At 43.3% G+C, this 286,829-nt stretch overlaps 3 protein-coding genes and 2 long non-coding RNA genes across 10 annotated transcripts; 3 read left to right on the top strand and 2 right to left on the bottom strand.

Annotated features, from left to right (window-relative positions):
* Positions 1 to 14,513: 14,513 nt before the first annotated feature.
* On the bottom strand, positions 14,514 to 54,649 carry SUZ12 (SUZ12 polycomb repressive complex 2 subunit). Of its 3 annotated transcripts, none has more exons than XM_001918336.6 (16): positions 54,123 to 54,649; positions 51,747 to 51,793; positions 51,597 to 51,661; positions 47,153 to 47,221; positions 38,428 to 38,477; positions 34,536 to 34,621; positions 32,431 to 32,662; positions 31,291 to 31,384; positions 27,078 to 27,183; positions 23,071 to 23,248; positions 21,527 to 21,618; positions 21,164 to 21,307; positions 20,521 to 20,678; positions 19,929 to 20,127; positions 19,043 to 19,122; positions 14,514 to 16,845 (listed from the first exon to the last, which is right to left on the bottom strand). In XM_001918336.6, exons 1-16 carry the CDS (start codon positions 54,394 to 54,396, stop codon positions 16,500 to 16,502), a joined length of 2,220 nt encoding a protein of 739 aa, XP_001918371.2. In that variant the 5' UTR covers positions 54,397 to 54,649; the 3' UTR covers positions 14,514 to 16,499. The 3 variants fall into 3 exon arrangements, with proteins under 3 accessions (XP_001918371.2, XP_070083791.1, XP_023508815.1); XM_070227690.1 differs by having other exon boundaries at positions 14,514 to 18,760; XM_023653047.2 differs by lacking the exon at positions 47,153 to 47,221 and having other exon boundaries at positions 54,123 to 54,583.
* Positions 54,650 to 77,790: 23,141 nt separating this feature from the next.
* On the top strand, positions 77,791 to 104,539 carry UTP6 (UTP6 small subunit processome component). The gene is made up of 19 exons (XM_001504028.6): positions 77,791 to 78,296; positions 79,550 to 79,634; positions 82,583 to 82,624; positions 82,860 to 82,952; positions 83,664 to 83,711; positions 84,307 to 84,370; positions 86,279 to 86,397; positions 89,275 to 89,352; positions 90,408 to 90,489; positions 90,975 to 91,056; positions 91,942 to 92,126; positions 92,700 to 92,779; positions 93,149 to 93,226; positions 96,065 to 96,244; positions 97,103 to 97,183; positions 97,383 to 97,492; positions 98,103 to 98,169; positions 101,203 to 101,275; positions 102,208 to 104,539. The coding sequence occupies exons 1-19, from the start codon at positions 78,205 to 78,207 to the stop codon at positions 102,363 to 102,365; spliced, it is 1,797 nt and encodes a 598-aa protein (XP_001504078.1). The 5' UTR covers positions 77,791 to 78,204; the 3' UTR covers positions 102,366 to 104,539.
* A 1,506-nt stretch (positions 104,540 to 106,045) lies between these two features.
* COPRS (coordinator of PRMT5 and differentiation stimulator) lies at positions 106,046 to 111,841 on the top strand. 4 transcript variants are annotated; one of them, XM_070226396.1, is made up of 5 exons: positions 106,398 to 106,579; positions 106,831 to 106,976; positions 108,481 to 108,551; positions 110,685 to 110,902; positions 111,430 to 111,841. In XM_070226396.1, the coding sequence occupies exons 2-5, from the start codon at positions 106,926 to 106,928 to the stop codon at positions 111,597 to 111,599; spliced, it is 510 nt and encodes a 169-aa protein (XP_070082497.1). In that variant the 5' UTR covers positions 106,398 to 106,579; positions 106,831 to 106,925; the 3' UTR covers positions 111,600 to 111,841. The 4 variants fall into 4 exon arrangements, with proteins under 4 accessions (XP_023508818.1, XP_070082496.1, XP_070082497.1 ...); XM_023653051.2 differs by having other exon boundaries at positions 108,481 to 108,547; positions 110,681 to 110,902; XM_023653050.2 differs by lacking the exons at positions 106,398 to 106,579; positions 106,831 to 106,976 and adding an exon at positions 106,046 to 106,269 and having other exon boundaries at positions 108,481 to 108,547; positions 110,681 to 110,902.
* A 3,672-nt stretch (positions 111,842 to 115,513) lies between these two features.
* LOC138916175 (uncharacterized) lies at positions 115,514 to 193,328 on the top strand. The gene is made up of 5 exons (XR_011423042.1): positions 115,514 to 116,172; positions 150,533 to 150,634; positions 180,068 to 180,145; positions 180,341 to 180,551; positions 190,140 to 193,328. It is a non-coding gene; the product is annotated as an uncharacterized lncRNA (long non-coding RNA).
* Positions 193,329 to 204,967: 11,639 nt separating this feature from the next.
* On the bottom strand, positions 204,968 to 208,354 carry LOC138916176 (uncharacterized). Its single transcript, XR_011423043.1, has 3 exons — positions 208,085 to 208,354; positions 206,681 to 207,141; positions 204,968 to 205,872 (listed from the first exon to the last, which is right to left on the bottom strand). It is a non-coding gene; the product is annotated as an uncharacterized lncRNA (long non-coding RNA).
* Between the last annotated feature and the right edge of the window lie 78,475 nt (positions 208,355 to 286,829).

Below are 286,829 nucleotides of genomic sequence, written 5' to 3' on the forward strand. Positions count from 1 at the left end.
TAGAATCTGCTTTTCATAGAAGTGACTTAAACCTAACTTAGTTTTAGACCGAAGTGAATTGTAATATTTTGAACTCTGAAACTAATTTAAATATCAGGTTTTTTTCTTGAGCTGTGAACTGAAGATTTTGTTAAAAGCCAATACATTCTGTTTAAATAGATGAAGGAACCTAGTATTCCAAATCTGTTTGTGTGCGTGGAGGGGCAAGATAATTTGGGTGATGATAATGATAAGAATTGATATTTATTGAGCCCCTACTCTGTGCCAGGCACAATGCTAAATTTTCAAAATACATTCATTAATCTCATTTAATCCACATATCCTACTTATGATACTGTTCCTATTATTTCTCCTTTACGGATGAGAAAACTTAAGCTCAAGAGATAAGAGCTAATTTGTCTAAGGTCATGACCAGTAACGAGTCTAGTCAGGACTCTGACCCAGACCTGTTTCACCGTGGAGCCCCAGCTCGTAACCATTCTGCTCCTGGGAGGCGTGGACACTAAGGGGAAAGCCCCAGGTGGGGTAAGTGGTAGAACCTGCAGGAGGAGCACTGAAGAAGGACTCGCTGAATCTGCCTGAAGATCTCAGGGAGCAAAGTAGAATCTTAAAACGTGAGTCGAAATTTGATAAACGCAGAACTGGAATTTGAAACAGAAGGGCAAGAATTTGTAGTCATGACGGAGGTAAGAACAGTGTGTGTTAGGACGTCCCCCAGCATCCTGGTGGGCCTGTGGAATGTGAGACTGCGGTGAAGGTCTGAGGGGTGCAGAGAAGTTGCGTGTTTTTGAAACTGCCAAACTGCTTTCCAAAGGGGCTGTAGCATTTTCACATTCCCGCTAGCAATGTGTTCTCTGAATCCTCCCCAGTATTGGTTGTCACTGTTTTTCATTTTAGCCTTTCTGATAAACGTGTGGTGGTATCTCATTGTGGTTTTAATTTGCGTTTCCCTAGTGGCTAATGATGTTGAAAATCTTTTTACACGCTTATTTGCCATCAGTAAATCCTCTTCGGTGAAATGTCTTTTACCCATTTTCTAATTGGATTGTTTACTCTTAAATTTTAATATTTCTTTATATATTCTAGATATGAGTGTGGTGTTGGGTATGTGGTTTGCGTATGTCTTGTCTTTAGCTTGTCTTTTCATTCTTTTACCAAGGTCTTTTCCAGAGCACAAGTTGCTAATTTTGATGAAATCTAATTTATTAATTTTTCTTTTATGTATCAAGCTTTTGGTGTCAAGTCTAAGAAGAACACTTTGCCCTAGATCCCAGAGATTTTCTCCTATGTTTTTCCCTAAAAGTTTTATAGTTTAACATTTTACATTTAAGTCTGTGATCCAATTCGATTTAATTTTTGTATAATGTGTAGACGTAAGGTTAAGGTTCATTTGGGAACATATCTGTTCATATGGATGGCCAATTGCTCCAGCATCATTTGTTGCAAAAGCCATTTTTCCTGCATTGAATTACTTTTGCATCTTTGTCAAAAATCAGTTGGGCATATTTGTGTGCATCTATTTCTGGGTTCTCTTTTCTGTTCCCTTGATCCGTGGGTCTGTCCCTCTGCCCGTACCACACAGTATGATTACTGTAGCTATATAATGTTTTAAAATTAGGTAGACTGATTTTTGTCTTTTTCAGAATTGTTTTAGTTATTCCAGTTCCTTTGCCTTTCTAGATAGATTTTAGAGTAATCTTTCCTCTATCTACAAGAAAATCTTCCTGGGATTTTGATAGGAATTGTGTTAAACCTTTATATCAGTTTGGGAAGAGTTGACATCTTTACTGTATTTCGTCTTCAAATCCATAAACACAGTATTTCTTTCCTATTTAGATCTTTGATTTCTTTCATCTGCATTTTTTAGTTTTAGGCATGCAAGTTCTTCCACATGTTTTGGTACATTGACACCTAAGTATTTCTTTTTTTTTTTTTTTTTAGTAATTATAAATGATATTGTATTTTTAATTTTGATTTCCACATGCTCATTCCTAATATATAGAATTGATCTTTGTATGTTTGTCTTGTATCCTGCCAAATTGCTGAACTCACTTTTTTTCCTCCCTTGAGATTTCTTCCTCTTTGACCCAAGGATTTTCTAGAAATGTGTTGTTTAGTTTCTGAGTGTCTGGAGATTTTCCTGTTATCTTTGTTATTGATTTCTAGTTTGATTATATTGTGGTTGGAGAACACACTTTGTGTGATTTCCATTCTTGGGATTTGTTTTATGTCCCAGGATATAGTCAGCCTTGGTATATGTTTTACAGGCACTTGAAAATACTGTGTGTTTTGCTGTAAATGGGTGAAATGTTTTATAAATGTAGGCTAGATCCTGTTGGTTGATGGTGATGGGGAGTTCTACTGTGTCGTTGCTGATTTTCTGTCTAGTTACTCTGTCAATTCTTGAGAGTATTGAAGTCTCCAATTGTAATTGTGGGTTTATCTATTTCTCCTTAGAGTTCTGTTAGTTTTTGACTCACGTCTTTTGCAATTCTTTGGTTTTTTATGAATGTGCACTTAGCATTGCTATATGACCATTTTATTACAGTGTCCCTCACTGTCTCTGGTAGTTTTCTTTGCTCCAAAGTCTGCTTTATCTGGTGTTAATATAGCTGTTTCTGCTTTCCTTTGATTAATGTTTGCATATATATTTTTTTCCATCCTTTTACTCTCAGCTTGTCTGTCATTATATTTGGAATGAGTTTCTTGTAGGCAGCATATATTTGAGTCATTTAAAAAAAATTTATTCTATCAATCTCTGTGTTTTTTTTGGTATTATTTATATTTACATTTATTTGGTATTATTTACATTTAATGTTATTATTTATATGTTAGAGCTTAAGTCTGCCGTTTTTCTTTTTTGTTTTCTGTGTGTTCTCTCTGGTTTTTATTTCTCTGCTTTAATTTCCCGCATTCTTGTGGGTTACTTGAACATATTTTAGAATTCCATTTTGATTTATCTATAGTGTTTTTGAGAGTTTCTGTGTATAGCTTTTTTAATAGTAGTTCTAAATATTATATACATATATGTACATAATATACATATATACTATATATACACATTAATATATGTGTATATATAGTATATATGTTGTGTGTGTATATATAACTTAGCCATTTTATATATATATTTTTCATTTTATATCTATCTATCTACCTTATCAGTCTATTGGTCTGATGATTTTACCAGTTCAAGTGAAATACAGAATCCTTACCTCTCTTTATCCTTTCTGCATTTACAACATAATTTTTGTTCTTAAATATTTTCTCTACATAGATTTAGAGCCACATCAGACAACTTCTGCTTCAACCATAAAATATTTTAGAAGACTCAGAAGGAAAGCCTATTGTATTTACCTGTATTTCTGCTTACTGTGTTCTTTCTTCCTCCATCATGTTCCAAGGTCCTTCTTTTATAATTTTCTTTCTGTTTAGAGAACTTCCTTTAGCCATTCTTTTAGGATAAGCCTACTGGTGAAAAAGTCTCTTCATTTTCTTTTATCTGAGAATATCTTGATTTCCCATTAATTCCTGAAGGATATTTCCACTGAGTATAGGATTCAGGGTTGACAATTCTTTTCTTTCAGTACTTGAAAAATATTGTGCCACTTCCCATGGTTTCTGATGAAAAATCTGCTGTTGTTTTAATTGTTTTCCCTTGTAGATAAACTGTCATTTTTCCCTGGTTGCTTTGAATATATATGTTTTTTCTCTTTAGTTTTTAGAAGTTTAATTATGACATGTCTTTGCTTGGATTTCTTTTCAGTTATCCTGTTTGTTTTCTTCAGCTTCTTGAATCTGTAGTTTTATGTCTCTTGTGAAATTTGGGAAGTTTTCGGCCATTATTTCGAGTACTTTTTTCATTCCTCCCTCTTTTTCTTCTTCTGGGACTCCAATGACACAAATTTTACATCTTTTGTATAGTCCCATTGATTCCTGAGGTTCTGTTTTGTTGGGTTTTTTTGGTCTGTTTTCTCTCTCTTGTTCAGATTGGGTTATTTCTGTTGTTCTCTCTTCTAGTTCGCTGATTCTTTGCTCTGTCACCTCCTTTCCCTGTTGGGAGCATCTACTGAGCTTTTTATTTTGTTATTTTGGGTATTGTATTTTCCAGTTCTAAAATGTCCATTTGACTCTTCTTTATATCTTCTCTTTCTTTGCCAAGACTTCCTGTATTCTTTGCTAAACTACTGATTTTCTCATTTCTTTCTTTTTTATTGAGTTCATAATAGTTTATATCATTGTGAAATTTCAGTTGTACGTTATTTCTTGTCTGTCACCACATAAGTGCTCCTCTTCACCCCCATGCCCACTCCCCACCCTCCTTATCCTGGTAACCACTGAACTCTTTTCTTTGTCCATGTGTTTGTTCATATTCCACATGTGAGTGAAATCATACAGTGCTTGTCTTTCTCAGTCTGGCTTATTTCACTTAGCATAATTCCCTCCAGATCCATCCATGTTGTTGCAAATGGGATGAATTTGTCTTTTTTTCTGGCTGAGTCGTAGTCCATTGTATAATATACCGTATCATCTTTATCCATTCATCAGTTAATGGGCACTTGGGTTGCTTCCATGTCTTGGCTATTGTGAATAGTGCTGCGATGAACACAGGGGTGCATATGTTACTTTGGATTGTTGATTTCAAGTTGTTTGGGTAGATATCCAATAGTGGGATAGCTGGGTCATATGGTAGGTCTATTTTTGTTTTTTTGTGGAATCTCCATACTGTTTTCCATAGCGGCTGCACCAGTGTGCATTCCCACCAGCAGTGTATGAGGGTTCCCTTTTCTCCACACCCTCTCCAACATTTGTTATTTTTGGTCTTAGTGATTATAGCCATTTTAACAGGTGTCAGGTGGTATCTTAGTGTAGTTTTGATTTGCATTTCCCTGATAATTAGTGATGTTGAACATCTTTTCATGTGTTTATTGGCCATCTGTAGATCTTCTTTGGGAAAATGTCTGTTCATATCCTCTGTTCATTTTTTGATTGTGCTGTTTGTTTTTTTGTTGTTCAGTTGTGTGAGTTCCTTATATATTATGGAGATTAACCCCTTGTCAGATATATGATTTGCAAATATTTTCTCCCAAGTGATGGGTTGTCTTTTGTTTTGGTCCTAGTTTCTTTTGCCTTGCAGAAGCTCTTTAGTCTGATCAAGTCCCACTTGTTTATTTTTTCTTATGTTTCCCTTGTCTGAGAAGACATGGTATTTGAAACGATCCTTTAAGTTCAGTGTCACAGAGTGTACTACCTATATTATCTTCCAGGAGTTTTATGATTTCAGGACTTATCTTCAAGTCTTTGATCCATTTTGAGTTTATTTTTGTGTATGGCGTGAGATAATGGTCTACTTTCATTCTTTTGCATGTGGCTGTCCAGTTTTCCCAATACATTTATTGAAGAGACTGTCTTTTCTCCATTGTATCTTCTTGGCTGCTTTGCCGAAGATTAGCTGTCCCTAGATGTGCGGTTTTATTTCTAGGCTTTCAGTTCTGTTCCATTGATCTGTGTGCCTGTTTTTGTACCAGTACCATGCTGTTTTGATAACTATGGCTTTGTAGTATATTTTGAGGTCAGGGATGTGATGCCTCCAGCTGTGTTCTTTTTTCTCAGGATTGCTTTAGCAATTCGGGTCTTTGGTTGCCCCATATGAATTTTAGGATTCTTTGTTCTATTTCCGTGAAGAATGTCATTGGGATTCTGATTGGGATTTCCTTGAATCTGTAGATTGCTTTGGGTAGTATGGATATTTTAACTTTGTTTTTATTCTTCCAATTCATGTGCATGGAATTTCTTCCCATCTCTTTATGTCATCATCTATTTCTTTCAGTAATGTCTTATAGTTTTCATTGTATAAGTCCTTCACCTCCTTGGTTAAATTCATTCCTAGATACTTTCTTCTTTTTATTGTATTGTGATTGTAAATAGAATTGTATTCTTGAGTTCTCTTTCTGTAAGTTTGTTATTAGAGTATAGAAATGCAATGATTTTTGTAAGTTGATTTTGTACCCTGCGACTTTACTGTAGTTGTTAATTATTTCTAATAGTTTTCCAATGGATTCTTTAGGGTTTTCTATATTTAAGATCATGTCATCTGCAAACAGCGAGAGTTTCACTTCTTCACTCCCTTTTGGACTCCTTTTATTCCTTTTCTTTTCCAATTGCTCTGGCCAAAGCCTCCAGTACTATGTTGAATAAGAGTGATGATAGTGGGCACCCTTGTCTTGTTCCTGTTCTCAGGGGGATGGTGTTCAGTTTTTCCCCATTAAGTATGATGTTGGCTGTGGGTTTGTCATATATGGCCTTTATTATATTGAGGTAATTTCCTTCTATCCCCATTTTGTTAAGAGTTTTTATCATAAATGGCTGTTGGATCTTGTCAAATGCTTTCTCTGCATCTATCGAGATGATCATGTGGTTTTTATTCCTCATTTTGTTGATGTGGTGTATCACATTGATTTGCAGATGTTGAACCATCCTTGTGTCCCTGGTGTAAATCCGACTTGATCGTGATGTATGATCTTTTTGATGTATTGCTGTATTCAGGTTGCCAATATTTTCTTGAGGATTTTTGCATCTATGTTCATCAGTGATATTGGCCTGTAGTTTTCCTTTTTTGTGTTGTCAGGCTTTGGTATTAGAGTGATGTTGGCCTTGTAGAATGTGTTAGGATGATTTTTTCCTTTCTTTCAAGGATGTTCATAATTGATCATGGAAACATGTTTATCATGGTTGGTATAATGGGTAGTCTTATGTGTCAACTTGACTGGGCCAGAGGATGTCCAGACAGGTAGTTAAACCTCATTTCTGGGTATGCTGTGAGGGTGTTTAGGGAAGACGTTAGCATTTGAATTAATGGACTCAGTAAAGCTGATGGCCCTCCCCAGTGTGGGTGGGCATTACTCAGTCTGTTGAGGGACTGAATAGAACACAATGGGACATGGATCTGAGCTGGGACATGGATCTCCTGTCTTCTGTGCCTCTGGTTCTAGGGCCTGCAGATCTGGACTGGAATCTACAGCAGTGGCCCTCAGGCCATCAGTGGCTTTCCTGGGTTCCCAGCTTGCAGACAGGAGGTCGTGGGACTTCTCAGCCTCCATAATCTTGTATTGGTTCTCTTTTTCTGGAGAACTCTAATACAACTGCTTTAAAACCTTTGTCAGATAATTCTGATATCTTTGTCAGGCTGGTATTGGCATCTGTTGTCTTTCTTCATTCAGTTAGAGATCTTTCTGGTTTTTGGTATGAGGATTGATTTTCTATTGGAACATGGACATTTTTGTGTTATATTATGAGACTGGATCTATTGAAACCTTCCCTGTCAGATGGCTTTTTGACACTATCCCAGCAGGAGAAGATTGAGGGGAGGGGCACTGCCTCATTCCTGCTGTAAGGAGATGGAAGTGTAGCTTCTACTTGGCCTCCGCTGACTGCCAAGGAGACTCCTTGTTACTGCATGGGTGTGGGAGTCTGGTCCCTTATGTGATCTCCACTCACACTTATTACTGCTGGTGGGAGTGGAAGTCCAGGCTCCCCTGTCACCACGGGGGTGGGAGGCCTCGTCCCTACCGGGTGGGTTGAAAGTACTATCTCCCTACTTGGCCTTCTCCAACACCATTCTGGTAGAGGTGTTGGGGTGCCTCCTTACAGCCTTGTGAGTGTGGAAGTCTAGGCCCCCCACTTGGTCTTTGCTAACGTTGGTGGGGTAAGGACAGAGTTTTTTCTGTAGTTATATTAGTTTCCTGGGGCTACCGTAACAAATTACCGTAATCTTGTTGGCTTAAAACAACAGAAATTTATTCTCTTACAGTTTTAGAGGCCAGAAGTCTGAAATCAAGGTGTTGGCAAGACGGTGGTCCTGCTACCAAGGGTCTAGGGAAGAATCTCTCCTTGCCTGTGCCAGCTTCTGGTGGCTCCAGGCCTTCCTTAACTCAGTGCTGCCTAACTCCAATCTCTGCCTCCGTCTTCACATGGCCACCTCCTTCTGTCTCTTAAAGGACACTGTGTTGGATTTAAGACCCACCCAGATAATCCATGATATTTTCAGCTCAAGATCCTTAGCTTATTTGTATCTGCAAAGACTCTTCCCAAATGAGGTCATTGTCGCAGGTTCCAGGTTGTGGACGTATCTTTTTGTGGGCCTCCCTTCAACCCCATACAGTGGTGTTTGATGGAGCAGGGTGGTGATTGGCCAAAAGTTTCCGTCCTGCTAGGCTGCCCTTTTCCTGGTGCTTTGGCTGGAGAGGGCAGGCTTTTGTTGGGGCTTTTTTTTGGTCTGTGCCTGTTGGCATTTCCAGGTTGCTGGCTTCTTCAGCCCCAAGTCTGGGATACACAGGACAAAAAGAGAACCCAAGGAATGCACAGTGGTGAGTTCCTTGGGTTTCGAGGTCTCCAGCCAGTTGGCCCTCTTTCAGAATCTTCTTATGTTTGTTTTATATATATTTTCCAGGGTTTTTAGTTGTACTTAGTAGGAGGAATAGGGAAAATACACTAGTCCATCTTCTTAGAAGCATAAATTCTGAAGCTATATAATAGGTTTTAATATCAAAACATAAAAATAGAAGAAGTAGAAGAGACCAAAAGTAAATACAGCTCTTATAAGGAGTTAGCCTGTAGAGGGGAGCAGAGTAAGCATCTGGGTCCTCTGTAAATACGAAGGATTTAGTCCAAGATCAAGAAGTGAGACTTACTCAGTTATTGTTAGCAATAAGCTATTGTGACAACTATTTTTGACAGCAGCACAGTCATTTAGGTCCCTCCTGACGTGGTTCAGAACTCTCCACACGCATATAAATCCATCAGTGCCAGAAGGTGTCGTTCGCTCTGCTCAGATGCAGTGTTGCATTTCATGTTTCCTGTATCCCGTGTCTCCCGCTTTCTTAGATTGTTCATTTAGTGGAGCGCTTCCTCCATTTCCTAGGAAAGGGTGCCCACGAGGTAAAGTTGTTGAGAAACAGAGGGCTGAAAATCTCTTTATTCCACCTTGTGCTTGGTTGTGACCGGTTAAGAATTCTAGGTTGGAGATCATTTCCCCTCAGATCTGCACGTGTTGCTCTGTTCTAGCTTCTGGTGTTGGAAAGCCGGCTGAGGCCTGTTGATTGGTGTGTTGTGCGTCTTTTCTCCTTGGGAGACTGTGATAGCTTCTCTTTATTCTCCGTCTTCCTCAGTTGGTGTAATACTCCGCTGTGGAACTCACTTAACTGCTGACCCTGTGGGTGTTTGAGGTCGTGACACTGCTTTAAACCCAGTGGATTATGAATTCCCTGAGGTTTTGTATCTTCCATAGCAATTGTTCTCAGCCCTGGCTGTACATTAGAATTTCCTGGAGAGCTTTTAAACACAGCAAAGATTCGATTTAATTGGTATCAGTGGAGCTCAGGCTCTTTTATTTTCCTTTCAAGACATGAAATGATTCTATTCTAAAGGCAGATTTGGGAGTAACTGCTCCAAAGTAACTAAAAGTTGGTCTCCATAGTCATTTTTTGTAAATCTAAATTTATTTTATTTAAAAGACTATCCTGAAATTATCCTTCTTCCTCTTTTTGTACTGTCTGTCTTTTTTTTTTTTTTTTTGAGATTGGCACCTGAGCTAACATCTGTTGCCAATCTTCTTTTTTTTCCTCCTCTTCTCCCCAAAGTACCCCCAGTACGTAGTTGTGTATTTAGTTGTGAGAGCCTCTGGTTGTGCTGTGTGGGACACCGCCTCAACATGGCCTAATGAGTGGTGCCATGTCCACGCCCAGGATCCAAACCGGTGAAACCCTGGGCTGCCGAAGCAGAGCACGTGAACTTAACCACTCGGCCACGGGGCCGGCCTCTTGTCAGTCCTTTTATAAAATGAGAATGACAGTAGATATTAGGTTTGCTTGTTTTATTTGTAAATCTTCTTATCTGACAAAATAAAAAGTCAGAAATTTTTAAAATCTATATTACTGGTCTGGGAAATCCAAAAGTCTGAGATCTCCTTACCCCCCTACATTTCCTGATAGATGGGCATCTGACAAACACTTTTTTTTTTTTTAAGATTTTTTTTTTTCCTTTTTCTCCCCAAAGCCCCCCAGTACATAGTTGTATATTCTTCGTTGTAGGTCCTTCTAGTTGTAGCATGTGGGACGCTGCCTCAGCGTGGTCTGATGAGCAGTGCCATGTCCGCACCCAGGATTTGCACCAACGAAACACTGGGCCGCCTGCAGCGGAGCACACAGACCTAACCACTCGGCCACGGGGCCAGCCCCCTGACAAATACTTTTGAACCAAGTAGTATTTTTCTTTTTAAAAAACAAAAACCATATTCAGTAAAATAAAACTAATTTCTCTCACAAAAGCTTTTATCCCATGAAATTTAATGTTGATTAAAACAAAATTGACCTTTCTGTCTCCCTTCTATTCTAAGGCAATGTTAGCAAACTTGTAGTTTCGTGGGAGAATTAGACTCTGTTAATATAATCTCAGGAGACTTCCATGTTCTTAAAACAGCTCGTGGAAGGAGGAGCGAGCTTATACAATCTAGCTTGTACTTTTTGTCTTCGGAGATGGGAGCGGAGGATTGAAGGTGGCAAAACCGTGTGGTTGCAGGAAGGAGACAGGGATGCTAACCCGGGGTGGGTTACTGTGCCAGGTACCTTGTTGAAGGAGGCATTTTCATCCCCTTGTACGAAACACGGGAAACAAAATCAGTGTGGTTAAGTGACTTTCTGAGTTTTGAAGCTGCAAAAGCACCAAAGTTGGCCTTCAAACCAGGTCTGTGAACTATCAATTCGTCCATCTCACGACCCTGTGTCCACGCTGCCCTCTGTCCCCAGAACACTAATTTGGGATTAGACACTTTGAAACGTGGTTTCCTGAAACATGAGTGTCTCCCTTTCTGGAGTTTAAAATTCACAAGGACAGGAACAATGTCTGGCTCATTCATCTTTGCATCTTCATGCCTAACTAAGGTAAAAGCCATAGTGGGTACTCAGTAAGTATCTAATAAATAAATAAGGCTCCGTAAGCCGAATTACCCACAGGGCAACCACAGTCCTTCTCCTGAAAGTCCTCACAGAAGAACCAGCTCCCCAAATAAAAAGAGAAATAGGACTAACTTAGAATCCGCTCCGAAGAAAACCTCCGTTGGATTAGTGAAGAAGGAGGGAGCTAAGATTTATGGGACCGCTGTTACATTCCAGCTACTGTACTGGGTGCTTCATAAAGTTAAGTGTCAAGATATAAAAAACTTTTATTGTGATACCTGTATAACTCCATCCTTTCTCTGGAGTAAGAAGCCATAAATCTACCGCAGAGACACATGCCTGTTTAGGGACAGGAGAAGGAAGAAGTAAAGTGACCGTGTTTTGACCCAGGAGGCTTGAGAGAATCCTTGAAACAAGATCTGAGTCTTACCCAACTTCCATCCCTGCTGCTTCGGACGAGTGCTGGCACGTACTCAGTAGATGATCGAATGGCTGCTCGTGGTAGCGTGCTAGAAGAGCAGGTGGAAGCTTATTGCATTCTGAAAAAGGATGGGGTAGCTTGGACACAAATAGGATTCCAGGGGATGGTGTGCCTGCAGGTGGCTAAAGCTTTGCCATGTGGATAGGATGGTAGTCAGAAATGGGGACGACAGTAGATAAAATACAGCAGTCCAGGAGATATCAATCTTGTTCCCTAGGACCAGCTTCATAAAGTGATTCATCCCAATCTTAACGTTTGTCTAAGAATGTAGTTGAGTGAATTTTTATCCCTTAAAAATCAACTTTACACTTGTAGGATATAGTACATAGGAACAGAAGATGCTCCAGAAATTGCATTGTAGACTCCATACTGAGAGCACCAGAGTGTACGGGGTGTACTTAAGTGCTGCTGTGCCCGGTACTCCACTTGGCTGGGAAGGAGAATGCATACATGAGAGGTAAGACTGGAAGGATAGATGAAGATCAAGGAGGAAGAGCATGATTTTTACTCTGTCAACAATGGGGAACCATTAGTGATAAGATCTCTGCTTTAATATGGTACTTGGTGTAATTAACAAAACCTCATGTATTTCCTCTTTTCTAGGAACAGCATGCTAATTAGATTACTTTAACAAAGAGAAGATATAAATTGAATGTTTTTGAAACTATTTTTGACAGTGAACTTCCTTTTTTTACTTAATTCAGTACAAATTTACTGTGTTCCAAGTTCTGTGCTGGGCACTTAGCCATTCTACCAGGTTCCCAGTGAGAAATCATCTCTTTGAACTCCCTTTTCTATTTTTTTAGATTTAATTTTTGAATCTAAGAACTACAAAAACAAAAAATAGGTAGTACATTTAGATGTTTCAAAATAGCAGTGAAAATCCTCTTCCTCATCATCCTTTTCTTTAGCTATCTCCGGAAAGCAGTTGTTTCTGTGTATCCTTTTAGACATATCCTATTACCCAAGCAAATAGGGCACATACTAGGGGACCAGCCCCGTTGCCTAGTGGTTAAGTGCTGCATGCTCTGCTTCAGCAGCCCAGGTTCATTTGCTGGGTGCAGACCTAAACCACTCGTTGGTGGCCATGCTGTGGTAGCAACCCACATACAAAATAGAGGAAGACTGGCACAAATGTTAGCTTGGGGCAAATCTTCAGCAAAAAAAAAGAGGGCACATATTAATTTTTTAAATTTTTTTAAAAAATGGAAGCACACTAGAAACTGTTCTCTACCTTTTAAGTTATATCTTGGCATTTGTTCCACAAAAACACCTTCCTGATCTCTTTTTCATGGCTGCATAGTATTCTACTTACATGGATGTACAATTACTTATATAACCAGTCACCTACTGATGACTTGCATCTAATCTGCTATTTTCAACACTGGTAACAATTGTCATTTTACACATTTCAGTTTATCTGTAGAGAAATTCCTAAAGATGGAATTGTTAGGGTAAAGGTTAAATGCATAGTGATTTTAATAGGAAGCACTACATTACTCTCTTTAGAGTCGTACCAACTTATTTTCCCACTAGAAACGTCAAGTGCCCATTTCCCTATTTCTTGCCACCAGTGTTACTAGCAAACTTTCATCTTTAGCAGGTTACATCTGTGTTCTTGATTTCATTCCTTCCTTTTTTTGGTAACTTTTGGCTTTGGTCTTCTCTCTCCTCGTCCTCTCAGTTCACAATCATGCTCAACCTTCACATCCACTCCCCAGAATTCTTCCTTTTACTGTCTCCCTCTTGCCCCATTTTCCGCATACTCTTTGTGATAAACTTCTCCAACTCATTTTCCTTTTACTAAATGCATTAAACCTGTTTTCTATCACCTAACTCCCTTGAAGTTGCCATCTTATTCATTTCCAGTGTGTTATGGGACTACTACTTCCTGTTTGAAACTCCTTTTGGCTTCTCACTCTGCGTATTAGTTCATTTTTATTCCTTTGTACTGCATCACCAGCCAACAGTTACTTCTCAGGCACTGACTTCACAACAGGCAGTATTCTAGTGGTTGATCTTTCACCTGCACTATTACAGTAGCTTCCCAGTGTAGGGCTTCTCCCCTCCCAAATTCTTAAGAGCCCTGGCTCACGTGAAACAGTTATTTTGTGTCATCTGTGCAGTAAATCTCCAAATGCTTCCTAGAGCCTAAAATCCAAACCCTTAGCATGGCACATAGAGCTCTCAGTTCATGTCATCACGTCACCAAATATCTGAGCACCAACTAAGGCCATTAGGCAGTACTAAGGTCAGTGAGACTGACTTAGCAGTCTAATGAAAAGGTGACGAGTGCTTGAAAGAAATCCTTATAGCGAACTTGGGAAGCAAAGAGGGGCACTCAATTAAAAGCAACATGTGTAGAGGCAACAAGCTATTACTAATAAATAAAGCAAGAACAACTGAATTGTCAACTCTTCTGTAGTGTTTTCCCCAACTCTTCTAGAGTTAACTTCAACAACTACTGACCTCATAGAATGTAGTATGTAATTTTATTATACAATATACCATTTTACTTTATAGTTTTCATAGCCCACTCTAGTCTATGAGGTTTTTTTTTTTTTCGGTGATGAAGATTAGCCCTGAGCTAACATCTGTGCCAGTCTTCCTCTATTCTTTGTATGTGGGATGCCTCCACAGCATGGCTGATGAGTGGAGTAGGTCCACACAGGATCCGAACCCCGGGAACCTGGGCCACCAAAGTAGAGTGCACAGAACTTAAACCACTTGGCCATGGGGCCAGCCCCTAGTCTATGAGCTTTGTAAAGGCCAAGATAAATTCTTTTTCATTAAAAAGAAAAAATCCACAACCAAAGATGTGTAGGTATTAGGCTAACTAATATTGACATTACTCTGAACTATAAACTGAAAAATATTTTTTCTGTATTACCACAAATAATATACTAGTTGCAGCTGATGTTACTAGAAGCAAAGCAGGAGTTCACATGAACTTTCTTCTCAGTTTCTGGGAGCTCTGCCCGATGGGTGTACTCTTCTGGCTCTTCATCCTAGCCAAGCCAAAGGTTTACTGCATGGATTAACAATGCATCATAATATTAATAAAAACAAAACAATACAGCTTTTATATTATTGAACTTTATGTACAAAATCATTTGATTTCAAATAAACATTTAATGTAAAAACAAACGTTCTTTTAAACTGAATTTTTTTTTTACATCTACTGTACCATTCAAATGTTTTACCATCTTACATGATTTCTTCAAAATCTCTTATCAAGGGTACATATAGAAAAGCATTTTTTTTATAAATAGAAACAAAGGGATTTTTTTCAGCTTTTATTATAAGATGACATAAAAAGTTTACTCAACAGAAGTAATTTCATTACTATTTGGGGGAGGGAATCACCAACTTTTTGTGCAAACGGTGCTAGCCTTCTTTTAAGCATTAAGAGCATAGCTGCTTAAGAAATGACATAAGCAATAATTCTACACCTACATCTCCCCTAAAATAATCTATTTTTACATATGTGCACAGCTTTAGCAAATTAAAGCCCGAGAGAAATGCTCGAGGTCCACTGTCCAGAGGCATGATCCGAGTTCACTGTAACTCTGCATTTGGAGAGCTCACCAATCAAGGAGTCTGTAATGAAAGCTGCAGTTTCCCTCCTTCCTATTTTTTAACACAAAAATCAATGACTAAGAACTTAATACTGGATGACAAATCACATCCACACTATTAGTTAAATAGCCTCACAGTTAAACACATCTTAAAGACCAATCAAATCAGTATTTACATTTTATAAATTTCTGAAGACACCATTAGAAAGCTTATATATCCCTTCATTAAACAAAATAGGGAACTGCATCTGATGGTGGTGGAATGAAATAAAAAAATTAAAAATACCTGTATTTACAGCAGCATTGATCCTTTATAAATAAAGAATATGAAAATGCAATTATCTTTAAGGAGAATAAAAAATCGAGGTGATGTTGCTCAACCACAGTGCTTGGAGCTGGAATAGAAACCTATTGGTGCTTGTAAATGTGCCAGTAGTGAAACCACTTTCTGTTGGAGAAAATCCAACTGCAAATATGTGCAGAAAACACATAACACAGGGCAAAATTGCTCAAAACGATTCAAGTCAGCTTATCTGTATTGGATATTCTAATCATGAAATACATTACAAAGACATCCTTGCAAAGAAAAAAAGTTCCAACATTTTCTGGTTCATTTTTATAGAACATTTCCTCCCTCAAAGTGGCATCTTGAAAATCTCAAACTCATTCTTCCCTTGGTTTACAATCCTAATGAAAAGATGTGGACAGCTGAATTTTCCATGTGATTACCTAATTGATAAAACAAAAACAGCAAAATGTTCAAGTTTAAAAAATATACTGGGTGAGCAATGCACTAAAATTATCCACATAAAAACAAATGGTCAGTAACCTTATAAACCAACATGACCCTTCACTGTTGACAATTTGAAAAATTAACATCTTCTCAAACAGGCCTAAGATGAAGAAGTGCTATTTTAAAATTGTAAAATGAACTTATATAATGCAAAATATCTTACATTGTAATTTTTCATTCCAAATTGATAAAATGATTTCAAAATCAAGGATCAAGGTTTGATTGCAAATAATAATGCAACATAATTTCACAAAAAATCTTCAATTTTTAAAAAAGGGAATCACATTCCAATTTTCCCTCCCCAAGAAAATGTCTCACAATTACAAAGTAGAAAAACGGCCAGTCACAATGCAAAAAACATAATTTAAATATATGAAATAACTTCCAGATTATCAATTCAATATATTTCATAAGACAACTGTTGAAGTTAAAAATACTTTCTTTGAAGTATTGCTTTTCATGCTCAAACTAGAGAATGTTTTAATGACATCAATAAAACTGATATATATCTAATCTGCATAATGAAGTGAAGTAGAACCCTGATAAAAATATCCTTGTTGAAATCATTTACTTCATCTAACAGTGCCTGTTTGGAACTTATGATGAAAAACAGAAACAAAACTCTTCCTAGAGGCTGAATTCCCTAGAATGCAATTTCAGTGTTTGTCCATAACATGGGGTTAGGCCTTTTCTTTTCAGAGTTTTTGCTTTTTGCTCTGTTTTGAAACCCCTGAGACACCGTCTGTTTCCAAAGCTTTCTCTTTTGAGTTAATGTCACTAAATCCGTTTGCTGTCCCATTTTGTTCTTCAGTGATTTCTTCATTTGCAGGGGAAGCAGATTCTCCTTTTTCTAATTTTTGCTGCATTTCACGGAGCTTGGTAACAGCTTTATCTATTGACATTATGCTAATAAGATTAAAGTCATGCATGCTGACTAGATGAAGCATGAAGTTTCGACATAAATTCTTCTTAATTATTTTCTGTCCATAGTTTTCTACAAACAGCATACAGGCATGATTCATTTGATTGTCAGCAATAAACCTATTTAATAAAAACAACACAAAACATCAATAGCGATACAAACCATTTTTGTCAAATGCAACAGTGATAACTATTATAGAACAGGAGGACTATACCCAAATCCAGTAAGTGATGATTTAACAAGTAGTAAACTATGGTGACTCTGAGATTCAATCACCTGCGTGAGCTCACCATTTTAGAAATTTAAAGAGATTTAATTTAACCAGAGCTTAAACAAATGTCATTTCTGTTTTTCCTAACGAAATTACATACAGCAGTATTAAAGTATAAAATATTTTCTCTTGCCAGCACCACTTTCATTAACATTTTACACACACCCTAACTATCCCCTTTATTCTCTCCTGTAATCTTGACAATAATTTCCTATTTCAGAAGCAGTGTTTCTCTACATTTTCAGCTCATGGTAAATCTTTGAAAAAATGAAGATGTCACATCAAATGTGGTACAGTGTAGCTGTGTTGGTGGAAAGCGAGTAGAGTGCATATACAGTGAATAAAATTTGAGAACCAAATAGGAGAATGGCTGCTTAGTCACCCACTGAAACTGAGAGTCCAACAGAGTCCATAAGGCCTGCCTGCAGATTTTTAGAAACACAAATACCTTACCCAACTACCTGCCACTTTATAATGCCAGTACATAATGAACCTCAATAGTTGTTATGCTAACAGATTTGGATCAAGGAATTAAAACGAAACTCAATGAAGTAATTTGACCAAAATTCTATCTTGAAACTGGCATGTCAGGACAAAAAGAAAAATAGATTTAACCCAAGTCTCTACATACATACTTTACCATAACTGAGGTTTAATGACTCGATCAGGGACCAGGCGAACGTTTTCTATAAAAGGCTAGACAGTAAATATTTTAGGCTTTGCAATATTTAGGCTTTGCAAGTCTATGTGATCTCTGTCATCTTCCTCTTTTTTCTTTTTTACAACCCACTAAAAATGTGAACGCTATTCTTAGCTCAAGGCAGTATACAAAAAAAAGCTTAGGGGCCATGCACCCAGCCATCTGGACTAGAACTTCTGCACCAACTCCTCTTTACTCTCCAAGAGTTAGGAAACAAAAGTGTCCCCTCCCATTTATTTTACTTATCTATAAATGAAAAAACCTTGGATGCTTGTGCTATGGAAGAAGACCTTACATAAGGATCTAATAATAAGGTAGAGAAGAAAAAGTATGTGTATTGACAAGTAAATAGTTCATACAGGGAAGGAGACAGACCTGAGGAAAAACAATGCTTTCGAGCATACTTTTAGCCACAAAGGCACGAGAACTAAGGATTGTTCTATCTTGACCTCTATGAAACAGTAACAAGAAATCAGAAAAGCTACTTATATTTTATTCTGAATAATTATGCAATTTAAAAAAATTGTGGTAGTAACTGTGATAAGTAATTTTCAGGATTTCTAGCATGTAGCACATAGCATATTATTTTTGTATTCCCTGGCAATAAAAAGAATGAAAACTGGGGTCCAGCCCAGTGGCACAGTGGTTAAGTTCGTGCGCTCTGCTTTAGCAGCCCAGAGTTGACTGATTTGGATCCCAGGCACAGACCTAGCACCACTCGTCAAGCCACACTGGCAGCATCCCACATAAAATAGAGGAAGACTGGCACAGATGTTAGCGACAATCTTCCTCAAGCAAAAAAGAGCAAGATTGGCAATGGATATTAGCTCAGGGCCAATCTTCCTCTCACACACACAAAAATAAAAATAAAAAAAAAAAAAGAATGAAAACTGGGGCCAGCCCAGTGGTCATAGTGGTGAAGTTCATGCACTCCGCTTCGGTGGTCCAGGGTTCATAGGTTTGGATCCTGGGCGTGGACCTAGCACCGCTTGGTAAGCCATGCTGTCGTGGCATCTCACATAAAATGGAGGAAGACTGGCACAGATGTTAGCTCAGCAACAATCTTCCTCACAAAAAAAAGTAAAGAAAACTGGGTCATTAAAAAGAAAAAAGACTTATTTTAAAAATAAAAACCTACTATTAGATGGAACTTGCACCTTGCTTACACATTCTTTGAACATTATCATTTTCCTTTCTGCAATTATAATAATTTGGATTAGGATAACTCTTAGGACAGACTTTAACAGAATTTTAAATACATTTGAACACGGGTAGATTTATAGAATGTGAAGCAGCAAAAAGAGCATAAAAGGAAATGCAGTATTTAAATTTAGAAATACCCTACCCATGCTTCATGACATGGAGATTCCATAGTTTCATCACTTCTTTCTCTCCTTCATTAACATCAGAAAATTCCTCAATTTGCTAAAAACGAAAAAAAGAAAAAATATCTATTAAATGCAGAATAAATACAATTGGTATTTCTAAGAAAAAAATGTAATAATGCCAAAAAGAGAATTTTTTGTAACTAAAAATAACTTATTTATACAGCAAAGTGGCAATGTTTCTTAAAAACAACTTCTATTTTAGTACTTTTAAAAGGGAAATCCTAAGTTATGAAACAGTTACCAATGAATAAAATGAAAAAGAAAAATACAGTATCATAAGAAGAAAATCTGTATTTCCATTACGTGGTAATTATTTAAGTGACACATTACAAAAATTGTGGATTCTTGGGGCTGGCCCCATGGCCAAGTGGTTAAGTTTGCAAGCTCCGCTGCAGCAGCCCAGGGTTTCGCCGGTTCGGCGACTGGCACAGATGTTAGCGACAATCTTCCTCAAGCAAAAAAGAGCAAGATTGGCAATGGATATTAGTTCAGGGCCAATCTTCCTCTCACACACACAAAAATAAAATAAAGATTAAAAAAAAAAAAGAAAACTGGGCGCAGACATGGCACCGCTCATCAGGCCATGCTGAGGCAGCATCCCACATGTCACAACTAGAAGGACCCACACTAAAAGTACACAACTATGTACAGGGGTGCTTTGGGGAGAAAAAGGAAAAATAAAATCTTTAAAAAAAAAAATTTGTGGATTCTTGAATTTCTTAATTTAGAAAAAACTCCTTTACACTAAGTCAAAAGTTTAATTCATATGAAACAAGTTTTCAAATAGAAATCATTTAATCATAAAATTCTAAAGTCACTGTCAATAAAGATAATAATAATTACTGTAATCGTTTTTTCTCTTAGCCATTCAGGATCTTTTTCATCTTCACTATCTACTTCCATTTCTTGTGGACGGAGAGGTAAACAAGTATCACTATGGAAATACAGACGATTGTGTCCACTACTGTATGTTCGTTGCTGTTCCACTTCTCCATCTTCGGATTCGAGAAATTCAGACATGCTTGCTTTTGTTCGTTTTGGCCTAATGAAAAGAAATGCTGATGTAATATTAAGTGACAAGAATATGGTTCTTTATATTTCACACCAGCCAAATAGAGTATATTCCTTTCTTACAAGTTTTTACCTAGATAAGCGCACACAAACTTCCACTGGAGAGTTCTTTAATCCCCCTCCTGCAGCAGTAATGACATTAACATGTAAAACACAAGGAAAAGCTACAAAAAGGAAGTGAGAAAACCCCTGTAGAAAGAGGAGCTGGGGAGGGTTATAAAGCAGTATACCCCCCAGAGACTTAGCTAATACTGAAATAACGATTCCCACCTAAATAGTGGCTTTGTCTGGCTCCCTTTTGTTCCTCCAACATCATCAATAAAAGTCAGAGAATAAACTTTTGTTGTATGACCTTTATACCTACCTGCACACTAGAATGTGTGTGATAGGCGTTCTCTTTACTGGTCCATTACGACTAAAAGCAAATCCCGGCTGGCGGTGAATATCCTGAGGATTTCCTGCATAGGAGCCATCGTAACACTCGTTGATAGAAACATCTATCCTAGCACCTTTTGGATGATACTGTAACAAAAATGGCAAGGTGTTTAGGAAATAAAAATACTAATTATCCTACCCCAAATACCTATCCCTCCAATTTAATTAATTAAAAAGTACTTGTGGGTTCTTAATGTTTTGAAAACTAAAATGAGCCAGGAATACTGGCATGGTGCAGAGGAAGTCAGAAGACCTGGAGTCAAAAAGATTTGTGTTAAAATCCTGGCTGTGCCATTTACTGGCTTGGTAACTTTGTACAAATTATTTCTTGTCTGAGCAAGAATAAGGAAACTGCAACTTAATTCAAAGAGTTGGTCTGGGGATTATGTGAGTATCTATATAGGTATACTATGCAAATATATGTAAACTTTGAATCATTCATTGTAGTTCATGTGTATAGCATCCATCTAATGCAGAAATTTTGGTATTTTGTACAAAGTACAATTTTTGAAAGTCAGACTGTTATAATGTATAGTATATTATTGGTAAGAAAAAAATGAAAAGTTACTTACAACATAATTGAAGATAAATCTGCTATGGCAGAGTTTAAGATGCTTGAGTAAACTATAAAGTTTGCGGCAGTTCAGAGTGCACCAAGGGCAATGAAGGTCATCTCTTGCTTCAGTTTGTTGTCTTGTATTGTTGTTATAAAGGAACTTTAAAATAACAAAAAGCAAAAAAAGCAAATCTCCAATTTACACATCTCAACATATTTTATTTTCAATATCACCTTTTAAAAATAGTTAAAACAATTTAAAAGGAAAATCAAATTAGAGACATTCTTCTTATTTAAATATGCCAAAATATTTCAGATGTAACATGCAAAACAAAGGCATTTCATGATTACTTAAAAAAGAAGAGTCAGCTTTGTTTACCTGATAAAATATTCTTAATTTTTGTCGGTTTTCATTTGAAGTATCTTTTTCTTTTCTTGTTTGTAGATCTGTAGTCAATGATTCTTTAACAGCTGAAAATAAATACTTTTATATTTAATACAAATACTTCCTTCTAAAAAGTGAAATAACAGATCTTGCGAAAATAATTAAACACTGAAAGTTTCACAGAATTCTACTTGTGGTATTTAATAGAATCTTTGTCTCACTCTCAACTGATGATCATGGGAACGATCCTTAATCAGCACCTCTAATCAGATATTAAGGTTTGAATATCAGCAGGAGCCATTTTTTTCCTTTAAAAACCTCTTCTGTCCTAAACCATTATAAAAGCAACCCCAAGTAATTCCACGCAGTCACTATATGTCACTATATACTGTTTCAAGCACTCTGAGGTCAGTGTGTAGTTGTGATTGGTCTTTGTATTCCCAGTGCACAACTGTAAGCAGAGATCCACTAAGTGTTGGTTTAACAGAAATTAAACTAAAAATTATTGTATTGCTATCACTCCAAATCCAAAAGATAGTTACTGTTAATAATTTTAGTATATTTCTTTACACATCATATAATTTTATACATAACTTTTTTTCTCAGTTTCTTTGAAACTCTTTTACCTATTTGACTTGCTGCAGAGTATTCTGAGAAGTGCCCAGACCACAGTTTATTTGGGAAATCTTTCCCCTGATGTAGGCCATTTCTTTCTCTTTAATCTGACTCTTAACAGTGACTTGCACACAAGGAATGGACATGAGTGGTCAATGTCAAAGACAGCTGTCTTAAGCCTTCTGCCTTCTTTAAACAGACTTAGATAAAAACACATGGATGCTTTCAGGTCAAGAGCAGTGTTCCTATCAGGCAGATACAAAATGACAGAACACTGCAACCAGAGCCTTAAATCAGCAGAGCTAACTACATCTGTCAATGTTTTTTCACTTAAAAGTTTACTGTGAAATTTAACCTGGTAAAATTCAGGTTATGATGATCCTCTTCCAGCCCTAAAATTGTAAAAACCCTCTGAAATACTGAATTCAGTTCTACAACATACACAAATTTTTATGTGAATTATAAAAAGCACACAGTGCAAAAGCCCTTAATACCTGCAATTCCAAAATCTAAAAAGCTCTGAAAACCAATTGTTTTCTCATGAGTTTGAGGCAAATTTATTTAGTAGAAAAAGTTGTCTTAAATTGACATGAGGCTATCTAGAGACCTCATTTGGAGGTGTTATATGATACATAGCATATATGCTATCTTCTATATCACGCTTCTAAAATTGAAAAAAACCCAAAAAATTCCCAGACACATCTGGCACAGAGGTTTTGGATAATGGACTGCTGATCAGTACTTCAACACAAAACTTTACATTTAATATAGGAGAATGTTAATTTACCATTGCTCATAATTTGTCTGTCTTAATAAGTCAATATTTCCCAAAGAATTATTATTGGAGCAAAAGACAAACAAATTAATCTAAAGCCTAAGTCCTAACTCTGCAGAGCATTACTTTGACAGCAATGTTTTCTCACCAATAGTTTGAGTAGGTTTAACTGAACCAGGCTTGTTTTCTTGATGGAGACTCTCTGAATTTCTAGTGGCAAGAGGCTTGGCAATAGGAGCTGTGGATTTATCATTGGTCTCTCCTGTCCAGCGAAGAGTGAACTGCAACGTAGGTCCCTGAGAAAATGTTTCAAATGGAGGCAGCCTCTGAAAAAGAAAAGACATGAAAAGAGTGAAGATTTCATAGAATGAATTGAAAGAAACTGTAGGAATAAAAAAATACATATTTATTATGATAAGTTAGTGTGGATTTGATCTAAATCAACAGATTTTTTCCTTGAAAACCCAAAACACCTCCAGGGATGGCCAGGCAAGTAAGGTCAATGTATGGCACAGACGAGCCTGTAGTACTGGAGAGCTCAGGCTGTCGAAGAGAGGCAGCAGCTAATCAGCAATTGTGATATGTGCAAACACAGGCCCAGTACAGCCAGATTTTCAGATTTTTCAAAAGAAGTCAGAAACCCAAGTTCTCATGGGAAATGTTCCCATTGTTATATATTGGTAACCAACTAAAAGTGTCTTGAGAAACAACAAAACACAAAAACCGTGGTACCCAAAGCCTGCCACCTTGCAACCTCTCTTGGATGACCAATACGCTTTCTTTGTGTAAACTGAACAGTTATAGCAATTAGTAATTTTCCTTGATTTCTCTCAGCTTCATTGACGACTGCTGAACTATCTTGGCTTTCCTCCTTCACCTATCATCACTTAAAAGATAACTCTTCTTTTGGTCTCCTTAATTCCTAGCTAACATTTAGCTATCTGCCCCACTCGCTCACTCAACCTCAAGGACTTACCTATTAGGCTGATGATCCCAAATTGATTCTCCATTCTTTATACTAAGCTCTAAACCTGTATATCTCCCAACTGTCTCTTGGACAAAGCCACTTGAATGATATCCATGTCACTTGAACTAAAATATCTTAAATGTGAATCTATTCTTTTCTTTCCTTCCCAGGTACAATTATTTTTGTTTCCAGCATTATCATTCTAGTAGTGACCCTCAGTTAAAAATTTTAGAATTACATCTGACCCCTATTTTTCCCTTTGTTTCTCTTATATAATCACCTAGTAAAGATCCTTACTACCTTTTTACTACAGTATCCCAGCTGCTCTCCCTGCTTCCAGTTTTCACTTCTCAATCCATATACAGGAGACTAAATTATCTCCTTAAAGACTGCTTTCATGCTAGCCTTTTTTATAGAAACCTTCAATGGGCTCCTGTTCACTGCCATACAAGCTGAAATTCCTTCTACATCTTTATTATAAATAATCCTCTTAAAACTATAATTTTAGACTGGAATGAGGTAAAAGTGTGATCATATAAACTGGTTTTGACGCAATAAGTCCATATTTAGGAATTTATCTTATAAAAATACTTGCAATTCAAAAAGATACATGTACGTGTATATTCACTACAACATTTTTGAAAATGTAAAAAAGATTAAAATAACAATTATCCATTAAAAGTGGCATTGGTTTAGTTAGTTGAGACATTTATTTAAAAGAATACCAGAGCTTTTAAAAAGAAGCAAATCTAGGGGCAAGCCTGGGAGTGTAGTGGTTAAGTTCACACAGTCCGCTTCGGCAGGCCGGGGTTGGCAGGTTCAGATCCTAGCAGCAGACCTACACAACCGCTTATCAAGCCATGCTGTGGGAGGCACCCCACATACAAAATAGAGGAAGATGGGCACAGATGTTAGCTCAGGGCCAATCTTCCTCACCAAAAAAAGGAGGATTGGTGGTGGATGTTAGCTCAGGACTAATCTTCCTCACAAAAACATTAAAAAAAATAAAAAGAAGCAAATATATATGATCTGATTTAAAAGGATGCCCATTTCATATTGCCCCAAACAATTTCTTGTGAAAAACCAACAACTCATATATATAATCCTTATTGTTTCATGGATAAACTTTAAATAAGAAATTTAAAACATAAAGATAATAAATACCTGCAGAAAATTCAAACACTGTAGATAAGTATAAAGAAATAAAAATTATTTGAAATCCCATCACCGGGAGATAACCACTATTATTAATTTTAGAAAAAGTAGGAGTATGTATACTATTATATAAAAATTAAATGATGGAAATCTTCTCGTCACAGTATTGTCCTTTTTAAAAATGGCTATCTTTTTAGATTTAAGGTGTTTCCAATTTTTCATTATTTAAAAAATTTTTACAAGACCTGTTACCTACATTTTTTCAGTTAACCAGGTACTACCTTGTGAGAAAACTGTAGAACTGGAATTAACTGTTAATGACTATATACACAATTTAAATTTTTACCCACATTGCCAGTCTGCCCTCGAGTAAGGCTGTACCAAGTTATTCCCAGACTGAAGCATTATTTGGGAGTGTGTCCTCACATCTCCAAATAGAAACCGTCAATCTTTTCAACTGTTGTCAAGCTAGCAGTCAAAAGTAGCATCTCTAATTTTGTTTGCATGTTGAATACTAATAAGGCTTATCATCTTTTTAAAAGGTTGCTGGCAATCTATATTTGCTGCTTTACTCACTTTTCTAATTAGATTATTTTTTCTTATTGGTTTATAAAACTACATATTCATATTAGCCTTTTGTATGTTACAAATATTTTCCCCAGTCCATCATTTGTTTTTAACTTTAGATTTTTGCAGTAAAAAAATGATTCACTTTAATCCGTCATTTTAATTTTTTTAATTTTTTTTGAGGAAGATTAGCCCTGAGCTAACTACTGCCAGTCGTCCTCTTTTTTGCTGAGGAAGCCTGGCCCTGAGCTAACATCGTGCCCATCTTCCTCTACTTTATACGTGGGACGCCTACCACAGCATGGTGTGCCAAGCGGTGCCATGTCCGCACGGGGGATCCGAACCAGCGAACCCCGGGCCGCTGAGAAGCGGAACGTGTGAACTTAACCACTGCATCACCGGGCTGGCCCCTAATCAGTCATTTTTATTTTATGCTTTCTAGCTTTTGCATCATACTCAGAAGGTCTTTTCTCATAGCAAGATTATATTACTTTTCACCTACATTTTTCACTGAAGTTATGTTAATTTTTACATTTATGTTTATGAGCCTTCTGGAATTCATCAGGTCTAAGTTTATTTCCAGATGGCTACAGACCAGTTCTGTTACAATTAATGAACAGTTAGTCCATCTTTCCCACACAGATCTGACACCAATTCTAAACTCCAAATGTACATGAAACTATTTCAGGACTATGCTTCAGTGATCTACTTATCTATTCCTATGCTTATACCATGCAATTTAAGTTCTTTTAACTTTACACTATGTTCTACTATCTGGTAAGTAAAGGTTCTTAGAAATTTTCCATAATTTTCCTTCATATTGTTACATATCCCGGGTTAACTGAGACTAATGTTAAAGCTTAAAAAAATCCTTTTGGGATTTTGCTTGTGATGGTACACTGACCAAATATATTTAGAAATAAATGTCAATGTTATTCTGTTGAGTCTGCCTATCCAAGAAATATACGCATGCCTATTTATTCTTTTAAGTCTCTTAGAAGAGTTATTTAAGTATGCTTCATCTAAGTTCTGCAGATTTCTTGATAAATTTATTACTAGTCATCATGTTACCTGCTGTTAGTATGAATGGGATTTAAAAGAGCAGTTAACATTTATTGAGCACTTATTTTATGCCAGGCATGGTGCTAAGCATATTTCATTAATCATTTCATTTTATCCATCAATTCTATGCCTCGTTTTAAGAATGAGAAAACTGAGACACAAAAATTTAAGTCACCTGCCAGATGCCACATAGCTAGGAGTAGAGATTTGAACCTGGCAATCTGGCTCCAAGGACGATGACTTCCATTATATACTATGACTAGGTAATTTTTACTTTACTTTTTCAAAGTATAAAAACAAAGGACTCTTTACTTCCAACATGAATTTGCAATTGGGGAAGAAAACATCAATAAAAAATGGGAGTTCATAACTACAACGTGCTCAACCTTCTAAGTAGTCCATACCTTCCCATCAAGAATAGTCTCCCATGTTGCTCTTTTCTTGCTTATTGGACATTCTTCCATTTCCTGCATGGCTACTTCATATTCCCCATCTAAAAGCTGTAAGCGCCTGTTAGACAAACACATACACTTTAAAGTAACCTGTGTATTATTGTAAGTATACAAACTCTGCATCTTTAGATTGATACTAAAAAGCATTTATTAAATTTATAAACTAACTTATATACCCAACAAGATTTTCTACACTCCATTCCTGATAAAAGCAATTTTAATGATTTGCACTAATAACTATTATTATTAGAAAATTATTTCATCACTGTAGCTACTCAGATATAACTTTAAACATTTAATGTATAATATGTCTAAGATCTCAAACTTGGTAAGTTTTAAACATTAAATATAAAGCATGTGTTCAGGCTTTATATTTTTAAAAATAGGATAAAAACAGTGTTACAATACTTGCCTTAGGGAACCACTAAGAATTACACCTGTTATTTTTAACTATTGTAAATATTTGAACTAGAATTCTTGACTTTTATACTTGACCAGGAAACTAACTGATGATTATAAAGATGACTCTGATAAGTACAAGATCCTGGGGGCACCTGGCACATATAGGTGCTCAATAAACATTTCACGGATGAATGAATAAATGAAATACTGGTTGAATCAAAGAATCAATTAAATTATACCCATACTCACAGTATAGTTTAAATGTGTATGTACATATGTGTGTGTGTATATATAGTTTATATTATTTCTTCCATACTTTTAAACACTGGTAACATTACTATCCTAAACACGATTCTTCAACAATGCTCAATAATTAATTGTATATAGCAAGAAACTGGCTTCTCTTCATCAGTTTTGGAGAAATTCTGTGAGGTGATAATAGCTAACATTTATTGAGTGCTTACTATGTGCCAGGCACTATTTTAAAGATTTTACATGGTTCATTTAATCTTCCCAACAACTCTATGAAGTAGATGCCTTTACTTCTTTTTCAGAAGAGGAAACTGAGGCCAGAGAAGTTAACTAACTTGTCTTAAGACAACACAGTAAAGAGCCAGAGCTAGCAGCTGAATCCAGGTAGTCTGTCTCCCAAGTCTGGCTCAACAACAAATGATTCTGAGACTTAAGAATTTTTATCGTGATGCTGTGCTACTTGAATTTATTCTATTTCGACAGCACATCAGCAAAGTTATTCAACTTAATATTTTAAAAAGGTGATTGCTTTCCTTATGTATCTGGCTACATAATACTCTATTTTATGGTCGTACATTTGATAGCTACAATCCAATTAACTTTCCTACCTGTAATGGATGAGGAGGCTCTTTTTCCCCACAGCCTCATCAACAGTTATTTATCAAGTTTTTGATCTCTGCTAAACCAGTAAGTGAATAAATGACATCTCAGTATACTTTTATATTCAGATGTCTTATCTTTTAACTGATTAAGAATTATATATACATATATTTTCTTTTTTTATAAACATTTTTATTATCCCTTGCTGATTATATTGGGCTGTGGTGTTTTTCTTTTTAATTAGTATGACCTTTTTGTATTAGAAGAATGAGAAATCTATAGTAGGAATTGAAATTAATTTCCCCCCAACTTGTCATTTTTATTTTCACTTGGCTTATGATGGCTTTTTTGTTTTCAGAAGAAGGTTTTTATTTTGCTCAACATTTCATTCTTTTTCTATATTGCTTTTGAATTTTGGTCATTCTTTAAAGAGATTTTAACTTTTCTGTGATCATAAAAAAGAATTTTTACAAATCTAACTCTCAGATCTTGGCTTGCAAATACTTTCCCTCTACTAAAAGGAACCAAGACTCCTTGAAGAAATGGCCAATTCCAGAGCAAAGGGAAGAAAAGGAGAGTGTGAGCCTGGAATATTTTACTATTCCAGACAATAAGGAAAAATAAATAAATAAATAAAAATAGGCCAGGCTCCTCCTGACCAAATTTGGGACAATTTGAGCATTAAAATGAATAACAACATCAACAGATTAAAACAGACTGAATAAAAATGGAATTCATTAATCCATATTGATTAAAAAAAAGCTGAGGGAAGGAATGCTCTTTACAGCAAAATGCCAATAAACGTGGAAGAAATGACAAAGTTGCCATTTGGCAACTGTTATAGGAATAATTTATTTAAGTAAGAATCACCAATGGATGCTAAACTATTGGGTATAAGGCTGTTGGAGGAAAAAGGACATTTACCCAGTTTCATGTATTACCACAGAGATTACATATTAATTAATTGAAAGGAAAAGGTGCTGTTACGATGGACAAACATGATGAATACCACACTTTAACCAAGTGGTCAAACCTAGTATCACCTGTGCCTGTGATGTACACAAAGAACAGATCACCATTAGTGTTCCTGTCCAACAGTTAATCTGACTCTAATCATAAGGAAACAATCACAAAAGTCCAAATTGAGGGACATTCTGCACAACTACAGGCCTGTACTTAAAAAAAAGTGTCATAAAAGGCAAAAGGCAAAAAAAAAAAAAAAAAAAAAAAAGCTGAAGTATTCCAAGTTGAAGGAGACCGAACAGATGTGGCAACTGACAACTAGCAACAGATCAAAATCCTTGAGGGAGGTGGGAAACACCTGTAGAGGATATTATTGGGGAAAGAGTATTGTATATGTCGTAGTATGTTAAATTTCCTGTGAATGATGGGTGTGTTGAGGTTACACAGGGCCATGTCCTTGTTCTTAGGAGATACATGCTGAAGTGCTTAGGAGTGAGGAATGAAGTAACATGTCAAAATCTAACTTTCAAATGGCTCATCAGAAAAATACACACAAATAAAGCAAATGTGGTAAAATGTTAACTGATGAATCTAGGTGAAGGGTATGTATTAATTACCTGTATTGTTCTTTCAACTTTTTTATAGGTTTGGAAATTTTCAAAGTAAGTTGGAGGAACATTCTCCCATGGTTTCTTCTTGGTACTTTTTTCATTAAATAAAAAGCAATATTTCATACATACAAGGAATATACTAATATATATGTAAGGTAGAAATAATTTAAAAAAGAACACAACGTACTCCCTCATGTTGCCTAAAAAAGCACATTGACAAACCCTGACGAAGCCTAGTGTGCCGCATCCTAACTGCCTCTCCCACAGACATAGCCACTATCTCCTGGTACATTTGTTTCTGTTGTTCTCCATTTAAATCTTTGATCCACATTCAAATTTCTAACTTTAAAAAGACAGTATATTGGTTTCTCCCAGTAATATTAAGTGACAATAAGTGATATATTCTAAGACAATATGGTAGCCAAAATCTATGGTACTATTTCTAATCACCTTCACTTTCCTTTTAAATGCCTTGTACATTTCTCTACCTGGTGGCTAACAGGTGATTACATTAAAGTAACAATCTAGTACTTTTTAAAGAGTAGAAGAAATGCGCTCGTTGCTCTTCTTGGCTCTTTCTCCTACACCTGACACAGTGAACTGTGTTAACTACCTGTGAGCAGCCCAGAACAAGAAATCATGGCCTCTTACAGGTTTCATCCTCCAATCCGGTCAAAAAAGAATGCGGCATTTGCTTCCTAGATCTTTTACTGGCACTAAGATGCTTTGTTCCCAAATGAAAACTATAGAGATGATTATAAATCCAAGTGTTCTTTGCTACCCTGTGCCAAATGCACACAGAGCCACACAATGATGATTCACACAATTTTCTTCCTTAACTTTAGTAAATACATAATCTCAAGATTTGTACAGGGTCCACTTCATTCAGGTCTCTGCTCAAATATCACTTTCTCCCAGAGGCTGTCTCTATAAAGCAACCATTTATTCTCTTTATTTTTCTTCATAGCACTCACCACTAAGTGACATCAGTTGGTATAATTTTTGAGGTTTGTTATCTGTTTTCTCCACTAGAAGCTAAGCTCACGCAGGCAGGAATTTTATTGCGTTCTCACTGCCTACGACAGTGTCTGACACAGCAGACGTTCAGAAAATACTTGCCAAATACACAATCTTAACTAAGCCATTCAAAGAGTTCCTCATCTGTGTTTGTTGCTTTCTATGTGATAAAGAGAAATGAGACAAATTACAAATTTGTTTTTTCATTCATAAGGATAAAGAGAAACAAAGGCAAAAAAATATCATCACCACTATACTCTGCTTCAGAATAAAAACATGTCTAGAACATTATGGGAGCCTCATTCGTTCATCAACATTACCTGTTTTTATCAAATACTGTCATTTGTGCAACAAATGTCTTTTCCCCATCTTCACGATTTCGTTTTCTTCTAGCTGGAAGTTCTTCATTGACATCTGAATTTGACAAACATTTCTCATAAATCAAATATTCAAGCAAAAATGTCATATTTATGACCTAGGGTCCCTTAATATAACATACTACATTTGTACCAAATAAGATACAAATTACACTTAAATTGCAATATCCAGACTTGACTGTTCAATTTTATGTTTTTACTATATGTGTATGTTCCTTACTTTGTGACATTCGTTGACACTAACCCTACATTCTTGCAAATGTTATTTTCTGTTTAAAATGATCTTCTTTGCTAGGCAAGGAGAAAAAAATCCTCCTCATTCAGTTACTTTTCAAGAACTTCAAAGGATACTTCGAGACTCTTTTTTTCTTCCAAGGTCCTTTTCCACTGAAGTTCACATAGACTTCTATTATACCACCCATCATTTTGCTGCCATTATTTATTCTATGCCTATCTCCATATTCTAGGTTGTGAGCCTTTGGAAGACAGGACTGAATGTTTTGATCATTCTTTGTATCCTCAGCACCTATATGCTGGTTGAATGATTACCTCAAAAGCAGGATCAAAACTGTTGGGAGGATAGAGGGACAGATATGTGTTAAGCTGGAATAATAAAAAGTTAAGTGTAGAATCTAAGAGATAGGCACGCACTATAAAATTCTTTCAACTGTTCTGTTATGTATGAAATTTTTTACAATAAATTGTTGGGGGAGTGAATTTATTGTTTGCTGAGAGACTAGCTTGAAATATCAGTCTTTTCCATCCACTGTTCAATATATTCTTTTACTATATCATCATGTAATAATAAGAACTTTACAAAGTAAATATGTAGTACAGCACAATAGCCGATAGTCTAAGAGCCACAGCAACCTACTATAAAATTATCTAATTAGATTATAAGAGATTCGTACCATTTTATTCCTTGGAAAGGCAAAAGTTTTAAATAAGTTACTAAAATAACTCGAAAAGAAATACTTTGTACACATTTATGAATACTATGAAAATATACCAGTTCACTCACTTTCATTGACTGCCTTAATCTCCAATGACAAAATCTAGTAACATTATTAAAATAAAAATTACCAATATTTTCATTGGTTTCTCCATTAATCATTCCATTAAACTCTCTTCTTCCCGGACGAGTCACTCTAAATAGCAATGAGTAAGACTTCACCATATGGCTGTTACTAGGTTCAAATTCATTACTGGAAACTGCAAGGGACGGGAAATTTCCAGGTTTTGTTTGATTGAGGTCAGGATTCAAAGGCACCTGCTTTTTACCTGTAGGAACTTGCCTTATTGGACAACTTACATCCTGCAAAGGAAAAGATTATTAAATTACATTTACTTATGCATATGCAATTATAAGAATTACAATAAAATTTCTAATCACAAAAAATTTAAAAAATTTAAAAATTTCTAATCACAGTTATAGGAAACATGGTGTAGGCCATGATTACCAAATGGCATGCTAAAATTCTAACCATACTTCTGAAAATTGAGATGAAGCAAAAAGAAAATTTAAAATAACTATATTCCAAATATTAACACAATTGAGGATATCTCCAATATACTGAAAAGAATGATACAGTATATCCAATATTTAGCTGATCATCTGAAAGAGTTTTAAATTAGAAATATGGAATTAAAGCCATGCTTAAAATGTTAAACTCATGTAAATTAATCTTTTCCCTTAAATTTTCTACTTAAACAAAATAGTTGATGGGACCATTAGACATGAAAAAAATGATTATAATAACTGCATGGTCAACATTATGAAACAGTAAATTCATATACTTAAAAATGTTGTTTAATAGTAGCAATATCAATCATCTTATGAGTAATGTTCTGTAGGTACGGTCACGCGTTGCTGAACAACAGGGACACGTTCTGAGAAATGCGTCGTTAGGCAGTTTCGTCACTGTGCAAACATCACAGAGTGTATCACACAAATCTAGATGGTATAGCCTTCTACACACCTAGGTTATATGGTACTAATCTTATGAGACCACTGTCACATATGCAATCCACCATGGACTGAAATGTCATTATGTGGTGCATGACGGTATAGACCTGGAGTTATACTGAAAGAGCACATGAAAAACTGGAAGATGCAGAAGACCTTCATAACAAGAAAATACAGTACATATTTTATGGTAGCTTCTTTTTTAAAATAAACAGAATACATGCTTAAGGTCTAAAACAAAATTCTACTCTATAAAACAGTATAAAATGAGAGAGTCTCCCCTACCCCCCAGGTCTTACACTCCAGAGAAGACTGATATTAGCAGCTGGTTGCATATCTCCTCCCAAGAAAATGTTTACACCTTTTATTTTTTTAAACACAAAAAGGATCATACTACAGTTATATTTTTTTGCCTAAATTATAATATATTTTGAAGAACTGTCACGTCACTGCTTGTCATGTGTGGGGGTTGGGTGGGAGTGATATTTCTTAACTTTAAAGTTTTTAATATATATTAACTTTAATATATACTTACACAGCTGTCTCCTGTAACCTTAGTCCACTCCACACCAATGCTCTAGCACAGTTTTCAAGCCTGTATCACCTTACTATAATTTGGGGAGAACATCAGCAATAGGAATCTCTATACAGGTGATTCCTACTCTTAACATACCCACCAACTTGAAGCTACTAAAAGTATTTCTGTTGGCTTCGGTTGGGTGCCCATGAAATTTAACTACCATAACACTTGTTTCTATGGTGAAATGATTTCATCTTATAAATAAAAATTTGAAGCAATGTATCAGTAAGTTAATGCTGATAATGCTGGCAACAGAACTTCTTTGCCTGAAAGTAGTGTTATGAGATAACCCTTTTGGGAAAAACTCTCTCTTAGCCCCATTTAAAAATTTCAATTGGAACAAATAGCTAAGAGACTGAAGTGGTAGGGAAGAAACTGAACTTCTGTCCTAAGATGCTAAAACACAGGCTCTTCCCTTCACTGTCAGACTCCTATAGGAGAGAGTTTTATGCAGATACCTACAGCCAGACTAGAAAAAACAGGAAGACCCAGGAGGTTGGAAAAAAGAGGTTTATCAGTTTTATAAACCACCATCAACATATTTAAAAGCTTTGAAGGTTTAAAAACACAATATATATGCACGAATATATTCAATTTAAAAATTAATTCCACTTAATCTACCAGAATCACTTTACATGTTACCTTTCTTTTTTTGTGGCAAACTTTCACAAGCAGGACTTCCAGGGTAACAGAATTTTGTTCATTTTCTGAGTTTTGTGATGGCTTATCTAAAGAGAAAATGAATCAATACTTTAAGATGTATTTTTAAAAACATATAAATATAGTACTCATTTTCCTAAGAAGTCTGGGAATGTCAACAAAAAAAAGACTTCCTGTAATGAAGCCTTCTTAGAAGTTTACTCATTCTTTTTTCCCAAATTCAGTTCCAAATATGTAGTGAACTTTTTTTGGGGGGCTTTTTCTCCCCAAATTCCCCAGTACATAGTTGTATATTATAGTTGTGGGTCCTTCCAGTTGTGGCATGTGGGATGCCACCTCAACATGGCCTAATGAGTGGTGCTATGTCCGCACCCAGGATCCGAACTGGCAAAACCTGGGCCACTGAAGCAGAGTGTGGGAACTTAACCACTTGACCATGGGGTTTAAAGAAGTCTTTATATATATATATAAAGTCATTTAAATAAACCCCTCACAAGAAAATTACCATTATCTTCCTACATATTGTGATTTTCTTTTAATTCAAATAAGATGGCTCACTTTAATTAAAACTAAAAATTTTACTCATTATTTCTGCCATAAAGATTTAACATTTATGATAATAAAAGAATATAATAAACTGCCAGTCAAAAGTATTTTTGACAAATACAGTTAAAGCTTCTTGGCAGAAAGCACAAACGAAATAGTTCAGAAGAGATAACCACACACAAAATACACATTTTTAATTTTTTTCCTTCTCCCAAAATCTATTATTAGAAAAATCACTTAGTTTAAGATACATTTAAATTGAACTAGTTACTATTATACACATTTGATTTTGAACACACAGAGATGTTAAACTGACAAGTTCTTTAATTTGACTAGGACTTGTGACCATAGGAATAAAAAAATGGATTTCAAAAAATATTAAACATTATACAAATTATATAACATAAACATTATATTATCATTTCACAAAAAAGATAGCTATTTTTTTTGCCTTTTCTCCAGAATTTCTCTAAAGCCTAAATGGAATAACAAAAACCAAGATATCACTCACTACCTAGGGAAATTTCTTGGTTTACCAAGTTTAGGGATTTTAATTTTAAATAACAGTCTATATTCTCTAAATCAATTAACTAACCAAAGGCTTTTGCAAATCAGGGTTCCAGAGTACTTCTTTATAAGTTACTTGTCTTTAATCTCAAGGCATTAATAGCTCAAACTTAAATATTTAATCATTCATTCATCCTTACATTTCAATAATATATAGAACTACTATAATAGATGGATCCATAAACATACAGAAATAAAGTAAATTTTGTTCTGAGATGTCGGACAACATTTTTTCCTACTTAAAAACATTCTTCTTATGCAGGATGTGTGCATAAAATACATTTGAATGAATCAGTTTCTCTGTAAGTTGTATCCAGGACACACTTTAATATAGCAAAAAATAATCTGATGTCTAAAATGCAATGACAAAAATACTCTCTGAAAAATACTCACCATGAAAATAGTACCCTAATAATCTTTATGTATTCATTCTAAACAGTTTCAAGTAGTAATTGCTAAACAAAAGTCTTCATTTAAAAACAAAAGAAAAAGTCATCAGATTTTAGGGATCTTGATGTTGGTTTTCTATCCTAGTTTCTTAAAAATATTAAAAAAATAAAAAACTACAAATATACCTTGAATAGACAAGAAAGGCAATAATATCTGCTTCTTCCCAACTTCCACTAATTTCAAAGTTATAATAGGAAATTATTTTCTGGAAACAGAAGTATCAACAGAATTTACTTTTTTATTTACTTCAGTAACATCAAGAAAAAATAAAAACTTCAAGTGAATTTGAGCAATTTTTGAACTTTATGCATTTTGTCATTGTAGACAGGAAAAAAGTTTAATCTGACTACTTTCCAATTAATTCCAACTAATTAATTCAAGTAAAATTAATTAAATTCAATTAATATTAATAAATAATAGTAATTTATTAATATTAGTAAATGTTATTATATTAATATCCATCACTAATTTTAGTGACGGATAATTTATATGTTTTGTATAAATCCATGGGGACAAAGTGCTAACAAACCTATAAAATTCAAATTATAATCTTCTACAGTATTAGAGTCCACGTACTTTTAGAAGTACCAAAGAAAACCAAGTATGATGAATGATTAGAAATAAGGACTCTGTGAGATGATTATAAATGATTTAGGAAAAAAGAACATAAAAATGCTACTCAGGTTACTTCTATATAAAAGATAGACCAGATCTAAGGCAAAACTAGTAGTAAAGTTACATTAGCTGCTATTACAGATACGAACAGATTTCAAATTTCTTAGATAAAAATGCTGACTAGTTACAAAACCTTTCTAAAATAAACATTTTATTATTAAACTTTATCTCTTACTAAACAGCACCAAGGATGACTAACTTGACATGTTTCTTATAAAGGTTTTATTATATCACATGATAACGGATACACACACAAATTTAAGATAGACAAGCTGAGAAGCATTTTATCCATCTGAAACCAACTGAAACTTTACCCAGCATGCTTTCACCTCTTTTAATGAAGTAACATTTAAGACTATATAATATTCTTTGTATAATATCTAGCATATCAATATATCCCATTGCTGGTAGTGGCTGTTTCAGTTGTTTCATTGCTGTATTTTTAAAAAAATACGATGCAATAACATCAACTCAAAATGTTTCTACAGAAAGGGCTCTACACAGAAAGATTCTTCACCTAATTCCAGGTTCTAAGGCAATTAATTAAAATTTTCATCATTAGTCTTTACAATTTAAAGTTTAAAAAACATTGGAAATAAAAAAATGGCAAAATCTAAGAAATGTAATTTTATCAAAACATCTTCCCATTATTTTCTACTTATGATCTTTGGAAAGATGATGGCTCTGAGTTGGGTAAGATAATGTTATACAGCTTTTTTTAAATAGCAACACTTAGAGCCCCAAAAAGTATTGTTTAGAGATAAGAGCTGGAATTTCATCTATTTAGATATGAGCCAGATGAAGCTGACATTCACCTTCAAGAATGATCACACACAGCAGTGATTAATTTAACAATTTCAAAATCTAGTTAGAATTTAAATGGATACCAGGAAAGCAGCAAGGAAACCAGGCTACGAACAAGAGCATACGTATAGGGCCGGCCTAGAAATTTTAAAAGCTTTTAACACCTAGTTTCTTAACATTTGTTCCTCAGACAACCTACTTCTGAATTATCTTAGGGCCTTACTAAAATATAGGCTCCTAAGCTCCACCAAAACCCTAATAGATCTGAGTCTATTGTAGGGTTCAGGTATACGTATTTTAAACAAACCGTCAAAATGTTTCTACACGCACAACAATTTAAGAACTACTACTACTTTTTTTTGGAGGAAGATTAGCCCTGAGCTAACTACTGCCAATCCTTCTCTTTTTGCTGAGGAGGACTGGCCCTGAGCTAACATCTATGCCCATCTTCCTCTACTTTATATATGTGAAACGCCTACCACAGCATGGCATGCCATGTGGTGCCATGTCCGTACTGGGGATCTGAACTGGCAAACCTCAGGCCGCCAAAGTGGAACGTGTGCACTTAACCACTGTGCCACTGGGCTGGCCCAGAACTACTACTTTTAAAGTTTAAAGAATTGTAAGTTACATCCTCTATATCTCATTACTGACCACACAAAGAAATAACTGAAATCGTTGAGGTCAACTAAAGAGAAATAATGATCAGAATTAACATCTTTTCCATTTAAAGTATAATTTTATAAATTTAAACACACAAAAAATTAAGAGTTTACACTCACAAAGGTGTTTTGTTGTTAGAATGCTAATTTGTTTATTTTTAAGTACATACCATTTTTGTGGAAGAAACCAGTAAATGTAAGCTGCAGATGAGCTGACAAGCTAAACAAAACAAACAAAAAATTTTATCACTTTAATGCTGCATAATAAAAACAGCCTAGACTTTAAAATATAACATTGAAATCAAAGCTACTTCAGCTAACTTATAAATATTTGATTTTCTTATTCTTAACTCTATTTAAGCCCATGGCTCCATGCTTTCCCTATTAAGTATGACATATGACATCCAAAATAATGTGTCTATACACATAAAAACAAAAACTCACAAAATACAAAAATAAAAACAAAAACACCAAAGGAACAAGGCAGAAAAAAACAAACCCCGAATGAGAGGCAAGAGAATTTGCTGTGCTTCAGTGTTCTAATGAGGACAGGCTTCCCTTCCCACCCCTCAAAACGGAAATTTTCATACGGGTAGCTGAACCCATGCAAAAGTGTTTAAAGATTTTAAAGCTATGGAGATTCAACCTCCTGACAAATGATGCAGAACTATCACTTTCTACTTCAATTAGGGATGAAATACACAATTACAAATCTGCTATAGATTTGTAATTTACTGTTTCAACATGTCATTTTCACTTTTAGTTTTAGAAGCAACGCAAAAGAAAAAAGAAATAATAAACTATAATGACCCTTTTGTTTTGAAAAATATCTAACAATGGAAAAACTATTAAGATGGGAAAGACTAAACAGAAATATCAACAGGCATTTGTAGTACGTTTAAACTACAAAAGAGAGCAATCTCTTTGTTGATCAGGAGCCATTTGTAACTTTCCAGAACACAGGTTCTGTTGTGTGATACAGGCTCCAGATTACAGAGGGCCACAGAGACCAGATGTTGGGAAAGGGGAAGTAGTACTGATCCCTTACTCGAGAAATTTATTACTGTAAAGAATGAAAGTAAATAGTAGTTAAAGGGCAATAAGAATCAATAAAGGGCATGTTTTTGTTTTTTTCAAAATGATGGTGACAATCTAGGCATTCTTATAATCAGAGGGGAAAGAGTTATGTAAAGACATTGAGGCAAGAGAGTATTAAGGAGCAAGTAATGACTGCAAATGAGGACATATTATAAAGAGGTGAGCCTTATAACTTTCCCTGGGGCGCCTCTTTTTCTTAGAGAACTAAGAGGCGAGTGAGATATTTCAACAGAAGATGTGAGGATGTCTCTATCTGCTTAGTGAGGTAAGCCACGAAACTGTATGCTAAAAAACTACAAGGTAGGGGTCTCAAAGGGTATTTCTAGAACAGTACTAAGAAAAGTATGCTAGGATATCAGTGGAGGACAAAATGGCTATGGAAGGATAGAAGTGTAAGAGTCCAAGCAGAATTAGAAAGCATAAACGTGAGGGGAAAACTAATAACAACTATAACTTGTGTCAACAAAATAAAAGTGGTATACAATGGGATTTTTGAAAACAGGTAATTTATGTATATTACTCACATTCTGACATGAATCAGAAACATTTTTAAAATACATCGGGAGTGAGGAGTAGGAGGACCGACTATAAAACGGGCATGAGGGAATTTTTAGGGCTCTTTATCTTGATTGCAGTGGTTGTTACCTGTTTGTCTGCATTTGTCAAAACTCAGAACTATAGACCAACAAGAGTGAATGTGACTGTATATAATTCATACCTCAAAAAAAAAGTACATTAATAGGATCAACCGTAAAGGGGCCCAAAGGAATTTTTCAAGGTGATAGAAATGTTCTATATCTTGATTGTGGTTATGGTTATGCAAGTGTATACATCTGTCACAACTCAAACTATATATTTAAGGTGGGTGTATTTTATTGAATGTTAATTATAACCAAAGTGATTTTTAAAAAGTATATCCACCATCTACACCCCATCTACAAAATGTACACACCATTTTACTAAAAAATAACTAGCATTTTCCTGTAAAAACAGTTCCATAAACATCACCTTACAAAGCAGAATTAGCAAAACTCCAAAACATAACTGAAAGACAGAGAAAATATTCTATCATTTCCACGTTAGACGATAATCCATCAGTCACAACCAATCTATGCTATTCTTAGTTGCTTCAGTTAAACCTACATACTAAAGCCAGGTTAATTTTCTTAAAATACCACTTTGTATGTATCATTCCTTTGTCTAAATTTTCTAATGAATCCCCAACTGCCAGATCTTTTGTCTTACTGCTGTCTATAATATGGCTCTCATTTCTTTTTATTTCCACTAAAGCGTTATATAGGCAAATACAAAAGAATAATAAAATAGAGACAAAAAATCCAAGTTTAAGTTCTGGCTCCAGTTATTAGCTGAGACCTGATAGCTACAAAATGAGGAAATACACTCTCTCAAGAGTGTGAGTCTTGCATAAAAGAATAAAGTAGCCATCAGAGTATTCCCTCTCTCTTCTACAAAGATCCCACCCCCAATCAGCCCAGAGCTTAATTTCTTTTATAAGCACTTGTATTTACCACTTTTTTGTCACTATTTTTTCACATACATTCTCTTTTGACAATCTTTTTATTGTAACCCTAGCACCCAGCAGTGTCTTACAGAAAGGCACTCAACAAATACTTTTCATAAGGATAAGGATGTCTTCCTAAAGTAACAAGATTTTTAAAGTCAGGGATCATGACCTATAGTACTTAAAGTATTATTTACATTGTTTTTAGTGGGAAATGTGATTCTAACTTCCAACTTTAAAATGACAGAAACATCTTGCATTGATCCAATCACAAAAATATTTTACTTTCTTTTATTTATTTATTTTTTTGGTGAGGAAGACTGTCCCTGAGCTAACATCTGTTGCCAATCTTCCTCTTTTTTCTTTTTTCTCCCCAAGCCCCAGCACATAGTTGTATATCATAGTTGTAAGTCCTTCTAGTTCTTCTATTTGGCATGCTGCCATAGCACGGCTTGATGAACAGTGCGTAGGTCCGCACACAGGACCCAAAAGCAGCAAACCACAGGCCGCCAAAGCACAGTGTGCGAACTTAACTACTACGCCACTGGGCCAGCCCCCACAAAAATATTTTGAATTAGTGTTATTCAAATCGTGGTCTGCAAAGTGAGGTCACTGGGGAAACTGTTACCATTCTACAACAAGGAAAGAAATTGAGAATAAAATTTAAAAACTTTTACAGAAACTTAACAGTGCCATAACATCCAAGCATGTGATCAGTATATTTATAAAAGCAGCCATCTATAAAAGATTAGAAATTAAAAACAAAAAGGTCCTTCACCACAGACAGTTTGAGACACAGTTTTAAATGGTAAATTCTAAGTTAAATGAGGTAGCAAGCACATTCAGCCATCATTATAACAGTTTCTTAGATAAAAGGAATTCCAAATTTCAATTAATCAACTTAAAAAATAACTTGTGATTTGCTATGCGCAATTTCCCTTCCTACTTCCCCTCCTAAAAGTAAACACTGTGATATGTACCTAGAATAAAATGTAACAATGAAGCCTAGTTGATCCCTTCTCATAGGTGGCTTCATCCAAGGAAAAAGGGCAGTCTTCTTTCCCTTCCTGATTTACCCTCTTCCCTCTCTTGTGGCTACGGTATCCACATCTTAGTTGGTTAAGCTGGATCAGAAGAAGGGAAGGAAAAGACACATGTAGAATTGGTGAGGCCTATTTGGTTTTAAGCTGTACAGGATCTCACTTAGATGATCAGGATAAGCTATCAGGTAAAGATTCGATTCATCTTTCTGATGTGTTCCCTATCTGCATCTTCTGAGGAAGCAGGCAATATGGCATTAGGAAACTAGACAGGGAATTTGAAACTTTGGGATAAGATTCCAAGCACAAACAACTGACAATTCTAAAGCAGTCTGCAGAATGACGTTAAGTAAATTTGAATTCAAAATGGACTAACATTTTGAGATGAAATTCCCATAGGAAACTCAAACTTTAAGAACAGCCAGATCCCACAGAAAGACCAAAATTTCTATGCTAGAAAGAGACCAAGATTAGTGCCTCTAATTTGTACACATCAATCTGATAGTGATAGGTCTAAGGCTTCACTAGGGTCACGGCTGTATTACCACAAAACAGGACAAGTTTGACCATACACTATTTGGCATCTATACTGTTAGATGGGACTCAACTCTTCTTTTAACGCTATGATGCATAAAACTGAGAACTGGTGATTACATCAAGCCCATTATTCTAGAATCCAGTGTCTCTTTTGAGGTTCAGATACAAGGATGGGAACACTTTCTAGTGAGAAGCAAAGTCAAACGAGGGGAGGAAGTTCATTACACATAAATGAATAACCTCCCAGAAGTTCTGTAGACAAAACATAAATAAATTACTGTAAACCCAAAGATTATACAAGGAGGCACGTTAAAAAAAATTTGTTCTTAAACACTTAGATTTTAAGAACCAGATATGCTCAGTGGCAATTCACAAGGCACCTTCAGGAGTAGGAATGTAAAAAGAAATGTATGGCCCAGGTTCTGAAAAAGGAACTAAAGCCATGAAAAATGATGATCCGAAAACAAGTTCAAAACATAGTCAAGACAGGATTGTTGAAAAAAGAGGAAGAAAAGAGGAGGAAGACATCAAATGTTATTAATGTTGGAAAAGACACAATCAACTTAGGAAGCAACCTGAAGTTTTAAAAATGCAGGTAAGTCTACAAAAGAGAGGGGTAGGGAAACATCATTAAGGGACTATATCTATTTAAAATAACATATGGCTTTCTTAGGATAAAGACCAACATTCTAAAATAGCCTACAAGGCTCTGCTTTATCTGGCCAAGGCCATCTGCTCATCTAATGCCACTCTCCCTACTCTTGTCTCGTCTGCTACTTTGGCCTCAAATGACATATGAATAATATTCCCTTTATCTAGAATTACCTATCTGCTCACCCTCTCACCCCATTTTACTCCTATATTCATGTTTCAAATCTCAGCTCATTTCTTCAGAGAAACTCTCTCCTGATCATCACTATTCCCAAATCCAACACCGCAAACAAGAGCTGGTTCTCCTGCTTTACACACTCATAGTTTGCCTATACTTTTCTTTCCCAGCACTTATTTTATAATTATATTTATTATACAAGTACATCTTTGTTCCCTAAATGCCAATAAGCTCTATAAGGCAGGGTCTTCATCTGTTTTGCTCACCATTATATCCCCCAGGACTTAGTATAGTGTCTGGGACATGATACACTAAGGAAATGGGAATCCCAGAAAAAAAAGATCCAGACCTTGTTATAGTACAAAAAGATGCTTAGAAAAGGAAGATTACTAATTCAAAAGCTTAGGTTATAACAACGACAACAACAACAACAAGTGATGAAAGGCACTTTACCCTATGAACCTACTAAAAATACAAGCTTAAAAATATCCCTAGTAAAAGTTCTACTTCAGGTATCTTTCAGGGGATTTCTCCAGCTATTAACAGCAGACCAGGACTGGAAGATGATTAAGGAGAAGAGAGAGGACATATTTTGATTTTCACTTGGCCCCAGGAAATACTTTTGGAAGCAACTCCAATTTGGAAATCTTTTCATGCTACCTTTCAGTCAATGAAGATGTACTTTTTAGAAGTCAGGACTTATGACTAGAGAATTCCAAAATTGGTACGATTAATAGCACAAGAGACCCCTGGGATCCTGCTACGATGGAAAACTACAGAAAGACCAGAGATTTATTCCAATAAGTCATATAGTACTTGATCAAAACCCACAATAAATTAGAGTGCCAGAAACAAGAGCTGGAGAAGATAGGATATAAGGCATAATATCAGACATTCTAAAAAGAAAATAAAGATGTTTTAAATAAACATAATCACACCACAAAAGCAAGGAGAAACATCAGGAAGAACCTGGAGACTAGAGGTGCGACCACTATGAATTTCTAAAATTTGCTAATTGCTATGGCACTTTCAGAAGCCATTCTTCGAGAAAAGAAAGAATCTTCACAGATGGTGGGCTTTATTACTGACTTTTAAGGTTACAAATGACAATTCTGGTCTATTGTTGTGAACTGAATGACACCTTAAAGAAGTAAAAACCATGAAATGTCCCATGTGTTTCTTTTTTCTATCGGCTACTTCTGCTGCTAAGTTTCTGCCATTATCTGTGACTAGTAAGGTAACTGTAGATCTAGAGTATAAAATACATAAAAGATCCTGGAACATCAACTTCATTTTGCACAGATAATGCTAGGAATTTGGTTTGGTTTATAAGTCACTACAAATGTCATAAAAGGTCAGGCATTTGATTGTTCTAACTTTTGGGCTGTTGTACTATGGTATTTTTGTGTGTCTTGATATTCCCCTGGAACTTTGGAGAATGAAATACATTGGGTTTGGGAGTGGAGACATTACAACTGTGGAAGTGCTGAATGAACTTGAGTTCTACTGGAAGACTCCCAAACTACCGCTGTTGAACAGATCCAGGATCCAATTAAACTGAACAAGATTTCTATGTCTGACATGGTACAGAATAAAAATATAGATGTAAGAGAGAGACATTTTTGTATATGATTTAAGATTTTAATTTTTACTAATTAATGTTATGGAACAACAAAGATTTATTTTGTTCTCTTGTAAGAGAATTAGACCACAGATTTTACAAGCAAAGTTTTATGGAGCTAGCATAACATACCAGAGTCTAGGGAACTTCTTACAATCCTATGTGATAAGTTTAGTAGAACAAAAGGATTATGCATAATCTGAGGTGAGAAATACACTGAAGTAATTTAATAATATAGGGCCTTGGGGGTAAACTTAAAATGAAGCAATTTCCCAATTCATTTTAGTGACTCTGGGAACAACACTGAGACATTCATAAAGATCTTAGGGGCTGAAGCATCCAGCACAGTAACTCAATACCACCTGGGTCTCAAGTGCCTTGGTGGGTATTAAGCATGGTCAGCTCCAACATACAGTTAGGTCTGTCAAATAAAAACAAAAAAACATCTTGGGGGGTTGAAATAGTCAACTCACTGCTCCCAGATGGATCCTAAAGATTGAAAAAGTTGTTTTTCAAAATTACAAGCAGGAATTCTATGCAACCCTCTGATGTTTCTGTGCACTGGTTAACAACACCTCTGTTATAGCCTGGCCTAGCCGTTGAACCCACTGGGTCAAAAGGAACAAAATTATTGGGTGAGCGATTTTTCAGAGAGAACTGCCCAGCATAATCTATCTCCCTCACAACACACACTCTAAACGAAGCTCTCTAATATTTACCAAAGCCAATGTCAAAATGAGAGAGTAATAGGGTTTAGCAGTGATGAAGGTAGACCGTTGATGGGGAGGATGAAGTAAAGAGTCAAGTTTTCTTCTTCTTGGTTCATTCCTCCTTTTTACATGAACCCTGAAAGACCTGGAGGGCAAACTATTAATGTATTTAGGAGAAAAGAAACAAGGAGGTCAGATCAGGCTCTGACTACAGCTTACACTTTAAGTAAAAAAGGCCCTGAGGATCCCACAAGCTCTGTCCAGCATAGGCGACCAGACAAAGATCTGAAATAGAAATTCAAGCAAAGAAGAAAGTATGCATGCAGCGAGAATATTCTCGGTCTTATATTATAAGCACTCTTTGGGCAGTAATAGATAGATTAAGGTAAAGATTTCCGATACCAGCTGCTAGAATGGACTATCAAAGCTTATTTACAAGTAAGAATTGCCTGGATATGAAAACATAAATTACAGTCCTACAAGGTTGCAAGATATAAAATAAAAAAATGTGATTTTACAATTCAAGCAACAAAATAACATAATTCCAAAAACCAAACTTAAAATATCAGCAGCAACTGCAAAAATGACATCTTATACCAGGTCACTATAACGAGAAACCATAAATGAAGCATCATTAAAGTCAGCGTCTATCTTATCTAAATTGGTAAGATATGACTTAAAACTTTAAGAGAAAAAGAAAAATGCATTGTGGCAATTTTTCCAACTCTATTTTTAAAAAATCTAGTACTTTTAGTTCTGCATTCTCCCTAAAAGTAGTCAACGAGTAAACAAATACCACTCAAATTCCTGTTTCTCTTTAGAATAGTATTCAACTTTCTTTAGTTTACATATAAAAGAACAAATGCAAGCATACTGTCTAGCCTAGGCAGATATTAGGCTAGTCAGAACATGTAGGGACTAGTTCTGGGTACCACATTTGAAAACATATAATAAGCAGACTCTGTCCAAAGGGTCCAGTTTCTGAAACTATCATGTGATAAATGTATTTCAAATATAAAATAAAGTTAGGAATATTTTGCCTGAAAGACGTAAAAAGGGGAAAGGATACAATGGAAAAAAAGAGAGCCTCTCTCAGATGTGAAGATGACTACTTAGAAGAGATGTGATGTTGTGAAGCACCTGGCATAGCACCTAGCAAATAGTAAGTAAACCATAAATATGAGTCTCCAGCCCTCCTTAGATGAAGTATAGAATTAACACTAACTGTAGAAGTTACAGAAAGTTTGACTCAAAATGCAAGTAAACTGGTAATAGAGATAAACAATAATGAACACAACTGTCGTAGAAAAGAGTGAGTTCCCAGCATTGGAGGTTATTTAAGACAAAGCTTAAGGATTCTCTGCCAGGGATGCTATAGATGAAGTAATTCCTGATTTGTGTATGAATTTGGACCAACTGACCTCTAAGGTTCCTTCTACCTCCTTACAATATTGAGGTGATCACTAGGGAAATGATCACTATAATTTTTCCTCTTTCCTCAAATATGCCACTTAATGTACACTGATAGGTTATCTTACCTATGAGATTCTTGCTCTCCTTTCATTTTCTCTACTTTTGATAACATATCATCAACTTTAAATGTTTTCCTGGAAGAAACAGATAAACAAAATAATCACTTCTCAACTGGGAAAAACAAACAGATTACACTTTATTGTCACTACAATAGGCAAGTTGGAAATCTGATTTTGATTATTTTTAATAAGATAAATTATGGATGGTTAGCCATAACAATGAATACTTTTGAGACAGTGTATGTTATAATACAGCAGACAAGCCTTCAAGTCCCAACTCAAATGCTAACTTTTCCAAGAAACCTTTTGTAATTATTCCCAAACCAGAGAGATTCTCCTTACCTAGGGCACTTGGTTTATATTTCTTTTGACATTTTGCCTCCTAAATGTGAAACCTGCATAAATACTCTTTCTCCTACTAGATTATAAGGTCCTGAAGGGCAGAGACTGCTTTTCTCCAAGGAAAGCCACCTAGTACCTGGCATAGTGCCTTATATTTAGTAGGTATTCAAGCATCTGTTGGACTGAACCAAAGAAATGCAAATTACGTATGTTTGAAACAGTCATAGTTCTATTAAGTAACCTGATAAATATGCGCTAGCGCTATCACATAAAAATGGAGATTCTATAAAACATATCTGAAGTTAATTAAACATCCTCCAAGATGTTAGCGATAGTTCAAGTTAAATGATATGTCTTATTAAAGAGATGGTTGTTTTTCACCATCATCAAAAATTTTGAAGTACAGGGGACATACCCATCAAATCATAATAAAATTACTAGCTTTTAATGTGACAAGTTTAAGAGAAAAAAGCAATTTTTCCATAAAATAGAAACTTAAGAATAACACCCGCAAGCAATTTAAGAATGAACGGGTTCTCAAACAAGCCTCATCTTAGTTCTTAAGGTGGTCTATTATATGTGACCTTGAGATAGGGGCTACAAATCTAGACCCATATATATTTGTTAATTGGAAACAAATATTTCTCTTTATATTCAAATATACTCTTCAAATTTAGGACTTGGAAAAACTTAAGGTATCCTGCATTATTCTGTAAAGCTTGAATTCAGATACTAGAAATTACTAATATGCTCATTCCTCAAAAACAACAATTATACTCAACTAATATCATAAAAATTCTCATTCCTCAAAAACAACGATTGTACTCAACTACTATCATAAAAATTCTCGGCAGAGAAATGTTAATGTAAATATATTGCAGTAAAATACTGATAGGAAGAGTGGAATCGATACAATCTGTATTTCAGGTGAATAAATAGCCTCCATTAACAAAAGATCTTTTTAAAAAAAGCTTCTCTCCTTACCTTTAGTTACTGAAAACTTAAATATTAAAATTTCATCCAATAGAGCATAGTAAGAAGTACTTTATGAGGATGGCAATATTTTTTCAATCTCCACAGATAAGAGAGAAGAAAGAAGAAAAATGTGGGATTCTTTTAGGCTAATTACAAATAACTTTTCAGTATAACTACTGAAATGTACTACTGAGGAGCACTGTAAAGTTACTGGAAACTTTTAAGAATAATATGTTTATCTTTAGGTAATAATTAAGAAGAAATCCTGTCTGCAGGAAGAAAGGTTAAGACTGTATGTCACAAGGTTCATCTCTTCCAACATTACGCAGTCGTGCATAGGAGAAGTGCATAGAATTAAGTATTAACAACCATTTGAAATAGGTAAGATCATAAGGGCAACTCAGCCTTTCTTAGGAAAAAACAAAACAAACCACATAAGCAACTATACAAAAGCAGCCCTACCTTCCAACACCAAATATTTCTGGTTCTTTAGAAAGATACTGCCACTGAAGTTCAGATTTAACAAAGGAAATAGTTATCAAAAGGTCATCAAAAAGGAGAATATTTCTGAAATTTTCTTGGGAGGATTCAGAAACAGCTTACATGAAACCTAGTAAAATGAATTTAATAAAAGATGCCCTTCTCCTCACCAGTATTTCCAGTGTGTCAGTGTAGTGTTAGCCTATAGAGTCTGAATACCTCTATCAAGTGAGTCTAAAGTACAAGGCGAGCTTAACAAATATACCAGAATTAATATTACAACTGAGTGTATGACTTCAAAGGGAATGATACCTTTATTCCAACAATGGATATTATGTCATTCTAAGAGTCAAAAAAGGAGTTTCAAAAACATTCTGAGCAAAGACCACAATCACTGGGCTAAATTCACCACCTTCCAAAGTCACCAACTACTTTGAAAAGGACAGCACTCACTTGAAGATATAAGTTGTCGTATTAATTTGTTAAAAAATTAGTCACAATGTCTTATATAGCCACGTACATTACAAAAGAATTAAGTGATTCCTAATGCATATTTTTTGAGGAGGAGGATTAGTCCTGAGTTAACATCTGCCACCAATCTTCCTCGTTTTGCTGAGGAAGAGTGGCCCTGAGCTAACATCCGTGTCCATCTTCCTCTAGTTCACACATGGGACGCCTGCCACAGCATGGCTTGATAAGCCAGGCGTAGATCCACACCCGGAACCCGCACTGGCAAACCCCGGGCTGCCAAAGTGGAGCGTGCAAACTTAACCGCTACACCACCAGGGCCTGCCCCCCTAATGCATTTTTGTATGGAAATAAACTAAGTAGAATTCATGTTTTTTGGCTGGTAAATTGCTTCAAAACTCCCCCAAAAGACATTTTTTTTTACAGAAAGGGCAATAAATTAAGAAAATTAGTTTCTACTACCAAGCTCTTAAAGTTGCCTCCACCCATTAGCAGACAACAGAAACGCATCCCACAATGAGACAGTCAAATAATCTAATAAACAAACATGACAGGAAAATGATGAACTTAGATTTTTAATGTATACATTTTTTATCCATTTATGGATTAACTCAAATTTAGTTTGAAAAAATTCAGTCACTTTTAAATTAAAAACATCTTAGATGGTAACTCAACTGATCTTCCATATTAAAAATACTAAAGGAAAAGTTTACTACTACTTAACCAAATTCTCCTATTTTTGCAGAATAAATCAGAGGCCAGCAAACTATGGACCATGTGCCAAATCCAATCTGTCTGTTTCTGCACAGCCCATGAGCTAATAATGGTTTTCACAGATAAATATTTGCAATTGATTTGATAATAGAGAACACTAACTCTAAACCCCAATTAAGCTAAATGTTACCTCCCTCCACCCTGAAAAAATTTAAAAATCCCACACTTCTCACCAGTAGTCCTGTATTACAAAACATTGTACCCAATTAGTATATTTTGAATTACATCAACAAAACATTTGTGGACATTTGTTTTCTCTCTTTTTGTATAAGTACCTACATCCTACCTAATATCCTTGATTCTGCCTCCTGGATCACAAAGCCTAAAATATTTACTATCTGGCCCTTTACAGAAAAAGTTTGCTGAACCCTGGCATGGATCAAACAACAGAGTAGACAGGTAAAGACCTAACAAATTTAATTCTGTTGCCGAATCCATCACTTTCTTCCTAGTTATTTAGACACTTGGCAAGTTTTCCCTATTAAATTCAATGTTTGCTGGCTTGTACTTTCTCTCTCTCTCTCTCTTGATTCAGAAAGATTACCAAAAGAAAAATAGTTTTAATATTTCAATCCTTCAAAATACACCTAGATATAACTACAAAGATAAACTATGTCTTGCTATAGAAAACATGATGCTTACTTAGCAACCAGTAGGCGTCTCCAAATGAGTTTAGTTTCAAAGTCTACTGAGATAGTTTAATGGTTTTACCAAGTCAAGACTATAACAACACTAAATGCTTAGTAGATGCTCTCTCCTATTTTAAGTTGCTCACTTGATATGCTCAATAAACAAAATTGCACACAGGATGAGAAACTAACATTCCATAATCTTATATAATTAAACAGTAATGTTACAAAGCAAATTAAGCTCTGCCGGACACCTCCAGACTCCACCTTAAGACTAGATGATTAAGACTTCTTGTTTCTAAGGACATTCATCCTATTGACTTCAAAAGTATTTCCCCTTTAGTAAGAACATCACCAAAGAGATAAAATGAGACTTTCTGAACCTATCATTATAGAAGCAAATTCTTTATTGTCAGAAAATTTAAGAAATATTTAAACATTAACTGTTAAATTTATGTATCAAAGATAGTATGCCTGAGCCCTTTAGTAAATATTTAAATCCTCAACTTTCATCAAACTCAAAAATAAGTAGTAGCACAAAGTAAAAACATTTGTTAGGAAAATCACTTCATTCACTTCACTACTAAATCATTTCTATTAGCAAAAAACTGGTAATAAATTGGGATTTACAAAAATGATACTATGAAAAATCATCCTGCAACCTATTCAACCAGTCCCTCTTTCAGTTCAGTTTTCACATTTAATCTTTAATTGGAAATAGTACTTTAAAACAAAACTTTAACAGGGTTTGATCAACTTGAAATAAGATTAATAAAACGTACCTTTTGATGTTTGTTCTGGAGTTTCGGTGAGACATGTAAGTAAGAGTTCTGTGCAAAAATATTGGCTATAAAAAAAGTTTAAAAATATTAAGATGAAATAGGGGAAATTCTAAGAAAAAAAAATATTGATGAATTTTGTTGATTACTTACCGCTATAAGATTTCGAGTTCGAAGAAATCTATAGATCTGTGTTGGTTCTAGGTAACAAGAAACAAAATCCAAACATTATCTAAATTTACTTATTACTTAAGTTGTCAAGAAAATACCAACCCAGCCCGTGTTATAACCAATATAAACCAATCATGTTATGGAAATCCTAAACTAAATATTTACATCAAAAAAATTACTACACACAGTAAGATCAAAAGACATTCAATCTATAGCATACATTCACAAAACGCATCTACATTTATTTTAAATTTAAGGTTCTCTACAATCTTATCCTTAAGCCTTACATTTCTAAGGTAGCTACTTTCTAGACTAGTCTGTCTGCAGAATTGAAGAGTAGTTATATTCATTTAATTCAGCTAATTTAAACTATTTATAACCCATCTCCGTCCAAAAAGTAGCTGAAATGAGGTAGTTGGATTCAGCAAAGGTGCTAGCGATTGATGCCAAACAACAAAAAGAAATTTTCACTTTTTAAGTGGTGTTTTAAAAAATTTGTATGGTAGGCAGCCAAAAGGGAATACAGCCATTTCCTAGATGTCCTAAAACAGGTATGAAAGTCAGTTAACATGGAAAGAAATTTGAGGCACAAATTATAGCTAAAATTTTCAGTGCATACTTCTAGTTCTTTATCTATTTTGCTCAACGTAAATATTACCTCAATACGTAACTACTACCTCAACATAAATTTTTAAAGTAACCAACAGATTCTTAAAGTTTTTTTAAAGCTGAATTTAGTTAAAACTTAACTTGTTATAAAGGACTTAGATTACAGATAGAAAATATTTTATTTACAAATACCATAAGACCAGTTACATTAATGATCTATTAGTACAACGTTTCTTTAAACAAACCAGTATCAAAATAAACTAAATATAACGATACTGGCAAACACATCAAAGCATTTAAACTTTTCAGAAACTAAGATATTAGAAAAGAAGTTGTTTTGTGACCAAATCTAGCTCTTACTGACAGTTCACTTCTCCAAGGTAGACTCATCAGAAAGCAAAGCAGCTAAAACTTTCTTGGAGGATTTGTCTTCTCATAACATTTAGAAAGAATTTTTTAAATTTCCACTTAATCTTCAGTTAGTTTAGTTTTTGGTTTCAAATACAGTAAAAGGAGATGAGATGTTTCAGAAGTATAAAACACATATGTTTATTGTCATCGCTGTGTTTCAGTTCTCCACCATATTTCCAATTTAAAGCCTCTCTAGATTTTTTTAAGTATATTAAGCAAAAGTAAGAATAACGTGAATCTCTCTCGAGCAGGTTCAATAGGTTTCAACGAAAACTGAAATTCCCTATATTAAACTCCAATTAGAATTTCATGAAGCACTAACTAGAGAGAATGAAAGAGGGGAATTAAACAATGTAATATGTCTTTCCAAGCACAGCTGATACCATGCCCTTAACATATGCTATGGTAAAATTGTAAATAAAGACATTCGGCAGCGGAGCCGAGTTTATTCAAGTTTCTCTAAAATCTTTAGCTATCAGAGATCATCCAATTATAACATCCACAAAAAGGCAAAAAAGCAGAACAATCACGACATAATATTAACTAAAGAACAGCTGAGATTATTCATAGCCATGATTTTTATAAATTCTATTTGTTTCCCGACACCTTGCCCCCCATTCCAAATTAAGTTGTAGTTTTGCCCTGGAAACAGACCTTAAAAACAGAAATTGACATAAGAAAACGTTCCAGAATTAAGAAGTAGTACACCGGCAGAATTCCGAGATCGTCTCGAGAGAAGAAGATGCTTGAACTCTACCTGTCCCTACGCATCCATGAAATGGGGGGATAGCTCTGAAGGGTTTAAAGCATCCCAAGGTGCCATGTTAACGTGCAGCACCAAGTTGGTGCGAAGGCGTTTCAGACTAATGACAATTTGGTCGATTTCACTGCACTCGTGTCTTCGCAGGCTTCATTTTGCTCCTCAAAACCGACAACCCAAACCCTTGGACTTTTCGAGTGCGAAAGGCAGGAAAGAAAGCAAGAACTGGTCTCGGGATCTGACTGCGGGTCTAACCGTACGGATCCACAGCCCGACTGTACCCTCCCCATCTCAAAGACGCCTGCTCCTAGCGTGGGGCCCCACTGCCTACCCTCCGGCGTAAACCTTCGGGGAGTCAAGAACCTCACCTGGATCCCCGATTCTACCTCCCCCAACGGCCACAGCCTTCGTGCCCCCTGGAGCCGCAATCCCCGAAGGAGGACAGCCCCCTCCATTGCTCCCTCCACTCCCAAATCAAGTCGACTCCCGACGAGGCAGGGGGGCCCAGCACGCGTGTCCCGGCCCCCCAATGCTGGGAGAGCGGGGATGCCTGCCCTCGGAGCCTCAGACACACTCACTCTCAAAGGCCTGGAGGAAAAGCTCGTGGTCAGCCTGGACGTGCTCCATTTTCGGCTTCTTCACCGGTAACACCGCTGCCCCCGCCGCTGCCGCCGCGGAGGAGGAGGAGGAGGCCGAGTAACTGCCGCCGCCTCCGCAGCCCCCGCCGCCGGATTTGCCGCCCGACGCCGTCGCCGCCGCCACCGCCGCCGAACCCCCGAAGCCGCCTCCCCCGGACCCCGCGCTGGGCCCCGAGCCGCCCCCTCCCCCACCGCCGTGCTTCTGAGGCGCCATCGCGGTTCCTGCCTCCTCCCCCCGCCAGCTACCCGCCGGGCGGCCCCGGAGAGTAAGCGCCTGCTCTACCAACCGCTCGCCCCAGCAGGCTCCGGCGGACCGAGGGGGGAAGGAGGAGAGAGGGGAGGAGAGGGGAAGGGAAGGGAGGAGGAGAGGAGGGAAGGAGGGAGGAAAAAAAAAGTGTCTCCTCCTGAGAGCCCCGCTCCGCTCCGGAGGCCGCTCACCCTAGCCTGGCCTCGCTCCGCCCACTTCCCCCGCCCGGCGTTCTGATTGGCCGGCGGGAGCGCGCGCCGCCCGGCCGCCCAGCCCGTTGGCCCGCGGATTCCCCCGTCAGTCACGCGGAGGCGCTTCTCGCGGAGGCGCGGCTTGGTTGGCCCGTGCGCGCTGCCGATCGCGGGCCCGGCCGCCTCTTTGAACTGAATTCGCGGGAAAATTAGGGGTCGGAGCGGCCTTCCTGCTGGCCCCGGTGCATTGTGGGGAGAGAGGGACCCGGCGAGCGGCTTAGGGAGCCGTTTCTCGCCTTCTGAGCGTCGTCAGTCACCGCCCCCAGGGGGGTACAGGACCCCTGAAGAGAGGCGGGCCTCTGCGGGACTGGGGGCGAGGGGCCTGTTAAGTGAACTGAAATCCATTACCGATCATCGAGTCTCTAACTTGCCAGGAAGGGCCCTGCCTAGGGCTTGGTCAGGTCGCTTCTCGTATGAGGGGCTCCCGGGGCAGAGATCGCGCCCCCTGTCCCCTCGGCACCACGTGCCTCAAGCCGCCCATGGCCGAATCCCACCCAGCAAAGCCCTTGAGAGAACGGGGGGCAGCCAAGGGGTTGCAGCGGCTGCTCTCGGACGCGACTGGGCTCCACCAAAGGGAGCGATTTATATGTGACCGGAATGTCCTGTAAGACGAGGAAAACTATTTTCTGTAGGTGCTGTGAAGGCTTCAGGATCCTTACTGAGAGAGGCGGTTTCTCAACGTGTTGGAATCAAAACCTGGATATTTGATCGCTCCCGCCGCCCCCAGACACCATAGGCGTGGACAGAGGGATGAATGGGATGATTTCTTAGAAATACGTGCGCCCTGTTGAGAACCTATGCGTTCCGCGCTGGAAAACTTGCGAGGGAACCCGGTGTTTTGCGGGTCTTGCCTAAAAAGATAGATGCATAGGCCCGATTCAGTCTTCTGGGTTGGAGTGCAGCTAATACCCTTAAAGATTTGAATTTCAGGTTGGACAAGATGATCTCTAAGGATGTTCTTCCAGTTCAAATGTGTGATCTTATATTACATTAAAATGAAACATTATCTTCAAAAATCCCAATCTGTAAACACAGAACTATTTCATACTTTCAATTACATTTTTCAAATGTCTGCCTCGGGTCCTTTATAGTTAACTTCAAAACACTGTTTACAAAATAAGTATCTTTGGAATGATTCTTCAAGTTGTTTATAAAACCAGTATCTTTGGAATGGTTACTTAAATATCCGAAGTACTGATTTTATCAAAGCATTTGCTACTTAAGAAAGTGAGCTCTACAAATGATGCGTTTAATATAAAATTTGGCATTTCGGGAACACATCTGAAACTGGGTATACCTGTTGCTAATTTTTAAATACAGCCTATATTTTTAGTCAGACAAAAAGTTTAGAATGCTCTCTTGTTTATTATACTATTCTGTGCTCTTATTTTTTAATTCCCCCACCACCAAAAAGAGGGGTTTTTTTTTTCTTTTTTAGATTTCTGAGATAAGCTTTCTATGATTAATGCCACCCCACAGAGGCTTGTGGGTTTTAGATCTTGGTAAACTGCTCATCTTTAGCTTTAGTGGGTTAGAACATGAAGTTTCATCAATTCTGTCAGGATCTGGAGAATTAAATCACACTAAGCAAATCACAAAATATCAAGTTATAAACCAGAATGCTAATTTATTAATTAACAATAAATATAACTGGCAAAATTACCAGTCTTCATCGTTTATGCAAGGTTCTTCCTTTTGGAGGGAAGGGTGGGGGATAGGTACAAGCAGAGAAAAAGACCAAGTCACAGGTTATCATAAATCTTTGATGAACAGAGAAATGAAGCGAAGGGAGTTGAGATGTTCTTAAAGGGCATTTTCCTTAAGAACGCTGTGATAATGTTCTAGGCTTCAGCATGAGCATAGTTTTAATGTACAGTACTGGCAGTGAGAATCAAAACCACCCATGCTACAGGAGAGACATAGAAACACATTCTCACTATTCCCCTTTAACATCTAGAATGTTACGTAAAACACCCCCCCAAAAAAACACCTCATATTACCTTAGACAAGTTAGAATTAATTCAGCGGTTATCTTGGTTACATTACATTCTTAAGCAGATTTTGTTCTATAGGTAAAACGTTTACAGATCATCTCAAGGTTGGTCCGTTCTGTGGCCAGCTTATTTATTTTGTGTGTTTTTTCTGTTTGGCATCGCAACTGTTCTTTGAGACCTAGGACAGCCAATTGACTGTCAATGACTCGTATATGTTTAGTCCCCTACCTCACACTGAATTTGAATTGCTTTTTAGGGTTTTGCTTGTTTTCGCCTTCATGCCATATCTGCAATTGGTAAACTCCTAAAAAGCAAAGGCCATTGTCCATTTTTTTTATATTTCCTGGCACAGGACCAGATGTGTGTGCAAGGAAAGAAGAATAGCAATATTTTAACCTTTATAACAAGCAACATGCTTTTATGTATATTATCTCACTTTTTCATAATGATCCTATGAAACTGGCATTATTTTCATTTTATAGACGAGAAAATAGGCTCAGAGAGGTTAACTGACTTGTTCACTTTAGCTACAGAGCTGTGACTTGAACCCAGGTTTTTTAACTCTAATTTCTATACACTTTTGCAGTCAGAACCAAATTATCAAGTTGATGTTCTGTTTGTTTTAAAAAATGAGGATGACCTGGTTTCTCTTGCCAAAAAAAAAATTTTGTGTTCCTTCCTATTGTGCACTCTTTGTCTAGTTCCTTAGTGCTCCCACTTCGCTTTATAGAGACTTTTGTTAACCTCTCTCGTGCCGCGGACCCCTTTGGCAGTCTGATGTAGCCTACGGACCCCTTTTTTTAAAAAATGCACAAATATAAAATTTATCGGATTATAGAGGAAACCAATTATAATAAAGTATCATTACCAAAATAGCAAAAAATAGTTGTTATGTAGTATTATAGGTGCTTCTTTTTGAAGGTACTCAGTAAGATCTAGCGGCAGGTCAGTCTGTTAACTATCATAATTTCAAAGTAGTGATGAGGGAAATAACATTTTGAGACACTTGCAAAAACTGTAATTCGATGTGGAAATATCTATGATTTCTCTTGGAAACAAAGCCATGGGCACTGCTTACACTACTGTGATTTGTCACCTATATTAACAGTTAAAGGAAATGCTAAATTTCAGTTAGAGGTTAATATAAAGATTAACTTTTTTTCTCATCTAAGTTCATGGACTCGCTGAATCTGATTCAGTTAACAACCAAGTCTTTTTCTTTCTACTCTCACTGTAAGCTCTTTGGGGCGAGGATGATGGGTGATTTGTCTTAGTGAGTGAAGTATCTGTCACTGTGCCTGGCATAGAAGAGGGGCTCACCCAATGAGTTTTGATGACTAAGGATGGACACCAGTGCACAAATATAAATAATGACAATAATGATTGAGTGCTTACTATGTGCCAGACAGTATTTTAAGTTTTTAAAGTCTTATAACTCATTCAATTCTCACACCAACCCTCTAATGTAGGTAATTCTTGTTATCCCCATTTGGTAGATGAGGAAACAAAGGCAAGACTTGTTCAGTAACTTGCACAAGTGATGGAGCTGGTATTCCAACCTAGACAGTCTGTCTCCAGAGCCCTCACTCTTGACCACAATGCCATGAAACTAGAGAGTTTTAGAGATATAAGATATTGCGCATGTCATTTCTAGGTCAAGGAAGATCAGTAAATATTGCCTCTAATGCGCTGGAATGAATAGTTACCAATATTGAATGTATTTGCTGAAAAATAACCTAGATATCAATTTTCCTTTTTACTTGTACAGTGTCTTTCTATCCTCCATCCACTCTCATCACTTTAAGATTGAGGGCTGACGGGGCCAGCCCAGTGGCGCAGCACTTAAGTTCGCCCATTCCACTTCTCAGCGGCCCTGGGTTCAGCGGCTTGGATCCCGGGTGCAGACATGGCACCGCTTGGCAAGCCATGCTGTGGCAGGCGTCCCACATATAAAGAAGAGGAAGATGGGCGTGGATGTTAGCTCAGGGCCAGCCTTCCTCAGCAAAAAGAGGAGGATTGGTTGCAGTCAGCTCAGGGCTGATCCTCCTCAAAAAAAAAAAAAAAAAATGATTGAAGGCTGAGACTACTAGAATAAGCCAACAAATGCTATTTCAGAAAAAAAAAAAGTCTTTCTTTGAGGAAACGGAAAGGTTATATTTGCTGATAAGTTCTGAGAGAAATATAATCAAATTTGATTTTTAAAAAGGAATGGCCTCCAAAGCAAAAATAGTAATAACCTTCCTAATAAAAGTTAGCATGAAGGGACAATTTTAACAATTCCATTTGAAATCTAAAATCAAAAGTTTACACATTTTTGTTGTCTTTGTCTAGAAAAGAAAAACATGAGACTGATGGAACATTCACTGCGCATTATGAGGTTTTTGTAATAAACCACTGATCTGTGTGTGTGTTTATCTAGACTTAATTAGATAGAATAAGGATGGTAGTGAGGCATAGTTAGAACCTCTGGGACAGGAAGAAACTTGATACTAATAACCTGAGGGAGGAAAAAACCACCTGAGACAAATTGGAAATATCTAGAACTAAATTTCGGGAGGCCTACATCTGGAAACAGCTGCTATGCCCATCTTTTAAACTGTGGGACAAGTTGTTTTATGTTTAATTTTAAACAAAAGCAGAAGCGAATTGATATTTATTGAGCATCCTATCCATACAACAATCAAACACTAATGTTAGTTACTATTGTTAACCTCTCACACACGTGTAACTGAATCTCAAAGAGATTAAGTAACTCTCTCACCATCCCACAGCTTGTAAGGGGGCAAGCTGAGATTTGAACCTAGTTTCAGGGGACTCAAAACCCCAGATGTTTTTCAGTGCAACCAAGGTATCCAGGCTGCCATCCTGGAGGCCCCAGAGTTTCAAGGAGGTATCTCGGGGAAATGGCGAGGCTGCAATATGGTGGGCTCTGCATCCCCGTTCTCTTTCAATCAGAGCTGTTCTGCTTTTACCTGTTTTATAACAGATTTATGAATTTATAACAGGTTTATAAGTCTGTTTGTTTGAAGATAATGGTTCTACCTACTAAAAAAATTGAAAATCACCGCATTACACTCTGCTGCTTTCCCAAGCCTGACTATGAGGAACAATGAGCTTGAATGGCACAATTAATGTATTCCGGGCTATACTAATCTCAAAATTTGACAGCATTAAAAACTAACCTATGCTAAGAGTAATAAAGACCACCTTGTTTCATAGGAATGAAATATAGATGAAAAAATCAGTCTGTATATATCTTGTGCATGGCCTGCCCAAAAAAAAATTTACTATTACCATTGTTACCTCTTATCTTCATGTGACCTATTATTTCCAAAATAAATGTTTCCTTCGTTTTCTGAAGGAAAAGGAGTATTACTATGTCGCTGTCCTTCGTAAATCATGTCAACATAACTAAGTATTATACCACTTCCATAGTACTCCTATAGTCTAGATTTCCATTTAAGGTTTGTAAATTCACCTTCACTTCACAATTGCTAATTACGACTGTTAATCAAAATAAATTTAAGAGATACAAGCCTTTATTTTTAGCTGGTTGTTGTTATTACAAATATTGTTCTTATTTCCATGATATAATGTTTGTTTGAAGGATATATTTAGCAATTACTGTTTAGAAATTAATTTATTATATGGAAACAAATTTTATAGCTAGAGGGAACTTAGATAGTATCTAGTTTCAGCCTCTTTTCATACACCTGAGGAAACTGAGTCCCAGAGTTTACTTTGCCAAGATCATAAAGGCAGTTTCGGTATACGTTGAGAGAGAATCTGTAGGGCTGAACATTTATGGCAGCATTGTCTCTTACCTTATAAATTCAGTGTTCTGCAGACTGTTTCATGTACTTCATACAAAAAATGTCCTCATTCACCTTACCCTACTCAGGATTTTATTTCTGCTTGCACACTATTCAGTGGAACTAGTTCCTGGGGAAACGTTGCTATTATTCCTGGTCAAACTACTTTTTTTCCTTCATACTCATGGTTTCTTATCTCTTAACTTTAATCTGTAGAAAAATTTTTCCCTCGGACCCTGTAACAATTTGAAATTTGCTGTGAATCTATGGAAAGGCATTGTCATTCCATATTCCCTGCCATTATTAGGACTGTAACTTAATTTGGGGCATGGAAGATTCTAACAGTAACTCCTGTGACTGGCTTGAGAAGGTTGCCACCTTCATGGTTGAGCTGAATAGGAGAGGTGTCCTGAAGAGACCACAGTATGACTTAGCAGCTGTTTTTGATAGAACAGCACAGGGCTTACATGTTGCCACTAGGATAGTATGAACTCTCTGTGCCTGAAAGAAACTCCTTGAGATTACGAAAGCATCCAACAATAGCATTTAGAATTCTGTAACCATTTTCTATCACAGAGGAACTCTAAAGAGAATGACTGGGGGAGTAGGACTTCTACTTTATGTCAAGATAAATTAAGTTTCTGGACTTTTTTGTGTATCAGGATCAAATTTGCATATAGAGGCCAAGGAATTTTAATTTGGTTGGGGTTTCTTCAGAGAGCACTCTGAAGAGAGTTCTCTTAGGAGAGAAATGCTTCTGGCTGTATTTCTATTTCCAAAGTCTGGTTCTTCCTCAAGTTCCACTTTGCAACAAATTTAGGAGAAAGAACACTATACTATGAATCAAGACTTGACTTGGTCATTATTTACAGTGTGAGTTTGAGAAAGTTATTTAACATCTCTGGTCTCAGTTTTCTTTTTTTTGAAGATTGGCACCTGAGCTAACATCTGTTGCCAATCTTTCTTCTTCTTCTTCTTCTTCTTCTTCTTCTTCTTCTTCTTCTCCTTCTCCTTCTTCTTCTTCTTCTTCTTCTTCTTCCTCCTCTTCCTCCTCTTCCTCCTCCTCCTCCTCCTCCTCCTCCTCCTCCTCCTCCTCCTCCTCCTCCTCCTCCTCCTCTTCTTCTTCTTCTTCTTCTTCTTCTTCTCCCCAAAGCCCCCCAGTACATAGTTGTATATTTGAGTTGTAGGTCCTTCTAGTTGAGCTATGTGGGACACCGCCTCAGCATGGCTTGATGAGCAGTGCTAGGTCCATGCCCAGGATCTGAACCGGTGAAACTCTGGGCCACCGAAGTACACTGTGCAAACTTAACCACTCGGCCACGGGGCCGGCCCCCTCAGTTTTCTTAAATATTTCTTAAATTGAAGTTTGATTTAGACCGGTGTTTTGTGTTTTTTTTTTTAAAGATTGGCACCTGCTCTAACATCTGTTGCCAATCTTTTTTTCTTTTTCTTCTCCCCAAAGCCCCGCACCCGGTACATAGTTGTATATTCTAGTTGTGAGTGCCTCTGGTTGTGCTATATGGGACACCACCTCAACATGACCTGATGAGCGGTGCCATGTCCACACCCAGGATCCAAACCGGCGAAACCCTGGGCCGCCAAAGTGGAGCGCAAGAACTTAACCACTTGGCCACGGGGCTGGCCCCTAGGCCAGTGATTTTTGACTGTAACAGAATCCTTGGAAGTCGAGGGTGGGTCATGTGTAATTTGGTAAATCATATTCAACATTATAATTTTATTTTTAAAAAGCAAAAGTAAAGTTATCTGCAGTTTTTACACTATAATCACTGAAAATAAAGCTCTTCGTCAGTGGATATGTGAAGAGAGAAACAGTCTTCCATAAATCAGTGTTCTTAAGGCATATCTCCCTAGAGAGCTAACCATGGATTTTAGGGGTAGGGAAATAGGAATTTTTAAAAAATCAAATTAGGTATCGAGAAACAAGTTAAAAAGATCAAGAAACATTGATCTAAGTTGCTGTTAAAGTTATCCTAGTTCTTTAATTCTAAGAAAATCACAGAAATCACCTTCCAGTGTTCTATGCCAAAGTTAAAATTATACTAATGTTCCTTTTCTATAAAATTATAAAGCTCAGGTTCCATTTTTGGTTCCTAAATGATCAATAAACAAAAGGGAAATAGTGTTATCTTTTCTCCAATGGGGCAAAAAGGGATCACAAATTCAGCACAAAACATGTCAAATGATGTAGAAGAGTGCTCAGTAAGAAGGTGAGCTGTACAATATTTAGGATGAGATATAAAGTCAAAAAGGAAAGTTTACATTGCACTTATCATGCAAGAATCTAAAAATCCTCTTTCATAAACCAAGACAAAAATAGCTGAAAAATACTGGGAGTACAAAAACACCCGAGCAGTCTGAATAAAATTACCCACAGACAGTCAGGTTAAAAAATAAAGTTGTCTGGGGCGGCCGGTGGTGCAGTGGTTAAGGTCGAACACTGGGCTTCAACTGCTGAGGTTTGAGGGCCGGAATCCCAGGCCCCGACCTACACATTGGTCATCAAGCCATTCTGTGGCAGCGTCCCACATAGAAATTAGAGGAAGATTGACATAGATATTAGCTCAGGGCCAATCTTCCTCACCAAAAAAAAATAATAATAAAAAATAAAATGAATAAAGTTGTTAGGCCTTTTTTTTTTGATGTTCCATAATTGATTCAACCAATCTCCTATTAATTCTGTGTTGCACTATGGTAAGAAGAAAAAAAAACCTGTGTAATTTCTGTTTTTGGAAATTTGCTTTTTTTTTTTCAGGGCCTAAAATGGTCAATTATTTTTAATGTCCCATGGATGTTGAAATAATATGTATATTATCTGTTGGGTGCAAAGTTAACTGTCTATGTCTATCTACCTATCTATCCATCTCTCATCCAGGATACTACATTTCTTTTAGTCCTCATGATTCCTTTGTCTTCTCTGGTCTGTGACCTGTGACAGTTTCTCAGGCTTTCCTTGTTTTTGATGACCTTGACAGTTTGAAAGAGTACTGGTCAGGTATTTTGTAGAATGTTCCTCAATTTGGGTCTGTCTGATGTTTTTCTAACAGTTAGAGCAGGGTTATGGGTTTTTGAGAGGAGGATCACAGAGGCGACGGGCCATTCTCATCACCTCATATCCAGGGTACATCCTGTCAACATGATTGTCATTGATCAGGTTGACCTTAAGCACAGACCAACTTAGTATTTGACAGGCTTCTCCCCTGGAAAGGTACTTTTTCTCCCCTTTCCATACTGTGCTCTTTGAAAGCAAGTCCCCAGGTATAGCCCACACTCAGGTGTGGTGATGGTGAATGTGAGGGTGAATTAAGCTCCACCTCCTTGACGGGGGTGGGGGCGGGGAGTAGCTATGTAAATTTTTTCCAATTCTTCTGTACAGGAGATTTTTCTCTTCTCCCTCATTTCTGTATTCATTAAATCATTTATTTGTGTCAGTACAGGTTAATGGATATTTATTTGACACTTTGGGCTATATCCAATACTATATTCTTTATTTTGCTGTTGAAATTGTTCCTGCTTTGGCCATTGGAAGATCTTTTAGTCAGCTGCTCTGTTCCCTTGACACGGCCTCACCATTGTGGGTTTTTTTTTTCTATTAGCAATGCCTTACTTTCTCTTACTATAAGAAGTGTCGGCCTCGTCTTGTATATTTCCTACCTAAATCAGCCATTTCTCCAAGGAAACCCGGTTCCTTTTATTATGATAAAATGATGGTGAAACTAAGATGTGGGTGCTGGATATGCTCATAGCTTCTGACATGTCATTGCTTCTAGGCCCTCCCAGTCGACAGAGCTAGGAAATATGTGTATATATGCTAACACATGCATTCACACAAATCTATAATTATTTCTGTATCTATCCATCTCTATCTATATTAAGCTAAACATGAGTTCATACTGGTGTCTCTGACTCTAATCCTTTTTTTCCTTTGTTTCATTTTTTTTTAAGATTGGCGCCTGAGCTAACAACTGTTGCCAATCTTTTTTTTTTCTTCCCAAAGCTCCCCAGTACATAGTTGCATACTCTAGATATGAGTGCCTCTGGCTGTGCTATGAGGGACGCCGCCTCAGCATGGCCCAATGAGTGGTGCCATGTCCACGCCCAGGATCCGAACTGGCGACACCCTGAGCCGCCAACGGGGAGCGCGCAACTTTAACCACTCAGCCACCGGGCCGGCCCCTACTTTGTTTCTTAAAGAGAGTAGTCATGCTCTTTACAATCTCTATCTTTCTTTCCTGAGCACTTACTCCAAGGAGCCCCAATTGGTGCTGTTAATAGAATTACTTATGTGTTTAACAAGTGTCATGTTTTAGTGAGAAAGAACTAATTTCGTTTTCCCAGGAACCTTGAGATGTCAGGGAGGAGGGGGATGACAACCAGATCCCTGGGTTGAAGGAACTGTGGCTCTGCTCGTTGCCCCTCCCAGCAAATGCTGGTGGGAGAAAGAGGCAACAGGGGCAGCCAAAGAGTTGAAGGTGTACTTAGCCGTGGTGCCTCTTCTTTAGTGGCAGAGCTCACTCCCCAGACTGGGACTTCCTCTTTACTCAAACTCGAGTCCCCATCATACGAGGTGTGTTTCGGGTTTCTGAACCTCCTGCACTTGGTGGACATCAGAGCTTGCCCCTAGGTAATGAGGACTTTAAGGGCTCCTGGAAATTTGTAATATCAATTATATTATTATGATTCTAATTAAGTTGCTTATATACTCAATTAAAGCAGAGTTCCTTTTTTTTCTTATTTGAAGCTACTTTTCAGTCTTAGAAATCTAAAATTTTACTAAAGTGTCTGAGCAGAAGCAGGGAGGAAAAAACGTATCATGAACAGAGCAAATGAGTTCACCATAAAACTCCCAAACAGAGTTGGGGAACTTGTTTTATGCTGGGCTAAATGTTTCCTGGCACTGTGAGTTCAGGAGAATTTCAGAGAGAAGTATGGCATATAACAAGTAGTTTGGAAAGCCATGAGTCTCGAAGACTCTTTCAAGAGCCTAAGCTACTGACTGGTGCTTCAAACAATACTATGATAGAGCCTTTTACAAAGTTAATAAGCATCTCTAATTTCTCAGGTAAAGGTCTTGCAAAATCAGAGTCCTTCCTACTTTCTTTTCTCATCTCTTTCTATTCCTGACCATACTGCCTGCTCTCCAGTCATACTAGTTTCAGAATTATTTCATGAACACTTCCACACTGTCTTAATACATTTGGAATGTCTTCCCTCATTTCCTCATCAAAGTTCTATACATTCGTCACTATCTCAGATGTCATCTCTGACATGAAAACATCCCCTAGTCTTCCCAGATAGAATAAATTACCTGTAGTGTATGTGCTTGTTGACCCAATTAGCTAATGTCTAATTCATCTGTGCATCCCTGAAGCCTATTGTAGAATAGGCATTCAATAAATGTTTGTTGAACTCATTAACAAAGGAATGAACATATCGACATAAACTTGCTCCAGTGCTGCTGGGTGGATATCAGAGCTTGCCCGTAGATAAACACTGAAAGTATTGAGAGGAAAAGACACCCTGAAGTGAGAGTTAAGACACCTAGCTTCTCCAATCCCAGCTCAGTCAACATCTAGATGGCCTTAGAAAAGTCACTTCAACTTTCTGGGCCTATTTCTCTATACAATGAAAAGACTCTACTAGATCAATTATTCTCAGTCTGGAATGGGATTATAGCCTCAAATATTTGGGGTCAGAAAAATCTTGTGCTCCTCTGATGATTGCTAATCCTATGAAATCCTATATATATGATTCCTGGGAAGCTTATGGCTCAGTTACAACTTCCAAGTATATTTCATCCCCTGTCATATATTCTTTTACTTTCATTTATGTTTCACATTATTTCCATGACATTTCTTCTATTCATACTTGTACATATACTCCAGACACTTAGCAGCACATACTTTAATATTCCTACCTTTCCCATGCATTGATAGCTTGAAGAGATTCTTTACTGGTTCAGTCTAAAATTTTTCACTTAACTGAATAAACCAGAAGTTTATTTTGAGGACATCACTTATAGCTTAAAAAAAAATAGATTAGCAGTCTTCAAAATGAACACTACACTTTACTTTTAGGGCTTATGATGAAAAAAATATATAATGTTTAATAAAACAAAAAAACTCAACCCACTATAGACCTGAGAGACAAGGAAAGACATGCTGAGTTTTTCCTTGGCAGATCCCCCAGGCTGAATTAGTCATTTTCTAGGCATTTCCATAGTACTTTGTGCAAACCCTTTTATGGTACTTGTCATATTTAATAGTGTATATTTAAGTTTTTGCTTCTCTTACTACACTGTGAGTACCTCAAGAAAGGAAATGTAAATTCTTCATCCTTGTATCCTCAGCCTCAGCCAAGCCTTAAGACCTTGCCTATAGCAGATACCTGATCAATATTTGTTTGATGAACACGTAAGAATGGTGGAATGTGAACTGAACTTTGATTGTTGAGGGCTTCAGTAGGCAGAAAAGTAATAAAGAGTTTCAGTCAAGGGAGTGACGTGATCAGAACTGCACTTGGAGGATTACTCTGATTTAATTTTATTCTGTTAGAGGCTATGATTTTTTGTTTTAAAGCAGTAGTTTGCAGGAGCTAGCTCATACCAGCTTGCAAGAGCCAACTGTTGAATTTTCAGGAATTTTGCAAGCCATTTGTTAAACAGAGTCATTGTTAAAAATTAGATTTTATAAAGTTATAGTGCAACATACTATATTAAAAACTAAAGTAATACTTAAAACTCATCACTTCCAAATTGTTTTCCTACTTTTTGTTATTACCTATGCTCTGGAGATTATTTGTTTCTTGTATCAATGTGGTAGAAATATTAATATGATATACTACTGTGCATCTCTTCCCAACTCTGCGTTCAGTGATAGAATGGTGGCAGCTTGAAATCAGCCATGGTGGAAATATTTACACTACGGAAATAGGCAAACATTACCAATCAAGGCTTCTGCATCCCTCCCTTCGGAGAGTTAGTTATTAGACATTTACTAGCACATCATTGTTTAGAAGCCAAAACTGACAAAGAGGCAACGAAAAATTTGGAAATTAGAGTTGAGGAAATTTGCATACAGTAGGGGGAAAAAAAAGACGTGAGAAGTGGAAGAGAAAAGATGAGAGGATTAGGATTATTGGGAGATTGCAATATACAAATAACAGGAATTTGAGAAAGTAAGAACAGAGAAGATAGACGGGGAGAGAGTAGGGCAGAGTACGTGTATTTGGAAGAGAGAGATCTAATGAGCAATACAGAAAAAAAAAAAAAGTAATACAAGAGATTTTCCAGAACTGAAGGGCAAGAGTTCCTAAGTTGAAAGGGCCCTTGAGTGTTCAGCACAATGAATGCACATCAAGGCATATCATTGTGAATTTTTAAAACATTGAAAATAGAGGATAATCAAAGCTTCCAGATATAATAACAAAAACAGAGTAATACATGAAGGTATATGGGTCATGTACAAAAGTAAGAATTTCATTAGACTTCTGAGCAATAACATTGGAAGCTAGAAGACAATTCACAGTCCTATGGAAAAGTGAATTCCAACCTAGAATTATATACCCAGACAAATTATCACATCGATCAGGTGAAAGGGTCAAATAAAGATATTTTCAGCCATGCAAGATCTCAAGAAAAATTTACCTCCGTTACAAGCTTTCTCCAAAGCCACTGAAAGACGTGCTGTACTAAAATAAGGAAGAAAAACAAGACATGGAATGCAGGACACAGGAGGCTCACTGAAAGAAGTAAGGAAAATTCCCAGGATGGTGATGAAGGAAAATCCCAGAGCAACGAGCTGTGCAGTTGGCTTAGCGAGCAACAGTTAAGATTGGAATGGGGGGGGGGATATTTCTGAGAAAAAACAAAACAGATGTATTACCTGATGAGTTTGGAGACTTACAGTTTTGGCAGAACATTTGGGAAAAAATTAATGATGGGTAGGTACAAAGCTTAACACAGCATCAAGACAATGATTAACCCCAGAGAAAAGAAAAAAGTCTGACAAGAGAGGAAATATAATCATAGTATACTACACGGACCCACTGTGAAAAGCATTTTCAAATTCATAATAACATAAATTACAGATGGATAACCCACAGGTGTGATGACAGTTTGGGGAGGACGAGTGTGTGTGGAGGGAGAGGACAGAGTTGATGAAAGGGGGATAAGAGGGTACTATATTTAGTAGGAAACGGACAGCTGCCCCCTCCATAAACAAAGCAAATTTCCCTCCGAAACCGCTCAGGTCTTGGATCTCCTCAGCCTAATAAAGGACCTTTTAGAAAGGAGGTCAGTAGGGAAAATTGGAGGGGACTGGTGCAGCGGTTTCCTTGCAGCAATGCTGCGGTCCTGTGGACCCCGGATCCCTTGGAGAAAGGGGCAGAGGGTGCTGCTACCCTCGACCCCAAGCCTCGGGAGGGGCCTGCGGCACGGGTCGGGCGAGCGGGGAAACTTGAAGCCCGGTGCCCGCCCCACGCCGGGGAAGGCCGGCCGCTCCCTGGCCCGCCTCCCGCCGGGATCGTGGCCGCAGAGGCCGCCCCGGGAGGGACCGGGCTGTCGATCCGGGTTGGGGCTGCCCGCGCCGCGCGGCCGCGGGGGCGAGGGTCTTGCGGGTCGACGCCCCCTCCGCCGAGCTGCGGCCGCCCGGTCGAGGGCCCGCAGGAACCCTCCGCAAGGCCGCCGCGGCGACGGCGGCGAAGCGCCCGCGCCCGTCCCCTGCCGGCCCTGAGCCCCGGGCATCGGCTCCACCAGGACCGGCCCGGCGCGGCCCCCAGCTGCCTCCCCCGCCGCCCCGAGCCTGGCCCGCGACCCCCGACCCGGGCCCTTCACCCCAACGCTGACCCTCGCCCCTCGACTGCGACCCTGGCCTGCAACCTCGGCCCTCCCCTCAGATCCTGGCCCTCGCCCCCATCCTCGCTCTCAGCCCTGACCTGGCCGGGGCTCCGACCCGCAGCCCGCGAGGAGGCTGGGGTGGGGCCGGGAGCCGAGGGCGGGCCGGGCCAGGTGTGGTGGCCTCTCGGCCCCGCCAGCCAGTTCCCAACGCGGTCGTGCCCGAGGCTCCGAGGGCAGGGAGAGGGGATCGGCCGCCCGAGTTTCCAGCCTGGGCAGGGAGAGGGCATGAAGTATAAAGGGACAGAGAGGTGACAGCAGAGTGGCGTTTGATTAATCTGTGCAACACACCGGTCATACCTGTTAATTAGAAATACGGCGGTAAACCGGGAGACGCAGCTTAAAAATTCCACGTGGTTGCGTAGGAGAGTTATCACACGAGAGGGGACTGGTGGGGCAGCAGAATCCTCTTTTACTTTGCAAGTTTTAGAGTACTATTTGGCTTTTAAAGCCACTTAATTAAAAAAAGAAAAGAAAAGAAAAAGAAGAACCCTTAGTGACCTTTAGCAACTGGGAAGCCGAGATTTCTCAGCAGGCTTCCCCACTTACTAGCTGTGTGATCTTGGGCAAGTCACTCCATCCTCTGAAACGCTGGTTTACTCATCTGTTAAATGAAGCTTCACCCACCCACTGAGTTGCTGTAAGGTTTGGTGACAAGGTAAGCAAAAGTGCTTTGTCAGAGGCAGCGATGGGCACAAACTAGTTGTTCAATGAACCCCATGAATGAAGTTATTTTAGAATGAATAAAGCAGTTTCTAGCCAAAAGCGGCCTCTCTCCCACAATACCTGTGTGCTCAAGGGCCGGAGTGGATGTGATCCAATTTGAATGTGGGTTTTTGAGCAGACCAAGGCTGTAAAGGAGAGAGCAATAATAGAGCTGCTTGTGTGAACAACGTGAGGTCTTTTTAAATGTTAATTTGTACCTGGACAGCTCCCAGGTTGTGGAGGCTTCGGGTGAGATGGGGAGAAAAGGGAGCGGGATTTGCGAAAGAGACAAAATATGCCCTATTTATCACGGGTATCTTAGTAGCAAACAGATAAGTGAGGGAGTGAAAGTATTCACCTTACAATACGTGTTCCTCACATGAAAAACGGATCCCAAGTCCCTTAAGGCAGAATTTTCTCTGGTATTTAAAAACAACAATGTATAAAATAAAAGCTGAGGTATTTTGAGCGATTGCTGTGAAGTGTGGATCACAAGGTAAGATAAAGCAGCTTTTCATTTTAATATCCCAGCTAACCCCGAAAAGATGATGGAGCTAGGATTTGAACCAGAGTTTGGTTCTGAAGCCTGTTCTTTCATTTTTCTTTTCTGTCTATTAAAGTGTTTTATCTAAATTATAAATTACAAAAATAATATACTTTGTTATATTACTCAACAATAGAGCAAGGTATAAAGTCCCCATTCTACTTCTCAAAGGTAACCAGTGTGCGAATGGTTTGATGGGCAATCCTCCAAGCATTTTTTTTTTTTTTTTGCTCATAACACACACATACACACATTTAAAATGGATTGTACAATAACTACTGTTCTGCAACTTGCCTTTTTTAGATTTAACAATGTATAATAGGCCTATTTCCATCTCATTACATACACACACTCCTCACTCTCTTTAATAGTTGCATAGTATGCCATTGTATGGATGTACTGTAATTTATTTAACTCACTTCCCTGGTAGACCATTTAGGATCTTTCCAATGTTTTGCTGTTACAAACATTGCTTCACTGACCCTCCTTATACGTGTATGTGTGTGCACTTTTGTTAGGATTTCTGTAAGATACATTTGTAGATGCCAGAATTGCTGGGCCTTAAGGCATGTATGTTTAAAATTTTGGAGGTACTGCCAAAACATACTCAGAATAAAGCTGGTGGTCTTATCTGTTATGCCCCACTTCCCCTTGAGCAAAATAGCTAGTGCGTTTTGAAATAGCTGGCTCTCTGTGGCAGTGGCAGCTGTGTGGACCCATAGAGGAAGGTTACTAATAGAGAAGGGAAAGGAGAAAGATTGTGACTAAGTCTCGGAAGCAGAAAGCCCTTTTCCTTAGGTGCTTTGTGTTTACTGAGGCCACTGGCATTCACTGAAACGTAGCAGGGGAATTTTAGGTTTGCGGCTCTCTTGTGGTTCATAAATCCTCACTATTTAAAAGAACATAGCATTTGAATTTCTAACAGTATATTACTTTTGTAATAAAATAAATAAATAAGATTGTTAAAAGTGACCAAGTAATAATCTATTGCTATAAATCCAGAGTTTCAAATTTGTTTAAAGCAAGGTACATTCACCCTACAAGTGGATTCTAGCTTGCCATAGGAGTGTGGCTTTAAGAGAAACCAAATGGCTCCAAAGAGGACATTCCTGCCTGTGCTTCCTAATAAATGTTCAGAGCTCCAAGGGTCAATTGCCTAAGGCTTTGAAGAACATCTCAAATGGATCATTTGGTAGAAAATATGAAAATGCAATACCCTCACTCTTTTACATGTGACAGCAAATGTATGAACCAAAAATGGTATTTTAGTTAGGGTTGCGGGTTGTGAAGAACAGGGACAATCTCTTAAGGCAGCTCAAACAATTGGGCACTATTGTAAATTGACACAAGGAAGAAGGGGCACAGAGCTTCACGACAACTAGATTCAGAACAGTTCAAAATAGGACTTCAATTGCGGGAGTTTGTGAATGCCCACTCCAGGGTGCTCTTATAAATGTGATACAGTGACTCTCCTCTTCTCTTAGCTACTGTTCCCTGCCTCCCACCACCACTTTACTCTGAATACCTTTTGTTTTGTTTTGTTTGTTTTTTTGTGGAACGTTAGCCCTTAGCTAACATCCACCACCAATCCTCCTCTTTTTTGCTGAGGAAGAGTGGCCCTGAGAGAATATCTCTCTGTTCATCTTCCTCTACTTTATATGTGGGACGCCTGCCACAGCATGGCTTGATAAGTGGTGTGTAGGTCCGCACCCTCGATCTGGCCGGCGAACCCTGGGCTGCCAAAGCAAAGTACGGGACCGTAACCGTTAGGCTCCTGGCCGGCCCCTCTGTATACCGTTTTTTAATTTCACCATTTCATAGTTTCTCCTTCCTTGCAGCTTTGCCTTGCCAAGCTCCTCAAACTCCTATCTCTAACTCATGGATTCTCTTTGGTTTTTACTCGTATGTTCCCAACATGTAATTCTCTTTTTTTCTTCTTAATTCAGAGTCTAAGGACGGCGAGTTAAGTTAGTTCATCTTTTCATACCAAGGTATATTATAGGTTTTTTGCCAGCCAATGAATTAGTTGTCCTTGAGTCAGGAGCTGACTTGTGGCCTGATCAGTAGTGGCAAGTTGCCCAGGGTCAGGTGGTAAGAAAAAAGTAGCTGTGGGTAGATCTCTTTCCTTTAGGAAGGGTTTTAGGCATATTAAACCCTGTCCATGGCTTTTATGCATAATGTAGAGTTGTTTCTTTTCAGTGAATGTTTACTGAGTGCCTTGTATCTTCCAATGCTAGGTTCTAGGGACTTCAAACATAAATAATATACCAGTTCTCTCTCTCCTGGAAGTCACAGTGTTATGAAGGGTAGATCTATAGATTAAAGAAATAAATTACAATATAAACTAAGTAGTACAACTATACAAATATTCATACATTTATTCAACAATATGGAATGAGCACTGAACTATGTGCCCAGCTCTGGAGATTGAGCAGTAAACAAGTTCAGGTCTACAGAGCTTATGTTTCAGTGTGCATGTGAGGAGAGGAGAGACAAATAATAAACCCTACTGTAAAGTTAGATGGTGATCAGTGATACGGAGGAAAAAAGCAAAATGTAGAATAAGGATGGTTGAGGATAAGGGCTGCAATTTTAAATATGAAAGGCCTCCCTGAGAGTGACATTTGAGAAAGATCTGAAGGAGGTGAGGGAATGAGCCATGAAACTGTCTGGGGAAGAGAATTCCAGGGAGAGAGAATAGCCAGTGCAAAGGCCCTACGTTGTCATATTGAGGGGATACCAAGGAGGCTAATGTATCTGGAGTGGAGGAGACAAGGGAGGAGTGGAAAGTAAGGTCAGACAGGTAGGGAAAGGCGGGGCACCAGATCATATGGGGCTTTGTAGGTAAATGAAAGGATTTTAGTTTTTACTCTGAGTCAAAAAGCCATTGTAGGGTTTTGAGCAGAGAAATGATATGATCTGGCTTTTATTTTAACAAAATAGCTTTGACTGCTGTTAAGAAGAGATACCTATTAAGAAAAGACTCAAGAGGGCCAAGGTGAAAACAAGGAGACCAGTTGGAGGCTATAGCGATAATCCAGGTGAGAGCTAATGGCTTGCACTGGATGATAGCAATAGCAATGAAGGGGAGAGGTCATGCTCTGGCTCTATTTCATAGAACAGAGAGGACTGCTGGCCAATTAGATGTGGAGTCTGGGACAACTCCCAGGCTTTTGGCTTGAGAAACTGGAAGTATGGAACTGCCATTAACCAAGATGAAGAAGATTATAGCAAGAGTAGATTTTGGGCGAGAACATCAGCAGCTTGGTTTTGAAATCCTGATTTTGAACTGCCTGGAAGAGCTCCGAGTGGAGATGTTGAGTAGGCAGTTGGACATGCTGGCATGAGTCTGGGGTTCAGGGGACAGTTATGGCTTGGTGCCATACATTTGGAAGTCAGATAGATCAGTGCAGTCCAGAGTGGCAGCCACTGGCTATGTGTGGCCATTTAAATTTAAATTAATCAAATGAAATAAAAAAATTCAGTTTCTCAGTTGCTCTAACCACATTTCAAGTACTCAATAGCCACATGGGACTTGTGGCTACCATACTGGACAGTGCAGATATAGACCGTTTCCAGCATCACAGAAAGTTCTATTGGACAGGACTGATGGGTGACTTTTGATGTTATGGGCCTGGATAAGATCATACAGAGAATTAGTGAAAGGAAAAAAAAGAGATTCAAAGACTGAGCCCTTTATATAAATGTATATAGGTATACGAATTGATGGTGATGGTGGGATGGTGGGGCATTAAGGGTGGGTTTCCTTTTTTTTTTTTTTCCCTGAACTAAATTTGCTAAATGGATAAGGGAACAAAAGACCTTCCAGGTGCGGGGAGTAATATGGCAGTAATAGAAGTATAAAATAGCATGGTATGGTTGGGGAACTATAAGAAAGCTGGCATTTCTGGAGTAAGGCCATATTATTTTAGTATAGAAAACACACAACACAACTCCAAACCTCTTCTCTGCTTAAACAATTTGGGACTGAGCATGTGGTGCTGAGGCTAATCAGTCTAGGTCTAATTGGAGGGCAGAGCAAGAAGGGGAAAAAGAATTTTCCTCCTCACTTGTAAATTGTGAATGGGAATGGATGTAAGAATTAAATGGAGAGAAATGGATACTACCTCACAACAGACTACCTGTTTCTTGCAGTGAAACAAATTAAATGTGATATTCATTTTAAATTTTTGGAAGCTTTTCTCAAAAAAGATCTGAAAGTTACTTAAGCAGAGACTGGGTTCTGTCTGAATTGGGGGCAATCTTAAAAAAAAGTTGACGTAGCTAATCAGCTATGGCTTTGATGAAATGTATTCATACACAAACAATTGCCAGGCCCCATCCTGGAAACCAATCATTTCAGAACATGTTTTTTCAAGATGTCAGTTTGTTTTAAGAGTAGGTTGTTATCCCCAAACTACCATATTCTTGGTTTTCTTTCTTTTATTTTTGAATTTGCAAAAAGCAATAACTTAAGCCACAGGGGGAAAAAACCACAAAAATGCTTTTCACCAATTAAAAAAAAACTCTTTCCATTTACATGTGTTTTGAACTAGAATAATCTGAGATTTTTTTTTAAAGTTTCATTAGAATAAAAAAACTTTTAAAAGTAGAATCTATGAGAATCTCACGTTGTCATTCTATGCTCCTGCAGTTAAAGACCGTGTCATTATTTCCATTATACTTACCTCCTAATTTTCAGGGCTTATTAGCCCAGCTGTAAAAACTTGCTCCAGTTGAAATTTGGCAAGCTGACAAGGCTGCGTGCCAGAAGTAATTTACTATCCAATGTGGTTTGCAAAGTAAAAGAAGCTATATATAATAGAAAAAGAAATGAAAAGTTCTTGGTTCCAAATATTTTAATGCGTGTAGTGTGTGTCACCTCAAACTTTTCAGCTTTTGTTGTTAGCAATGTGAGATAACATGAAAGGTTTGAAAAGTACAGATGCTTTGCATTCGCATCAAACTGAGGGCTCCGATGTGCTTAGGCATCAAAGACCAGTCCGTGTCTATCACTTCTGCTCTGACTTTGAAGTCTACTGGAGCTCTCTGTGTGGGAGAAGCAGGCAGGGGACTTCGAACAAGGTAGGGGGATGACACTCCAGGTGTCTCACCTCTCATTATCACTGAAATTAGGTCCTTCGCTTTACCAAGTAATAATAATAATTTAAAAAGATGGATGTTTCTTTCTCTGCTGTTTTTAACCACTGAACTGTCTATGAACTTAATCTTCAGATATGACAATGAAGACTCTAAGGAAAAGTTCAAGTTTTCTTTGAATTTTACATTTAAGTACTTTGAAGTGAAGAGTAGAAGTTTTAATGTGATTTGCAAACATCTGGCTAGTGTTCAGCTCTCAGACTCCCCAAGAGAGCATCTCAGGACCCTGGAGCTTCTCTTTGCTCTTTCCCAAACTGGTTCATGAGCACCACAATGGGGCCAAGTGTTTCTCCAACATGGATGAGCAAGGTACATCTTTCTGGGATTAATTTTACTTGACAATCTAGAAAAAAAAATCACAATAATTTATATTAAAGGAAATACTAATATATTGTGGGCTACAATGCAAAATTCGCATGAACTCTTTCGGAGAGGGAGAAGGCTTTGGTCATTGTTGTTTTTTTTGGTGAGGAAGACTGGCCCTGAGCCAACATCTGCGCCCATCTTCTTCTAATTTATAGGTGGGACGCCTGCCACAGCATGGCTTGATAAGCAGTGCGTAGGTCCGCGTCTAGGATCTGAACCTGTGAACCCTGGGCCAGCGAAGCAGAGCCTGCAAACTTAACCACCACACCACTAGGCTGGCCCCTGATTTTTAAAAATACTTGTGATAGGAGTAGGTGAGTTAATATGTAAAGAACTTACAACAGTGCACATAGTAGCTGAGCACGTAGTAAGTCCTACATAAGTGACAGCTATTATGAGATGCAGAAGAGACAAAAGAAGGCTTTGCCATTATCATTATAATAATTCTTAGAGCAAGAGAAACAGAGGAGCTAAATTTGAAAATAAGGGAGGAGAATATTTATAGTTGGGTTGATTTAAAAATCATAGTTACCTATCAAATTTGCCTTGGAATGAAAGATTACAATCTCTCAGAGCTTGCTGACTCCCTTATACCTAAAGAAATTTAGCAAGTGTCTTTTCTTATTCTGTCATGCAGTTATTGAGTGCTTATTATATTCTAGGCGCTGTTCTAGGCTCCCAGGTATCCAGGGAACAAAACAAAAATCCCCTGCCCATATGGAGCTTACTAGTTAATGGCATCCCCACTCTTACTGCTAACACAGGCCGCAGAGGTTTTACTATTATGAAGAAATTTCATCTTTGTTTTACATCCATGATTTCCTTCCACTTCCCTCATGTCTTACAGCTGAGGGAATCAAAAAGTAACAAAGCCAACCTTTCTCAATTCTGAGACCAGTGGGGTAAAATGTGAAAGGAAAAGAAAGGCACAGAGGCGGAACGTGGTTAATTGCTAAGCCTATTCCCCTTTCGTAAATCACACAGAGGATCAGGGCGCTAATGCAGATGTTGAAATAAACAGGTCTAGCAAGAACTCCTGCTTTGGTTTTTTATCATCTTCCAGAACTTAAAAGAACTGAGCGTGTAGTTATTATTTTAGATTTAGTAATTACGCCAACAATGTTGCTTCCAAGCTGGGTTGTCTGATGGTTCTCTTAGAAATGCTAAGTTGCTTGGGCAATGGTTTAAGGAGAGTCTCTATCTTACTGATTTATTTCTGTAACTCTTAAACTTTTCAATACCCAAATCCCTTTTTCTAAAAACAACATAGTTTCTTTTTTTAAAAAAATATGGTTCCTTTACCCACCCAGGGCCATGTGTTTTGAAAGATCTTGTCTACAAAGCCAGGATAATTATTTTTACATAATAAAAATGTTTCCCCATTTTAAAATTAATCAGCCAATTAGACATTCTAATTGGCACGTGAAAACCCAGTGTTATCACACTGGCTCACTCAATCCAGCCGAAAGCAAAGACATAGTGTTTTGGATAGCCTGGTCAGTTACAGCGCCCCTTAGGACTTTCATTACAGACTTTTTGAAATGTTTACTGTAATTATACAATATCCTCTATCCTTCCCCTTTGCTTTTTTTTTTCCCTGGTTCTTGGTGTTGGAAAGCGAGGACTTGCGATGGGAGCAGAACAAAAGCAGACAGCATCCTGCAGAAAAGGCATTTCACACCCCTTCCAGGTAACCCCTCTGGACCCGGAGGCGCTTTTTCCGATCTCCGCCCCTGTCTAGCCTCGCGCTCATTTAGCCCCGCCCCTCCACGCCGGTCCCAGCGAGTCCTCCTGCGAGGGAGGGGTCCTCGCGGCAACCCCACAGCCAGCCACACGGAGGCGCCAGCGGCCGCGGGAGCCGCAGGGCGCTCTCCACCGGCGGGGGCGGCGGAAGCGGAAAAGGCGGGATCCCGTGCGCGCGTTACGTCAGCACGTGCGAGCCGCGGGGTAGGATCTCCGGACCAGAAGGGGTGCGCTTCTTGCGCGTGTGGGCCGGGGCTTGGCTCTCTCGGCGTTCTAGAGTTCGGACCTCATGGCGGAGATCATTCAAGAGCGCATAGAAGATCGACTCCCCGAGTTGGAACAGCTGGAGCGCATAGGGCTGTTCAGTCGTGCGGAGATTAAGTGAGAGCGCTGAGGAAGGGGACGGGCTGCGGCGGGCTGAGGGGAGGTGGGGGCGTGTGTGTGGCGGGGGCAGGGCTGTGGGCACTTGAGTTGTGTTTACTTTCCCTAACACGGCGGGAGCCCATTGCCAGATTTGGGTGATGCCCAGACCTAATTTCTCATTCATTGCAAGGTGATCCGTGCATTTACCCACCAAACAGAACAGCTCTTCATGGAGCGGGGTCTTGGGGCTAGAAGGGGATAAAACCAGGATCCCTGCCCATCAGGAGCTGACTGCCGTGTGTGTGTGTGTGTGTGTGTGTGTGTGTGTGTGTGTGTGTGGTGGGGGAGACGGACAAGTGAACATTTTGATTACAGTGTAGTGTACTGGTAAGTCGATTGTAGTAGATTGTGCTGCTCTAGAGATGCGAGCGGAGTGCCGTGGGAGCCCAGGAGGAGTAGATAAGTGTTTCTAACAAGATCTAAAGATGGGGACCATTTAATTCAATTTCGTATTATACCCCAGGGTTTCGCCATCAACATCTGGCATATAGTTGGCGTTCACTAATTTGTTAAAATAATAGTTTTTAACGGCTTTCTGTGGCTATTTCTTCATTTTACAGTGACTGTGAATGTAGTAATGTGACTATAGGAGCTTTAAAGTAAACAATTGTTACTAGAACGCAACACAGCAGTGTGAACTCTTAATAAGCAGCCAGGAAATGTTATTGTTGCCATTAACTAGAGACAATTATTAGTCTTGCACATCTTACATTAAATTCTCCTAATACACACATGTTGTGTGTTCACTCCTTAGCTCAGTGACTCTCCTCCTGTAAGTCCTTTATAGTGATGATAAACCTTTCTAGGCAGAGACAATCTAGGGTTTTTTTTTTTAATCTGCCTGGAAAGAGATTTGGTTATTATTAAAACCTAAGTGACCTGAGTGTGGAGGAAAAGAAGTCTTTACTAATAGTGCGTATAAATAATGTAAAGTAGTTCACATTTTTTACTTTGCCGATGGGAACGTCAGCGATCCTGGTGATTGATGAAGATGATTTTCAGGAAAGTTTTAAGATATATCCTGGTGCCCGTAAGATCTTGGGAGTAATCATGTAAGAGAATACTTGCTTACCAAGGATAATTATTTGGGAATTAAATGTTTTGGTAATTATGTTTTAAATATATTAAAAGTAAAGAAACTTCAAAAAACCCCAAAGTTATTTAACTTTTGCTCTTTTCAAGTGTTACGTTTTGAATAACTTTCTCCTCAGGGCTATCATTAAGAAGGCTTCAGATCTAGAGTACAGGATACAGCGAAGAGCTCTTTTCAAGGAAGACTTTATCAATTATGTTCAAGTAAGTGAATAATTTCATTACTTTTTAATCTTAGAAATTTTAAATCAATTATTGAACGATCAGCTTGATGTCAATTTTCTACAAAATTTTAGAATCAGTGATTAGACAGGTAATTTTTTAACAGGAATAGAGGTGGTTTGGAAATAGCATTGCTCCATTAAGGCTTTAGTCCTTGGCAGGTGAAACTGTTTTTTTCTTCTATACGGGTTAATAGATCAGAGACTGCCAGAGACACAGTGTATCAGGATTTCAGTAAGAGATTTGAAAGACTCTCTTGTGGGGAAAAATAAAGGAGAGTCAGTTTGATGATAGTAAATATTTGGAAAGTTAATACTTAACTTGTCTATAAGTGTGTTCAACTTAGAGAGAGGTATGCTGCAAGATTCTTCAGTCCTGTAAATGAATGGAAGATTTGAGTGAAGATAAAATATACGTGCTAGACCAACTTTCACATGGGGGAGAACGGGTAACATGTTGGATGATGGAATCAGGATTCAGAAAGAACCCAATAACAGGATGAAATATTTAAGACTAAAGGTTCTGGGCTTAGATTGAAACAAAACAAAAAAACCCACACAACTGAACAAATGATATATAAGACCTGGCTAAGAATCTTATATTTGGAAGAGGTCCTAAGGCTCATAGTAGATTGCTGACTCAAAATGAGCCAAGAGCGTATTATGTCAAGAAATATAATCTAATTAACTACATTAACAAAAGTAGAGTGTTGAGTAAGTTAGCTGAGCAGAGGACATTGCAGACAGTAGGCACTCAGAGATATTGGTTTGAGGAAAAGTGTTTTGTACTTATCAGACCACGTCTGGAGCATTGTGTTATGCTCAAGGCTACATTTTAAGAAAGACTTGGAAAGATTGGTTGGAAGGCAGCCAGGATGGAAACCTTGTTCCAGGAGGAATCATTGAAGGAAATAGAGAAGTTTAACCTTAAGGAGACTTAAGAAGTGGCAAATAATTTCGTTCTTCAGCTATTTGAAGAGCTATGTGTAGATTAGGTTGATTAGTTTTGGAGAGCATAACTGAAATAAGTAAGTAGATTAAACACACACATACAAACACACAAACTGTTGCATATCCCTCCCCCCTTATAAACTTGGCTATGAGACATAAATGGCATTTTAAATCAGTGAGGTTCTGGTAATCTACATTGAAAAAATAAAATTAGAGCCCTGCCTTGCATAGGACGCAAAAATAAATTCCTGCTGAATAGAAAAGCTAAATGTGGGGGGAAAACTTAAATCTTCTACACAATATATGAAGGAATGACTTCAGCTGGGGAAAGATTTCTAAAAATAAATGAGACTGTGAAAGCACAAACCATGAAGGGAAGATGGACTTGAGTAGATTAAAAATTTCTGTGCAAAAACACCATAAATAATGTAAAAAGACAAGTCACAAAATGGGAGAAAATATTTGCAACACATATAATTAGAATCTAGGATACATAAAGAACTACAAACCAGAAAGAAAATGACAAAAAACTGGAAAGAAAATGAAAACAACTGGAAAAATATGAACGTGCAAATCACAAAGGGGAAACGTCATTCACTGATAAACTTAGGGAAAGATGTTAGTCTCATTAGTAATCAGGTAAATATAGATTAAAACCAGGGTGCACTACTACTTTGCATTCATCATATTAGCAAACATTTTAAAGACTGACATCAGTGTATGATAGGTACAACCACTTTGAAGAACAATTTGGTATAAAGTTGAAAATTTGTGTACTCTGTGACCCAGCAATTTCATTCATTCGGTTATAGAGTAAATATTGGATACCTGCTGTGTACATGGCACTGATTTCGATCTAGTGGGGTACAATAATAAATTAAGCAGACAAAAAAATCATTGCCTTGAGGAGCTTATATATTAGTGGTGGAAGGGGGTACACACTCTGGAAACGTTCCTGAATATGTCTACAAGAAGATATGTACAAGAAGATTAATTACAGCTTTTTGTAATGGAAAAATTGGAAATAAATATGCATCAGCAGGAGAAAGGATAGGTAAATTGTTTATTCATACAATGAAATACTATACAGTAGTTAAAATGAATGGGCTTGAATTGCATGTGTCAACAGGGATATATCTAAAGACATAATGTTAAGTAAAAATGTGGAGCGATGGGTACAGTATGATAGCATTTGTATACAGTTTAAAGGCATTCAAGACGGCATTATAATAAAATCTGGAGTCATGCTTGGGAGTGATAAGCGACAGTGTCAAGATGGTCATTTCTTCTGGGGAAGTTAGAGGGCTTCACCTTTATTTGAAATGTTTTATTGTTAAAAAAGATTTGAAGCAAATAGAGTCAAGTGTAGGCTTTAATGTAGCTGTGTGGTAGCTGCATGGGTGTTCTGTGTGCTTGAAATAGTTCATCAAAGTTTAAAATGAAGCATGCAATTTTGTGAGGTCCTGAGTTTTCTGTCTCTAAGAGTCTTCAAACTGGGGCTTAGAGAGGAATTGTATGGTAGTGATTTTTAGATAGTTTTAGAGGTTCTGAGTGGTCCTTTAGAGGGGAGGGCAGGGAGAGCAAGTTAGGCACCCTGTTTCAGCTTGTTCTACTCTAATTTATTTGCTTGTGCATCAGCTAAAATTTTTGAGTGGTTAATTTACTAAAAGTTCGAACACGCTTGTAGACTAGAAAGTTAGATATTGTAAATCTTATGGTCTTACGGTTTTAGTAACATGCTTCCTTTCTATCTAATATGTTTATATGCTTGCTAATGTATGTATTTGTGAGTTTTGCAGATGTGAGGTGAATTTTTAGTGAATGCTAGACATTAACTGTAAATATGCTTCTTGATAGTAAATTATCTCCTGTTTTATATTCTTGATTTTTGTTTATGATTACAACTAAATGCATTTCCTGTATTTAAAAAGTTATAATTTTTCTCGTTTTCTCTTTTTTTGGTGTGTTTTTCTTACGTAGTATGAAATTAATCTTTTGGAGCTGATCCAGAGAAGAAGAGCTGTAAGTAGATCATTTTCTGGAAGTTGGAAAAATATAGAATGAAGTAGAGTGGTTTCTATAGCTGGAACTTGGGTTTGGGAAGTAGTTGGCATTGATAAATGTGTGGCGATGTGCTCATAATGGATATTTGTGATTATTTGCTTTCTCTGTCAGTACTGTTGGATGATCGGGTAGGAATGCTGCTTTGGATTAATGTGATTAAACTGAGGCTTAGTTTTTGTGTGTCCCTTTTTAGCGCATTGGGTATTCATTTAAGAAGGATGAGATTGAGAATTCTATTGTACACCGGGTCCAGGGTGTCTTCCGACGTGCTTCAGCAAAGTGGAAAGTAAGTGATCAGAGCGGCCTTAACTGTAAGGGATGGGAAGATATGTATTATCATGTTGTGACTCAGATATTCACATGTATTGTTGTCTCCTCTTATCTGGTGTGTCTCAATACTTATTCTAATGTTGGTATCGTTACTTGAAACCACTTATCAAACTGTTAAGAAAACTGGTCTCATTACTTTGTGGTTATTCTGTAAGGATGGTGATGAAAACAGTGGATTTGATACATAATTAAGGGTCAGCAGATTGTCTGGGTTTTGTTTGGATCTGTCTTGAAGTATAGCATACCAAAGACTTGAAGGTGGAAGATAATGGTTAGAGTAGAGGCAGTGCCTCAGTAACTTGATTTTCTTCAAGTTTGGCTCTGGGACTGGGACATGTTGTATGGGAAGTACCTTGGATTCCTGGGAATGACACATTTTGGGTAGCTACCCCTGATGGAGACCATTTAATAAGCACTGCACTGAGCGTATTGGATAGACAGCAGATTTTGCCTTGGAGTGTGGCAGGTGGGAGTAGGGGGCTGGATTGAATTATCATGGCTAAGAGACCTAAGGTCTCCGTGAGGAAGAGCCTAATATGCTGAGGGGTGTGGTAACACATTGGAGTTTCGAAAATCTGCCTCTCTTTCTAACAAAATTAAGTATTGCAAAGATGTGTTATATATAGAGTTCAAATTCAGGCAGCTTACTACGTTGCTTTTCTTGCAGGATGATGTTCAACTTTGGCTATCCTATGTAGTCTTTTGTAAGAAGTGGGTGAGTATTGGGCAGCTGTGTCTTGCTCCCTCTCTCCATCTTTTGGTTAGTCTGCCTTTGAAGTCCCATACTTAATGACTGAACTCCATGTTTTCTCCAAAAATGTAGAGTTAGCAAAAGGGAAAAATGCAAGAAGACTGAACTTCAATGTAACAGTATTGCATGTCTGAATGACTATACACATGGCGTCCAAGTTGGTTAAAAAAAAAAAAAAAAGATCTTTATGTGTGGGCTGGCCCCATGGCCTAATGGTTAAGTTCAGCATGCTCACATATGAAATAGAGGAAGATCGGTACGAGTGTTAGCTCAGGGCTAATCTTCCTCAGCAAAAATAAAAAAGAAAGAAAGAAAAAGATCTTTATGTGTATTTGTTCAGTAAAGTTGAAATTTTTCTTTTAGATATTTAGAGTGTTTACATATAGTGGTTTAGGTAGAAGAAAACTCTGGGTCTGTCTGTGTTTGCTTATGTGTCCCAGCAGTAGTAGATCTTGCCCCGTTAGGTTTTATAAGGTGAGAGTACAGTGAGATCACTCAGAGATTAAAAACAGTGATTTTGCTGTGTAGTGAGTAGAATTTTTTGCTTTCTCTTTTGCAGGCTGCCAAAGCTCAACTTAGCAAGGTATTCTCTGCCATGTTGGCTATTCATTCGAACAAGCCAGGTACATTGAAATCCTTGTCAGTTCTTTTTCTACCTTTTCTGTAGACTCAGGCTGTTTTGGAATTCATTTTGCTTGATAAACCTAAAAGAAATTATTTTGAGAACTTGAGCACAGGCCCTTGGCCTCAGCAGGTTTGGTTCCCAGGTCGCTTGCCTCTTAGCTCATCCATGCCTGTATGTACTGGTTAGGGTGTCAGGTATTGTGTCTGTGGGCAAGAAGGTCTATGTTTCTTTTTAGTTAACGATAGAAGAAACTCTTTGGTTTTTTGAGGGACATTCTGTTCAGAGGCAGTCATATTTAAGGGATTTCAAAAACTTAAAAGGGGAAAACATTAATACAGATTTTGCAGGAGACTGGCATAGAGTAGGTACTTCTGTTTCGTAAGGGAAGGATTTCTCTTGTGGCTACTGTGTAAGCGGTACATTATTTTATAAGGGAGGTGCTCCAGCGCCTAGTCTCAAGTGTTAGGCTCAACCAGACAGACATTTTACACTACGCAAGACCCAAATAGGCTACATTTGGTGCCAGTTTATTCAGAAGGGTACAGCAGAACAGCGTTCGGTGTGTTTCTTCAGTGGAGTACTCTTAGCAATTCAGTGGCTAGAGTCTAGTCCCCAAGGGGACGGTTCAGGTGTGAGGGGATGAGACCACATGAGTGGGTAGAGGTGCCACTCTGGCTTAGAAGGCCCACGGATGACTGTAGCTTCCAGGGATCCTAGAAAGGGCTGTGCTCAATTTCAGGCGTCACATGCTCCAGAAAGCCCAAAGCAGTGGCTCTCTACCGCTCCCAGCCTTCCTAGTCCAGGTGTGGTTGCCAACCCTGGGTCGCTTTTACCAAAGCACTCTTGACTGGTAACATAGCTGGTCTTTATTACGTTTCTAGGGAGATAGCTAGAATGTTAACTCAAGGATAATTTCTCATCTAGAAGGACAAAGTTGGTTTTTTTTAAAGCCTTTGTTCCCAAAAGGTATGATGATAAATTTGTTTTTAAAATTGTGAGCCGTGGGGCTGGCCCCGTGGCCGAGTGGTTAAGTTCACGTGCTCCACTGCAGGTGGCCCAGTGTTTCGTTGGTTCGAATCCTGGGCGTGGACATGGCACTGCTCATCAGACCACGCTGAGGCAGCGTCCCACATGCCACAACTAGAAGGACACACAACGAAGAATATACAACTATGTACGGGGGGCTTTGGGGAGAAAAAGGAAAAAATAAAAAAATCTAAAATTGTGAGCCGTTTAAAAAAGTTATGAAATATTTATTTATTTACTCATTTATTTATTTATTTTTGTTTCGATGAGGAAGATTGGTCCTGAGCTAACATTTATTGCCAATCTTCCTCTTTTTGCTTGAGGAAGATTGTCCTGGAGCTAACATCTGTGCCGATCTTCCTCTATTTTGTATGTGGGATGCCACCATGGCATGGCTTGATAAGTGGTGTGTAGGTCTGTGCCTGGGACCTGAACCTGCAAACCCTGGGCTGCCGAAACGGAGCTTGGGAACTTAACTGCTATGCAACCGGGTCAGCCCCTGAAATATTTTAAATATAGAGAAAAAGCAAAATAATTTTATTTCATTGATTCCCAGATACACAATTTTTTCTATCATTTTAAGACTTATAAATTTGTGTGAGACTTCCAATGATGTTGGCCTTAGAGCTAATGAAATAGAGTGACAGGCACATGAGTCCCCACAGATGTTAACATTTACCTATTTGCTTCAGGATACTGTAATTTTAGATAAAACAACAATACTTTACGATAGCTGTTAGAAATTTCCTCTCTCCATCCCCTTTCTCTTTTGGTAAGATCTTTTTTAAAAGTTCTTTGAGTATTAAAATTGGAGCGTTGGTCTTTTTTTGCCTGACTTGATTAATTTGTTGAAGTGAAGTCTGGTGTTTTTCATTCATAGCTTTGTGGATCATGGCCGCAAAGTGGGAAATGGAAGATCGCTTATCTTCTGAAAGTGCAAGACAGCTATTTCTTCGAGCCCTGCGTTTTCATCCGGAGTGCCCAAAACTTTATCAGGAAGTGAGTGTGTGTGCACATGAGATGAGAGAGTGATGCCTCAGTGTGGTCCCTTGGAGACATGTATTCTTTATTAAGAAAGACTCCAGTTTACGGAGGTTAGGCAGAAGCAGGGGAGCTGCTGGGGAAAGGGAGCTGGGAGGGTATCTCTTGGCCAGTGGTAGGTGTTGACCGTGTGCCTCTTCCAGGTTGTTAGTGAGAGGTTGGAACTCCTACCTACCCTTTATGGTTGGGAGGGATAGAGAACTGGACCCTACCTTTTTTAGTTGTGGGAGCCATGGTTCAGCCATCTTTATACCTTTGTCCTTATTTTTTTTCTTGCGTCGTTCTCACTCTCCTTTTCTTTCTCTTTCTCTCTCTTCTTTTGGCTTCTCTCCCTCTCTTTTCCAATTTCTTTTTGTTCTGTTCGTCTCTTTAAATTACTGAGGACCCCTCTTGGTGGGGTGCACTAGAACAATGATGGCCAGACTTTTGATTAAAAAAGCAACAAAAGTGAGATATCGCGCATTATTGGAAACTGTACTCTTTTCTCCGATGTTTGTCAGGATAAGGGAGAAACTGCTGTGTAGTCTTCAAGTGAAAATTAAGCCTTGTGTGATGAGGGGAAAACGATAATGGGTCTTCGTGCTGATAGGTTTTATGGGTGTCCCAGCTGTGTTTTCATCTTGTAGTAATTTAATGATGTTTTATATTGTAGTCTTGCATCCTTTCGCTTTTCATATTCTGTTAGACATTCCTTTGCTGCCCTTATTATTTTTATTGAGAAGCTCTTGTAAGAATCAGTCGTTCCTGCTCTTGGAGGGTTATTGTTTGGTATTATTACGTATGTTTTTTGGAGCCTTTCGTAAATGCCTATACTTTATATTTTCCAAAATGGAAATAGATTTATTGTTTATCCTTATCAAAAGTAATTAGAATTTGTTTGTTATAAATAGTTCAGAGAAAATAGTTTTATAAAAAAACAGAAAAAGTAATCATACCTTTATGCATACCATCCATACCTTTATGCACATTACAGATATTTAAAACAGATTTTATTTCTGAAAAGTGGGATTCTACTACATATTCTTGTGTTCTGTATTTTACCTAATACATTGTGCATATAGTTCCATGTTAGTATGTATTGATCTATATCGGTGGTATGCAAACTTTTTGATCTTAGGACCTTTGCAATCTTCAATTACTGAGGACCCCCAAAGATCTTTTGTTTATATGGGTTACTTCCATCAGTTTTTGTTGTATTGAAAATTAAAACCAAGAAATCTAAAAATATTCATATAAAAATACTAAACACATTACCTGAATATAGATTACTTATTTTTAAATGAAAGTAACTCTTGTAAAACAAATTTAAAGAGAAGAATGGCATTATTTTATATTTTGCTAATCTCTTGAATATTTGACTTAATAGAAGATAGCTGGATTCTCATACCTGCTTTTGCATTCAGTCTGAGTGATAGCACCCATTGGATGGCATTGAAAAACTGTAAACTCTTGACAGAATAAGAGCAAAAGAGGCAAATAACATGTTAGTATTACTATGAAAATAATTTTGACCTTGCAGACCCCATGAAAGGATGTCAGGAACCCCCATGTATCCCCAAGTCACATTTTGAGAACTTCTCATGTACATTATCTGTTTTAATAGTTGCATTTTTTAAAAAACCCTGAAGTTTATTTTTTATTTTACACTGCAGTCATGTGCCATTTAACAATGGGGATACATTCTGAGAAATGTGTCGTTAGGCCATTTCGGCGTTGTGCAAACATCATAGAGTATACTTAACACAAACCTAGATGGTATAGCCTGCTACACACCTAGGCTATATGGCACTAATCTTATTATTAGTCTTATGTGGTCTGTCATTGACTGAGGTTGTTGTGTGGCACATGGCTGTATAAAAGTAATATGTATTGATAGGAAATCTTGGAGCAAAAAATCAGAAAAGCAAAAGCACAGAAGAGGAAAAAAGTTTGACCAATTGAGGACAAATGCTATTAACAATATGGTGCATTTCTTTTTTTTCTGTGCACGTTTCTCACATAGTGGTTGATTGTGTTACATGTAAAATTTTGTAGCCAGCTTTAAAAACAAGGTAGAATAACGTTAGAATTGTAGTGCACCATTACTAAATTATTGTAATGATTTTCTGGCTGCATCAGCAGGCTGCTTCTTTTATAATCTATTTCAGTTCCCCTATTGTTGGGCCCTTAGGTTGTTTCCAGTATTTGCTCTTACAGCTTTGTGTATGAAACTTTTAGGTGTGTATTTAGGATTATTTCCTTATGATAGGTTCCTTGAAGTGGAATTACTGGTTTAAAGGGTATAAACTTTTTTTTAACTTATCATTTTAATAAGTCTTGTAACATGGACTTGAAAGTATTAAAAATTCTGGACAAGTCCAACTTTACAGTGCATGTTAATTGTGCATTAGTTTTCTTCATATAGCTTGACATTATGTATTTGCCACTGATTTTTATTTTTAAATAAGTGTAGATTGACAGGAAGTAACAAAGATAGTACAGTGAGGTCCTGTGTACTCTTTACTCAGTTACCCTCGATAGTTACATTTTATAAAATTATAGTATATTAAGACCAGGAAATGGACATTGGTATAATGTGTGCATATGGTTCTGTGTCATTTTTTTCACTTGTGTACGTTTGTGTAACCACCACTGCACTCAAAATACAGAACTGTTTCACGACTGCAAACATCTCCCTGTTTGTTAATGGTGGCTAGTTTCGTAACAAAATAAAATAGGATGCTCTCCTCACATTTTTTCAGAACTGATATTTGTGGGTAAAAAATGACATATTATGTATTTCTAATTTAAAAAATTATCTCCAAAGATTTTTGGTTCATTGGTTCCTGTCTGTAGTACTTTAGGATGGAGCTGATGCATGCTGAGAAATTGAGGAAGGAAAAGCAAGAATTTGAAAAAGCCAAAATGGATGTGGTAAGATCCTAATATGTTGTCCCTGGTTAACAATTTAGCGTGTTTTGCGCCTGCTTAGGAGTAAGAGAAAATCTTTGGAATGTGTATTTCTTTCCAATTTACTGTCATTTTGAAAGTTTAAGATGAGTCTGGAGTTCATTTAATTAAATGGGCTTAGTCATAAAAAAGGAATTTTGTGCTTTAAAAACAGACATTTGGATGAATTGAAGTGGTCCTCAAAATTATTACTGATGGAATGGCCAAATGCTATTCTTTAATACTTTATGATTTCATTAAATGACATATTAATGGGTTGAAGGAACTTGAGGAAGGTTGTGAAATGTGTGCTTCCTAGCTGCCTTTGTTTTCCTTTTTGAATAATTTTTTTATGTGACAATAATTTTAGAGAAAGAAGTGTTAGAATGTTAGAGCTGAAAAAGAAACTTTACTATTGTTGGTTATTGTGGTTTCCAACTCTGAACTTTTTGCATTTATTTAATTTTATTTACTTATTTTTCTTTTTTTGGTGAGGAAGATTCAATCTGAAGATTCACATCTGTTGCCACTCCTCCTCTGTTTTTGCTTGAGGAAGATTAGCCCTGAGCTAACATCTGTGCCAGTCGTCCTCTGTTTTCTATGTGGGTCACTGCCGCAGCATGGCTGATGAGTGGTGGTCTGCGCCCGGAATTCAAACCTGTGAACCCAGGCTGCTGAAGCAGAGTGCCATGGTCTTAACTGCTATGCCATGGGCTGGCCCTCTGAATTTCTTTATCCAAATACAATCTTACACAGAAGGGTAATGAAGACTTGTAAAACCTGACCTATTCTGGTCTAAATGGACAGTGAGGCCTTAAGCCATGTGGTCTTGCTGCCACTCCAGGCGCCTGAGAGAACACAGTTGGAAGATCAATGGTCTTGTTCAAGCTGCACATTTTACAAGTGAGGGAACTGACCCAGAGAGAGACGTGATTTGCTAGAAATCATATGGCATGGGTAGTCTAGGACTGTTAATTTTCATCCTGGTGCTTTTTCTACTTACTGGCACTGCCTCTTATGTTCGATATAACACTCTTTAGGGGGCTCTTGATTATCCTGAAGAAATCCTTAAGGGCGAGTTGGCACGGATCATCTACAAAAATTCTCTTAGCATCATTAAAGGTAGGTATGTTTTGAAAATTTAATTAAAGTGGGAAGGCAAAACATTCTGTTTATAATGAGGAAGACCTTTTGCTGATTTTGAAAATTTCTGTAAGAAACTCTGCTAGAATATGTATAAAACTCTGATTGTAGGAATAATGTCCTGTTTCTTTCAGGAAAGGCATATTGCCCATTAGGATATACTTGAACATTTCAATAAGTTTTTATTGGGTATTAATTATGTGGGGAGTTGAAAAGAAATAGATGATTTAATACATTCCTTTATGCCCTTAAGTTTAGAATAAAAGTTAGAAGTAATTGTGAATACCCCAAAATATTAATAGCTTTGCTTGTGTGGTGGGATTATGAGGTTTTTTTTCTGTGTGACCTATTTCCCAATTTAAAAAAACAAAAGAACTAACTCCAGTACATCAAGAGAGTGATACTCTTAAGAGTAAAGTGATGCTTTAGATTCTTACTCCCCTCCCTTGCTTTTTAAATTTTAGATGCAGAATTTCACGTGTCACTGCTTTCAATTGCACAGCTATTCGACTTTGCCAAAGATCTTCAAAAAGAAATTTATGATGAGTAAGTAAAATAGTGGAAGGTGAATATGTTTATTTCTGATCTTGTGGTAAGGATTTGAGGTTGTGGATATGTAGAAAGGGGGAAAGAAGATACCACACTAAATCCTTGGAAGGATGCTAAGTTTTAGGACCATTGTAGCATAGTAAATCATATCAAAAATATCTTTCTGGAGAAGTTGTTTGACTCACTTATTGGTTTCCCTTGGGAAATAGTTTGCCTTTATTCAGTAACAAATATATAATATGGCTTACGTAAAAATCTGTCTTTCTGCTTTCCTGGCATGTCTTTTGTCCCTAAAATGTGAGTTGTAGTCATGAATGTTTATAGTTGAGTGCTGCAGGTAATTTTATTTTTTCATGTCTGATTGTACGGTTTGAGAATTATTTGTAGCCTGCCTTGTGGGTGCTTCACTCAGACACAGCACCCTTGCTTTCACAGGAGAGGAAGTGGAACTTGGATCAATCTGCTCTTTGGGTATCTTCAGCGTTTTGGTAGAGGGTTAGGTTGTGCGCTTTTTCTCAGCCTCTCTTATAGAAAATCAAGATCCTGGATGTACCAAGGTTCTCCGGGTCTCCAGGGTATTTGTCTTGTCACACATAACCTGCTGATATGACTTTGAGAGCTAACTTGACAGTTAACATTTGTGAATGATGTCTGAACCCTTCTGAAGCCCAGTAAGTGTGTGACGCTTCTGATCCATTGACAGCATTTGTAGATGAGGGAAGGTACCTGGCGAGCCTGTTGGGAAGTGGCTCTTACGGTATGCAGTTGTTGAAGGGATGTCCTGGGTCCATCTTTAGAGCACAGGGAACTGTCTCTCTGGTTGATGTTCTGAGTTAGTCTCGTGTCATAAGGCTGATGCCAGTAAACTGTATTTTTTTCCAGCCTTCAGGCTCTGCACACAGATGACCCCCTCACTTGGGATTATGTGGCACGGCGAGAATTAGAGATCGAGTCGCAGTCAGGAGAAGAGCAGCCTACGACAAAACAAGCCAAAGCAGTGGAGGTGTGCCGGAAGGAGGAGAGGTGCTGTGCTGTATATGAAGAGGCAGTAAAGACTCTCCCTACAGGTGATCTTCGCCAAGCCATGGTGTGGTGTAGAAGTAAGAGTGTTCATGAATGTGAAACGGAAGCTCCATTCCCACTGCCAGAATCGATTGCAGGAGTCTCTTTGTGACAGTTTACAGTGTGCCTGGCTTTCCAGTTTGTTCTTTCTTTGGTGGTGAAAGATGGAGCTTTTATGACCTTTCTTGACGGTAGTGGTATTTATGTTCACCTATTTGGGAGAAATGACACTTAGGAAATGATAATTCAGAAGATTGTTTAATTATCATTCCTTAATTATCTTTTGTTATAGATTTACTTTTTAACTTTGTAATATTGGAGAATAAAGGTAAAGAAAATATATAACATGCTTGATAAGGCTTTTAATTTTTATATTTATGTCATTGCTCAGTCCCGTTCCCCGCCCGCGCCAGTATTTGAGATATTTGATTGGCTGTAGTCAGGATAACTGTTTTTTTCATCAGACTACTTTTAAGTCTTCTTCAGAGGAGTTTTCCCATCAAAGGAAAGATGTGTGTCATGATTGTTAAACTGAGAGAATTGGTGATCTGATAGCGTCATCTTTCTGACCTTTTTAGAGGCCATGTGGAAGTGTTACATCAACTTTTGCTTGGAAAGGTTTGCTAAGAAGACCAACAGTCAGTTCCTCAGAGAGAAGGTAATGATTTATGTTCCATGGTTATAGAGCTGACCAGAAAGTGACTCTTGTCTGAAGGAAGAACTTACAGCTCTTTTGGGGTCTGGGACAGCTTCCAAGAACTTCGTTCTTACCCACTTTCTCCTGTGAGGACCTGTCGTTCTGAAGGTCCGAGTCTGCTTTGCCCTTATACTGGCCACCAGGTTGGGAGTTGCTGTCTGACTGGGCTGTGCTTGGTGCAGCTGCCCAGCTCTTTTAATCATAAGTGTAACCACCTCAGTCCCTTCTCTCAAGTCTCAGAAATGAGCAAAAGTGCCATTGGTTCCTGTCGGAAGCAAAAGGCTCCTGCTGGGATCTTTGTAATGAATTGATAGATTTTTCTGATTTCAGAGGCTGGAAAGAACCATGATTGCATTCAGGAAGGCGCATGAACTCAAACTTCTACTGGAATTCCAATATAAGCAGTGGGTAAGGATATGGAGAACACATTCATTCTCTGCCAACTACGTGTACTTAATTATGGTTGGTTCCTGCTGGTGTCATGTGTTTTAATATGTATATAGTTTTATGACAGCCCGTTTGGAAGTTTGCTGTGGTAGTTGTAAAGAGTGTTTCTATTTGGCTGTCAGTGTTTGGTGTGTGCCAGAAATGAAATCTGTACCCGGAAAGGGTGGAAGTTTACATCGTGGAAAACACTCAGTACAAAGAGTCACAATTTTGGTTTGTTTGTCTACGCATCTGTCTTCTACTGAACATCCTGAATAGACCTGGCCCAGAATAACCATTTGTACAATCAAGACAAATTAGCTATGTTCCTGTGTTTTAGAAGCTGACATAGTAAGAGACATGTTAACCCGTCCCTGCCCTCTGGGGTGAGTAAGGATTGTTAGAGAGACCAGAATACTGTGTGTGGGAATACACATGTCTGGACTGGGTTTTGCCACTTAATAGCTAGGTGATGGGCAAACCACTTAACCTTTCTGAGTTTGTCTGCGTGATTTTAAAATAGTGAAAGTGGTCCTTATTTTGCCACCTCACAAAGTTGTTGAGAGCATTACATGAGATGATGAATGTGTTAATATATTTACATACCTTTGTAGGGGAGAAAAGGACAGAAATCTTTATATTTATTGAGTGCCTTTATTTATCTAACTCTTAGCTTGTTTTTTGTTTTTAATTTGCATGTCTGTATTTTTATTTTATTTTCTGCTTGAGGAAGATTGCCCCTGAGCTAACATCTGTGCCAATCTTGTTCTGTGTTATATGGGATGCTGCCGCAGTGTGGCTTGATGAGCCATGTGTAGGTCCACGCCCATGATACATACCCGTGAACCCCAGGCTGCTGAAGCAGAGCACGTGAACTTAACCGCCATGCCAGCAGGTGGCCCCTACTCTTGCCTCTTTTGATTCATATCTTTATGCAGGTTTTACTAACTGCAGTTAATGTCTTGCTATTTTGTATTGTATTCTTTTTTTTTTTAAAGATTTTATTTTTCCTTTTTCTCCCCAAAGCACCCGGGTATGTAGTTGTGTATTTTTAGTTGTGGGTCCTTCTAGTTGTGGCATGTGGGATGCTGCCTCAGCATGACTTGATGAGCGGTGCCATGTCTGCGCCCAGGATCTGAACTGGCGAACCCCTGAGCCGCTGAAGCAGAGCGTGTGAACTTAACTGCTCGGCCACGGGGCCAGCCCCTGTATTCTACTATTTTTATATTAATTTTTTCTGTACTTTTAACATATATCTACGTAAACTATATAGTAGCCTACTGTGTTATACCATGACTGAGGTACCCCTTTCCCATTATGGCATCTGTCTGTGAAATATCTGAGGCCTGGATGAGTTCAACTTCTCCTGTTTGAGCTGTTGAATGCTGGCAAGACAGTCGCACCACATCAGTTCAGATGGGCTTTGCTTTGGGTACTGCCTTGGCAGTCCTGCTCTCTTTCCATTATTGTTTCTTTTGCCATTCACCACTCCAGCTCTTTCAAAGATCCTCTGCTCCTCACATTTCTGGTGCTGCCCTTCTAAGCCTACCACTTCATCACTCAGTTGGCGACCTTGCCTTAGTGAGAGTTCCTCAGCATACTGCCTCTAAACTTAAAAGGCTTAGCTGATTCTATACCCATCCTTTCTCCAGATTATTCTCCACAGAGTGGTTTTTTAGAGTTGATTATCAGATTATTCTGTAGCTTCCCATTGTCCTTTGGATAAAGCTGCCCGTTCACCTTAATTTGGCCCCTGCCTGTGTTTCCAGGCTCTCCTGCCAGGGCTCTAGTTTACATCCCACCCTCCAGCCATTCTGAACGTGCATTTCCTTGTATATGTCCTTGGATTTCCCAGCTGTCTCTCATCTTCAGCCTCTTACATGTGCTGGTTGGGAGAGTCTTCTGTTTTCCTGGGGATCTCTGCTTTCACCTGACTAATGCTTGCTTTTCCTTCAGTTTTCATGGTAAATGGTGCTTCCTTTCTGGGAGCCCTTTCTCATCACTGCTGTAGACCCTTTTGGGTGCTCCTGCTTCGTAGTCCTGTAGCATGTGATTTTTTCACTGTTGTGGCACGTGTCCCACTGTCTCTGCTGCTAGACTGGAGGCTCTATGGGCGGTGGGGAATGTACCTGGTTTCCTCTTTATTGATAAGCATGTATGGTATGCAATAAAAATGCTTGCTGAATGGATGGATTATATACTGCCTTTTGCTGGCTTTTTCACAATTTTATAAAACTGGATTAGTTTTAAACTTTATTTTTCCTGTTAAAATAGTGTGGATAGAAGCATTTTGAACAGATAAGATTTCTTCTGTTCATCTATTTGTGGGGTCATAGTTGTTAGGGTAAAATTCCCAAGTTTAAGATATGAACACTTTCATAACTCTTATTACATGGTGTTAAATTGCATTGGAGAAAAATTGTACTGGTTGACAGTGTGCCCAACTCTGTTTGAATAAATTTGTTTCCTTACCACTCCGCAAATATTGGTTTTATCTTTGCTGATTTTTATTTTCTATTTGGCGGGTGTGAGTTTTATTATAGTGAGCTATTTTGTTAAGCACTTTACTTTCAGTCTAAATTATTCAGGCCCTCTCCTTTTTACCTCTTCCCTGTTTTTTGATAGCCCTTGGGGATGGGAGCTGGGAATGGAGGAAGAATTCCAAATCCTTCATGTTGTGCCTGTTTGGCAGCCATGGTAAAAGGTTTAGCGAAAGGCTGTTGAATCTGTTGCCTCAAATGAGGTCTTTGCTTGTCTCCGTTCACAAAGATAATTGAGCTTTCAGTAGTTACTTTTCCAATGATCCTTTGTCTTATCTAGATTGAGTTGTTGCTGCACCATGACTTCATTAAGGAGGCTCTGGAGGTGGTAGTGGCCGGGACCGAACTGTTTCGAGACTCTGTGACAATGTGGCAGATGAAGCTGCAGGTGCTGATTGACTCCAAGAGCCCTGATGTGGCTGCGCTTTTTGAAGAAGCCTTTGTGCACCTGAAACCCCAGGTCTGTGAGTCGGGTCTTTTGTATTTCATTCTATTTGGGAAACATTTTAAGACTGCACCCAAAGCTCATTTGGAGCGTACTTGTCTGATGAGAGCTGGCTCTGGAGTGCATTTTTTATTAAGTAGTGATGGTTCAAGGGTTAAGAGTAGAAGAATTTTCTTCCATTTATAGCCTGTTTCTAATTCTTTATTTGAAAATTGACTACATTATTTAAAATTTTCTATTTGACTTAGGTACCTTACAAGGGAGAAATATTAATAGAATGTTATTCTCACTTCCTTCCAAAGCTGAACTTAAGCCTGAGTTTAAACACACATATATTTCTAAACCTTAATGTTTAAAAGACTAAACTTTAAACCTTTACAGTGAATCTTTCATATTACTAGGAAAAAAGTATTCCAGAAGGTGAAGTGAGAGCACAATCTTAACTACTTTCTTGCTCATTTGTGTGTGTGCCTCTGGGACGTGAGTGATCAGATGGTTCAGCCTGGATGAGTTAGTACTTGAGTTGTGGGTCCTGGACAGCAGAGACAATGACCTGGGTAGCTATAGGTCTTACTAGCCATGGACTGTTAGTTGCTTAATTAACTAATAGATAATTAATGATAATAACTATAGGCAGTATTCCCCAACAGAAGGGAACCAGAATTAGCAGAAGAATATCGCTGTGGGTGATTTGGTGAGAACGCTGTCTGTATCCTGGCATACCATTACTGCCGGGCACTGAGTAACGGACAGACTGGGAATGAATCCATATTTCAAATATTGATTATCTTAGGAGGAACCTGTCTTTATAGTGACTAGTTTTCAGAGCACAGTGGTAAGCTATCATTTTCTAACACTTTTTATTGTGAGCAGGTTTGTCTGCCATTGTGGATTTCTTGGGCAGAGTGGAGTGAAGGTGCCCAAAGCCAAGAAGACACTGAAGCAGTCTTTAAGGTCTGGCTCCACGTTCTGAGTCCATGGGGTGTGGGGAAGGAGTGTGCAGGGTCACTAGCTGGCCAGCTTTAGGGTGATGTCTAAAGCACGTGCTTCTAGCGCACTGTTAATTGAGTGGCCTGGGGCGTTCTGGGAAAATTTGTTCTACTATTTAGAAATTTCCTCATGCAGCTTGTTTCTTTTTTCTTTTAAATTGTAGAAAGCTATCTTAGCTGTCAGAGGTTCCGACTCAGTCACTCTGAAGAATAAGTACCTGGATTGGGCTTATCGAAGTGCTGGCTACAAAAAGGCCAGAGCTGTGTTTAAAAGGTACTCACGCTACTGGTCTCTCCACCCTGTGCTCAGCCGCTCGTGCCGAGATGATGTGTATCACACATGGTATCTGAGGAATAAACCCCGGAGCCCTTTTCAAAGTTTCTGTTTCTGTTTTTGAACAGTAAAAGCAGTTGATCAGTAACAACCCTTCATAAATATCATTTATTAAAAATAGCCGTATGACATACTGCTCTGTGGGTGTGCCGTAATTTATTTGGCCACAGTAATACTGCTTTGATGAACATTTCTGCACAAATATTATTTGTCCGTATTGGAAATTATTTCCTTAGAATATATTCTTAGAAACGGAATTAATATTCTCCTTGAGAAAGACCTTGAGATATAATAGAGAACTTAGAACTCTAAAAGTAAGAAAGAAGAGAACAGGAAGAAAACTAGGAAAGAGTTGGGTGGTTGTGAAGAGTCAGTCGTTGGAGGTTGAAAGCACTGAGTGACTGGGGGCAGGTCAGTGCCTGCATTAAACTGCAGCCAGGTCTTTGTTAAACCGTGTGTTGTGGGGGCACTGGCACAGGTATTTATATTTACGGGCAGTAAGAGGCTTTCTGTCATTGTGGGAGATAACAGTCCCCCCTCTTCCTTTTAGTTTACAGGAAAGCCGTCCATTTTCAGTTGATTTTTTCAGGAAAATAATCCAGTTTGAAAAGGAGCAAGTAAGTGTTCTGTCTATGCATTTCTTGTCTGGGAAAATGTATTAGTGGTTACTAATCTATGGCAGCATCTTGTTGTTTAAAAAGCTCTGATCACAATGCAGTATAAATTTCTGGTCCCTTTATTCAACTCTTTTTTCATAGAGACGGTTTAGGAATGATTGATAGTCAAACAAAGAAGAGAAAGTCCATGTCTGAAAAACAGAAAGCTCAGATGTTAGCTCTTGGAAGCACCCTGCCAGGCTGGGTGAGCTGCTGCTTGTCTGCCTCCTCAGCATCCTCTTTGTCTCTTGTATTGGGTTGTGAGGTAGAGAGTAGGCACTTAGTAACTGTTTCTGGTGTCTTTCTTTTTTTTTTGAGGAAGATTAGCCCTGAGCTAACATCTGCCTCCAATCTTCCTGTTTTTGCTGAGGAAGATTGGCCCTGAGCTAACATCTGCCTCCAATCTTCCTGTTTTTGCTGAGGAAGATTGGCCCTGAGCTAACATCCATCCCCATTTTCCTCTATTTTATATGTGGGACGCCTGCCACAGCATGGCTTGATAAGTGGTTTGTGGGTCTGCACCCAGAATCCAAACTGCTGGACCCTGGGCCACCAAAGTGGAGTATGTGAACTTACCCACTGCACCACCGGGCTGGCCCCTGTTTCTGGTGTTTTTAACTGAACTTGTGAGTGAGGAAAAATACAGGAAGTCTCAGTTAAAAAAATAATGCACAAAAATCCAAATGTGTCTGTAATCTCATTACAGTAACACAACTAACCGTATTTATTTTTACTGTTTTCTTTAATTTTTTGTTTACATATATACACCGTTTTGTACTGTTTTATTTCTGACATATGTCTCACATGGAAGTTTTCTCTTTTTTCTTTCTTTTTTAATATATGTATATGTATTTTTTTTGCTGAGGAAGATTGGCCCTGAGCTGATATCTGTTGCCAGTCTTCCTCTTTTTTATATGTGGGTTGCTGCCACAGCACGGCTGATGAGTGGTGTAGGTTGGTGCTTGGGATCTGAACCCATAAACCTGGGCCACTGAAGCAGTGTGTGCTGAACTTAACCGCTGTGCCACGGGGCTGACCTCTCTCTTTTTGTCTTTTACTTAACATTATTTTGTAAATGCATGCCTGTGTTTTCACATGGTTATCATTTTTAATGGTTGTGGTTTTATTCTTAAACCCATAGTTTTCTTAACTATTCCATTACGTGTAGGTTGTTTCCAGATTTTTAAAGATTTTATTTTTTTATTTTTCCTCCTTCTCCCCAAAGCCCCTCAGTATATGGTTGCGTATTTTAGTTCTGGGTCCTTCTAGTTGTGGCATGTGGGATGTCGCCTCAGCATGGCCTGATGAGCAGTGCCATGTCCGCGCCCAGGATCCGAACCAACAAAACCCTGGGCTGCTGAAGCAGAGCATGTGAACTTAACCATTCGGCCACGGGGCCAGCCCCAGATTTTTGATACTGAAAACAAGGACTGCTGCAAGCGTTTTGTTTATGTGGCATTTTTTTTCTTTTGAATTGTTTTCTTGAGATAAATTTCTAGGACTGGAGATAGGAGTTTTTTTATGGTTGTTTATATATTGCCAGATAGTCCTCGAAAAGAATTGTACTTATTTATGGTGATAATCAGCAGATAGATCAGGATGCCTATTTCCTCACACCTCCTTCAAGCATTGTTTTGCTTTTTCTCCTTTATTTTGCTATTTTGATTGCTGTTTATTATTTTTATTTGAATTTTGAAAAATCATTAGGTTGAAGTCTCATTTTCATAGTTTTGATCATTGTATGGATCAATTATCTGTTCTAATCCTACAGTATGAGAGATAGTATAGCATAATAATTAATAGCCAGGGCTTGGATTAATAACGTAATAGTCATGTGCCTTGAGCAAGTCACTTAATTCTAAGCCTTGTGGTCCTCATCTGTAAAGGAGGTCATAATGCCTGTTTCAGGGGTGTGAGGGTTGTAAGGCCGGAGGACATAGTGGGTAGGAAGGACTGCACGGTGCCGCGCATGCACATCATGAGCCCCTAAGAAGGTGTGCTTCTGTTTTTCATGTGTGTGTAAGCTGTGAGGTTAAATTGACTTCCTATATAATAATACAGTCTCAGGGAAGAGAAATTTGAATGAGGAAATAGTTATTTGACTGTACAGAAAGATTTTTAAACTGAAGATAATCTGCTTTGAAAATGAAACAAAAGAGAACACATTTAAACAGAAGGAGAGGTCAAGAATTAACATTTGATTGTAAAGTTAATATCGGCTACTCTGCTAGGTGCATAATGAATCAGCATTTTAATTTAACCTTCACAGTTTCTATAAGATATATCATTATCCTTGTTTCATGGGTGAGGAAACTTTTAAGGTCAGAGGGTTAAAAAACTTGTTGAAGGGGGGCCTTCCAGTTTGGTGAACACGTGCGGATGTGGGGAGGGTGGCGCGCCTGCAGACGGCGTGGAGGCCCCTGCCCCTTCCTCGTCCCTTGCCTGCGTCTCTTGCATCTGGCTGTTGCCGAATTGTGTCGTTTTATAATAAACCAGGAATCTAGTGAATAAAAAAACTTGCTAAAGGTCAAATAACTAGTACTTATATATACTTTGCCGTGATATAAAAAGTTCTGAGGTGGACATAGCTTACTATGTGCCAGAGCCCAGATACTCAAGAGGAAGAAGTTCCCAGCTATAGGGAGTGGAACCGTCCCCGTTTATTTATTTAAATCCTACTCCTCCCTCAGGGTTTTAAAATCTATTTTCCTGTGAAGCTGCCTGTGTTCCTCCAACTGAGAATTAATTAGGCTTTTTCCATGCTACCATAGCAAAGTGCTTGTATGACTGCTTGACATTTACTTCACTCTGGTGAGCAGTGCATTTGACTTTTCCCTGGATGAGATGACGGCCAGACTGTGTTCATCTTAAATTCTGACCCTTCTTCCCTTCAGATACCTAGTAGATGGTAGCTATGTCATAGTGTGGTTGAAATGAATTTGTGACATGATAAATTGGGCCATTGAGGCAAGATTGTCTGATTATTTTTGTTAGGAATCCTGCAAGATGGCGAACTTAAGAGAATATTATGAGAGGGCTTTGAGAGAGTTTGGATCTGTAGATTCTGGTAAGTAAACTTCAGTTATAGACACACGAGTCTGTTTGCATCTGTCATCTGAAACCTATCAGGATGGTTAGAAGAGCGTTTCTTAACTTTTTTGGAGTCCTGGCCCTCTTTGAGAATACAACTTGAATCCTTCCCCTGCCTCCTCCCTCGCTTTGTGCATAGATACTTGCAGACAATTTTGTTCATAATTTCAAATTCACAAGCCGAAGAGTCCATGGGTGTTCTATTAAGAACTCGGGATTAGAGAAAGATCTGTTTGGTTTGGTTCTCTTAAAACAGTGTGATATTTGTAAGAGAAAGGTTAATGTAGGTCGGAACAAAAAGGAGGAGGAGTTGATAGTAAAGAGGTAGTGGAATGCTAATTGACATTCATTGTCATTGGCTGTTGCCACATTGTCCTCATTGATAGAATTTGTAAAACGTACTTCTGGGTATAGGTATGTCATGTAAAATTTGTTTACTTATGAACTCAAAAGTGACATGTATAGTTGTTAAACTCACATTTAAAAAATACATTAGCTCTTAGAAGGTTTCAACAGATCTCCTGGTGAAATGAATGACACTAGCACTTTCACTAACACATGCAAGTTTTGTTAAGCGTGGTGACAGGGTTATAGTGAACTCAGTGAGGTCAGTTGTACCTTGAAAGAGACTCAGCAAAATCCTCCCTCTGAAATATTTAGTTTTTTTGAGTTTATGAAATACATAGACTGTCCTGATTAAAGTGAAGTTTTCTGTTCAAAAAAAAAAAAGTTTTGACATACCTTAGTATAAAGAAGCTAAGAGAGGTATTGTTTCACATAGGGTTCCGGGGAACTAATAGCAAGAAGTTAAGGTTCTTAGAAATCTTGCATGGGATCGATATTATATAATTAAGTTTACCTAGTAAGGCTTTGTCAGTTATCTAATTGCATGTTTGCTTCTCTTTAAAGATCTTTGGATGGATTACATCAAAGAAGAATTGAACCACCCCCTTGGTAAACCTGAGAACTGCGGACAGATCTACTGGCGAGCCATGAAAATGTTGCAGGGAGAGTCAGCAGAGGTGTTTGTAGCTAAACATGCCATGCATCAGGCCGGCCATTTGTGAAAAGAGGAGGAGCACAGCCGGCTTGTCAGATAGTATCGTGAGCCCTCCAGGCAGATTTGTAATAAGAGTTCATCTGCAGTTTGCTTAGAGCTGGCAGACAGGTGGCTGTCTGATTTTGAGACATGCTTTACTTTTGTTAATGCGTTAATCTTTAGTTCCAGAAAAGAAAAGAGAACTGCCGTTTAGTGGCCAGAGGCTGTTTGTTGAGGCTGGACCTACTGTAGGTCTTAAATCTTTTCCAAAATACATGGAAATCATGCAACTGAATTTCCTTTATTACCTCTGGTAAAGCATGAGTATTTCTAATCTAGGCCTAATGGCCAGTTAAAATGGAGGAGAAAGTATAGTTCAGTGTGTTTATTTGCTCCTTCTTATAAAAATATACATGGTATACATTTGTTGTAGAAAATATGGAGGGAATAGAAGAACGTGGAGAAGAAAATAAAAGCATCCTGTAATCCCATCATCTGGAGTTAAATTTAGTAATTTGATTTCCTTTCTCAGAGTTGGATTTATACTGTTAGATCATTTACTCATTCATTCATTCATTCAGTGCCCATCACAAGCAGGAAGGAAGGGAAGCTTTTTGGGATGGAAGTAGAGGTTGGAGGAACAGCTGGATATCCTGAGAGAGCTGGTTGAAGCAGCAAAAGGATTCTGGGTATGGGGGGAAAAGTTATCTTTTAAGAAGATTAAGACGTTATAAAAATGTCTTCTGTCTCTGGGACTGATCTGTTTGCAGTGGGAAGGCCGGCAGCAAAAGAAGGGCAGGGGTAAGGAGTAGATTAGAGCAGCACAGAAGGGCTTCCAAGCAAGGATGGAGGATGGCTTGGGGCAGAGAAGGCATTCTGGGAGCAGGGGAGGCAACTGTTTGAATTTTATATCCTTTAACTTAACATTGTGATGTCACTGGGAGAAGCATTCAGTGAAGTGTTAATGTTTCACTTAATACTATGTTATTTTTCTATGTCATTAAATAGCCTTAGAAACATTGAATGAATTCATAACATTCCATTGTACAGATGAGCCAGGACTTATTTTTCTAATCCCTTGTGGTTGGATCTTGTCATTTCTGATGTTTTCTTACTATAAATGCTGTTGATGAGGATTTTTATAAATCTTTGTTCACATCTCTGGTTCTTTTTTGTTTTTTTTTCCTGCTTTTTGTCCCCCAAATCCCGCAGTACATAGTTGTATATTTTAGTTGTGGCTCCTTCCAGTTGTGGCATGTGGGATGCTGCCTCAGCGTGGCCTGATGAGCGGTGCCATGTCCGTGCCCAGGATCCGAACTGGCGAAACCCTGGGCTGCCGAAGAGGAGGGCGTGAACTTAACCACTCAGCCACGGGGCCAGTCCTCTGGTTATTTTTATAAGAGATTGACATCTGACAGTAGAATTATTGGATTTAAGGATATAACTATTTTAAAGAATATGTATTGCCAATTTGCAATGTATGAAAATATTTTCAAGCAATGTATGAAAATGTTGACACCTTTACCTGCAGTGGGTATTATATTGATTTTTATCATTTTAATAGGTGAAAAGTGATATATTATTATTTTAGTGTGCATTTCTTTGATGTTAGTGAATTCTGTCTTTTCATGTTCTGGGACTATTTTTTGAACTTTGTGTGTGTGTGTGTGTGTGAGAGAGAGGAAGATTGGCTCTGAGCTAGCATCTGTGCCAATCTTCCTCTATTTTATGTGGGATGCTGCCACAGTGTGGCTTGATGAGCGGTGCTGTGTCGGCGCCCAGGATCTGAACCTGTGAACCCCGGGCCGCCTAAGTAGAGCACATGAACTTAACCCCTATGCCACCGGGTCTGCCCTTGAACTTTTTTTCTTACTAATTTATAAGAGTTTTTTATATATTAAGAATATTAATTTTTAGTTCGTCTCTCCTTTATTGCAGATATTTACCCCCAGCTTTTTTTGTGTGTGTGGTGTTTTTTTTTTTTGATTTCCAGAGATTTTGTGTGTGTGTGTGTGTGTGTGTGTGTGTGAGTGTGTGATTTCTCTTGCTGAAAACCTTTCCTCTTGCTGAGGTTGACAACTCAGGTTTTCCCCAAGTGGTTAACTAAATTTTCCACAGCACCATTTGTGGCTCGTAATTAATTTCTCTCTGTTGATTTGTGGTACTGCCTTTATTATATATTAAATTCCTTTGAATAGTAAAGTCTGTTTTAGGGCATTTTTATTTTAAATGTTTGTCTTCTAAATGTTGTTTGCTTGTTATTTGTTTTAAAATAAAAATTTCCTCTTTCCTCTCTCCATTAAGTCCTGGGAAGTTTAACATTCTAAATCCTTACATGGCATTTTTATTTTAGGAAAGAGATGCATATTACACATAAGAGATGAGAGCAAAGAGAGTGATGGTTGACTCCTTAAAGCAAGGCTGTGAGTGTGTGTCACCCTGGGTCATCACAGCCCTGTGTCTGGATCTCACCATTGCAAGTTAAGGAGATACATCTTGCTAGTTCACCTGAAGCTGCACTGTCAGATATCATAGCTTCTAGCTACATGTGGCAATGTAAATGTATTGAAATTAAATAATTCAGTTTTTCATTTACACTGGCCACATTTCAAGTGCTCACTAGCTGCATATTTACCATATTGAACAGCACAGATAATAGAACTTTTATTTCCACCGTTGCAGAAGGTTATTGGACAGTGTTGACCTAGATCCAATTAGATTTGGGGAAACTGACTCATGGGCAAAATAGGGCACACATTAGTTGGTCACATTCCCTTTCCTGTAGGAAAGTCCACATAGAGGAAAAAAAGACTATCAACTGTTATGTTAAATTTTTTCAAATGCCTTATGTAGTTTATAAACAACACGTTCTTTGAGGGAGATGAAGGAATAGTCTCTAAATGTCACGAAAGATTGTCTTAAGGTGGCCTGGTGAGCAAGGAATCCCAGCTCCCAGCTTTCCTGCTCCCTAAACGTGAATGTGATTCTCCCACCGTGACCAGGTCTGTTAGGGTTTAGGCAGTGCGGTGCGACGCTGTGAAGGCTGTTGGGAGAGCTGGGTTTGTCCCTAGCTCGGGCCCTGCGTATCTTTTGCTGCTTTTGCAGGTTGTAGAGGGCCAGACTTTGAGCATTGAGCGAGAGCCAGGTCAGACTGTGCCGTCACAGCACAGGATGGTTAGGGTTACTGTGACTGAGTGCCCGACGGTGTCTGCACGTTCTAAGAGTTTGCTTTGCTCGTCTATCCTGGTTTCCAATGGATTCACTTTAAGAACTATCATTAACTCAAGGTGGAGAAGGACCGGGCTGCTGAGTTGTCTCGTCCATTTGTGGGTGAGTTACATCCCAGCCTGAGTTCTAGAGAAAGCTGGGAAGTGAGAGAGTGAAATGTGCTTGGAGCTACAACTGCATTAAAAGTTTTGAGAGCTGAGCTCTATACACTGTCAGGTAGACTCCGGTAATTGTTTTAACAGGAATTCGAGGTTTTGAAGCTGAAGCATATCCGGTGTGGTTGGGCAGGGATAACACCTGACATTCTAAACCCAGCTGGTCGTCCAGCCCTGGCATCTGCGCCGGCAGGAGCTACAAAAATCACAAAAACCGGGTTCTGGGACCTATGGGGGGCCTTTCGCTGTGGGGCGCGCCTCGCCCCTCCTGCGCCTCCCTTCTCGCCCCGCCCCCGGCTTCCTCGTGACCCCAGCGCCCCGCCCCCGCCGGCCGGGAGCACCCCCGGCTGATTGGCCCCTCCGCGGCGTATCCTCGGGCTGGCAGCCAGGCCGGCGCGTCACGTGGCCGAGCAGCGAGCGTCCAGGGCGCCGGGCGGCGGACCGCCGGGCATGGACCCTCAAGCAGCCAGGGCCCCGGTGCTGGGGGCCGCGGAGCCGCCTCGGGGGCTGCCGCTGCCGAGCGCGCAGGAGGCGCCCCGCAGCTCGGGGGTGAGCGCGGCCACCACCTGCGGCCCGGGGCGGGAAGTTGCGGGGCTCGCGGGGCCCGGCCGGGCGGGGGCACGGAGCCTGGGAAGCGCCTCGGGCTGCCCCGCGAACGTGGAGCGCCGTTTGGGCGCGCGCTCGAGCTGGAAACGGCCGGACCGAGGGACCGCTGGGCTGCGGGGCGGGGCACCCGAGGGCGTGGGTGGGCGCACTGGGCGCCGAGGGCGGGCTGTGGGCTCCTCTGCGTACTTGCCAAATGAGAGGTGATGCGGCTGCCCGGGAGCCGGGGGCCCCTGCTGGCCTGGACAGGGGCCAGGTGAGGGCGGCGGGGAGAGGGACTCTGCCTGAAGGACCTGTGTCCATTGGTGGGGATGCTCAGCTCACCCTGAGCGCCAGATGATGTCTCATGCGCTCTCTCCTTTTCTGTTTACTGAGACCAAAAGGCCCGGTTTGACGCAGGTTTTCCAGAAACTTGTTTTCATTTGCGCGCCACACAGCTCCTGGTTTTTCAAAGACCGTTATTGCTGCTATCACCTGCCCTTGTTTACAGTCAATAATCTCTGCTAGATGGTGAGCTCCCCGAGGGAAGGAGCCCTCTGTGTAGTGCTGTTACCCCGGCGCCTAGCATAGTGCCTGGCACGACAGACACGCCTGTTAATTGGATGGAGAGATGGAATGTTTGTTTAGGCATCATAGTGCTTCACCAGAATAAGGTATGAAAAATGTAGTGATAGACTTAAAAGAAAATTGCTTTGGAGTGCGGATAGGACGAGACTGACTTTGTCCTGCTTTGGCATAGCAGGAAGGGATGTGCACGTCCTCTCCAAGGTGAGAGGGTGGCGGTGCCTGCAGACGTGTGGATATGAGGAAGGCAGGGCAAAAATGCAAGGCAAATGGTTGGGAGATCGGGTCGTAAAGCCTGAGCGAGAACTATGCTCAACAGGTGGATGGGGATGAGGGGAAGGGGGTGTGAGGGCTGTGGCCTCTGGTTGTGAGGGGTCGTTGAAGATTTTTGAGCAGAGAAGTGATTAACACTGAGTAGGCTGGGCAGGATGGGTGAATGGGGAGGCAGTTAGGGGGCTGTGGCAATGGTCCAGGTGAGAGGTCCCACCAGCTGGCCTGCAGTAGTGACCAAGGGTTGTCACTGACTACAGGAGGTGAGCTTGGCTCCTTAAATCCAGGTGTGACAAGATCATGAGCTAATGGGGCTGGTGCCAAGTGCTGTTTAGATGTAGGCGCAAAGGAAGTGGATTTAAATTCAACAAATGTCGCTTTTCTGCTTCGTGCTAGGTGTTTTCATAAATAATATTTCATTGTAAGCCCCCAGCAAGGTCAGAACAATCATCTTAAATACCAGATGATGAAACCCAGGCAGGGTGGTTGAAGTGATGTGTCCAAGGTCACACTGAATGAGTGGCAGAGTTGGGCTTGCAGTCAGGTCTTCTCATGCAGGCTGTGAACATTTCTTGTTCCATGTAGAAGAGGTCTTGGAGGCGATAGGATTCCAGGAACTCTTGAGTGATGGGAGCAGAGAAGCGTATGGTTGGCTGTGGGGGAAGATTTCCCTTCAGCAAGGCAGAGGAACTGCAGCTCTGTTGCCCCCGTGTATCCGTCAGGAGACCAAGAATTTGATAGAGCTGTTAACTAGATAAAAAGTTAAGTAACTGAAAAGGTAAAAATTAACATGGAGGTAGCAACTGCAAGAGACAGCTTCCAGCCCTAGGGCTGAGGGAACAAAGAGACAAGATTGGAGTGATTAAAATGTACAAGCTCAGAGGAGAGGCTTTGCGGAGCTGAAATTGTGACCTCTGAGGAGGGGGCGCTGCCCCTGCTAGTGCTGGAGCCTCTGAGCTCGGAGGAGGGGTCCTGAGGGCCTGGGACTCAGACCTCTGAAGAGAGGGCCCAGTGATGCGGCTGATTCTGCAAGTCTGGGCATCAGTGGCCGCTATAGGAAGGCGCTCCTGCCTCCAGGGGCGAAGAGCCAGGGGTGAAGAAGTGTCACTGGGGTGATGCCTACAGAATATGAAGGAACAAGGCCCTTCTCCCTCCAGCCTTGCGAGTCTAGCAGGGCAGAGCGGAAATGTGGGTTGCAGAGTCCCAGCCCTAGCCTCACAAAGGAGAGTCTGGAAGAGGGGGTTTGGGGCTGAGAGAGGAGAGCTGAGTGCTGGGGATCCCCCAGATATCCGAGTCCTGGGTAATTGTTTCTTCTTCCCGCAGGTGGGCCTTGCCCCAGGGGAGCACTCTGGTCAGGGGAGAGAGACTGAGAAGGCCACGGATCGACTAGGCAAGTAGATGGCGGGGTGGGGTGGGGGTGGATAGGGTGGGGAGGGGAAGGTCAGGAGAGAGCCAGGAGGCTCCAGGAAGGACAGCCTCTCTGTCTTGTTTACCTTCTCTTTCTAGCTGGTTCTCCAGAGTTGCCTTTTCTGCTTAGTGTTTCAACAGTGCCCTTGTTTGGAAGCCCTGCTGGGGCTTCTTGAAGGGACGTCCTGGACTTGTGTCTAGACCCATCCCCTCTCCTGAGAATGACAGCTTAGGACAGCGGGCATGGAAAGAGTGTGGGCTTTGGAGCCGGGCAAAATGGTTCTCACTTTCGGCCCCGGGTCAGAGTTCTGGGGAGATTTGTGACCTTAGGTAAATCCCGTATCCTTTCCCCATTTTCCAAATGGAGCTAATGCCTACCTCAGAGGGTTGTTTTGAAGATTGCGTGACAGGATCTAGGACTGTAACAGTCACGAGCTACCCGTGCTATTTAAATTTAATTGTAATTAAATAAAGTGAAAGAGTCAGTGCCTTAGTCGTACTAGCCACATTTCAAGTGCTCAGTAGCCACACGTGGACAGCACGGATTATAAAACATTGCCATCATTACAGAAAGTTCTGTTGGGTGTAGTGGTCTAGATAAGGCGCCAAGCTCGGAACTAGATACAGGCATAGCAACTAACACTTCCTGAGGACTCGCTGTGTGCCCGGCACAATTCTAAGTGTTCCTTTTTCTTTCCCCCAACTCACAACAATCCTGTCTGCGTTTTACAGATGAAGAAACTGAGGCACAGTAAACATTTTTTTAAATTGTGATAGAAGACACAACATAAAATTTACCATTTAGCAGTTTGAAAGTATACAGTGCAGTGACGTTTAGCACAATCACAATGGTGTGCAGCCACCACCAGTATTTAGTTCCAGAACATTTCATCACCCTAAAAGGAAATGCAACCCATTTAGTCATGCCCCATTCCTCTTCCTTGAGCTACCACTAATCTGCTTTCTGTCTCTGTGAGTTTACCTGTTCTGGACAGGCAAATGTGAGTTGCTTGTAAATAGACTCACACACTGTGTGGCCTGTTATGTCTGACTTCCTTCACTCAGCATAATATTTTCAGGGATCATTCATGTAGCATGTGTCAGTGCTTCATTCTCTTTTTGTGGCTGAACAATTCCGTTATATGGATATACCACATGTAGTTTCCCCATTCATGGGTTGATAGGCGTTTGGATGGTTTCCACCCTTTGGTGATTGTGAATAGTGCTGCTATGAACATTCTTGAAATGTGGTGTTTGAATACCTGTTTTCACTTCTTTTGGGCATACATTTAGGAGGGGAGTTGCTAGGTTGTGTGGTAATTCTCTGTTCAAGTTACTGAGGAATCGGTTGAGTAGATTTCAGCTCAGTTACACATGTGGTAATTGGCAGAACTGGGATTTGAACCCTGGCAGTTAGGCTTCAGAACTCATGCCTTGAATTATTACTTTTTTGCTTATAGCTGTCATTAGTATTACAATGTTAATAGCGTGGCTGGTTTTAGGCTGATTCTTTTCCCACCTCTGACCTGGCGTCAGCATAGCACTATGTACCTGGAGGTCCGTTAACCTTCCCCAGACTTTTTTCCATTATTTTGAGGTCTTTTGGAATATATCTTCCTGAATCCAGAGGAAGAGACATGATGGCTGTTCGTTGTGACTGACCAGTTCTGTCCTCCTTCTGCCTGCTTTCCTCCTCCTTGCCCCTCGTCCTCACCTCTGCATACTCTCTGAGGATGAAGGGAGGAATAGAAGAGCAAACATTCAAATCAAGCTCATATTGTGAAAGCTGATCATTTGCCAGTGGCTCTTTGCCTCAATGACGTGTAAACTACCTGAAAATACAAACTGCCTGACTCGCAGTGTGGATTATGAGCCCTGGCAATGAATGGCCCTGCTTGAGGCAAAAATGTCTTATTAAAAATAAATGATCAACCTTACTTCTAAAAATGTAAACAGAGCAACATTATTTTGAGTGCTCAGGCGGCCAGAGAACTCTCTATCCTTGTTTTACTGCTGTCCTCTTAGTAAGGCTGCCCCAGATTTTCCAAGCCCACGAGCAGGTCCTATCTGGTCTGCTAGTGGTTTTAATACCTTCTTCCTTTTGTCGATTTCTTAGCCAGTGGAGCACAGAGCATCCCTAATGACAGTCCTACCCATGGTGAGGGCACCCACTCTGAAGAGGAAGGCTTCACCGTTGATGAGGAGGATTCTGATGGGGAAGTGAATACCTGGGAGCTGTCAGAAGGGCTGTCTGGCTGTCCGCCCAAGGAACAGGCTGCTGATCTTTTTAACGAGGACTGGGACCTGGAGTTGAAAGCAGATCAAGGGAATCCGTACGGTAGGTGCGGAGTTTCTGGGGTCCTAGGCCAGGGTTCTGAGACGCTCTTACCAGATTACCGTTAAAAGCAGACAGTTTGGAAGAGGGACCCCCATCTGTGAGTTAGCCTAATGTCTGTTACAGGTCTGAAATTTCTGTGAGAGCTTCTCCTTCATATTGAAATAAAAAAAAAAATGCAAATTTTGCATTTGAGTCCATAATGTATCGGTTGGTTTTAACATTGAAACAGTGTTCCTCTCTCCAAGTATCTTTGTGTGAATTGAGCAGCCGCAGACAGAAGCGCTCTGTTAGCCAGTTGCTTCCTCTGCGCTGCTAAGAACTCTTGGCTGAGAAGCACAACTATGGGTTGCCTTAGAATGAACAAGCTTGCAATTCTTCAGCAGAGGAAGACTGTGGTATGTGTCTGTGAGCGCTTGTGCACACGTGAGTGTTTTTAAACAAAGTGCAAGTGTCTGTCCCCTAGACATTTTTTGGCTATTTTCGGCCGCCTGCCTTCCTTTAATCTGTCTTTTTAAAACTGCCTGCAGATGCTGACGACATCCAGGGTTGCCTGTCTCAAGAGGTCAAACCCTGGGTGTGCTGTGCCGCGCAAGGAGACATGATCTACGACCCCAGCTGGCACCACCCTCCTCCTCTGATACCCCATTATTCCAAGATGGTCTTTGAAACGGGACAGTTTGATGATGCCGAGGACTGAGTGTGCCTGGTGGTGGGTGGCCGGCCCTCCAGATCGAGGTCTCCTTTCTTTGAGGCGGGATGTCGGATCTGAGGAAGCATTCGCAGTGATCCCCGAGTCGGGCGCACACCCTGGTGCCCGCCGTCCCCCAGTTCTGTTGTCAGTGTTGTTTTTAGTGAGCTCCTCCTTGGAACGTGTGAGTGTTGGTGTCTGTGTCAGGAGGGGGAGTTGTGTTCTTTATAAATAAATGTTGGAAAAAACCAGTATGCTTTTGTCTACTATTTTTCCCCTTTTAATTAGATACTTCAGAACAAAGCCTTACGCCTTCGTTTAAAGCCCCTGACTTACATTTTAGGGATTGAAATACTTGGAGACTTGAAACTACTCTGCAAAAGAAAACGAGTTTTTGGTGTTCCTTCTGTCCATCTGGCACTACCGGCCAGGGATTGGAATCTAAGAGACGTTGGTGACTCTGTGGCTGATTTCTATTCCTATTGATGGAAAATTGAACATTTGCTGAGTTAACAAGGACTTTCTGTAGGCTGGAAAACTAAATGGCAAATTAGTTAAACCGGCAACTGTATAACCCTAAATTGGCATGAAACGATTTTAAACTCTATTTTCCATTTAATCTTTTAATCCTTACAATTACTTATATAACGTCACTATTTTTTTTTTTTTAAATTTACTTCATTTTAGACATGAGAAAAATAAGACTGAAAATGTTTTGACTTCTCCAGAATCACACAGCCAGGAAATGGCAGAACTGGGACCTAAACCCATGCGTGACTCTGAAGTGTGTTCTCTTGGTTGCCCCTGGGTGTGTGAGAGCCCAGAGGCGGGAGCTGGGGCCGTGTCTTGGCAGGTCCTTGATGCACCAGGCTAAGGCGCTTTTACTTCTTTGGCAGACTGAGGGATTGCTTCTGACCTCCCTGTCTCCTTGTTGAGGCTGAATCAAGGAAGTTTCACATCTGACATCAGAGGCAACTGCATAGCAGTTAAATGAACATTTAACTATTTAAGCTATTTTTCAGAGGCCCCAAAGTGTGTGAAGAAGGCAGAACCTTATGAGAGAAGGCAGTGGCTTTGGCTGTGAGGGGCCTCATGGCCAAGGTTGTCTTAGGGAGAAAAAATACCCCTTCCACTGTCTTTGCTGACAGGGGAGTCATAGACGATGTCACCCCACGGCTCGCTCTGTCCTCCTCCCAGTGCCATAGCTGATCGGGCTAGTGTGAGAATGAGTACGTCTGGTGTGATGAGATGAACTTGGGAAACTGAGCCAAGAAATGGGGGCTGGAGGAGCATAGCGGAATTGCCAAAGGGAAAGGTTGTGTGGGGGAGGGGTTATGTCGGCCCATGTGTAAGCTGCACTTAGAAGGCAGCTGGAACTGTGAGTAAAAGCAGAAGTCGTGAGGTGGGGAGAGTACACATGTCAGAGGGAGGGAAGAACATCAATCGTTTGGAGAGCACATGTGCATGAGTGTCTGAGCGAGACTGTTCACAGGCTGCGGCTGCTGTGATCTGTGGAGCGGTGAAATCTAGGATCCTTGCTGTGTAGAAGTTGTTCTTTGCCATTCTTCCTTCTGGTTACTTCCAGCAAAGCAGGTAGGAGGGAAATAGGGTCTACTGGAGCAAGGATGTAGAAAACAACATTCTCTTAAAGACATTAGAGTGGGTTTTGTGGCTGAAGAGTGGGTATGTCAAGAGAACGGCGGGGGGTGGCGTAGTCAATTGTTCTGATTTAAATATCATTCCGCTGCCCCCCATAGGAGGATTCAAGCATAGAGAAAGATATAGAAGGGTAACTCCCCAGGCTGAGAACGTTGGTTATCTCAAAGGGGAGGGGGGGTGAGTAAGGAAAAAAAGTAGTGAAATGGAGAAATCCTAGTGATATAAGTAAAGATATAGACTATAAAACTACTCTGATAATGTTATAAATATGAAAAAATTGCATACATATGCAAGTGATAAGGAGTAAGACAGACAAATGGAAACAATTTGATTAGATGATGACGTGTAGGCGATTTGCTGTTACATTGTTGTTATTTTAATATAGATTTTGTAAGTAGGTATTTGAAATAAAGACAAGATGTTCTAAAACAAAGTTGCCTCCCCTGCTGGTCTTCCCTCCTCTGTGACAGACATCGCGCCGCCTGCTCACTCTGCTGCCATCGCTGGTTTACAGGTGTGCCTCCCTCTTTAGGGTGAGAGGTCTTTGAGGGCGAGACCATGTCTTACTCCTCAGCATCCGCGTTTCATAGCATGGAGCCCAGCATGAAGATGTTCAGTAAATACCGGCGCAAATTCTCCTGTCTTCAGTAATGGTGTCGCCTTTGCCTTGGCTGTGTTTAGGGTTGACTGATGACATCCCAGGCCGGTCGTGAAGGAAGAACAAGGTATTTGAAGAACCTTTAAAAAGTCTTTGTGTTCAATTGGATTAGGATTTACTTACGATTCCTTTTCTGTTAACTTATTTTTTAAGACAGTGTATAGGGATAGAAAAGAGAGAAATGTCCAGAACCAGAGAGCTTTGCAACTGTGCTTTAATCTGAAAGCATTCAATCTATGACCAAGTAAATCTTGCTCTCGAAAAACTAGAGTGTGTCTATGTCAAGACAAATGGATTTGTAATGCCAATTATTTGATAAACGACAAATCATGGTTATTTTAAAAAATAACTGAATAACAAGGAAATATCACAGTGATTTCTAACCAGGGTCCTGTAATGAAGAATTGTAATTTTAGGTACTCAACAAAATGAAGGAAAAAAACCCAAAGGAACTATATATCCGAGTCTCTGAATGTTGAGCTGAGAAGTGTCCATCTCAGAATAGGGAGAGAACATGGATGTTGCATAGTTTGGCCTGGTACTATGTGCAGGAATCCTCTCTGCCCACTTCTAGTCACGGGGAACTGACTACCTCAGAAGGAGCCCATTCATTGCTGGCTGGTGCTATTTGTCAGAAAATTTCCCCTTGTATTGAATTAAAATCTATCCATTTGCTCCTGGTCTGCTCTGTGGTCCTGACACTTTTATTTACACTAATTTATAGGAAATTAGTGATCTTAGGTTCTCTCTGGCTTTTTGTTTTCCTGGCTAAACAGTCAACAGCCAGTTGCAAATATGTGTCTGAGATCAGGGAGGGAGAGAAAAAGGGGAGGGGGAAGAAGGGGGAGGAAAAGGGGATGTTTGGGGAATTTTTGAGGTTTCGGTAGGCGTTGCAGCACTGAGGTTGAGATGATTCAGTGAGGGAGGGTAGAGTGCGAGGGCGGCGAACGACAGGACCTTGGGCAGCATTAGCGGTTAAAGGGTGGATGGAAGGATCAGATCCCGAGGGCAGCTGTGGCAGTGGAGGAGGAGGAAGACCAGGGGAGCATAGGTGCTGCTCAATCCAGATCTAAGAAGGAGGAGAGTTGTAAGGAAGAAGGAGTGTCCATCTTTTATAGAGAGAGGCTGAGTAAGATGAAAGCTGAAGAGGGCATTTTGGGATGGAGAAATCAGAAAGTGCTCAGATGACCTAGTGACTTGGGGCAGGGGCAGGTGCAGGGGTGGGACGTGGGCATTGCAGGCTAAAACATTTTGGGGGATGCCGCCTGAACCTCTGGCACTGTTGCTTCTCTTGACTGGGGGGCAATGGTGACTTCTGGCCAGCTTCTCTCAGGATGTGCGAGCCAGGCTGAGAAGAGGCAATGATGGGAGAGAAAAGGAGGGAATGCGGAGAGGGAGAGAAGTGGACAGAGGCTGCTGGAGAAGTCCAGGTACTAAGGGAGTGTTAAGAGGGACAAAAGAGAAACTTTTATCTTGACATTTCTTTCACCCAATATCATTTGCCATGAAAGAAACCACAACCAACCCCAGCAAAAATCTTGGGTGATGAAAAGGGGAGTGAAAATGTGTTTATCATGTGGCTGGATGACCTTTGAGACAGGCGCTTGTTTCTCTCAAGCCCTCTCTCCCTGCAAGCAGGCAGTTGGCCCTCTGCTTACTGCCTTAGTGGAGGCATGTGATGGGGTCGAAAACAGCCAAGAAAGTTTTCTAGCTTTTGTTTAAAAAAAAAGGGATTTTAAAAAATTGAAAAAAAAATTTTAAGTTTTGGTAAGGAGGCAAGTGGATTTAGGGCCAACAGACTATGTGTCTTGAAGAAATTTGGAGGGAAAGAATTTTCCCCAGGCCAGAAAAAAAAAAAAAATCCCCTGGGTTGTGAGAAGAAAGAGGAGGAGAAGAAAGAGAGACCTGAGGATGCTGAGAGCAGATGGAACATGAGCCCTGCTTCCTGGGGTGTCCCTGGGGAGTTAGGTCCTCAGAGAATGATGAGTGAGGACCATCTTGCAAAAGATGCCCGGGCCTGGAGCGTGCAGAGAACCTGACGGACCCAGAGGGGCGGTGGGACAGGGAGGACCTTTGAAGACGGATACTGGATGACCCGATACATTGCACGAGGAAGCGAGGAGATCCCCAGAAGGCCTGGATGGAAGCTCAGGATCGGAAATCAACATGGTCAAAGAGAATGACAGTTTGGCTTCTTGAACCCCCAAGATACGGGAGATGCAAAGTTAACCGGAGCCTGCCGGGGGGTTGGGGACAGATCATCAGGTGGGTGGAGAACGCTTATTTAAGCTATCATCATGGGTTGATTGATACCAGAGTGCTGATAATTTTTTCTTTGTTTTTATTTTCTATCTGGGTGAAAAACTTGCAATTTTTGTATGGTGGCAGAACAGACAGGACTGTGCCGATCACAATTTGTGTAGGTAATTTTGTCTATTTTTGATGGCCCCAGCGTGTTTCTGTCTACCTTTCTTCCCTTTGGGAAAATCTGGGGGGAATATACCCTTTCACCCCACCCTGAAATTAGTTTGGTGCTGTGTTTACAGTGGGGACAGACTGGTCATCCTGAGACCCCAGGAGGGTCTGGTGGGCGATGCTTCGCCAAGCTCTGCTCTCAGACGCCTGGGTGCTGGGTGGAGTGACTGGAGGGCTGCAGAGACCCTGCTCTTTATGTGCAGAGGCGACTGGCTGGACTCAGCACAGCTTCACGGCTCTGAGGAAATCTGAGACTGCCTGCCAGGGAGATGGAAACACAGCCATTGGCTGAGTAAATATCTTGGCCCTGCACTGCTCTTGGTTTTCCGGAGTTTGCATTCTTGGGCCCAACTTTTCACGGGATGGTTGGAATATGGAGAAAGAGAAAAAAAAAAAAAACACAACCCTGGCTATAGCCCATCTGGATTCTGCCTCCCAGTTCTCCCAGAGCAGATTCCCACCCAGATAACCAAGAAAGCTGGATCTGGAGGACTCTGTGTGTGTGTGTGTGTGCGTGCACGTGCATGCACATGTGTGTGGTGTGAGCGTGGCAGGCCGGGGAGAAGTTGGAGGGTGTGTAACAGGAAGGCAAGCGGCAGGGCTGGCTCTCGCTTTGTTGACTTAGCGAGCCTGGCTGCAAAGCCAAGGCCTTTGGAAAGAATGGCCTCCCTGCTTCCCGCAGTTTCTACCGAGCTGGTTCTGGGTCTGAGCTATGTCCTGCAGGTGTTTATGGGTAGGAGGACAGTTCAGTTGGGTTCCAGGTCACCAAGATGGGCAGAATTCCACCAGGATCAGTACTTGCTAATGGCTTAGGGGGTAAACCACAGCCAAAGTTTCTGCAGAAGATATTTTTCTCAACCTTCAGGGTTCCCTGGTCCTCCCCTTTGAGTCAGAGAAATTTCCCCAGGAGGCACGCTTCCTTCCACTTTCCGACCATGGCAAGGTGCAGTGGTTTTTCTTTTCTTTTTCCTTCTTCTTTTTTCTGGTGAAGTGATTTGGATTTCAAAAGCAATTTCCTCCGACAGTTCTCATTAGCTCTTGAACAAATTTGGCAGATAGAGGTTAGGGCCATGTGTTTGGCGACACAAGGCAGGCGCCCGAGTTCCTCCTGGCTGCAGCCTGTGGCCTTACTCCACTCCTCCAGCAGGTGGCAGTAAAGACCCGTTGGCTCGCTGTCTCCAGCGTGACCCCGGGGAAAGTGAGGGGCCCTGGAGGAGAGGCTGAGCTGCCTCCGGGTTACCTCCCTGTTAGTGGGCTTCCTCTCGATTTTATAGATGAGTTTTCTCCGAAAAGGTTACTGTGAAATCTAGGGTACGCGTCATCATCGTTACCCCCCAACACCTACCCCAGAGTCTGTTGTATAGTAAGTGCTTAGTACGGGCTTGCGGACTTCAACCAAAGTGTGTGCATACGCAGAGAAAGTCAAATGCATTGTGCTGCATCCCTCTGCCTGATGATAAGGTCGGTGGTTTTTCTTATGAAGTAAGGCTTATAATTCTCATTTTACGGAAAGAGAAACTGAGGCTCAGGGAGGTGAAATAACTGGCCAAAAGGTCACAAAGATAGGATGTGACCCAAGTCATCTGACTCCAAGCTTCTGGGCTTGTGTGCTTACTCTACTGAGATGGGAAACATCTAGATTGAGTCTAAGATGAATTTTGTTTCAGAAATAGCAGGGGAATCCATCCAGTGTAGGTTTGATCTCTATTCATCAATTTGTTTCTGAACATCTGCTACATACTGCGTTCTCAGGATGGAGAGGTAGAGGACCTGGTTCCCACTGGCAGGGAGGTCGGAGTCTAGGGGGAAGGTCCTGGCACACAAACAGACCATTACAGCACCACAGGAGGGGGACATGAGCCCAGGGTCCCACGGGGACCCAGAAGAAGAGGCGGGAGGTCCAGGAGCCCCCTCAAAGAAGACAGCCTTGAAGCTGAGTCCTGGAGGACTTGGCCAGGCAAGTGGTGGTGGGGATCATCCAGGCAGAGGGAGCTGTGTGTGCAAAGGCCCCGCATGTGAGAGGACTTGCGCAGTGGGGGAACTGATGAGGGACGTGGTGAGGGGTGAAGTCAGGGAAGCAATGTGCCTTGAAAGGGGCTGTGCCAAGGGGCTTGAAAGTTTGGTAGCAGGAATGTGACATGGGCAGATTTTCATTTTCAGAAGATCCTTCTAGTTCCTGCTGGAGAATGGTGGGAGGAGGCTGAGACTGACAGCAAGGAGGCCAGTCTGGGGGCCTGTAATCCAGCAAGAGAGGCTGGTGACCTACACCAGGGTAACAGCCGTGGAGATGGAGGGAGGCGGGGGATGGACTGGAACTGTTTACAGAAGGTAGAGCTGACAGCGCTGGGCACAGATTGTCTGTGAGGAAAGAGTCTGCGGTGACCCTGAGTCCTGGCTTGGCAACCGGGTGGATGGAATGGTCTCTGAACAGTGCGTGATCCTTAGACTTCATCAGCACTTTCACATCTACCATTTCAGAAGGAAGGCGCTCCGTGTTCCAGACATTCCGCCTTGTTCTCGGAGTCTGGAGGGCTCCCCTGCACCTTGGACATGTGAAGGCCGTGCCTCTAGGGTACCTTTCTCTTTCCTGCGCTCTTCTCTGTCTCAGAGAGCAGATGCTCAGGAGAGGGGACCTTTGCTGCATAGGGTGTCTGGGGGGGGACATTCTGCTTGTCTCCCCAACATCCATTCCCCTCCTCTTGGTGACCATACTTTTTCATGCAGCCCGTGGACTTTGGGGAAAGCTAACCCCATGCCTGGACGTAGGGGCGGGATGTGGAGTTCAGGCCTAAGCTAACCTGTATAATTGAATTTCTTGGCTTGTGTCTTAGTCTTCTAGGCCAGATGATTACCTCACAAATTACCGTGAACTTGGTTGCTTAAGACAACAGAAATTGATTTTCTCACAGTTCTGGAGTCCAGAAATTCAAAGTCAAGTTACCAGCAGGACTGTGCTCCCTCCAGAGGCCCCAGGGGAGGTTCTGTGCCTTGACTCTTTCAGCTTCTGCTGGCTGCCAGCACTCCTTGGGTTGCAGCTGCTCACTCTGACCCCTGCCTCATCTTCACATGGCTTTCCTCTCCATGTCTGTCTTCTCCTCTTCTTCCTTTTCCTTTTTTTTTTTTGGAGATTTTATTTTTCCTTTTTCTCCCCAAAGCCCCCGGTACATAGTTGCACATTTTAGTTGTGGGTCCTTCTAGTTGCGGCATGTGGGACGCTGCCTCATGTTGGCCTCATAAGCGGTGCCATGTCCGCGCCCAGGATCCGAACCGGTGAAATCCTGGGCCTCTGAAGCGGAGCGTGTGAACTTAACCACTTGGCCACGGGGCCAGCCCCTGTCTTCTCCTCTTCTGCCTCTTATAAGGATAGATGTCATTGGATTTAGGGCCCACCTGGATAATCAAGGGTGATTCCCCTCTCAAGATCCTTAACTTAATTGCATCCACAAAGACCCTTTTTCCAAATAAGGTCACATTCACAGGTTCCAGGGGTTAGGAGGGAGACGCCTTTTTTTGGGGTTGCCTTTCAACCCACTACAGCCCCTGTGGATGGCATGATGGAAATCGCGAGCATGATGACATCAGGGAGCTCGTGTCAACCAACCCAGAAGCCTGCCTGTTTTAGGACTTCCAGTTCTGTAATCCAATAAATCCTCCATATTGCTTTAAGCGAATTTGACACGGTTTTTTCCGTGTCGCTTGCTACTGAACGCGCCCTGATATGTGTGTGCATCTGGAGTCCTGCACGCGGGCAGTTGGGTGTGGGGGAGAGCTCGTGGCAATCAGAATCCTCCTCTGCTGGGCCCTAGTGCTGATACTCTGTGTGACCTTGAGCAAGCCGCAGCCTTGCTGACCATTGGTTTGCATATATAAATGGGGCCCTTGTCCCTGCATAAGGCTCTTCAAAATGGAAGCCACTGTGGTTTGTGTTGTTATGGCCGCTGCATTCCAAGAAAGACGTAATAGAAGTGGAAGAGGGCCAACAGAGTGATGAAGGGCTTTTACCACGAGGGCATGCTCCACCATTAGAATCCTTCGGCCCGGAAAGACGGAGGCTGAGGAGGGGCCGTAATTGAAGTCCTTTATATATATGATAAGGCACATCGACAAGGCAGAACAGACTTGTTCATCAAATCCCAGGTGCCTTAGAAGCCCAGCAGAAGTTGTTTCAGGGCAAACAATAGAAAGTGCTCCCTTACACGGTGGAGAGGTGAACTTGAGGCACTTGGCCAGCTTGGCGTCAGGCACCTGGAGTTGGGGAGCTCTGGGTTCCTCTCCTGGCCCCAGCTGTGTGATTGCGAGCAATCCTCTTTTCCCCCCCGAGTCTCAGATTGCTTGTTGATAAATGAGGGGCAATAAACCTGGTAATAAACAAGGAGTGAACTTCCGCAGACTAACCACTGCTCTGCCCACTCACCAGCACTGACACCCATGTGATCACTTCCTGCTTGCTTCCACAGGTGGACTAACTGCAGATCCCCTGCTCCTGCACTCGATCTCATCTGCTCTCCCTTGCTCAAGGACCACTTAAGCAATCCTCTCCTACCTTTCCTGCGTCATCATCTATTTCTCCCTGGCCGCAAGATCATTCTCATGTGCAGAAAAACCACTGTCATTTCTCCATCTGAAAACAACCCTCCCTTGACCTCCCTTCGTCCTCTGGCTCCTGCCCACTTTCTCAGCTCCACCTTGCAGCAAAACTCCTTGCAAGAATTGTCTATACTTATTTCTTCTAGCTCAACTAATCCTTACAAAATGAGCACATTCATATCTCTACCATCCAGGTTTACAAAAAAAGAAAAAGGAATATGACCAGCACCCCAGAGGCCCTGTCCTCCTCCCAGTCACCCACCCCTTTCTCTCTCCACCCCAAAGTAACCACTGTCCTGACTTACAACACCATAGGTTTGTTTTTTCCTTTTTATTTTATTGTGGTGAAATACATACAACATAAAATTTACCATTTTAAAGCATACAATTCAGTGCATTTAGTATACTCACAATGTTGTGCAACCATTGCCGTTAATTAGTTCCAGAATATTTTCATCACTTCAAAAGGAAACCCCATACCTGATTGCCGTCCCTCCCCATTCCCCATCCTCCTCAGCCCCTGGCACCCACGAATATGCCTTTTGTCTCTATGGAGTTGCCTATTTTGGACATTTCGTATGAATGGAATCATGCAATATATGGCCTTTTGTGACTGGCCTTTCTCACTTAGCATAATGTCTTCAAGGTTCATCCACGTTGTAGCATGTATCAGAACTTTGTTCTTTTTTATGGCTTTATAATATTTCATGGTGTGGCTATACCACACTTCTTCATCCATTCCTCAGCTGATGGACACTGGGTTGTTTCCATCTTTGGCTGCTATGAACATTTGTGTACGAGTTTTTGTTTGAACACCACTTTTATCTATTTTTGAACTTTAAATTAGCCATGTGACTTATTCATTTTCTGTCTGACTTTATACTCAAGATTATATTCTATAATGTGAGATTCATCCACATTATTGCATAGCAGTAGCTTGCTTATTTGCCTTACTGGACAATATGTCATTATGTGACTGTGTCGCCATTTATCTCATCTATTTTTGATGGGTTATGTCCAGTTATGGGTTATTGTGAGGAATGCTGCTATGGATGTTTTCATTCATGTCCTTTGGTGAACACACATACACACAGATTGCTGTTAGACATGTATGTAGGAATGGAATCGCAGGGTCATAAATTATGCACGTTTAGCTTTAGGAGATAATGCCAAAGGGTTTTCCAAGATTATTCCAATTTCACTCCCCAGGAGTGGAGCATCCTGGTTACTCCACATCCTCACCAACCCTTGACATTTCCCCATGAATGTTCAAGAGATGTCTCAAACTCAGCAAGTCCCAAACTTAGCATCTTATGTTCTCCTGTAGTAAACCTGTTCCCTAGTCAGTCAATGGCACCTTTGTCCTTCCAATTGCTCAGGAACTTATTTGGCTCTTCCTCCTAACACACCCAAAATATGACCTCATCCCTTATCCTGCTCCCATCCTTGCTGGAGCCACTACTGTTTTTCACCTAGATTGCTGGAATGCCTTCCTATTTGGTCTTCCAGCCTCCCTTCTGCACAGTCTTAGCACAGCAGCCAGGGTGATTTTTTTTTTTTTTAATTGTGGTAAAATAGAGGCTGGCCCAGTGGCATAGTGATTAAGTTTGTGTGCTCTGTTTTGGCGGCCTGGGGTTCAGGGGTTCAGATCCCAGGCACAGACCTACACACCGCTAATCAAGCCATGCTGTGGAAATGTCCGCATATAAAGTAGAGGAAGACAGATGTTAGCTCAGTGACAATCTTCCTCAAGCAAAAAGAGGAAGATTGGCAACAGCTGTGCACTCAGGGCCAATCTTCCTCACACACACACACACACAAATTGTGGCAAAATATATGTAACATCAAATTTACCATTTTAACGTGTACAGTTCAGTGGCATTAAGTACACTCACACTCTTGTACAACCATCACCACAGGGTGATCTTTCAATACGTAAGTCAGATCGTCTTACTGCTCTGCTCCAACTCCTCCAGTGGCTCTGGGTTTCAGAGGAAGTGTTCAGGGTTTCACAACAGCACACCAGGCCTTGTCCAGTCTGGTCTCCTGTTACTTCTGTGACTTCATCTCCTTCTACTTCAGGTTGGCTGCTTCCACTCCAGCCCCTTCGGCCTTCTTGTGCTCCTGGAACAAGCTAGGCAAGACCCTGCCTTAGGGCCTCTGAGTTGGCTCTTGCCTCTGCTTGCCTGGAATGCTCTGCCCCCAGATAATCTTCTGGCTAATTCTCTTGCCCCCTTAAAGCTTTGCTCAATTGGCTTGAGGACTTTTGCCCACTATCTGTGAATTTAAATATAAGAGCTGGCTTGTGGTTAAAGATTTCTTAGGGGAGAAGGTTTTTCTTTCCACCCACTTCCAGTGTTTAATGTGAGCGATTTTCCTTGCTCCTCCACCTTGTCCGGGCCAGGGTCTGTCTCCTCTTTCATGCCGTCTATGAGGCCTTTAGAAACTGAGTCAAGATCACTTGGCTCTGGGTATTTCCTCAGGGAGAAAGCCAGCTTCCACATCCTCTCCGGGTTCCTCCTTTCCTTTCCTTTTTGGCCTATGACTTCTTAACCCTTTCGACCAGCTCACCTGATGCCTTTAAAGGACTGAAAACATCTTCTCCCGCATTTTTAATGTTTCAGCAGGAAGTAGTTCAGAGTGTCTAGTCTGGTCTATTGCCAGAAACAGAAGTCCATGCAGTAGCAGCTTTAGGAAGGCAGCACGTTATGGGAGATAAGACCGGAGTTTGGGAATCCTTGGTCCCAGTCCCAGCCCTGCCTTCAACCAGCTGCGATGTGGACACGTCGCACAGACCCTCTGGGCCTCAGCTTCTTACCTGGTAAAAATAAGGGCTTAGGGGTGGGCGGCCTCAAAGACGGTGATTCCACATGACTGAAGACTGTCTCTAATGGAGCTCATGACCATGAGGGGTGAAGGCTCCCATTTCAAACGGCCTCTCTGTATTCTCCCAGTGATCTGCCAGGCCCTGAGTCTGGTTCAGAAGAAGGGATGGCAAATGTAGAATGTCAATGGTAACAAATATGAGGTAAAGAGCAATTAGTCAATTCCTCAACGATCTGGGAGGCGGCAGAGAAGAGGCTGACATTACACACGGGATAAGGGTCCCTGTTTCTGGGTAGGTGGGCGGGACAAGAGCGTGGCCATGGTAAGTCTGTGGGTGAGGATCTGTCGTTGTGCTGGTAACTTGGGGCCCCCTGAAAAGAAGGCCCTGAAGATAGAGGCTTTGGACCTGGCCAACATCCCCCTCCCTCCTCCTCCCCTCCTTCCCTCCTTCTTTCAGTCCCTAAGTCCCTTTTAGCTTTTGTTTTATATATGTGTGTATATATATATATATATATAAAATTTTATATTTTGTAATTTTATGTGTAATTATATGTATTTTCTTTTTACTGTATTTTTTATATATAATTTTAACTAAAAGACTTTCTTTTTAGATTTCCAGAAAAATTGAGAAGATAGTACAGAGAGTTCTCATATACCCCACACCTAGCTCCCCCATTAACATCTTACATTAGTATGATACATTTGTTATAATTAATGAAGCAATATCGATACACGACGATTAACTAAAGTCTATAGTTTATTTAGATTTCCTTAGGTTTTACCTAATGTCTCTGTCTTTTCCAGGATCCCATCAGGATACCACATTTATATTTAACTGTCATTTTTAGGATCCTCTTGGCTGCTGTGGCAGTTTCTGAGAATTTTCTTGTCTTTTTTTGGTTTGACTTTTTAAGATTGTGGTAAAACATGAAATTTACCATGTTAACCTTTTTTAAGTGCACATTCCAGTGGCATCACTGTCATTTTGTTGTATAATCATCACCACTGTCATCTTCAGAATTTTTTCATCCTCCTAAACGGAAGCTCTGTACCCGTTAAATGACAAGTCCCCGTTTCCCCTCCCCCAGCCCCTGGTAACCTCCATCCTACTTTCTCTGTGAGTTTGACTATTCTAGGCACCTCATATAGGTGGACTCATACCGTACTTGTCCTTTAGTGACTTTTCTTGTTTTTGTTGACCTTGAGAGTTTGGAGGAGTACTGTAGGAATTCTGTAGGGTGGGCTGCTATTGGAATCTGTCTCACGTTTTTCTCCTGATAAGACTGGGTAGTTGATGTTTATTTGTTATTCTATGCCAAACAAGATGCTTGGCGCGGAGGACTCAGAGAGAAAAGCATATGCTATTTTACAGATGACACTGAATCTCAGAGAATTTTAATTTCTCACCCAGGGTCATACAGTCAGTCTGTGGCAAAGATGGGATTGGAACGCATCCTTTGGACTTCAGACCTGCACTTTTTCCTCCACACTCCCTTTCTCTGGGCCAACCAGAGCCTGCGCCCCTACCTTCTTCTTGGGGCGTTCACCATCATTGGGGCTTGCTCAGAGCTGGGCAGGCAGCCAGGTGCTGGGCAACCTCCACTTAACAAGCAGCAGATCCCCACTCCGATTTTTCTCAAAATTTTTTTAATTGAAATATTTTATATATATACACATATATACACGAGTGTCTATAATGCATGGAGTCAGTTTAAAGAATTATAATAAAAATGAATACCCACATACCCAGCATCTAACTTCACAATGCTTTCAATACTTTTAAACCCCCCATGTGCCTCCTTCAAATCCCACCCTTTCCCCTCACCCTTTGCAGAAATCACCATCCTGAATTTCGAGTTTGTCATTCCCTTGCTTGTATAGTTTTACCACAGAGGCATACGTCCCTAATCAACATGTTGTTTAGTCTGGAGTGTTTTCTGGACTTCTGTTAAATGAAATCACGCAATATGTATTAGATTGTGACTTGCTCTATTTGTTCAACATTTTGTTTAGGGGATTCACTCATGAAGGTGTAGCTTATCCATTTTTACGGCCATATAGTATTCCATTGTATGAATAGAGTGTATATTTTTAAATCCATTTTCACGTCCATGCGTGTTGGGCCTATTTGCAGTTTTTGTTTTTACGAACAGTGCTGCTATGGACATTGTGGGGCCCACGTGGTGGGAGAGTTTCTCTGAGACGTTACGACAGTAGAATTACCAGGTCACAGAGGATGTGCTGACTGGCTAATGCCAAACCGTTTTCCAGAGACTGGGGTCCAGCAGGTCTGAGGGTCCCCATCACTCCATACCCCCAGAGCTCTCTTTGGTGCTGGTCTGTCCTCCCCTCGGCTTTGTCCGCGTCTCAGAGGCCCCTTGGCTATGCTCGGGCCTCTCTTGGCCTCTTGCCTGAGTACCTCTGGTTTGGTCACCCCAGGCTGACCTGGACTTCCTGCTTCCCTGAGAGTTTGAGCCCTTGCTCATATTGTTGGCTCAGCCTCTGGCTCCAGGCACAGAGCTCCAGCCTTATCCTCGATTCTGGGTCTCAGCAGGGCCGTATGGCTCCTGGGGGTCAAGGAGGTTAGACATGACTTTCTCTTGCCAAGCCAGGTGGCAATGGAATTTTCCACCACAGAGGAGTAGGCAATGTCATCTCCCCATAGCCCCCAGAACCAGGAATCCTTAAAGAGAGCTTTAATGGCTTTTCTTGAAAATTTCGGCAGGTCAGACCAGCACTGTCAGTGCTGGGAGGGGGACGTGACATTTGTGCTGGCCCTAGGCCAGGTCACACGGACATCTCTGTGTACAGCGCCAGCTCATCCAGCCTGGGGCCTCAGGTGTGGAGTGTGCACAGAGCTGGCCCCGTCCAGCCAAGACAGCCCTGGGAGCCCACCTCCCATTGCATTCACCTCCCTACCAGATGCTTCTTTTTTGACAGTTGCTGCACCAGGGATGGTGCCCCGTATCCGAGGCTCAGGGTGTCTGGGTTTTGCTTGTTGTGAGAAGGCACGACAGTGCCATGGTTACCAATGCAGGCCGACCTGGATTAGAATCCTGGTTCTACCTCTTATCAGCTGTGGTCACTTGTGCTGGTAACTTAACCTCCCTTAGCCGCTGTTTCTCCCTTGTCAAATGAGGACAGCATCTACATCTCCAAGGTTATGAAGTGAGAGAATGTGCATTAAACATTAGTGCTCTCCCTGGCACAACCTGGGCCCCGAGAACTGTCTTGGGTAGTTACTGTGACATGGTGGAAAGAACTGGGTTTGAAGCTAGAAGGACCTAGGTTTGAATCCTGATGCTGTCACCTCTAAGTTGTGTCCTTTAGCCTCTCTGAGCCTCACTGTTCCCCATCAGCAAAATGGTAATAAGAATTTCTACTTCACTGGATTCACTGAACTAAAATACATAAATAGCTTGGCAGACAGTGGTTGCTTAATAAAGCTCAGTGACTGTCACTATTATATGAGATGAAAGCGCTTTATTTTCAATAAAGGGAAATAGAGACGCAGCAACATAGACAGTAATCATTTCTGTGGAACAGCCCAGAATTCAAATTTTTAAGAATTTATAAACATATTATTTAAAAAAAGAATGCATTATACATCTTGGAAAAGAGGAAAGGAGAAAAAACACAAAAACTCCCCCAGGATCTCACCACTTGAACACAAACACTGCAAGCATGTTGGTGTCCTTCTTTCCAGAGTTGTTTCACATGCATTTTATTAAGAGGTTGTAATGTAGGACATACATATTTTCTGTATTCTTTTTCCTTTACCTAATGCTGTGTTGTAAACATTCTCCCATGTTGCTGCATGCTATTTGTAATTGTAATTTTTATGGTTGCATACCACTCTTAACTAAGACGTTTATGCATAAAACTTCCTCAGTCTTTCAGGTTTTTTCCTTAGGATTCCAGAAGTCAAATTACTGGGTCATAAGGGGTAAACACTTTTTGCAGCTTCAGATTCATGTAGCCAAATTACTTTCCAAAAAGGTGGTATCAATTTGCAATGCAGTGATGTCTGATAAAGCTCATCCAACCGCATATTCATTGGTACTGGGTATTATAAATTCAGTTTGCTTTTAGCTGATTTATGAACTATATCTCGTTTTCATCAGCAGCAGTTGCCAAGCCGGAAAAAGTAAAAAGGAGTTAAGAAACCACAACAAGCTTCATTAATGCAGAATCATGGAGTTGAAAAGACCTCGAGTGGTGTATTAACTTCTTGTCTCCTTTGAGTCCAAATACCTTCTGTATTTGGACTATACAGATGGATGGATACTATACTTTGACATAATGTTTAAAAGTTTATTTTTTCTATTATAAGAGTAAAATGCGATTATTAAAGACATTTTGAAAACTACAGAAAAACTTGAAAGATAAATCATTCCTAGTCCTAAGGTTAACATTTTAGCACATTTTCTCATTTTCTTCCAGTTTTTTCTCTCTAAACACTTTTTCCCCTGTTACATAACTGTGAATATACTATACGACAAATTTTTAACTTATCTTCTTTCACTTAACATTATAATATAGGTATTTATCTATATAACTGTAAACATACATAGACATCGTTTTTATAGCCCATGTGTTACTTTTGTTTTTTTTTTTTAAAGGAAATACATAGTCATGATTTTAAAAATTCAAGTAGTGCAGGGTATACGATGTAGAGTGTCTGCCTTGACCTCAGTCATCCTCCCCAGGGGAACCATTGTCATCACTTTCTTGTGTATCCTGAGCAATTCTATGCCTATTCAAATGTAAATGGACTTTTCTACACAAATAATAGAATACCAGACATGCTGTTTTGCATCTTGCTTTCTTGTCTTTTTCACTTACTATATCTTGGAAGTCATCCCACAAAAGCACGCATGGTTTTGACACGGTCTTTTTAACAGCTGTGGTATATATTACGCAGATGAGCCATACTGGACTGTCCAGTCTCCTACGGACAACTTTTCCTTCCTCTTGTTCTATAGACAGTTTTTTAAGCAATAGGCTTCCCCTTCGTGCACGTGTCAGTAAATTCCTAACAAATGAATAAATTCCTAACGGTGAAATTTTGCTAGGTCAGCAGATGCATTTTAAAATTTACACTTTCAATTTTGATAGACACCATCACACTGCCCTCTGTAGGAGTTGTACCAATTTAATCTTGACCCAATAACATATAAAACTGCCTGTTTTTCCCCACCATCGCCAACAGGAGTGTTAACAATGTCTTTGACCTTTGACAAACTGAAAGGTAAAAATAGTATTTCAATTTTGTTTAACATAAATTTTTCTTATAAGAAAGGCTAAATAATCTTTCAAAGCCACTTATATTTTGTTTTCTGTGAGCTGACTAGACATAATTTTTAATCGCTGAAAAATATCCCATGGAGAGGATTTACCATAATGTGTCTAATCACTCCTTTATATTGTTTCTAAATTTTCACTTTTATAAATAATACCGTGGTGAACAACTTCTTTTGCATAAGGCGTCTTCGGGATTTTATATTCTTTCCTTAGAATGGTTTCTTGGAAATGCAATTTATGGGCCAACGTGTATTGGTGTTTTAAAGACATGATGGCCAAATTGCTCTTGGAAAAGTTGATACTGGTTTACAACCCACCAGCAATGTACACTATGCCCAGTTCACTCTCCCATTGCCAGCACTGGCTTACCATATTTAAAGGATCTCCCAGGACGCAGCTTCTGTAGATTTATTTTGTGCTGTAATCCAGTGTTCGCCTAAGCTTTAAAGCCAGGGACTTTCCCCTTTGTATCACAAACCAAATCCTTCCTGTCAAATTGGGGCCCAGCTTTGTTCTGGAAGAACTTAGAGTTCTGCATCAGAGATATCAATGTCTATTTTTTTTTCCTTTGTAAAACCCCATGGCCAAGTTTGTATGAATCATTGTAGCAGAAAAACATTGTTGCTGTTCCAAGAAGCGCTCAAATGCTTCCCTACTGGATTACCAACGGGAATGGATTACAGTACCTATGGCCCTGGAGGTTCGGGGCAGCACAGGACGTGGGGCTCCGTCTAGGGAGGTGCCCTCTGAGTCACGCTCGCTAGGATGTGGAAAGTCAGTGAGGGTGGCCCTGCGGAAGGCATCCTGTGTGCTGGGCTGCATCAGAGCAGGTGTCTCCTGGAAGAGTAGACGTTTGTTTTTATCCGCTCAACATCTCTTTCCTCTTCTGGTAAAAGGGGCTTCTCTCACTCTTGCAAACGAGTGCATTGTGACCTAGCCCTGGCCTTGTAGAATTTCCTTTCCTCTTGGCCAGAGTGACTGACTCATGAGCAGACACTTGACCCGAGAAGGACCAGTCATAGTCCTTCTTGAAATTTGACATACGGATCCTGGCAGGAAAAAACTGTTTTCCCATGAAGTTGGGTAAACTGGGATAATTTAGGCTTAAGGCTGCTGGTGGTCCTCATTCCCTCCATGTGGAAAATGCTGGCTGCAATAGCAGCCCGGGAATATGGAGCTAAGAACAGACACACAGGCATGAGGAAGGAGAGGTGGAAAGAGATTCCTTCCACAGCAGCCGTAGGAGTGCACGTGTGAACTGCATTTCTTTCTGCACTTACAATAGAAAAACTGTAGTTCGCCTGGAGACGTCAGGTATTAATTTTAGACTTGCATCTAAGAGGTGAGCACAGAGAGTTCTAGAGAGAGGGAGCTGAGGGTTGATTGGCTCTAGAGGGAAATATTAGTTGTCAAACATCTCAGTGGTTTGAGATGATAGGATGGAGTAGGGTAAGAATTGGTGCCTGGGAATATGAGAAGCAAGTTAGGAAGTGCGGAGCCAGAGAAGCTAAGGGAGTCTATGGCATTCGTCTGGGCACAAGATGATCTTGGGCCACGTTTGCGGTGGGAATGGGGAATGGTGAGGAAGCAAACAATGGTTTCAAGGAGAATTGCAAAGGAAGAATCCACAGGATGTGGTGACTGATTGGCTAACTGTATCAGTCTGCTCGGGCTGCCATAACAAAATACCACAGAAATTTATCTTCTCACAGTTCTGGAGGCTGGAAGTCCCAGGTCAAGGTACCAGCAGCGTTGGTTCCCGGTGCGGCCTCTCTCTTCAGCTTGCAGGCGGCGCCTTCTCGCTGTGTGCTCGCTGGCCTTTTCTCTGTGCATGCGTGGAGAGAGCGAGCTCTAGCTGATAGACACCAGCCCTATGAGAACAGGGCCCTGCCCTTATGACCTCGTTTAACCTTAATTACCTTCTTAAAGGTCTTGTCTCCAAATACAGTTACATTGGGGGTTAGAGCTTCAACATGAATTTTAGGGGGACAAAATTCAGTCCATAACACGAAACAAGTAGAAATATGTCTTTGGGATTGGATGATTCATTTGTTTGGGTGTATTCTTTCTTATGCTTTAAAAAGATATTTGTAATCATAGGTACCTGCTTGGTTAGCCAACCAGCTGCAAGCCTTATCCCTCCTTCCTTTGCCAAGATCACTGTAACCGTTGCTTTCTTCCTGCCAATACCTACCTTAGGGCCAGACCATCGTGTGCCAGGCGCTTCCTCACTGGTCCCTTGGTCACTTGCCACTATTTGTGCCCAGTCCATCCACCCAACACAGAGGAGACAAATGGATCTTCATGTCATTCCTCTACCTTAACATTAACTGGAGGATAAAGTCCAGACTCTTCAGCTAGGCATCAGAAGTCGGGCACGATCCCGTATTAACCTAACTTGGATATCACTCACCTACTCTGTTTCTATATGAGCCTTTTCTAGAGTCTGACATGCCCGTCACTGTCCTTGCAACGTGCCCTGTTGGCCCCAGCTTGTTAATTTTACATCCTCTAGATGTCCTTCGTGATTATCTAGTTTTACCCAGGTTGGGTTGTCAAAACATACCTACAAGCATATTTGACTTTCCTGTTAGACCATGATGTCCCTGTAGGTAAGGATTATGACTGACTCACTTCTGTAACTTAGGTGCTGGCACACAGCCCAACGTGTAGACCCAGACACACCCAAGTTTATTCAGATTCAAATCCTGGCTCTGTCACGTACAAACTATATGACCCTGGACAAGTTGCTTAACTTCAAGCCTCAGTTTCCTCATCTGTAAAATTGGGAAAATAATAGCACCTAATTCATGTGGCTATTGTGTATAACGTGTGCCATGTATGGTTACATGTAAAAGTCACCTCACACGGACCCGGGACATGAGTGCTTAATAAATCTTGCCGGTTTTGGTGATGATGATGATTAGCACTCTGGAAATGTTTGTTGAATGAATTTCAGACTTTGCTCATGCACAGACAGAAAGGAGCAAAGGCTTTTCTTTCTCCTTCTCATGATCCCTAACTTCCTTTCTAGAACATTCTGCCACGCCTGCCCATCTTCCAGCCCTGACTCAACACAGCCAGAGGAGAAGCCTTGAATGCTTGGGTTTCCCTCTTGGCCACTTGAGTAGTTTTGCCCTTAGGATCAGTACCTTCTTCCCAGGAGCCAGCTTCATGGGGTTTGATTGACATTTCCAAATAGGCCATCCTGACTCACGTGGGTTGGTGTCCTCTGAGAGAGCCAGCAGGAGCCAGAAACGGGTTCCCTGTCCACAGACAGGACCACCATCATAGGCCTGCCCCTAATGTCGGAGGAGCCCAAGACAAGAATATAAAAGGAGACCCACATACTATCTATGCAAATATTTAAAAGCTATGAATTAAGCTAATAAAGTGTTAAATAAAATGTGTTCCACCATCCTTCCTTGATGACTATACCCTTAGAGTCACAAGATTACAAAAAAAGTGTATACTTATGTATTTTGTGTTACTGAAGTTGGCAAAACAGTAAATATGACCGAATTTAATCATAATTGTGTCTGTCTGGATGCTCTGTAGATGGAGCAGCAATGCTTGAAAGACTATAATAAAAACATCAAAAATTAAAATTGTCATTATATATGTTAGAGTTATTTTGAACATTTTAGAAAAAAAGTATATTAAAATTAAAAGAAATCCATGAATCTCCTCATTCGTTTAGACCTTCTTTAATGTTTTTCAAAAGAGTTTTATAATTTTCTCCATAAAGCACTTACATAGCTTTTGCTAGATTTATTCATTTCAGTTTATATTTTTGACATGATTATCTTTCTAAAAATTACTTTTTTACTTGTTGCTGATTGTAGAAATTCACTGATCTTTGTATATTGATTTTTTTATTCAGCAACCTTGCTAAACTGTCTTATTAAAACTAATAATTTCTCTATACATTTTTGTGTTTTCCATGTAGCCAACAATATAGATGAAAAATGAATGTTTTATTTCTTTTTTCCAATCCTTATACATTTATTTCTCTTCTCTTCCTCCAATACAGCATTGATTGAAAATATAAGCAGGCATGCTTTTTTGGTCTCAAAGGGAAAACGGTCAATGTTTCAATATTAAATGGGATTTTTGTTGTCGATTTCTTGTAGATACACTTTAGATGTTTAAGGAAATTCTACTTCTAGCTTTCTAAGGATCTTTTTGTATGTATATTTTTATCATGTATGGATATCAAAATTTATCAAAAATTTTTTACTTTACTGAGATGATCATGTGACTTTTCTCCTTTAATCTGTGTGAGTTATATGAACTGGTTTTCTAACATTAAAACAATCTTGTATTCTTGCAATAAGGTCAACTTGGTCATGATACTTTTATATGTTTCTGGAATTAGTCTTCTAATTATTTAAAAAGAGTTTTGCATCTATGTTCATTAGTGAAATTGTCTCATAATTTTTCTTTTGTGCACTGTCCTTGTCAGTTTTGGTATTAATTTTATACTAGACTCGTAAAATGAATTGGGGAGTGTGTCTTCCTTTAATGTGAAAGAGTTTGTGGCATATTGGAGTTATTTGTTCTTTGAATGGTTGATAGAAGTTACTAGTGAAACTGTCTGGACCTGGTATTTTCTTTGTGTTGAGATTTTCAACTACTGATTCAATTTCTTTTTTATTATTATTATTTTTTATTTATGTATTTTTTTTGAGGAAGATTAGCCCTGAGCTAACATCTGTGGCCAATCCTCCTCTTTTTGCTGAGGAATACTGGCCCTGAGCTAACATCCGTGCCCATCTTCCTCTACTTTATATGTGGGACGCCTACCACAGCATGGCTTGCCAAGTGGTGCCATGTCCGCACCCGGGATCCGAAGTGGCGAACTCGGGGCCGCCGAAGCGGAACGTGCGCACTTAACCGCTGCGCCACCAGGCTGACCCTGATTCAATTTCTTTAATGGTTATAGGATTATTAAGCTTTTTAATTTCTTCTTGGGTTGACTTATTTTTCTAGGAATTTGTCCAGGTATTTCTAAGTTTTCAGATTTATTAGCACCAAATTGTTTACAATCTCCATCTTTTCAATTGATGTGGCATCTGCAGTTATACACCATTTTTCATTCCTGATATTATGCCTTCTGTTATTTTTTCTTGATCAATCTTGCTTTGTTAGTTAGTATTATTAGGTTTGTTACTACTATTAATCTTTTAAAAGAACCAAATTTTGGTTTTGTTGATCCTTTTATGTATGTTTATTTTCTATTTAATTATTCTGGCTCTTATTTTTATTATTTTCTTCCTTACAAATTTCTTTGGGTTTGTTCTACTATTAGTTTTTCTATTTTTTTACTTATTATATAATAAAAGCATATGAAAGTATACATTTGCCACCAGCACAGTAATGCTTTAGATAAACTCTATAAGTTTTAACATATAGCACTGTTATTGTCAAATTCTAAATATTTTTAAATTTCCACTCATTTATTATTTAACCCATGACTTTTAAACATGTTTTTTCCCCCATAATTGGTTTCAAATTTAATTGTACTGGGATCAGAAAAAGTGGTCTTTAGGATACCAATCTTTTGAAATTTGTTGAGACCTAAAGGTAATTAAATTTCTTAAATGTTCCATGTATTTCTGAAAAAAATGTATATCCTAAAATAGTTGGGTCAAGGGGTATATCTAACTTTAAAAAGTTAAACATCTTATATATAAGAAAACTTCCAAACTTCTCCAGAGAGGTTGTACCATTTTACATTTTCACCAGCATCTTATGTGAGTCCCAGTTCCTCCAAATCCTTGCCAACACTTGGGACACTCAGTCTTTGTAATTTTAACCATTCTAATGGTGTATAGTGGTATCTGATTGTGTGGGGTTTTTTTGCTGAGGAAGATTGGCCCTGAGCTAACATTCATTGCCAATCTTCCTCTATTTTGTATGTGGGTCATTGCCACAGCATGGCTGCTGACAAGTAGTGTAGGTCCCTGCCCAGGAACCAAACCCAGGCCACCAAAATGGAGTGTGCTGAACTTAACCAGTGGGCCATGGGCCAGCCCCTAATTGTGGTTTGGACTTGAACTTGCCTAATGACCAATGATGTTGAGCAACTTTTCATGTGCTTTTTTTGCCATGTATATATCTTCTTTGGTATGGTGTCTTCAAATCTTTTGCCCATTTTCTAACTCCATTGTTTTCTTATTATTGAATTATAAGAGCTCTTTATATATTCTGGGTATAAATTCTAGATATATATTCTATATACAATATATTCTTATTATATATATATTCTTTATATATTCTAGACACAAGAACTTCGTAGAATTTTGTCAAATATATTTTTTTTGCAAATATTTTGTCCCAGTCTTGCCTCCACTGTGGCCATGTGACTAGTTCTCATCAATGACATGTGAGGGGAAGTGATGTGTACTGTTCATGGGTCAACTTTTAAGAAGTAATGAAGCTTCTCCACTTTTTTGTTATCTTTCCATTGGCTGTAAAGGGGCCCCAGGGGATGGCAGAGCCACAAGATCGAAGGAGCTGGGGTCCCTGAGTCACCACATGGAGCAAAGCTGCCTGTCCACTGGGAACACTGAAATCAACTGTAGTGAGAAATAACTTTCCATTGTGTTAAGTCACTGACCTTCTGGAGGTCACATGTTACAGCAACTAGCGTTCTCCTAACTAATATAACATACCTGCCTTCTCTGATAGGGTTGGAGGCTAAAAATGAGTTTCTCATCTGAATGATCTAAGTAACTTCAACAAATTTTTGTGCGAAGTTGCCGTCTGAAACTATTTCCAGAATCTGTCCTTCTAACCAGGTCAAGTTATTTGTTAGGGAATGCCTGATAATATGGTTTGGGAAAATACTTATGGAAACCTTTTATTAAGGCTTTCAAGTGTTTCTTCATAACATTAAGATAATTTTGATGAGTTCTTCACCTGAGTTCACAACCGGGTCCACAGTGGAAAGGTTTTCGGTATTTGTTCTTTGGTTGGATCAGCGAAGTTGCTTCTGGGGCCTTCGGAGGGCTGTGTCTGAAATGGCCTCCAGTTAGTGAGCCAAGCACTTTGCATGGCCTCTCTCTCAGGCCTCAGACACCATCAGGAGGTAGGGAACGTGATTCCCATTTTAAAGCTAATGAAATTAAGGCTCTGGGAAAGGAAGTCACTTGCTTAAGGTTGTGCTAAGAGTCAACCCTGGGTGGGTCCAGCCCCAGACTTGCACTCTGCTGTCCTGGTGGGTGTCAGACTGAATAGGAGGTCATAGTCCCACGTCATTTTTCCCAGAGCACTTGGTCCGGGGCTCTCTGCAGAGGGACTCAGCCTTCAGCTAGATTGTTCTGATGTCCATGACCTGTGGCTGCCTCAACAACCAGTTCCTTTTTCCTTTCAGACTTCAACCTGAAACAGAGCTGTGGGTATGTGACAGAATCTCGGCATGGGGAGGACCTGTGTGTGTGTGTGTACATGCATGCGCCAATGCCCTGGTGCCATTGTAAAGGACACTCAGACAGACATTAGTCCTCTGTCTTCCTACTCCCTTTCCCCTCCGCCACCATCTGGTGGCCTTACCTTCACATCCACCAGAAGCATGGATGCTTCCTACCCTGGGACGGCAGAGCGTCCCCAGAGAAATCATCTTGCACCTGTGTATTGCCAAAGAGGTTTCTCGAAGCCATTCTTGGGACTTTTCTTCAGAGCCCGTAGCGTCCAAGCACTATGGTTGCAATGAGGTTTTTAAAAAGTTCTGGGAAGAAAAAAAAGAAATGGAGTTATGAGTTTTTTCTTCATTTTCAAAATTTTCTGTAATGTGGTTTTCTTATTTTTATAATTAAAAGTGATGAAAAATGCAATGAATTACACAAGCTGGATGTTGCTTCTCTCTGTGAGAAATACTTGCCAGTAGCTCAGCTTTGCTCCCTGCAAAGTAGTCATACTGCATTGCCAAGGAGGCTTTTAAAAATTAATTTTTTTTATTGTGGTAAAATATACAAAACATAAAATTTACGATTTTAGCATTTAAGTGTCAGTTCAGTGGCATTAAGTACATTTGAATTGTTGTGCAATTATCACCACTCTCCATCTCCAAAACTTTTTCATTATCCCAAACTGAAGCTGCATTCCCAGTAAATACTAACTCTCCATTCTCTCCTCCCCCAGCCCTTGGTATCTTCTATTCTACTTTCTATTTCTGTGATTTCACTACTCTAGGTACCTCACATAAGTGAAATCATACAATACTTTTTTGTGTGTATCTGACTTCACTTAGCATAATGTCTCCAAGTTTCTTCCATGTTGGAGCATGTGTTAGAATTTCCTTCCTTTTTAAGGCTGAATAATATTCCATAATATGTCTATACCACATTTTGTGTATTCATTCATCTGTCAATGGACATTTGGATTGTTTCTGCCTTTTGGCTGTTGCGACTACTGCTGCTGTGAACAGGGGTGTACAAACATCTGTGTGAGTCCTGGCTTTCAATTCTTTTGGGTATAAACCTAGAAGTGGAATTGCTGCCAAGGAGGTTTTTAGAACTCATTTTTGGGACATTCCTGGACGTTATTTTGATTTTCCTCAGCTATGGCCACTCTTTGTCCTTTGAGTGTGGATTTTGAGAAACTTCCAGCAGTTTCAGGGAGGCATCAGAATCAATTGGTTCCTTACTACGTGTTGGCACGCTGCTGGAGGCTTACCTGTACTACGGCTTCTAAAAAAGTCGTGCTGAGCAGTATGGACACGTACATTCTGGATCAGAGAACTGAGGCAGAAAGCGGGGAAGGGCCTGCATAGTGGTCAAGCTCACATCTGTCTGAGCTCAAAGCCTGTCCTCGGTCTATTACCATGTTCTCTTACTCTGAAGCAATCGATGGGCTACGAAACTGGGGAATACCATTTTAGATCAAAAAGGTGTGATTATGGACATTGATTAAAAAATATTTATTATAAATTTTCTCCAGTCAACAAGAAAATAAATTATCACTATCTTAAATTTGGAATATAGAGAAAAGCAGAAAGAAAAAACTTACCCATGGTTCTACTGCTGACTGTCAATCCATTGTATCTTTCTATAAAATGTTTAATAGCATTTCCCCCACAGTTCAGCTGGGCATGGCGTTCACTTGACCATGCCAGGCCAAGAAAAGATAAGCATTTAGCAACCCTAACGAGGCTGTGCCTTTCATTTATAAAGGTTTACGTTGTCAGGAGGTGGGTGGGGGCATGGCAGCCACAGAATAACATTGCTCTGTCTCCCGTCAAGAAAGAACTTGGGAAATCTTCCAGCTGCAAAAAAAGTGGTTAGTTGATAGTCCCCAGCTGCAGCATGTGGGCCAGCTTCACGCTCTTCCGAGGCAGGTCCCAAGCCAATGACGGCATGTGGTGGAGGCCCCGGCACCCACCATTTCTGTCCAATGGGGAATTCCTCTAACGGGCAACTTTGGTTCACTCCCCACTGGGTTGCCCTAGATGTTGCATGATCGGCACTGTGGTCTGAGACGTTACTTACCCTACTTCTCTTCCTTCTCTTGTTCCTTTCACAGGATCGGATCTGCATGGCACTCTGAAGGCTTTCCCTGCCCAGTCCTGCCTCCTCCCCCTTTATCTTTCATACTTATCGCTCCCCAACAAACCCCTCTCTCCTAACTCCAACTCTGCATTTGCTAACTCCTACCTCCAGCATCTGCTTCTTGGAGGACCCAGATTGACACAGGTGGTGACTGTGGAGAGAAGCTCTGTGCATGTTTCTGAGCTTTTATTTAGTCTTTGAAAAGCTAAGCCTAGAATTCCTACATCAATTAATGTTCAATATACCACCGACTTTGGACTTCATACAGAGCATTAAAATGTTTATAAGAGTTGTATGTTTTCTGTGTAGTTTCCTGAATCAAATAATCTTACGTCTTTTTTAAAAAGTACAAAATTGTAGAATAACATGGAAGAACTCTGAGAAACCGTAGAGAAAACACTACTTAAACACTGGAGATGAAAGAGAATGCAACATGGAAACCAAACCCTGCGACAACAAAGATGGATGGATGACACTGAAAAACAGGGGAATTATTGGTAACAAGACGACGGTTCTCTAGAAGTCCTGGTTATGAGTAATCAATAAAGTCTGATTAATGTGGAAGAACATAACAGTAAAAATGTCTTACAGCTGAGCGTCTTGCAGTGCAAGCTCGTGTGAATTAAGTGCTAAACACATAAAATAAATATATGAAACTAGTTGTGTCTGCGGTAACTCACCCCACTGCAGGAGCTTTTAAGAGTTGCTAATAAAATATAACGCTTTTTATCTATCTGACTTCGTGTTTGGAAATGCAACAGAGCGTTTCCAGACGGCCATGCCGCTCGCCTGCACAGTCAGGAAGGCCAGACCATAGTTGTAGTCACACCTTTCCTTTCCACGTAGCCCAGTGAGCAGCTCTTGCAGCTCTGATAGAAGTGTTTTCATCCTGACTACCCATCTGAGGTCTTGCCTGTGACCTCTGCAGCTGCCCGCTGGGAGGCAGAGGCTCCATCCTGCTCCTGTCGTGAGCACCTGGGTCTTGCATCTCTGGGCATAGAGACCACAGCCCTGGGCATTCTCCTCATTGGTCCTTTTACTTCCCTGACACAGAAAACCCCCACTCACGCTCCCTCCTTCCCCTACACCCCAATTAGCCCAAGAACTTTGTCTTTGCTTAGCTTGGGGGTTCTCAACCTGGTTTCCCTTTCACTAATACCCAGTGAACTGCACTCCCGATCACCTAACTCAGAACCTCTGGGGGTGGGACCAGGCAGCAGCATTTTTAAAGCTTCCCCGGTGATAACAGTGTGCAGCCAAGACGAAGACTCCCTGGCTTAGCTAAACCCATGTCCCTGATGGAAGGAGTAGGAAAGGCGCTGTTGGTACAAACTTTGCACCAGACCCATTTCACTGGCCACACCACTGCCCTTGAGGACAGAGTTGCGTCACCCTCATCTTGTTCCATTCTGCCGTGCCTGCCATGGTTCTTTACACGGAGCGGATGCACACGGTCTTGTCCTCAATGAAATCCAAGTTGATTTCTCACAGAGGACCCTTAGATTCAGTCCTCCCCGTATTCCCATCCCAAGCCTCAAATGAGCCAGATGCATGGAATTTGGAGTAAAAAACCCAGGATCCAGATCTGTCTTTGATAGCAAATGGCCACGTAACCCTGGTCATGGTCCTTAACTCCTATGAGGCTGAGATATTCCATCTGAGAGTGGAAATTGTACTTTTGCTCACTGGTCCTCCTTTATGGGAGCCTGGCAGTGGACTAAGACTTGACATGCATCATTTCCAATCCTCTCGACAACCCTGTTAGGTAGATCTTTTGGTTACCTTCTTTTGGATGGGAAAATAGACTCAGGGAACTAAACTAACTTGTTAGGGTCACCAGCTAGTTCCTATCTGCACAGGGAGCTCTGTCTGCTCTTGGTGATCAAGAGGGTGGGCTTTGGGGTGAGACAGACCGGGTTCAAATCCCCACTCCGCCTCTTGCTAGCTGGATAAGCTTGGGCATGGTATTTAAACTCTCCTATCTTCAATTTCCATTATAACCTTGAGACTTCTCGGTTCTACTCCCCAAACCTCTTTTGGGCAGCCTCCAGCTGGGTGGGAGCTGTGGTCAGGAGAGCGGTGTCAGCAGCAGGCTGCCGCAGCTGCCCAGCCCCACACTCGGGGAGTGAACTTCTACCCTTTTCCCTCTGGAGTTTCCTCCTGGTGGAGAAGCCAGGGAGGAGAACATGTGAGACCATTTGGATAAACAGGCACACAACGCACTAGTCACACAGACTTTGATCAGCCTCAGTGGCAGAAACAACAGGTCTGGGCCGGACCCACACATTCCCTGGAGTCCGCAGGTTCCAGTTAATCCTTTATCAGGCATGATTCAGATGATATCTCCATGACCTCCACTTATATTGTGGCACAAACTACTCTCAAACTCCTCCCCAGAACTTTTCTGAAAGCAGAGCTAGCTGGACTCTATGTGGCCCCTTCTAGAATGACTGTTTACTTAATTCGCACGTGGCTTTTCTCTTTATAACATCATACCCTGACGTGGGGGGGCCTGTGGCCGGGGCTGCTGGATGTAGGGCATATGCCGTTTTAGCCTTTCCTGAGTCCTGACTCGACTTGGTTAAACTTCCTCTGTGTTCCAGACATTTCTCGGCTCCTCACTTTTGTGGTCACAAAAACATAAACATGCTGATATTTCTCTCCTCTAATGTTCTCTGTTTCTCCACGGGTTCTTCTGGATCTTTACTTCACCCTGAACTCACTGACTTCACTTTCTATTTCTGTCGACTCGTTCTGATAGCCTCCCTTCCTCCCGTATAAGAAATTACTCCCTGTGAGCAATCTAGTCACCCGACACCCACCTCACAGGTGATTGTGAGGAGTAATTGAGAGAAGGTGTGTAAGTGCCAGGCGCACTGTAAATACTTACACAAATTAGCTGTAATTGTGTAAACAACAGCCATCCTGTGTGGTATGAGCTATGAGAGCAGGAAGTACAAAGTACACTAAAAATGCTCAGTAAACTGAGAAACGTTGAATGGTGACTGGTTCCGACTACTGTGTGTCTGGGAGTCCAGCGTCCCCGCCTAATACCTCTATTTACTTATTCGCTAAACATTTGTTGAGATCAGCGGTGGCCATTTGTCATATTCACAGCTGTCCAATGTCTTTTTTGTAGCTGTGAAAATTTTTTAATTGTGGTAAAATACGCATAACATAAAAATGACCAGCTCGTCCCCTTTTAAGCGTACAGCTCAGTGGCATTAAGTACGTTCACATTGTTTGTGCAACCATCACCCCATCCATCCACAGAACTCTTTTCATCTTGCAATGCCCAACGTCTGTTGGACTGTCTTTCCATATCTGGGGAAATTCCTCTTCTGTCTTCCCAGTGAGGAAGTCAGAATGCGCCTTCCCACTTGCCCGGGGCCTGGGATGCAGGCCTATGACCAGGCTCCACCAATCAGATGCATCCGTGCAGACCTTGATGCAGATGGGAGCCACAGGAAGAAATAGGCTGTGGGGGAAGCCGCCATGTTTGCTGGCGTGGATGGCAGCAGAGGTGTCCAGCTTTTGGTGGCCACAGTGGTGGTGGTCCCCAGAGGTAGCAAGGTCAGGTTCCTGATGCGGAATTGGAAACAATGTTGGCTGCCGTTGTAATTGCAGGAGGACTGGTGTCTTGGCACTTGGAGCTCGGCATTGGTGATAGTTTCCACATCAGGCCATGGTTTTGGGTGTTACTTCTGGATATTTCATCTCAAGTCTACTCTAGAATACATTTCTTTTTTTGCTTAACCTGCTGGGCACTAGGTCCAGGCCAGTCCTTTTCGTCAGAAGGACTGCAGAGAATGGTGAGACCAAGGTTGCCCAAACCCTCTTGCTTTCGGAGGCTGTGGGCAGACCTGCCTTGCTCTTGAGCTCCCTTCTAAGGAACTGGTCAGACCCCAGCTCTTCCTTGTCCCTCCCTGACTTTATTTCAGGCAGGGAGTGCTCTGGGATGTAATAGCTCCTCCTTAGGAGAGAAATCACGTCAGAAACTGGTCACTGCCTGGAAAGGCAGGCCCTGGTGGTCTGGCCCTGTCTGGGGGTTCGCTCCTGATTATTTTTCTTCTTCATTCACAGAAGGTTTGCCTGGACACAGACTTACCGCTAACCACGCCACTTTCTTTCTGTTAAATTTTTCTTCTGGCTTTTCAACATTGTTTCTCTGGGAGACAAACTCTGTTGAGGGGTGTATTTGAGGATGAGGGGCAGGGTGCCTTTTTCTGTCGGGAATTGCAGAGAAAAACCAGCATCCAAGATTCCCCAGGGTTCCTCTCTGACCGGTGATGGCCTGAGACCCTCGTGCCTCAGCTTTCCTCTCTGCAGGAGTGGGCGTGGCTCCCAAGTCCTGCATTGCATGATTACTGAGGCCCTTCTCTGCGCCAGGATCATTCTGGAGATACAAAGATGAGTAAGAGGTTTAGCCTTCCGGAACTCACAGCCCAGCAGAAGTGAGCAAACAGGTCCAAGCCTCCGCCAGTAGCTACCAAAAGAGATCGCTGTATCATTTAATATCCATATCATTGTCACTTAAGCTTTGTCTTGCTGCCCTTCTCCTCTCTAAGTATTTTTTGTAACTCCATAGGGAAGTGCTTCTGTGTTCAACTATTCTCTCCTGGTTGTCACTTGCCACTGCAGCCATCCTTGACAGCACACGGCTCAGCAGGCATGTCTTCTGCCCAGCTTTTGTCCTGTACTCCTGCAGATTCACAGAGCAGAGGAGCTTCCGTCCCTTTTAGGTGAACATCTGCAGCCCCAGTCTTTATTTTATACTGTGGGGTGACCTCTTCCCAGGACGACAGACAGCGGGGATGTCTACTCCCGGTCGACGCCACCATGCCTCCCCAGTGTGTTTCTGCACTGAGAGTACAGCATGACCAGACCTCAGAACTCAGTGATGCAGCCCCAGCCTCAGCAGCCTCAGTCTTGAATGGCGTCACAAGGGGACATGAACCGTCCAGCCCAAGTCCTTTTTACAGTCTCTTCTCCAGCTCTCGGCAAACACCAGTCCTGCCCCTGTTTCTCATCTGCTGTGATTGCTGCCTGCATAGTCTTACACATCTTCCTAAGCATAAGAAATAGTTTTCTCGCACAGGACAGTCCAAATCCATGCTTCATTCAAGGAGCATTTCCCTAGGACACGCAGTCCGCAGGGCACTACTCTGCTCACACGGATGACCTTGCCCCACGTCTCATGAGCTCGTCTGGTTCCCGCGAGCCACGGCTGTCTCCACTATCTCCATAGCTACCGGAGCGTTTGCTTTACGTCTTCACAGCTGTGAGAGACGTGGAGCGGATTTGTCCTCAGACAAAAGGCTGTCTTCTCCAGAGGTGAGTTCAGCTCTGGTAGAATAGAGAGCTGCTGGAAGCTTCGAAAACACAGGCTCCCTCCCGCTCCCAGCTTCTGCCTTTCCCCTCGAGGTCTCAAGGATCTTGGGAACTTTTAGTCAGCTTTTAGCCTTGTGTTTCCCCTCCATTGTGGGTTGAGTTGTGTCCTCCAAAGTTTGTCTGTTGAAGTCCCATCTCCTAATACCTCAGAATGTGATTGTCCTGGGAGATAGGGTCTTTAAAGTGGTGATTAAGTTAAAATGAGGTCACTAGTGTGGCCCCCAGCCCAATATAATTGTTGTCCTTAGAAGAAGAGGAGATCAGGATACAGACACACACAGAGGGAAGACCATGTGAAGACGGCCATCGATAAGCCAAGGAGAGAGGCCTCAGAAGGAATCAACCCTGCCAACACCTTGATCTTGGCCTTCCGGCCTCCAGAATTGGGGGAAAACAAATTTCTGTTGTTTAAGTCACTCAGTCTGTGGTCCTTTGTTACGGCGACCTGAGCAGACTAAGACACCCAACCCTGGAGCAGTCTTTCCAAGAAGAGATTCCTCTTCAAACACCGAGCAAGTCTTTGACCTGCCACATACTCCCCTGCAAATGGGCTGCAGGGACTGGTTTGGAGAATCTGGAAGGGAGCACTGTACCCACTCTCTGTCTGCAAGGGCATCTTCAGGAGGGACATGAAGGAGCAGTGAGGACAGAAGGTGACACCATTCCAGCCAGCCATAGAAAGTCTTCCATTCTGGCCATGGACGAGGTGAGGATATTCGTGTCTTTCACATTGCGAGACAGGCCACCAAATGAGACCCTCTAAAGCTGCCCTGTCCAATATGGGAGCCACCAGCCCCACGTGGTGGCTACCAAGCACTTGAAATGTGGCTTGCCCAAACTGAGATGTGCTGTAAAGTGTAAAATACATAGACTGGGTTGGGGGGAAAAAAGCAAAAATTTTGTTAATAATTTTTATAGAGATCACATATTGAAATAATTGTCTATATTTTGAATAGATTGGGTTAAATAAAATATATCTATAGAATTAATTTCTCCTGCTTCTTTTTGCTTTGAATGTAGCTGCTAGACAATTTAAAGTTACATAGGTGGCTTGTGTTGAGTGTCTAGTGGATAGTGCTGCTATAAATAGGGCCTGGGCCCAGCCACCCGGCCACTAGCCAGCTCTCCTGTGTTTCACAGGAGTCACCACATATTTAGGGCATGAAGATGCGGCTTACCTAGTGTCCCTCCCTTCGGCTTTATATCGTGGATGTTGCTCCCCACCCTTCCTCCTAGACTGGGGGCTCCTGGGGACAGGATTGTGCTTTATCCCTCTCTCTGTCTGCTATAGGGTCAAGCACAGTGTCTGGTCCTGATGCCTGCATTTTCATTATAAATATTTCCCTCCATCATAGCACAGCCTGCTCTGTGTATCAGTCATGTGTCTTTCTGCCCGGAGGAACTGTAAACCTCCACTGAGTACCTACCAGGTCCACGCTGCTGGGGTTACTGAGATAAACCAGCAACAGTCCCGGTACTCCAGGAGAGTTCAGGTTAGAGGTACAAATAATTGCCAGTGTTATTGTAAACTGGACTGCAGACGTGTGTCCAGGGATGGGGGTGAGCAAAGGGCGGAGGTCAGCTCTGCTCCTCAGCAGAATTAGCTCAGAGCAGGTCTTGAAGGATAAGAAAGTTGTGGGAGGGTTGAATTCTTGGGGAGGAACTGGAGATGGTCTGCAGGGTGAGGCGGACCAGCCCAGGTAGTTGGAGAAAAAGTAGGGGCTTGTATCTATCTCATCGACCTGGATTCTGGATAGCGGAACAGACGTGTAGAAAAGGTTTATTGACTGACTGTCTGACTGACAATGAACTTAGAGCTCTTTGAGAGTGGGGAACCGTAGGGACTTGTTTATCTCTTCATTAATTTTAGATGACCTTGTGAGAAAGGCTGTTCTTCCACATATCCCAGGTTCATGAATGCTTCGGCACCGTTTGACTTACCTGCCAGCACACAGCCACGTTCCAGGGGCCTCAATCTGGCTACCCATTAGAAATGCCTAGAAAGATATTTGAAAATAACCAGGTCCACTCCCCGCTCCTCCATGTGGGTTCTCATTTAATTGGTCTCCGGGGAGGTTTACAACACCTTAGCTCCATTTTTCCATATATGTCTGGTCCTAGAGTCACCTGGGTTGCTTGTTATACGTGAGGTTGGGTCCCTCTTCTAGAGACTTCTATTCAGTGGGTCTGCTGTGGGATCTGGAATCTCTGTTTTACAAGCGTCTTAGGAAATCCCTACAATCAGGTAAGTTTGGGAGACTGCTCTTAGCAGGAAGGTTAGAACAACCTGGGTGCTTATTAAAAATATGAAGTCCCAGGGGCCAGCCTGGTGGTGCAGCAGTTAAGTTCGTACATTCCCCTTAGACGGTCTGGAGTTTGCGTGTTCGGATCCCGGGTGTGGACACGGCACTGCTTGTCAAGCCATGCTGTGGCAGGCGTCCCATATATAAAGCAGAGGAAGATGGGCATGGATGTTAGCTCAGGGCCAGTCTTCCTCAGCAAAAAGAGGAGGATTGGCAGCAGATGTTAGCTCAGGGCTAATCTTCCTCAAAAAACAAACAAACAAACAAACAAAAACAGTCCCAGAACCCTCTCAGACCTCTTGTAGAATCTTCAGGGTGGGATCTAGCATGTTTAACAAGCCCCACCGTGAGTCCCACTCTCACACGAGGTGGGGTGCACACCTTTGGCCTGTGGGACCCCTTTCCCCTGGTAACCACTAATCTGTTCTCTTTGTCCATGTGTTTGTTTACCATAATACCTGCAAGGTCCATCCGGGTTGTTGTGAATGGGATGATTTCATCCTTTTTTATGGCTGTGTAGTATGCCATGTATATATATACCACATCTTCTTTATCCAATCATCAGTTGATGGGCACTTGGATTGCTTCCCCATCTTGGCTATTGTGAATAATGCTGCAATGAACATAGGGGTGCATGGATCTCTTTGAATTGCTGATTTCTTTGCATAGTTCTTTGCATAGTTACCTGGGTGGGGCTTTTAAACTCCCATTACCCAAGCCGCCACGGAGACCAATTAAATCAGAACCCACACGGTGGAGGGAGGAGTGGACCTGGTTATTTTAAAAAATCTTCCTAGGTGTTTCCATTGGGAAGCCAGGGGTGAGGCCCCTGAAAGGTGGCTGCGTGCAGGCAGTGCTGAAGCATCCACAGCTGAAGCGTTCATAAACCTGGGATATGCAGAAGAACAGCCTTTCTCACAGGGTTTAGCGCACCTGCCAGATTCGATAAACCTGTGCTTCCGCTTTTGAAAACGGCTGCATGAGGCCTCCCTGTCAGAGGCCCTCTCTGGGCCGTCCTTTCATTATGTATTCAGTATTTTCATAACTGATCCATCAGCCCAACTGTAAAAGTGCCGAGGAGAAAACTTTGTTTGATGATCACGCATCTCTTTGGCTTTGTTACCATCATTTCTGAGAGAGCGACAAGTACCTTGCGTCTTGCTCTTCTTCCTCTGAGTGCAGCGTCCTTCCAGTTGGTTTAGAGGGACCATCATTCTCCAGGACCGTCGCCTACTGCATGCCAATGTCCAGCCTCTGCCTGGGATTTGGGACCTCAGGCAGAATGTCTGGTTTAGGGATCCGCTCATCCACGCGTTTGTGCATTCAGTGAACCTCAGTTGAGCACCTTCTATGTGCTGGGCTGGGGGATGGAGACAAAGTGTGACAAGTGCCACTTTAGAGATATGAACAAAACAGGAAAAAACTGAGGAGTGAGCACTTAGTCCAGGAGTGCGTGAATGTGCATGTGTGTCTGTGTGTGTGGTGACTTGGGAAGCCTTCTCCAAGGAGGTGACATTTGCCCGGGGTTTTGAAGAGTGAACAAGAGCCATGCTGAAAAGGGAGCATAACCCTTAGGGCAGCCATCACCCTTGCCAGATGGTTACAGTCTCAGGGGAGCCCAGGCTACACTCCAGAACATCCAATAAGAACCTCTGGGGGTGAGACCTGGGCGTCGGTAGTTTTTAAAGCACTCCAGGTGATTCCAAAGTGCAGCCAAGGTGGGAAACCATGTACTGGGAGAACGGAAGTGGAAGCCATGTAAGAAAAAAAATTAACGTAGCCTTGAAGGTCACCTTCCAGTTTCGTTATAAACTTTGCTCCAGTCCTTCCCAAGTGTTCCAGAGAAATGAAAGGATGGGGCTTTGGAGGCAGACAGAGGATGTCCTGACTGCTCTAAGGTAGCTGTGTGTCCACCACTCAGGCAGTTGACAATTTTACAAGCTTTTCTTGAGGGCTTCCTCTGTGCTAGGTGTCGGGCAGCCAGCAGGGAATAAGGTCAAGTCCTTGCTCTTAGGGAGCTCGTTGCCTAGTGGAGAGGATGGACAGAAACATTTCTACTGTAGTCAGGAGCAGGGACATGGAGCTAGGGGACCCCCCGGGGGGGTACTTAGTGCAGTTTTGTGGGGTTAAGGAGAGTTTCCCAGAGGAAGTGGCCTTAAGGAGGTATCTGAAAGAATTGGCCAAGCAAAAGGGAGGAGGGATGGAAACTTAGGTAGCAGAAACTACATGTGCGAAAGGCCAGAGGGCAGCGTGAGTATGATACATTCAGAGAACCGCAAGTATTCCCTCTGGCTGGCGTGTGACATGTGATGTGGGAGAGGAACAAGAGAGAAGCTGAAAAAACAGGCAGGGGCCAGATCCTAAGAGGCCTTATTAGCAGAGGTACGGAGTCTGTCCTTTATCCTGAGGCCATGGGGAGCTACAGAAGGGTGTGTCCATCAAACATGTGTTTATCTGTGCAGTGTGATTAGATTGCAGGAGTGTGGCAGGAATCTTTGTGAGAGATGGCAGTGGTCTGAGCTCAGGTGGTGGCCGTGAGGATGGAGAGAAGCAGACGAAGTCAAGAGATATTTAGGATTTCTGGAGTTCTCTCTTTGTACAGCTCTCTCCCCTCTGATCCTCTGTCCCGTGAAATCTAGCTGCTTTGGTCTCCTAAACTCAGGGAGTCTACCTGGCTCTGCCCGTGTCCCCCTCACTGCACTGCGGCCTGAGCACTACCCCGCCAGGATCCCCATCCTTTGTCAACGATGTCCAGTGTCTTGAAAACTCTTATTTTTTTTCTGTTTTTTGGTTGCTTCAGGCAGGAGGTAAATCTGGTCTCTATTAGGCCGTTTTGACTGGAAATGACAGGCCTTCTGTTTTCAGTTTTTTATCCAAGAATTATTTAAGAAAGAGTTTTAAAATTTCTGTATGACAAGGTCCTTTCGTTTTCTGTTGTTAATTTTTATTTTATTACTACGATTAGTATTTTTGTGACTAGACAATGTTTTCTAGTCTATTTCTACTTTTTGAGATTTAAAAAGATATAACCTGAGGCCTGATATGTGGTCAGTTTTTGTGGTTTGAATTTTAAAAAGACACGCTTTTCTTTCAGAGAATGGGGTTTCAGGTATATGAGATGTCCTTATTAGTTATGTTATTTAGGTCTTCTCAGTTCTTGCTTTTTATCCACTTGATCTGTCATGTACTGAGAGAGGTCATTTAAATTTTACCACAAATATCTGTATTTCTCCTTGTGTTTCCATGAGTCTTTGATTCGTATTGATGACGCTTTGTTATTTGGTGCATAAATATCTTTTTGTGACTGCATGCTTTGTCATTATAAAATACCCTTTATTTATTTCTTTGTTTTACCCTCAATCCAACTTGTTTGGTATTCTGATCTTGATCCCTACTTTCTTTTTTTTAATGCATATGCCCAGGAATCTTTGCTTTCTCCTCATTTTTAGTTGAATCATAGTCGCTAATCTTGATCCTTGTGATTCCCTCTCAGATATTGAAAAGCCCAATCTAACTTCACACTGGGTGGGGGCCCCCCTGCTTTCCCCTTTGCATTTTGCCCTCGCACTTCTAGTCTTCAGCGGATGTAGGATCTTGGGGTGATGGTTGCTGCCTTGGTTTCGGTGTCTTTTAGTGAGTTCTGCACAGGTGTGTTTAGCATCACTCTTTAGAACGTGGGACTGTACGTTATCTGTCTGTTTCAGCTTCGAGTCTTCCACTGAAGATCTGAGACATTAGGAAAGTCCCATCCCACTTGCTGTTATAGACATAGAGCAAAGCAAGTTGTGCTTTCAGCCCTGCCCAAGGCAGAGGAAGATTAGATACTAATGGTTAATACTGGTCATCTAGACAGAAATAACCCTGGAATGTAGGAAGACAACAGAGTAATTCAATGGAACAAGCACCAATCGTGTGTCTGATGTGTGCCAGGCACTGTCCTGTGTGCTGTGACGATGCAGAATGAAAGGCACCGTCCGTGTCCTCAGGGCAAGGAGACAAGCGCACACAGAACCAGCTGTCATACAAGGCTGGTTTATGTGAAACAGCACAAGAGCAAATGAAACACAATAGGGACCCAGAGAAGGAAGGGATGACCGGGGCAGAGGGCGGGGTTGGGAGGGTGGTTCAGGTTAGGAATGGCAGAGATGGCTAACTGTCAGTGAGAAATGTGTGCTTCCCGTTCCACAGGCTAGAGCCAGGCGTGACATTTCCTCCTTGCATCTGAAAGTGGCCATGTGATTGCTCTTGCCAACAAAATGTGAGGCACTTCCAGCCTGGACCTTTTAAGAGGTGAGTGTGCCTTCTCCACCTTCTTTGTTGGTGGGAGCAGAGGATTCTGAGGCAGGACCCCCAGACAGCAGGAGCCTGGGTTCCTAAAATCATCCCAAGGAGAAAAGCTCCCTGCCAACCAGGCACACTTACCTTGGACTGTTACTTGAGGGAAAAAGAAACTTCTATTATGATAAGCCACTGACAGTTTGGGATTGATGAGTTAGAGGTACCTTAATTAATATGGGAGATTTCATGGAGGAAGTAGCATTTGAACGGAGTCTTAGACAGCATGTAGGATTCTGACAAGCAGAAATGAGGAGAAAGAAATTCCAGGTGGTAGTCAGCGGGTAAGCAAAAGTTCAGAGATGAGAAAATGCAGAGATGGTAGTTTCAGGGAAGCCTATGCTGTCTGATACGGCTGAAGCTTGGCATTCTTGGTGGGGCTAGGCAGAGAAAGGTGGAAAGCTGAACTGGGATAGATCATGGAAGGTCTTCAAGGAGAGGCAAAGGAGATTGTTTATGTTGTGATGGCAATGGGCAGCCACAGAAGATTCTTGAGCAGGAGAATGACCTGTTATTTTCCGGCCAGACCGAGAGTTTAGAGAGAAGTAAGAGTCAGTCTTGGTTTACATCAAAGGTCCAGTTTTAAGGCTGGCTCAAGAGATTGAGAAGTAGTCGATACCTTAAGGCAATTGGCATAAAAAATTTTATTATAGAAAATTTCAAGCATATACAAAATTGGACAGACTATAATGAATTCCCACGTGTCCATCACCCAGCTTCGATACTTGTCACCTCGTGGTCGGTCTTGTTTCGTCTGTAGTCCCACCGACTTCCCCTCCTCCTGTACTATTTTGAAGCAAATATGAGACATCATATCACTTTATCTGTAAATATTTCAGTACATTTCTCCAAAAGATAATGACTCCTTTTAAAAAATATAACCACAATGCCATTATCACACCTAGAAAAAAATGAATGTAGTTCTTTAATATCATCAAAGCTCTAGATGTTCATATTGCTGCCTTATAATTTTAATAATTTTTAAACAAAAACGTTTGCTTTAAAACATTTAAAGGATTCCTTCCTCCATCTCAGAAGCCATCACACCCGCCTAGAGACCGGTTCAAGTTCAGCTTGGAGGACACTGAGGTGTCCGATTGTGCTGGGCTCACTCACTTTGGGAGTTTCACTGATGATGGTGAAGGGAGTCAGTTTTAGTGGCGGTTGGTCCCAGAGATTGGGTTCAAACATGTCTGTGGACTGGTAGGGAGGCGTCGGGTGGAGAACCCGTCTGGAGGAAGCATCAGGAACTAGCCTGGACGGCTTGATCTGGTCACGACGCCTCTCAGGTGGAGCGGGGAACGATTTTGAGTGCTGTGTCCCTCTGACTCGTCTTCTGGCTGAGTCCTGTTTTGAGTGAAAACTGGGAGGGCAGATTCTCCCCAAACTCTGTAAGACGTTGGGGGCACAAGCTGACTAGAGTGGGCCCTCCTGTCACAGAGTGTAACGCTGAAGCCGGGAGCGGTGTGGCGCTCTCCGCTCCACCTTGCGCCAGAGGCTGGGAGAGGGAGCAGGGGAGGGGGCTGGGTTTTCTGCAGGTGAGGTGTTGTCGCGGGGGATCCCTCGAGCCAGAGGAGGGGAGAAACCCTCAAACACCACCCAGAGGCAGACCCTGCTTCTTAGCACATCGGAGACAGCCCCCGGGGGACTGCAAGCTGCCTGCTGAGGGCAGAGAAGTATGGAAACTGACTTGCTTAATTTTCACAAGCACCCTCTGAGAAAGTTATCAGCCCACCTTCCGGAGGAGAGATCCGAGTTTAGATGGATAAAGAATCAGTAAATGAAGCTCCTTTCCATGCAAAACCTTGCTCCTCTCGCTCTGGTGCTGCCTCCCTGCAAAGGGGGATGTTCTGGGGGAGGAAGGCTCATGGGCTGAGGCTGCATCAGGGACCCGCCAGGGACTCTCCAGAGGTTGCTCGTCACAGGTTGTAACCACCTGCGAAGGAACCGCTGTGGACTGAATGTTCGTGTGCCCCACCTTCCCATGTTGAAATCCTAACCCGTAGGTGATGGTGTTACGAAGTGGGGCATTTAGGGGGTGATTAGGTCCTGAGCGAGGAGCCCTCCTAAATGGGATTAGTGCTCTTATCAAAGAGACGCCGAGAGCTCCCTCAGCCCTTCCACCACGTGACGTGAGGACACAGAGGGGAGGCGCTGTGAGCCAGGAAGACCTCGCCGGACACCGAATCTGCCAGCGCCTTCATCTCCGATTTCCCGGGCTCCAGAATTGTGAGAAATACATTTCTGATGCTTAAGACACCCGGCCTCTGGTCTTTTTGTTGTAGCAGCCAGAATGGACTCAGACAGTAATTTTTTTTTTTTTTTTTTAAGATTGGCACCTGAGCTAACATCTGTTGCTAATCTTTTTTTTCTTTTCCTTTCTCCCCAAAGCCCCCTAGTACACAGCTGTATATTTTAGTGGTGGGTCCTTCTAGTTGTGGCATGTGGGATGCCGCCTCAGCGTGGCCTAATGAGCGGTGCCATATCCGCGCCCAGGATCCGAACCAGGGAAACCCTGGGCCGCCGCAGCGGAGCGCGGGAACTTAACCACTCGGCCACGGGGCCGACTCTCAGACAGTAATTTTTATCCTTATTCTACAGATGGGGAAACTGAGGCGCAGTTTTACTGACTCCACAGCCCAAGATCTAGATCGCAATGGTTCACTGGATGTTTCCTCGGGAAACTCGGCTTCGATTCTTGGTTTAGGAAAAAAATTGTCTTTGGATTTTCATTTTAGGGTTCAGGGAGCCAGCTTGGGGTTCGGCATTTAGTTGGTCTCCTTGGGCCTAGGAGTCTGTGGTTCTTCCTAAGTGTTAAGTTAAAAGCCGTGAAGGTGATGTGGCGGACGTGGGTATCTGGGGGTGGTGAGGTTGTGCTCTGGGCCATGGCTCTGGGAGGCTGACGGCCGGTGTCCATTGAGATGGATGATGGTTGTGGGTGTGAAAGCTGAGCAAACACTAAGATCAAGGTGGATGTGGGTGAATAAAGATGAATTTTGTTTGGACCCGTTTTTATCAGGCAGTTTCCCGTGAAGGGTGCTGTTCCACAGACACAGGCCGACTGGGCCCCGGCTGGTGCCGGGCGGCAGTAGATAGCTGTGTCTTCTCTGTTCTTTCCAGTCCCAGGGTGAGGGCTGTGCCAGGAGTTGCTTCTGGGCCAGTCTCCCTTAGGCACCTCCAAAGGTCTGACTCAGAAAGTGGGGAGAAGTGCCAGAGGTGGAGCGAGGTGCAGGCGCGGGCAGGACCTGTAAGGCCGAGTGTTTCTAACAGTGAGAAACTGGAAATGACCCAAATGCCCAACGGGTCAGAGGGGAGACGGAGGACGAAAGAGTTCCAGCACCTACTCTGTGCCTTATCGTGTGTAATCACAATGGCATTGATCTCTGTTTTATGGATGAAAAACATAGTTGGGGGTGGGAGGTGGAGGGGTGGGGCTCTCCAAAAGGAGATCAAGAACTCTGGGTGAGGGCAGCTCTGGCTAGAACACATGCCAAAGGGGCTTGCCCTGCTGCTTTTATGGACCTGTCCCGCGCTGAGAAATTTATAGAATTTCCCTTTAATCTTCAACAACCTCTAGAGAAGTAGAAATTAACACCTCATTTTAGGAGAAACTGAGGCTTTTTTTTTTCTTAGGGAGAAACTGAAGCTTAAAGATAAGAAACGATTTTCTTCAGGTCCCATGTGTGTGAAGTGGCAGAACCAGAATTTGAACTTAAATTTTGTAAAACTCCAAACCCTGGGCTTTGGTGCCAGGAGGCAAGGGTTTGAATCCCGGATCCTCTACCCACTGGTTGAGTGCGCCTAGGGAAATTACAAAATCTCTTTCATTCTTGGTAAAATGGAGGTGATAGTAATTCCTGCGTCTCTGAGCTGTTGGGAGAACCAAAGGAGCTAAAAAAGTCAAACACTGTATGCCTAAAAGCCTCAGTGAATGTTGCCTGTTGTTGCTATGGTCATTGTTATTACTACTGCTTTTCTAAGATACTTACAAGGCTCTAGGGATCATCTTTATGCTGATGGAAGCACCAGGATTGAATGTTTCCTTATCTTTGAAGCTTGGGCCAATGTGATAACAACAGCCTTTGGATATACCAAACATGGAGAAATATCTAGAATAAAAACCCCAGACAAGACAGTGGAGACTCTGGTTATCCAGGCCAATGATGACTCCTGGAGCAGCGCAAAGGTGAGATGAGAGGGTGTATGCTGATGAGGTGATTGGGTCAAACAGGTCTGGTTTCATCTCTGAAAGCAATGAAAGGGAAGTCGGACTTAAAAGGACCTAGTGGGTCTTAAGAGGGAGCTCTGCTTCTGGTTTAAAAATCGTGTCAAATTTTCATTTATCCATTGGTTTGTGCTCTTTATGGTTGGTTTGATGAGGTCTTACTTAGAGGCAGGAGACTGGAAGGGATGTTTGAGCCCTGTGACCTTTCTCCTCCATTTCCCTAATACTTTGAAATAATCGCCTGTTTCATGTTATGGTGGGTTCAGATGGCAGGTCACAGACTCGGGGATTGTGGAGGGACCAATCAGTGTGTCCACAGCTTGACCCTAGTGGAAGGCTGTAACTTTGACTGCAAAGCCCTGAATCTTCTGACCCAGTCAGGGGGTCCCTGCCTCCCGCCAACTCCTCTAAAATTTCCCTGGTGACAGGAAATCAAGATCTGTGTAGATACTACAGGTGTGCACCAACGTCCAGGTTTCCTCTGTTCTGGGCACCTGGAGGACCAAAACTCAGTTGGATGGAGCCGTGTGGTTCTGACCAATGGGCTGTGAGAGGAAAGGATGCATGTCACTTCTTAGCTGAAGTATACATGAGCAGGTGCCCCACCCTCCAGCTGCCTCTTCCCAGCTGGGGCAGCTGAGTTGTCTGTGTGTTCCCTGTGGGGCAGTTCCAGGATACAGTGGCCTCCTTCAGCCTGGTCCCTGAGTGCCTGAGTGGGGCAGAGCACTGCCACTCTCCCAGCTCTCGTGGGACAGGAGCACGAGTGACAGAGAAACTTGTGTGAAGCCACTGAGGTTTGGGGTTACTTCCACAGCATAACCAGCCAAACTGACCATTCTAGTGTCCCTCCCCCGGCGCACACCTAAGGCGTGTCCAGCTGTGCTTGCTTCTCCAAGAGGGGGCAAGAGTTGTGAGACGGTATGCATTTTGCTAGACCCGTGCCTCTGGGTTTCTGCTTTGTGCCTCTACCATGTGTCATAGCTGGTGTTTGTCATTGCCCTCTGCTCGCTAGGGAAGCAATGACGTTACCTTTCTTTGTTTTTCCCTTTTAAAAGTTAATTTAATTTTTATTTTTATCAAGGTAAAATGACTACCTGGTTAAAAAATTAAAATAGTACAGTATTACACCCTACTCCTGAATCCAGGTCCCTAGAGTCATACTCCTTAAACTCTTTAAGGCTCCCTTTTGGCATTTTCTACCATATTTCTAAATACTCTGCTTATAGTGCTGTTTCTTTTTTCCAGTTTTATTTGGATGTAACTGACCTACGTCGCTGCATGCGTTTAAGGCGTGCAGCATAAAGGTTTGACTTACGTACACTGTGAAATATACATGTATGAATATATATAAGAACATATGGAATGCATTCTTGATTAAAAATTTTTCTACATTATCTACTGATCTCCTACTAAAAAAGATTTAGCTCTCTTGCCCCAAGCCTGGCAACTCCCGCTGCATTTACTTCTGCACTCTCCATCCTCCTAATATAGTTATATTGTGAGTTTTGGTTGAAATATCCAGTGGTTTGCCTGATTATGACTATGTAAATACTGTCCACGGTGGAATCACATGTGGTGCAGTGATTACATTTTACTTCTTATACAATATGGTAGAAACAACGCTGTGCATTTAGCCCATTTTCGATTCCTGGGAACACAGGAGATGACATTTCCCAGCCTCCTTTGTGGTTCAGCCGGGACCATGTGATGACGTTCTGGCCAATGGAAATGCAAGTGGAATTGATAGGGCCCTTTCGGTCCGGGGCGGTCCAAGGCCTTCTCCACACTCTGGCTCTCTCCTCCACGCTTCTGGAGTGAAGGACTCTGAGATGGGGGAGTTGCAAGATGGAAGCAGCCTGGGCTCCTGAGTCACCACTTGGAAGACAGCCACCAACCAGCATCAGCCTGTGACATGGATGAGATATGATCCTTTCTGTGTCAAGCCACTGACATTACAAGATGTGTCTGTTGTGGCAGCTACAATTAATATCTAATACTTTCTGCATTTTTTATTCTTCTTCAGTTTGCTTAATATTCTTCTAATCATCCTAATTCATCCTCAAACTCTCCCACAGAATTACAAACCTCCTCTCTGTAAGGTCAAACACTCAGCTTCTTCAATCATGTTCCCCACCCTTCTCTTCTAACAAATTCTCATGCCTAATGCTGGGACCGCAGGCTTTTCTCTGCCTGACAGGAAGGCAGGAGGCTGGTTGGGGGCGGGGGGGAAATAGGTCATGTAAGGAGAGGCAGTCTAATTTAATGGTTAAGAGCTCAAGCTCTTCAAATTTAGTGGCTGTGTGACTTCAGTCGATTTTCTTAACGTTTCCAAGACTTAGCATCCTCATCTGAAAAATGGGGATTTCGCAGGACTGTTGTGAGGATTAAATGAGACGATTCTTGTAAAGTGCTCTTGGCACAATTTCTGGCAGGCAGGATGTGCCGATAAGTGTGTTATTACTATTAAGATGAAAAAACTCTGAGGAATGACTGGGCTTTTCCATCACCAGGAAATTTAACCTGGAAGTAAGTTCAGCTTTGCTTCTGACCTCAGCCAGCTGCTCCCCAAGTCTAGAGGCCAGCGGAGGAGGGACCCACATGGAGAGGTCCATCCCAGGGTGTGACAGCATGAGCCTCCCCAGGGACTGGGGCTACGTGCCGGGAACCTTCCCTCATCTCTCAGCATGGGCTGAGCTGGGCCTCCCCGTGGTCCTTGGTACCCACACTTCAAGTGTTCCCTCCCTCCGCCCTTGGGTTAGGAGGTGGTGCTGCTGCCTGTCTTCCTTCCCTTAGAGTGGAGATGGGCACCAATTAATTTGATAATACATATTTATTGAGTACCTACTACATGCCGTCCACTTCACCAAGGCAATGGATTATGAGTTAAACAGAGAGATTTTTGCCTTTAAAGAGTTTACAATTAAGTGGGAGAGGCAGATGATGAACAAATAAATGTATAATTAGACACTGCAGGTAGGGCTAGAAAGGTAAACCACAGAGGCCTAGGAGGGGTATCCAGGGTGACTGACTTCATCTAGGGTGGCCAGGGACGTCATCAGGAGGTGCAGATACCTAGGATGGCCAGGCAGCTGAGGAACAGCACACGCAAAGGTCCTGCGGAGGGAAAGCCCTTGGCTTGTTGAAGCACCTGGCAGAGGCCTGGGGGATGGTGAACTGTCGTGGTCAGCAGGGAAGCTCAGCCAGGGCCCAGCAGACCAGAGGAAGGAGCTTGGATTTTATTTTAGGTGGAAAGCAGAGGACTGGTTTAGAGTAGGGGACTGACGTGATCGCATTTGTGTTTTGAAAGTGCCACTTCGCTTTTTCCTCTGTGCCTCATTTATCACAGGAAACCAAGGTTGGAGGAGCAGAGAGGGGAAGGGAAGGACCCCGAGGGAGGACGAGACGTTAGCAACTGGCTGTGGCTGGTTCCAGTTGCTACATCTTTTGGTCCTATCCTGGATAGTGGGTGTCACCATGGCAACAGGAGTGGACAAACGTTTCAGGCTTTAAAAAATCTATGTCTATCTATGTATCAACTGTCATCCACGCACATCTGTGTCAACGCCAATCTGAACGTCTTCCTCATCAGACCTGTTCCCCCTACACACCCGGAGGCATTTCTGATTTCGAAGATTAGCTGGTTTCTATTCACAGGAGAACTATGCTGCGTGAGGACAAGCAATAATTAGGCCTTGAAACTCCTTTCCCACATAATGCCCAGGAGAATGTCTGCCTCAGATTGAGCCAAGCTGAACTCAGTCCTTGGATAAACAGAGCCGGAAGCGCAAAGCCAAGGACCCCTTTCTGTTTAATTGTTCTTGTTCTCTTTCATCAGAGTGGCACACAAATGCTGTTGGTAAGAAAAGCCTTCACAGCCCACCTCCCAGCCCTGCAGAGTTAGTGCGCCCTCCTTGGAGTTTCCATATACCTTGAGCATACCTCCATTGTGGCATTTATCACACTTTATCCACTTGTTGGTCCATTCACCAAACATTTATTAAACGTCCCATGGGTAGGTATTGTGCCAGGCATGGGGGACAGAGTGTTGAACAGGACCAGGCCCTGCTTGTGTGGGCTTATATTGGAATGAGGGTAGATGGACAATAGTCCAGCAAACAAAGAGCTGAGTAAGATCATTGCAGACAGTAATAGGTTCTCCAAGAAGGAGAGGAGATTAGGTGCTAGTGGTGGCTTGGAGGTGGAGCGGGCCTTCTCTAGCTTGGTTGGTGGCGAAGTCCTCTTGCTATTTCTTGGATTTGCCACCTTCCTTTCCTCGTCATGGCTGTTTGACTTGCTGTTCCCTCTGTCTGGAAAGTTCTCCTGGGCTTTCCCATGGCTGCCTTCTGTGGGTCATTTAGGTCTCTGCTGAAAAGTCACCTCCTTAGAGAGGGCCCCTCTGACCACCCTACCCCAAATAGCTTTGACTTATCCCTTGAATTGTTTATGGTCTACCTCAGCCCACTAGAAATGCAGGCTCTTCTGAGGCCAGGAACGTTGATCCGTGGGCTGTTGGTTTCAGCCATGGTTTGGTCAGGAAAACAGAAGCCATTCTATGGATTTCACGTGTGAAAGCTTCTCCTCTGTGGAATTAGAGGCTCAGACAATTGTTGGGAGGGCTGGGGAAGTCAAGATTAGGGGAGCCATTGGTGGTCTTGGCTTGCCATAGGAAAGTGGGCGGTTGTCAAGAGCTCACCTGAAGGCCGCCGTGAATTTTGAGACATGCTGGAATTAGTTGTCAACTCTCTCAGTCTGTTGCATCAAGGAAAGTAGTTCTCAAGGGCCTGCCCCAAAGCTGCTGTGAATCTTAGAGCTTCAGGGCCACCATCTGCCCACGAGTCCCCCTGCAACCACTCCAGAGAAAATGGCTTCTCCTTTTTTGATTTCCAAATCTCGTTTGAATACCTCGCGTGGACAGCCTCTAACCAGAAATGCACAGGGCAGCAGAGTCTGGCAAATGTGGTTCTGGCTTTCCCTCTGTGGAGGAGATGGCAGAGGTGGGTGGCAACGATGCCAAACTGAAAACACCAATCCAACATGCGCTGGATCACCAGTGTCTAGCACAGGACTTGACACACACAAGGGCTCAGGTAGTAGTCGCCTGATGGAAAGAATATGTCCCTGGTCCTTGGGGCAGCCAAGATTTGAACCTTCAACTCTCTGACTCCAAAATCCACGCAGTCTCATTTGAACACCAGCTGAACAATGACCTTGACCTATGACCTTGACCCAGGAGCCCAGGCTGGAACTGCTGAGTAGTAAATCCCAGACACAGTCTGTGCCACAAATATGCCAACAGAGCTAGGCACATTAGGGACAGGAGCAGTGAGTGAGGCCAGAAAGCCCAGGGAATTTTTGATCTAGAGAGAGGAGGCTGAATGGCGGCCACTAACTCCCTGTGATCAATCCTCAGAAGCTTCCTGGAGGTGGTGGCACTGTAGAGGGTGCTGAGTTGAGAGAGAGACATACTGTGGCTGCTACAGGATGGCCTTCCCTGATGGCAAAGGAGACTTGGTACATCTCCTTGAGGGCATAGGCATTTGGCCAGGAGTAACCCTCCTGATGTTAAAAAAAAATCAGAAGTCTCTTGTTTTACTGTTTAAATGTGTGTGAATTTTGCACACTCTTCTATAATGTGTATCATTGCTTTAATATAAAAATAAGGCCTTCCTGCCCCATTTTTGGGTACCACTGATGCTCCAGGGGTGTTAGATTTAGTGGATTTAGAGGGGGTAGGTAGGGGAGCTATGGGTATATCAGGCCCCAGGCCCAGCTACTGCTGGGCTCAGTGCAAAATGAAAATGTGGGATCCCTTGTTCAAAAATTAGAATTTCAAGGGCCAGCCCCAGTGGCCTAGTGGTTAAGTTTGGCACGCTCTGCTTTGGTGGCCTGGCTTCAGTTCCCAGGCACAGACCTACACCACCGGCCTGTCAGTGGCCATGCTGTCGTGGTGGCTCACATACAAAAAGAGGAAGATTGGCAGCAGATGTTAGCTCAGGGCAAATCTTCCTCAGCCAAAAAAATAAAATAAAATAAATTAGAATTTCAAGACAGCACCAGCAGAGCATTAAAACAAGTGTGGCCCTTCAGAGCACGAGTGCTAAGCCTTGTGTGACTGCTAACAGATTACCACAAACTAAGTGGCTTAAAACAATATAAATTGACTTTCTCACAATTGTGGAGGCCGTAAGTCTGAAACGGCTCTCAGTGTGCTGAAATCAAGTTGTTGGCAGGACCGCACTTCCTCCTGAGGCTCTGGGGGAAAATCTGTTTCCTTGCCTCCTCCGGCTTGTGGAGGCTGCTGACATGCCTTGGCTTGCGACCCCTTCCTTGCATCACCTCCACCTCTTGCTTCCGTTGTCATATCTCCTACTTCCTCTGTAGTCAAGTCTGCTACCCTCGTATAAGAAGACAGCACTTAGGGCCCACCATGGGTAATCCAGGACAATCTCAAGATTCTTTATCACGTCTGCAAAGTCCCTTTTGCCATATAAGGTCAGATTCACAGATTAGGACCTGGATATCTTTGGGGGCCATTATACTGCCGACCACACATGCTGTTGAAGCCTGCCCTGCCAGGCTTGTAGCTGGATGCTCTGGTTTGAAAGGGGCAGCCTTTGAGGCTCAGAGCAGAAGGGCGAGTGGCCTGCAGGTGGCCTGGACTCACAGAAGTGTGAGGAAGTGGGGAAAATGCTGCTCCCTCAATAAACACGGAGCCTGGAGGCTCCATACTGGTCCAGTGGCCACGGGGGTCCAGAGATTCATGGCTCCTTAATTGGTTGCCTAATTTTATTTAGCAAATAAAAATATAGGACAGCTGGATGTTCTATCTGGCCGCTCTGTCCTTGATTCTTGCTGCCTTCCTCCAAGGGCTAAGTCAGGCTTAGCATCCTGGGCTTCGGTGAGATCCCCGTCATTCCCCTCCCACCTGGGCCTCAGGTGTGCGGCCTGAGGAAGAGAAGCCGGGATTTCGCGAATGTTCAAAGGTGGTCAGGGAGAGGGCGCCAAGGCGGCTCCGGAAGAGGCCGGGGGTTTGCTGGTCTTAAGGAAAACAGCACTTCCTCACAGGGATCCCAGGTGATTGCTAACTGTCCTCCGCCCCCACACAAAGATGGGCTGTCCCCCAGCCCTGGGGGGCTGTGGGCCTTGAGCCTTTGTGTGGCCCCCCAAGGGTCACAGGCAGCTGGTAAGTGCAGGATGCTGGGCTCAAGGAGTAAACACCACGTTTCACTTCCTCTGCAAACACCGCACATCTGAGAAACTAATTTCCTTTTCCAGACACATCTTTCCCAGCTGTGCAGGACCTTAGGCAGGCCGGGGTCGGGCTTAATAAAATAGAAGTGGTCACGGCAGCAGGCATTCAGTGGAAGTAATGTCCTCCAGTATTGGCATGGCGTGTCCCTGTGTCCTGCAAGGGTACAGATTTGAGGGCTCGCCCAAGTTTACTTCCCTGAGATGGACCACAGAGAAACAGACCAAATGGGTCTTATTCTCCTATTTACAGTATTCCACAGAATCCAAGATGTCACAACAATGATTGTAAGACGCATCGTTATTTTATGTGCTGACAAGAAAGAAAAACTGCCAGCTCTGTTATACTATTGATGGTAAGGCGCACCCCGATTTCAGAATTGTTAAATTGTGAGAAGATGGGCCCCTTAGAGTCAATGAGATGTGGTATTAGGTTCATCGTCAGCTCAAGGCTAGTGGAATGAATAATCATCATAGCAATGACAGTGACTGATTGATTATTTATAATATATTTATTTATTTGTAACTTGACTTGAGCCATTGACATCACCTTTCTCCTTAACACTGAAGAAAACTGGTTCCATGTCAAGGGCACACGTGGTGGGCAATCTCACCCCCTCCCATGTCAGGGGATGGCTGGGGCTCCAGTTTCTCTTGGGGACCTCCTGCTCTGATTTCCTGCTTCCATTGAATTCTCCCCCTGCCCCCCGCCATGGAGATAATTTCCGCTTCTTCTTTAAATTAAAATATTTTTTTTAAGATATGCATAAAACTTACCATTTTAACCTTTAAGTGTACAGTTCAGTGGCATTAGTACATTTCCACCGAATTCTTGCTCTCGCTGTCTTTCCACCTGTGTGTGGTTTCTTTTCTCTGCCCTGTGTGGGGTCTATAGAGAAAACGAGCATTTTCCCCTTGATTCTCAAGATCAGCCGGCACACAGGCTGTTGAGTGTAGCTGATGTTTCCTAAACATTGGAGGAGTCAGAAGGGTGCAGCCGGCCCAGCCAGCACCAGCTCTGACGCTCTCTCTTCTTCCCGCCTTTGGGAGACTCACTATCTCTTGGCCTCGAGTCCGCCTCCCAAGATGTTCCTGAGCTTCCTCTCTTCTCCTCCTTCTCAGGCCTTCCTGCCAGCTCCTTGTTGGGCTGCCAAACTCCCGACTTGATCACACAGAGCTGTTTCCCTGTCTCTTCTCTCCTCGTTCATTCCTGCCGTCCTGGGGCGCTCACCTTTTGCAGGTATTCTTGATACAAAGACCACTTTGCCCCAAGAAAGATTATGGTGCCGTTTCTCCAGTGAGGGAGAAACCTGCCCTAGCCTAGACTCGGCTAGGCTGTCGTCACTACCCTGGAGGAACTCACGTTCTGCAGCCATGTCAGACGTGTGCAAAGCCAGGTGCCATGCAGGGACTGCCATGTCTGAAAAGGGGGACTCGGAGCCTTCCGAAGCGGAGAGGAGGGGTCCTAACCCGGTTAAGGCTGGGTGCTGCAGGTTCTTCTTGCTGAGTTTCCATTCTTCCATCTGGTGCTTGCTCCCTGACTTCCCTTTGGGAATCACACCTCCTCTGGTCTCACTCCATGCGGTTTGGGTTGGGCTGGCCCGGTCCCCAGGCTCCAGGGATGGGCACATGCCCCAGGCTGTCTGGCCTATCAGCGCATTCCTGATAACATACTATTCTCCCCTTGCTGTCATCAGGGCACCCCCTCCCTCAAAATGCTAGTGACTGGTGCAGGGGCAGGCATGGGACCCAATCCAGGCCAGTGAAAATAAACCTGGGGCCTTGTCTTGGAACTCCCGGGTCAGAGATGCCCTCATTCTGCTGGGGCTGCTCACGGGTAGGACGTGAGGCTGGAGCTGCTGGTGATCATCTGGTTACCACATGGAGTGAGGCTGCTGGAAAATGAAAACAAGTCAGAGGAAGCCAGCACCCAGAGCGGGAGAGCCATGACCGGACACCAGGCAGGAAGCCCACTTTCAGTTTCAAAAGCCAAAATGTCACTTTTCTGCATAAACCAGACGGAACGAGGCTTTTGTGGATTACAACTTGAAGAGCCCTGACTAACAGTCATTGAAGGCTGCAAAAGGGAGGTGCAGCTGAGTAGGGTCTTGAAGGATGAGTAGAAGTTTGTAGGCAGAGATGGTAGAAGCACATTCTAGGTGGAGCGGGCAGCATGTGTGCAGATGAGTGTGGTGGTAAGGCAGGAGACTGGAGATGCGAGGTGGCAGCTGGATGACAGAAGGCTTTGAGTGTCATCCTCAGTAATTTAGACGTGGGCCTGAGCCGGCTGCTGGGCTGGGGTTTTTCTCCCATGAGTTTATGCTTCCCCATGCTGCACAAGAGTGAGCTGAGGCTTAGCGAGGCATTGGGCAGAAGGTTGGCACTTCAGTGACCCCAGTGAGAGTGCCACACAGGTCATGAGGCCAAGCCCCTCCAGGGACGCAGAGGAGAGGTTTGCCTAGACAGCCACAGGGCCAATAGATAAGGCAACAAAGGGACGAGGAGCTGGTTTTCACCAGCGCGTACTCAGCCCCAGGCCCCTCCATCTGAACTTCCAGCTTAGTTTTCTGAGCATGGAGGCTGAGGAACTCAAGTGAGTGGGTGTTCGCAGCCTGGCAGCACATTGGAATCACCTGGGGTGCTTTGAACACTACAGCTGTCCGGGCCAGCACAGGCCAATTAAATTAGCATTTTGAGGGAGGGGGTGCCCTGATGACAGCATGTTTCAAAGCCTCTTCAGGTGATCATAGTTGGCATCAGGGTGAAGAGCCATTGGCCTACGGCAGTGGTCCTCAGTCACCTGGTGAGCTTGTTAAACCACAGTTTGCGGGGCCCCGTCCCACACTTTCTCATTCAACGGGTTGGGGGGGGGGGGTGGAGTCTGAGAATCTGCATTTCTACCCAGCGACCAGGTGCTGCTGTTCCTGGGCTCCCACTGAGGACCACTGGCTCAGCCCAAGTCTCCTTCAAAGCTAGTGCCAGTGAGCCCAGGTTTGGGATCCCTCCCAGCCTTGGATCCCGGCGTGGCAGATCCAGCATCTGGTTCTAGCTCTGCTACCATCCAATCCTGGACTGCTCACATCCTTCTCTGGGCCTCGGACAACACTCTCTCTCAAGTGCCTTTTAAGCTCTCAGAATCTTTGGTGAGTCTGTGGCCCTGAAACATTTTAATTTTGGTAAAATTTGAGGAGCTGGAGTGGTTTGGGGGTTGGGAGAATGGGCCAGGTTGGGCCCCAGGTCAGCGGGCACTGAGCGATGAACAAGACAAGCCCTGCTAGTTCTTCGAGTGCTTTGGAGGAGAAGGAAAGAAGAGGGAGGGATGGACGTGCCCAGAGATTCCTGGCTGGCATACAGGGCTGAGTGGGGCCCACCTTCTCCAGCACCAGTTTTCCACTGGAGGAGGGAACGTTAAGAGAGTAGGGGAGAGAAGGAATACTCCCCGAGCTTCGTTGATGGACTCGGCCCTGTCTGAGTATTTGGCAACCAAGGTCTTTTTTAATCCTCCAGCAGCTCTGTGGTGATGTCCCCATTTTACGGAGGTGCTCACTGAGGCTTGAGAGGTTCAGCAAACTGCCAAAGCCAAACAGCTAGTTTGCAGAGCAGCTGGATTTTGACCCCAGATCTCCCTGACTGCATACACATGCTCCCTGTTGCTGGTTGGCGCAGCATCCTGAGTGGTTATCCATTCCATCTGGGTAGACCCCCTCCTTGGCTGAAGCCACCATGGGGTGCTATTCCATAAGAGAGGGTCTCAGTCCTTGTGAACTGGGAAATAGGAGGAGGAGGCTGTGCTTGGCACCTGGGTACCTATGTCCTCACCTGGCAGAGCTGAGGAACCTGGGCCAAGTGACCGCCTCCCTCTGGGCTACTGTGTTAGGGTTCTCCAGAGAAACAGAACCCATGGCGGGATGTGTGTGTATAGACTTATTTAAGGAATTGGCTCATGTGATCATGGAGGCCGACAAGTCCTGAGATCCGCAGGGTGAGTGGACAAGCTGGAGACCAGGAGAGCCGACGGCATAGTTCCAGTCCGAGCCTGAATGCTGGAGGCCCAGGAGCGCCAGGGGTGTAGTTCCATTCAGAAGGCCAGCAGGCTTGAGATCCAGCAAGATGTTTCAGTTTGACTCTGAAGGCGGCAAAAAGTCAATGTCCCCGTTCGATGGCAGTCAGGCAGGAGGTATTCCCCCTTACTCACGGGGTGTCAGCCTTTTTGTTCTACTTAGGACTTCAAGCGATTGGCTCAGGCCCACCCACATTAGGGAGAGCACTCTGCTCTCCTCAGTCTACCCATTCTGATGTTCATCTTATTCAAAAACGCCCTCCCAGAAACACCCAGAACATTTGACCAAAATCTGGGCACCCCGTGGCCCAATCAACACCTAAAATTAATCATATAGCCAGTTAGTGAAAAGTAGAGGTGCTTGGTGAGCTGGTGGCAGGTCAGTGTCCAGGCTGAGGGGGAGTGAGAATCCTTTAACGTCCCCTAGCCTGGCACACAGCGGCCCTGGGAGAGTCACGTGACGTCATCGTTTGACAGCTGTAAGCTGCTTGAGCTTCTTGCCGGCCAAGGCTGTTCTTTCTGGCACTATTAAGCACCTTGCTACCTGTGCTCTGCCTGGCCTCTTCTGTTGGGCCCCAGGTCAGGAGTGAAATGAGGCCCAGAAATAGCTGGTCAGTCAGGGAGATAAGCGATGTTCTCAGCTTGCTCTTGGCTTCTCTTCCTGGGAGAATGCGGCTGGGAGACGGCGTGGCGGCCAGCGCTGAATCTGCCTTCAGAGCTTCCCAGCAGAGGAGGGTCTTGCTCTGAGCAGGGGCTCTAACCCTGCCGCAAAAGGCCCGGCAGGAACAACGGACTGGAGCCCGGTGTGTGTGGAGGACTGAGGGATGCCTCTGCTCCCGCCCAGGTGTTGTCCGGAGGGTGACCTCTGCTGTCCAGGGTGGCTTGTGGGGAGGATATTAAGGACCCCTCTAACTACTTCTGTGCAGGAGATCCCAAATTGTCCACTCTTGCCCAGCCAACCCCCACCTTAGTTTCTGACTCCATAATCTGCCATTTCTTGCTGCTGTCATCTTTCTGTGACTTTTCTACTCATCCATAAGCAACACCTGACCTTCAAGCTTTCTAAGAAAAGGGCCTCTCTCGTCAAAGCAGACCTGTGTGTCTTTTATGCTTGTTCCCACACTGTCTCTCACTGGGTTTGTTAGTGTGGGTCTGGGAGGAGGAGGGGGAGTGGGGTGTGGGGCTCCCCCTTCAGACAGCTGGTGCTCCTGTGGCTGAGGAGAAGGCCGTATGGAGGGTGAGCTGTGTGAGGCCTTGGGGTCCCTGGGAAGGGGCTGGCTGGCCTCTGGAGAGGCAGAGGCCCCTGGAAAGGCCACAGGCCTGGAAGCTGCAGCCTGGGGTGGAGGTAGATACAGAGGGAGCAGGGGGGAGACAAGAAGGCCCATGGGGAGGGGTCACTCTGACGCTGGACACTTGACAGCAGTCCTACACCTGCTGAGGATACATACAGGACCCATGTGAGACGTGGATATGCATCGCCCTCAGGAGAGCAGGTGTTCTATCTTAAATGGTTTTCATATTAAAAAATTAAAAGGAAGAATGTGGGAAGTGACAACATAAAGACAATATGTTGCAGAGGTGTTGGCGTGCCTGGTGTTTGAGGAAGTTGGGTGTTGGGGGCTTCACAGAGCCATTGGTGTGCCCAGTGGCTGGGGAAGTGAGGCATGTGCAGGGGCGGTGGGCAGAGAGGGCAGCTGGTGTGGTTGGGAGATTGGTTATGTTGAGCAAATAAATTGATAAATTGAGGCTAATGGGAGCATCAACAGGAGTGATGGGAGTAAATTCCCTGCTGTTAGAGAAGCGATTTGCAAACGTGGAAAGGGGGAAGGCTGGAAAGAACCTGGAGGTTAGGGGTAGTTGTGACCTCATTGACATGCATATTTATACATTCACTGAAACCATGAATTTATGTATATATATATATATGCAGATATATGTAAATAGTTATAAGTGCTTGTACATATACTTCCATACATACATGCATTTCTTAATTTCTGGAGGGCCTAGAAGCAGTAACATTCTAGTAGTGACAAGCACACCAAGCTCCCAAATCTTGGTTTCTACACACCATTCTCCACTAAAATGAACCAGGGCTTCTTGGAGAAGTGGCTCCTGCCAGAGATGGAGCAGGAAAAGGACAAGATGAGTCAGGAACATCTCAGGCCAGAAAGAAAGGAAGTGATAAGAGAATGTTAAGGACATATAAGAAGGATATACAGATCAGCTAGAAGCGATTCTTATTGATAAGATCTGGGCAATTTGAGCATCAACATAAATAATGATGGTACTGGAGAAAACTCATTGAATAAAGTAGGAATCTTTAAATCCATATTGAGATAATGAAGTAAACGGACAAATTAATATAGAAGAGAAAGCTCTTTCTTGCAAGAGATTTCTAATTAATAAATGTAAAAGGAATGATAGAAATAAGAAAAATCAACATCATAATGTGGTTGATTCAGGCTGGAGTTGTTAATGATGCTAAGACTGACAGGTGAATGTTGGAAGAACAGGATATTGGTGTAATACTGGAACGTATCCCCAGAAAACATTTATCAATTACTAAGGGAAAAAATGGTGATGTTTTCTGGTAGAAAAACCTGGAAGACACCAACTTGGGCAGGTGATCAAAATTAACCTTACCAGCACCAGTTGGGTTGACATCACAGGCCTCCTGAGTGAATGAAGCTTCATTTCTGTGCCATTCCTGCCAAGAATGCATGGCCTGAGTCTCATCATAAAGGAGACAGTGGTAGACCTCAGGTTGAGGATTACCCTATAAAAGGAAAGGTCTGTACTCTTAAAAAAAAAAAAATCACTGTTGGAAGACATGAAAGACGGGGAAAGAGGGAGGAAATGTTGGAGTTTGAAGGAGACTGGGGAGGTACCACATCTAAATGGAAGCCATGTTCGTGGATTGGATGCTGGACCAGAAAGGAAAAAAGGGACATTGTTGGGACAGTTGGTGAAATTTGAATGGAGTGTGGTTTCGATGGTGATGTGTGTCAATGTCGATCTCCTGATTGGAAGGTTATATGGGTTACGTTAGAGAGTGTCCTTGTTTTGGGGGAACATACTATATTTAGGGGTAATGGGATATCATATCTGCAACTTGCTCTCAAATTGTTCAGAAAAAGACTAATAATGATTATATATATTGTGTATGCATAGAGAGAGAGTGTGCACATATGTGAGCAATGGAGCAAATGTGGAAAAATATTAACAGTTGGGAAACCTGGGTAAGAGGTATAACACAGTTCTGTGTATTTTTCACGTAGCTTTTCTGTAAATCTGAAATTATTTCAAAATTATTTTTTAAAACATTAAAAAAAACACCCACTTAGAGCCATAGGGAACTGTATAACATTTTAGAGCATTTCTTTCCAATTTTTTATGTGAATTTTTATGTAGTTAAAATCGTGTTCTATATCCAGTTTTATATCCTACTGTATCACTTAACATGGTAACATAAACATTTCCTTGTGTGTTGTTATAAAAACTCCATAAAAGCTGTTTTTAATGGCCCCATAATGCCCCAACCAGAGGTTGTTATCAAAACTAGCCGTTCTAACTATTGTTGGGCAGTATTCAGGTTATTTCCTTTTTAAATTATAAATCACACTGCAGTGAATATCTTTGATAATAAAGCATTTTATGATTGTTTGTCTTAGGGTAGATGTCTAGAAATGGAATTAGGAAAGGATATGAATATCTTAAAATGCTGGATACATACCCACCACATTGCTTTTCAAAAGTACTTTAGTAATAAAATATTCCCAGCAGTGGGGAGTGAGCCCTCGCCAGTGTTTCAAAATTCTTTACCCTTTTGTTAGGGGGAGAGTGACGACTTATTGTTCTGTTGTGTGTTCCTTTGGTTTCTAGAGAGGTGGAAAGTTTGACTAGCTGTTTGTTAAACCAGTTATGGCTCTTCGTGGAGCTCACCATGCTTTTCTTTGGCTCATCTAGATTGGACGCCTCTCCAAGGACTGGGGACAAGTGACCTTCATGTCTAGAGCCCTTCTCCTAGGACCACTGGCCCCTGGTGTGGATGTCTGGCTTGACTTGCTCCTCGAACAGGGACTGTTTGGGGAGCCGTGGTTGTCTGGGTTATTTCCTGATTATTCCTTCCGGTTTGTTCCAGCTCCCTGGTCTGTGAGCAACTCTCACCCACTTTCATTTTATTAGACTTTGCTCCTCCTTTATCATTTTTGAAAAGTAAAAATAGGATTATGGATTTCCCCCCCGATTATAAAAGCAGTATATAATCACCATAAAAATTCAGATACTGTTATAGGAAGGTGTAAAAAAAGAAGACAAGGGCCTCCATAGTCGTCCAATCCAGAGCAATCTGGGATTAATATTTAGGATATCTTCTTCCAGATTTCTTCTACGTACACAGGTTTAGATTGATTTTTTACAAAAGGGCTCACTTTTTAACATTCGATTAAAAAAAATCTTTTTAAAGTTCATTTTTAAAAGCTGGCAGTAGACCTCAGATTTGCATATACAGTTGCATTCAGTACTTTTTTGGGTAACACAAACATTAACATGGCAAGCATCAACCTCATTCCACTTCTGTGTTTAAAAACAAATTTCTGTTTGAAATGCACACCATTCCTGAACCGTGGTAGAAACTTGTGTGTGTGTGTTTAAGAAAACATTGTCTAACAAGTAATATAGCCCCCAAAAGACACATTCTGAAAAGGTAAGAAAGTCGGGGGAAAGCTTCCTATCCAGTCCTCAAACCTTTAAGGATCAGCCTCCAGTCACCACGAAGCCATATGGATTATCCTTCACCTGCCTAAGCACCTGCGTCTGGCTTTGGCTCTCCTTTTCGTTTGTAAAATTGTTTTTACTGTAATTGTAAGTTTTAATTTTAACATGGCAACCTATTAACAGACCATTACTGACATAGGCTTTTCAATTTGCTCGAGATTATGAATTGTAAGTGGGATGAAGCAGCATTTCCAGCTGATGAACAGACCCACAGGTCACAGGATGTCTCCTAAAGTAAGCTTGTGGCAGGCAAATGCAGCAATGAGGAAACTGTTGACCAGGGACAACCGGGAATACTCATCTCAGTACAGGCGGGAATCTGTTCTTCAGTAAGTGGATGATTATTTGTAGTACAAATTGTAACCCGTAAGAATGTTTTCCCAGACTCACAGTAGAATTAAAGTCGGACGGAGTCTGATGAAAAAGGAAAGCGTGGAGTAGCCTCATTCATACGGGAATTGATCCTAATGGCCAGTACCCAGGTAGCAAATTCAGACGAGAAATTATGAGTCCTGTCAGTAACTTGTAATGCTGATTTGGAAAGGACGTGGATGAGGATAAAAGTTCTGTATGTCAAAGCTTGGGAGAGCTGGATCTCCAAAACACAGGAACTGAAATCCAAACTAATATTATTATACATAAATACATTTTGACACATGGAAGCTTGGGGTTTTAGAGAAATTCAGGGAATAACTGAAACAAGCTCTTATGAAAATTGGAGAAGGAAAAAAAAAACTATAAAGAAAAGCAACTTGAGAAAATAGACATGCAGTATTTATTAAATCTAATACCTAAACATTCACAATCCTGAAACAGGATATAATGCGTATGTTTATCAAAAGTTAGAGTGGTGAATGCCAGTGAAATACAAAAATATTCCATAAAATAGTTTAATGCTTTTTGATATAGTTTGATAGTTTTCTGACCTCATTCTTCGTGTGAAGATGTTTAATAGTCTTTTCCCAAGGATGCTCCAGGGCCTCGCACAGCTTCCGTCCGGGGGCTGCTTTGTTTACGGCCGCTGGTACCGCAGAGAGCAGGCCTATGAAGGGTGAGCGGGCATATTTTATGGTTAAATTTCAGACCTGCTCAAGTACACACGATGAAGCCCTGCTTCCTTTGACTTTTCTGTCCCCTCCCTTTTCCATGTTTCTTTCTTGGCTGATTGTCGTCTTGCTATCTTATTTTGTTCTATGGCCTCCGATTATCTTCCTTCTGGTTCCTTGTATTTCACTCTGTTCCACCAAAGTGCCATGTGAATGAGCTCTGGGTCTTTTGCACAAGTGTGGGCTGACCCTGGGCTGTGTCCTCCTGCAGGGCCTTCCTTTACAGACTTCTTCAGTGCAGTCGTCTCCAGATAAAGGGGACAGTCTGACTGCCACTGCCCGAGGTCACGGGAGGGACCTCGGCTCAGCTTGTGCTCAGCCATCCTGGCGGTGCCAATGGGACCACGGGGCTCGTTTTATAGCTTGGGTGTTATGTGGGATCCCCCCTGAAAACTGTACTGTTCCAGCCACTAGGAGCGCGAAGTAACGTGAGCCAACATTTGTGGGGCGCCGAGCATTCTGCTAAGTGCCCCTAGGTGCAATATTTCCATTTACTCCTATGAAGTAGGTCCTCTTATTATCCCCACTTTCCAGACAGAGAAACTGAGTCTCAGAGGGGTTGATTTCTGCAGGGTCATATGTTAATAAATGGCAGAGCTGGGACTTGACCCCATCTGGGCAGAGCGTCCCAGGCCTCTCTTACCCAATGGGGCCTAGAGCATGAGTCACATGGAAAGGTCTAGAGAGCAGTTTCCTTGGACTGGCTCTGGTGACTCTGCAGGCCACAGGCTGGGCCTTGTGTGTGACCCCAGAGCTTGCTATAGCGAGCCCCCAGAGTGACACTGGGGACCCTCATACTGATTAAGTCTCAAACGGTGGTGAGAGCTGGCAGAGCCCTGGTCCCTGAGTGAATGCCTCTGTCCAGGGCTTTTAACCAGGGGCCCCTTCTCCCCAGTTTCTTCATTTCCACAGGAAAGGATGCCAATCATGGGCTTCACAGTTTTCTGTTTTTCCCCTCCATGGAGTTTATTTTCCTCCAATTATGACTGGAATGAAAATCATTATAGAATGAGAAAAGCAAGGAGAAAAAACCCAAAAGCACACATGATTCCACAATAGCTGTCAACCTTTAATTTCTGATGGCTGCTTCCTAGCCCGCAGAAAGGTTGTACCATAATTCACTTAATTTTTAATTAATTTAAGCGTGGTTTACTTAAACAGTTGGTATGTCATTAGTTCCACAATTGTGTATAAAGCTTTCTGTGCACAGGGATTTTAATGGCTATCTGGATTGTTTACTTATATATATTCTTAGAAGAGGAATTCTTAGAAGCAAGTTCTTCTTAGAAGTAGAATGACTGGGTCAAGGTTTTTGAAAGCTTTTGACCAAATGGAAGAAGAGTTGTACCAACGTAGGCTCCCACCAGAGGTGTAAGAAAGAATCATGACTTCCTGGCAGATGAGCCAAGGAGATGGTGCCACCAGGTCCTAAGGTAGTTAGGTTTCTTACCTCTGAGAGTATTCAAGCAGAGGTTATCAGACTCATAGTTCTCAATGGGGGCAATGTCATCCCTTTAGCGGTTCTTTTGGAAGTGCGGGGGATTATTTTTGGCTGTCGTAACGATTTGGGGGTGAACTACTTTCATTTAAAGGACAGGTCGCACAGTGTGTGGGACAGTCCTGTGCAACAAGCAACATTCCTGCCTCTTCCCAATTTTGAATGTCCAGCTGGAAATTCATGTAGGTAAAAAAACCAAAAAAAAAAAAAAAAAAAAAAAACCCCAAAAACCTGTTTCTAATTTTCTGAGCCTGGAACTAAATGCTGTTTTACATATAAATGCAATGTTTTGTTTTTGCATTTTTTAAATACGAACAATTTTTCAGAAGTGCAACTACTGAGCAAAACAAGAAAGATGATACTTTGTTTGCAGTTTGAACCAGAGTGGGCATCATTCTGGAAAATCGCAACCTGAATGGTGATGGTGCTTACGATGTTTGTCACCGACACATCTGTATCTGCCTGCCTTTGCAGCTGTTGACTGACAGCGTGACATACACAATGTGCGTGCACACGCATACGCCAGGTAGATTTTAGTTGGCTTGTATTTTGAATGTCAAAAGCTAGGTTGAATCAGGTGAAATTACTCTTTTTGTAGATCAAAAACAGCAGTTTCATATGGTTCAACTTAATATTGAACTTCTTAATCCAGACTTATTCCTTCTTGGTCTAGACAAGCTTCTCACTACCACATGCCTGAGTGTTCACATGCTGCGATGATTTTATGATGTTCATTTAATTTATCATTTAAATTGCAGGTGGAACATTATATTTTTTAGAATTTGCATGTAAATGGGTCATTTTATCACCGAGTTTCATTTAAGAAAGGCAAAGGAGGCATTAAGATTTTTTATGAAAGGGGAGTTGAATCTGATAGGGCTTAGAAATGCCAGGCTAGACGTTTGCCTTCGAAGGCGGAACCTGTTCTAATTGTGTGTAAGTGGGCTACTTGGAAGAACTTTGACCCTGTCGTACCATATTATCTTACAACTGGCAAGTCAGTGTCCCCACTGAGTTCCTTAGGGTGTCAAAAGGAGGAGAGAGAAACCAACATCGGGAGTCTCTCATGTGCCCACATGTAAAAGATGCCATTTCCTCTGATCCTCACAGCAGCTCTGTGAGGGAGGTCGTGCCAGCCATAGTTTGCAGATGACGAAACTGAGGCTTCGAGTGGCTAGGATACTTGCCCGAGATTCCACAGTAGATAGCAGAGCAGGAATTGGAACTAGTTTCTATGGAACACCGAGGCAGAGATGCCAGATAAAATACAAGATGCTCCCATAGTTTGAATTTCAGATAAACGATGAATGTTAATGTTACAGTAGAAGAATGCCCCAAATGTTGCACGGGACAGACTTTACTAAAATGTGACTTGCTGTCTATCTAAGTTTCTGAGTTAACCGGTTGTCCTGTGTTCTTGTGGAGTCTGCTGACCTTCCTCCAGCATCTGTGTTCTCACCCTCTGCCGGTTCCCTTGCTGGTCTTACTCAGAATGTCGATCTCTTGATTTTTATTCCAAAAAGGTCCCTTGGGCCCCAGTGTGGGTCACCAGGGGAGGCAGCAAGAAGTAAGAGAGAGCCCTTCGTTAGAGGATGGCTGGGCCCTGGGCCTGGCCGTCACGGTGGGAGAGAAGCGTCCTTCCGCACCGCCGTTCCCTCGTCTCCGAATTCGAGAGTTGACCTGAAGCAGCTGGAGTCAGAACATTTATTGGGTTCTAACCCCGTGCCAGGCGCTGTTCTGGGCTCTTGGGTCACATCAATGAAGAAGACTGACAAAGTTCCCCGTCCTCGGAGAGCTATCATTCTAATGGAGGAGAGACAGACCAGAAACAAGTGGTCATCGTGCCAGCTCCCACTTGCACAGCACCTCCCGTAGGGCAGGCCCTGTGCTGGGGACATTGCAGCCTAGGCTGCCCCAGTGCCCCTTTCATGTCTATCCTATCCGACATCCAGGGCGTGGCTGGTGCTGGCACACTGTGGTTAACAGGGTGGGTCCAGGTTTTGTGGGGCTGAGGATCCTCCTTAAGAAAACTATGTAACATTACTAGGGCCCCTCTCAGGAATGGAGAAGGAGCTTATGCAAGAGAGGGGCCCTGGGGCTGAAGCTGCCATAGCTTCATGGTAAACACGCCTCTGGGGTCAGTCAATGACTTTTGAAAGAACAAACAATCTTGTAAGGTCGTTTTCCTGTTTTACGACTCTAGATATTGAAGTTCAGGGAGGCGAAGGGCCTTACCCAAGTTCATATAACTAGTAAGTGGCAGAGCTGATGGTGATGTGGTTTAATAGGGAGAGAATGTGGCTGTGGAAAACTATGCTACTATGCTTTGGATCAAGAAAGGCCTGAATTGGAAGGTTACCCTTGAGTTGACTTGCTGGGTAACTTTGGCTAAGTGTCTTAACCTCTCTGTTCCTTTGTGTCCTCATCAGTAAAATGAAGAACACAATATTGCTCCTATAGAGTGGCTGGAGATGCTCATTTGGAGTAAGGATCTTTCCCTGCTCCCAGTCCTTCCCATCAGAGGAAAGGCCCAAGGCTCCTCCCATGCTCCTGGGAGTGCCCAGGGCTGCCTTGGGACCTTGGAACCCACACTGAGGGCCGGTGGGGTGGGATTGGCACAGGCAGCCAAGAAGCAGCACATTTTTGGAATGACTCTGCTTTTGCCTCTTTTCTGGAGAGTGTGGACTGATGGGTTCCCTCTTCTCTCTGTGGGAGCCCCTGCAGGTGGGGGAGAAGGGGATGGGCAGGAAAGGACGCTTCCTGATGATGCCGGCTGTGTGCAGCCTGGGTATGCAGAGGAAAACCCGGGACAGTACCATTAATGGTTTCTCTGAGCGTCACACAGGAGGGAACTGGAGGAGAAGGAGGAAGGCACTACCATTTGTGAGCCCCCGACCACGCGCCAGGGGTTCATGTACCTTTCCTAATAGTAGTTACAAATTTACGCTTGAATCCTCTTTGGTGTGTCAGGCCCTGTGCTCAGCATGTTATCTGCATTAACTCAGTGAATCCTTATGACAACCCACTGAGGTAATAACTATCCCCATTTATAGATGAGAAGAACTGAGGCACAGAGAAGTTAAGGAAGTTATTCAAGCTTACACACTGAATAAATGTTGGGGAAACAGGATTTGAACCCAGGTGGCTTGGCTCCAGAGTCCCCATGGGGTGACTCACATAGAGCAGGTAGTACTGTGCCCCTTTGACAGATGAGAAAACCGAGGCTGGCTGAGGCTTCCTTGCTATAGTAAGTAGCAGAGTCTGAATTCAAATCCTGGGCCCTCTGACTCAGTGGCCCAAGTGTTTTCAATTCCACCAAGCTGCTTGCCAGCCTGGGAAGGATTTGAACCCGCGTCCCTCAGCTCTTGTGGGATGTCTGGGAGCCATTTCGGGAGATGCTCAAAGTTAAATTCTGATCTCACCCTGGCCCTAGCCCTAACTACCTTCACTCTAGCTTGTTGGAGCTCCCAACTCAGTAGAAGGCAGGTCAGGTGGGGCCGTGTCAGTGTCAAGATTCTGAGGATGAGAAGTAAGACAGGGAGTGGCTGCGTGAGGTCCCACAGCCTCCACCTGTCCTGATTGTCTGTCAGGGCTGTGTCCCCCTTGCTGCCATCTCCTCTGTCCAGCCTGGAGGGGATGCTTGGTGATGTTGAGTGAAGGAGCGATGGAGGGATGAGGACTTTCCATGGCATCCTGTCTGGGAAAGTGTTTGAAGGGCTGGTGCCCTGAAGGCCGCAGACCTGGGTATGAGTCCCTGTCTACCCCCGTCTGGCTTGGTGACACTGGACAAGGCGCTCTGTGAACCACGGCTCTATAACAACAGTTCCTACTTGAAAGTGTTGTTTTGAGGATTAAACAAAATGACACGTGAGGAACCCAGCACAGGGCTCAGCATCTCATGGGTGCTCAATACGTGCTCCCTTCTCCTCTTCCCAGGGCCCCGCGGCTCTCTTTTCTTTCCCTTCTGCCCCTCCCCTTTTCTTCTTTTTTTAAATTGTGGTAAAATATACAGAACATAAAACTTACCATTTTAACACTTTTAAAGAATATAGTTCAGTGGCATTAAGTACATTCACGTGGTTGTGCAACCATCGCCACCGTCTATCTCCAGAACTTTCTCATCATCTCAAACGGAAACTCTGTACCCATTTAACAATAACTCCCCTTTCCCACTCCCCCCAGCCCTTGGTACCCGCTGCTGTACTTTCTGTCTCAAAGAATTTGCCTATTTTAGGTACCTCCTGTAAGTGGAATCATACGATATTCATCCTTTTGTGTCTGGCTTATTTCACTTAGTGTGTCTTCCAAGTTCATCCACGTTGTAGCATGTATCAGAATTCCCTTCCTTTTAAAGGCTGTATAATATTCCCTTGTATGTATATAACACATTTGTTTCTCAATTCATCCGTCGGTGGACACTTGGGTTGCTTCCACCTTTTGGCTGTTGTGAATAACGCTGCAATGAACATGGGGGTATAAGTATCAGTTCTAGTCCCTGCTTTAAATTCTTTTGGAAAGAAACCCAGAAGTGGAATTGCTCATCATATGGTCACTCTGTGTTTAACTTGTTGATGCCCCTCCCTTCTCACACAGGTGTAAACATACACGTGCACATGCACACACGCATGCAAACATGCACATACACCCCAACCCCCCTCCCCCCAGTTCTTAACATCAGACCTTCATGCTAGAAAGTCCCTTGGGTGTGTTATTCTCCTTAACCTGGTTCAGCTTTGATAAGTGCCAACTTGGAAAGATTTGGAACACCACTAGCAGCCAAGACCTGCCTCCCTCTCTCCAGACCCCTCCCTGGGCCAGAGCCGGCCAGCTGCTCCATGACCTGGAGCCCGTCTGGTGGGACTGGTAAGCCAGTCGCTGTCAGAGCAGCCACGGGAACCCAGGCAGGCCTGTCTCTGAGGGTGAGGGCAGCAGGACTTGTTGTCTGACTAAGAGTGCTTATTGTTTGTGACTCGGGGCCAGCTGTGGACAGCAGGACATCTCCGAGCAGAGCTGCTCCAACCTGACAAGATCACTCAGCGGCCTCCCTCTCGGCCGGCTGGTTAGACTCAAAGGTGAGTCTTCCAGGAGACAGCCTGGGGTCTGGGAAGACACTTGGCCTTGGGGGTCAATACCTCCTGTTGAATCCGTGCTCTGCCTCCTCCTCGTGCCGTTCCTGGGCAAGGTCCTCAACCCCTCTGAGCCTCAGTTTGCACATCAATCAAATGGGAGTAAGAGTATCCTTACCTCGATGGATGGTCGTGCACACAGCAACAACGCACATGGAGCGCTTGGCCTCACTGAAGGGCTGCGGTCACCCAACTTGGCGACAGCTCAGAAAGCTGGCAGAGACTGACGCAGGCCAAGGACCCCTGGCCGAGTCCTGTACATTGTCTGCCCCTCTCATCCTGTGTCTGATCTTTAAAGCTCTGAAATGGCTCTGCAGGATATTTTAACAAGAAATAAAATCTCTTTTGGGAAATTGGCAAACATCTTGCCTTCGGAATGCTCTCTGCATTGCAGGACACGCACTTGGGCTTCACCCAAGTGTCACAGCTACTCTGTGGTAACCTGATGGGCCTCTGGAAGGCCCTGCAGCTGCCCTTCAGGTGTGTCCCAGTCCCTGCTGCCCACTCAAGCCTGTTGTGTGTGTGTGTGTGTGTGTGTGTGTGTGTGTGGTGTCTTGGCTACATGGTTTTCCTTTTATTTTTTAAATTTTTTGCTGAGGAAGATTTGCCCTAAGCTAACATCCATGTCAATCTTCCTCTATTTTTTAGTATGTGGGCCACCAGCACAGCATGGCTGCTAACTGAGCAGTGTAGGTCCGTGCCTGGGAACCGAACCCGGGCTGCCAAAGCAGAGCACGCTGAACCTAACCACCAGGCCACCAGGGCTGGCCCTGGTTTTCCTTTTATGCTTCCCTTTTGATCTGTGAGGGAGGCACAAATCTCTCTCAGAAGGCATTTTAAGCATAGTGAATATTACTGAAAAAGATCAAAAGTGGGTGCAGTGGCTGGAGGAGGGTTAACTTCAGATGGTACTGTGGACTAGCCGGTGCTCCTCCAACTTGAGTGTGAGCGCAGATCCCCTGGGGATTCTTAAAACGCAGCTTCTAATTCAGTAGGTCTGGGGTGGGGCCTGCGATTCGACCTTCCTGACAAGCTCCGGGCTGGTGCCAGTGCTGCTGGTCTGGGGGCCACACTGAGCAGCTGTGCTAGAACTCGTTCTTCCAAGTTTTGAGGTCCCCACTGGCTGCGTGGCCCTGCTTTGTGCCCAGTTTCCTATCACCCCCTGGCTCCTTTTTCCAAATTCCTTCCTGTCACCCTCTCCCTCACACTGTGATGCAGCCTGATTCAGGTTTCCGCAGCAACTACTCCCAAAGCCCGGCCCTGGCCCTCAGCTGTGTTTCAAACTCAATGACTTTCTGAGAAATAGGCTTATAAATTTAATGATAATGAGTAATATTCATCTGTTTCAGGAAACTTGGACATTACTGAAAAGTGTATGGAGCAAATGAAAAATTATGCAGAATCCTGTAGCCCAAAGAGAGCAATTGGTGAGGTGTTTTTGTTTTGTTTTGTTTTTTGAGGAAGATTAGCCCTGAGCTAACATCCACTGCCAATCCTCCTCTTTTTGCTGAGGAAGACTGGCCCTGAGCTAATATCCACTACCAATCCTCCTCTTTTTTTTTGCTGAGGAAGACTGGCCCTGAGCTAACATCTGTGCCCATCTTCCTCTACTTTATATGTAGGACACCTACCACAGCATGAATTGACAAGCGGTACAATGTCTGCACCCAGGATCCGAACCAGCGAACCCCAGGCCACAGAAGCAGAACGTGCGCACCTAACCGCTGCACCACCGGGCCGGCCTCTGATGAAATTGTGATTCATCCCTTTCTTCTTCTTTTCTTGTATACCTATGTATTTTAAAACAATTGAAGTAATGCAAGAGAAGTAAAGGTGGGCATTTCTATCGCCTGCTTTCCTGTTTTATTATTGGTTCTTTGAAAACATAAAAATGACTAGTCCATAGATGATAATAATTGCCAATGTTTGAGTCCTTAAGACGTGAGATGGTGGGTAAATGCATGTTCATTGTCTCAGTTAAATAATCCGTCATTTCTTTAACTGGTCTTCTATGTAAACAATGCTGTGATGAACATCTTTCGTATACATATTTTCATCTTTCTTATTATTTCTTTAGACTAGGAGTTGGCACACTTTTTTATAAAGGACCAGATAATATTTTATGTTTAGTGGGCCATATGGTCTCTGTCACAACTACTCAACTCTCCACTGCAGCACAAAAGCAGACATAAACCGTATAAACAAATGAGCGTGGACGCATTCCGATAAAATGTTATTTACAAAAACAGGTGGCTGGTTGGGTTTGGTCCGTGGGCCATAGTTTGCCCACCCTGCTTTACACTAGAATCAGTGAAGGACTGGCAAATTCTTTTCAATAAAAGGCAGATAGAAAATATATTTAGTTGTGCCCAGTACTGTCTTTGTTGCTATTTCTTCTCCCCTCCTGCTTTGACCTCTTCTCTCCCTCCTCCTCGTCCTCCTCCTCGTCCTCCTCCTCGTCCTCCTCCTCGTCCTCCTCCTTCCCCTCCTCCTCGTCCTCCTCCTCGTCCTCCTCCTTCCCCTCCTCCTCGTCCTCCTCCTCGTCCTCCTCGTCCTCCTCCTACTTCCCCTCCCCCTTCCCCTCCTCCTTCCCCTCCTCCTTGCCCCTCCTTCTTTTTTCTTTTTCCTCCTCCTTATTCTTCTTCCAGCCTTTTAAGAATGTAAAAACCATTCTTAGCTTGTAGATCATACAAAAACAGGGCTCTCTTGACCCTTGGACTAGATAAATAGATGTTGAATTCCTGATTCAGACAGTATGAACATTCAAAAGTCTCCTGATGAATGTGGCCTGATTCCTTTCCAAATGGTGGCAGTTCCAATTTACAGCTCTGTGCAGGAAACAGTCCATCCTATTCTACCCTCGCTGCATCGAGAAGTTTCTTTTACTCAATCTTTGTTAATAGATGAGACTATCTCATTTTAATTCACATTGCTTTGATTACTAATAGGTCGAGCATTTTTCCTCTTAATTATCTGTTTGTATTTCCCATTTTTTTTGTGCTCTTTGTCTTTTTATTTAGGATCTTGCTGTTTTTCTTTCCGATTTTGCGTGACTTTTTGACAAAGAAAGGATTTTAAGTGTTGCCATACTTGTTGCAATTATTTTCCCCAGTGGTTTCTTTTGTCTTTTAATTGTATTTCATGATCATTTTGAGGGATAGGCGTGCTTAATTTTTATTTGGCTTTTCCTTTGTGAGTTCCCTTTCCTCTTTGAAACTTTCGCTCTTGGTTTTGTGAATATCAGCTACCCCGCTTTGCCCTCGGCCTCCTGATATCCCATAAACAGTTCAGGGATGTTGTGGAGAAATGTGTAGATTATAAATGCTTTCAGCCGAACCTCACAGAGAATCTGAAGCAGTGATTGAAGCCAGTGGTTGTGACACCGGAGCACACGTCAGAATCGCCTGGGGGGCTCGGGAAGCCTCATCGCAGGGTCCCATCTGTAGAATTTCAGGTTCTCTAGGTCTGGGTGGGGCCTGAGGATGTGCATTTCTAACACAGTCCCAGATGGTGCTGATGCTGCCGGCCTGGGGACACACTTTGAGAACCACCGGCTTAAACAATTGAGACATTAAATTACCTTATAGAACAAAAAGTCCAGAGGAGGATGCTCCCAGGGTCGGTTTAATGGCTCAGTGATAGCAGGTTCTACACTATGTCTTTACTTTCTTTTCTTTTTCTTTTTTTTAACTTTTTTGGTGAGGCAGATCGGTCCTGAGCTAATATCCGTTGCCAATCTTCCTCCTTTTGCTTGAGGAAGATGGACCCTGTGCTAACATCTGTGCCCATCTTCCTCTATTTTGTATATGGGATGCCACCACAGCACGGCTTGATGAGTGGTGCATGGATCCGTGCCCAGGATCCAAACCTGTGAACCTCGGGCCACTGTAGTGGAGGGCATGGACTTAACCACTACACCACTGGGCCAGCCCCCTGTCTTTACTTTCTATTGGCCTTTTCTTCAGAATTGCAAGATGGCTGCTGTAGCTCCAGGCAATTCACGCTTACACCAGCATTCCAAGCAGGAAGAAGGGGTAAGATGAGAAAAAAATCTTTCCTTTTCACAGCGTTGGACACATTGCTGCTTTGACTAAAGCTTGTAAGCAAACATTTCACAAGAAAAGGGGGTGGATTTTAGGCAGGAGATAGTCTCTGTCTTAAGAGCTTTCCTGCATTGGATGGAAAAGTGGATATTCCGGCCTTTGGACCCTCAGCCGCAGGCCCAGTAACCTGTGCTCTGTCGGGATGTCTGTAAGGAGCCAGAGTCAGGTCAGCTGGGCCTTCAGGCTGGTCCTGATGTTGGCTTCACTGATATAATTGGATTTCTGCCCAGTTTCTGATACGAAGGCTGGACTGGTCCCATTCTGGTACTTGGATGCTTTCTTGCCTGAATTCCTTGCTAAATAAGTCGCCTGAATCTATGTTGGGAATGCTGTTCACTTCTGCTAATTCTTCTCCTATTCAGAAGTCCTACCCCCTAATTGCAGTCTGGTGCTGTGGAGCCTTGCTCTCTGTGGGCAGGCATCCCAACGACCACCTGCCTGGATTCCCCGAGACGGCCCTCCGCTGGGCTGTCAGAGCCACTGAGAGCATGGACCTGAGGCCTCTGAAGCTCGCTCGGATCAACTGGCTGCTGCCTTTTTGCCTGTTGATCCAGCTTTCTCTTGTCATCTATAGCTGGTGTTTGAATTATTTCCACCCTTCCTCAGAGGACCAGGGCTGGCTCAACCGACACCATATGAGTGGGAAATGGGAGCAGGAAGTTCCTACCTCAGACGACGAGAAATATCAAAGGCCCAGAGGAGTGGGCTACAGGAGTGTCTGAAGGAAAGTGCCAAGGTCCTGATGCAGGGGAGCATGAGGTGATCCTACCTCCAGAGGGGTCAAAGGTGGTTATCCGTTAGGACCTGGACTGGTTTAAATAAAAAAGCTAATTGGGAAGTCCAGGGATAAGGCTGGCTTCAAGCACAGCTCGTTGTGTGGGTTCAAATGGTTTCACTATTGGTTCCCACCTTAGAGTTGGGTTTCCTCTGGGTTCACTTCTTTCTTCAACTGGCTCTGCCCTCGTGGTCACAGGATGGCTACCAACAGCTCTGGGGGCTACCTCCTTCCCACTTTCTTTCCAGAGGAGAAACGGAAAATCCACTTCCCTGATAAGTGGGACAGACAAAAGTCCCAGAACTGAGCTTTGTTAGCCCTGATCAGCCTGATTTGGGTCATTGTCCTTCCCTGAAAGCAACCACCAGTGTCAGGGAAATGGGACGCACAGGTTGGTTAAGGGTTGAGTCACAGGATGCCACCTTAGAATAGGAGTGGAATCAATCCCACCCAAACCACATGGCTGAAAATGGGGCAAGCGTGCTCTCAGAGGATAGTCAGGGGGCCTGCTGGTGGGAGAAGGAGGGAGTGGATGGGGGGAGGCAACCCACCAATGTTCACTCTGATGGGAGGTCACGGTTGAAGACTTAAGGTGATGCCAGGATCTTAAAATCAAGAGAAAAGTATGCAAGGGTCAAGGGATGGAGGGAAGGGATGTTCGACCTCCAGGAATGTGATGAGTGACCGGCTGGCTTAAAGGGCTGGGAACCTGGCTGTGGCCCTCTCCTCTCCTGTGTCCTCTCCAGCTTAGTCTGCAGCTCCAGTTCCAGCTCAGCTCGTTCCACCTCTCAGCACCTCCCAGGATGCCCATCGTGCTGCAGTTGACTCCTCCAGGCCTGGGATGAGATTGACATCTTCCTGTTCAAAGAATCCATGACTCAACCAACCCTCACGCTTCTTCCTTTGGCAATAAAAATGCTGTTCAGAACATTCATTGCCATTCAGGATAACACCTCCTTCAAAAGTCCTCTGGGCTTACTGCCCTTGTTATTCTCCGTAACTCAAATATGATTTGTCAGCCCATGGGACATATTTCAGATTGAGTTTAGTCCCAGGAAAAAGTTTGTGGCCACAGATGCATTTGAATGCTTTCTATCCTTGGAAGACAAAACAAATACAAAGCTAGTATTTTTCCTACATGGGGCCAGATGGAGGATCCACGTTACCAGTTGCTGCTCCTTAGCTGCCCACTCATACCTGCTCTCTCTGCTGCCTTCATGGTCTTCTTTTTTTGTCCCTAATTATCAGTCACTATCGTGTTTAGTCTTCAGAGCCTCCTAAATCCTTTTGGACTCAATCAGAGAAAATTCAAGGGAAGGAAATAAATAACGTGATTTGTTTTCCCTTATGTATTGGTTTTCTCAGCATGGAAGAGAAGAATGCATAATTCAAACACTGTCTGATTAAGATCAAATGAGGTTCTCTTATTTGTCTTTTTTCTCTTTGCTCCCCCTTCGGTCTTCCTCCCTCCTTCTCCTCCTTCCATTGTGAAAGAGTGTTTGATCTTTTTTCTGAAGGGGTAGGAGAAACGCTGGGAGCTCAGAAGTGGCTGGTGGAAGATGCCTGCTTCTCAACTTCTTCTGGGATGGAAATTCATTTAAAACTTGCAGTTTCCAACGTGGCTGCCAAAGCCACAGCATTGGTGGGGGGGGAGGGGCACTGGGGATATTGAAGGACAGGCTGGAGCCAGGCAGCGGGGTGGGGAGCGGGCACGCCTTGCAGAGCCCATCCCTTGAAAATATCCTCAAGGTGTAAAGGCGAGTGTCCATCTGAACTGACAACCCCCTGCCTGCAGCCTTAAGTGGGTCTTAGCTTCCGTCCTGTCATCTTGATTAAAACCCACAGGACTTTCCTATTTCCTTCTTCATTTGACTCAAACTCCTATTCCTGACTTGCAAAACTTGATAATCTAGGTGCCTCCTACCAAGAACACCTTCACTACTATCACCGCCTGACCCAGCTCTTAGCCTTGGTTCTCCTTTTACTTTCCCAAGACACGTGCACACTGCTTCGATGGATTTGAGTAGAAGATCTCCACTTGAGGTCTCAGTTTACTTCTTACTGCTCTACGATCCTGCGCAAGTCATGTAACCATTCTGAACCTCAGGTTCTCTTTAGGTAAAAAGATTGAGTGGATGTTTACTGAGTTCTGGAAGCTCTGCATCCGTTTCCATCCATATTATCTCTTGGGTAGCCATACCCTCATTTTCCTCTGGGAACATCACAGCCCCACTTTTGGCCCATGGACCTCTGGGTGAAGTTGGTTCTGCTCCCAGCTTCGAGAGTAGCTCTGGTGATCTGGTTTGAAGCTGAACAGTGCATCCCAAGCCCCCATTCCCCCGACTGCTTCCTGGGGGCAGGCCCCCTAAGCTGGGCCAACCGTGTGAATCTCAGGACTTCTGCTGGGGATGCCGGGACACAGACACTTGCTCTTTTCTGCTGAATTTGAATCTGGAAGGATGTGGTTGCAGCAGCCTGAGCTGAACGAACCACCCTGAGAGAGTAGAGCTGAGCTGGGAAGAAAGAACCCTGGTCCCAGTTGGTGTTGGAGGACCATTTCCCCTACTTGCAATGACCACCGCTTGGCTTCCTTCTCCTCTCTAGTCAAATCCCTCTTAGTTTTTTTTTTTTTTTGGAGGAAGGTTAGCCCTGAGCTAACATCTGCCGCCAATCCTCCTCTTTTTGCTGGGGAAGGCAGGCCCTGAGCTAACATTTATGCCCATCTTCCTCTACTTTATATGTGGAACGCCTGCCACAGCACGGCTTGACAAGCGATGCCATGTCTGCACCCAGGATGCGAACCGGCGAACCCTGGGCCACCGAAGCAGAATGTGCGCACTTAACTGCTGAGCCACCCGGCTGGCCCCTAGTCAAATCCTTCTTAACCTTTCCTTCCTCCCTCTCTCCTTTCTCCTTTCTTTTCTTTCTATTTAAAAAAAAATTGTGGTAAAATACACAAAATTTACCATTTTAACCATTTTTAAGTGTATGGGTCAGTAGTGTTAAGTACATTCATATGGTTGTGCAGCCAATCTCCGGAACCTTTTCATCCTGCAAATCTGAGACTCTATAGCCATTAAACAGCCCCGCATTTCCTCCTCCCCCAGAGCCTGGCAACCACCATTCGACTTCTGGCTGTGAGTTTGCCTACTCTAGTATATGCTACCTCAGACAAGTGGAATCATGCGATGTTTGTCTTTTCATGTCTGGCTTTTTTCACTGAGCATAATGTCTTCAAGGGTCATCCCTGTTGTAACGTGTCAGAATTCCCTTTTTAAGACTGAATAATATTCCATTGTATGTGCATACCACATTCTGTTTATTCATTCATCCATCAGGGGGCATTTGAGTTGTTTACACCTTTTGGCAATAATTGTGAATAATGCTGCTACGAATGTGGGTGTACAAATAGCTCGAGACCCTTCTTTCAGTTCTTTTGGGTGTATACCCAGAAGTGGAGTTGCTGCATCACATGGGATTCTATTTTTAATTTTTTGTAGACCCGTCATACTTTCCGTAGCAGGTGCACCATTTTACATTTCCACCGACAATGCACAAGGGTTACAATTTCTCCACATCCTTGTCAACACCCTTCCTGACTTTTTAGGCCAGCACAAAGCCACCTCCTCTGAGACACTGATTACAGACCACCCCCGCCCCCCAGCCCTCATTGGCACCCACTACCCAGAATACCAGGGGTGCCCCACAGCTCAACTCCTGGTTATGCGCGGGCCTCTGTGGTTTCAAGAAGACTTTTTAGGTCTTTCTGAGCAGAGTGCGAGTTTCCTTGAGGTTAGGCCTCTGTGCACCCCTGGGGATGGGCCTGCAGCCAAGTCCCCCGGATGTGCAGAATCATTTCCTGTTTGATGTCTTTAGGGGACTGCTCTTTGTAGAGATTTTGGTTGTGAAGCGTCTAACAGTGTCTGCCACACAGGAGGCAGGAAGGGCCTTGCAAACACTGTGGGCTTTAGATTCAGGTCCCGGCGCTGCCCTGGATAGCTGTGGGACCTGGGGCAAGTCGCCGAAGTTCTCTCAGCTTCTGTTCCTCCAGCTTTAACGTGAGGCTGCATCACCTCCCACACGGGCCTGGGTATTTATTGCAATAACTAGTGCCAGGTGCTAGGGATATGGGGGTGCCTCCCCGGCCTTCCCAGGGCTGGCGGAGGCGGGTGCCACACAAGTAAGACACAGAGATGCTAATGGAGAGACTGATGCACTAGGTTTTGGAATATTTGGGGATAACTGGCATTCCTAGACCATCTCTGAGTTTGTTTCAATCCGTGGTTCTGACCCAGGGCTCTCCCCACCAAAGGGGAACCAAGGTGCTAGTAAATAACTAAATAATTCAGCCACGTTTTATCTTGACATGATAGTTGACCATCCAAATCCAACTCACCTCTCACGCAAATACTACCTCCTCCAGGAAGCCTTCCCTAATCCCACGGCGCTTGGACACATCTCTGTGTCAGCTTGATTGGCTTATTTCCTTGATGGGGAGTGTCAGCCAGCACACAGTAGACTCTCATTAAATGTTTGTTGAATGAATGAACGACTGAATGAATAAATTTTGATCCAGTGCAGGGAGGCTAAAGAAACAGCTTGGGAGACTGTAACAGCAGAGAGACCCAGAAGGGAGCCTGGAGATCCACAGCAGACTCCCTGGGGAATTGGGGGGGGCACCCTGATTTCTCCCTTCAAAGTTTAGCTCCTGAGGTTACCTTGCACAGCCAAGCGAGCATGTGGGCTTGAATTTAGATCTGGGTTCGATTCCTGACTCTGCCCCCAACTAGCTGAATGACTTTAAGGAAATTACTGAAGCTCAGGGAGCTAGCAGAGCACCGTGCAACCCGGTTAGCTCTCATCCCCATCCCGGTTTTGCTCGCAGGCAGCCCTCCTCCGAGCCCCCACCTTCCCCGCGTGCCCTCTGGGGCTGGCCTCTCCTCCAGGCGGCCTGCCATTTACACGTCTGAGAAGTATGCAGGCCAGTGGAAACACACATCCTCCAAGCTGCCCGCTCCTCACGCAGGGGATTAAAATCTATCTCGTCTTCCCAGTTTGGAATGCTGAGTATTTGGTCAAGGATTCAGCTCCCCTTTTTTTATGAGGCTTTAAGAAAACCCAAATTAAACCCTGATTTGTTTTTAAAGATCAGAATTCTTAATCTTGCAGCATTTGGCTCATTTTCCTTATAGGCTTAGAAAGCAACATTAAACAGATTCTGCTTCTCAGCATAGTCTGCTTTTTCTCTGGTGCGCGTTGGAGGGGGTGACAAACCTCTGGAGTGCCGCATGTCTCACTGTACTGCTTTAGCTGGCCGGGTGACCTTGGCCAAGCCTCCCTACTTCTCTGGCCTTTGTGTCGTCCTCTGTAAAAAGAGGGGGCTGAGCATCCTTCTCTTTGAGGGAAGGAGATCCTTTAAGACTCCCTTATTTCAGACGAAGGCTCAGAGAGGGCAGGGGACTTACCAAAGGGCACACAGCTATTGAAAAGGCAGAACCAGCTCAGAGGTTCTGGTTTCTAGGTGAGCCCTCCACTTCCCTAGAAACCCCGTTTTCTCTGAGAAAGACATACGGGGCCATCAACAATTCCTGTATAATTTTCAAGGCCTCTTCCTTCATGGGTAGAGTTCAGTAGCTTTCAGGATAGGGTTTGTGTTTTCAAGGGCTATTAAACAAGAAGGAAGAAAATCCAGAAATGGGGAAATCAGGATGTGTTGACATTATTCGGTGCTTCGTTATCAGATGTACCCAAAAGAAAAGTGTTTAATTTCAACCAAAATGGTGTGAAAGCTGACAACCCTCATGGCATTGCCCCCAGTGTCTGATAACCGCCTGCAGAGTGACCAACTGTTCAGTTTGCCCCCGACTGAAGGGTTTCTGAGATGTGGGGCTTTTAGTGCTAAAATCTGGAAAGTCCCAGGCAAACGAGGATAAAGCGGTCCCTCCAATGGCAGGTTAGTAAGGCAAGAGAGAGGCCTTGGGGCACAGGGAACTTTGGCTGGTCTGTGTACCTGCTCTGCTGCTTATATACCAGGCATCTTCGAGAGGGCCAAGGCTTCCAAGCCTCAGTGTTCTCATCTGGCAGTTGGGTTTAAACGAGATAATTACTTTAAGATGCCTACTTTAACAACTGGTACAGAGTAATCACCCAAGGAGCATTCTCTTCCTTTTGGGGGGGGAAAAGTTTTTTTAAAATCTTTTTTCTTTCCAGCTTTATGGAGGCATACTTAACAAAATTGTAAGATATTTAAAGTGTACTTTGTGATTTGATATTTGTGTACGTACACACATTGTGAAAGGATGCCCACCGTTAATGAACACATCTCATCTCACATATTTATCTTTTTTTGTGAGAAAGTTTTTTTTCTTTTTTAAATTCCATGCATGTGGACGAGGAGGTACAGATGGTGTGTTTGAGGAGGGATTTCATAAAATCATGCAGTATTTTCCCCAAAGTTGGATATGTTTGGGTAAATTACCATGTCTTGTAGAATTCCCGGGTGAAGCAACCACGTTTTCACTTCTTTCTCTCTCAAACTTTTAGGAAAGTCATGGATCAGCTTCCGGGTATAAGAGGGAGCCGGGGTCCAGCCCCAAGCGATTTAGCTGGTACAGCGAAAAGAGGAGAGTCGTCGGCATGAGACCTAGTTTAAAATCCCATCTCCACCACGTTTTGGCTGCCACTGCTGTTCTCGCCTGTAACAGGTGATTGACCATCTGTACTTGCCGGGGTTTTTGTGTGGCTTTGGTGAGAGTCGATGCTGGGCATCCCTTGGGAGCTCCACGAATATTTTAGTCCTGCCTGTTGGGGTTCCTCTCTCAGAGACCTCGGACGATCTCAAGGTCTTCCCTGTGCCATTCGGGACTGGGTTAAAACAGTTTGGAGAGCATATGTTGGCTGGGACAGGCAGCCAGCCCCCTTGATGGAGAACAGATGACTGCCCCTCGAACACCTGGAGATAAAGCCCCAAACCTTTGGCTGCAGAGCCTCAGAACAAGCACGCTGCTCTGCTGGCGGCCAGGCTCTGGGTTTCGGCCAGTCTCAATCAGTAAAGAAAAGGTCAGAAGCCCTCAGGATCAAAGTCAGCCACTCCACAGACCTCCCTGGCAGGTTTGTCCTCGGATTGTTTCACATCTTAGAGCTTTTGATCTTCATTTCTTCCCGAGCCTGCAACTGGGAGCATGGATGTGTGCAGGCTGTTGGAGGGTGAGGGGCTAAAGCTCTTCTCTCACCCACTCTGCCTCTCCCTGCCAGCTTTGAGCAGCAGCAGACAGCGTGACAAATGGCTCATCAGCATGTGTCCCTGTCAATGTAGCCATTCTGCTATGGCTGGACACCTATGTGGCTTCAGTCATAAGTAACATTGTGATGACCACTGCAAGAGACCCAAGAAACCATTGAGGGAAGTTGGCAAAGACAGTGGCCGTGCTCGCTCCACAGATGAGATTTCTCAGGAAGGAAAGTTGAGCAATTTAAAGCAAAACTGAAAACATTGAAGGAAGTCTTCCTCATCAGTATCTCTCATCCTTCCTTGCCTTAGCAAACAGACCACACTGATGAGACCCTTTTTCATGCATCAGGGTCTATATCAGAGCCACCATTTTTGCCCTACGTTGCTGTGATTGCTGGAGCCTTTGATATGAAAGCTACTTCTGGAGTTGGGGCCAGCGGTTGAGAAGCCAGCAAAATCTCCTGACGTCCCTCAAGAAGGTCACCACCTCCTCGTGCCTCACATGCTTCAACAGGAGACAGAGATAAATTTCAGCTCTGGCTGAGTGTCAGCATCCTTACGGAGACCAGAGAGGGACAGTCTGCGGTGCGGGCAGCTTCTTTAGTTATTTTGGTGATTATATTTTCAGTTCAGTAAATTGACTTGTTCTATTTGGTTCTTTTCCAAATCCGCCATGTCACTGTTTATAAGGTCTAGTTCTTTGCCAGTTTTTTCAAGTCTGACTTTTACCTCTTTGAACACAGTAGGTATAGTTAGTTCATGGTCCTCTACTCAGAGTGCCTGTTGATTTGTATCTCTTCTCTGTTTTTTCCTACCTGTTTTCACTCATGGGGTCTTGTCTCCTGTCTGCTTGGTTGTCTCTGAGTATCGGCTACTGTGTTTGAAAAATTATTTGTAGGAATAATTGGAGGTATAGAATGACGCTGTCTTCCTCTAAGGAGGATTTTAAATTTCTTTTGCAGTTGGCTGGGAGCTCTAGAATCTGAGATAAGCTTGACCCAAGGGTGGGGCTGGAGGTCCCTGGGCTCCACAAATGTCTCAAAGCAGGTGGCAGTCCTTGCAACAGCCACTTTGCTTCTGGTCCACCCCAAACCAGGAGAAGGAGCCCTGCAGGCTTTGTGATTTTTTTTCTACCTTTTTTCCCCTGAACTTTCCAAAATGTCTATATAATGATCTTAGAATATTGTTTTAAATTAGAATAAATAATCATGCAAACAAAGAAATGTTAAGGGAGAGACCGTTCAGTCTCTGCGTGTCTGCATGTGAAAGTGCCCAATTCTAGAGGAAAGGACCGTCATCTGAAGGTCGGTAGATACACGGGTGGATCAGCACTCACCTGAAGAAGGCAAAGATGCTACAGGAGGCCCATGTCTACTTGAACCCAGAACAGAAACCACAGAGGTGGCAGCTCCCTCCTCCCAGTTGGTGACCTCAAGGCCTCCAGGAAATTATGTATAAGGGATGTGAGTCTCTCCCCTCCTCCTCCCCACAAAGTCCCACAAACAGCAGGCATCGCTACTCAATCACAGCACTTGATTTTGATCTTCCCCATGTTAGCAAAACTTTAAAAAATTATTTTCCAGCAAATGACCAGATAATATGCAATGCTTTGAATGCGCCATGATTTATCTGATCATTACAATGGTGGGTATTTAGGCTGTTTACATTTCCCCCTTGTTAGGAAATATTTGTAATGAACATCTTTGTGCCTAGCTCTTTGCCAACATTTTGAATTATTTCTTTGGAGATAGATTCCTAACAATGGGTAAAGGATGTGAACATCTGTCAGGTTTTTGATATCTATTGCCAAATTACTTTCTAGAAAATGTATTCAATTAATATGCTCACCAGGAGCGTACAAGAGAGCCTGTCTATCCCTTGCCACCACCAGGTACATCATTAAGTTTTGGCTGATTTGGTAAGTGGAAAATGGTATCCCCTTGTTATTTAACTTGCATTTTGCGCTCTCTTTAATACTGCTTCCCTGTTGGTGAAATTACTTTTCACACAGTTAGTACCTCTGATAGAAGCAGCTTTGACTGCTTCTACTGGAGGCAATTGCTCCAGTGTCTAACAGCTTGCTCTTTTTAACATTTATTGAAAAATACGTACATTGCATAATGTGCTACGCCAGGGTGCTCTATTGAGTCTTTCACAGCATCTTTCTTGGGGACCTGCTGCTTTCTCTCTATGAGCAAGTGGTGGAGTCCCAAGGCAAAGGGCGTGCACTTGAAACCAGAAAGATGATACAGTAAGTGGAAGAAGGCAGAATACAGAAGAGTTTGATAGGAATCATGTTTTTAAAAAGTCACATATGCATTTTAAAAAGCATCTGGAAAGACATAGCTCAAACCAGTGATGGTAGTTTTCTCTGTGGATTAGGAAATTTGAGCCTTTTACTATGTAGACTTTGTAATATTTGATTTTTTTTCCTACAATGAAAAAATGTTACTTTTATAATCACGTAAAATAATAAAGATATTTCTATTTTGAAAAAAAAATAAGCCTATTTCAGCAACTGGTATGGATGATAAAAAAAATGCCATCCTCTCACTAACAACTAGGATACACAACCATGCACTGAGGCTTTAAAAAAAATTCCATCCTATCTTGAAATTCCTATGCCCCTTTTCTCCCTTCTCCCTTTATAAATATATATTTTATATTAGAAATTTTAATATGTTATACTTATATACTAATATTTATAACTATCATATATATGTACTTTAAAAAAAAAAATCTAAGTCTCTATAGAAAAAAACTGTTCCCGAAACTGAAGTGGGTTCCCTCCTGGCGAGTTAAATCAGACTCTCCACCAGAAGTGATTGTCTCACAGAGTGAGGTATATTTGCGGCAAATAGGAGACCAGGAGGAATCATTTGCAAAGTCGCGTGGCGTCCTGAACAAGGGGAAGCAGGGACATTTATTTTGGATGGGGAGTGAATATTCAAGAGGGAGAGGAGGGTATTGGGTTTCGGGTTGGAAACATGCTTCCCCGTACACTGCAGGTTGTGTAATAAGACCTAATCTCCTGGAGAGGAGATCTTAGCATTAAAAAGGAGGCAAAGGTCACAGGCAGTAGCTCTCTGGTGAGGCTTGGTCTGGTTCACGTGGTTGGTGATTGCATCTCCTTAACATAACAAAAGGGAAAAGAACAATTTGGGAAAAGCAGTTAAAATGCCCAGACCCACCCTTGAGATCCTGGGGCAACAAGTGACAAAATCACTTGAGGCATTGATGCCTCTGCTCCATGCAGCTCCTGAGGGATGACAGTGGTCTCTGTCACTACAGCTTCCCCAGATCAGAGGGTAGATCAGAGCTGTTGCAGATTCCAACTTGTCTGATTTTGAAAATAGTTTTTAGATGGGATTGGGAGAGAAGGCCAATATATACTGAAGGTCAATTACCTCTCATGACAACTTTATGAGGCAGATATTCTTGGTCTGGTATTTTGAGGAGAAACTGAGGCTAGAGGGTGAATTAACTGGGTTCGCAGGGCACAGGAGCAAACTGCAGAGTTAGGATTCAGATCCGATTACTCCTGGCTGCACAGGCTGCCAGCCTGGCTGCTACACATGGTGACTCCATTAGGAGTAGCGAGAGGTTCTAAGGCCCTTCTCCCTGGAACCACCACACATGAAAGAAGTGAGGTCTGGTCCTGGCGGGGCCCTTTGGGTTGTAGGGGAAAAGACATTTCCTCTACCTTCTCTGGGTTCGTCTGGCCGGAGAATGAATTAAATTCACATGAGACAGAATAACAGGAGAAAATGAAACAAAACTTTATAACATGTACACATGGGAGAGGTCAGGCAAGCTGAGCAACTCCCCAAAATGGCTGAAGCCACCACCTTAAATCATCTCAGCTAACGACAAAGGAGGATGTTGGGGGTGGGAGGAGTCAGTTACAGGAGGTTACCAGAAACAGGAATAAGATTCTTATGCAGATTTAAGTCCTTGCCTTTGGCATTGATTAAGAGTTTCTAGAGATAAAGTCATCCCCCTCTTCTTCCTGGTACAGAGAGGGAGGCACCTTTACAGATAGAGATTTCCTTTACAACGTAAATGTCTCCTAACAAAGGGCAAGCAAGTTCCACCCCTCGGAGCCTCCTTCCCTGTCCCAGTTTATCAAAAGCAACCAGCCCCAAATAATCCTCATGCCAAAGAGACATATCTTGGGGTGGCCAGTTCCAGTCCCCCAGAGTAATTTCATCTTTGTGTGAATGTCATAGAGTGATGGTAGAGCCTGCTACACCCCTAGGCTATATGGTACAAATCTTATGGACCACCATCATATGTGCAGTCAGTCATTACTGAAACGTCATTATGGTGAGGATCAAGGCTGCCCCAGGGAGAGAAGCCCAAGGTGTCCTGCCCTATACACCAATCTATACCATCCTCCGGGAAGCATAGGACGTCCTGACCTGACCCGACCTGACTCGTATGCAAAGTTACAGGACCACCCAATAACCAGACTCCACCTGCACTGATACTATTTTAAGGACTTTTTTACGTGATCTTTCCTTTGTCTTGTAAAGAAATAACACACATACCTATGCCTTCTAAATGTAGCCCTACCCTCAACCCACTGCAGCTCTTCACTGCCCGTGGGTCCTGTCCCCATCCTATTCTCTGAATAAAGGAGCACTACTACCAGACCTTGAGAGTCCAAGAAATCTTTCTTGCGACTCCTTGGCTCTCTGATCCCGTACCAATTATGCAAAGCATGACTGTGTATATATACGCACACACACACTAATTGTGCTATTTCTCTGGAGGACCCGCATACAGATTTTGATACTGGGAGTGGTTCTAGAGGAATGGAATTTTGAGGATGAATTTTCTGAATTAGTTCTGGTGTTTCTGGAGTTGGCTCTCTAATCTGATTAGATTTAAAGATGCTAATGACTCCATTTTCACTAGTAAAGAGAGCACTAATCGTCCCTGGTGTGATCTGGCAATAGAGATGTGCCAAATGTCTGCATCCGATCCTCCTAATCAGCCTCTTATAAGAAGCAAGGAGCTGGGTGATCCTGTGTCTGATACTTTCAAACAGTTTTGGAAAACTAATGAGTATAATAAGGTTGGCTGGTTGCTCCTAATGTGCTGGACAAAGTGGTAAAAGACAAGGATGAGCTCAGGAATTTGAATTCCCAGCTAAGCTCCATGTGACTGCCCTGCAGACTTCTACATGTGCCCTAAAGGAGACCCTAATCTCCAGCAGCTGCAGGCCTGAGGATGCTGACAGTCAACCAGAGTCTCATCCTGTGACTGGCGGAGTTACGATGTGGGTCGAATTCCCTGCTTCACAAGACGTCTACTCAAAAGTGAAGGCATTGATTGGGAAAGAATGGGATCCTATAAATTGGGATGGGGATGTGTGGGAAGACCCTGATGAAGCTGGGGATACTGAACCCCTAAATTCTGATGAGTCTTCTTTGGTGGTGGAAGAGGTCTCCCCACTTCCGGTGGGAGCAGCTTTCCATTCCCCTCTGAGGGGATTAACCGTGCATTACCTAAGGAAACTAATGGCCTCCCCTGAGGCAGTCGCCATGAAAGATGATGCTGATTCTCCTCAGAACCCACCCTCACCACCCCTCTTTCCTTCTAGCCCTATGACTAGACTCATGCCCCAGCAAGTCCCTAAAGGTGAGATATAAAGTATGATCCGTGAGGAGGTGTGCCACACTCCAAAAGAACTACTTGAGTCTTCTAAATGTGTGCAGACAGAAATTGGTACTGAGAACTGGCGTGGTGCTGTGATGAATACCCAAAAATGTGGAAGCAGCCATGAAGGGATCTTTTAAAGGCACTTCTGGTAAGGCTCAGAAAGTAAAGAGGAAAGCTGAGAGAAAGCCTCCATCTTCTTAGAGAATACGTGAGTAATCGTGTACGGAATGTTGGTAGAAACATAGATGGTAAAGGCAATTCTGATGAGATCTCCGATGGAAATGAGGAACACACTATTAGACAGTGGAGAAAAGGTGATCCTCGTTACAGAGTGGCAAAGAACCTGAATCGTGTTCATGTTCTAGTGTTTTGTGGAAGGTTGAACTTGTGAGGGATGAAATTGGATATTTAGCTTAGGAGATTTCTAAGCAAAATGTTAAGGAGTGCCTTGATTCCTCCTCACTGCTAATACCAAAATGTAAGAAGAAAGAAATGAGTTGAAAATGGAATTGTTTAAACAAAAAGGAACCAGAACTTAAAGATTTGGAAAATTCTCAGCCTTGTCTAAAAGAAATGAGACAGTGCTTTGGAAGAGAACACTAAAGCGTGTGGCCGATGGACCATCTGATAAAGAGATCTGTGTGGGCATGAACCATGGATTTAATCAACCATCTTAGGAGAAGCCCAGATAGAGATGGGATTACACCAGCACAAATGGCTGCCAGCTGGGACTACAGGAAGCAGGAAATGGGAGGGAAGGAAGTAAGGCTTCAAGAAAAAGGAGGAAGGACCCTGAAGGTTCATGCGGGGTCGGTGAGCTGAGGAGTCGAAAGAAAGATTTCTTAGACTCTCAAGATCTGGCAGTAGTGCTCTTTTATTTAGAGAATAGTGTGGAATAGCATGGGGACAGGACCCATGGGCAGTCAGAGCTTCTGCTGCCGCCGCTTCTGCTGCCCCCGCTGGCATGGGGACAGGACCCATGGGCAGGCAGAGCTGGTGCGTGGGGACAGGACCCACGGGCGGTCAGAGCTCCTGCTGCTGCCCCCGCTGGCATGGGGACAGGACCCATGGGCAGGCAGAGCTGGTGCGTGGGGACAAGACCCACGGGCAGTCAGAGCTCCTGCTGCTGCTGCATGGGGACAGGACCCATGGGCAGGCAGAGCAGCTGCTGCTGCCCCCGCTGGCATGGGGACAGGACCCATGGGCAGGCAGAGCTGGTGCGTGGGGACAGGACCCACGGGCGGTCAGAGCTCCTGCTGCTGCCTCTGCATGGGGACAGGACCCATGGGCAGGCAGAGCTCCTGCTGCTGCCCCCGCTGGCATGGGGACAGGTCCCATGGGCAGGCAGAGCTGGTGTGTGGGGACAAGACCCACAGGCAGTCAGAGCTCCTGCTGCTGCCCCCGCTGGCATGGGGACAGGTCCCATGGGCAGGCAGAGCTGGTGTGTGGGGACAAGACCCACAGGCAGTCAGAGCTCCTGCTGCTGCCCCCGCTGGCATGGGGACAGGTCCCATGGGCAGGCAGAGCTGGTGTGTGGGGACAAGACCCACAGGCAGTCAGAGCTCCTGCTGCTGCCCCCGCTGGCATGGGGACAGGACCCATGGGCAGGCAGAGCTGGTGTGTGGGGACAAGACCCACGGGCAGTCAGAGCTCCTGCTGCTGCCCTGAGTTGAGGGTTAGGGCTAATTTTATAAGGCATGGGTACGTGACTTATTTTTACTGGAGAAAAGAAAAGATGATGTAAAAAGTCATTAAATGATTTCAGTGCAGATGGGGTCTGGTTATTGTGCGGTCATATAACTTTAGATACAAATCTGGCCACATGGATCGGCATGTAGGTGAGGATGCCCTGGGCTTCGCTCCCTGGGGCGATCCTAATTCATACCATAAAAAAAGTCCACTGGGTCGTATAGTTTGGCATGTAGGCCAGGTCACCTTGGGCTTCTCTAGCTGGGGCAGCCTTAATCCACATCAAAGGTGATTCTGAGATCGTCAGAGCCACCACCTAGGTTTCAACAGGGCAGATGACCTCCATCAGAAGCTGCGGGGGCAAGGCCACCCTGTGGAGCCCTGGGGGTTCTTCATCTCAGTCCTTGTGGAGATCTTGGTTCAGGTTTACAGAGAGAGAGTCTGATTGGTTCAGTTCGTATTTCTACCCCAGGCCATGTTACTTGCCAGCTGAGGAATCACTGGCCTGAGTCGCATGCCAATCTCTTGCCTAATTAGCTGCAGGTTGGGGCAGGGTACGGTCACCTGGCATAAAACCTGCTGTCTATTGGGGCAGGCACTGTGATTGACATCTGAATGTCAGCCTGTAGGGTTTATATGTGTAAGAAATGTACCTTTATTTTTTGTTTGCATGACAATGTTGTGGGGGACCGGAATTGGCCACCCCAATGTATGTCTCTTTGGCATGAGGATTATTTTGGGCTGGCTACTTTTACCAACTGCAGGCAGGAAAGAAACTCTGAAAAGTAGAATTTACTTACCCTTTGTTAAGAGACATTTACATTTGTAAAGGAAATCTCCATCTGTAAAGGTGTGTCCCTCTCTGTACCAGGAAGAAGTGGGGATGCCCTTATCTCTAGAAACTCTTAATCAATTCAGAAGGTAAGGACTTAAATCTGCATAATAACCTGACTCTTGTTTACTGTGTTTTTTTTTGGTAACCTCCCATATTGACTCCCCTCATCCCCAACATCCTCCTTTGTCTGTAGCTGAGGGTGGTATTTAAGGTGGTGGCTTCAGCCATTTTGGCGAGTTGCTCAGTTTGCCTGAGCCTCTCCCATGTATACATGTTATGAAGCTTTGTTTCATTTTCTCCTGTTATTCTGTCTCATGTGAATTTAATTCATTGTCTAGCCAGAAGGACCTAGAGTGGTAGAGGAAATGTCTTCCTCCCCTGCAATGTCTTTTGTTCATCCCCATGCTGCTGGTACTGAGGGGGCTCCAGACACCAGAGCACATGCACGAATGTGGGCTGGGGAGCTGAGGAACAAGGAGGCTGAGGAGGAAAGCAGAGGCCTGACTGTCCTGGGGCCTCTGGGTGCAGGTCAACTGGGTCACACCTCCCTTGGTCCAGCCCTGCCCAGCCAACTCCCTAAGCTGGTTCCACTTCCCCAGGTGGATATTGACAAGAGATGTTCTCATGTTGAGGCATATGGGGTAACTGTTTCGAGTTCAAAACTGATTCAGCTTGAACTAAAAAGCCTGACTTATGGCCTATGACACATATACTGTACACCTGCTTAACCATTAAAGTAAAGAATGCACTCTTAAGATAAGAATGCACATTTCCCCTCCTCCGCCTCATTGGTGATGCCCAGATTAGTTCCTTTCCTGACATCAGGGTCCTATTGACCTGCTAATTTGCAACTGAAGACCTCTTTGAAATTTTGATGAAAATGTATCTTGGGTGTGTTTAACGTATGTTCTTTGTTCTAAAAAGATATAAGACTGTACTGAAACCCATTCTCTTCCAGAATGCCTTCTAAGGCCTCTCTGGGTTATAATCCTCACTCTGGCTCATAATAAACTCACCCCAACTTTGATTTATAGGTGGGTTATGGATTATTTGCATCGACAGTATTAATCAGAGCTTCTTGAGGGCAGTTTCAAGGCAGGTCAAATGGTGCTGCTTTGCCTTGGCCCCAGCATTTCCCTCGAATTGCTCTTTGCCCTTGTGCTTACGTCTCAGAGCCCTCCCTAAGGAGCTGTAGCCTGGGCTGGCCCGGCTCCCACAGCCTACTCCCCTGGCAGGTGGCTCTTTGGCAGTTGCCTTGGAACCAAAGAAGTTCTGGAAAGCCACCAAGAGTCCAGGCTGGGATGGACCTCACCAGGCTTCAGAGCCCAAGCTCCCACCTCTGGTTCTGGAATTTGGTTGCCTGGGGCCGCCCACTGAAGGGAGCAGCCCGAGGCAGCCTGGGAAGGTGCGAGACTCTGGTTTGGCTAGAAGATGTAGGTTTGAGCCCTGGCTCTGTTCCATCCCAGCCGTGTGGGGCAGTGGAGGAGGCCTCGTGTTAGGTTGGGCTTCAGTCTTCACCATCTGCCAAAGTCAGGGCGCCCTTAACAAGCCCCAGGCATCCTGAGTACCCATGCTTGGCCACCCTCCGGCCCACGGCAGCGGGAAGTCCAGAAGTCCCTCCCATCCCGGTCAGGGCTCCTGTCCCTGTCCTGTTACATATCCAGGAATCTGCTGGTGTCGAGTCCCTGAGGGACAGCTGTGGCCAACACCCCTCTTCGCTTTGGCCATTCACAACAATGTGGACGCCACACAGCTATCTTGCAACGGGGAGAATGAAACTCAGACTCTGAGGATGACGGGTAGGAGCACAGACTGAGTCTGGGTCCTTGGTGACAACCTGGAGCAGCTGACACTGTTCATCTCTGGATGACCTATGTGAGAAAAATGAGCCTCTGTGTGCTCAACTTCATGTGAACTGAGACTTGTTACCACAGCCAAGTGGGTAGCGCCTGACTGACGGGGGAGGGGCACTGCCCTTGCTAGTAAGGGGGGCAGGTGGGGTCAGGACCCTTCTGATCCTCGTTTTCCCGTGGACACAGACCCTGGGCCTCTGCTGTGTCCCTGGAGCCCACACTGCTTAGAGGCTGGGAGGGTTTCTCTAAGCTTCCTTCTGCCTTGGGTCACTGGTGGAAGGGAGCGGGCAAAGGTAGCCTGGGAACGCGGAAAAGGGGCTGGTTTGCAGTCCAGTGGTCTGGGGTTGGGCCCTGGCTCTGTTCATCCCTGTCTTAGGTCAACACTGGCTCTGCATTTAGGACAGGGTAGACCCTGCAGATCAGGCCAAGGGCCCCAGCTGTGAGGGAGGGGAGGGCACCGGAAATGGTCATAGACCAATTAGGACGAAAGTTCAGAGGAGTGCAATGGCAACCTTTGCATCAAAGAAGGCTTCCTGGAGGAGTGGGCCTTGGTCAGGGTCTTGAACGATGTGCCTAATTTCCTTAGGGACAAGTACAGGCCTCTCTGTGTGACTTCTCCTTACTTTGGCTCTCGTGAGTCCAGGCTGGATGGTCTTCGCCCGCACCTGCCTCCTCTCCCTGTGCCTGTCTCCTGGCCAGCCTGTGAGCTTCGGGAGAGCAGGCACGATGCCTTCATCTTGTAGCCTAGTATGTAACAGGCATTTGCTGAATCACTGCTGGGGAAAAGGTCGAGACTAGAGGAAATGTGAGACTCTAGGTGGGGGGGTTGGGGGTGGCTCCAGGCCTGGGGGAGGCCGTGAGCTGATGGGTCTAGGAGTGCAATCTGTGCAGACGGGTCTGGGGGGGCTGGCTGGAAAGGGAGGTCTTCAAACCATGCTTCCCGTTGACATTTCAGGACAGTTCCAGGGAAGGTCTTTTCCCCGAGAAGCCTTGGGGTACTTTTCTTTCCTGCTGGCAGTGGCATTGACATGAAGGAGAGTGTTGACATGCACTGACCACCTGCCCGCTGCACTTGGCCTTGAGCTGGAGAACTTTGGAAATGCTTCCCACTTCCCCGGAGCTCAGCTCATCTCCCCAGGTTACAGAGAGGCGTTGAGCTTGCTCTTCTGACCTTGACCTCTGGGATTCTGAGGGAGCGTGTGTGCAGGAGTGGAATGCAAAGTGGCCTGGATGCAGGAGGCCTGGGTTCCTGTCCTGACTCCACCACTCCCAACTGGAGGGCTTTGGGCTGCTGTCTGTCCTTCTTGGGGCTGGATGATCTTCCAGCTCTGACATTCTAATTATTGTGCCCTGTGATTCCTGAGGCTGGCCACCAGAATGCGGGGCCGGAGGCCGTGGGAGGAGGCTGCCGTCTTACATGGGAGCTCCTGACACTCCCATCTCCCAAGATAATGAAGAGAACAGTGGAGTTAGTCATAGCTGTGTGCACTGAACACAGGCATTGGGCTAAGGGCCTTACATGCATCGTCTCACTTAATGGCCACACAACCCCTGTGAGGAAGGGGTTATTATTGCGCCATTTGACAGATGAGGAAAGAGAAGCAGAGAGTGGTTAGTCAAGCTCCTGGCCTACCCTATTTGCAGAGTTAGGAATTGAATATCCCCTTGTGTTTTGTGGGGTTGAATGGCTTTACAGCGATGGAGGAATAAACATCTGTCTCCTTTAAGAAGCAAGGTGGTACAAGGAGGATGATTTCCAGTGGAGGGAGGGGCCTGAGTGAGGGGAATCGGGGGGACAGGGGGGAGGATGGAGACAGTGTGGGGGTGGGGTGGGATGGAGTTCCGAGATTGCTGCGTCTCTGTGTCAGGGCTGGCACCCAGGTTCCTCCTGCCCTGGGCCCCAGGGAGATGACCAGCAACGTCAAGCACCAGTTCAGGTTTGAGGCCTCCTCCGGGCTGGCTTCAGCTGCCCTGGGCTCTGCTGGGGAAACCACTAGGCTCTGAAATCAGCCTTTAGGCCTGATTTTGGGTCTAGCTTGTGGGTAAGCTGTAATTACGTCCATTATACCTGTCTTGAATGATTCACAGATGGCAGGGGCTTACGTAGGAGCAATGTTCCTCTTAATTTTTTTAAATTTACATTTTCCGGTGACTCATTAGAGTTGAGAGTACAGTCTCACTGACGGGAGAAGAAAAAGTGGGGAGAGAGAAAATGTCATCGGGTCCATTGGAGACGAATAAAATTGTCCAGACCACATCCAGGTGATTCTAGGTCCATGTTCTAAGGGTTTCAACCTACTGCATACTCCTTAGGCCTCTTGACTCTTCTCCTTCCTGGAAGTGGGAGACAGCCCTGAAGCCCCAGGAAGGCAGCGGAGACATAATCTGATGCTGGAAAGTTTCTGCTTTGGGCCAGAAGGACCTAGGTTCAAATCCCTGTTCCGACTCTAATGCTTGCTGTGTGACTCTGAGAAATTTCTTTAGCCTCTCTGAGCCTCAGTTTTCCCACCTGCAAATTGGGGCAAAAACAATGCCAGCTTTGCAGGTTGCTGGGAGGATTGCATGAGGTCATATATATCAAGCACTTGGCATTGTAATGAGAATCACAGGAAACATTTAGCAGTGCATATAACCACCGAGCACTTTACCTGTGGTATCTTAGTCCTTACAACAGTCCTGCGGGTGAGCACTATTCTCCTCAGTTTACAGGTCAGGAAACTGAGCTCTGAGAGATTAAATGATTTGACCAAGGCTACAGAGCCAGTGAATGGCAGAGGTGGGGGACTGGAGCTCAGGTGCAGCTGACATTAGAGCTCGCAGTAGAAAAGTAGACTTACCACCCCAGCCCCCAACACTTATTCCCAGAGGAAGTGGGCTTGGTCCTCCAGCAAAGCTGCCTGAATTTGAGCCCCCGACTTCTCTATTTTGGTAATGGCCCCGCCCGCCTCTCAGGCACCCTCAGCAGAAACTCGGGGTCATCTTTGGCCCCTGTGCCCACCTGACCACATCCTTCCACATCATACTTGTGGCACCATCCGAGCAGTGGCCACGACCCAGATGTACACCTGTTCCATGCAGATCCATTCGTCTTCCTCCCCCCAGGTCTCCACCGAGTTCTTGCCACATCCCCCACCGCCCAGCATAGCCAATTTCAGCCACCCCGTAGTTGGTCTCTTCGCTGCCTGCTTCTGGCATGTCACTCCCTCCCTGAAGCCTTCAGTGGCTCCCCATGCCTGCCATACTCAGCACCAACTCCTGGGCCTGCTGCTGAGCCCCTGGCTCACATGGGGTCACTCCTTCTCCTTCTCTGGCCCCAGTTTCCCCAGCTGTGGAGTGAGACCCTGCCAGGATAACCTCCCCTTCATACTCATGGAAAAGCGATCAACACTTGCCTCCCGCAAGGGAGGAGGGGCCCAGGTCTGGGCTGCGCTGCCCTCCTGCTGTGTCCTGGGGACGCTGCCAGGACCGTCAGGCTGGGTGGCCGTTGAAGCCTCTCTGGGGCTGCATGCTTGTATCCAGAGGCTTCCTCTGGGTGTCTGGAGACGTGAGCGGGTTCTGGGTCTCTGGACCCTGCTGGCTGGGGCGCCTGAGGGGCTGGTGGCTCAGGAGCCCCCCCAAGCTCCCTCTACCTTTGGGGCGGTGACAGAAGGAAGTCCTGGGAAAGCTCTGCATGTCAGTGGGGCAGCCAACGGTCTGTCTAAGCCTCAGCCTCTTAGTCAGCCAGAGGCCTGGCTGTCCCCTCCCTGGACTGCCACCATTCTCCCCACGCCTGCCAAAGTAGACAGGTTTGGGCCTTGTCTATGCTGCTGGCACGGGGGTGCTTCCCCTCTGGCTCAGCCAGAGCCTCTTGGCCACTTCCTGTTGCCCTCCGGCTGGTGGGCCCTAAGCGGGCTCCCTCCCTCGGCTTTCCCGGAGATCCCAATGTCCGCTCCACAGGGCTGGGCCAGGCTCGGCGGGCCCCGGACCTCACACCAGAAGACGAGAGAGGGGTGAGTCTGAGGCGAAGCCAGAAGCTCCAGGACAGGCTGCTGAGTCTTCCAAACCTCTCTGCTCCGAGGCCCAGGGCAGGGGCCCCAGGATGGGGGAGGACCCCCAGTGGTTGGTGCCTGGAGTGAGATGTGGCAGCTTCTGGTTCTGAGGCGCTGGCTTGTGAAACAGATAAGAAATGCGATATGGGGAGCCCAGATGGTCCCTTTACTGAGAACAGAGGGGCCTTGGGCGTTTGGTTCTGTCCAACAAGCACGACTGTGCCTGAGACCACTGCAGGGACTGGGGACAAAAGGGGTGACATCTCTCCCCAACAAGGAGTCCACAATCCTGTTGTGGAAGCATACAATAATTGTGGTTTATTGGGGAATGTCCATTCACGGGCATCTAAACAGGAAACATTTTTATGTTTTCTCATTGCTTTCCGTTGTGCTAGGTTGAACCCCCCCTTCCTGTGCCTTGACACGTTTTAGGCAGGTTCCCTGGCTCCCTTGTCTCTTTTGGAAGTGGTAGTTCACGGTGGCCGGGTGGGCCAGGCCACCTCTTTTGGGCATGGAGGTACTCGGTTCTCAGTCCCCGTTTCTCGCTTTGGGCCTTAGCTCAGTTCTGGGACCGTTAAGTCCTTGACATGACCTATGATAAGATAAAGTCCAGGGAGCTGTGGGAGCAAAGGGAAGGGCACCCACCTGGCCGCGGGGGGGTCAGGAAAGTCTTCTGGGCAACCTCTCTCCCGCAGGTCTGGCTGGACTCAGAGTCCCTCAGGGGACAGTGCTTGATTTCCATGACGATGGTCTCCCCTTTGACAAGTTTCCCATGAGCTCTGAGCACCTGTTGTGGAGTCAATGTGAACTTGAGGGCTGGGGTCTGCTGTGTCTGGAGTGCCCATCAGGGCTGGGCACATCAACATCGGGAGAATGAATGAGCTGATTCCAGCTGAGGAGTTCTGTTCTCTTGTGCCTTGGTTGATGGGGTATCTTGGGATCCTAGAAGAGTCTGAGATCCTTGAAGGAATTTCTGGAATGTGAGATGGCTCAGTCAATCCAGGGACTCGTAGGCTGTGCTCTGGGCTCTGCTCAGCCATGCAGGTGGCTTATCACTGGCCAGCCCACAACATCATTTTCCTCCTGCCTGGCTGGAACTCCCTTCTCCAGCCTGCTTCTTCTTCCATTACAGCCCCCAAAGCTCTCCCTCTGTACCCCTCTCAGAACTGAGCTCTCCAGACGGCCCTGATGGCCTAGAGGTTAAAGTTCAGAGCATCTGCTTTGGCACCCTGGGTTGTGGCCTGGCAGTGCAGAACCAGCCCCCTTGTCTGTCAGTAGCCATGCTGTGGCTGTGGCTCACACAGAAGAACTTACCACTATATACAGCTAGGTACTGGGGCTTTGTTGTTGGGGAGTGGGAAGGAAGAAGAAAGGGGGAAGATTGGCAACAGATGTTAGCTTAATGCAAATCTTCCCCTGCAAAAAATAAATAAGTAAATAAAAATTAACAAAAAAGGTATAAATATAAAAAAAAAATTGAGCTTTCAGTTCATGCAGTGCCCTCCACTCCTCCAAGGTTCTGTCTATGGGACTGTGTCCTTTCCGATGACGTTCTGATTGCAGGTCTATTTATAACAATGACTCACCCACTACCTAAACTTCTGCAGAAGAGTTTGGCTTAGGAGCCAACTCCCCTGGAATGTAAAACAATTTGCACTTATAAATGATCGCCATTTCATTTCCAGGAGATTGTGCATCCTTGGCCTCCTCTTGACCCTGTGGCCAGATCACTTAGTGACCCACCCCCCACCGCCCCGGTGCCACAGTCCCCTCCTGTTTACCAAGAATCCTGCTGCCCCCACGACCTGCACAGCTGGGCAAGTTCCTCTTCACCATTAACCTTGAGACCGAGACTTCCTTGCTCTCGCAGATGCGAAGGCCTCTGCTGGATGATTTCCCTTTGTTTTCAGATCGTTAGCTTGTGAATGAGCTCAAGTGGGGACAAGGGCAGGGAGTGGATGAATTGGGAAGAGATGTCTGAGGCGCCAGCCTTGGCCTGAGGTCGGCTTCTCTCTTGAGACCCCAGCCTCACCAGTACCGGACCCACAGAGGCCCCTCGCGCCCTGCTGCCGGCAACCTGTGGAGTCTGTGCTCCCTTTAAAGTGACTACCTGGCAGGAGGGGCAGTCATGACTCGAAGCAGGTTCCACCTCTTCTCCTGCACCGATCGGGGCCAGCGGCTCACCGTCTCCTCCGACAGGTGTCTGTAGTGGGTAGGTCCACTACCTCCTGTAGCTGTTGGGCTGGAAGGATGTGAGCATGGACAAGACATTTGCAGCCAGGCTGGGGGAATGAGATGACCCCTCCCCCAATTGGTCAGCAGACACCCTTGCTGCCTACTTCATAAAGAAAATAGAGTAGAGGCCCTCAGTGGGGTCCCTTGGCTTCCCGTCCACGTCCTCACCTAGAAGCTTTCTACATCCCCGGACCTCCCGTTCTCCAGCCCTTTCACCTTAGTGGTAGAGGGTCGCTCTGTCCTGTGGCCCCTGCTCAGGAATCCTTCCTGACCTCATCATGGTTCGTCGATTGTCACTCAGTCCAGAATGGAGCCTCTGCTGGCTGTCTTACTGCCTCTCTGCATGTTCAGCCAGGTTTATCCTAGACTCCAGGTCGCCCCCCGACCCCCAGCATCACCTCTAGCTACCCCTCTAGCTACCCCTCTCTCCACTCCCTGTCTTCACTCTAGTCATCCCGTTCCCTCCAGGTCACTGCAGGCTGACTTCAGCCTCCACCCCGCCTGCTCTCATCTCTTAGCTGACCCATCCAGGGCAATCCTTTCAGTTTCAAGCTTCGTTGGGCTTTTTGTCGCTTTTGACATCCTTGAGCTCTGCCCTCCCTGGCTTCTGCAGCGCCACCCTCTGCTGGTTCTCAGACACCCCTGGGCTCCATTCCCCCTCCTCCGGCCTCACTGCAGGCTCCCGGCTTCTCCCTCACGTCACTGCCACAGCCGCCAGCTTCAGGCTGTGTTCATGCCCTGCCTTCAGGCTGTTTGCCTTCAATCCATTCTCCACCAACCAGGCGATGCCTCAGAGAGCGCCCCTCCGCCGCTTAAATCCCCACTTTGCAAGGCATGCAAGGCCCCCATGAGCCGTCCCTGCCTGTCTCTCGGCCTCATCTCCTGCCACCACCCCCAAGCCCTATTTTCCAGGCATCCTGAGCTAGTCCCGCTCTGCCAGGTGAACTTACCTTCCTCACATCTCTGCCCAGCACACGATGCTCCTACGGCACAGAAGCCTCTAACCCTCCTTCTTCCTTTGGTTGAGTCCTAGTCATCACTCAGAGCTCTGCTGGCCTGTCCCCTCCAGGGGACTGGCTTCTGGGACCAGCTCTTCCCCTCCTGGTTGCCTTCTGTCTTCCTGCACCGAACCGTCTGTCTGTGTGTCTGCCTCCCACGCTGGCCCGCACTTCCACTCCAACCACCAACTCGACACTCCAGTCTGGGTCCAAATAGCTTTATTTTATGCTCCTCTGGAGTGACTCCCCCTCCTTTAGGGCACTTAACTTGGTAGTTATGTATATAACAAGAGAAAGTATTTGATTAATGCCTGTCTCCACAGGACTGGAAGCCAGGCAAGAACACAGACATCCTTACTTGTAAACGGGGATGTTACTGTTCTTCTTACAGAACATTTGCTACTAAATATTTTGAGACTAATAAACACCTGTGTACCCCATACCCAACTTTGTCCCATCTTACGGCCTGCCATATTGCTTCAGACGCTTTTTCTTAAAGATAGGATTATAGACGTCATTGAAGGCAAGTTGCAATGCATGTTTATGAAAACTTTTATTAAATGCTTAAATATTAAGTAGATATAAATATAGATAAAATATGTTTAATATCTAAGGATTCTGAAAGAGTGGACACCTGTGTACCCACGACCCAATTCAGGAAGGAGAACGTAACCATTACGTGTGAAGTCTCTCTCACGCATCCCCGTTCCTCCCTTCTCGGAGGTAACCATTATCCTGAACTGTGTGTATGATTTTCTTGCTTTTCATTATACTTATACCAAATGTATCTGTATCCCTAAACAATAGGTTGCTGGGTTTTTTGTTTGTTTGTTTGTTTGTTTTTAAAGATTTTTTTATTTTTTCCTTTTTCTCCCCAAAGTACATAGTTGTATATTCTTCCTTGTGGGTCCTTCTAGTTGTGGCATGTGGGACGTTGCCTCAGCGTGGTTTGATGAGCAGTGCCATGTCCGTGCCCAGGATTTGAACCAACGAAACACCGGGCCGCCTGCAGCGGAGAGGGCGAACCCAACCACTCGGCCACGGGGCCAGCCCCTAGGTTGCTGGGTTTTTAAAAAAACTTTACATAAATGGAAACATACAGTTTGGGTTCTTCTGTGATCTGCCTTTTTCAACGTTTTGACTTCAAAACTCTGTGCATCCAGTGGGTGTGAAGTGCTATCTTATTTTCCGGACTGCTGGTGGGGTTGAATGTATTTTCAAATGTTTTCTCTTCTGTGAATTACCTATTCTACTTGGTGATTTTTCTCCAGAATTGTGTGGTAGCTCTTAATAGATTTTGCAGATGAAGCTCTTGGCAGGCAAATATCCCGAGTTGTAGTTTGTCTCTTTGGGGGGAGGGGGGAAGACTCGGGAGGTTTTTTTTTTAAATACAGTAAAATACACAAATGTCGATCGCTACAGTTTGGTGGATTTTTTTTTTTTTTTTTTGCAGAGGAAGACTGGCCCTGAGTATCATCTGTGCTCACCTTCCTCTACTCTATATGTGAGATGCCTGCCACAGCATGGCTTGATAAGCAGTGCTAGGTCCATACCTGGGATCCGAACTGGCGAACCCTGGGCCACTGAAGCAGAGTGAGTGAACTTAACCACTATGCCACCTGGCTGGCCCCATGGATTTTTGGCAAATGCACATAGGTATGTAACCCACTCCTCTATCATGTTCTAGAATATGCGCATCACCCTAGTAAGATCCTCCATGCTCCTTCCTAGGCAATCACTATTTTGACTTCTTATAACATACATTGATTTTGCCTGATTTAGAACTTCATATAAATGAAAACATACAGTAAGTATGTCTGACTTCTTTTGCTCAGGATAATGTTTTTAAGATTCATCCATGTTGTTGCATAGATTTCTTTTTTTATTGCTGAGTAGATTTCCACTGTATAAACATACGACTATATGTTTACCCATTCTCTTGTTGACGGACATCGAGGTTGTTTCAGTTTTGGGCTACTTTGAATAAAATGCTATAAACATTCTTGTACTTGTCTTTTTGTGGACATATGTTTTCATTTCTCTTGGGTAAATACCTCAGTGGAGTTGCTGGCCCATAGGGAAGATGTATGTTTAACTTTATAAGAACCACTATGCTTCATCTTTTAACTCTGTTAAGGGTATTACCTGTCATCAGATCTAACCATCTTTTCCTTTATGGTTTATGCTTGCTTGAAGAAATCTTCTGAGGTCATACAGATTTCCTTTTATATTTCCTTCTGAAGGTTTTAAACTTTGCGTTTCATATGTAGGTCTTTAATTCACCTGAAATTGATTCTTGTCCACAATATGAGATAAGAATCTACTTTCCCCTGGTTCCCCATTTGGGTGACCAATATTCCCAGCTCTGTTATTGACTAGAGCTTACCCTCTCCCTGCCAGCTGTAATGCCCTGTCATATATGAGGCGACTTAGACTTGTTTCTGGGCTCCAGTTTGTGCCATTGGTTTATTTTTCTATCCCTATGCCAATACCACACTGTGTTGATTACTATAATTCATAAAATGTCTATCTGGTAGGGTAGTCATCCTACTTTGTTCTCCAAAATCAGCTTGTCTATTTGAGGTCTTTGCTCTTCCATGCAAACTTTAGGACCAGTTTGCACACACACACACACAAGCAATTGAAATTTTGTTTGCATTTGCATATCTTTATTGATTATTTGGAGGGATGACTGCCATCTTTAGGACCCTGCGTCTTCCCATTCATGATCTGTGGCTCTATTTTTTGTTTTCTAAAGGTGTTTAAATAAAGTTATACACTTTTCTCTGTGAAGGTCTTTGCATATTTTTTGTTGGATTTATTTTAGGTATCTTATAGTTTTTTGATTGCCGCAAATGGAATTTTTTAAAAATTACATTTTAAATTGATTGCTGATTCCGGGGGCACAGTTGATTTTTGCACACTGACAGTTTATCCAGCACATTTCTGAACGCTCATATTTGTTCCTATGGTTTGACAGTAGCCCCTCTTGGATTTTTCTCTATGGATAAATCCTATAATCCTTAGAAAATGACAGTTTCATTTCTTCCTTTGAAATCTTTACACTTTAATTTTCTGTCTTATCTTTGTGCACTAGCTAGGACCTCCAGAATAATGGTGAATAGAAGAGGAGATCACGGGCAGCCTTGTCTTGATCCTGCCTTTCAAAGGAATGCTTCTAATTTTTAGCCGTGAAGTAGGAGGTTCGTTCTGAGGTTTTTGTAGATACACTTTAAGTTATAAAGTTCCCTTTAAATCTTAGTTAGCTAAGAATTTAAAAAATTGATATTGTAAGTAGATGTTCAATTTTTTCAAATGTTTTTTTCTAGGATATTGAATAATTATATTATATAATTTTCCTCTTTGATCTATTCCTGTGAGTTATATTAACACGTTTTCTTTTCTTTTTTTTTTTTGAGGAAGATTAGCCCTGAGCTAATATCTGCTGCCAATCCTCTTTTTGCTGAGGAAGACTGGCCCTGAGCTAACATCTGTGCCCATCTTCCACTATTTTATATGTGGGACGCTTGCCAAGCGGTGCCACGTCCACTCTGGGATCCGAACCCTCGAACCCCGGGCCGCAGAAGCAGAATGTGCACACTTAACCTCTGTGTGAACCGGCCGGCCCCCAACAGATTTTCTGATGCTAAGCCATCCTTTTATTCCTGGAATAAACCTAGTTGGTTTGTGTTGGTGTTGCTTGTTATCGTACATAATGCTGTATTGGTTTGTGAACATTTTAAGATTTTTGCGTTTGTTGAGAAGTGCGATGGTGCCGTAGTTTTCCTTTCTGATATTTCCCTTGTTTGCTTTTGGTATCAAGGTTATATTCACCTCATAAAATAGTCTGGGAGGAATTTCCCTTCCTTTCTTAGTCTTTGGCGTGTTTGCATGAGGTTGGGTTGAGTTTTCCTTGAATGTTTGGTAGAACCAACTTGAAACTCACCTGGGCTAGGTATTGTGTGTTTGTGTATACGGGGTAGATTTTTAAGACACAGATTCAATTTCCTTAATGATTGTTTGTGTGTTCAGATTTTCTACTTCTTATTCAATTAGTTTTGATGTTATTTTTTTTCTGGGAGAATTTCCATTTCATCTAACTCTTTCAATTCATTGGCATAATCTTGTTCATGGTATTCTCTTATTGTTTTTAAATTCTCTACTATATCTGTAGTTATGTCCCTCTTTCACTCCTGATATAATTTGGCGTTTTGATATTTTGATCAATCGGGTCAGATGTTTGTATATTTTACTGGTATTTTCAAAGAATGAAACTTGATTACCTTTCCTATTGTTTCTTTGTTTTCCGTTTTGTGACTACGTGGTCCTTTCTCTTTTCTTTTCTTTTCTTTTTTTTTTGGTGAGGAAGATTGGCCCTGAGCTAACACCTATCGCCAATCTTCCTCTTTTTGCTTGGGAAGTTTGTGGCTGAGCTAACATCTGTGCCAGTCTTCCTCTATTTTGTATTTGGGATGCCACCTCAGCATGGCCTGATAAGCAGTGTGTAACTCTGTGCCCAGGATCCAAATCTGTGAATCCTAGGCTGCTGAAGCGGAGCTCTCGAACTTAACCACTATGCCACCGGCCTGAGCCCCTCATCCTTTCTTTATGATTTCCTTCTATTTTCTTTGGATTTACTCTGTTGTACTAACGTCTTAAATTTGGTGTTTAATCCATTAATTTTCCATTTTTTTCTTCTATGTTTTTATGGCTATACCTCTAAGTGCTGTGTGCAGCTGCATCCTACAAACTTTGATATGTAGAATTTCATTATCATTCAGTTCTAAATATTTTCCATTGTTCATTTTGATTTCTTCTTTGATCCATTTGTTGCTTAGAAGTGTGTTTTTACATTTCCCAAATAGATTGAATTTTTAAAGCTGTATTGTATTATCGATTTTTTAAAAATCCAATTGGATTATGATAAGAGAATGTAGTCTGATAGATTTTTGATTTGCTTTCTATTATAGTACGAGATTAATTTTGAAAATCTTCATGGCTGCTTAAAATACGTGTATTCTCTCAGTGTTGGTTGTAGGGTTCTATATACATCTGTTCGATTAAACTTACCGTGGTGTTAAAATCTTCTGTAATCCAACTTGTTTTTTGTCTCCTTGATATTTCAGTTTCTGAGAGACGTGCTAAATGCTCCCACTATGGTTGCAGATTTTAAATTTCTTCTGGTAATTCTGTCAACTTTTGTTTTCTATCTTCCGAGGCTGTTTTAACTGGATGCATAATGGTCAGAAATGTTCTCCCTTTCTGCTGACCTTTTCCTTTGATTATTGTTTAGTGCCTGTCTGTATTTCTCACAACGCTTTGGCCATAAAGTATAGTTTGTCAGCTATCCGTTGACTGCACCAGCTTTCTTATGATTACAATTGGCCTAGTTTATCATTGGTCATTTAAGAAAATTCCAACTTTTCTGGGTCCCTGTGTTTTGTAAATGGCACACATTCAGCTTTTGGTTTTTAATTTATTCAGAGAATCTCTATCTCCTAAGCAAATAATTTAGTATTTTTAAATGTACTATATGATTGCTGGTATATTTGTATAGATGGTCGTATTTTGGTTAACGTATATGATGTATAGGCTTATTTGTATTGTTTTATTTTGTAGTGGTTTTTTTTAGTTACTTTGGTTTTCCTTTCCTCCCCCCCCGCCGCCCCCATTTCCTGCCTCCTGTTGGATTGATCTAGTTGTTTCTCTTTTTTCTTCTCTACTAGCTTGGAAGCTATGCATTCTATTAGTGGTTATATATATTTATGTATAATATACTTGACCTAATAAGGTAACAATTAGTATCACTATATCCTTCTCGCTAAACATAAGTGCCATCTGATGCTTTAACTATAAATATCTCCTCCTTCCTAGCTAACATATTGTTTTCTAGCTTTTTGGTTATACCTCATTTTAATATCCTACATTATTCATTATAATAATGTTATTTGTCAAAGCTTAACATAATTAAGTTGTCATGGCTTATTCAGATTTATTTATAACTTTACCAATTTATTTGCTCATCATCGTTTATTGCTTCTCATTCCCTTTCTACACTCAATTTTCTTCTCCCTGAAGTACATCCTTTAGTTCTTCTTTCAGCATGAGTACATAAAGATCGCTTAGTCTTTGTTTGAGCAAAAGTAGTTTTGTTCCCATGACATTTCGCTGGGTATAGAATTCTAGGTTGACCTTTATTTTCTCTGAGTAATTTAAAGATATTTTTCCATTGTCTCCTGGTGTCTGTTATTACTGTCGAGAAGTCTATTTCCAGTCTAATTGTGTTTCCTTTTTGAGCAATCCGTGTTTTGTCTGTGGCTGTAGTTTCACCAGGATGATGATATGATCTGGCTTGCCCTGGACAGTCCTGGTTTATAACTGTTACCCTTGTTTAATTCCTGATTGCGCCTCTTACATTCTCAAAAATACCTGGTTAGAACAATACGTTCTTGTGGTCACCTTCACCGTAATGTGTCTAGTGATGGTTTCATTTTTACTTACCCTTCTAAGGACTTCTTGTGCTGCCTGGATCTGAAGATTCATCAATTCTGGGGAATGTTTAAGCATTTTTCTCTTTTCAAAAATACCCTACATTAAAAATCTTTTAATTTTCACAACTAGAAAGACCTGCAACTAAGATATACAACTGTGTACAGGGGGGTTTGGGGTGATAAAGCAGAAAAAAAAATCTTTTAATTTAAAATTCTACCTTAAGAAAATAAATTAATAAATATATCATTAAATTAATACGTCCTTTTTCTCTTCAAATTGCCTGACCTGTCAATACCCTTTCAGCTACCATGGCTCCTATGATAACACATTGGATAGTGTGTATAATGGACCATTTTTGTGACCTCAGTTCTGTGACACGTGCTTCAACCCTCTGTGTGTTTGCTTTTATTTATACATAAGAGTGTATAAAATATATCAAAGAATGATACGCTCAGATTCAGGTTGACAGTTAGGACATTATCTAATATCTTCGATGCTCCCTTTGGGCCTCTGCTCACGTGTATCCTGCCCCACTCTGCACATCACCACACTTCTGAATTTGATGTTGATTATTCCATTGCTTTGCTCATAGCTTTTGCCACTTGTATGTGTACTTTAAACAGTTTGTTATTTAGCTTTGTCTGCTTTTTTAAAGTGTAGACAAGTGGAATCTGATTTATATTCTTCTGTGACTTGTTTTTTCCTTCACATTTGTTTTTGAAGTTAACTCATGTTGAGAGTAGCACTGTCATGCATCCATTTTCACTATAGTCAAACAGTGGGCTTGTTGTTTGGCTGTATCACAAGACATATGAGTCTAGTCTACTCATTATGGACGTTTGCAATGTTTCCAATTTTTTTGATAGTTATATACCTAGCTCTGGGACTTCTGGGTCATGGTGCATGTACACCACGTGAACAGGCACGTTCAACTTTACTAGTTAGTACCTAACAATCAATGGAGGTACCAATTTACATTCCTGCTTTCAATATATGAGTTTCTTTTGCTTCATATACTAACACTTGGTGTTGTCAATGCTTTAATTTTTGCCAAATTTGTAAGTGTGGAGTGTGCCATGGCACTGTGAGTGTATGTGTGTGATTAACCTTTTAATTTTGGAGTTTTGATTTTAATTTGCATTTCCCTTATTCTCAATTATGTTGATCGTGTTCTCATGTTTATTAGACATTTATCTTTTCGGTGGAATTCCTGTTATTTTTCTTTCATCTATTTTCTTTGGGGTAATTTTTCTTGATTTATAAGCATTCTTTACATGTTCTAGAAACTACCTTTGTAATATGTTTTGAAACTGACATCTCCAAGTCTGTGGCTTGTTATTTTCTCATTCTTTATGAAGTCTCTGGAAAACCAGAAGTTGTAAATTTACGTATGTTTTTTGTTGTTATTTTTGAAGTCCTTTTCTACCCTGAGGGCCTAAAATTATTATCCTATATTACATTCTCATTTTTATTATAGTTTTATCATTCACATTTGTGTTTAATCTACCTTGAATTGATTTTTACATAGGACATGAAGGAGGAATTAATTTTAATTTTTTTCCATATGGAAAACCAATTGAACCAGTATTATTTAAGGTCCATCCTTTTCCTACTAGTCTACAATGTCTGTTCTATCATAAATCCAGTTTCCATATGTGCCTGTGTATGTTCCTGGGCCCTCTCTCTCGTCTCATCAGTCTGTCTACTCCTGCACCAACACCACACTATTTTGATTACTATAGCTTTGTCTTGATTTCTAGTAGGACAAATCCTTCCCTCTTGTTCTTCTTCAAGAATGATTTAGGGGGGCCGGCCAGTTGTGTAGTGGTTAAGTTTGAGTGCTCTGCTTCAGCGGCCTGGGGTTCACCAATTTGGATCCTGGCTCTGGACCTACACACTGCTCATCAAGCCATGCTGTGGTGGCATCCCACATAGAAGAACTAGAAGGACTTACAACTAGGAAATACAACTATGTACTGGGGCTTGGGGAGGAAAAAAAAAGGGGAGAAAAAAATTGGCAATGGATGTTAGCTCAGGGCCAATCTTCCTCACCAAAAAAAAAAAAAAAAAAAAGGCATACCTTTAAAAAAAAAAAAAAAAAGAATGACTTAGGGAGTCAGCCCTGATTGCCTAGTGGTTAAGGTTCAGCATGCTCCACTTCAGTGGCCTGGGCCTGGTTTCTGGGTGCAGAACCACACCACTCGTCTATCAGTAGCCATGCTGTGGTGGTGGCTCATATAGAAGAACCAGAAGAACTTACAATTATATGCAACTATGTACTGGGACTTTGTAGGGCATAAAAAGGAAGAAAAAAAGGAGGAGGAGGAAGATTAGCAACAGATGTTAGCTTAGGGTGAATCTTCCCCTGGGGAATAAAAACAACTTAGGTTTTCATGGTCTTCCATACAAATATGAGAATCAGCTTATCCGTTTCCATAAACTGACAAGTTTCCTTTCTGTGATGGAAGTGGTGCAATGTCATCAACATCTCATCAAATGGCTTGGCTGGTCCCTCTGGAAAGTGGTGCTGTATTCAGGGATCAGTGTTAGTCTCTGAGGTTGGCATGTTGGACACTCAGCAGGGGCTGTAGCTAGAACAGCCTTGGTGTGTGGGGGCCCCTACCGATGAGCCCAGGCACAACCTCCATCCTTCCCACCAGGGCCATTTCATTGGTGAGCACCTCGAACAAGGACAGAAGTGGCTGGAGGGAAGGCTGACCGACTTCCACTGAATGGGTCTTCTCCACTGGTTGTTGGAGCTCTCTGCCACTGAGCGACCTCACACAAATGTGCTAAATTGGAGAAGTCTCTCCTCACACCTCTTATACCTTGTCACCAACTTTCCAATCTTATTCTTGCAAAGTCCATGTCCATCCAGCAGACTATTAGCTCTATGAATCAGTGTAATATCTATACCTCTGGCCTGGCAGGGGGAGGAGACAGGAGGGGCTGGGAGAAGGCACCAATTTTGGGACAGTCCAGGAAACCACCGTGTCTTGCCTCTATGACTCTGAAGTAAGAGTTTGGGCAAAGGCTGTGGAACTGCTGCTTCTGTACAACCTCAACGTGGTGGCTTGTGGAGCAATTTTGAAGCCATGTCTGACCACTCCAACCTTCTGAAAAAAATGGCCATTATTTCACCTTACTTCTCTTCCACCTTCCAATCTCGCTCGAGTTTCTTTCATTGGCTGACTCTAACCTGGAGCCATATTGGATAAACGAATTCTCTGACTTAAAAGAAATGATTTCGGTTCCAAGTTGACGACAGGCCCTCCAGCCCGATGGTATCTATTCCTGTTGTTTGCATCATTTCCATGTGTAGGTAAGGTATTGCTGGTCATCCTGGTTTGGGAATGGCTTTCGGGAAGAATATACTACTGCCCACTTGGTCAGGTCAGCTGGGAGTGAGGCATAAAGTACAGGGGTCAGAGGTTGTACTGCGATAACTGGTCTTATGGTGGAAGACCAGTTATGAGGGAACAGGTCTTTCAGCATTGAAAGTATATGGTTACTGAAGGAGAAAAAAGGTTTGAGATGTATAATGCCAGAGCAGTCTGTTCAAAAGGTAAGACAGAAGAATGGCTGACAGTTAATGTTAAAAAGCTCATGACGTCAATGTTTAAAACAATCCATTTCTTTTTGTTTAGCCGTTGAATGATTAGTCTCAAACTGACACTGCAACTTAAACCACATAATACTATTCAAAAATGTTCTGTTGCATAAGAAACAATAACGCAAATTATTTGTTTTTGGTTTTTGCTGGGCTTTTTTTTTGGTGAGGAAGATTGGCCTTGAGTTAACATCTATTGCCAATCTTCCTCTTTTTACTTGAGGAAGATTGTCCATGAGCTAACATCTGTGCCAATCTCCCTCTATTTTTTATGTGGGATGCCTCCACAGCATGGCTTGATGAGTGGTGTGTAGGTGTGTGCCTGGGATCTGAACCCGTGAACTCTGGGCTGCTGAAGCAGAGCACACAAACTTAACCACTACACCACTGGGCCAGCCCAAATAAGGTAAATTATTAACAGAGCTACCTTCTGGTGCACCAATCATCTCTCCAGCTGCATTTAATCTGCTTTTTAACTCATCCATTGGGTTTTTCATTTGTGTCTTTCTATATTTTTCTAAATAGGTCAAGTTGGATATTTTCCAAATATGCTTGTTTTAAAAAAAATCTTTTCATTTTTAAAACTCTTTTCTGTTAATTACTTAAGACATACTTATTTTGTAGTTTATTTTGTTCTAATGGTTGAAGTCTTGGGAGAGGGGAATCAAATCCTGTTGCTTATTCTGTCTGTAGCTCACCCGTCTCGCAGTTTTCGACTGTGAGCTCATCCACAGCAGTACTCTATCTGTGGGAAGCATCTGCAGCCCAGCTTGAGAGCTGCTCTCCAGAGCAGTTTTATGTTTGTTACAGTTTAATGTTTGTTACCATGTTTCTTTACGAATTTGAGAGTTCTTGGACCCAGGTGTATGGTAGTCAAAGTTTCCCACCCCACATGGCTACCTGTCTTGGGGAGATTTTTTTCCCCCACAGGGAGCCCAGTCTAGAGCAGATAAGCTTCCTTGTAGCTTCTCCTCTCCCCTCTTGCCCTCCCCACCCCCTTGCCCCTGCCCCCCCCTACAGCTGCAGCCTTAACTCAAAAGCTATTCTTTTGATATTTATTCTGCTCTCAATTTGTGGCCCCTGAGGGTTTCCTTTCTTACTTGAGAATTTAGCTCTGCTTTTAAAAGGGCATCTATTATATTTTATCCAGAATTTCTAGGTGTCAATTAGTGGGAGTGTTTTCAGGTTATCTAGTGAAACAAATTTCCAAAACCATAAGCCTTACCATTTGTCTTTGTTAATCGTTGTGTCCCTTTTGTCTATCATAATGCCTGGGGGAAAAAGGTATTAAACGGATGTCCCCTTCTCTTGTTCTTTCTGTTTCTCCTGGTAGCCGAGATCCTTAAGCCTCTTGGCCTTTTCTTCGGCGCCCAGCACAGAGCCTGACACACAGCAGACACTCAGGAAGTGTTGGTGGAGTGAACTGGAGGAATAAATTTTATCAACGAGGACTCAGACCAGAGATTTGAAGCGACTGAGTTCTCTGGAATTTCAGTGCCAGTAAAGGCGATTTCCGGCTGGTATCATTCATTCAAACGTTTCGGTTTTCCCCAGATTAACCCATTCCTGCCGTTATAAGAAGACATGAGAAGTCCTCTAGTCCTGCAGTCTGGATCTTATTTTATCGCTGAGCCTGGTCCTGCCCTCCCATTCCCTTCTCCAGGATTCAGGACATCAATATCTCAACCTAGGAGCTGCAAGATGGATGATGCCAGAGGGGGTCTTGGTAGTGGTGGCTGAGACTGTGGGAGAAGAAGAGGGGAAGCTGGGGAGAGAGGGAAAATGGAAGTGGCCTGTGAGCTTCCAGATGGCCTCATCTGTGGCCCACGTGCCGTTATTGGTTTCCCCCCTTTTTTCTTTTTTTTTTTTTTTTGTTAAATTCGAACTCTTGGTAAGACGCCGGTTGCTTTGGCTAAAAATGGCTTGCTTGATTTATTCTTCTTAGTGTCAAAGAATCACAAATCTTGCCCTGACTTGGGCCCTCCCTGGCTGTCTGAGAGCTGCCTTCCCTCCGGGCAGTGTGAGTGTGGCCGTAGAGAGAGCCCTCAACTGGAAATCAGGAGCCCTCGGCTCCTGGCCAAGCACTGCCACTGTGTGACCTTGGACAACTCACTTGCCCTCTCTGGACTCAGTTTTACTGATCTGAAACTGGAGAGGATCATCTAAAAGGGCCTTTTTGGCTGTGACATCATGAGGTTATAAAATTAAGCAGGGTACTAAAAAGGGCATAGGGCTGGAATGCTGGTCTGTGCCTTAGTGGTACCCTCTGCTCAGGCCTGATCATGCGAACATGGGGGCGGGGGGCTTGATGTTATTGCAAAGAGTCTGGAATCAAGGGCCCTATCCCCTAATATGTAGGTTACATCTTGTGGGGACCCTGAACAAAACTGAGGTCCTGTAGTAAGGAAGAACGGGAGACGTGGATTTGTATCAATGCCCCAAATGAGAGAAATAGGGGGGTAGGTCTGTCCCCTTCACAGACCATTATGTGACCGTCACAAATGACGTTTTCAAAGACTTGCTAACAACACAGCAAACTGCCTATGCTGTAATGGTCGGTGAAAAAGGACGCAAATTTGTAGATCTAGAATACATGGAAGCAGGTAAAAATGGAGCAGAGCAAACAAGGCTGGAGGTGGGACGATGGACGCTTTTTCTCTCTCTGGGGAGGCAGTTTTGCTCGGCTCGCTGGATTTTCTACATTTCCTACAGTGGGAATGTATCACTCTTAGAATGGCAAATGAACTGTATTAAAATAATATTTTAAGGGGTAGCCTGGTGGTGCAGCAGTTAAGTTCACATGTTCCGCTTTGGCGGCCCGGAGTTCGCCGGTTCGGATCCTGGGGTGCAGACATGGCACCGCTTGGCAAGCCATGCTGTGGTAGGGATCCCACGTATAAAGTAGAGGAAGATGGGTACAGATGTTAGTTAGTGCAGGGCCAGTCTTCCTCAGCAAAAAGAGGAGGATTGGCAGCAGTTAGCTCAGGGCTAATCTTCCTCAAAAAAAAAATGTAATATTTTAAAGAATATTCCATTTTGTGGTGCAGGGAGATGGGAGACCTAGTTGACCCTGTGTCCACATCTGGGCCCACCAGGGGCATTGAAGGGCTGGAAGGTGTCCAGGGAAGGGAGCTGGTGATGTGGGAGCTCACAGCTGGCTGTGCAAGGAGCAGCTGTCAAGCAGAGGGTTAGAAAAATAAGGATGGGGTCATGGTCAGGCCCTGGAATAGTCTCAGCGAAAAGGAAGTAGACACCACTGAGGGGATCCAGACACCTCCTGGGGAAGCCCCAAGCTCACAGGGCCCCGACATTTGGCTTACCAGAAGGAAGAATGGCCAACCTTGTGAAGTGTCCATGCTGAGGGCCAACAGCCTTGGGAAGTGGTGAGCCCTTTGTCATCGGGCGAGTTGACAGAGGCTTCTGACCGCTGTCAGGGACGCTGCGGTGAGCTCTCCTGCAGCGCTGTGAGATTTGAGTAGAGGAGCTCAAAGCTCTCCTTCTGCTTGTTAAAGGAGAGGGAAAAAGTTGGAAGTAGAGGAATAGCTCCCGTCATGGTCAAGAGAGGGGCCTCTGAAGTCAGACGGCTGCGTTCAGGTCCTGGCTGCACTATTTACTAGCTGTGCAATCTCGGGCAAGTTACTCAACCTCTTTGTACCTCAGTTTTCTTATCTGCAAAATGGACATACTGGGGTAGCTGTGATAAATAAATGAGTGCATAAAGGGCTTGGTGCCGGGCCTTGCACACAGTAAGAGCTCAGTAAATGAAACTGGTGGCAGTGGGTTATTGTTCAAGGCAATGGAGATACGGGCCTCCTGCAACGTGCTCAGCTCCTAAGTCACTTGCTTTCTCACGTGTCAGCGGTGTCTCATTTGGGATCAGCATCTGTTGGTCCAAAGTCATACTCTGTATTTGGTTGAACTAATTTTATCTCAGATTATTTCTGACAGAGTCAACATTCTCCCCTCTCCCAGCGCTGAATCCCCTCAAAGGCACACAATCTCCAGGCAGGCTGCTCTTGGAGTTTGGTTTCCTTGGCCTCCCTCGCCGAGTCGGTGCCCAGAATGTAATCATGAGCCCGTCCTCCGCCAGGCGCTGGGTGCCCAGGAATGCCGGCCGGTCCGTCTGCCAGCGCATCTGTTTCCAATCAGCGAGCGTGGAGCATTCCTTCTGCCGAGCGTGCAGGCCCCGAGCCTGGGGACCGCGCTAATTGATTGCTAAATGGATCTTGTCATTTCCAAAAGAGGCCTCCAGACCTGCCCTTTGCTCTGCCTCTGCTCCCCCTGGGCTGAAGAGCTGAAAATTAACTCGTCCGCTGCCTCTGGAGAGAGGCGAGGACCGTCTTGAACCTCGACTGTGGGAATTCACCGGGAGCCTTACGAAAGCCCCTGCTCTTTATAAAGAGATTTGCGGCTTAAAAAGCACTTCCACGGGCACGATCCCGTTGCATTCTCCTGGAGACTTTGTGGCATGGGCCCGATGTTGTTGGAAAGATGAGGGAATCAAAGTTCAGGGGTGTGAGTGGAGAGGCTCCAGGTCGCCCGGAGTTGGTGGCAAGAGTGAGACTGTCTTGACCCCGACACAAGTTGGGTCCAGGTTCTGTCCCCCAAAATCAGCCCATTAGCAGTGTCTGGCCAGGGGTTGCCATTGAGGTCGCCAGGGAGAAAGACAGCACAGGGTCTGCTGAGCTGGGCTGGCTGGGTCAGGACACCCACAGGTGTCTTGGGAGTCTGGCTGTGATGAGTGAACCAGGATGGGGAAGATGCCATTCACGTGCCAGGGGGAAGGGCGGTACCCCAGCCCCAGAGTGGGAGCAGCCTTCCTTCCCGGGCAGGAGGCCCCCTCTCACCCCAGCATTCTTGCTCCGAGGGCCCCGAGTCACCGTCTGTGTCCTTGTCTGTCTCCCCAGCTGGTTGTCTCTCTAAATCTCTGCCTGGAGCAGGCTATGCCCGTAGTAGGTGGTCGATACATGAACGTAGAGTGACTCATCCTGGACTTTTCCCTCGGATCTCCTTCTCCTTGTCTCTTGGCAGAGTCCGTTGGTGAGAACAAGATTAAAACCGGCTCTCAGCAGAGCAGCTTAGCACTCTGATCCCTCAGCCCCTGACGAGATCCCCGAGCTTCAGTCTCCACCTCTGCCAGACGGGCTGCTTCCGGGTGTGTCCACCGCGGGCTGGTCGGAGGGCCAGTCGAGATAATGGAAACTGGAATGCTATACTCCTATAAATGGGGTGTGCCTGTGGTTTGTTTTAATCTTTAGTGAATTCTGGGCTCCACTCTCTTCCAGAAGCTTCTTCTCTGGCTCACACTCCAGAAAGGGCTTATTGTAGAATTGGGATTTTAGGCAAGTTCCTTCAGTTTGCAAAATTATGTACGAGACCTTAGAGTAGGCCTTGGTTCAGACTAAGTGGCTCATACGGGCAGAAACCAGAGAGGAATGTACTCAACCCGCTGTGGCCTAGAATCTGGGTCCCCACGACATCTGCCCCCTCTCCCTTCTCTCCTCTCCCCTCCCCTACATGGATTAAGGCTTTGGTTAAGATATCAAAGAGAATTATGCTCAACTCCTGTATCGCCTTCTTCCTAGCTGTGTGACTTTTGGGAAATTATTTAACCTCTCTGATGTTACCATGTGTAAGATGGGCACAATAGCTCATCTTCCAGGATTATTGAGAAGAATTACTGAAATAATGAAGAAAAATGTGCTGAGCAGTGGGTAACACGTGTTAATTGCTCCACAAACATTAGCTTTTCCTGTTTTGCTGGAGCGAGCATCTCATCCCCTCTCTTCTCCCTCAGCCACTCAGACCTCTGCATCGGATCCCCCAGGATTCCTCCCGCGCTGCCGGATCACAAAACCCGAGGGCCTCTTCATTCTAATCCTCTGGGGCCTCCCCGCAGCATTGGCGCCATGGCCTTCTCCGTCCTGAAAGTTCTCCTCCCTCAGTTTCTGGGCTGCGACACCCTCCTGGTCCTCCTCCTACCTCGCTGGCCATTTCTGCTCTGTCTCTTTCGAGCAGTGTCCTTCCCCGGCCACAGTCCTGAAGCCTGCTCTGCTAAGCCAGAGTCCTTGTGTGTTTTTTTCAGTCTGCAGTCACCAGAGTTTACAGGTACAGAAAACATGGTCCCTGCCCCACGAGCTGCTGGTCTGACAGGACCATGCTGACCACCACCGAGCACAGAGAGGGGCCGGACGCCGTCTTACCGCTTCTATGTATTACCCCATGTGGCACGTGCAGGTGGAGTCGGACGGACCGGGGCTCAAATCCCAACCCCACCACGTCAGACACTGGAGTGGCAGCAGGAGATATTCCCTGGGTCCCCTCACCAGTGGGGAGGGAGCTGGTAAGCGGAGCCAGGCTGAGCTCTCCCTGCCAGGGCCTGGGGGTGGTGTGGGGGTGAGCCTGCCCGTCAGGCCGTAGAGCCCCAAGCTCTGGGGCAGGCACAGAGAGAAAGGGCTGGGGACTCAGAGTTGCAAAACTAACATCTGATCTCCTGCTTTGCTGCTTACATGCTGTGTGACCCTGGGAAATCATTGCACTTCTCTGAGCCTCAGAGGTTTCATTGAGGCCCAGTGGGGAAGAGGATTTATTAGTAAGCAATAGGATGCTCAGCAAATTATTGTCATTACTAAAGCTCTTTCAGGCACATTATCTGCTTGGATCCTGACAGAGAAGTGACTTGCCTGAACTGCCAGCTGACTGGAAATCCCGCTGGATCTTCTGACTTCAGTGGGGACACCATTTGCTCAGTTCCTCGGGGATGGAGGTGTAACTGCCCATGCCGGGCTCTTCGAATTCGCTCTTGCATTTGCTTTTTGCAGTCGTCCTAGTGAGGGTACGACCATGTCCATTTTCTGAATGAGCAGTGGAGGCCCCAACTGGTTAAGTGACGTGCCCAGGGCCCCCACAAGCCACGGTGGGAACCGGGTTCTGTCCCGGAGCCGTGCTCTTCCTCCCATGGGACGCTGCCGCTCGATGCTCACGTTCACCAGCCGCAGGCTGATCCGTGGCTTGGGTTCCTGAAGCACCTGCCCCCCGGGAGCAGTGTCTGGGCTGGACAGTCATCGTCCATCTTACACAATCGATAGCTGTCAACAAATTGTTCTGTGGCAACCTGTTTTCCAGAACTTGGTCAGCCCTGGGAGAACTGGGGAAAAAAGTAAGGAAAAAACATTTTGGAGCAAGAAAGACTGGCTTGTGGGATGTCCTTGGGACTTTTCAGCACCCTCAAAGCCCTGCCTGTAAAAATCACTTCAGGGGCCGGCCGGGTGGCATAGCAGTTAAGTTCACACGTTCTGCTTCAGCGGCCCGGGGTTCACCGGTTCGGATCCCAGGCACCACTTGGCAAGCCATGCTGTGGTAGGCGTCCCACATATAAAGTAGAGGAAGATGGGCACGGATGTTAGCTCAGGGCCAGTCTTCCTCAGCAAAAAGAGGAGGATTGGCAGCAGATGTTAGCTCAGGGCTAATCTTCCTCAAAAAAAAAAAAAAATGTCAGGCATGACTTACTGAGCATGTTGTCCCCTGTGCTAAGTGATTGTGTGAATTGTCTCATTTGATGCTGACATTGGCTTCATGTGGCAGATGCTGTTTTTACCCTCAAGATAGAGATAAACTGAGGCCTGAGGGTGCGCAGCTGGTAAGCGGCGGAGCTGGGATTTGAACCCAGGCTGTTGGGTTCCACATCCTGAGTACTTAAGCCAGCACCACTGCAGGGCAGGACCAGAGGGTCTCAGAAGCGCCTCACACCTCTGATTGGCTGGGCCTCCTCTCTCTCTCACTCTCTCACTCCACCTGGCCTTTTCCTCTAATTCTGGAACCTTCCTTCCCTCTCTGCTTGGCGATGCTGCCGGAGACGGTGGCAGAGCCCAGGTGGCCACATCTGTGCCTGGTCTGTGCCCCATGTCTCCCTCCGTGCCCCAAGCTCCCCCTTGGCAGTCCAGGGCAGAGTTGGCTGGGAATCTGTTAACATTTCAATGATTTATTCTGCTCTCTGAAACTTCTCTTCCTTTGCCTTACTCTGTTTATTGAAATAGTTCACAGGATACTGGTAAAGACTAAAACAAAGGTCCATAGAAAAATATTTGTGGGCACTGGTGGAACAGCTGCCATGGAGTGATGTTCGAAAACGGTTCTCTTAGGTTTGCATCGTGCTTCAGAATGCTGGGGCGGGGGGCGGTGCTCACTTCTCGGCTAAGCTGTGCATTTTTACACCCTGCTTCCTAAGGATTCCGTGTGATTATTTTTCCCCCTTTTGGAGAGCTGTTCATTTTGTGAGGCTGAGCCTCTCTCTGGAGAGGTGGCTTGGGGATGGGTCTCAAAAGTCCTCCTCTAATGTACTCCTACGTGCTCTGTATTTAGCATAAAGTCCCTGTCATTTCCGACGTGCAGATGACGCTTCCCAGCTTCCAATGTGGATAGATGCAAGGTTTTCCTGTACTAGGTGTTTCTGTCCTAAGCTGTGAAAAGGGATCAAAAGTGTGTCCCTAACCGCCGTCTTCCCCAAACTCCACACCGCTGGCTTCTCAAAGGAGCTGCGCTTACTGTTCTTTTCCTGGAATTCATGTCCCAAAGATGCCCAGGGGGCTTGGCCAGGTTCAGAGCACAGGCTGGTAGGGCAGGGCCAGAACTTGGAGGTTCCTGGTGGGCAGGAGCTGACGCTGAATGAAGCCCGGGGTCCGAGGGTGGGCCCAGGGCAGGAGGAGGCTGCGGGCAGGAGTACAGCCCCGGGCCTGAGCCCAGGATGCAGGCAAAAGTCAGGAAAGAGGGGGAGGGCAGCCAAGCCGGAGTCCGGGCCCTGCAGGTGGTGTCGTGAAGTCCAACAGGTGAGCACAGCTGATGCGGGGGGTATGTCACAAGGCCAGGCGGGAGTGTGAGCCCTGGGCTCTGGGCAGCCTTCCTGGTGGTGGTGTGTTGGCCGGGGGCTGTTGGCTATGCTGTTCCCCGAGGTGGGCCAGGGGCCAGGTCAAGGACCTTGCTGAGTTTGTTGAGTGGAAACCCAGGGGGAATGAAGTGTGTGGCGCTGAGGCAAAAACAAGCGAGCAGCCTCAGGGCGCATTAACCGTCCAAGAGCTGCCTTCCCGGTCAAGGGAGGGGAGACAACGGCTCACCCTGATTTGTCACAACGTTGCATGCAGTTCTGAACGACACATTTTTAAGATTAAATTAAAATTATAATTTAATTTTAGGAATAAGTATTACATTCGCATGGTTCACATACAAAAATAAAATGTATGAACAAGTAAACAGTGAAAAGTCTCCCGACACCCCCACCCCCACCTCGCCTTGTCCCCTTGGTAACTATTGTAATTAGTTTCTTGAATATTCTCTGGATTTATTTTAAGTTTATATAAGTAACTGTAAATATATCTTTTAAAAAACATCCCCTCCCCCCTTTATACACTAAAGGTGGAATACTGTGTATGTTTTTCTGCAACTTGCTGCTTTGTCCTTTTTACAGCTGGGCCGTGTATCTTAACAGCAGTGGATACTACTTTTATCTCTATTTTGTAGCTGAAGAAACTAAAATGAGGAGAAAGTAAAGGATTTGCCTGAAGTTTTCCAGCAGGTGAGTGGCAGAACCAGGATCTGAACTCAGGAATGGGATTGCAAAATCCATACCCTTAACCCCTACCCACAGCTCTGACAAGCACATGACTGGCCCACTCCTTGGGGACAGGTCTGTCCCTAATATTTGTGGGGCCCTGAGAAAAAGTGCAAGTAGATGATCATGTGCCATACATCAAAATCGATGTTATAAATCAGTAGTTTGTTGTTGATAAACTACTTGTATATAATATGAACAGTTAACTATAAATCAAGTAAAACTGTCATAAAATATGACCCACCCTCCCATCATTCAAATACATCTTCATAACAATGAGTTCAAAATATCATTGACAAAATTAAAAATCAATGGAAAGCAGACTACTTTTGATAACTAAGTAGAAACACTCTGATGGGCCAGCAATATTTGGATGAGTAATAGAATTAAAACATGCATAATTCACTAATTATACATCTGTTTCATATCATTTATTTTTGGCCTTTTTAGTAAAATTTAGCTGATAACATTTTCACGGAATTTATATTCTATTGATAGTTATAATCTACTTTAAAAAATATAGTTGTATTCAAAATGTACATTTAAATATATTTTCATTAAATGCGTAAGTTAAGATAAATGTAAAAAATGTAAAACAATTTATTTTCAAAAAAATTTTACCTTCTAAATCGGGGGTCAACAACCTAAGGCCCATGGGCTAGATGCCTGTTTTTGTAAATAAAGTTTTATTGAAACACCTATTAATTTACACGTTGTCTAATGCCTGTTTTTTTGCCACAGTACCATAGTTGAATAGTTGTAAGGGACCAAATGGCCTGCGAAACCAAAAATTTTTACTCTCTGGCCCTTTGAGAAAACGTTTGCTGACCCATGTTTTAAATCATTCAAAATTACCTATTAAAATTAAAGGCAAGATTCAAATTATAATTAATATCAAAATATTAAATACATTTAAATAAAGCTGAAACTATATTTTTTGAGAATTGAGCTAAATCTTATTAAATATTTGTATTAAAATCTTTTTGCAAGTCTGAAGTTCAATGTCTACCTAGTTGATGATGTAAGAATCAATATCATGCTTCATGTACAGTATGTCTAGACTCAGACATAGTCACTTAAGATTTGGGGCCAGCTTGGTAGCACAGTGGTTAAGTTTGCACGTTCTACTTTGGTGGCCCAGGGTTCGCCGGTTCGGATCCCCAGTGTGGACATGGCATCGCTTGGCAAGCCATGCTGTGGTAGGCATCTCACATATAAAGTAGAGGAAGATGGGCACAGATGTTAGCTCAGGGCCACTCTTCCTCAGCAAAAAGAGGAGGATTGGCAGGAGGTGTTAGCTCAGGGCTGATCTTCTTCACCAAAAAAAAAAAAAAAAAAAAAAAAATTAATATGAACTGTTTACATCGCAAAGTGTTCCTCAGCCAGCCTGTGCGACTCTTGGGAATACCATAGTAATACACAAATAGCTGTAGAAGCACTCAGAGGAACACAAAAAGAAGCAAGGAAACCACTCAGAACTTGAAAATGATCCACTGAATGCCAGGAAGCATTCCTGCCATCTAAGAGGAGAGATTCCACAAGTTGTTTAATTTGTCTTTGCTTATACCCAAGTGTGTCTCTTCCTTCAATCTTCTCTGCACCGTGTCCAACCTTGGCAGTGGCAAAACCCACAGACGTCCATGGTATGTGAGGGGAAAACTCTGGACAACAGCGGTGTCAAAGCATTTCCTGCGGCCCGAACGGTCAGTCCTGAGAGGATTGGGGCTGCCCTGTGTCCGGGCTCAGGGCCACATCTTGAGGGACAGAGGCTCTCAAATGTTTGCTAACTTATTCATCTGTGTGTTTGTCATATGCCAGCCCAAGTCAGGGGCCCCTCCTACCCCGTGGAAGGGAGATTCTTGAGGGGGGGAGCAGCTTTCAGGTAACCGTGGGCAGAACTGGGAATGCCTATTCTGGGGGAGAAAAATCCCTTTTTCCTCTGCCTTGTCCTTACCCCTTTCTCTCTCCTGCTCACTCCTCTTTTCCCCCTCGTTCTCCCTGAAGGAGTGTCATGGAGACACTGAGTCCACGCTGCTGCAGAATGCTGGAGCTGGACCAGGAGCTGGACACTACCTGGAGGGGACTTTTGACTCAGTGGAAGTCGGGGTTCTGGCCATGAGGCCTGCCTGACACGAGGTGGGGCAGCTGGTGGAGGAAGCGGGCTCCCTCTCCGAGAGGTGCTTGGTCACGGGTTCATGGTGCTGGAGAATTTCTGCATTGGGAGTTGGGCTAGAGAAAGATTTTTTGATTTGGATTCTCCTAGGTAGTCCTCATTCTAATCTCTGGAATATCATCCCTTCAGCTCTTAATCTGGATAGTGAGTGATGGGTGGGAGTGAGGATGGTGGCTATGAATGGGTTGAAACTTGCATGTTAGCCTGCTGCAGACCAAAATAGCTAAAAATAACCCTGGTGTGACCAGCCTTGGGAGGACTGAGGTTTCCAGCAAGGTCTTGGAATTTGCTCCAGCCTCCCATCTCTGCACCATTTGAGAAGGCCATTTGCTTTCCCAATCAAACCTGTTCCATTATTAATGATCTGAAGCTCATTAATTGGAGGCGGCCTCGGAGTCAAAGAGATGGATGCAAGTCCCAGTTCTGCCACTTACTAGCTGTGTGAACTTGGGCAAGACACTTAAATTCTTTGCGACTCTTTCGTCATCTGCCAATGGAAATAACAACAGCCCTGTCTACCAAGGTTGTTGGCAGGGACAGAGGGAGGAATGGGTCTGAACATGATTTGTCCGTCAAAGAGTGTCTTCCCCCTCCCCCTACCCCACTGGCTGCCCAACATAAGAACAAGTACCTCTCCTATTTGATGGGACCCCCAGAATAGATGGGAAGCAGACTCCTTCCCACTAAGAGAACCAGAAGGGAGGTATTCCTCTCCTCCATTCCCTGGCACAGAGGGAGTGCCAGTGACCGTGACTCAACTCTTGCCTGAGTCCTTGAATCCTGAGGGAGTGGCACAGAGATCCCTCGCCCTGCTAGGGAGAGTTAGAGGTTTCTAAGGTAGTGATGGTAGAAAAGAGACCTGGAGTCCAGTGCTGGTGGCATCAGGAATGGCAACTAGAAGCGTTTAATTACAGCAGCACCAATGATGGATACAGTGGGCGTGGTTGGGTGCCTTCTCGGCATTCATTTCCTCCTCCTTCTTAAAAGAACCATGATTTTATTCAGAGATCCATTCCTTCTCTAAGTGGCCCACGTGCCTTAAGAAAGCTGATCCCACCCCAGCTATAGAGAAGGGCCTGATTGGTCTAAATTTAAGAAATCACATCTCTCTTGCCAGGGATTGGTTCAGCCCTCCAGACATAAGCCAATCAGCTCAAGGAATTCCTCTAATCATAGGTATTGGTCAGGGATGGGCACATGACTTAAGTTGGACCAATCAGACTAAATGGAAGGACTTCAATTCCGTTATTAGGGAAAGGGCTCCTTGGACTTGAGCACCTAGAATACTTCCAGCATTCCAGGAAGCCCCTGTGTGTACCTTTTCCGTTGACAACTTCCTACTTCATCTCAGAAATAATTACTGTCCTGACTTTCGAGATAATATTTGTCTTGCTTTTCATTTAACACTGAAGTATTCATCCCTAAAACAATATGCATTTATTTTGCATATTTTTGACATATAAATTTTAAATTGAATTATACTAATTGTATCACTTTGTATTCATTGTTTGCTCAACATATTTGAAGCTTCACCCGTGTTGTTTCGTATAGCTAGAGTTTGTTCATTTTCATTGCTGTGTAGTACTCCATTTATGAACATACTACCATTCATTTGTCCAATCAACTATATGGAGATGTGAGCTGTTTCTAATATTCTGGTTTAACAGGAAACCTGCTGTGGACGTTCATTGTTCCTGACTCGTGGTGCAGACTTGCATGAGTTTCTCTAGGTGTGCTAATATTCAGCTTTACCAGAAAATGCCAAACTGTTCACCAAAGTGGTTGCACCAAATTGTATATCTTATAAACATTGTATGAGAGTTCGTGTAGCTCCACATCCTCATGAAACCTGTGGTATGTGTGCAGTCATATCTTTTTGTAGTTTCAACTTGCGTATTCCTGAGTATTAACGAGATTGAGCAACTTTTCATGTGCTTATCAGAGATTCGGATTTCCTCTTTTACGAAATGCCTAGAAAAACTTTTGCCAATTTTCTGTTGGGTTGTCTGTTATTTACATACAGTCATGCGTCCCTTAACAACAGGGATACAGTCTGAGAAATGCATTGTTAGGCGATTTCGTTGTTGTGTAAACATCACAGAGTGCACTTACACAAACCTAGATGGTATAGCCCACTACACACCTAGGCTATCTGGTAGTAATTTTTTTTTTTTAAGATTTTTTAAAATTTTTCCTTTTTCTCCTCAAAGCCCCCCGGTACACAGTTGTGTATTTTCAGTTGTGGATCCTTCTAGTTGTGGCGTGTGGGATGCCACTTCAGTATGGCCTGATGAGCGGTGCCATGTCTGTGCCCAGGATCTGAACTGGTAGAACCTGGGCCACCGCAGCGGAGCGCACGAACTTAACCACTCGGCCATGCGGTCGGCTTCTATCTGGTACTAATCTTATGGGACCACCGTTTTATGTGCGGTCTGCTGTTGACCAAAACATTGTTATGCAGCTCATGACTGTGATTCCGATAGTACATTTATTTTTGGTCAGTTCTACGAGTTGTGAATATCTTCTTTCGCTCTGAACGGTCATATCGCTCTTTTAAGAACAGAGTTCTTCATTTCAATGTAGTTGAGATTATTAATGTTTTCCTTTGTGATTTATGCTTTTTGTGAGTGTGTTTAAGAATTCTTCTCTATCCTGACACCTTGAAGATAATATCCTGTATTATCTTCTAAAATTGTTGTTTCTGACGTTTAGGTTGTTACTTCATTTAGAATTGGTTTTTGTGTATGGTGTAAGATAGGGGTCTGATTTGCACCCACCAGCCTCCACGTAAGAACGCTCAGCTGTCCCAGCACCGTTTGTGGCGAACTCTGCCCTTTGCCTCCTGCTCTCAGTCCACCTCAAGTGTCCGCATAAGCGTGAGCCTCTGTCTGGGCTCCCTCTTCTGTTCCATTGGCCCATTGATCTATCCCTGAGCCAGCACCACGCTGTCTTCATTACTACAGATTTACAATAATCTTTCTATTTCATCAACCAAACTCTCCCACATTGTGGGAAACATTGTAAGAGTGTCTTGATTATTCTTGGTCCCTTGCATTTCCATATAAAGTTCAGAGCTAGCTCATCAAATTCCACCAAAAAACAAATAGCTGGGATTTTTATTGGGATTGCATTGAATCTATAAATCAAGTTTGGGAGACTGTCGAGATTGCCAGCCCACAAACATGCTATATTTCTGCTTTTATTGAAGTCTTTTTAGAAACAGCTTTATTGAGGTATGACTGACATACAATAAACTGCACATACTTAAAGTGTACCATTTGATAAGCTTTGACATATGTCTACACCCGTGAAACCAACACTACCAAAAAGATAATGAGCAGATCCATCAGCTCCGAAGATTTCTTCATTCCCCTTGGTAATTTCTCCTCCCCAGCCCTTCCCACACTCCCCTCCACAATGATGGTGAGCTGCTTTTCATGCGCTTATTTTCCATCTGTATATCTTCTTGATGAAGTGTTTCGTCAAATCTTTTGCACATTTTTAAGTGAGTTCTTTTCTTATTATTGAGTCTTGAGAATTCTTTACATTCTGGGTACAACTCCTACATCAGATATTTGCTTTGCAGAGATTTTTTTCCCCAATCCGTAGTTTGACTTTTCATTCTCCTAACAGTATCTTTCGAACAGCAAAAGTTTTAACTTTGATGAAGTCCAATTTATCAATTTGTTCTACTATGGATTGTGCTTTTCTTGTCATATCTAAGAAATCTTTGCCTAACCCAAGGTCACCAAGGTTTTCTCCTGCGTTTTCTTTTGGTAATTTTAGGATTTACATTTAGGTCCATGAGCCATTTTAAGTTAACTTTTTCTACGTGATGCAAGATATGGATCAAACATGGTAGATTTCTGCTTTTATTGAAGTCTTTTTAAATATCTCTCAATATAGATTTGTAATTACACCACAAATGGACTATACACATTTGCTAGTTTTTTTCTCGGTAATTTATGATTTCTTTTATGCTCTTGTAAATAGTATGTTTTTTTTTTTTTGAAGATTGGCACCTGTGCTAACATCTGTTGCCAATCTTTAAAAAAATTTTTTCTTCTTCTCCCCAAAGCCCCCAGTACATAGTTGTATATTCTAGTTGTGAGCACCTCTGGCTGTGCTATAGTATGTTTTAAAAAACATTTTTCTGTACTTTTGGTTACTAGCATACAGAAACATGAATGATTTTATATGTATTGATTTTGTGTCTAGCAATATTGTCAAACTTTTTTATTAATTTTAATAATTCATCTGTAAATCCTTTTGGACTCTCTATGAAAAATTTATATTATCTGTAAATTATGACAGTTTTCTTTTTCCTTTCCAATCCTTTTCTTTTTTTACATAAAATTTATTATCGTTATATTTTCTAGGTGAATTGAACCTTTTGCCATTATGAAGTGACCCTCTATGTCTTTTGTAATGTCTTTTGACTTAATGTCTATTTTGTCTGATATTAATAAAATGGCTGTAATAATTAACACAATATACATAAGCTTTTTTGGTTAGTGTTTACACGGTTTGTCTTTTTCTGTCCTTCTGCATTCACCTTTTATATATTCTATGTGTCTTTTGTAAAGAGCACATAGTGGAGTTTTATTTTTCATTCATATTGATCATCTTTATCTTTTAACTGGAGTAATTACATAATCAATATAACATATATCCTCGGGTTTAAATTTACCACCTTGCTTTTGCTTTCTATTTATCTTACCTGTTCCATATTGCTTTTTCCCTCCTTTCTTGCTGGCTTTTGGAATGATTGTATCTATAAAAAAAAGGGATTCAACTTTTAAAAAACTTCTTTGTCCATTATTTTCGTGATTATCCCAGACACTACCACATGCATCCCTACCCTATCAAGTCAAAGGTTAATCAAAACCTTTGCCTTCCACCCAAACAATAGAAGATTCTTAACCCAATTTGACTGCATTAGCCCTCCCTGGGGGTAGCTGCTGTTGTCGCCATGCATTTTAATTCTACGCTGTTAGAGTGTGGTGTGTATGTGTTCAATTTGATGTAACAGTAAGAGTTTAGTTAGTAGAACAAACTACTGCTCTACTCTAGGTATGTCAAGCAGAAGATTTAATGGGGAAATTTGGTTATAATGGGGCCAGCCCGGTGACGCAGCGGTAAAGTTCACACCTTCCACTTCGCCAGCTGGTTCAGATCCCGGGTGCAGACATGGCACCGCTTGTCAAGCCATGCTGTGGTAGGCGTCCCACATATAAAGTAGAGGAAGATGGGCATGGATGTGAGCTCAGGGCCAGCCTTCCTCAGCAAAGAAGAGGAGGAGTGGTGGCAGATGTTAGCTCAGGGCTAATCTTCCTCAAAAAACAAGAAACAAAAAACCCCAAATTTATTCTCTCTTACTTCTGGAGATCAGAAATCAAGGTGTCAGCAGGGCCATACTCCCTCTGGGGACTTGTTGATGGCTTGTTTCCTGTGGCGTGTGGGTGTGCTTGTGTGTGGGTATGTTTCCTCTGAATTGCTCATTTTCCTGAGAATCTCACCTGTGAGAATTCTGTGAGGCCTGACTTGAGGGTCCTTCCAGAGACCGTTTGCTCTGCAGAAAAGAGATGCTAACAAACTAGGACCCTTTAGACAGAAGTCTCGACTTGAGGTTGCTGTTTTTGTGTGGGTCTCACAGGTGCATGAATTCAGACTGCAAACCCGTGTGCAGGCCCACCCTTTGCTTTAGGAGGATTCCCTCCCTTTCCTCTACCCAGTGCCAAGGCAGCAGGCCGCAGAACTTTCTTCTTCTTCCTCCTTACTGTGGGGTCCCGGCTTTGTGGGTGACCTATTAGATTCCCCACCTTGGTGGGTCTGAGGTTATATCTCCTGTCCCCAGTGCCTGCGCAGCTGTCAGAGTGGAAGGTCACCGTCACCACAGCTCAGCAGAGACCCTCGGCCAGCTTCGATTCTTTCTTCTCTATCGGCATTCCTGGCTATTTCATTGTTGGGGTCCACAGCTTCCTTCCTGTCGTGCTTTGAGTGGTGGTCCAAAAACCTAGCTTGTCACTACTGGAAACCAGACATCTTGGAGAATTTTCAATCTCTGTTCTTGAAGGGGACCTCAGTTCCAGTTCCCCACATGGCAGAGGGAATCTGGCCTTGGGCCCCCTCCGCACCATGACAGAGACGACAGTGGGACCCTGTTTGCCCGTGGAAGTTGACATCCAGGCCTTTACTGCACTCAAGGACCTGGCAGTTTCAGCCCCCTGCCCACTGCTGGGGATTTCCTCTCCCTAACCGGGTGAATGATGACTCCAGGAGCTTGTCCCTGTCTCTCTCGCTGGGCTAGAATTGCAAGGCTGCGAAGTAGGACAGGCATTTTGATCCTCCTTTCTCTTCTCCCGAGGCGCCCCTCCTTCGTCCTGCTCTCGGAGTGTAGTACTAACAGGCAGAGACCAAGCTGACTCCAACAGAGAATTAACAAGGCAACCGCTACCTCTGATAATATAGGAATTCACAGCAGGAAGGGACTCAGAGTGGCTCAGTTTGCCCTACCAGACGCCACTGCCCCAGGATGTGCGTGAAGGTGTAGACAACGGCCCTTTGTGTACTGGAACGTGATGGGGCCAAGATGAGTCTTAGTTGAGGGGAACTTGCTCTCCTTTTAGGCTCACCGTGACATGATGCACCTGCCACTGGACCCAGTGAGTAGGCAAGGCCTCAGTGCTCTGGGAGGCTGTGTTCAGCCCTGGAACCCAGGGCGGGATGAAGCCAGCTCATGGGGATCCATGCTGAGGCTCCTCCCCCAACCCCAGGGAAACTCCCCCCCATCTCTTTTTCATCTGGAATGTATCTTAGCCAACAAGAACCGCGCTTGCTTTCCTTTTTAAACATTTGTTTTACTTAAAGTCATTTATTTTAATTACTTAATAAGTGAATACAAATCCAAATATTACAGATAAATTCCCCTTTGACCACCACTCTGGTTTCACTTCCTTCTCCAGAAATAATAGGGGTTCTATTAGCAGTGTGATGTGTATCTCCCCAAATCCTTTTCTATGACTTTATATGCTTTTGGTTTGCCTAATTTGTTAACTATAAATGATATACTGTACATACTGTTTTGCAATCTGTTTTTAAAAAATCAATTTTTGAGATCATTCCCATCAGTGTAATCATTCTCATTCTTTTTTTATTGAGCTATAATTGACATACCTTATATTAGTTTCAGGCGCACAACAAAGTGATTCAATATTTGCATATATTGTGAAATGATCACACAATTAGGCTAGTTAACGTCTGTCACCATATATACTTACACATTTTTTTGCTTGTGATGAGAACTTTTAAGATCTACTCTCAGCAACTTTCAAATATGCAAGTATTGGGGCCGGCCCTGTGGCGTAGTGGTTGAGTTTGGCACGCCCCACTTTAGCAGCCCAGGTTTGCGGCTTTGGATCCTGGTCATGGACCTACACCACTCGTCAGCTGTGCTGTGGCAGCGACCCACATATAAAACAGAGGAAGAGTGGCACAGATGTTAGCTCAGGCCTAATCTTCCTCAAGCCAAAAAAAAAAAAAAGCAAGTATTATTAATTATAATCACCATGTAGATTACATCCTTAGGATTTCTATATTTTATAACTGCAAGTTTGTACCTTTTGTCTCCCTCTACCCATTTCTCCTGCCCCCAACCCCCCACCTCTGGCAGCTACCAATCTGTTCTCTGTATAAGTTTTTTTTTTTTTAAGATTCCACATATGAGATCATATGGTATTTGTCTTTCTCTGGCTTTCTGTCTGACATTTCACAGCACAGTGCTCTCAAGGTCCATCCTTGTTGTCATAAATGGCAAGATTTCCTTTTTTATGGCTGAATAATCCATCACATATATATTATATAATGTGTGTGTGTATGTGTGTATTTATATATATACACACATATACACACACAAACACACCACATTTTCTTTATCCATTCATCCATTGACGCACACTTAGATTGTTTGCATATCTTGGCTAATGTAAATAATGCTGCAATGAACATGGAGGTGCACGTGTCTTTTCGAATTAGTGTTTTCATTTTCAGATAAATACCCAGAAGTGGAATTGCTGGATCAGATGGTAGTTCCATTAATTTTTTGAGGAACCTACATATTGTCCTCATTCTTTTTAATACTGCAGCGAATTCTATGGCGTGGGTGAGGATGTTACAGCCCACTGAATGGTTCCTTTATGGACGGGCAGGCAGGCTGTTTCCAGGGCTGCCCGATCTCCAGGAGAGCTGTGGTGAGCACCACTGGATGCACCTCTTCCAGTCTGAGATCACCTCCTATCCTCGATTGCCTGGTGCCCCCGCCTTCCTCCCCTTCCTTTACTGGCTGTGAGGCTGGTCAAATTTGCAACCATATCCAGTAACAAACGCTTTGGTGCTTCCTTCATACTTCAGAGTTCTGGTCAATTCTGAGCTTCAAAATCTCCCACTTTACAAAAGTCAATAAACAAAGTTCTAGAGCTCTCTGTCGGGGGACAAGTTCCAGAGCCTAGCCCCTTACCCCACCTCTGGCTGGATTCTCCGGGATATGAGGCCTTCTTTTGTGGGGGAGAGGGGACATTACCACAGTACCCGAGCTGGGCTGTGTGATCTAGGCCAGCACAGCCAGCCGGTGACCGAGGACTTCTCTCTGACCGTAGTTTACATACATCATACTCCTTCCAGAGTATGTCCTTTTCTGCTCAGGCTAATAAATTTCTCTCATAAAAGGAAGTTGGAGTTGTCACTTCCATTTTTAGCAGCTGAGGGGAGTTGGCCCACAGCGTCTAGGGCGAGGGATGTGGGAGGCTAAGTCAGACACGAGACCAGGACGTTATCTCTGAGCAGCTGAGTGGGGATGGGGCAGTGTGGCGGTGGGGCGGGGGGGGGGGCTCCATGTTCTTTTGACGAGAACCTTCCACTAGTCAAGTAATTGACACTGTCAGTCAGGAAGTTGCCCAAAGGATGAGAGTGGCTTCTGGGTGCTGTCAGCTAGGGTGGGCTGCCCCGCCTATGTTTTCTGCAGGGGGCTACCCCACTCACAGGACTGATGTTGCAGGGTCTGCTTCAGTGGGGAAAGCGTTGGACTTAGAGTCTGGAGATGTGGGCCTGAATTGGTGGGACTCTGAGGAACTTCCTCCAGCTCTTCAAGCCTCAGTTTCCACACCTGAAAAATGGGGAGAGTAACGCCTTCTCTTTCTAAAGGGTTGCTGGGGCCGGTCAAATGAGATCATTTGTGTTAAAAAAGGAAAAAACCTAGCAGAGTGTCTGTTTGTCACATAATGGAACTAGAATCTAATTCATCTGACACGGCCAGCATGAGGTAATGCTGGAAGGTTGAGTGTGCCAGGGGAAATACTGAAGAAGGAGCTGTCGAGAGAATTTGTCCAAGGGGAGGGGAGGGCCCCGGGCGCAGAGCTGGGGTGGAAGCCCTGGGTTTACCCAGCGCCCTTTGTTCTAGTTCAGGGCTCGCTGGGCAGCCTCTGGTTGCCAATTTGTTTTCCTATTGACCTTGGTCTGGGCCACGGGACAGGAGCCACCTCCCGGGTATTAGGCAAGTTTACATGTTGGTTGTTGACAGTTCGTCCTAACTCTGCACGGAGGTCTCATTAGCCTCTTTTCACCAGTGAGGAAACAGAAGCTCAGAGCTGCTAGGGGGCTTGCTCAAGACCGCTCTTCTGGGAAATGGGGAATCCAGGGTCTGTCTGACCCCGGCCTCCCACATCCGCCACACCACACTTGCTCCCAACAGCACGTCCTGGGCACCCACACAAATGCTCTTGACCCTGGGAAGGCATGGATCCATCATAGGTTTCTGAATGGGCACTGGAGCCTTCCCTCTGGGGACTAGGTCCTTTCTCCCCTCCTTCCAGTCTGAATTCCTCCTCCACCCCGCTAGTGACCTGACAAAAATCGAGGTCCTGAATCCCCCAGACTTTGATCTGACTCATCAGCCCCAATGGAGGGGCCCCTTAGCTCCCACAATGTGACTCCCAGACGTTGCTTCACATGGATAGTCTTTCTTAACAGCTATGAATCCTGCCAGCCTACAGGGTTAGGAGGCCTGCCAACTCGGCCGGGCCTGGAGGGGAGACGGCAGCCAAGCTCACTGCTGGGGTTTGTGTAGCTGTCCTACAAGTAGGGTGACCAACTTGCCCCTGTTTTCCCAGGAAAGGCCTCAGTCCTGGGAAAATCTGGATGATCGGTCCCCCTACTTGTAAGTTTAAAGCACCATTTTGCATTAATAGAGATGGTGGATGGGCCACGAGGTGACTCCATTTGACCTGTGGGCCCAACCTCTGCCCTGGGCACTTGGCAGGAACAGTCACCTGTTGTCACTCAGCTTGCTCCAAGAGCCATTAATGGGCTCAGAGCCATCTGGCAAGTCAGGCTCAGCTTGCAGCAGGGTGGCAGGGTCCCTGGGGCTAAGGGAATAACTCTTATAGGGAAAAGTGGGGCTGAGTGTTTTCAGCTTTCTTTTCCTTTTCACTGACTGTCCACTCTGTCTCCTTGGCCAGTGCTCCGTCCACTTCTGTCTGGCCCTCCTGCTGGTTTTCTCCTTTGCCACTAAGGGGTCCCCCCCGGCCTGGCTCTTAGGAGCTCTGTGCTTTATGGCAAGTATGTGCGGAGGGCTCAAAGGAACAGAACGGCCTTGGCCCTTCTCCTACGGCCTCTGACACCTGGGAGATGGATGCCCGGAGCATGGAGGGTCACGCCCAGGAACGGCCAGTGGGAGAGGTCACTCTCACTGGCTATGCTGGAAGCTCAGAGCCTGAACTTTGAAGGGACTGTGATGGGCAATTTGGTCCCAGGAGATGATGAGCAGCCTAGGAGCTGCTGTCAGGGTCCGACTCGGGAGGTTCTGATGAAATACCCAATAGCTGCAGGAGGCAGAATAACGGCCCCCAAAGATGTCCACCCCCCAATGCCCAGAACGTGTGACTCTGTGACTTCACACGGTAAAATGGATTTTGCAAGTGTGATAACAGTTAACGATCTTGACATGGGGAGGTTGTCCCAGTTTATCATGGTGGGCGCGATGCAATCACAAGGGTCCTTATAAGAAGGAGACAAGAGGTGAGAGAGAGGAGAAGGTGATGTGGCGATAGAAGCAAAGATTGGAGCGGTGCGGCCACAAGCCAAGGTATGCCAGCAGCCTCTCGACGCTGGGAGAGTCAAGGCCCAGATCTCCCCTGGAGCCTCCAGGAGGAGCCAGCTCTGCCAACACCTTGATTTGAGCCTCCTGTGACTCATTTCGTCCTTCTGACCTCCAGAATGGTGAGAGAATTTGTATCGTCTTAATCCACCGAGGTTGCGATAGCCCCAGGAAACTCGCACAGTGTGGTTCAAGAAATGGACAGTCGTAGGGGCTGGCCCCGTGGCTGAGTGGTTAAGTTCGCGCTCTCCGCTGCAGGCGGCCCGGTGTTTCGTCGGTTCGGATCCTGGGCCCGGACATGGCACTGCTCATCAGACCACGCTGAGGCGGCATCCCACATGCCACAACTAGAAGGACCCACAACTAAGAATATACAACTATGTAGCAGGGGGCTTTGGGGAGAAAAAGGAAAGAAAATAAAATCTTTAAGAAAAAAAAAAGAAATGGACAGTCGTTGTTGTTCAGGTTCTGAGAGCACATGGGCCTCCCTTTACTCAGTGAGCTAGGGTGTAGAGGGGCTTATCTCAGTGCCTGGCACACACACAGCGCTCAGTCGGCGACACTCCTGGCCTCATTGCTATCCTGTTGCAGAGGAGCACGTTGGTACCCTGAAAGGGAATGTGTCTGACTTTTGATCTGTATCCCCACTACTCAGAGTTGGTCCACAGCCCAGCAGCACCAACACCACTTGGAAGGTGGTTTGAACTGCAGAGTCTCAGGCTCCAGCCCAGACATATGGGGTCAGGGTCCACAGTTTCACAAGACCCCCAGATGGTTCGCATGCACATCAACTCTTGAAAGGCGCTGACTCTAAGAGCTCCCTGGGTCCTTAGAACGTCACAGTGAGGCAGGTACAGGTCTCAACACCTTCGGCAGAGCAAATAGGGAGGTTGAGGCACACATGCCTGGTGAAAGGTGGAAGCAGAACTCAAACACTCGCATGTCTGACTCCAGAGCTGGTGTCTTCACCAACACCCAGCAAGGTGTGAGGTAGAAATGGTCCAGGAGCATCTCCCTGCTTCCTGCCCTTCCTGTCCATCCCTGGATCATGCCCATCTTCATCTTCTCCCTCCTTTCTCTGCTCACCTTCCCTCTTTTTCTGCCTTCTCTCCCTCTCTCCTCCCACACTCAGTGAGCACTCCTCAGAGCCAGGCCCTGGTGTATAGAAGGCCCTTCTTTCATGGTTCACACCCCAGTGAGCCCCACACCTGAGCATTACAAGAACCTTGGGCATCTACTCAAATTTCTGGCACCTGGCCCCACCCCAAACTCCCTGAGTCAAACTCTCATGGGGTGGAGCCTGGTCTTGAATATTTTGAAGTCGGTCTTGACATGATTCTGATGCAGCAGATCCACAGATGAGGGCTGAGAACCACAGCTATCTTAGAGGAAGTATTAGGTACATTGGTGTACAAAGAAATGGAAGCAATCAACCCTGGTGAATGGAGCTCCACTGCTAAGAAACAGCACTTCACAAAGGAGATGACTGGAATGGGTTTTGAGGGATGTGTAGGAGTTTTCCAGGAGGACCGTGTTTGGATGGGAGTGGGAAAGGTGCTTTAGGTAAAGGAAACGGTTTTTGCAAAAGCACGGAGGCAGGAAACAGTGACATATTCAGGAAACTGTAAATAATTTAGTGTGGCTGAAGGGTCAGGCAGAGCTGGGGCTGGAGAAGTGCCTGAGTCAGGTCACCAGGTCAGAAGGAGAGTCTGGATTTGCTCCTGCAGAGGTGAAGTGTCCAGACTGAAATATGCTCTCCAGGGGGCGCCTGTTTCTTCTCGGGGCCAGCCGGGCTTGCCTGCTTGATGAACTGACGTTTTCCTAGTCCTGGTGTGATTCCTCCTTGTCCTCTAGCTCCCACCCTCGGTTAGCAGCACCAGTTTCTCCACATGGGCTAAACCTGAGCAGTTCATTCTTCTTATACACAGTGTCACACGGGTGTTGAAGTCTGTCTTCGTTTCCACTATGTAGTCTCGCAATCATGGAGCTGGTATACTCCCTTGACATGAGAAAACTGAGGCTCAGAAAGGGAAAAAGACCCCACAGAGTCCCCCAGAAAACCCGGGGTGAAGCCCAGACTTGAGCCAGGCTATTGTTGGCTGATTGTGACCTTGTGTACTTGTGTTTTATCACTGGCCTTCTGTGTCTACGCCAAAGGAATGAATCAGGAAGCAACTTCAGGTGTTTGAGAGGTGGCCGGGACAGGTGGGGGCTTTCGCCTTCCTTGCATCTCACAGACTGAACGTGACTTCTTGTCAGTAGCCATTGGGTGGGGACACCTCCCAGCCAGGGCCACCTGGAGGGCTCAGCCCACCTCATTCAGGGGCCATGCTGCCTGAACATGGAACAGTAGCTGTGTCAGGTGTGTGTGAGGCCTGGCATGTGCTGAGGAATGGCTGTCAAGCGGCAGCGAGCTGGGCCTCGGAGCCTTCCAGCCCACGGCGCCCGCCTCTGCCGATGACGTCTGACCTCAGCCAGTCCTTCCGTGCCTCCTCTCCCAGAGACTCAACGGCCCCGTTTGTCTTCCCCCTTCTTCAGAGAACACTTTTTGCCCCTTGATCATCATTTTTAGTTCCTCTGTACCCTTTCCCAGTGTTTTTTCAAATGCTACGACCCCAAAGGGACCTTGTACTCTGCCAGCATCCAAGCCCAGAGCAAGTGGAGCCAGGGAAGGTCATCCTGTCCTGAGCCCATCCAATAGCAAGGCATTTCCCGAGGGGACGGGCACACTGACGCCAGGATGGGTAGACAGGCACGCTGACACTGGGGTGTGTGGACGGGCACGCTGACTATGGGCTGGGTGGATGGGCACGCTGACGCCGGGGTGGGTGGACGGGCACGCTGTAATACAGAGAGCCCACAGGCTTGGGTTTGAATCCTCGCCCTGCCTCTAAGCTGTGGAACCTGGAATTGACTCCACAACCTCTCCGAACCTTCCTTTTCTTCTTTGTCAAAGGGGGCCAGTACCACCACCCACTCCCCTGGAGGAAGCTGGCCTCTCCCATCCTTGTCTGCATAGCCTGCAGCGTCTGCAACATTGCAGGCATGAAGCAAAGGAGGGCTCCTTCCCTCCCCACCTTCTGAAGACCTACAGTCGCCCACGGCCAACTGCTTCCTGCCAAGCTGGCAGAACTGCTAATAATCTGGTTTGTAATGAAATAATATCCAGCATTGTTCCTTAGATAAAAGCGGCATGACTGTGGTCAGGCCCCTCCCTCTCAGAGCCTCAGCTTGCTCATCTGTAAAATGGGGATAGTCATCCTGGAAATGGCTGAGGTTTTGAAAGACTCGGGTATGATGTAACTGACTGATAGCTTTTGTCCCTTACGTGACCCTGCTTCTAGGTCCCAGCGACCCATCCTGGCCAGGCAGAACCCTCCCCTGGGAACCACTGAGCTGGGGTTAGAAGCCCTTTCTTCTGTGGGCAAAGCTGTAAGGGTGAGAGCCTGGAAGCCACTCGAGCCCGTTTTCCTCCACCACATGGGGAGATGGGTCTGTGGTAAGAATCCGGTCCGCAAACTGGAAAGCAGATCTGAGAGGCAGGGAGAGATCCCTAATGCATTTGAGGTCCTGGCTCCAGTTGTGTGTGAGGCCAGCTCTGCCCCTGCCTTCTTACCCTTTGTGCTTGATAGTTCTACTTCTGGACACTTTCCAGAATAACTTCACCCTTTCGCCTAATCTAGTTCAAACTGCGTTTTTGTCTCTCGTCCCCAAAGAGACTGACGAATCAGGTTTGTTATCCACCCTATTTTCAGGTGAGGAAACTGAGGCTTGTCTGAAGTCACTCAGGGAGTAAAAGCCGGGCTGGACTTGAACTTTGGGCACTGTCGCCCGAAGCCTGGCCCTTCTCTCTGTTCCACGCTCTGTTGTAAGCCACGCAGGCTCCCAGGAGAAGCACTCACGTTTCTTTCTGTATCAGCGGGAGCTTGTCAGGAAAACAGAAATCATGCCAGAATTTCAACAGGAAATTTAGTATGAGGATTTGGTCACAGAGCAGAAAAAGAAAGAAGGGAATACTGAGGAAAATCCAGAGAAAATAACCATAGAATATAGCTCTCACTCCTAGGATGGGGGTGTGGGGGGCGAAGGGGAAGAGGCTGGGGTTAGCAGAACCCAGGAGCTCAGAGGGGCCCCTGGGGCTGGAGCACGGACTCCGAGGAGGGGTGCCGCCAGCTCTGCAGGGGCTGCTGCACAGGCACGCGAGGGCTGGCCCTGGGGCGCTGAAGGAAGCTGGAGACTGGGACCAGCTGCCACTGCTGGGGCTGCACGGGCAGGAACAGAAAACAAACAGGAAGAAGGAAGTGCCTGGTGTCCTCCAGGGCCTCCCATGGACAGCACCCAATAGGAAGCCAGCTGGCAAAGGAGTCTGGGAAACTTGGTTGCAGAGATCCAGCGCGGCATCACAGAGCCAAGGTAGAAGGGTGGATGTTGAACTGAGAGGCAACAGGTAAATCATGGCGTATCTTCTGTCTTTCCCACTCCTGCAGGCAAAGGATCAAATGATCTTGAACCGAGACCCTAATCCATCCCACGTCTCTGGTCTGTTTCTTGAACTGTAATGCTGCACAGAGCTGGGCCCAGAATTGGTTTTGGGCTCCATCCAGGCACATTGCACAAACGGGACGAGTGAACAGGCCTCCCACAGTCTACGTGGCAGGGTCTGGGGTGCTGGAGGAACACCCTTGCTCCAGCCGCCTCCCGTGCAAGTTTTGACCCGCTTTGTCCTAGTCTTCTTCCGAGGCCTCAGCGAGCCTTGACAGCTGGCAAGGTAGTGTCTGTGGAGAATGAGCCCTGGGCTCCCTGGGCAGGGCCAGGATTCACTGTGGCGACAGGTACCTTCCCAACCTCCCTGGAGGTCACCTTCCCACAGGCACATCTGCTCAGATGCCAGCAGACTTCAAGCCCTGACGGCTTCAGGCTTTGCCTCGGCCCCTCCCTGTGGCCCCATCTCTGCCCTGGCACATCAGGTCCTGTCACTCGCTGGGCCAGACTCTGAGGCCTGGGCATCCAGGTTGCAGCTGTGGGGCCCCCGAGGCTACCTGAAGCTGTCACACTCTCTTCCCTGTCTCGCTTCCTCCTCCTACCCACTCACTTTTCCCGTCTGAGGTGGAAGAAAGAGGGTGGGATTTGGGCATTAGTCATACTTTGCTCCACCACTTCCTCACTGCAGGACACTGGCAAGTTACTTGTACTTCTCATAAGACATCACAACCTCGCACCCTTTGGGCCCATTAACCATGACCCCCTCCAACCTTTATGTGACACAGAGTTGTCATACATATATCTACGTCCACTACAAACCCCACAACTCACTGTTAGAATTGTGGCCTTAAACAGTCACATGCATTTTTTAAAAAAGGAAAGTCTTTTATATTTACACATAATTTGCCATTTCTCGTGTTCTTTGTTCCTTCCTGATAATCTGAGTTTCCACTGGTACCATTTCCCTTCCATTTTCCTTCCCTTCCTTTAGCATTTCTTTTAGGCGGGTCTACAGGTGAGGAACCCTCTTGGCTTTCATTTGCCCAAAAATGTCTTTGTTTCACTTTCATTTTGGAAAGATATTTTCACTGGATATAAAATGCTGAGTTGGACAGGTTTTTTCCCCAGTGCTTTAAAGATGATGTTCCACTGTCTCCCGGTCTCCATTCTTTCTGATGAGATGTCAGTGATATTTATATCATCGTTCCCCTGTATGAAATCTGTTGTTTTTTCCCTAGCGGTTTTCAAAATTTTGTCTTTGTGTTTGGTTTTTGGTAGTCTGATTATATGTCTAGCTGTGTATTTTGTATTTACTCTGCTTGGAGTTTGTGAAGATTCTTGGATATATAAATTTATGTCTTTTGCCAAATTTGGGGAAATTTTAGCCGTTTCTTCAAGCATTCTTTCTGCCCCCTTCTCTCTCCTTTCCTTCTTGGACTACAATTACACATTTGTTAGACCTTTTGATATTGTCCCACAAACCCCTGAGGTTTTGTTCTCTGTTCTTTTTCCTCAGTCTTTCTTCCTCTTCCTGTTGGACACTTTCTGTTGATTGATTTTCAGGTTCACTGACTCTTTCTTCTGTCGTCTCCAATCTGCTTGGAAGCAGACCCTGTCTAGTTTTTGCTGCTTCTGGTTGCTTCCCAGTGCCTGTAGGCAATTTGGTCTTGTTTCGAATCTTTGTCCAGAGTTCATCGTTGTTATCTGTGGTCCAACAGAAGCCTCTCTGCATTACTGGAGGTGGAGCCCTGGGAAAGTGCTCCTGAGCACGCGTTTCCTCATCTAGAGAGTGATAATGATAAAATCAACCTCATGAATTACATCTGTAAAATATCTAGCTTTGGATTTGGCACACAGTAGGTCCATCTCCCATCCCACCTCCATTCCTGGTCAGCCAGGCCTAGATGCCCACCCTTTCCCTCCCACCTGAGAAAGCAAGGGCACAGCCCCTGGGGGAGGATAATGGACCTACCTGAAGCTTTTTAAAGCAGAACAAGAGAGAACATCTAAGGCCTGTCTTGGGAGCACTTTCCAGGCCATGTTGTGACTCCTTTCTCATCAAGCCCTGGAAATACACCTGGGTGGTTTCTGGGAAGTCTGGTCCAGGTACCAGTGAGCTTTTCTGCCCTCTGTGTCTCCTGAGGGCTGAGGCAGGGGAAGGGAGACTATTGTGCAGGTAGGGGATACTGAGGCAAGGAGGGAGAAGAAGAGAAGGCACTGGGGGACAAAGGGAGGAGAAAGCAGGTCACCTTGCTCACTGGTCCCCTAAAGGAGGACCTGTGAACATCATGGCTGAGAAGCAGAAAGTTGTGAATTTGACTCATGGCCCTGCTGTTTCCTAGCTGGGAGGCCTAGAACGCGTTAGCAAGTCCTCTGAGCCTCAGTTTCCTCATCTGTAAAATTGGAATAATAGTATTTCAGAGGCTGGACTCTGGAGATAGACTGCTAGGTTTGAATCCAGGCTCTACCACTGGTGAGCTGTGAGGTCAGGGCAAATTACTTCACCTCCCCGTGCCTCAGTTTCCTCGTCTGTAACATGGTGATCACACTTGCTGTGGTCACCTGATAGGGATGTTGGAGGGTGGGAGGAATTGATATCTGTAAAGCTCTCAGGGCAGTGCCTGCACATAGTCAGTGCTTGTAAGTCAGTGTTACCTCGGAAGACTGTTGTGAGATTTAAAGAAGACAATGCACACAGTAGGGGCTCAAAAAGAGCCTCTCCCTGAGCCAGGCCTATGCTGAGGGCTGCAGCATCTACCTGAGCCTCTCCCCTAAGGCTGAGTCCAGGATGAATTCCCTTATGGTACCTCAAAGTGAGCCAGAGACGCTGGGCTGTGCCCATGGCCACAAGGACGGTCCTGGGCAAGGAAGGTTGGGTCTGAGCCTCAGTTTTCTTAAGTAAAAGGAAGAACGCCTTGCTGAGAACCAAGTAAAAAGGTGGTCATCAAAGTGTTTGCAGACAGTAAAACTCCTAGAGTTTGGGATGTATTGCTTGCGTTTCCACCCAGTGACGCTCACTTTGTGAGTGATCAACAGTATCCCTCTGGTTTTCATGCACCCCTGCAGGGCCTCTGGGCTCTCCTCTTTCTTTCTGGGAGTCTCAGCGGACTCCCTCAAGGTGCTCGTCAATGTCAGCATCAGACCCTTGAGGCCTCCAGGGCTGGAGGAGGGGCCTGGGACCCCCTGTTGAGCTGCCTGCTAGGGAGAAGCCCCCGGAGCACTGTGCAGAGTTGGGGAAGGCCTCGCTCCGGGTTTCATGGAACGCTTTGAGATGCAGGTCTGAGAGGTACAGGTCTTTGTGGAATGGCTTTTTGCTCCCACGTCATTCAAAGGTTTCGGTGAAATAGCTTTTTCAGTTTTTACCTGTAGCCTTGTCTCTGCCTGGGATTCATACAGGACTCAGATTCACCCCTCCCCTCTGACCTCTGACCCCTGAGCAGATGTGAGTGGGCCTGCCTCCTTTTCCTCTTTTGATAAGTTCTTTCCTTGGGCAGAGTCCTGGGCAGGCCTGTCCCACTGGTCTATCGGATATGCCCAGGAAGATCTACACTGCAGCATGAAGGTGGCCCAGGCCAAAGCTGGGACACCCCCCCGAGACCAAGGAGGAGGAGAGACACAGCCAGTGATGAGCCTGACGCAGTCATGGGCTGTGTGCGTATGAAACCCATGAACATGAACAGAAGCCCTGGAAGCCCAGAGATAGGAAAACCATTATCAATCACACTGCCATGGATATCTTTGTGTTCACAAATTTCTCTGGATTTCATATCTTTTCCTTAAAATAGATTGTGAAGTATGGAGTCACTGGGTCAAAAACTATGAACATTTTGGGGCTGGCCCCGTGGCCAAGTGGTTAAGTTCACGCGCTCTGCTGCAGGTGGACCAGTGTTTCGTTGGTTCGAATCCTGGGCGCGGACATGGCACTGCTCATCAGACCACGCTGAGGCAGCGTCCCACATGCCACAACTAGAAGGACCCACAACAAAATATACAACTATGTACCGGGGGGCTTTGGGGAGAAAAAGGAGAAAAATAAAATCTTTAAAAAAAAAAAAAAAAAACTATGAACATTTTTAGGCTCTTGGTGGCTAGTATATCACATAACTGCTTTCCCCCAATCCTGTACAATCTACACTCCTACCTGCAGCGCATGGGTGAGACGTCTCACCACCTCATCACCACGAGGAAGCCTTACAGCTTTTTAAAATGTGTGTCACTTTCATAGATGAACGTGGTATCTCATCCTCATTTATGTAGTCGTCCTGGCAAATCTTCATCTTCTCTCTGATGGGACTGTACCGCCCTCATCCTTTCTGCCGTGTAACTATGAGTAGAGCTGACCCTCGTGACAGCCAGGAAGATGCTGCACAGCAGGCCTGTGCCTTAGTCATATTTGTCTCCAGGTGCTCAGGCAGGTGGGGGGTCCCCACAATTTCACCTTGGCTTTCTTGGCGGTGGTGAAGAAGATGACAAGTGCGCCATAGAAGAGGAGAAAGGCGTTGAACAGCTCACATAGCTTTATTTTTTATGTTTATCTTTCCCTTCTCTGGTTTCTAGCTTGGATTTTCTATCTGGATTATAGGTACAAGTCAGTAAAGAGAACTGGTTCACTTGGCCAGGTTTAGGTTAAACCTTGAAGGAACTTTCGGGCAACCTGGTTAAACACCCTAAAGTTTTGAAACAGGGTAGAGGCATACTCTTGATGAATAATTAGTTACTTAAGTGATTTTACAGAGAAAAGACTCTATCAGTACTCAACCCCATTATTACCTGTTCATTTGGAATGCCACAAATTGACATTCACACACATTTTTTGTTACTGTAAATAGCCCAGATCTCTACTTTGCAGGGTTTTTTTTAAATTCCCATTATTGCCATTTAAGGTCTTGATAACAGCAATAACAGCGCAGCATTTAGAACTCACATTCACATACAACGTCTCAAGTCAACCCCTGGCAGAGGGTGGTTCAGACCTCATTAACCCTGAATTCACAGAAGGGGAAGCTGAGAACAGAGAGCTTTGGTGACTTGCCCAGGGATCTCCCAGGTCCGGGATCTGGAGTCAGGGCTGGGAGCCTGGTTTTCTCATTCAAGTCCAGTGGTTTTTGGGAACCTACTCAATGAAGATGTTTTCACCTGTCTGTTTAGTCATCGATCTGGCAATTTGTAAGAAGATGGATGGTTGAGGCGCAGGCCCCTCTGGAGGCAGGGAAGGGACTGGGTGACCTTCAAGAGATGACAAGCGGGAAGGAGTCAAGCTCAGTGCCTGGAGGAGTCTCAGGTCTTCTGTCCTGAGGCTGTTTCTCCCTGGTTGGCTCACCTGGAGCAGGCAGAGGGCTCCTGCTCACTCCCTGCCTCTGCTTCTGCCTGATCTCTCCTACGACACAGTCTCCAGCATCACTGCTTAGCTTCATTGTTAGTAAACATTTGAGTGCTAAATGCCCGGCCTTGTTTAAGATACTGGGGACGTGGAAAAGGGTGAGGCAGAGGCCTCAATTCCGGGAGCTCGGAGTGGAGGAGGCAGACTCAGTCAGGTATGGCTCTTTGCATCGTGAATAACTGAAAACCCAATTTACACGGGATTGAGACAAAGGGGGATCGGCAGACTTGGGGTTAGCTGCAGGTCCAGCGTGATGCTGGGCTCAAGTTGTCTCCCCACATCTCCTCTCTTACTCTGTAGGGGATCCATTTTCAGACAGTAGGTGGAGGAGGGAGGGAAGAACATTCTAGATTAGAGAAGCTGTAAGAGGTCAGTGTGGCTGGAGAGCAGACAGCAGGGTGGTGAGAGGCGGTGGAGAGAGAGGCAGGGGCAGGTCATACGGGGCTTGTGCGACAAGATCTGATTTGCATGTTTAAAGGATCAGTGGTCTTGACACAATGACTTTGGAGATCCTGTGAGACATCCAAAACGAGATGTTGGTTTTTCGTTTCCCTTCTCTCTCTCTCGATCACTTTGCTTTGATCAAAAATGGCCCAACATGGCCACTCCAACCCTTTCCAGCTCCAGTACCCAACAACAACTGGTACTCTAAACTCAAATTTTAGAGAGGGAGATTAAAATTGATTGGTCATTGGCTAGCCAATAGATCGGCTCCCCTTGGGTCAGGTGACTGGCTCTGACCCAATCAGATATGGCTGGAAAGGAGTGGTGAATCACGTGGTACAAATGTGGCTGCCTAGAGGGCTGCCCTTTCAGCAGAAGCTAAGGGAAAGGAGGGACAATTTTAGAGCAGGGGTTGCAGATAGAACAGCATTCCTAAGCAGATTAGCCACATCTTTAAAATGAGGAATCAACAAGGTGGTCTGTAAGGGTCCTTTAGCTCTCAAAGGTTTGCAGGCCCATTTCTATCTGTGAACAACAAGGACTGAGGGTCAGAAGCTGCCTGTCTGGCCCTAGACACTCAGAAATGCCTTGCTCCCCTCTCCCCAGGTCTTCTGGCCTTTGCAGGTGAGCAATCCCAGTTCTTGGCTCTCACTGGAATTCACTGGCTTCTGGGAGGACAACAAAGAGAAAGCCCGTTCCTGGGCAGGAGAGCTAACTTGTGGCTTTCCCCAGTGACAGAGTCCAGGGCTGACATCAACCCAGGCCTGTGCTGAGCACAACTGGGCTTTATCATCTCTGAGTTCCCACCCCGCGCATCACTCCTGGTTCCCAGAGACTTGGAGCCCTGGGCCGCCTGGCTCCTCAGTGCTTCCCGCTGCAGTCCCAGCACGGACAGGGGATTATAGGGCCTGTCCTTGAGGCTCAAGAGTCTCTGCATCCGCTCAGCCTGGCTGCTGCATCCCTGTGTCACAGCATCTGCCTTGTTCCTGGGGTGGAGCCCCTGGGCACTCTAGTGCCCATGCCTGGACTGCTGTCCTCGCCCTGTCCCTGGCCTGAGACCTGCTCACCTGGGTGCTCACTTTTGCTGACTTCCAGGTAAGGACAGTGGCCCAGCCTCACATGCTAACATTTGCTGCATTTCTGCCCTTCCCTTCCTACACAACTGACAGTCTGCCTTCCTGCCAACCAACTAGATTCACATAGTCCTCATCTGTAAAACGGGCATAATGATGAGGATCCCTCCTCCACAGAGACAGTGGACTCAAAGCACTGAGCCAACAGTCCTCAAAGTGTGGTCCCCAGACCGGCAGCATCCATATCACCCGGGGTAGAAATGCACATTCTTGGCCCCACCTGAGTCAGAAACCCTGGATGGGGCCTGGCAATCAGTGTTTTACCCAGCCTTCCAGGTGATTCTGAGGCATGCTCAAGCTTCAGCATTTCCTACACTAACTGCCCTGGGATGTGAGATGTGAATTGAGTCTGGTCTGCAGGGGACAGCTTCCCTCCACGCCCCCCCGCCCAAATCAGGTCCTGTTTCCTCTTGACAGGATACGTTGACTTCCTAGTTTCATCACACCAGGGGTCTCATGAACACTCATCCTTTCTCAGTTTCCAAAAGACTCTTGGTTGCCTTTGTCTCCCTCAGTGGCCCAGAAAACTCCAGATTTCCACAGGGTGACTGGGGCTGTGCATTTGGGACGATTGGTTTCCAAGGCCGGGGGGGCCTCCAGGACACTAACCCCTCCCTAGCAAAGCTTCTCAGTGGACGGGAGTGGTCCCTTAGACAGAATTCTTTTCACCTCTCTATTTTACAGAAATTGGGTCTCAGAGAACCAACTGTGTCTTCCCAAAGGTACACAGCAGAATGGCAAAGCTGGCCCAGGACCCGGTCTGCTGGCTTCTAGGCCAGTGTTCTTTCCACTACACCAGAGCTTCTGGAATTCTGATGTGCACGTAAATTCTTGGAGAGCTTGCTAAAATGCAGATTCTCATTCAGTGGGTCTGAGGTGGGGCCCAGGACTCTGCATTTCCAACAAGCTCTGGGGGATGCAGGGCTGCTTGTCCAGGCCCACACTTTGAGTAGCGAGGTTCTGCACCCGTCATCCATCCTCCCAGATTGATCTTTTGATCAACTTCCAGCCCAGGAGGGCCAACTCTTGCAGAAATGAAATGATCCCTTCCTTGTGGTCCAGTGATAGGGAACAGAAGTCAGGAGTAGAAAGCAGTGGAGTGGGTGGCGTTTAATGAACTGCAAAATCCCTTTGTGTTTCCCGAAGTTCCACCTTCAGCCAAGGCTGCTGGAAAATCTGTTGATTCTGGGCCTCTTCCCTAGTTGGAATCCACTGACACCCCCTAACCCCCTCTCCCAACATCCCCCCCACCGCGAGATGCTGAAGTCCCTGCGCGGTCTCCCAGGCCCAGCACCACAGGAAGCTCTCGCCATGGCAACAGACAGTCCGAGCGCCAAGCACATTCATTAAAAGAGCTGGAAAGAAAACAGCTGAGTTCTCTTCCTGACCCGACCTTTCCTGGGGAGACTCGGCAGACTGGGAAAGAGTCTCCCCACCCCAAACCCCAAGCAAAGAGCCCTGGGACTCTCCTGGAATCTTACAGAAGGAATTTTGAGGCTTAACCTGAGCTGCTCATTTTCCAGATGAGGCCAGGGAGGACACAGGACTCGCCAAAGCCACGCTGCCAGTTAAGAGCAGGCTGGGGGAGAACCTGGTCTCCGGGCTCCCGGCACCGGCTCTGACCCACTGAAGGAAGCTCCATGAAGGTCAACGCTATGGCCTGAATTGTGTCCCCCTTCACGTGTTGAAACCCGAACCCCCAATGCGACTGTATCTGGAGTTAGGGTCTGTAGGAGATAATTAAGGTTAAATAAGGTCATAAAGTAGGGTCCATAATCCCACAGGACTGTGGCCTTAGAAGAGGAAGAGAGAGTGATCTCTCTCTCTCGGCTGTGTGAGGATGCACTGAGAAGGCAACCCATCTAAAAGCCAGGACGAGGGCCGTCACCAGAGCCCCACCATGCCGGCCCCTGGATCTTGGACTCCCAGCTTCTAGAACTGTGAGAAGATAAGTTTCCATTGTTTAAGTCACCTGCTCTGTGGTACTTCGTTATGGCAGCCTCTGCTGACTGAGACATCCTTTGAGTCAGCCTCCTTCTCATTCAGCATCTCTGAAGGAACCTGGATCTGACGTCCTCACGTGGTGCTTCCAGAACTGATTATAAAGAACCCAGATGGTCGGGAGGTGAAGTGGCTCTCTGCATCCTCAAGAATGAACCTGTTTGGGTTGACTGTGTGTGAGGTTGCGCTGGTGTGGATGAGAGTGCGGGTCTGGGGTCTGAAGAGGCAGCAGGGGGAGGATGAGCGCCTCAGCTCTGCCTCTCCTGCGGCACCCGTGGCCAACGGCCCCACTTCCGCCTCACCTTCCGCAGACCCCGCACTGCAGCCTCGCTGAATGCCTCATAGTGCCTTGTTCCTCCATGCGTCACACGTGCTGTCCATGCTGCCTGGAACACTCCTTCCTTCTTTGTTCCCCTTGCAAATCCTCAGCCATCCTCCAAGCCCCAGCCCAGTGATCTCCTCCTCCTTGAAGCCTCCTTCAATACTCCTTGACTCCCATTCTCTTGTAAACAAACTAAATACGTACATTTGTGTTCACACACATGGTTCTTGGTTGTAAACAGTGGAAACCAACTCTGGCTGATTTAAACAGAAAAGGACTTTATTAAAAGGATATTGGGTCACCTCCAGAATAACCAGAGAATTGGGGAACCAAGCTCCTGGTCCTCAGCCACCAGCAGTGCCCTGTAGTGCCCTCAGAACCAGATATGGGCGACCATGGGCAGGCTCTGCCGCTTGCACTGACCACCCTGCTAGCATTGGCCCCTGGCACTGCTGCCACCATCTCTGCCACCAGAGTTCTGGGTCAGACCCTGGGTGGGTGGGTCCAATTGGCAGAGCCTGGGTCACATGCCCGTACCCCAGCTCTGGAGTGGGAGGTGGGCTCCTTGCCTCACCAAGACCTACAGTGGGGCAATTCCCCGATGGATAGAAGGGGGTTCAGTTGCTGGGTGGCCAAAAGTCATAACACATGTCTCCTAGATGTCGAATATGTATACATTGAATTCTTTTTTATTCCTGTCATTCATGGTGGTGACATTCCATAAAGTCGCTGTGAACACTGAATTAACGAACACCGAGCTGTTTGCTCCTGGGAGAAATACAGGTTCGAGTGCAGGCAGAACTCTGGTCACATTTTTGTTAGCTGATCGATACATAATCTTGTTTTATGCGTGTTCCTGGTTAAAGACACCTTATTTAATCTATATTGTTGATCACTAATATTGAACTCAGGGCCAGCACCTCTGTAACCGATGCCCCAACGAAGCTTAGCTAACACACGTACATTTTCTCCTTAAGACACGCCACAGCCTTCTTGCACTGAGGAACACTGTGTCAACATGATGCTGGGGGCCATTTTAAGCAGTGAAATCACCATCATAAAGCATGAAAATGCAAAAAGCGTGTCACTAAGTAGACCGTGAAAGGGACGCCTGTTTACAGTATGAGTGTTGAAACAAGAAGGCAGAGCGTCTCCTTGTTCAGGCTCAGCTGGGTGTGTGACGGGCAGCTCAAATGTTTTGCCTTTCTTTGCATGTCCGCAAATGACTGTGAAAACACCACAAGTATCGATCTGGAGGTTATAAACAAATTTTAGCCAGTAGGCAGATTTGAAAGTATGGAATCTGTAAATAATAAGGACTGATTATCTCGAGATCTATAACTATAAATACAATTACAATTGTATATTATATAATTGCAAGGGCAATTTTATTATATATAAATTTTTTTCCATATGTATTTCCACGCCTGTAAATCTTGTTGCACTGAAGTCTCTCACCCAGTGAGGAGTTCTGATTTCAGGGGAAATATGCAACCTTGTCCAGTTAGATTTTTACTTGAACTCACAGCAAGACAATAAGCTTGAGAGCAAGGCATGTGGAGGGCAGGGAGTTTTTCTCAGTTCCTCTGGCATATGAAACACTGAGCACGGAGGACGCTGTCATTGCTTTCTCCTCGCGCCAGCCGACTCCAGGAGTCGCTGCTCTGGGGCAGAGGGCAGATGCGACACAAAGGAAGTAGCAAGCCTAGATATGACCTCCGCCAGTCCTGAGGGATTTCGTTCAGAGTAAAGGCTCCCCGGTTTGGGATAAGAAACGTGCAAGTAGGTATGAGGTCCCTAAGAAGAGCAGCTCCAGTGGCTATTTATCCAGCACTTAAGTCTATAGGATGGAACATCTGTCATTGATAAGTCTGAGCTCGCCCAGCTCCCTAGGGGGCTCATAAGTCAGGCACATCAGTTACAGAGAAAGAAGTGACATTTTCTTCACAAATCTGTGTATAGTCTGAGTACGTGTTAAGTCGTGTTATGCGTCAATCTAACAAGCATCTGAATATTCCAGCACCTACTATGGGCCAAGGCCTGTGCTGGGTGCTGGAGAGGCGTCAGTCAGCGGAGTAAGTGGTACAGGTGAGATGTGAATCTTGTTCTTAAAGGAACCTTCTGCCCTGGCCCAGCCGGAAGGTTGGTGGTCAAGTCAAGGTGAAGGGAGATGAAAGCTGACTCATTTGCTCATTCACCCTGGGGACAGCTCTGTACTGGCGGTGTGGGGCTATGACAAGGGGCAGGACTACCTGTGCCCTGTAGGAGCTCACGGTTATAGGAGGGTGGCGTGGATGAGAAGAGGGTCCAGATACCCATGTGGAAGTGTAGAAAGTCTGCAGACAACAGAGCAAGGTACTGTGGGATCTCAGGGAACACAGTGCCCACTTGCACCTGGGAATCAGGTGCAGCGTGGGTCAGACAGACTTCCTGGAACAAGAGGCCTCGGGATGGCCTTTGAGGTTCAGGGGCCTGGGGAGTAGTGAGCTGTCAGGACAGCACAGTGGGATGAAGGCGCATCAGTTAGAACTGTGCTGCCTTTGGCTGCAGCCCCTGTTGAAAAGGGAGGGAGGCACAGAGATTTCTGGTTTGAAAGCCCCTTTGGAGGGAGCGGCTTTTATCTGGGAGAGGACCCACCCACAGCTTCTGGGCAAGAAGGGACTCAGAGCCTGGCAGGCTGGAGGTGGTAGGACCTTTGGGCCGCCAATTCAGTGAGGCGTGTTACCCAATTGGCTTAGAGATTTGTTCCTAATTAAGTGAATTGGAAAAAAACCCTCTTCTCTGGTTGCAGAGGTGTGGATTGTCCCTTACCAATGACATTTGCTCCTGTCGGCCCTGTGGCCTCTGGCCAGGGGCCTGCGCCATGGACCAAGGCAATCTGTCTGCACAGGACGCTGCCCTGCCCACAACCCTTGCTGGGCTAGGCACGGGGAGGGGACGGGGAAGTGTCTAAGACCGATTCTTGCTGTGCAAGGGGTCTCCTATCCTCAGGAACAGAAAACATGAAAAAAACCAAATTTTTGCATAGCTGAGATAAAAAGCCTCTTGTTGAAGGAAATCAGATCATTGAATAAATGTGCAATTCCCAAGTCCTTGAGAGTCACTGTCTTTACAGGGAGACCGACTGGGAATGGACTGGAAGGCATTGCTCGCCTCCTGGACCATCATGCTGGAATTCCAGGCCAGAGGGGTGGGGTGCAGATAGAGGGGAGGGTGCGCTGGCTTGGGAGTTTGCAAAAATATTTCCAGCCATTAGCTCATTCGATTGTCACAGCAGCTCCTGGGAGGTAGGAAGGCCAGCTACAGTTATTCTGTTTATCTGATAATTAAATGGATGCCCAAAGAGGATGACCCACCCCCCAGTCCCGTGGCTAGTAAATCCCCGAGCCAGGAGTCACAAGTCAGAGTTTTCCGAGGCGCTGGCTGCCTCTCGGTAGGAAGGGAGGGGAATGAACCCAGCGTCGCGGCCGCCCTGGTTGTCTGGATTGCAGCGTGAAAGTGATGATTCCTCTTTACAGATGGGGAGACGGAGGGAGGCGTTGTGCCCCACCGGAAGCTGGCATGCCCCTAAGGAGGCCGTGGGCTACTGGGTGGATGTGATCATTGGCCCTCTGAGCAGAGCCCACGACCTTGGAGCACCCAGGCTGGGCCACAGGGGAGGGCGGGCTATTTGGGCCTGGAGTCAGGCCGGTCTGACTGCAAGTGTCATGTCACTCTGCCCCAAAGCCTCTGTGTTGTCACCCTGGGTTCTGGCACCCCCTCCCCGACACCTCACCCAGCCTCAGGGCTCCCTTGGCCAAGTCCTGCTGAGCTGAGCTCTGGGACTTATAAAGTGGTGACAGTCTGACCTCCCCAGGCTGTTGCCGTGCCCAGTCTGGCTCCTCTGTCTGTAGCCCAGCCGCGGCCCGGGCAAGGACCGTGGGTGCCATAGTGTGTGTGTATCCTAATCACAGAGCTGCCCCAGAGGTGATTTTCTTTTTTTTTTTTTATTAACGAGAAAGTCCACGAAAGGAACAAGTCAGACTGAGCCCCTACCGGGTACCTGGCTCTGGCAACACAAAGAGTTGGTCCCTGCCTTCAAGGAGCGAGAGTTACAGTTAGGGTCTCTCAACTGAAGGGGCCACTTAGGGGGCACTTAGAAATGCCTAGGACATCGAGGTTGTCCCAGTGACTGGGGGCAAGGAGAGGGCTGTGACCAGGGATGTTAAAAATCCCCTAACACAGGGGATAGTCCTTCACAACAAGGATGCAGTGGCCCTAAATGCCAGTAGCACCCTGGCAGGAGGTCAGTTTGGGTCTCCCCACCCCCGCCAGGGGAGTTTGGCATTTCCCCCAATTTTGCAGATGTGGACCCTGGGGCTCAGGGAGGTTAAGACACTAGAATTGAATCTGATCCTATCAGACTCCAGAGTCTGTGTTCTTTCCACAGCCTTCAAGGCCACCTCTGCCAAGCTCTGAGGAAAAGGGCGCCGTGACTGTGCCGCCCTCTTTAGGAGCTCACCGGGGCGAGCACGGCCCAGGAGCACCAATCCCCAGCAAATGGGAGGAATTATCAGCAGCCTCGGGAAATTTGGGAAGACCCTGGGATGACACTGGGAGGGGCAGGGCATGCTGGGTGTAGCTGAGGGAAGGAGAAAACGAGGGAAACGGGTCTCTTTGGGCGTTTTCGGTGTTTCTTAAAACAGCAGCTCCCAAAGAGCCTGATGGAGGCTCGCTGGGCAGATGAAAGGCCCGGAGGCCCACCCAGCCAGGGTCAGCTCCTATCCGAAGGAGCATAGAGAGGACCAGAGTTCATTCCTAGCTGGCCCTCCCCTAGTGGGCCCTGGAGAATCACAGCCTGCAACTCCTGGGTCCCAGGATGTCAGGCTATGAGGAGGGTGGGCAGCGAAGGAGGGGAGGGAGGAAAGACCACTCGAGCTCCTGCTGCACTGAGCCGCCCCGGCCTGGCAGGAAGCTCCTTAGTGCCCTTCAGAAACTAGCTCCGCCTGGCGTCCTGGCTACCCCGGGAGCCCAAGTGTGAACAGTCTGTAGAAGTACTTAAGTTCAAGACCTTGAACCTAACCAACCCCCAGACCGTGCACCCATCTAACCAGCAGTGGGTCCTGGGTGCAGCTGCCTCGTGGGGGGCTGATTGAGTTGCAGAGTGCAGTGGACTCAACACTGGGCTGGCAGAGAGGCCGCCAGATCCATCATTACGAGCTTTATGACCTTGGGCAGAGTGCCTACCTTCCTGAAACCAAGGGAGGATGGAGCATCATTCATTCCTTTACTTTCTTTAAGTATGTTTTTTGGTGAGGAAGATTGGCCCTGAGCTAACATCTGTGCCAATCTTCCTCTGTTTTGTATGTGGGATACTGCCACAGTATGGCTTGATGAGGCATGTGTAGGTCTATACCCAGGATCCGAACCTGTAAACCCCGGGCCGCCAAAGCAGAGTGCGTGAACTCAACCACTATGCCACAAGGCGGGCCCTTTAAGTATTTTTTAATGAAGTATTTTTAGCATTAGAATAACAAACACCCTTTGCCCACCCTCCAGCTCTCCTAATTTTTTACATTTTAAAATACTTCCTTCAGATTGAAAAAGAACAACATAACCTCACAGATAGTCGAAGCTCCCTGTGAGCTCCCTCTGATGTCATTTCCCATCCTCCTGCCCTCTCCAGAGGAGATTGATGTTCTGAATTTGCCATTCATCATTCTACACGTGTTTTGTCCTTTAAACATGTGTGTGTATCCTTCCATCCACCCCACAACTAATAGGACTGCCTGCCTTGCTCTGCCCCACCTAGTGACTTTAGGACCAAATTGTTCAGGGAGAGAGGAGAACAGAAGGAAAAGGATGGAAAAGAAGAAAGAGAGGAGGAAGTGTTTCTTCTTGATTTTAAAGAACTCTTCTTTATATATGAAAGGCTCTAACGCTTTGTCAATCACACATATTGTATTTATCTTTCCTCGTTTGATGTCTGCCTTTTCATTTTAATTTGTTAATTTGTAGTTAAAAATAACTTACTTCAATTTGTACGTTTGTTACAGAAAAATGACAAAATATAGAGAAGAGAAGGAAGAGCCAACCACAAGTGAACCATCCAGAGACAAGCCTGTCTTAGTGTGACTTCCCAGACATTTTTCTATATACTTTTTTACACTATTCATATTTCCTTAGGGTTTAAAATATTTAAGTATTTACAATATGCTGGTTGAGTGCAAAGACTATAGATATATAATATCTTTGTCCTTGCTTTCCAGAGGTTATCATCTAGTATAGGAAACACTTTTTTAAATGAATAATTATAACAGAATGCAAAAAAGCAGTAACAATGAAAAATAGTGAGAACTGGAAGAAATTTCTGGATTCTTGAGCAGAACCTCTGTATCATCTCATGAACTCCTAATGGCAAACTTAATAACAATCAATATGGTACTGACAATTATCACTTGAACAATTAATTTACTGGTAAGTCACCATTTTTTTGGTTTTTCTATAGTTTTTAGTTTTTCTATACATTTAAAAAAATAATTCTTTTTTAAAGAAATTTTTTAATTTTTCCTTCTTCTCCCCAAAGCCCCCTAGTACACAGTTGTATATTTTAGTTGTGGGTCCTTTTAGTTGTGGCATGTGGGACACCTCCTCAGCATGGCCTGATGAGTGGTGCCATGTCCTCGCCCATGATCTGAACCAGCGAAACCCTGGGCCACCAAAGCAGAGTGCACGAACTTAACCACTGGGCCACGGGGCCGGCCCCATACACTTTTTAAACAGGCATTGGATCCACGTTTTAGAAGTGGTTCTTTTCACTCGGTTCTGTATTCCACAGTCTTCATCATGATGGTACGTGTGGATTTCCAGCACCGCTTTAAATGGCTGGAGGTGCTCTGTTGTGTGGATATGTGATTTATTTTATTGACCTCCTATTGTTGGATACTTCTGTCATTTCTGTTTTGTGATTGTGGCTCAGAAATTTTATATTTTTACATAGACGAACGTAGCAGTATGTTCCTCTGTGTTTTCTTTCTTTGGTGTCAGGCTTAGAAAGCCTCTCCCCAGCCTGGGATGTGTTAATTTAACAAATATTTATCAGGTGCCAGCCAGGTGGCAGGTTCTGTTCTAGGTGCTTTGGAGCTGTCAATGAACAGAACAGAAAATTCCCAGTTCTCCTGGAGCTGACGGTTTTTGTGGGAATGTGGGTATGTAGGGAAGGGGGGCAGGTAATAAACAATAAACATCACAAATAAGTAAATTATATGTAGAAAGTGATGAATGATATTGGAAAAAGAAGCAGAGCACGGTAAGGGGGGTGAGTGGTGCTGGGAGGAGGAAAGAGTGGGGGGATCAGCCCTCAGAGGGGAGTCGTGTCTTTTAGACATTGTAGCCAGGGGTATAAGCTGAGAGCCACACGTAGAAGGGGCCCTAACGCTGCTGGACACATTGTCTCTTATTCAGTACGACACGGTTGGGTTTTCCCGGATCACAGTTTCTTTTGTTGAGCTCTGAGCTGTGGAGGAAGTGATTGGCCTGCACTGAGGCCACACTGTGAGAAATAGATCTGTCTCTAAACCTTAGACTCACACTCAGCTTAACAAGGTGCTGGCTCCACTAGCGACATTCACAGTCTGAGAGGCGCTGAGGGTGCAGAGTGGTCCCCGACCTCCCCATCCCCACCCCAGGCTCCCGATGGTTCACTGAGTGGAGGAGCAATCAAAATGGCCTGCACTACTTAAAATTCTTTCCATACCCATATCTGTACCTATATCTTCTAGGTCTCTATTCATGTTTCGCATTTAACTCAATCTGTTAGGAATTCATTTTGGAATATGATACTATGGTGAGGTCCTAACTTCACTTTTTCCTCCTAAGTGTTAACAAATTGAGCAATTCTTTCTTTCCCTATTGATCTGAAGCATCACTTTATTGTGTTTTGAATTGAATACTTAAGGGCACGTCACTAAATACCTGCTTCAAAGGATGATACCAATTCCTTACTCCCTGCAAGGTGACACTAATTCCTTACCATTCCTTTCTGGGGATGTTCAGCCTCCCTTGACTTCATATAATTTTACTATTAACCAGGCTCACATTTTTCCATTTGCCTATAAAGATACTCTGAGCAACTTGTAAATTCTTTGCTGAAATTATTATACTGTAGCAGTACAAGAATAAAAATAATGTTTAACATTTATTGGGTGTTTTGTCACACAATGCTCTTTCCTAAGCCCCTTATATTTGACTTAATTTAAATCTCAACACAAATCTCTGAAATATTATTCTACATTTGGGGAAACTGAGGCCAGAAAGGTCAAGTAGCTAAGTCAAGGTCCCACAGTGTGACGCGGAGTCTAGATTCGAACCCCAACAGTCTGTGTTGTCAATTACAATGTGTGGCCTCACTACAGGAGTGAAGTTTTTAGGGGTAGGGAAACAAAATGGTCATATCTAGAAAATGTTCACATTCATATATTCATCAACCCTGGTGAGCACTTCCTGCCTCCAGGTTCCGTGCTGGACCCTGATTCCACAGGCACCCTACATGAACTATGTCTGAAATGTCAAATCTGATGTTGAAACGTATGCAATGAAACCATTTCGTGAGACTTGTTCTTGCTGATTCACTGGAGGCGCCAAGTTTGAGCAATCCGCAAGCAGTTTGTTTATACCTTGCTTTGGATTTGGGGCAGAGACATACGCTGACTGGATCCTGCGTTTATGAAACTAGGATTCTATTTCCTCGTCTTCTGCCTCCTCTCCAGTTCTCTGGCTTCTCACAAACTATGTTGACCAGTCTGTGATCACAACTGTAAGTTTTCAGTTTCTTCGTTCATCTTGGGCTTTTATTCCGTCATTGTGATGTCTTTCCTGTCTTTTCCAGTTTGAAGATTATTCACTTGCATGAAGACAGAAGCGAAATAAAAGCTGAGTGGTTCTGCTTTCTCTCCATCATCTGTTTACATTACATCAAAATCCCCAAGCCCTGGCCTAGCCTTGACTCTCTTTTTCCCTTCTCTGAATAGAATTTAGCAAATCCCTTCGTGTTTTCTTTAGCACATTTCATAGACCTCAGCTCATTCTGGATTAGTTTATCTTTCCTAACACTATTTGTTCCCAAATATTCATTTAGAAGTTACTTTATTAAATTAAAATAACGCTAACATAACAAATATCTAAGATTAAAATTCCTCATAATTATGTAACCTAATCAAACCAAAGATTTTTTTCCAATTCTTATCTTTATGCACATTTTATTTTTAAATATTGGCAGCAATGTTATCTATAACAAACATTTATAAAATTTTTGAAATATAACATAGATACATAAAGTGGAAAAAATCAACATCTCTATCTCAGTGGATTATCATAAAGCAAATTCCAGTGTACCACACCCCTTCCCCCAGGTCAAGAAAAGAAATAGCCCACTTCCAGCACCCCAGAAGCCTGCTTCATACCCACCCCAGACACTCACTCCTCCTCTCCATGTAATTAACTACAGCATGGGTATCAACCTCCCTTTGGCTTTTCTCTATGGCTTTACCCACTAAGCATGTGCTCTTAAACTACAGTTTAGTTTAGTTTTGCCTGTTTTTTGAAGCTTATATAAATGGAATTGTAAGTATGCACTCCTTTGTGCTGGCTTATTTTGTTCAATATTACATTTGTGAGATTCATCCATGTTGCTGCATGTGGCTATAATTCATTCATTGTCTAAACCTACCAAAATGTATTTACTCGTTTCGATTTTGATGGCCACATGGATTGTTTTTAACTTTTGCCTTTTGTGAACGATGCTGCTGTGAACATTCTAATGTGTGTCTCTTGGTGCACGTATTTCTGTTGGGTATACATGTAGGAATAAACTTGGGTTGGAGGCTGTGAGGATGTTCTGCTTTAGCAGATAATGCCAAACAGTTTTCCAAAGTGGTCGTATCAATTTGCACTCCAATCGGCAGTGTATGAGAGTGGCCATTCATCTATATCCTTGTCAACACTTATTATTGTCATGATTTAACTGTAGCTATTCTGGTGGGTGTAATCTAATGGTATCACATTAGGATTTATTTTGCATTTCCCTGATTAACAGTCAAATTGAACATCTTTTCATTTGTTTATTAGCCATTTGGATCTCTTTTGTAAAGTGATTTTTCAAATCCCTTGCCCAACTTTCTCTTTGGTTGTTTGCCTTGTTCATATTGATTTTGAGAGAATTTAAAAAGTATCTTATGAATGTAAGCCTTTGGTGGTTATATGTGTTGCAAATCTCTTCTCTCACTTTGTGGCTTGTCCTTTCATTATCCTATGTCTTTTGATGATGATAAATTCTCAATTTTAATGTTGTCAAATTTAACAATTGTTTCCTTTATGACTGGTACATCCTATGACCTATCTCAGAAGTTTTTCCCTCCATGAGGTCTTAAAGGACTTCACCTCTATTATCTAGAAGCTTTCCTTCCTTCCTTTCTTTTGCCTTTCATGCTTATCTCATGTTTCTCCACTTCACTGGAATTATACAGTAGGTATTCTTGCATTGAAAGAGTGTATAACTATGTTGTCCAACATTATTTATTGAAAACAGTATGATCTCCCTATGACTCTGCTGCGCTGCCTTTGTTGTAAATCACGTGTATATGTACATCTGGGTTTGCTTCTGAGCTTTTTACTCTATTCCATTGATTAGTTTGTCTGTCCTTACACCAGACTGTCTTAAACACCATATTTGCATGATAATTCTTGATGACAGATAGACAAAGTCCTCCCATCTTGTCATTCTCATTCAAGAATGGCATGGCTATTCTTGATTCTTTGTATTTTCGTAGGCATTTTTGAATCAGCTTGTCAAGCTCTACAAAAAAGTTGAGTTTTTGATTGAGATTGCATTGAATCTATAGAATAATTTGGGTACAATAGACATCTTTACAATGTTGTCTCCCAATCCATGAACATGGTATACTCCCCCATTTGTTTTAATCTTCTTTGCTGTTTCTCATACTGTTTGGAGGTTTCCTTTGTAATATGTTTTATTAGATTTAGTCTTATGGTTTTTTATGCTATTGCAAATGGGTTTTTTTTTAAAGATTGGCGCCTGAGCTAACGTCCATTGCCAGTCTTCTTTTCTTTTCATTCTTTTTCTCCTTCTTCTTCTTCTTCTCCAAAGTCCCCCAGTATGTAGTTGTATAGTCTAGTTGTAGGTCCTTCTGGTTGTACTGCAATTGGTATATTTTTATTTCATTTTACTTGTTTTTTTTCCCCTGATATATACAAATGCAATTAGTTCTTGTATATTGACCTTTTTTCTAATGCTTTACTAAACTTATCTACTAATTCTCAAAATGTCTCTGTAACTCTTTTGGATTTTCTACACATGATATGTCAGATTACATGCAAATAATGACAATTTTATTTCTTCCTTTTCAATCCATTCTTGTCTTACTGCACTAGGCTAATAAAGTGATGAATAAAATTGGTGATAACAAACATCCTTATTTTGTTTCTGATCTCACAGGGAAATCTTTCAATCTTTCACTATACATATCAAGATTACTATAGGTTTTTTCTTTCTTTCTTTTTTTATAAAGTTTTATAAACTTTTTATAAGTTTTTTCAAGATGCTCTTCTCATTTTAAGGACATTTCTTTCCACTCATAGCTTCCCAAGAGTCATAAATGGCTATGAAATTTTATCAAAATATTTTTCTGTATCTATTGAGATAACAATATGGTTTTTATTCTTTATTCTATTGATGAAATAAATTGCATTGATGGATTTTCAAATGCTAATCCAACTTTGCGTTTGTAGAATAAACCCAAGTTAGTCATTCATAAATAGGCTTGGAAACATTTTACTTAGAATTTTTACATCTATGTTCATGAAAGAGATTGGCCTGTAATTTTCCTTTTTCCAAATGTTCTGGCTAGATTTTGTTGTCAAAGTCTTACTGGCTTCACAAAATAAGTGGGGGAATAATATCTCTTATTCCCTAGAAGAGTTTGCAAGATTTGAATTATTTCTTCCTTAGTGGTTTAGCAGAATTTGCCAATAAAGCTATCTAGGACTTCAGTTTTATTTGTTGGAATATTTTAAATTATGAATTGAATATGTCTTATATGAATATTCAGGTTTTCTATTCTTGTGTCACTTTTTGCAAGTCACTTTTTCAAGGAATTTGCTCATCTAATTTTTCAAATTTATTGGCACAAAGTTCACAATATCACAATATTTGCTTCTCTTCAATATCTGTGGAATCAATGGTGAGATTCCCATTTTCATTGCTGACGTTCATTATTTATGCCTTTTCTGTCTCTCTCTCATCAACCTTGGGGTTTATCAGCTGCATTCATTATTTCACACACAACTTTTCACTTTGTAGATACTCTTTGGTGTACTTTCATTTTCTAAATTTTATTTAATTTCTGTCTTTTATTATTTTCTTTCTTCCATTTTCTTTAATTTCCTATTCTTTGGTGATAATCTCGAGACGAAAGTTTAGCTTTTTGGCTTTTCAGTCTTCTTTTCTCTCTCTCTCTCTTTTTTTTTTTTTTTGAGGAAGATTGGCCCTGAACTAACATCTGTGCCCATCTGCTTCTACTTTATATGTGGGATGCCTGCCACAGCATGGCTTGCTGCACAGTGCATAGGTCTGCATCCGGGATCCAAACTGGTGAACCCCAGACCACTGAAGCAGAATGTGCGAACTTAACCGCTGTGCCATTGGGCCGGCCCCCAGTCGTCTTTTCTAACACATGCATTTGCAGTTCTCAGTTTCTCTCTAAACGTGTCTTTAGATACATCCTACAACTTTTGATATGTAGCATTTTTGTATTATTCTGTTCAAAATATTTTTATATTTCCATTATAATTTCCTTTTTAATTCATGGGTTAGAAGTATATTTCATGATTTCGAAACATTAGGGTTTTATGGTTATATTTTTTATATTGATTTCAGTTTAATTGTATTATGATCATAGAACAAATATTCCCTGTATAATTTGAGATTTTCAAAGTTTTTAAGATTTGCTTTGTGGCCCAGCATATGAATAATTTTGTAAATGTTTAATGTATGCTTACAAAGAATGTATGTTCTGCAGTCATTGTGTGTAGCGCTTTATGTATTTCTAATAGGTCAATTTTACCAATCATATTATTCAAATCTTTATCTGGATTTTTTAGAAAAAACTAGTAACTGGGAGTTGTGTTTAAAAATCTTTCACTCCGATTATGGAATCTTCTATTTCTTCCCATAGTTTTTTAGTTTTTACTTTCCATATACTGAAGCTGTATTATTAGATGAATACAAATTTGGAATTATTATATCTTCTTGGTGATTTGAACCTTTTTTAGTTGTGAAATGTCCTTGCTTATCTCTAGTAATTCTTTTTGCCTTAAAGTCTACTTTGAAAGATGCTAATATAGCACCACCAGCTTTCTTTTGCTTAGTGTTTCACAGAATAACATTTCCCCACATTTTTTTTTCCCAAGGAAGATTAGCCCTGAGCTAACATCTGCCAATCCTCCTCTTTTTGCTGAGGAAGGCTGGTCCTGAGCTAACATACATGCCCATCTTCCTCTACTTTATATGTGGGACGCCCACCACAGCATGGCTTGACAAGCAGTGCCATGTCCACACCCGCGATCCGAACTGGTGAACCCCAGGCCACCAAAGCAGAACGTGCGCACTTACCCGATGCGCCACCGGGCTGGCCCCTCCCCACATTTTTACTTTCAACTTTTCTTTATCTTTGTGTATTAGATGTACTTCTTATAAACAACAGACAGTTGTGTTTTTTTAACCTAATCTCACAATAATTGGAGCACTAGCTATATTTATATTTTTTGTAATTACTGATATATTTGCTTTTAAGTTACCACCTTACTAAGTATTTTCTATTTGTTCCTCCCGTTTCATGTTTTTTACCTCTCCTTCATTGATCACTTTCACATTGATTGAGAATTTTCTTAATATCCATCCGTTATTAACTCAGAATTCATAAACTTTTGCAATTATTTTAAGGGTTATGGTAAAGATAAACAATATACATCCTCGATTTGTCAAGATTGAATGCTAGCTGCCACTTGAACTCGCTTCCTGGACAAAGCAAACGCTTTGGAACACTTTGCTCTATTTATCCTGCTATGTTTTAGGTGCTAATTATTGTCATAAATTTAATTTTCTTTATATGTTTACATCCCACTCCAGATAACTAATATTAATGGTCTGCTATGGATCCTCCGTCCTTTTTCTCCATGCTCATTCAAGTATGTATGCGTGTGTATGGGGATTTTATCTTTGTTTGGTTTTTATAAAACTGAGGTTATGTTAGATACATTTTTGCTGAAGCTTGCTTTACTCACATAAATACCCTTGCTGTTTTTAAGGTCAATGGACACAGATCTAATTCAGCTTTAAGATAGCTGCATATTATTCCACACTGTGCATCTACCAGACTCTATCTAGTCGCTCCCCTGTTATAGATGTGAAGTCATTTTCAGTCTTTGTCATTGCAAGCATTGCTATAACAAAAAACTTTGTACACATTGGTGCTTTTATTTCTATAGGACAGATACCTAGATATGAGGTTGCTGGGTCATAGTTTAAGTGTATGTCTTTTCTTTTCCTCAAAAAAATTGTATCAGAAATAAAAGATACCTGTAAAATAGCAACAAAATAAAATACCTGGGAGCGGGCTTGATACATATGAGGATAATTTTAAAATTTTTATAGCATTATTGCAGGACAATAGCAATTGCAATGACATATCATATTCTTGTATAAGAAGACTCATCTTAAAGATGAAAATCCGGGGCCAGCCCCATGACCGAATGGTTAAGTTCACATGCTCCACTTCAGTGGCCCAGGGTTTCACTGGTTCAGATCCGGGCACGGACATGGCACCACTCGTCAGGCCACCCTGAGGCAGTATCCCACATGTCACAACTAGAAGGACCCACAACTAAAATATACAGCTATGTACTGGGGGCATTTGGTGAGAAAAAGCAGAAAAACAAAAAAAAAGATTGGCAACAGTTGTTAGCTCAGGTGCCAACCTTAAAAAAAAAAGCTGAAAATCTTCCCCAAATTAATTCTATGTAATTATATTTCCATATTTAATATTTATACAAATATATAAAAAAATTCATAAATTCAATGTAAATTAAATATAAATACTGACAATATGTTTTTTAACCAGACAAGCTGATTCAAAAAGCTCAAATGGAAAAATAGATAGGCAAGGAGAGCCAGGAAAACTCTGAAAAAGGAGAACAATGAAAGGGCAGTTTTCCTACTGGCTATTTTAATATAATTCAAAGTATTAATAATTAAAATAATATGCTACTAACCTATGAACAGACAAACCTAGACAAGAAAACAGGAAGTCCAAAAGGAAAACCAAATTTATATGGGAGTATATGACAAAGGAGGCATTGTAAATTTGTGGGAGAAAGATGGACTTTCCAATAAGTGGTATTGGTATAATAAACAGCTACCTGGAAAAAAATTAAGTTGGATATATACCTCATACTTTATGTTGGGCTAAAGTCTAAACAAACCAAAGTTGAAATTTTAACAAATTTTCTTTAATCCATAAAAGTAATAGAAGAAAACATGGACAAACTCCTTTGTCACCTTGGAACATGGAAGGCCTTTTTTTATTATAAGTTCAAGTCCAGAACCATGAAAGAAAATATAGAATTAGTTTGGAAAAGTTATTAAACAAACAACCAACAGCAACAAAACCTGGGGAAGAGAAACTGGTTTCCAAAGTTTCTATGTTATGTTATTTAAAATGTCCATTTTCAACAAAAAAAAAATCATGAGACATGCAAAAAATAAGAAAATATGACCTACACGCAGGAGAGAAGAAGCTGATAGAAATGATTCCTGAGGAAGCTCAGATATTGGACTTACTAGACAAAGACTTTAAAACAGCTATTTTAAATATGTTCAAGAACTGAGGAATACCATTTACAAAGAACTAAAAGAAAATATGAGAATAATGTCTTACCAAATAGAGATTTTCAATAAAGAAATGGAAATTATATGTAAAAAAGAATCAAACGGAAATTCTGGAGTTAAAAATCACAATAGCTGAAATTTACAAATCCCTAGAGGACTCAACAGCAGGCTTGAGCAGGCAGAAGGAAGAATCAGTGAACTCGAAGATGTGTTGGTTGAGATTATCCAGTCTAAGGGAGAGGGAAAAAAAGAATAAAGAAAAATGAACAGAGCATCAGAGACCTGTGGAGTTCACAGGAAGAGAGGGGGAAAGAGGGAGAAAGAAGATTTGATGGAGTAATTGATGAAAACTTCCTAGATTTGAGGAAGGACATTACTCTTCACATCCAAAGGCTCAGTGAGCTACAAGTAGGATAAACTCAGAGAGATTCACCTCAAGATACATCATAATTAAACTGTTGAAAGATAAAGACAAAGAGAGAATCTTGAAAGCAGCAAGAGAGATGGCTCATTCCATACAGGAGATCTTCAATAGGATTGACAGGTGCTTTCCCATGAGAAACCACGGAGGCCAGAATGCAGTGGGATGACATTCAAAGTGCTGAAATAAAACCCAGTCAACTGAGAATTCTATATCCAGTGAAGCTAACCTTAAAAAATAAAGGAGAAACAAAGACATTCCTAGATAGATAAAAACAGAATTCACTGCTACCAGACTTGCCCTACAAGAAACACTAAAAGGAGCCCTTTAGACTAAAATGACAGGATGCTGGACGGTAATTCAAATCCACATGAAGAAATAAAGAATACTGTATAAGTAACTACATAGGTATATATAAAAGACAGTATGCATGTATTTTTGTTTGTAATTCTTTTTTTCCCTCTTATCTGATTTAAAAGACAGCATAACACAATAATTATAAATCTGTGGTGATGGGCATGTAATGTATAAAGATATAATTTGTAGGACAAAAACAGCATAAAAAGTGGGGAAGAAATGAAGCAAGGTTTTTTTATACTATTAAAATTAAGTTGGTATGGCTGGCCTGGTGGCGCAGCAGTTAGGTTCGCATGTTCCACTTCTCAGTGGCCTGGGGTTCGCCAGTTCGGATCCCAGCTGCGGACATGGCCCTGCTTGGCAAAAGCCATGCTGTGGTAGGTGTCCCATTTATAAAATAGAGGAAGATGGGCATGCATGTTAGCTCAGGGCCAGTCTTCCACAGCAAAAAGAGGAAGATTGGCAGTAGTTAGCTCAGGGCTAATCTTCCTCAAAAAAAAATAAATAAAATAAAATTAAGTTGGTATTAATTTGAACTAGATTGTTATAAATTAAGATATTAATTGCAATCCCCTTCTTTGAGAAAACAACTCAAACAATATAGTAAAAGAAATGACAAGGGAATTAAAATGGTAGAACATATATATTTAAAACAAAAAATCAGTAACAGAGAATAGATTAATAAAAAAGACATAAGCTATCTAGGAAACAAATAGCAAAATGGTAAAGGTAAGTCTTACCATATCCATAATTACATTAAATATCAATGTATAAACATTCCAATCAAAAAGCAGAGATTGGTAGAATGGATAAAAAAAAATATCCAACTATGTGCTGTGTGCAAGAAACACTTTTTTATTGAAAGACACAAAAAAGCTGAAAGCAAAAGGATGGCAAATGGTTACAAAAAAGAACTGGAGTGGCTATACTTATATCAGAAAAATAGATCTTAGGCAAAAATGGTTACTAGGTACAAAGAAGCATATTTTATAATGATAAAAAGCATCAACCAATCAAGAAAATATAACAATTATAAATATACGTGCACCTAACAATAGAGTTCCAGAATACATGAAGCAGAAAACTGGCAGAATTGAAGAAAGAAATGCACAATTCAACAAGAGTATTTGGAGACTTCAATTCCCCACTTCCAGTGATGGATAGAACAACCACACAGAACATCAACGAGCAAAGAGAAGACTTGAACAACACTATAAATCGAGGAGATCTAACAGACAGCTATACAACGATCCACCCAAAACTGCAGAATACGCATTCTTCTCATGCGTACGTGAGACATTCTCCAGTACAGACCAGACGTCAGGCCACAGAACAAGTCTCAATAAACTTAGAAGTATTGAAATCATACAAAGCATGTTTTCCAACCACAATGGAATGAAAGACAAAATCAGTAATAGAAGAAAATTTGGGAACTTCACAAATATGTGGAAATGAACACAGTCCTAAATAACCAATGAGTCAAAGAAGAAATCTCAAGGGAAATTAGAAAATACTTTGAGATGAATACAAATGAAAACACAACATACCAAAATTTATGGAATGCAGTGAAAGCAGTTCTTAGAGGAAAATTTATACTTGTAAATACCTATATTAAAAAAGAAGAAAGATCTACAATCAAAAATATTACAAAAGAAGATTTTGTTGACTAAAGAGCATATGTATCACATAAAATATGTTTGTTGACAAAAACGTATACATACAATATAAAGTTCAAAAGATACGGGGGTTGGCCTGGTGGCCGAGTGGTTAAGTTTGCATGCTCCACTTTACCAGCCCAGGGTTTCACCAGTTCAGATCCTGGGCGTGGACATGGCACCGTTCGTCAGGGCATGCTGAGGTGGCATCCTACATAGCACAACCAGAAGGTCCTACAACTAGAATATACAATTACATACCTGGAGACTTTGGGAAAAAACCTTCTTTGGGAAGAAGAAGAAGAAGAAAACACTGGCAACAGATGTTAGCTCAGTTACCAATCATTAAAAGAAAAAAAAAAAGAAAAAGATACAGAAGGCTATTCATGATGTAAAAGTTGCCCACCCATCCCTGTTTTCCAGAACATGGTTTTCTTCCCCATAGATGACTGACCACTGTTGCCAGTTTCTCAGGTATACTTTCAGAGGTAGCATATACATAAAAGGATGGGATGTGGAATGTGTATTTTGTATTTTGCTACATGTTGCCAGATAACCTTCCAAAAAGACTAGCAGTTGGCACTGCCACCCAAACTGGATGAGTGCCCAGTTCCCCTCATCCTTACCAGGATTGAACATGGTAATTTTGTTTTGCCAATCTGATGGCATCTCTCTGTTTTCATTTCTATTTCCCTGACTTTCAGAGAGCATGAACATCATTTCTATATATCTATTGGCCATTTGGAGCTCCTCTTTAAGGAATTGCCTGTTTATATCCATTTATTTCTGTCAAAGTATTTGTCTTTTTCTTATCAATTTTTTTCTTTTTTTGAGGAAGATTAGCCATGAGCTAACTGCTGCCAATCCTCTTTTTGCTGAGGAAGACTGGCCCTGAGCTAACATCCATGCCCATCTTCCTCTACTTTATCCGTGGGACGCCTACCACAGCATGGCATACCAAGCGGTGCCATGTCCACACCTGGGATCAGAACCGATGAACCCCGGGCCACCAAAGCGGAATGTGTGTACTTTACCGGTGCCCCACCGGGCTGGCCCCAATCTTATCAATTTTTTAAACTCTAGATATGCTACAGATTCAATCCATTATCAGTCATATTTATTGACGGTGGTTTCCCCATAGTGTTATCGTTGACTTTGTTTATGATGTTTTTTAACACATACAAAATTTATGAGTTTGCATGGTCAAATATAATCTTTTTCTTTATAGCATTCAGATTTCTTGTCTTGCTAAAATTATACAAAATGTGTAAATTTTCTGATAATTTTTTTATGATGTTGTATTCACATGTAAAATTTTAATCCAACTGGAATTTAATTTTTCTTAATATCGTGAGATGGAGTCCTTTTTTAAGTCCTTCCAGATGGGTAGACAATTGTGCCAGCACCATTTATTAAATAAACCATCCTTTTCCCACTAAAATGAAACGCTACCTTTGACATTAAGTTATCATGCATTGGATTTGTTTCTAGACTCTATTTTCATCCACTGAGCTATTGGTCTATCCCTGTGCTATACTGTTTTAATTACAGTAGTTTTGAATATTTGGTAAGGCAAGTCTCCCCTCACGCCTCTTCATCTTTGTAATTTGGTTGGCTATTTTGAAACGCTTATTCTTTATATTTAACTCTAAAATCACTTTCTCCGTCCTCTTCAAAAACGATTGGAGATATCATTGGCATTACATTAAATTTATGAATTAATTTTGGGAGCATTGATATGAGGTCTTCCAGTTCCATCTTTCTTTGTTCAAAATTGGTTTTGGCCATTGTTTCACGAATATGAAAAAGAAAAACATAACAGGTAGCAGAATTCTAGCACGTCTATTAAACCGAGCTTGTCTATTACAATATTCTTATTGTCTTAAGTCCTTGCTTATGTTTTAACTTGTCAAATTCCTAAGAGGATATTTAAAAATCTTCCCCACCATATGTACATTTTCATCAAATCTTCTCAATATTGTTAGGAATTCTTGCCTTGTGTATTTTTACCTGCTGTATTGCTTAGTATTTAAAGATTTATGGGGCTGGCCCCGTGGCGGAGTGGTTAAGTCCGTGCGCTCCGCTGTGGCGGCCCAGGGTTTCACTGGTTTGGATTCTGGGTGCGGACACGGCTCCGCTCGTCAGGCCATGCTGAGGCGGCATGCCATGTGCCACAACTGGAAGGACCCACAGCTAAAAAAAACCATGTAATTATGTACTGGGGAGATTTGGGGAGAAAAAGCAGAAAGAAAAAAAAGATTTATGATTTTTCCTTATCATTACTTAATGTTCCTCTTTGATCAATATAAGGTTTTTGATCTTAAATTCCTCTTTATCATATATTAACACTGCCACTTCTACTTTTCCTCTCGTCCCTTTATTTTCTAATCCTTTTACCATTTTACTTTAAGTGTACTCTTGGGTGTATGATATTTTGTTTTATAAATTTTACTCTGGCTATCTTTGTCTCCTGGTTTTATAACCGATTTTCTTGATTTCATTCCTACCAATCTTATTTTATGTTTGCTCTTCATTTTACTTTTTACTGTTTACTTTCCCTTTTTCTCATTTTCTCTTAGTCAAACAAGTGGCTCCCATTGAACTGGTAGAGGAATTACATGAGAAAACTAACAGAAAAGGGAAAAGAACTTGGGGAAATACAATTGGAGCATTAAAAATTTCCTAGAACGTAAAAAAAAGTACAAATTTAAGTGTTAAAAATATATTGACTATTGAAAGGTAGAGTGGTCATTAGGAAAAGTAAATTAATGACTTGGAAGATCAAGGAGCAGAAACAGCTCACCCCACAGGAGAAAAATGTAGAGACACAGAATCTCCCATAATTCCTTCCTGTGTACCACTTGGGAATACGCCTTTTCTCCCGACTTTTGCCTGTGTCCTTAAAATATCTGAGTTCATTGAAAGTTCCCCAAGATGACCATACTGGATTCTTTAAATGCCTCTCTTTTCTTCGCCCTTGGGAATATCCACGCTTGTCTGTGGAAACTATTTCACACATTCCTCCACGTTTTGTCATCCTTCCTAACGAAGGGCAGGGTTGCACTTCTAGCCTCCACTACAGTAATAAATTTTGATACTTTGGACCTCAAAAGTGGGGAAGAAGGGGCGAGGGGCAGGACAAGAAGCCAAGTTATAACTGCCACCCCCAAGAGGAGTGCAGGAGAGGGGTGAGCCATGCACACAAGGACCTAGGAGTGAGTCTGACGTTCCCAAGCACTGCCGCCTCGTGAGCTGTGTAAATTCCCAAGTTACATGTTTCTTTTAAGAGACAGTAAAGCGTAATCGAAGAGCATCACAGCTGGAATCAGCCCGACTCGGGTTCTAGCACTGTCTCCTACCATCCTGGCTGACCTCAGGCGAGCCTCTGTGCTTCCCTAGGTCTTGGCTTTCCCATCTGTTAAGCTGGATCGTATTATTGCTTTATTTATTGTATTACTGTCCCTGCCCCTCTTGATGAGAGGATTACACATCCTCACCCTGCTGCTATCAGATTTGGCTGAGTGACTTGCTTTGGTTAACGAAGTGTGAGCAGAACTGGCATGTGTTAGATCTGGGCAGAAGCTATTTTTTTTTTAAAGATTGGCACCTGAGCTAACATCTGTTGCCAATCTCTTTTCTTTTTTCCTTCTTCTCCCCAAAGCCCCCCAGAGCATAGTTGCATATTCTAGTTGCAGGTCCTTCTGGTTGTGCTATGTGGGACACCGCCTCAGCATGGCCTGAAGAGCAGTGCCATGTCTGCACCCAGGATCTGAACCAGCAAATCCCTGGGCCACAGTAGTGCAGCCTGCAAACTTAACTACCCGGCCACAGGCCAGCCCTGGGCAGAAGCTTTAAGAGCCAGTACACTTCATAGTGACCTCTGGCCAGAGTGATGTTCCACTGTAGTCTGGGGCCCTGCAGAGGTACTTTGAGCTGCTATTGGGGTAGGAGTGGGGGGATCTGTGAAGATGTATCAATTAGGATTAGATTAAACTCAATTTTTTAAAATCACAAAATAATAATGGCTTAAACATGATAGAAGTTTATTTCTCTCACATTTTTGCTTCTTTTATGAAGTTCAGAAGTAGCCAGCCTGGAGCTGGTGTGGTGATGTCATAGATTATCAGGGATGTAGTCTCCCGCTAGCTCTCTGTTCTGCCATTCCTAGGATGTGGCCCTTTTCCTCATGGTCCAAGAAGGCTGCTAGAGTGCCAGCCATTGCATCTGTGTTTCAGGCAGCAGGATAGAGGTTGGGGAGAAGGAAATTCTCACTCCACTTTAATAAAACTTACTAGAAGTCACATACAACACATCCATTTACTTCTGACTGGCCAGAAAGTAGTCACATGACCCATACCTAGCTGCAAGGGAAGCTGGAAAATAGTTTTATTCCAGGCAGCAATATGCCCAGCTAAAAATAGGGTTTCTATTAACTGAGGAGGAAGGAGGGGAAAGGATGATGATGTGGACAGCTGGTAGGCTCTGCAGCAGAGGGAGATAAGACCACTGAACTCTTCTCTACTTTAACCAGAGTAGCTTACTTTTATCTGCTTAAAAGGTTGGGCTCACTGTAAGATTTGAGCTCAAGAACTCTATATTTTAAAAAAGAAGAAGAAGAAGAATCAAAATGACTGGACCAAAGCAAGAGTCCCTTACTTACAGAACAAGTGAACAGCAACAATATAGAGCTGCCAGTGTACTTCCAACTGCTGTGTGGGCCTGGGGCTGGAGCCAGGGATAAGGCAGGGCCCAGACTCCTGGCTTCCATCTCCTTGAGGACGTATAGTAACAGAAGGACTGGAGGCTAGTCCTCTGGGAGGTGAGTCCGAACCTTTCAGGCAGGGAGGGACAGGCCAAGCCAGAACCTAGGAAGTAAATGGCGGGATTGTGTATTAGTTGGGGGGGCGACGCTGCAGAACAAATAGATGCTGAATATTCCATCGCTTAATCAAGAAAAGGCTTGCTGCCTCTCGCAGGAGAGTCCAGGGTAAGGCCTTGGGTTGGTGGCAGCTCTTTGCTGGACTGTGGGGTCCATTATGAGTCAAAGGAACAAGCATTTAAAAAAATATATTGCATTTTGGAAGATTTCAAACATACACAAAAGTAGAGGAATGGTAATGTGAACCACGTGCAGAGAAATCTAGGCTCTTTCTTTGCCCTTCTACCTCTCCTTGCAGGTAACCATTCCAAAAAATGTTGGGTTATTGTCCCAATTGAAAAACTGCATGTGTATGTGTTTGCACGCACGCACGTGTGCATGCTCTCCCTCCTTTCTTGGATAAACGGCTGTATACTAAACGTACTTTTCTCTCCCTTACTTTCTCCACTTTACATTGTTTCTAGGAGATAACCCCAAAACAGTCTATCAGGATAGTCCTCACTCCTTTTAGCAGCTGCACAGAACTCCATTGTGTGAATGGGCTGTAGTTTATTCAACTAGCCCCCAGCTGACAGATATTTGGGTTGTTTCCAGCCTTTTACTACCACCAGTCCTGCTGCAACAGACAGCTTCATGCATACACATTTTGTATTTCCGCCATTGTAGTTTTGGGATAGATTCGTAGGAGCGGGATTGCTGGGTCAAAGGGTGACTACATGTGTAATTTTACCAGATACTACCAAATTCTCCCCAATAGGAGTTATACCGTTTTTGCATTCCTGCCAATGATCTATGAACACGCCTGGAACAGACATCACACTCCCGATTCTAGGTTTTACAGAGGAAAGAACAGAAGTGCAGGGGCGTTGAACAACTTGCCCATGCCATAGAACTATTAAGTAGCAGGGGTGGATCTTGGACCCAGCCAAGACACGTTCCCATGGTAGGAAACAGGCGTGGCAACGGCCTGGGCGGACCTCGCTGTCTACCCTTTGGAGGGAGGTTAGGGAGCCTTCACCTGTCCCTAACCAGCGTCCTGGCCTCCTGGGACTGCCTGTCTCCAATAGTTACGTTCCCGTTCCAGAAAAGCTCTGTGTGTTTCCCACTTTTGGGGCTGCACTCAGGGACCTCTCGGGATGGGGCGTTGCCCCACCTGGGTGACCCCGGTTAGAAGCAGCCTTTCTTTCCGGTCCCACATGAGTCATCACTTAGCAGCCACCAGACTGGAGCTGATGTTTCTTTCTCTCCTCATTAGAGCATCTATTTTCATGCTGAAATGTGATGGATGCATGAAAAGGAGGAACAAATGTGCCTGGTTGTCAACTGGTTCTCTGGAGACAGTCATTTAAGGGAAGACTTAAAAATTTTAGTTTGGTGATAAAATGACTCAGCATCCCTCATCATGCTTCGAGAGACAGCAGCTGATGCCACGAAGGAGAAGGCAAGATGGAGGGTCTGAAAGTGTCTACTGCCAGAGCCAGGCACGGTCTTCACACCAGCGACCTTCACACGACCCTTTGATGGGGGTGTTATCACCTCCTTCTCAGGGGAGGGAGCTGAGGCTCACAGGGGTTAAATGAGTTGCCAAAACTCACACAGATGGCAAATGGCAGAGGTCGCTCCTATCCAGCTTCTCTGGCACAGAGGCCTGTGTTTTTTCCGGTGCATTCACTTCTTCCCCAGAAGGCGTGATCTAGGCCATTCACGGGAAAGCTTCTGGGATTTCTGCATTCAGAGATCACAGCCCTCACCACCGCACCCCACCCCCCACCCTTTTTTGTAAAACTTTCAGTATCCTGCCTCCAGGTCCACCCGTTCCTGGTCCGTCTACACTCCCTCCCTAGGAGATGGCATCCAGCCCCATGGCCAGTGTCCCCTGGGTTGTGTTCATCAGCAAGTAACAGAGATCTCAACTCCACCCGGCCTAGGTGATGGGGCGAATTTCCTGTCTTACAAAACTCTAAGGCTTCAGGTACTTAACGTCAGGACTTTTACCCTTTTCTCCCCATGTCCTTCTGCTCTGCCTTCCGTTGTCTCAATCTTGCCGTCATCCTGGCTCCCCTTCATGGTTGCAAGATGGCTGCCAACAACGTCCAGATTCTTCATGTTCAGGGAGAGAGACGAAGTTTCTTCCAGAGGGCTCTTGAAAGAGCCAGAAAACCCTAACACTTGCCTTCTTTAGTTTCACTGCCTCGAATAGGGTCAAATGCCCAATCCAGAACCAGTTACATGGCCAGAGGGTGGGCTGTATCATTGGCTTAAGCTAGAGCTCTGTGTCCCGTTCCTGGTGCAGGGGCGGACTTATTCCTCCAAGCACATGGGAGACATGGTCACAGGAACATAAATTAGCGTAGTTATCATGAAAAGGGGTATGGATATTGGACAAGCAATCCCCATATCTCTCGCAATTCCCAAATCCTCACCTCTGTCCTGACCTCTGAGGTACAACCTACTAAATCTAATGGCCTACCTGATATCCTCACTTGAATGTCTAATATGCACCTCAAGGGTAATATGGCCCAAACAGATCTCTTGATTCACTTCCCTGCCCATCTGTTTCTCCCTCAGTCATCTTCATCTCAATAAAAGGCATCAACCAGTCACTTACCTGCTTAAACCAAAAAATTCATTCATCTCTTACCACTGTCCCCTTCACACATCAAGCTCTAGCCACACTGGCATTCTTTTGGTTCCTTGAATTGTTCCTGCCTCAGGGCCTTTGCACTTGCTGTTCCCTCTGCCTGATATGCTCTAGACTTAGAATTTCATATGATAAGCTACTTCTTGTCATTCAGATCTTTATTCAAATGTTGCCTTTCCTGGCCATCTTATCCAAAATAGGCACTCACCTTGTCCCCATCTGTCACTGTCTATATCATCCCCATTGTCTTGGTTTCTTCTTAGAACTTACCACTATTTGAAATGATCTTGCTTGTTCATTTTGTTCGCTTGTTTATTGTCTGTCCCCCCTCGAGAATGAAAGACCCATGCCAGCAGAGACCTTGTCTGTCTTGTTCACTTCCGTGTCCATTGGATCTATGCAAATTTCTATCTCTGTGATACTTGTGTGAACATCTATGTGAATCCTGCTCCCTAGAGTTGTGCAACATAGCAGACCCAACTGTGTCTTAGATTCTAGAATATTCCTGGTACATGGTAAATACTCAATAAATGTGGATGGATAGATAAATGGGCAGATGCACAAGTGGGTAGGTAGAGGGGTGGGTGGAGAGGTGGGTGCTGTCCTTAAGTATGATCCTGCCTGAGAGTAAAAAGACTGTATGTCCAGTAGGCTCTGGTTAGGGCAGAGAGGTTCCCCGGAATCTAGAACCTCATTTATTACCGTCCCTCTAACATTTCACTCCTCAGTTAGGTTGAAAACAGAGTTCTTGCTTTTAAACCCCTAATGCATCAATTATCCATTCCTAGAATCTATGTGATTCCCAATCCAATAGCGTATTCTGACCCAGACAGCCCACCCGACTCTGCCCCGGGCAGGCCGCTTGCTGCTCGTGACTCTGCCTTAAAAAGTATGGAAGAGGGGCCAGCCCTGTGGCCGAGTGGTTAGGTTCGTGCACTCTGCTGCAGCGGCCCAGGGTTTCACTGGTTTGGATCCTGGGCGCGGACATGGTGCTGCTCATCAGGCCACATTGAGGTGGCATCCCACATGCCACAACTAGAAGGACCCACAACTAAAATATACAACTATGTGCTGGGGGGATTTGGGGAGATAAAGCAGAAGAAAAAAAGTATGGAAGAAGTAGCATCCTAGAATTAAAATAATAACTACTATTATAATAACTAACATCTGTAAAGCACTTTACAGGTTGCAAGGTATTATTTGCATAGATTCTCTCAATTGTTCATCACAACAAATTTGGTGCCATTCTCGTTATTATTGAGTCACTGAGGCTTAGAGGGAACCTTAAAGATGATCTAGTCCAGAGATAGCAGACCCTTGACACACAAGCCAACACCCTCTCAACTGCATCCAGGGCAGACATCATTAATCGATTAAGACACTATTCCTTGTTTAGCCCACTCCCAACCCCAGCATCCTTCTCAATGTTGTGAGCCAGGCAGCCATTTCCAATCAATCAGACAGACACGCATGACAGAAAGCATTTCCCACTGAGCTACCCCATGTCCTTCCTTTTGCGTGTGTAGAATGGGGGGCCAGTGAGACTACCCATTGAGTTAGTGGCAAAGGCAGTGCTGGAACCCTGGATTATTGGTCCATGTGTAGTCAGAGGTCTTCCCACCGGCCCCTGCGCATGGTTCAAGACAATTGGGATTCTGATTTAACTGCACATCAGGCTGTTAAAGGTCCCCGGGAGACTCTAATTTGCAGCGGAGGTTGAAAATTACTGAAGTTTTCTCTAACAGTGTTGACTGTATTTTTCTGATGTTAAGAATTACCTGTGGCCACTTATTAAATGTATAATGTATAAATATACAGATCTCTCCCCTAGAAAATCTGCTTCAGAAGGTCTGGCCTGGGGCCCAGTCATCTGCATTTTCATCAGCATCCCAGATGGTTCTGGTCCTCTGGGAAGTTGGGCCATGCAGCTCTGATGAGGCTCAGCGGGGACTGTCTTTGGAAAACCCAAGAATGAGGTCAGTCAGCTACTGAGCGTCGGCAGGCAAGGAGTGATCTGGGCCTTGTCTCTTTAAACAGTTGTAAGACTTCTGTCCATTTACCACGAGGATGCCTTTCTTTTTAAGTTTCTAGTCTAGATTATTACATAATCCATCTCAAGAATTTATAAGACTATCACCCTAGTGCCTAGCTTATGTAGAAAAAGAGACGGCAAGGAGACAGATAAAGCGGAACACAGAGGTAAGGATGAAATGAAAATTATTTGTCTATTTTAGACAAGCAATTTTCTCTAATGTTCTGTTCTCTTGTTCGGTTGTCCTTGTGCGAGCTCAAGGGCTCTCAAAGAGGTGGAGTAAATCCGAGGGTTGCTCTTGAGCGAGACGAGTAGCCTTGGGTGGCTGGAAATGTGGGTAGGAACTGCTGGGAGCTGGGCCCAGGAGGAGCCAAGTGTCCGGTGCCAACATGTGGGCCAGGAGCCCCCATCACACGCCACCTCGCCTCGAGGGGGCTGGGGTGAAGCTAATGTACTGAGGTTTCACCATGTGTCAGATACTGAGCTGGGTTCCTTCCACCCACGTGAAAATCCTTCAAAGTACTATTATTATCTCCATTTTACAGATGAGTAAACTGAGGTTCAGAGAAATTACGCTATCTTTGACTTAATCTGGGAACTTCTCACTCGAGAAGGGAAAAACAGCGTTTAACCCAATGCCCAATAGGACCAGGAAGGGCCAGGCGCGCTGGAACACCAGGGTGAGAAGACGCTTGGCATTTTAAAAATGGGAACCTGAGTCATTTTTTTCAATCATACATATTAATGGAAAGAAGTAACCTGGAGAATTACAAATAGCAGATTCACCACCTAAATTTATTTGTCCTTGAGCTCATGCTGAAATGGATGGTAAATGAAGGGCATGAAAGAAATGAGTCTGGAGTTAAGAACAGGCCACAAATACGCACCGAAAGCCTTAAAAATGTGCACACCCTCTGACCCAGCGACTTCACCTCTAGGGACTTACTCTCCCCAAATAGCTGAGTAAGTGGGCCAAGAAGTATTTACAAGGCAACATTGTTTACCGTTTTGAAAAACTGGCAACAACGTAATTGTCCAACAGGCTTAATCCAATACTACGCATTCACGTAGGCAATACCACACAACCGTGAAAAACAGAGATGTGGCCGTATGTGTAGACACAGAAGGCCGTTCATCACTGAGTGAGAAAGAAGCCTGTGTGGGAGTAGCATGTAGGATATGATTGTGGTGTGTTAAAATAAGTAAACAATATTCCAGCAGCGAGAAGTGAGACACACATAGCAGATACACTCCAAAATTTTGGCAGTGAATTATGTCTATATAGTGAGATTAGAGAAAAATTTTTTTTGAGGAAGATTAGCCCTGAGCTAACATCTGCCACAAATCCTCCTCCTTTTGCTGAGGAAGACTGGCCCTGAGCTAACATCTGTGCCCATCATCCTCTACTTTATATGTGGGATGCCTGCCACAGCATGGCTTGACAAGGAATGCATAGGTCCGCACCTGGGATCTGAACCAGAGAACCCCGGGCCGCCAAAGCGGAACGTGTGAACTGAATTGCTGCACCACCGGGCCAGCCCCATAGAGATCATTTTTATTTGCTTCTTTTTTTCCTGCTATCCAAACAGGCTGAATATTTCTACCTTGCTCTATTTTTTTTTTTTTTTTGAGGAAGATTAGCCCTGAGCTAACATCTGTGCCCATCCTCCTCTATTTTATATGTGGGACGTCTGCCACAGCACGGCTTGATAAGTGGTGCATAGGTCCGCACCTGGGATCCGGGCCGGCCCCTACCTTGCTCTATTTTTTTTTTTCCAGTTTCATTGAGATAAAATTGACATATGGCACTGTATAAGTTTAAGGTGTACATCATAATGACTTGATGTACATATACTGTAAAATCATTACCACAATAAAGTTAGTTAACATCCCTCGTTTCTTATAAGTACAAAAAAAGGAAAAGAAAAAGACGTTTTTTTCTTTGTGAGGAGAACTCTCAGGATCTGCTCTCCCAACCACTTTCAAACAGACCGTATGGCAGTGTTAATGCTGGTCATCAAGCTGCACGTCACATCCCCGCTGCTTATTCATCTCATGACTGAGGGTTTGTACCTTTTGACCACTTTCATCCAATTCCCCCACCCCCGCCTCTGGTACCACAAATCTGATGTCTTTTTCTATGAATTTGGTGGGGTTTGTTTGTTTGTTTGTTTGTTTAGATTCCAAATATAGGTGAGATCATAGAGCATTTGTCTTTGTCTGGCTTATCTCACTTAGCACAATCCCCTAAGGTCCGTCCATATTGTCGCAAATGGCAAGATTTCCTTCTTTTTTAAGGCTGAATAATATTCCGCTATATGTATACACCGCGTCTTCTTTGTCCATTCATCTATCGATGGACTTTTTGCTTAACTGGGTATTTTTCTTAACCTTTTTTTCTTCAGGGAACATATGTCACTTGCATAATTAAATGAAAGGGGGGCCAGCCCTGTGGCCGAGTGGTTAAGTCCGCGTGCTCCACTTCAGCAGTCCAGGGTTTTGCTGGTTCGGATCCTGGGCGTGGACATAGCACCGCTTGTCAGGCCACGCTGAGGTGGCATCCCACAACTAGAAGGACCCACAACTAAAATATACAACTATGTACTGGGGGAACTTGGGGAGAAAAACAGAAAAAAAATAAATAAATAAAAAGTCTTTCAAAGGAAGGTGCTCCCAAAATCCTGCGTAACTGACTGTTGTCAATGGTTTCTCCAGAAAGAAACTGCTAAACTGGAATGTGGGATGGGGCTTATCAGTGCCAATGAAGGGGAGGTAGGGGACGGACCTGGGGGTGGGAAGGGCCTGGAGGACGTCAATGTCAGGGGGTCCAGGCCAGAACATGAGCTGGCAGGCATGGTGGGTGCATAAACCGTGAACCCACCTGACCGATACACCCCATTCAGAGGCCATGTGGGACGGTTACATTGTGCCCTAATTTAAGCTGGTCCCTGGCTGGTCCACGGCACGTGGAGTTTGCTGCCTGCCACCCCCCGACCCTGCCATGTATCTATGTGGTTCAGCTGATTTATGGAGGGGCTGAGGAGCCTCAGGAAGAAACACAGAAACCTTGAACCACATCCACAGCTGGGGTCATTCATAGGTCTGGCCACCTTGGACAAGGCAGGCTGGGTGGAGAATGGGGGTCCCTGAGCATTCATGAAGAGGTGAAGGGCGTCCACCACAGGGAGCCCCACTCAGAAACGGGCCTGGGGATGCTGGTGAGGATGGGCCCATGCGTGATGTGGCGGCTGCTCTAGCCTGCAGGTGCGTCTGTGCTCAGGGGAGAGAACGTGTGCATGTGTGTGACACCCAGGACCCGGGAGAGGAACAAGGCACTGCTGTTCCTTAAAGATGGCAAATTTTTTTGCTGCCATGAACAGGCAGAGACCTCCAGACTGGGGGTCCCCTCGGCAATGCCCATGTGGAGACTGCGGCCGGCAGAGGTAGCTGTCTTGGGGTCACCAAGGACATGGCAGTGGCCCAGCAGAAGGGGCAGAGGAGGCCAGGCAGTGGTCTGGGATGAGAGTGAGTGGCCATCTGTCCTAACTTGTGCTAGTTCCCTGTCACTGCTGTAACAAACTATCATAAACTTAGTAGCTTAAAATGACGCACATTTATTTTCCTGGGGTTCTGGAGGTCAGGAGGCCTAAAACCAAGGTGTTGGTGGGCTGCATTCCTTCTGGAGGCGAATCCGTTTGCTGGCCTTTTCCAGCTTCTAGAGGCTGCACGCATCCCTTGGCTCCCGGCCCCTTCCTGGATCGCTCTGACCTCTGCCTTCTCTTGCATCCTCTTTTCTGCCCCCTCTGCCTCTCTGCCCCCTCTTATGAGGACCCTCATGATTGCATTGGGTCCATCCTGACGAGCCAAGAGAAACTCCCCGTCTCAAGGTCCTCAATCTGATCACATCTGCAGAGTCTCTTTGCCGTGCGAGGTCACATATTGATAGGTTCTGGGGATTGGGGTATGGGTGTCCCTGGGGGCC

The sequence above is a fragment of the Equus caballus genome, chromosome 11 (genome assembly GCF_041296265.1).
Source record: "Equus caballus isolate H_3958 breed thoroughbred chromosome 11, TB-T2T, whole genome shotgun sequence".
NCBI classification, from domain to species: Eukaryota; Metazoa; Chordata; class Mammalia; order Perissodactyla; family Equidae; genus Equus; species Equus caballus.

Coding starts and splice junctions, on each gene's coding strand:
- SUZ12 (XM_001918336.6), bottom strand. CDS start 54,396: ATGGCGCCTCAGAAGCACGGCGGTGGGGGAGGGGGCGGCTCGGGGCCC. Junction 47,222..51,596: donor TCCAGAACAAACATCAAAAG/GTACGTTTTATT, acceptor TGTTTCTTCCAG/GAAAACATTTAAAGTTGATG. Junction 21,619..23,070: donor TAAACCTACTCAAACTATTG/GTGAGAAAACAT, acceptor ATTTATTTTCAG/CTGTTAAAGAATCATTGACT.
- COPRS (XM_023653050.2), top strand. CDS start 106,171: ATGGACCCTCAAGCAGCCAGGGCCCCGGTGCTGGGGGCCGCGGAGCCG. Junction 106,270..108,480: donor AGGCGCCCCGCAGCTCGGGG/GTGAGCGCGGCC, acceptor TTCTTCCCGCAG/GTGGGCCTTGCCCCAGGGGA. Junction 108,548..110,680: donor GAAGGCCACGGATCGACTAG/GCAAGTAGATGG, acceptor TCGATTTCTTAG/CCAGTGGAGCACAGAGCATC.
- UTP6 (XM_001504028.6), top strand. CDS start 78,205: ATGGCGGAGATCATTCAAGAGCGCATAGAAGATCGACTCCCCGAGTTG. Junction 84,371..86,278: donor TATTCATTCGAACAAGCCAG/GTACATTGAAAT, acceptor TTTCATTCATAG/CTTTGTGGATCATGGCCGCA. Junction 89,353..90,407: donor AAAAAGCCAAAATGGATGTG/GTAAGATCCTAA, acceptor AACACTCTTTAG/GGGGCTCTTGATTATCCTGA.